At 37.5% G+C, this 223,326-nt stretch overlaps 15 protein-coding genes and 1 long non-coding RNA gene across 31 annotated transcripts; 10 read left to right on the forward strand and 6 right to left on the reverse strand.

Annotated features, from left to right (window-relative positions):
- Nucleotides 1-4,353: 4,353 nt before the first annotated feature.
- usp40 (ubiquitin specific peptidase 40) lies at nucleotides 4,354-24,342 on the reverse strand. Of its 2 annotated transcripts, XM_079628900.1 has the most exons (32): nucleotides 23,925-24,342; nucleotides 23,587-23,845; nucleotides 22,719-22,786; nucleotides 22,504-22,617; nucleotides 21,764-21,928; nucleotides 21,188-21,334; nucleotides 20,566-20,709; nucleotides 20,176-20,304; nucleotides 19,945-20,073; nucleotides 19,596-19,703; nucleotides 18,307-18,622; nucleotides 17,999-18,080; nucleotides 17,751-17,922; nucleotides 17,464-17,548; nucleotides 17,085-17,155; nucleotides 16,274-16,635; nucleotides 13,811-13,958; nucleotides 13,040-13,100; nucleotides 12,113-12,166; nucleotides 11,939-12,027; nucleotides 11,744-11,830; nucleotides 11,616-11,652; nucleotides 11,459-11,523; nucleotides 11,289-11,363; nucleotides 11,115-11,199; nucleotides 10,911-10,990; nucleotides 6,809-6,927; nucleotides 6,572-6,637; nucleotides 6,253-6,463; nucleotides 6,077-6,172; nucleotides 5,512-5,606; nucleotides 4,354-5,002 (listed from the first exon to the last, which is right to left on the reverse strand). In XM_079628900.1, exons 2-32 carry the CDS (start codon nucleotides 23,774-23,776, stop codon nucleotides 4,888-4,890), a joined length of 3,765 nt encoding a protein of 1,254 aa, XP_079485026.1. In that variant the 5' UTR covers nucleotides 23,777-23,845; nucleotides 23,925-24,342; the 3' UTR covers nucleotides 4,354-4,887. The 2 variants fall into 2 exon arrangements, with proteins under 2 accessions (XP_079485026.1, XP_079485025.1); XM_079628899.1 differs by having other exon boundaries at nucleotides 23,587-24,339.
- A 755-nt stretch (nucleotides 24,343-25,097) lies between these two features.
- On the reverse strand, nucleotides 25,098-42,750 carry tspeara (thrombospondin-type laminin G domain and EAR repeats a). 3 transcript variants are annotated; one of them, XM_079628902.1, is made up of 13 exons: nucleotides 42,051-42,750; nucleotides 38,095-38,178; nucleotides 37,958-38,004; nucleotides 36,393-36,619; nucleotides 35,975-36,065; nucleotides 35,707-35,863; nucleotides 34,209-34,340; nucleotides 33,162-33,394; nucleotides 30,628-30,817; nucleotides 29,497-29,729; nucleotides 26,921-27,099; nucleotides 26,733-26,834; nucleotides 25,098-25,745 (listed from the first exon to the last, which is right to left on the reverse strand). In XM_079628902.1, exons 1-13 carry the CDS (start codon nucleotides 42,163-42,165, stop codon nucleotides 25,592-25,594), a joined length of 1,944 nt encoding a protein of 647 aa, XP_079485028.1. In that variant the 5' UTR covers nucleotides 42,166-42,750; the 3' UTR covers nucleotides 25,098-25,591. The 3 variants fall into 3 exon arrangements, with proteins under 3 accessions (XP_079485028.1, XP_079485027.1, XP_079485029.1); XM_079628901.1 differs by having other exon boundaries at nucleotides 37,958-38,178; XM_079628903.1 differs by lacking the exon at nucleotides 42,051-42,750 and adding an exon at nucleotides 39,786-39,876 and having other exon boundaries at nucleotides 37,958-38,178.
- Nucleotides 42,751-48,639: 5,889 nt separating this feature from the next.
- ube2g2 (ubiquitin-conjugating enzyme E2G 2) lies at nucleotides 48,640-59,041 on the reverse strand. Its single transcript, XM_079627770.1, has 6 exons — nucleotides 58,718-59,041; nucleotides 58,314-58,349; nucleotides 58,151-58,196; nucleotides 54,381-54,499; nucleotides 49,920-50,060; nucleotides 48,640-49,584 (listed from the first exon to the last, which is right to left on the reverse strand). Exons 1-6 carry the CDS (start codon nucleotides 58,758-58,760, stop codon nucleotides 49,472-49,474), a joined length of 498 nt encoding a protein of 165 aa, XP_079483896.1. The 5' UTR covers nucleotides 58,761-59,041; the 3' UTR covers nucleotides 48,640-49,471.
- A 216-nt stretch (nucleotides 59,042-59,257) lies between these two features.
- cep20 (centrosomal protein 20) lies at nucleotides 59,258-65,384 on the forward strand. The gene is made up of 5 exons (XM_079627771.1): nucleotides 59,258-59,346; nucleotides 59,590-59,787; nucleotides 61,534-61,618; nucleotides 64,391-64,529; nucleotides 64,660-65,384. Exons 1-4 carry the CDS (start codon nucleotides 59,319-59,321, stop codon nucleotides 64,518-64,520), a joined length of 441 nt encoding a protein of 146 aa, XP_079483897.1. The 5' UTR covers nucleotides 59,258-59,318; the 3' UTR covers nucleotides 64,521-64,529; nucleotides 64,660-65,384.
- A 3,857-nt stretch (nucleotides 65,385-69,241) lies between these two features.
- myh11a (myosin, heavy chain 11a, smooth muscle) lies at nucleotides 69,242-101,354 on the forward strand. 3 transcript variants are annotated; one of them, XM_079628066.1, is made up of 43 exons: nucleotides 69,242-69,378; nucleotides 73,455-73,817; nucleotides 75,253-75,409; nucleotides 78,080-78,107; nucleotides 81,634-81,733; nucleotides 82,150-82,176; nucleotides 85,087-85,179; nucleotides 85,270-85,333; nucleotides 85,474-85,572; nucleotides 85,751-85,894; nucleotides 86,007-86,102; nucleotides 86,203-86,321; nucleotides 86,462-86,614; nucleotides 86,706-86,879; nucleotides 87,130-87,303; nucleotides 87,749-87,863; nucleotides 88,113-88,306; nucleotides 88,418-88,539; nucleotides 89,284-89,353; nucleotides 89,445-89,605; nucleotides 89,685-89,793; nucleotides 89,916-90,047; nucleotides 90,136-90,342; nucleotides 90,458-90,595; nucleotides 90,676-90,799; nucleotides 90,916-91,087; nucleotides 91,189-91,401; nucleotides 91,526-91,670; nucleotides 91,765-91,971; nucleotides 92,099-92,203; nucleotides 92,341-92,493; nucleotides 92,584-92,832; nucleotides 92,937-93,149; nucleotides 93,247-93,459; nucleotides 93,540-93,701; nucleotides 94,681-94,809; nucleotides 95,239-95,327; nucleotides 95,617-95,740; nucleotides 95,955-96,163; nucleotides 97,059-97,167; nucleotides 97,312-97,484; nucleotides 97,658-97,690; nucleotides 100,177-101,354. In XM_079628066.1, the coding sequence occupies exons 2-42, from the start codon at nucleotides 73,476-73,478 to the stop codon at nucleotides 97,680-97,682; spliced, it is 5,832 nt and encodes a 1,943-aa protein (XP_079484192.1). In that variant the 5' UTR covers nucleotides 69,242-69,378; nucleotides 73,455-73,475; the 3' UTR covers nucleotides 97,683-97,690; nucleotides 100,177-101,354. The 3 variants fall into 3 exon arrangements, with proteins under 3 accessions (XP_079484192.1, XP_079484190.1, XP_079484191.1); XM_079628064.1 differs by lacking the exon at nucleotides 97,658-97,690; XM_079628065.1 differs by lacking the exons at nucleotides 82,150-82,176; nucleotides 97,658-97,690.
- A 794-nt stretch (nucleotides 101,355-102,148) lies between these two features.
- Nucleotides 102,149-106,081, forward strand: pglyrp2 (peptidoglycan recognition protein 2). Its single transcript, XM_079627767.1, has 5 exons — nucleotides 102,149-102,362; nucleotides 102,659-103,510; nucleotides 103,612-103,822; nucleotides 105,521-105,815; nucleotides 105,928-106,081. Exons 1-5 carry the CDS (start codon nucleotides 102,299-102,301, stop codon nucleotides 105,946-105,948), a joined length of 1,443 nt encoding a protein of 480 aa, XP_079483893.1. The 5' UTR covers nucleotides 102,149-102,298; the 3' UTR covers nucleotides 105,949-106,081.
- Nucleotides 106,082-106,675: 594 nt separating this feature from the next.
- On the forward strand, nucleotides 106,676-116,281 carry rasal3 (RAS protein activator like 3). Of its 5 annotated transcripts, none has more exons than XM_079627762.1 (18): nucleotides 106,676-107,631; nucleotides 108,089-108,228; nucleotides 108,415-108,493; nucleotides 110,841-110,908; nucleotides 111,029-111,114; nucleotides 111,262-111,388; nucleotides 111,510-111,608; nucleotides 111,727-112,395; nucleotides 112,472-112,616; nucleotides 112,708-112,852; nucleotides 113,075-113,311; nucleotides 113,468-113,669; nucleotides 113,822-113,913; nucleotides 114,742-115,012; nucleotides 115,112-115,222; nucleotides 115,387-115,577; nucleotides 115,663-115,747; nucleotides 115,860-116,281. In XM_079627762.1, the coding sequence occupies exons 1-18, from the start codon at nucleotides 107,097-107,099 to the stop codon at nucleotides 115,947-115,949; spliced, it is 3,372 nt and encodes a 1,123-aa protein (XP_079483888.1). In that variant the 5' UTR covers nucleotides 106,676-107,096; the 3' UTR covers nucleotides 115,950-116,281. The 5 variants fall into 5 exon arrangements, with proteins under 5 accessions (XP_079483888.1, XP_079483887.1, XP_079483889.1 ...); XM_079627761.1 differs by having other exon boundaries at nucleotides 106,680-107,631; nucleotides 114,727-115,012; XM_079627763.1 differs by having other exon boundaries at nucleotides 106,680-107,631; nucleotides 114,745-115,012.
- Nucleotides 116,282-118,361: 2,080 nt separating this feature from the next.
- wiza (WIZ zinc finger a) lies at nucleotides 118,362-130,389 on the forward strand. Its single transcript, XM_079627792.1, has 10 exons — nucleotides 118,362-118,493; nucleotides 119,256-119,373; nucleotides 120,571-121,110; nucleotides 121,279-122,025; nucleotides 123,076-123,573; nucleotides 123,851-124,171; nucleotides 125,712-125,926; nucleotides 126,229-126,505; nucleotides 126,620-126,785; nucleotides 128,965-130,389. The coding sequence occupies exons 2-10, from the start codon at nucleotides 119,271-119,273 to the stop codon at nucleotides 129,131-129,133; spliced, it is 3,036 nt and encodes a 1,011-aa protein (XP_079483918.1). The 5' UTR covers nucleotides 118,362-118,493; nucleotides 119,256-119,270; the 3' UTR covers nucleotides 129,134-130,389.
- A 21,098-nt stretch (nucleotides 130,390-151,487) lies between these two features.
- On the reverse strand, nucleotides 151,488-152,737 carry LOC307007493. Its single transcript, XR_013799631.1, has 3 exons — nucleotides 152,579-152,737; nucleotides 151,952-152,095; nucleotides 151,488-151,602 (listed from the first exon to the last, which is right to left on the reverse strand). It is a non-coding gene; the product is annotated as an uncharacterized lncRNA (long non-coding RNA).
- ptger1a (prostaglandin E receptor 1a (subtype EP1)) lies at nucleotides 151,634-157,785 on the forward strand. Its single transcript, XM_079629561.1, has 3 exons — nucleotides 151,634-152,131; nucleotides 154,636-155,537; nucleotides 156,856-157,785. Exons 2-3 carry the CDS (start codon nucleotides 154,686-154,688, stop codon nucleotides 157,123-157,125), a joined length of 1,122 nt encoding a protein of 373 aa, XP_079485687.1. The 5' UTR covers nucleotides 151,634-152,131; nucleotides 154,636-154,685; the 3' UTR covers nucleotides 157,126-157,785.
- An 841-nt stretch (nucleotides 157,786-158,626) lies between these two features.
- Nucleotides 158,627-169,982, forward strand: ilf3a (interleukin enhancer binding factor 3a). 4 transcript variants are annotated; one of them, XM_079629563.1, is made up of 19 exons: nucleotides 158,627-158,707; nucleotides 159,128-159,299; nucleotides 159,626-159,743; nucleotides 159,912-160,111; nucleotides 161,624-161,792; nucleotides 162,567-162,714; nucleotides 163,572-163,663; nucleotides 164,010-164,105; nucleotides 164,222-164,333; nucleotides 164,412-164,509; nucleotides 164,803-164,902; nucleotides 165,316-165,396; nucleotides 165,531-165,718; nucleotides 166,253-166,387; nucleotides 166,492-166,617; nucleotides 168,149-168,292; nucleotides 168,405-168,501; nucleotides 168,827-169,162; nucleotides 169,239-169,982. In XM_079629563.1, exons 2-19 carry the CDS (start codon nucleotides 159,139-159,141, stop codon nucleotides 169,376-169,378), a joined length of 2,541 nt encoding a protein of 846 aa, XP_079485689.1. In that variant the 5' UTR covers nucleotides 158,627-158,707; nucleotides 159,128-159,138; the 3' UTR covers nucleotides 169,379-169,982. The 4 variants fall into 4 exon arrangements, with proteins under 4 accessions (XP_079485689.1, XP_079485691.1, XP_079485690.1 ...); XM_079629565.1 differs by having other exon boundaries at nucleotides 161,627-161,792; XM_079629564.1 differs by having other exon boundaries at nucleotides 158,652-158,821; nucleotides 161,627-161,792.
- A 1,257-nt stretch (nucleotides 169,983-171,239) lies between these two features.
- Nucleotides 171,240-174,429, forward strand: acp5a (acid phosphatase 5a, tartrate resistant). Of its 2 annotated transcripts, none has more exons than XM_079629093.1 (6): nucleotides 171,240-171,336; nucleotides 172,457-172,547; nucleotides 172,643-172,842; nucleotides 173,061-173,185; nucleotides 173,353-173,698; nucleotides 173,778-174,244. In XM_079629093.1, the coding sequence occupies exons 2-6, from the start codon at nucleotides 172,457-172,459 to the stop codon at nucleotides 174,027-174,029; spliced, it is 1,014 nt and encodes a 337-aa protein (XP_079485219.1). In that variant the 5' UTR covers nucleotides 171,240-171,336; the 3' UTR covers nucleotides 174,030-174,244. The 2 variants fall into 2 exon arrangements, with proteins under 2 accessions (XP_079485219.1, XP_079485218.1); XM_079629092.1 differs by lacking the exon at nucleotides 171,240-171,336 and adding an exon at nucleotides 172,246-172,345 and having other exon boundaries at nucleotides 173,778-174,429.
- Nucleotides 174,430-174,947: 518 nt separating this feature from the next.
- On the reverse strand, nucleotides 174,948-179,168 carry LOC307006864 (uncharacterized protein). The gene is made up of 2 exons (XM_079628313.1): nucleotides 178,636-179,168; nucleotides 174,948-177,706 (listed from the first exon to the last, which is right to left on the reverse strand). Exons 1-2 carry the CDS (start codon nucleotides 178,862-178,864, stop codon nucleotides 177,390-177,392), a joined length of 546 nt encoding a protein of 181 aa, XP_079484439.1. The 5' UTR covers nucleotides 178,865-179,168; the 3' UTR covers nucleotides 174,948-177,389.
- A 943-nt stretch (nucleotides 179,169-180,111) lies between these two features.
- On the reverse strand, nucleotides 180,112-187,278 carry gcdha (glutaryl-CoA dehydrogenase a). Its single transcript, XM_079627469.1, has 12 exons — nucleotides 186,893-187,278; nucleotides 186,332-186,447; nucleotides 185,976-186,011; nucleotides 185,742-185,882; nucleotides 184,862-184,924; nucleotides 184,540-184,710; nucleotides 184,089-184,218; nucleotides 182,717-182,933; nucleotides 182,451-182,554; nucleotides 181,459-181,584; nucleotides 181,142-181,302; nucleotides 180,112-180,672 (listed from the first exon to the last, which is right to left on the reverse strand). Exons 2-12 carry the CDS (start codon nucleotides 186,432-186,434, stop codon nucleotides 180,599-180,601), a joined length of 1,326 nt encoding a protein of 441 aa, XP_079483595.1. The 5' UTR covers nucleotides 186,435-186,447; nucleotides 186,893-187,278; the 3' UTR covers nucleotides 180,112-180,598.
- A 2,497-nt stretch (nucleotides 187,279-189,775) lies between these two features.
- Nucleotides 189,776-210,321, forward strand: slc44a2 (solute carrier family 44 member 2 (CTL2 blood group)). 3 transcript variants are annotated; one of them, XM_079627472.1, is made up of 22 exons: nucleotides 189,776-190,003; nucleotides 198,699-198,747; nucleotides 198,914-198,987; nucleotides 199,129-199,213; nucleotides 200,103-200,187; nucleotides 200,275-200,388; nucleotides 201,215-201,275; nucleotides 201,429-201,555; nucleotides 201,732-201,815; nucleotides 201,977-202,089; nucleotides 202,480-202,611; nucleotides 203,268-203,367; nucleotides 203,603-203,695; nucleotides 203,869-203,953; nucleotides 204,505-204,767; nucleotides 204,884-204,978; nucleotides 206,152-206,255; nucleotides 206,385-206,458; nucleotides 206,567-206,637; nucleotides 206,761-206,849; nucleotides 206,952-207,036; nucleotides 209,622-210,321. In XM_079627472.1, exons 1-22 carry the CDS (start codon nucleotides 189,967-189,969, stop codon nucleotides 209,729-209,731), a joined length of 2,130 nt encoding a protein of 709 aa, XP_079483598.1. In that variant the 5' UTR covers nucleotides 189,776-189,966; the 3' UTR covers nucleotides 209,732-210,321. The 3 variants fall into 3 exon arrangements, with proteins under 3 accessions (XP_079483598.1, XP_079483600.1, XP_079483599.1); XM_079627474.1 differs by lacking the exon at nucleotides 209,622-210,321 and adding an exon at nucleotides 208,139-209,499; XM_079627473.1 differs by lacking the exon at nucleotides 189,776-190,003 and adding an exon at nucleotides 193,910-194,055.
- A 64-nt stretch (nucleotides 210,322-210,385) lies between these two features.
- On the forward strand, nucleotides 210,386-219,917 carry odad3 (outer dynein arm docking complex subunit 3). Its single transcript, XM_079627475.1, has 13 exons — nucleotides 210,386-210,526; nucleotides 210,887-210,999; nucleotides 211,166-211,243; nucleotides 211,364-211,558; nucleotides 212,005-212,106; nucleotides 213,169-213,294; nucleotides 213,690-213,812; nucleotides 214,881-215,024; nucleotides 215,139-215,299; nucleotides 215,428-215,584; nucleotides 216,974-217,123; nucleotides 217,319-217,403; nucleotides 219,684-219,917. The coding sequence occupies exons 1-13, from the start codon at nucleotides 210,442-210,444 to the stop codon at nucleotides 219,812-219,814; spliced, it is 1,650 nt and encodes a 549-aa protein (XP_079483601.1). The 5' UTR covers nucleotides 210,386-210,441; the 3' UTR covers nucleotides 219,815-219,917.
- Nucleotides 219,918-223,326: the final 3,409 nt, after the last annotated feature.

A 223,326-nucleotide genomic window follows, 5' to 3' on the forward strand; every position in this document is an offset into this window, starting at 1 on the left:
GTGTACATGATAATAACAATAATAACAAACATCATAATGAGGATCCCAGTAAAATGGTCAGTCAGCTGGTTCTGATTCTTCTCTCACACCTCTTTCAGCAGAATCCCATAAGGACGAATGGACTTCTCCACGATCTCCTTCTCTTGATCAGCAGAGGTGCCTTCAGGAATCTCAATCAGCCAGTAGTCCTGTCTTTGGCACACTTTCCTCATATCTGGATTGATCCTGTTCTGCATCAGGACTCTATATCTCTTCCCGGTCTTTTTGGATGTAAATTCCTTGCTGTAGCCATAAGCCTGATCTATGTCGTATGTTGAATAGATTCCTCTCCCGTAGAGTTGTCTAGGACCTGCTTTGTAATGGGTTTTGACAATACCTGTAGCACCATCAACGCTGGTTCCATGATAGGAGACGGGCCACTCACCAGCCACAGAGTGACTCCTCCATCCATTCGTGCCAAGCCAGGCGTTTCCATTAGGATACTTGTTCCGGACTTTGAGAGCAATGCGGTACCATCCACTTGGACGTTTGTATGGCTCATTACCTCGCATGCATACAGACTTGTCACTTAAATGTGTGAAATCATAATCAAAGCAAGGTTCGAAGAATTCATCCATGTCCACAAACATCTCCTTAGATACATCTGAGTTGAAACCTGCCACTGGCGCTTGTTGCAGACTATTAAACAGATCTGCAAATTGTTTGAGCAATCCTTTTGCCAGAAAATTATGTGTATTGAGCTCATTAGGATTTGACTTTCCTGTTAATCCATTGAAAGGCTTCACAGTTGTTTCGAGGAGGGCAGACATTGCCTCCAGAACAACTTCCCTGTCCACTGTCGACATAATGCTGATTTGCCTCAACAAACTGGAAAAAGTCCAAAATCGTTCTGCTCGTACACACTGATGTGGCTCGTACACACTGATGTGGCTCTTGCTCTTTCTTTAAATATGGGCTCCGTTATGACAAAGAGGGAGTGGTGTTTTTTTTTTACTTTCAGCTTTGAAGAAGATCAGGGTCTACAAAAGTTCAACTGCCATGAACAGCATAGTCTGCTGTTACACAACATAATCCTTGAATATTTTTAGTTTCACTTTTTGAACTACATGCCCAGCATAGCCACTTTTACTCATGACAAATAATAAATAAATGAAAAGGTAAAACAACAAACGCCCCAGTCGAACTTTAATTTCTGCTGATAGAAGACACAAGATGTGACTCACGAAAGTAGATTCAGCTGTCACACTGTGCACCGCTTCCTGTCAGGGTTTCATTCTGTGTGTGTGTGGGTGTGTATTCCACATTGCATTTGTGCTCCAGTATCAGGCCTTCATTGTGGTATGGACATTTTCTGAATTTTTTTTTAATTTGTAAAAGAAAATGGACAAATTAAAAATAAAAAACGCATTCCTCCTACATACCTTTAGAACAACCAAATGTTTTTGTTGTTGTGTGTGTGTGTTTGTATGTAGGGCTGAGCAAATATGGACAGAACTCTTTACTGCCCTAGTACTTCAAAAAGCCTTTTAAAGGTATACATGTGAATTAAACCTGGCCTTCATCATCATAGTATGCTAATGCCTATCTAGTGCATATATGCTGATTGAGGACTGTTGGACACTCCAGGCACAGGATGGTTCATTTGGTGTCTTTTTGCACCTCAATGACACGTCTGTACCATTTGCTTCACAGGACAATTTCAACTATCAACTACATACTGTTTATTTACTACTGTGTTCTAATATGTAACCATGTCATGGTTGGTCTCATCTGACTCAGCTTATAAACTGAAACGAATGGTGGTGAACTTTATCCTACAATCTAGGTACTATTGGTTAAACATGCATTGAGGAGAATATGTTAATGTTCTTCTCGCCCTCTTGATGTCCACCCATTTGCCTCATCTTTTGGTTTCCAGTCGGTTTCGATGTTGGTATTCCACTCATGTAAAACAATGCTGTGCTCAGGGTATAAGAAGAAACGGTAACTGTTGATCTTGGAGAAAGGCTTTAACCCCGCCACTCCCGCACACCTCAAACCACAAGAGAGGCTTTTACTGCCTCTTCTGTACAACCGTGCATTATTTGTTACAACTAAGTTTTCTATACAGTATGTTGTTCCATACTGTCTGTATATTTAAACATGTAACTTAATAAATAACTTTGCCTGCTTTAAAGGCTTTGAGAATCTTTCCTTTTATCACTGATTATGTTGAAAGCTAAAGTGATTATAACTTTAATTATCTAAACGTTCAGGTTATATCCTACGTTTTCCTATAAGTTCTAAGAAATACCTCTACCTTTAAAGAATAAGAGGTTAAATAACAACTTTCATGGAGTCAGATTAATTATATTGGAGTCACCAAAATTATATTGGTGAATAAATATTAGAATTATATCATCTAATATTTATATCAAATATTAGAATTATATCATTATGTCATCCTTCAACTGCCTTTTATTCTGATTATTGGTTCAAAATAGCAGCATAAGCTTCCAGCCTTACATATAGATAGAGAATGTAGAAAAAGTGACAGTGACAGAATTCTATGCAACTGAGATGAAAGGAACCTTGTTTATTAACTACGGAAAAGTAGATTGGGGTCATATAGACCCCAGGACAGGATAAAATGAGAACAAAGACTGAGTTCAAAATAATAAATAAATCAAAATGTAATGTGTATACCTAATTTGGCATTTATGCTCAACAATTCTTGATGAACATGTAGTCATTTCATAAATACAGTACTATTTAACATTACTTTTTATTTGAAAAAAAAAGGCAATATATAAACATGCGGTTCATTCATCAAGGAAAATGCTTCTTAAAGTACTTAAAGAAGAGTTTGTGCAGAACCAAATTGGCAACAGAAACAAACACATAGAGCCTATATCCCTGATTTCCATGTCTCTAAGGGAGAGTATTTTCTTTTTGCTTGTTTGTATAACTTACAGGAACAACAATATGCAGTATTATAGCCTTGTCAAATTCCTCGAATGTAGAGGACTAAAGTTTATTTTTGTTACAGACCAGTATTTCATTCTCTTTTCTGCATTATTTCCGCTGATTTCCTGCAGGTGGTAGTGGGAGAGGAGGAGGCAGAGATGATTGGTCAAACGATTACAACGTCAAATGGAAATCTCTAGAAAATATGACACAAGATCACCACCGTCAAGGAACCAACAGCCTTGTTCTGAGAAGGTGGCTGAAACAACTACTAACATGGGGAATTGTTATATTTTAATCATGTTTGACATAATATGACCATTCTAAAAACATAAAAGTTTGTCCAAAAATAAAAATTATGTGCTTATTCATTGCCTTTGGTATGGAAGCTTGTTTCCATCAAGGAATAATAATAAAAAAAGGTAATATCTCCAAATTCTGACTTTTTCTCGCGATTGCGAGTTTACAGCTCACAATTGACTTGCGACTTTTTTCCTTGATTGACAGGTGATCTGACCAATCATACTTCGCCATCCACCATTTTGTCCGACAAAACAGTCAGGAGAGTTAGTAGATTAACATGGGAGGATTTGAATTTGAGAGTCCTGACATCTTTCCACGGTTAAAACAACATTCCTTCTTATGTTCATTCATGTTTATTTGATGCTATAAATGAACTAAGGGAGAGGTGATCGGTTCACGAGCAGCTTTAACTGATGCTCTACTACAGCGATCTGTCATGACACATTAAAGAGCCACAAAACGGTATTTATTGTTTAAATTTCTTTTTAAAAATGACCAAATTTGAAAGGTGAGACTGTTTAATATGTTTATTATCAAACGTAACCGAAAAGTATGGTCTGTCCTGTCTGTCAGTGTGTTTTCAATCTCCTCTCTGCTCCGCGATGTATTTTTCACTCCGTGAGAACATGGTGTGGCGCGAGAGCGGCCGCGGCGTAGCTTGTTGGACATAGCGACAGTAACTAAGGGGGGCGGATCTTTGCGAACGGTCAACTGACTTGCGACTTTTTTCCTCAGAATTGTGAGACATAAACCCTCAATTGCAAGCTATAACATCAGAATTGCAAGACATAAACTCACAATCAATTCTGACGTTTTTCTTGCAATTGCGATCCGGTATTGGACTTTATAACTCGTAATTGCGAGTTTATATCTCACAAGAAAAAAAAAGTATTAAGAGAATCAAACTTGCTTTGTGAGAATCATATGAAAATGTAAATAGTTATTCGCTGATAATCTGAACTGAAACATGGATCTTGCTCGCGTTTTCATCCACACCTAAAAATTGTGACGAATTTTGTACCTGGATGTGAACACAGGCTAGATACAAGCTTTGGCAAACAGGAATATTACGACTGAATAACAGCCTAAATTACAGTCTGGAATGATGTGAGGGCGAGTATTAATCGCAGTATTTTATTTTTGAGTGAATGAAAGCATTATAAATGATAAATAACTCCACATAATTATATATCTGTGTAAAACCTTTTTCATACAGTATTGTGATGATTTTGTAAAAAAAAAAAAAGTAGACAACAGTTGTAACACCCTTCCTTATGAAAAAAAAAAGCACACCCTCAGAAGTGAGGCAGAGGAAAATCCATTGGCATAGGCTGAAACTGACCTCTTTGTCTTGTAGGGTACAGAGATCTGCTCCAGGAATGAATTGCATATAAAGGGAAAGGAAAGTGTACAAGCTTCAAGAAATCTCAATGATTGAAGATGATATTCCGACTTAAAATTAAGTTTTGGTTCAGCATCCCTGTGCCAGTAGAATCTTATTTTTCACAGGGTGGGTCAGCACTGTCACATTGTCTTGGGTTTGGGTTCTGTGCCGTGATTCGGTGGGGCAGATCCTGCCATGGCACCTCTGGTTTTGAAGACCAATGGGCAGCTCTGAGGTGCTGTTCACAGGGTGTGTTACCTGAACACTCCCACATTGATGGATAAGGCCACCTCTGGTTTCCTGTTTTTAGTTGAGCCCGACTTCTTGGACCCAGAGTCTTGTGAACATTCTCCACTGGCAGTACGCCCCCTAGTGGACAAAACAAAAATACAGTAAAAACCGCAATTTGGTGAAATATTATTAATATTTTAATATATTTTAAAAGGTAATTTATCCCTGTGATGGCAAAGCTGAATGTTCAGAATCATTACTCCAGTCTTCAGTGTCACATGATCCTTCAGAAATCATTATGCCGATTTAGTGCTCAAGAAATATTTCTTATCTATGTTAAAACAGCTGTGCTGCTTAATTCTTTTGTGGCCAGGCTTATATGATAAATAGAAAGTTCATAAGAGCAACATTTATTTGAAATAGAAATCTTTTGTAATATTATAAATGTCTTAAATGTCACTTTTGATCAAATAAATGCAGCTTTGCTGAGCTTAAGACAAATTTAAGAACCCAAACTTCTGAATATTAGTGTGTCCAAATGTAATAGCATTCTTAATTCTACACGTTGATTCAAATCAAACCAGCAAAGTGTGACAACTAAATATCTTGTAATCTTGGAGAGAGGCAATAAAAGCAAAAAAATGCACCTTGTGTTGTGATTCGCTGCCTCCTCCCTGAGTCTCTGCTGACCAATCTCATCTTCCAGAGTAGCGAATTCTTTATTATTGTCTATTAGCAGATTCTACACATATGCAAATACAAACAAAACAAAAAAAGTGAGAGGCATTGCTGAAGACCCAAAACTATAAAGAAAACGTATCTTTTACAAGTCTATGACACTATTTTTGGCAGCCAGTTTAATAATCGTAAGAGAGGCACATGCTGTATGTTCGCTGATCAATATTTGTATGTGAATAAAAACCTAAATTAAATCCATTCCTCATTTCAAAAGTCTTGAATTAAACCGCTTGATTCATATGGATTTATTTTACAATCTCTTTATGAAAGTTTTGAAGTGTCAAAAGTGTCAAAGCGTCAGGTGAATAGACTTTCAATGGCCTTTCAATCTCAGATTTCATCAAAAATATCTTCATTTGTGTTGTGTTCCGAAGAAGGGTTTGGAACAACATGAGAGTGAGTAAATGATGACAGAATATTTCATTTTTGGCTGAAATGTCCCTTTAAAATATAAAGATTCTTTATTCTATTTACCTTGACGCCTATACTATCTCCATCTTTCAGGTAGAAAGGAGCTGCCTGGAGACTCTCAGCTTTCCTCCTCTTCTTCTTTTTTGAGACCTGTTGAGTCTGGAATTATTCAGAACTGATTATTCAAGTATAATCTTATAACAAAATAGTCTATTCCCCTTTTCCCGCTCTCTTCTCACCCAGTTGGAAATGGGCATCCAGGTGTGTTTGTCAGGCAGGTGTTTAGCCAGGAGCAGGTTGTCAGGAGTGAGACCGTACTGGGAGGCCAGAGCGGCGTACAGGCCCTTAGGGGTGCTGTCCCTCCCAGCGTCCCACAAAAACTCCTCAGAGGGATAATATGCCTTCTCTCCTGGCACCCCCATATGAACACTCAGCAATAAATCCTTTAGCCTGGACAGATTACGAGAAAAGAGAAGCAGTGTTTTTCAAACTGTATAAAAAATCGTGTTTCTTTGTTCCGAGGATTTCATCAATCGCCTTGCTGTCAGGATGTCTCACCCCAGGTCTTCCTCTTTCATCAGCCTCTGAACACACACCTCCACCCCATTCCCCAGCTTCAGTTTCCTGCAGGAATAGGAGGACATTAATCCCAAATACAATAAAAAGTTATTTTCCCACCAAAAGAGCGCTGGTGCCAAATCTGGAACCGTTCGGTGTGTTTTCATCCGCATTTAAAAGGGCAACAGAGACCTCACACAAAAGAGCAGAGCATAAACAAAATCCTAATCTATCAACCTGAGGGTCAGCTGGTTTCCTCGGAGTATCCTGGCCGGTTTCTTGCACTCTAGCAACCACACACGCAGGAACGCAGGGCTGGGCACACACACATCCTGAAGTGCCGGCAGTGTCATCACCTACCGAAACACATATATGGCTTTTCTCAAGGGATGGTGATATGACGGTGCTGCATTTCACTTGCACTGTTTACAGTGTAGCCAAAAATATACACTTCTGTTCAAAAGTTTGGGGTCTATAATATATTTTTGTGTTTTTGAGGAAAAAGTCTAATAGTCTAAAAGTCACTGTATCGAAAATACTAGGGATGCACGATATATCGGCCGCCGATATAATATCGGCCGATATGGTCATTGTTTTACACATCGGTATCGTTCCGATGTCAAAATATGGCCGATGTGAACAGGCCGATTATCATTCCTGTGTATTTGACGTGCGTGTGGGGGCGGGGATGTTTGTTTTTGCACGAGCGCATTTCAGCTGTGAACAGCGCTGGTGTGTAGGGGCGCGCGCTTTACAGAGGGTGCACCTTTTATCACGTCTCGTCAGAGCGAGGGGAATAACTGATACTGTGGGAACCGTTTTTATGTGTAGTGGAGCGTACTTTATGGTGGGCATACGATCAACATTTGTTATATCTCCCGTGCTGGACGGGGCGAGGTTTGAACCCGGGTTTGTGGTAGTACCCCAGAGTGCAGTCTGGACGATGGGGCGGGGCGACACTTTGGGGCGGGGTTACACGTGTCGCTCCGCCCACCCCCAATTTAATTGGCTTATTATACAGCAATCTTATTGGCCTGATTCAAGCCTGAGCATGCGCATTCTTTATGTACTATTTTTGTGAATGATTTGTCCATATTAAAGAAATATTAAATGCTAACTCTAATCGTATATTATCGGTTTACCATGGTAATTTTAGTTAAGATCTATTGGATAATGTTTTATTGTTAAGACACAGACTAGACAAAGTTATTGTTTAAAAACGAACGCTTGGTGACAGCACCGACAGCACCATTTCATATTTCCACCAGGTCGGTCGGTGGATCAGCTCAAACTCTGGATTTTACGCAAATTATGATAAATCGCTGTATTAAAGGAAAGACATCGGACAAACCCGAACGCAAGCAGCTGATTTTAGTGCTCTGATTTTTTAGCACGACCGTTTTTTGTTGATTTTTTTAACGAGATTTGTTCTCCAATGCTTGCATTTTTTGGCACAAAGTGCAAATAAAATGTTTAATAGCAAACACATATTTCCTTGTTGTTTACCTGTTAAAAATAGTTTCAAATATTAACACTGGCATAGGCTATATCTGTAGCAGCTATTTAAAAAAAAAAACACCGCTGTAAATCTGTGCATATAGGCCTATAGCCTAACAGCCTCAAATAGCTACTTATCTATATACCTACTTACTTAAATTGAGCACATAAATAATCATATTTGCTATAGATCGACATAATAATATCTGTTTTAGTATTATTTTTTTTCCACTTTTCAGCACTGCAGGTTTTTAAATTCCCATTGTACGCAAAAAAAAAAAAAAAACACACACACACAAAAAAAAAAAAAAAAACAATGGCCAGGGCTTGCATATTTGGTAGCCTATTATTGTCTTATTTGTCACTTTCGGAACTGTGTCTTACTGAAATACAGTGAATTATCATTATGTAGGCTAGTGTAAAACCCCGAGTTTATTTATAATGGAAAAATGAAGAAGCATAAATTAATGATGTAGGCCTAAATGTCGCAGCACTGCATGATCATTCGGAAAATATTACTATCAGCTTAATAGGCGATCTCTCCTTGCAATGCTAGTAATTTAATGCAGTCATGATCATGCTCACTTAAAGTGCCATTGACTTATCTGCTGGGTAAATTAATAAATATAATTTAGCTAAATCTAAAACATCGTATGATTTAGCCTATATCAGCAACATATTTATTTATATCGCCCAGCTCTAAAACGGCTCAATATGAATGCTTAGGCCTATATTACTGTTTGTAAAGCTGCTATAAAACGATGTGAATTGAGCGCTATACACATTTTTTTTACTTCACTTGATATAGACCTAGGTATCGTGGCCACGAATGAAGAATTCGTTCCCCATATTTAGCAGCACACGGCGGTCTGCCTTGAAGGGATTGTTATTGTTTGTTGTACAGTAACTTCATTTAACTTATTAAGTCGTATTAACTGTAACTCGTATTAAGTTAATAAAAACATTATTTAATTGATCATTACTGAAATCGCCATGCGACAACGTAGTAGCCTACGGCCAAACTGCGTAGATAGAAGATCATTCATAAACTCGTACATAAAGGAATGCGCATGCTCATGCCTCAAGTGTCTACTCCAATAAGATTGCTGTATTATAAACCAATGAAATTGTTGGTAGGCGGAGCGACACGTGTCGCCCCGCCCCAAAGTGTCGCCCCGCCCCATCGTCCAGACTGCACTCTGGGGTTACTCGGTTTGTGTGTAGGGGCGCGCACTTCATTGTGGGCGCGCGAACTAGTCATTACACCGTGTCCTAACTACACGCGATGCCGCGACACGCGATAAAAGGTATATTTTCAATGTTAATCAGAGCTTTATGTCCTAACCAGCCGCGACGGCGACACGCGACGATTCTATTTTAGAAACTGTTTCTATTTTTCTGCGACGTCGCGCTGGAACAATAAACACAACGTGTGGCAATGATAATCTCAGGCACTGTTTATGTGCTTTATTTAATGTTAAAAGCGTGTAATGTGACTTTGAATATCATTTAGTGCTCCAGCTTTGTAGCTGTAAAAGCAACAATGGATAATTCACCTCAGATCTTGAAATTAAACAAATGGAAACAAGAACGTTCAAACTGAAGAAACAAATGTATTATTTGACAAAGATTGTTTAAGTAACTCAGTAGCCTATGTATTTGAATACTGTTTAAATGGTGTAATATTTGTGAATTTGATTATGTAGCTACTTATCCATTTTCTTGCGATTGCCGTCAAGATTACTCTCTGGTGCTGTGCACTTGACGCGAGAGCCCGCCCACACGCCGTTCTGATTGGCTCTGGGTTTTGATTGATTTGTATGCAACTCGCAGTCGCGTCGCGGCTAGAGTGGACATACAAATTATTAATGACTGATATTGGTACACACAGGTAAAGGTGCCCAATATCAGTAATTTCTGAAAATAAATTACAAAAGTATAAAAAAAAAAAAAGTGTTTTGGAAAATAGCTCTTTATTTGATTATCATAAAAATGTGTTTTCTATACAGAGATATCGACATCGGTAAATATCGGTATCGGCCATAACAGCAATATTAATATCGGTTATCGGTATCGGCCACAATATTCACATCGGTGCATCCCTAGAAAATACAGTGAATATTATTAAAATTCACAATTCTATTTTAATATATTTCAAATGTAATTTATTTCTGTGATGAAAAGCTGAATGCTCAAGAAACATTTCTTAGTCTTATTAATGTTGAAAACAGTTGTGCTGCTTAATATTTTTGATGAAAATGTCTATTATTTGCTGAATAAAATTAATTTCTTTAAAAAAAATTACAATTATTATTATACTGGCCCCCAAACATTTGAACGGTGGTGTACAGCATTTCCTTCTTCACTAGCTTTTTTCTTTAATCATTTAATCTTTAAATGACTGAAGGGTGTTTACAGCTCATAAAAGGTAAAGGTTTTCATTTTACAATATTTTCCCTTATCCCAGTTTAATATGCAGAATATTAAATAAGCTGTTTGAAGACTGTATTTTTTTATTTAACACTAAAGGGGTTAACGCTGCACAGGTTGGTTTTTCTTTATGCATTTCTATATTAATAAGCTTGTTTAATAAAAGATGAAGTATGTAAAAATGTTCCATTGCAAATACAACCACTGCTCTATGATTATTTCAAACTAAATCTTATGTGACAGATGTTTTGTATATATTCTGTTTGGATTATGTTAGATTTATGTGGGAAAAGTATTGGGAAACAAACATTATTTTTTGAAATTCTGTATGGTGCAGCTAGTAAAATGACACTTAATCTTTAAGTTATTATTATCAGCTGCTGTCATTAATGCTGTGAGTAGTGATGCCAACCTGAGTCTTGAGGTCATCGAGTGAAGCCTCCTCTGATATCTCCACATAACCAATGAATCTCATCTCTGATCCAGACCACTCTAGAACAACAGGACACATAAACATAAGCAAGCATGAACCAGAGCTATTCTCTCAAGCACTCATAATCTGACAGCAACAACCTGAATCCCACTTGGTTTATAGACAATTTGGTAAAAGTCGAACCTGTGGTGATGCTCTGAGACTCTGCTGTGTGGTTCAGCTCTGGAACCATGTCCATGTGCATCCTCACAGACAGCTTGAGGTAACCCTGACGTTGAGATGAGAGAAAATTGTTTCAAAAGATTTATTTCCTTTTCGTTTTACACCTTAAGAAATCTTTCCAAACTGAAAACGCACCTTTGGAGGCAGCCGCCCCTCCACCAGCACCAGTGTGTCCCCATGAATGACCTTTGCCTCTTTCAGAGATGCATTCTAGGAGACACGAGTAAACAGGAGTCAATATTTGAAATCATTGCTAAAAAAAAACGAAAAAAGAGAGGATTAGTATTGATTTTTGTAGTTCCCACCTCATCCATAAGTGGCTCTCCAATCTCCTCACACCAGTCCACTCTCCTTAAGTGCCACGACTCACCTGGAGAGAGAAATACTCGTTTCATTAATAAATCTGAGAAATCCAGTCAAGTTAAATGTGCAATTAAATATCAAACATTTGAAGAATTTTACCTTCAAGCCTCGCCATCTGCAACATTTCCTTAAGGCACTGGAATAAGAGGAACCAGCGATTTTAAAGCACCTTATTTTTCACTTCACCAGTAGAATTTAATTTTTTTAAAGAAAAACAAGAAGTTCACCTCTTTGACAGTTAGAGACTCCTCTACAATAATCTCCAGCTCCTGACCGACTAAAGGCGCGAAACCAACGTTAAAGTACAAGAACAACTGGATGGAGAAAACATATTTTTCATTATAGAAGGTAAATTAAGAGGGGAAAAAGTCACAAAGAGATGTGATTTTTTACATTCACATGCCCAAATTGAATGAACGCACCTGTGTTGCTGTTGGCACTGGTCCAGGGCACAGGTAGAGTGAAGTCATCAGCCTGATCCCTGCATCCCGAACACTCAAATGCTCATGCACTAGAACACAGACAAGCCAATATACCATGTAAACCTTTAGAGGAAACACATTGGTAGTGATGCTGATGATCATTTTGAAAAGTACCTGGAGGTAAAAGTTTTCCACTTCGGTCCATTTGCCTCAGACAGCACTCAACACCTAAACAAGAAGTAAAAGAAGAGACACACTGATTCCAAACTACAAGATATATTGGCATTTGTAATGAACTGAATCAGCTGTTAAGTATTTTTTTCTTTTTGGCCGATACGTATCGGGAGTTGGACTTTTTGATTTGATTTATTTGACAAAAATTTAAATACATTCATTCATCAAAGATAAAGTTCAATTTTTCCATTGCGATCCTTTGCAGAGTTTTTATTTTGACAGCACTAACACCACCAGCATCTGAAGACCGATGCACATGATCCCATTATCCATTTTCATTTGCTAGTTTACTGTCTCGGTTTAACAGTTCTGTCAAATAAATTATACAACAGAATTTTGAAGCAAAGAAAGCAAAAGTTATATGGCTTTCTATTAGGGCTGTTAAACGATTAATCGCATTAAAAATAAAAGTAAATAAAACTCAATTACTTAATTACAATTAATTAAGTAAGAATACTCAATTACAAAGTAATAATACTTTGCGACAGCTGAAAACTACATTCGCCAGAAGTGTCCATACGCACACTTCAGAATCTCGCCTAAGTAGTTGGTCATCCGGGTACCTTATTTTTGCCTATTTTTTTTTTAGCACTGGGTTCAGACATACTACTCTCGTCACATACCGTTCTTCACCTGCTATACAGCAGGGAATTATGTGATTACGGATGTATCTCATATCATAATATCTGCTTTATATCAAACAAAAAAAAACATATTGGTTGATACAAAATGTTGGCGAACAAAACACTCTTCCCTGACAAACAAGAACTACTTTCTACTCCTCTATTTTAAAATAGCACTAATGTGGAAAAGCTGTTTAATTAATTATTTCTAGATATTATTGGGGCTTATATTAATTGTTCTTACCACTGAGCTCATCCTGTAGGCGAAGTTCCTCAAGAGCTTTTTCCTTCACCTCTGCCAGCAGCTGCAAGAGTCACACACAGCAAATCAGCACAAGTGTACAACGTTCTGTGGATTGTAAACTACTGTACAATCAAATATAAATATAAAATGATAAACTTAAAAACGATAAATGTTGCCTTGGCAACTGAAATAAAATAAGTTGAAGTACTAAAATGACTGAAATTGAAATTAAAATAAATTAAAGCCAAAACCGAAAAAAAAATACAAATTACAAAAGCGTATAACAAAATTATTAGGTAACACTTTATTTCGATAGTCCAGTTTAGGCATTCTACTAACTAATAAGTAACTTCACAACATGTCAACTAACTCTCATTAGAGTATTAATAGACTGTCAGCTTAATATCTGCTAACTCTTTATTTTGATGCTCCTCTAACATACATTCTACTGACGATAAGTAACTTTGCAACTACAACTTATTCTACTAACCTGAACCCTAACACCTAACTCTAACTTAACAGTCTACTAACAGTTCACTAGAGTCGACTAATACTCTAATGAGAGTTAGCTGACATGAGGTTGCAAAGTTAGGGAAAAGGCCTGGCAACCTACTCCAGAAAAATCATTGCCAAGAAAATTCATGGACAGTCTTTCGTGTATGGCGAGACATGGCCCATAGGATCACCAAAAGTCGGATAAGACTGAAATGGTAATAGATGGATAGACAACAGTGTGTATTTGTGTGTATACATGCATATTTTCATTCTCACCATGTTCCCTGAAGCTGAGACTTTACTCTTTTTCTTCCCCTGCTCCTCCTCCTCCTTCATTCCACTCTGTGGGCAAAACTCCACCTGCAGCCACCGACAGTCTGAGGGCGTTGTCACGGTAACCATGTCACCATTGAGGCTGAAGATACTGTGGAAAATCATGGTTCCTATTATATTAATGTATTTATATTTCACTTCTCTAGTATGCGTGTTGGGAAATGTTAAATGTTACTGCCTTTTTTGAAAGATGTTTATTTAATTGTTTGTTCATTTTCGAAACACAAATGAAGATATTTTTAAAGTGCCACTTTTAGGCTTTTCAAATATTACCTTTCATGCAGTGTGTAATATAGTTTGTGAATATAAAAGGTCTGCAAAGTTGTAAAGATCAAAGTGCACAAGAAATAAAGTTTGTGTCTCCTAAAAGAAAGAATCGATTTGCCAAAACGGGTCGTCAGCAATTCCAGTCACACTTCCGTAAAATATCTATGTACCGGTAGGTTTGTAACAAATGAGCATAATGCCAGTCTGTGGTCTTCATTGGCTGCCCATAACCAACATCTACCCCCCTCAAACACTGTAGTTGTATCTGAGGCCTGGAAGACTCTGGTTTCAGTGTTGCAAATCCACTTTGCATGCACTTCCAAAGGGTAAGGACTTGATATGTAAAATTGACGCCATCGTTACTTTTCGTATCGTTTCAATTTTTAAATTACACTTCAAAAAAATTGGCAGCTTTACTTTTCTACAATTAAAGAAAGTTAGTGCGTTGTTCATCTTTTTTTAGTCTATGGCAGGGGTCATAAGTTAGTCAAAGGATAATTTAAGAAATTAATTGATGAAAAGTGCAACTAGAATTGCTCGTGACAGACTGTTACAGTGTCTTTTGTAACTGGTAGTGAGCTGTTACTCTGTGTTAAATCCTGAAGTAGAACAGTCATCAACAAAAACCCTCATTTGTGTGGCGATGTCCGGGTTTTACACTGGATAAATTAATAAAGCAGTAATGACACGTAACCTGGCAAGTATCTTCATTTACCAACTTGCAACACACAGCCTTGCTAAAACACACATGTGGGAGATGCGGAATGGATAAAAATAACTAAAATGAACTTGAATAAGCCCATTAATGGCATGTTTGAGTCATGCTCTTAACAAACTGTTTTATTTCCTCTATCTATATTGTGAATAATAAATGCGTTTCATTTTAATTCGCTTGTTACACAATGGAGCCTAACTTTTTTATTTCCTAACTAATTATTTGACGTAGTAGCCTACTTTTGCACTCAGAATTATTCCTTGGCATCCTCACGTACTAAACTGCTTTTTTTTTTTTATTGTTTGTGTGCTGGAGGTCCGCTATTATGTTGTGTGCAGAGTGATGTTAACATTTAAGCTAGCTGATGAGAGAAAATGGCACTATCAAAGAGTCTAAAGAGGAAAGTTGACAGCGAAAATAGGGCATACAAAGAAGAATGGAAAGAGAACTATGCGTTCATCCTAACTAGTTTTGTGAATGCAAAGCTGATGTGTCTTATCTACAATGAAGCGATCCAGACTATTTTAAATGTCTTTCAGAACTTTTCAAATTCATCTCAAAATAAAACATTGCTGCAAAACCATTCAAGTACTTTTATTTTGAAGGTAAAATCACAAAAGACGAAGTGATCGTGAGTAACTGTTGCTGTCATGACGGATCTATTTCAGAACCAGCCGTTATCAAAATAATCTGTCTGCGGGCCAGATATTATTGCTGGTGGGCCAGTTTTGGACCGCGGACCGACTGTTGCCGACCCCTGGTGTAAAGTATCACTGTGTATAGAAGTGCTGAGGAAACATCTAGAGCTGAAATTCCAATATGGTTTTAGGCGTTTCATTTCTGACATGCGCTGTAAGCGGTAGACCAATCAGAACAGATTGGGACATCTGACCAATCAGAGCAGATTAGGCTCTTGGATAGGAGGGGTTTAAAGAGACCAAATCATTTATTGAGCTCTTTCAGAAAAGAGAGGTGATGTGCAATGTATATTATAAGAAAATGTACGTTTTTTTGACCATGCATGAAAACCTATTGAAGGAGACCTCCAAAACAAAATTATGAACATTTAAAATGGCTTAATAGTGGCACTTTAATGATACCAGAGAGATTTCTGTCCATCTATTGAAAGTCCAAGCAACCAAACCTTTGACACTTCAAAATGTTCACAAAGACATTGTAAAATAAATCCATATGAATCAAGCGGTCAATGGAGGAACAGAAATCTCTCAGGTTTCATTAAAATTATCTATATTTGTGTTGAAGTGTAGATGAACGAACGGGTTTGGAATGACATGAGGGTGAGAAACTAATGACAATTAAACATTTTGGGTGAACTAAACCTTGAACTTAAATGGTTAAAAGGTGTGTTTAATATAAATGTTGCTGTGTTAAAAAGAAAAAAATTGTGACATTGCTTCTCTTACCTGCTGTCTAGTTCCTCTGGCTGCAGAAGCAGTACAGCGTCGCCGTCCTTCAGAGAGAGCTCTCTCAGTGTCCTCTGCATGTCCTGAGGTGGAAAAACCCTCCAGCCACTGGCCCCGCCCCCACTGGCCCCTGGACGGCTCTGCTCCTGGCACAAAAAGGCCTCTTGGGGCCCTAGAGCCTCAAGCACTGTGCCCAGAGTGGCCCCACCAGCAAAGCCCTTCATGGAACGCACCAGACCAGATCCATCAGTGTCTCCGACCCCTGACTCATCCCCACATCCCAGCTCCTCTGCAGAGGGACGCAGCACAGTCAACAAAACAGGCTCCCATTCAATGCCAGTTTGCACCGCCACACCACTGACCTGAAAAAAGAGAGAGAGAAAAGGAAAACGTCAATTTGGCTCTAATGTTTTGAAATTGCAATCCACATATATCTCTTTTCCACCAACTGAGCGCCAATGCCCGATCTGACCCTTTACATATGTTTACAGAAGAAATGGCAGTTCTAGACTGGAAAAATTGACAAAATGTGGATGTTTGTATGTTATCAAACCTAGAAGTAAGACTTGTAAACCTAGATTGTGAGGCACTATGATTGTTTGAGGGCAGGTTGTGCAGCATCATTGTCAGTATACAACTCTCAAATCAGTGGAAACATGGGCCAGCTCTGAAAGGTTCACAGATCCATCAAATGAGCACAAGTAGAGCACCGACTCAATATTTTGGTAGAAACTTTGGTAGAAAAGGGATAATATCAATTTCATAACAAATCCATATAGGATAGTTGTACTGTAAAGTATTAGTTGCCCACCTCTCTTCCATTCCACACAAAGAGATCAGAGCCATTACACACTCCTGCACTATAAAGCGACATCTGGTCATCTGAAACAATACAAGAGACATAAATGATCATCCAGAATAACTAATGTATACTACTGTAATAATACAGTAAAAACAGGTATACTGTGAAATATTATTACAGTTTAAAAAGTGTTTGATATATTTTTAAATGTAATGTATTCCTGTGACGGCAAAGCTGGAATTTCAGCATCATTACTCCAGTCTTCAGTGTCACATGATCCTTCAGAAGTCATTCTAATATGCTGATTTGGTGCTCAGACAAGGCTGTCTGAAAGTGTCTGGCTTTACAAAACGTGTTAGTGCAAATGTAAGTGTGTAAATGTATTCACCTGTCAGTGTATCATACAAGTGTAACCCAGCTGGCACATTCTTAGCCAATGTCAATGCCATGTCTCCTTCCCAAAGATCCTGCATCTACAAACCAAAGTCAAAGGTCAGAGAAAACTTGACATATTCTGTCAAATCTAATCTAATGGGGCATTCATTTACATTAAAATTGTTTTCGCTCATGTAACCAAAACGCAGCTAACATTGAAAATGCATTGTCACTGAAATATCACAGTAAGTGTAAACACAGCTATGGAGTGAGGACTAGTAAGGGGATCGCTGGTGTCACCTGGTAGATGGCCAATCGCAGGTCTCCCACAGTCTTCCTGCGGTCGAAGGTGACTGTGATGATGGAGTCTTCTCCCGGGGCTGTGGGGTGTAGGGCTCCATTTTGGCAGTGATAATGAGGGGCCAAATGCAGCCTCACTTCAATGCTGTTGCTGCTGGCATCAAACTCAGCTCTACAAGACACAGATGACATGAACATTGCATAAAAAAACACCCAATGCTGATTGCCGAGTGTGTATATGCAGTCACCTCCTCTGCTGAACTCTTGCATTCTCCTCTTGTATCATCTCCACCAGGTGAGGAGGCACTTTGTACGCAGGGTTTCCTATGGCTGTTTAAAGATACAAAAAAGCCTTTGTATAATCATGTCATTATTTACCAGTTGAACAAAACAGATTTTCACTACATATACACACACAGGGTCAAAAATGAACACTTTCCAAGCACTAAATGCAAGTTAAAATTGGCTTTTGTTTCATGTGTGTTATAAAAAAAATGGCCATCCGGCAGGTTTTAGACTCTGTGCACAATCTGCACATACGGTACACAAAGCATACCCTCTGGAGGTCTTTTCATTGTCGTCTTCCTGTAAAAGAGCATGTAGGCACTCTCTTTTCCCTGAAACTGCTTCTCGATGTCCTTCAACGTAATGGACATGACAGTGGAGTCATTCAGGTCAAACCAATGACATCCGTCAGGGCCTTCTGTGTCTCCTGCGATTTCTGGCTTTATGTTCTCTGGGTTGCTTTTGGCTGAAGTTGAACTGACTGGTTCTGTTGGACTGGGTTCTGTGGCCACAGGAACAGCATTTTTCAGAGCTACACGGGTTCCATTGGAGACCAGAATAAAGACTTCAGGGTGGTTCTGAAGAAACTGGAGGAAGACAAATGGTCATATGACTTTTTCAAATCTCAATATAGTTATATTGATCTATATAACCTTAAAGAATCGACTGAAGATACACCTTTTCCATGAGAATGAAAACTAATCCATAACCATAAATAAATACCATTAAATTCTACTTTTACTGCAGTTATTCTAGCATTTGACTACAAAAGTGAAATTATATATTGCAGGCAGCACTGCTAATATTTTTTTTGTAAGAAGTCTCTTATGTTCAATGTATATTATAGGCTGCATTTATTTGATAAAAAATAAAGCAAAAAGAGTACATTTGTAAGCATTTTTTAAATATAAAAATAAATAGAAATGAACTGTTTTGCATTTTAATATATATTAAAATGTTATTTATTATTCTGATTTGGTGCTCAAGAGACTTTTATTATTATCAATGTTCAAAACAGTTGTGCTGCTTACAATTCTTGTACAAACTGTGATACATTTTTTTTCAGGATTTGATAAATAGAAAGTTCAAAATAACAGAAATTATTTGAATTAGAAATCTTTTTTAACATCATAAATGTCATTACTGCCACTTTTGATCAATTTAATGCATTTTTGTTGAATTAAAAGGTTAATCTTTTACACTTATTTTACTGTGTCCTTGTTCCAGTGTAATTATAAATTTTAGTACTAAGTTGTAGTGAATGTGACAGACATAATTCACCTTTGTTGTTAAGTGTAGTTCTGTACACGGTGTTTCTACATAACTGTTCAGGGATCGCGTCAATTTCCACAAAGTAATATTAATTAACTACATGTACTTATAGGGTTAGGGTTTGGATTAGGGTTAGTTGCATGTTTACTATAAATTACTATAGTAACTACATGCAACAAGGACACTGTAAAAATAAAGTGTTACCAAAAAATCTAACTGCCCCCAAATGTCAGTGTATTAGTGCATCTGTGTCTCTATAGTCTAAAGTATATACTTTAGAACCCTAACCTTGCTGATGGTGCCATACTGTTTTTTATATTTTTTGCTCCATGGCGTGCCGGTTTTATTCATCAGCTTTTGGCCCAGCTGGTCTACGAGGACACATTTTGACTCCTCCTGAGAAAAAAACAAGTGAAAATCAGTATCTGAAATTTGTTCGCCCACAAAATTAAGAAATCTTGATTACAGCTGTTGTGCCTTATTAAAATTCCCTTTATTGAGTTGTAAAGTGAATGAAAATACATTTTCTTGAATCAAAAGAGAGAATTTCATTATTCCATACACTAAATAAATGCTATAAATCAAAAGTACTAATAATATTTCAAACATCTACTTACTGTATGGTGTAATAGCATACCTGAGCCAGAATGCCAGTAAGAACAGAGAGTGGATCCTCAGTCTCTACGCAGTTCTCACTCTCCCTCTTTCTTTCCCCAACTTTGGCCTCTTGTCTCTGGGTCTTGGCCTTTATTTTGACCTCTTCCTCCTGAGGGACGGGGTCACAGACAGAGATTTCTTGTTACTTTTGGATTGGACTGCTTAATATTGAACCATACATACAGACTGCAATTAAAAACAAAAGACTGACCGGTGCCTCCCAGTGGCCAAGATGATCGATGTCTTTGATGTAGACATGATAATGTCCTCCATAACAGCCGCCTTTATGTATGATGACAGAGAAGAGCTCATACGAATACTCGGAGTCTGGCCAATTGTTCTGTCAGAAACACAGAACATGTTCATCCTCTGCTTTGAAGTTGTGGTCATTATAGGTCTGCATCTAGAGTTATGCTTCTAGTTAACTAGTGGTTTCTAGTTAAAATATGTATATGCTTTTAACAGATTTAACAGATTCTTCTAATAGATTTTACGGTAAATGACCTTACGGTTCAGCATAGAATATCCACAAATAACAGATTTATGTACTTGGCTGCAGAGTCTGGAATATGTATGCGTGTATACGATTCAACTCTGGTACCTGCTCACAAAACGCTCTGAGGTTGAATTCAAAAGGAAAAGTGTAGCTCCCGGTCTCTTTGTAGCGCTCACACTTGGCAAAGTCAAAGTTGAACCTCAACAAAGAAATGGTCAGGAATGGTGGAAGTTTTCTTAGTTTAGCAGACTGTGACCAAAGACAAAATTAAGCAGGTTTTAGTTACTGGCATTCTTTAAAATATCTTCTTTTGTGTTCAACAGAAGAAAGAAATTCATACAGGTTTGGAACAACCCGAGGGTAAGTAGATGATGACAGAATTTAAATTTTTGGGTGAACTATCGCTTTAATCCATTAACTAATGTTAACAAATGAGACCATCTTGTAAAGTGTTACCAAAATGGAAGACAGCTATTTTAAATAGTAATAATATTTCACAATATTACTGTATTTTTAATCAAATAAATTCAGCGTTGGTGAGCATAAGAAACAACCTTAACTTTTGAATGGTAGGGTACCTCAGGGAAACAGGTAAATAATGAAAAATTATGACATCATGACCCCTTTAAATAAATATCTAACTGCTGATATGGGGATTTTGAATAAATCTCCATTGTTGCATAAGGCCTTAGGAAGACAAATGACCAAAGGAACAGTATTGACTGACCTTAGCGGCCCGAACCAGCTGGTCACATCTGCTGCAGCGGTAGAGATTATTCCCCTCAAACATCTCCTCCTCCACAAACATGTTCCACAGCGCCTCCTCTAGTCCACTCACACCCCGCACTGACACGGTCAGGTCCAGAAAGTCCTCCTGACAGAACAGAAAGATAGGGAGATTGGGGGGTGCACAAAATAATTTTTGCATTTATTGCTCAAAAACACAGTACAATTGTGAAATAGTATTACAATTCAAAATAACTGTTTTCTATATGAATATATTTTAAATAGTACTTTATTCCAGTGATGCAAAGCTGATTTTTCAGCATCATTACTCCAGTCTTTAGTGTCACATGATCCTTCAGAAATCATTCTAATACACTGATTTTTGTGACATGTCTTTACTGTCACTTTTAGTCAATTGAATGCGTCCTTGCTTGATTACTGACCCATAACTTTTGAACGGTACTGTATCATAAATAAAATCATAAAATATGCCCTAATTTTTGTGCTGCTTATATTTAAAGCGGTTACAAATTGCACTGCTAGAAGAAAAATTAAGTCGCACATGCTCCATTCTGACCTGTCTCTCACTAATATTGCCGCAGTCCTTGCAGGTGATCTGGTTGACAAGCGTCCCATGGTACAGCCGGTGTATGAGACTGCTTCCTGAAGTGTCCACTAAAGAGCTCTCCAGAGCACTGAACAGGATCCGGTTCAGCTCCTGCACATCCTGCTGGCCCATTTCCTGAAGACAAAATCAAAGCAATAAGATTAAAGATTTTAACAAACTGTCAGATCATTTCAGTTTAGCTTTAACCATTCTTGAACCAGTCTTAAAGTGATAGTTCACCCCAAAATTTTAATTCTGTTATCACTTACTCACCCTCAAGTTATTCCAAACCTGTATGAGTTTCTTTCTTCTGTTGAACACAAAAAATATATATTTTGAAGAATGTTTGTAACCAGACAGTTGATGGACCCCATTGACTTCCATAGGATTTTTTTTTCCTGTCTGGCTACCAACATTCTTCAAAATATCTTCTTTTGAGTTCAACTCAAACTCATACAGGTTATTTTGGTGAACTATCCCTTTAAGGATCTGGGCTTCAACACAAAGATCATGGGGTTAATTATGAAAAATGAACGGTTGCTGATTTTGCCTTGAGCAAGATCATTTAGCAGCACAATTTAGATGCTGTGACCCTGGGGTCCCACTTAACCCTAGATTACTACAAAGGGACTGTTTTTTTAAATTAGTCACTGTTACATGAAAAGTACCTGCTAAATACAAAGCAAGTACAGGTCATAAAGTCTTTATACCTCATTGTTCGTCCAGCCAAAACTGTCCGTCAGGTCTGTCGTGGAGGCTGTTAGCTCATCCACCAGCAACAGATGAGAAAACAGTCTCTGTAGCTCCAGAGGAATCACACGGACCTGAGATCACACAGAACAGGAAACATCTATCCATCTGATCCTCGGAGACATGTAGAGTATAAAACCTTCCGATCATCTCCCTCACACACTTTTATACACACCTTTGACTCCGGTTTGGCCTTGTCAGCAAGACACCCTAATTCATCCGGTCCGAGATGGAACAGCTCCTCTGTGAAAGATCATTTTAATTTAGAAAACAACACATCATAAAAAATATAATCATCCCAAAATACTGTCATTCTCATGCTGTTCTAAATCCGTAAGGATTTGCTTTTACACAGAACACAAAAGCAGATTTGAGATTTTTCTTTATTTTGAATATCTATCTATAAAAAGTGAATAAGGACTTGGTTGTTAAGCTTCCAACTGACAGAAAAAGCACTATAAAATTGAAAAATGGTTCATATGACTCTTGCAGGTCTTCTGAATTCATATGATATAATATCTTTGTGGGCCAAACAGGCACAGACAGCGAACACAGACTTTATTCGCTGAAAATCTTCACAGTTATCCAATGCGAACAGTTGAACTAGAGTACCGATTATAATCTGATTCATGAACAAATCTTTGGCCCTGTCCCAAATGGCACAAATATATTGTGATGATGTGTCCAGGGATCGTTTGACTTTGGTTTATTTGCACTGCCAGTGAATTTTTGGAATCTGTGTGTGCGTTCACACATATCCTATAAAGATACCATAAAGACACATGACATCAGGATGTGATTAACACAAACTTTCTTCTTTTAAATACCCCTGCAATTGCATGTCATGTCAAGTGGTCAAGTGCAAAGACCACAAGTGTGGGTATTGGACGGTCTGACTCATCATGACTATTAAAGTGGTCATGATTAATTACATAGAAAGAATAGTGTGCCAGAATTCTCTTCAGAAGTAGGTCAAGTATATAACGACAGTATGTTGATTTTAGGCCGTTTATTCTTTTAAATAGTAATGTCATTCATCTTACCCCTAAACTCTGGTGTGAAGAGTAGAGTCTGTATCAGAGAGTTGAGGTAACAGGTGCCACCCTGATTCTTGATCCCGCAGAGCTTGACTTTCCCTCTGGGTGGAGGAGGCTCAGACTCTCTGCCCTTCACACCTGTGCCAGGTGTAGAGGAAAAACCATCCCCGTCCTCCTCAAACAGATCTCCAAACATAACCGCAGCTGCCTTGAAAAGCTTAGTATCGGTAAACCTCCTGCTCTTTAGAGAACCGAGTTTCGATTACTGTGAATAGAAAGTGTTTCACCTATTGCTATCTCATCTTGGTCTTCCCCAGCTCCCGATTAACGATCGATGGGCTCACCCTGGAATAAGATGACTTCACAGGACTAAACATCGCTTTTATAAACCAACCGAGGAACTAAATGCTATTTGTGCCCTGTTTAAGTTCCTCTGGATGAATCACAGGTGTCGTGAGTAAATCTCAGCCCTTAAAAAGGAAAATGGAAATCTGAGAGGTGACTGCACTGCTTCCATATTTCACCATTGAGATTTAAAAGAACAAGTATGTATCGTTGACAGCCTCTGTACTCGTTTCGTGTTGACGCATTTACTAAACAATATTTTAAACGCGACCGTTTCGTTCAAATCGATACGTTTCTTAGTAGTAACAATGGTAAAAAATGAAATCTGAGTAGAAGACATTCATGTTTCTAGTGCGCCGCCATGTTTGCTTGATGACACGTCTAGCCGCTATGCATTGTGGTACTTGTAGTTCTTCCCGGTAACGGCCTTCCTTTGTGCAAGTAATCTTGTTTAACTTTGAACTACATCCGGCTTTTCCTTGGCTTGACGGGTTCTGTAGTTTTATATAGGTCTATAATGTTGTTATCAATGACCACACAACCATACTATAGTGTTGACCTCATAGTCACCCTCTAAATGTCAATTAAAGGGATAGATCACTCAAAAATTAAATTATGTAATTTACCCTCAGGTTGTTCCATCCAAACCTGAATGAATTTCTTCTATGGAATACAAAAGACGATATTTTGAAGAATTTCAGTAACCAAGCAGTTGATGGGCCCCATTGACTTCCCTTGTATATTTCCCCCATATGGAAGTCAATGGGGCCCATCAACTTTGGTTACTCATATTCTTCAAAATATCGTATTTTGTGTTAGAAAGAAAGTCGTACAGGCTTGGATGGAACAACTTGAGGGTAAGTAAATGACAGAATTTTCATTTTTGGGGTGAACTATTTCATGTTTTGATATGCGTTTTTATTTTTATTTTATTTTTATGTATATTTGTATATGTGTAATAATGTAATGTATAATAATATATTTCAATGTATAATAATTCCAAATACTTAAATTGCTTTTTTGTAATCATCATGTAACAAGTAGTCATGAAACTGAAGTTGCGATAGTATTTTCTTCTCTTTTGTGTAGTTTAGAATGAGCAATGCAGTTATCTTGATAGATCAGTGGTTGGTTGTTACATAAACAGCCTAATATACATAAATCATATTTGAAACTCAGAAACATGAGCATACAGTTTATTGATAAAGTAAAATTAATTAGTTGTAGTGCAAAGAACAAGAGGTAAAATACAAATATTATACATATAAATAACATTATTTATTACACTATTTTACATTATTGATATAATCTTTAAACCATTGTATATAGAAGTTACACAGAGTCTAAATGCTCTGCACCCTCATTTAACTTTCTGGATTTGAGGGATGTTCAATGTGCACAAATGTTCATTTCTTGAAACAGAATAGTCCACAATATCATTTTAAACTGAACACAATTAGGCTAAGATTCGCCACTGAGTTTTTCCCTCGCATCTTGACAGTTTTTTTATGCAGATGAGGTAGTCTTCAGAAAGTATCAAACTCCAGATTCCACCTCCTGCCAGCTTGATTGACTTCTCTGACATTAAAAAGTTTCCCATTAAAGTGTCATTGCAAACTATTCAATTCTATCAAAATATGCAAAAGATGAACAGCCGTTTGTGCCCTCAGTGAATCCTTAGCTTGAAGACTTTGGAAAGAGGTGCTTTGGCACTGGAGTACATCAAGTATGAACCCTCTGCTGAGGTGAAGAACTCCCAGTCACTGCATCCGATAGTAGGTAACCGATGGACAGGGACAAAACCCTCATATCCCTGCCATCTGTCAGAGACAAAAACAATAAAAGTGAAAAAAATCTCAATTTATTGCAATAGTCTTTATACACTGTTAAAAATAATGGTTCTAAAAAAAGTGTATTTTGCAGCATTGCCACAGAATAAACTTTTTTCCCCAATAGAAAATAACCTTTGGTGGAATGGAAATGTTCAATGGATGTTTAAGGGATAGTTTTCCCAAAAATGAAAACTCTGTCATCAATTACTCACCCTCATGTCTTTCCAAACCCGTGAGACTTTCGTTCATCTTCGGAACACAAATGAAGATATTTTTGATTAAATCTGAGAGATTTCTGTCCCTCCATTAACAGTTACACAACTACCACTTTGACGCTTCAAAAAGTTCATAAAGAGATCGTAAAACAAATGGAATCGTGCAGTTTAGTTCAAATTTTCTGAGGAGACACGATCACTTTATATGATGAACAGATTGAATTTAGCATTTAACACTCTCTTTATGAACTTAATGAAGCGGCAAATTAGTTGTGTGTTAATGGAGGGACAGAAATCTCTTCGATTTCATCACTTCATTTGTGTTCTGAAGATGAACGAAAGTCTTACGGGTTTGGAACAACCTGAGGGTGAGAAAATTATGACAGAATTTTCATTTTTGGGTGAACTATCCCTTTAAAGGTTCCTTGGAACCATACAGTACATGTCAATAAAGAACCTTTTATTTTTAGGAGTGTATAGTTTACACTGGTATACTATAGTATTACCCTGATAAGATTTCAGGAACATTTATATGGCCATTTGCAGATGGATCATAACCAAAGTGAAATCCTAAGTGAAATTTGTAGGCATACTTGGGGTTTTAACTAGTTGGGTCTTAACTTTTACATTTAAGTAAGGAAGGATGGAATTTAAAGAGGTAAGATATTCAACACGGTATTATTATCTCTGAACTTATCTCAATGTCTGAAGTAATGCAGCATGCATTTGAACTTATGATGTTTACATTTTAAATAATTACCTGTATATAACACTGTTCAAAGAGTAAGACGATCCATCATAAGAGTTGGCTACAACTAAAAAGTGCTCATCTCCAAGCGAAAAGAATTCCCAGTCCACCGCACTGTCATACAAGAGGAGATAAAGTCAAAAGATGAGAATTATGATTGACACTCAACCCCCAAAAATCTTTTATAGTTCAGGCTTTACCTGTATGTTACAATGTCTTGGAACTTGAGGAACATCTTGGTTGTCATATCAAGTTCATATATAGTTGAGTTGATGGTATAGAGGCTTGGTCCTCTCTCACACAGCATGTGTCCATTGGCAACAGCGAGGAAGACTCGGTTTCCAATCTGGAACATTTCCCAGTCTGTAGCCCCAAATGTCTAGAGAAATTAAAGATATATGTTGAAAAAAAAAAAAAGATAGATTGGGCTTGGTAGTAATAATAATAAGGGTAACACTTTACAATGAGGTCCCATCAAGGTACGTTTACATGTTTTTCCATTGTGTTTTTCGGTTATCAATCCCTGTTCACACGGATCCACGAAAACGATTAAAAACGCTGTATTATTCTGCCAGGCCAGTGATTTGCGATGTCACTTTAAGAAAAACTACACGCATATAGACTGAACGCATGCGCATGACATCACTGTTTTCAAAATTGTGTATTTTTGTAGTCTACACGGAGACAATAACAGTATCGCTTTCAAAAACGTGCACTTTGAAACCTGTTTTCCAAAGTTTTTGTTTTCAGGCCCCCAAAACGTTGTTGTTGTTTAAATGAATGGCCAAAATGCATTAAAAGTTTTCTGTTTTTAGTTAAAAGGGTGTCATGTTAACAGCCCCTATTAATAATGCATCAACCAACATTAAGTAACAATGAACAATTAATTTGTTACAATATTTATTAATCTTTGTTAAAGTTAGTTAATAAAAATGCAACTGCTCATTGTTAGTTCATGTTAGCTCTTAATCTGTATCTAAAATCAACTTTTAATTTTAACAATGTATTATTTTGAAATGAACTACCAAAGTTAATGTAGCTACTAATGTTGTTAACTAATTTGAACAAATGGAACCTTATTGTAAAGTGTTAACAAAAAAAGTTTTCCCAAAGCACTCAGGCTGATATGGCTTTTATTGTTGTCTCTCAAAAAAATAGGTTAAGGTAAAAGGCTGCCTACGCTAATTCTTATATCAAGTCGAGGCTAAACCTCCAAACGAATATAGATCATGCAGAAGTATTTCCATAACCTGATGCAAACACTTAACTGTATTCTTCATAAGTTTAAACCATTGTAATGTCTGTTCCATTTTTGAGAAACACGGTCCTGCTGAATTCACACTGACTGCATCGATAACTTCACGAGATCCATATCACATTTATAACTTTGATTTTGTCAGACGGTAAGATCTCAAGAATTTAATTATAGTGTAACATCATCTAAACGCTTGATATTAACAAAAAAAACTCTTCTTGTTCTTTATTCCCCAGTAAAACACATCTGCACACAGGGAAATTCCCATCTGAAACGGCTGACAACATCACACGCGGTGAGTCTGCCTCGTTAAGTCTGTTGACATGTACATTGGATAAGTGATTTAGAGCGAATTCAACAGTGATTGAAAATGTTTAACACTTTTATAGTTTTGTATGAAAGCAGCCATTACTTTTTTATCTGACTTCCGATTGCAAATTTTTGGTCATTTGTTTGTGGGGCTGGCTGTCCGAGATGCTATTTTTCATAGAAAGAAAGTGGATGGTGATTTATATTACCAAGCTCCAATTCGACTACTTTTATTCATTTTAAAGCTTGGTAGATCTTATATTTTGGAGCTTCGCCATTCACTTCCATTGTATGGAAAAAGAGTTGCTCCAACATTGTGTAAGCTCTTTACACAAAGAGGAAGAAAATAAAATGGGGCTATTATATATAATAATGACCCGAAACTGAGTAAATTACTAAATTGTTGGGTCAGCTGTTCCTTTAAGTGGTATTTATCAGAAATCACCTTACCAATCCCAATACCCATGAACAGACTTTATTTATATCTCTTTTTTGCAAAAAAGATGAATGTATTTTTCCTATAAATACACTGTAAAAAAAAATGTATGGTAGCCTAAATAAGTTATGACAACATGTGTTACATTGCTTCAACTCGTCAAAATAAGTTAAGCAATTTTCAACTTTTTTTTTATAAGTTATACACGACTCAACTCATTGTTTTTAAGTCAGTTTAATGTAATTTGACTTGAAATTACTTAAACATCCAAGTTGATTGTACTTAAACATTTAAGGCAGCGACATTCAACAAAATCATGATTTATTTAGTCAAATAAATTGCAGTGATGAATGAAAGTTTGTGACAACAAGATTTCAAGCAGTAAATCTCTTCGGGGTCTTTTACGGCGGTTAAAGCTTTAGTTCCCCCTATACTTAACAACCCCAGCGATACCACAGATGCCCCGAGGACATTGAGTGAGAACAGGTGTCAGGTAAATGTAAAATAACATGCTGCAGCTGGGAAACACCTACATGAGTCCTTCATTCAACTTTTTTTCATTTGTGTCATGATTTTCCACATAATTTACCCGTACTATTTTTCTTAATGTGTAACTCAGGATAAAAATGTACCTAATTCGCATCAGTGTTTCCATTCAAAAGCCACTTCTAAGTTTCATAATGATCCAATTGATTTGATCCAAGCCATCAGCAAGTATCAGGGCCTTATGTCCATCACAGGCATTTTGAAATTATGCTATATGTTCCTAAACTCACCCTTATAGTCTGAAAGAGCTGAAAGGCTCCACCAAGCCAGATATAGATGGATGAATCCGTTTGGGTGGAGATGCCATCAAATGCATTGGCCACTGCTAGGAAGTGGTAGGGCCCTACAGTGAAAAACTCCCAGTCATATGCTCCTGATGTCGAGATGGTCTGGTTCACCTCAAACGTCTTGGTGCCTGGGTTCCACTTATAAACGACACTGTTAATGTTGTGATTCCCGTTATCTAAAAGGGATGACAGGTACATAATATAGGGGTTTAAGATAAAAGATAAAACTATTCTCACAACTGCCACCTGTTTTAAGAGCAGTAACTAACCAAATGAAATGCTGAAACCATTTACTGAACTGAATGGCATGATGATGGGCATTCATTTTCATTCGTGGGTTAACTTTTCTGGCTTGGGGGGAATTTATCAGTATTTTAGGACAAAAGTTTGGATTAATTATGATTTCTGTTTTCTATTTGAATAAATTTAAAATGTACTTTGTTCATGTGATCGTAATGCTGAATTTTCAGAAATCATTCTAATATGCTGATTTGCTGCTCAAGAAACATTTCTTATTATTATCACTGTTGAAAACAGTTGCACGGCTTCATATTTTTGTGTAAACCGTGATGCACTGTAATTCAATACTTTGATGCAAGTATGATTACAAAAAAGAAAGAAATGAATGAATACTTTTATTCAGAGCAAGGATGCAATAATCGATTGAAAATACATTTACAATGTTACAAAAGATTTCTATATCAAATAAATGCTCTTCTTCTAAACTTTCTATTCATCAAAGATTCCTGAAAAAAACTGATCACTGTTTTCACAAAATATTAATTTTGATAATGAGCAACAATAATTGAGCATCAAATATTAGAATGATTTCTGAAGGATTATGTCTTCATGTGACACTGAAGACTGAAGTAATGATGCCGAAAATCGCAGGAATTTATAAAAAGTTATTTTAAATTGAACTCGTTTAATAATATTACTGTTTTTACAGCATTTTGGATCAAATAAAAGCCTTGGTGAGCATAAGATACTCCAAACTTTTGACCGGTGATGTATGTACAAGTCTATTGATGATATTAATATCTTGATTCAGCCCCACACCATTATATGACCAACCTGTTCGGTGATTGGCCACAGCCAAAAAAGCTTCATTATTAATATGAAAGGCTTCCCAGTCACGAGCGCTGTGCGTCTCCAGGGTCTGATATCTCAAAAACTTCAGCCTCTTATTACTCCACCTATAGATCACAGACAGCTCTTGCTTTCCGTCCGCTGGGCCCACGGAGTTCGACACCGCCAAGAACATCTGGCACACATACAACACACAGTGATAAATGAGCTTGATACAGACAAACAGAGATAAAGTTACACTTATCAGTCAGTCTGTCGTTTGGCTATCACGATTCCAGCTCGCTAAATTTAGAACAGTGTGAAGATCAGGCGGTAGATATATACTGTATCATATATAGTATGAGTCATAATTTCACTCAGGCGACGAGTTTAGTGATGATTTAAATGATACAAATACAGGCTCCATGATTTACAGTAACGATAATGATAGTTGTAAGGAGCTGCAGGTTTCAACAAAGAACTTTTATTACTTCCTATTCTTTATAATTCAAGATCTGTGTGATATAATTAAGACTAAACAACTATACTGCAGACAGACAGATGTGTATAAATGATTCATTCAGGGAAGGGAAAGATCATCAGACTAAATTAATTTCTGTGATTGACTACACCAGTGATTTAAAGTTATTGCGTATGTTTGCACTGAGTGTAAGGAACACCACATCAAAACACATCAAGTGCAGTGTAAAGTCTGTTCTCTGTGGATCTGTGCATGATTGAGTGGAAAACATTCAGATCACACTTATGGTCCTGAACCCTGTCTACTGTATCTGAATGAAGCTTCTCACTTCTCACCCGCCCCCCATTGACATTTCACCTCAGGCTTTTTCTGCCAGTAATTCTTTCCTAATGAAGTGTCAATCACTGCTCTCTACAGCTGCACTGTACAACCTTTGCATGTTTAGGTGCAGTACGCAATTTATGAGAAACGAATTGTGATGAAAATATGAATTGTCCATTTTGATTTCATGGTGACTTTAAGATGTGTAAGCTTAATATTCAAACTAATTAGACTAGATTTAAAAATCAAAGTGTCTATTTTTAAAATAGACTAGTCTATTTTTTAAAATAAAAGTACTCTCCTTGACACGATACAATTTCCTGTTTTGTATTACATGTTGGTTAAACTTGTATTTTTATTTGGTTAACCAAGGTTTTTCAAATATTAATATTTCATATAAATGATTTATCAGTGCACATCATCATTATTATTATTTTTTTAGTTCATGTGTACTCGTAATCTTTAATCAAAAACCTCCCCTCCCCCTCCAAACGTCTGTTCTCGTTTAAAAGACGTATGTCACGCCGGAAGTTGGACTAAATATTTTCCAAATACTAACTCCATTTAGTTAGCAACGCCCAATTTCCTACGATCCAATCAATTCCCGATGGACGCCCAACATTTTCTCTCATTCCAAAAGCCGTTTTATTTGTATGTATACGTTAGCCTGGCTCCGCCCTCCTACGTACTTCCATTCAATTTCCATTTTAGTACGTCATCTGGGTTTGCGGTATATTCTTGGGTTTTCTCTGGTCAATTTTTTACCGGTCCAATCAGCGAACAGAAGGAGTGGCTGAGAATGACGACGTTGAGCTCGTGCGCTAGTTTAAGATGAAGTTTCGTCACAACCAAACGCTAGCAATTGGTTATGGCAGATCAAGAGTAGCTCTGGGCAGATCCATTACTTTTAAACTTCAACAGAGTACCCGCCTTCAAGGAAGTTAACGCTTGTCAATGGAGAGAGGCCAGACTCTCTGTACAAATGAATAAGAGTCCGGTAGTATATCACAATAGGGAAGAAAATTGGCTATTGCAACTTCCGTTTCATACAGACTTTAATCATTTCAATGTGTCTGGAAAATAAACTTTTTATTTGATACTTGTGGCACTTGAAAGTTCTAGCCTTTCACAACATTATTATCAGTATGGAGGGTAACGCATTACAAGTAATACAAGTTACATAATCAGATTACTTTTTCAAGTAACTAGTTAAGTAAAGCATTACTTTTAAATTGCTAAGTTACTTTGCTTTCCCAGTTAGTGACTGATAGCTCTCCTGTCTCCATATTGAGAGAAATCGGGAGAAAGTGCAGAGGCGTTGACGTGTCCGCTGTGTGAACATGATGCCTATTGATTTTCTAGACTGGGAGCATGCATTTACTCATCTCACTTGCACAAAAACAGATTCAGTATTACTCGAAATGAATAAATACAGCTTTATTAACCAATGTCTTTGCTGCCCCTTTTTAATACTAATAAGCAAAAATGAAGAAAAATAAATCTTCTCTTGCATCCTATTCTTCTGCAATTTCAGAATGGCAGCGCAGCTGAGAGGTTTGTCTGAGCTGCGCCTCCACTGTACAGGCATGAATTTGTATTTCCTTTAGTCTGAGGCTTATTTATTTCACTTTTGGTGTGAAAGGGCCTTTACATTTGCCAAAAATACAACTTTTTTTACTTTTTACTTTTTACTTTTAATGCATTTACTTTCCCCAACAATGATTATTATCTTTCTCACCTTCCTCCCTATCGTGAATTGCTTCCATGCCTGGGCCTTAAAGGTGCTGATGTTCTGGTAGAGCTGGAAGTGGCCATGGGTCCAGCGGTAGATGGCAGAGCCTGGTTTGGTGGCCCGATGAGCCATAGCAGCAAACATCCCAACAGAGGGGATCTGGAAAAGCTCGATGTCCTGAGTCTCTGAGGTGGTGTAGAGGTCCTGGTAATCATCTACATAGTCTAGTCTGTCTTTATCTGTAAATTGAGCAGTGTTAAAAAAACAATTACTGAGGTACTTCAGCTGGCATAGCAAACAAAAAAAGTGCACAAAAACAACCAAAAAAAGAACAGTACCAGGGTTTCGGTCATGGTGATCATGATGTACCATGGTATTACCCTCTGATGCCATCTCCAATGCAACAGTACTTTTTCATTAAGGAACTGATCGATTATGCTTATATTGTTATGAATAATACTAGGTTCTGGAATTTATTGCATTTTAATTGTAAATATGACATGATTTTGTAAATTAAAATGGCAAACTGTGGCTGCTTGATTATTTAAATCATCACAAAAATGTAAACTGTATTATCGCACAGCTCTATATAACGTATAAAGTTGGATGTATATTATATCCAACTTTATTCACATACATGCAGCACACTCGGGTAAAGCGGAATATACTATAGCATTATCTTAACTGCCTGATTTTTTTACTTTCATGGCAAAATGTGAACTATATTATCGGTCAGCATGTCCCACTTTATTCAAATTCATACCGTATATCGGGCGATACATACTTTTAGCATATCTCAATTGCTTGTATTATCACAAAATGTAAACTATATTATCGCCCAGCTTTAATCTAGCTACTATAAGGCATAAGGATATTAAAATATTATAAACATTTACATCAAGGTTCTCTGTAAAGCTGTTTAGAAACAGTGTTGATTGTGAAAAGTGAGATAGAAATAAATTTGACTTGACAGATCATAATCTTAAAGTTAAAATAAAATATTTTGTAAGTTTAAAAAAAATCCATTATTCTTTATTTCTTCAGTCTTCCTACCTTGCAGCATAGAGTGCCAGTGTGCACCATCACACAGGAAGAGGCCCTTTTTAAGAGTGTCAAACCAGAGTTGTCCCTGCTCTGCCCCAGTGCATGCTGGTTTAGACCCCACAGTCACACGGACCTCCGTCTCTGTACATTGACGAGAGAATGCAAAAGTTCAAGCACACATACTGAGAAAATATGCTTAAAGTAATATTTATTTTTGAATTACATTAAAATATATAGTATTTGAAGAAATCTGTGATTACTGGATTTGTACAATATATACGTTTTTGATGTGTTAATGAAATTGGATGACTATTTGTAATGGATCTACTTTATCAAAAGAATATGGATATGAAACAATAAACAAAATCCCTGCTATCTCATCACAGACGTAAAGTGCAAAACAATGTCTCAGACTGTGAGGTTGTAAAAGTATTAACCAAGGTGTATAATCTAGATCAAAGTTGCCATTAGCTAATTTAAATTGTCAATACAAATTATATAAACACAGTATTGTTTGTCATGCCCGAGATGTGTGCCAGCATAAACCCCCTCATCACCAGCACACACTCAATCACTGACAGCTCTCACTGCGAGCGGCATAGCCTCTGTTTTCCTTTTCAGAGCGAAACAAGTGTCAGATGTTTAGTTTGGGATGATAACTCAATCTGACCATGGGCGATATGTCATCAGTGCCGTCTTTAGCACCATAGATCTGTTCTTTTCCTCAAAATGTTGTAGATGGCTCCAGTCATGATAAAATAATTGTTTTGTAATGGTTCATTGTAACTCTGTGTTAACATTGGCTATATTGGTATGATGTTTAACCAGCCTATTTTCCATTAAGCATCTCAGTTTTAACTCTTATATTTATATATATATATATACTTTAAGATTATATTTATATATATATATATATATTTCTTCCGTGAAACACAGATATCCTTTTGTATACAATACATTAGATATTCTTTCCAATATAATAACATGTAATACAAACTGGGAACTGGGGATGTCAAGCTTCAAAAAAGTAGTTAACTTCAAAATAAAAATTCTGTCATCATTTACTCACCCTCAAGTTGTTCCAAACCTGTATAAATTATTTCTTCTGCAAGAAGATATTTTGAAGAATGTCAGTAACAGTTGATGGACCCCATTGACCTTCACAGTAGGAAAAAAAAATACTATGGAAGTCAATGTGGTCCATCAACTGTTTGGTTACTGACATTCTTCAAAATATCTTCTTTTGTGTTCAGCAGAAGAAAGAAATTCATACAGGTTTGGAACAACTTGAGGGTGTGTAAATGTCATGATGACAGAATTTACATTTTGATGTGAACTATTCCTTTAAGCATACTTTAGAGAAGTCACTCTTCAGTGATTTTTACAATTTTTTTAATTGTTTAAAATTTTTCCTTTTGCACGACAGTCATATCTTTGGAATTTAAAAAAAATTAGATTCCTTTTAATTCAACCTTAAAATCATTTGAATTTAAACATTTCGTTTTACCATATGGAGGGAGCAGGACATCATTCATGTGGGATTTCACTGGCAAGTTTGACAGAATTGTAGGGACAGAAAGCTCAACCAGTGACGGTTTGGAGGAGGGGCAAACACGTGACGTCGCGTCCGATCCAGGTAAAAGGACGAGCTGGCGCAGTAAACCCTTAAGAAAGAAGACAGATCATCCTCTGACCAAACAGGTATGTTTGTGTGTATGCCAATATATTTTACATTTTAAGCAATATAATTAGCAATATGAGAATACAAAGCTCACAGAGAACAGGCCTTTCCACTTCCTTCGACTTCCAATGTGGAACCTGGAGCCATCGGTGCTGAGATCAGAGGGGAACGGCTGTTTATGGACCCTGGAACCCATCAGTGGAAGTACATTACTCACAGGACTCAACTTTGAACTGCAACATTATGTTTTGTTTCTGAATCTCTTCTATTTTATGGTTAAAAAGATCCCACCCCTAGAAATAACAAATGTCAGGCGCTTTAATGTTCTAAATGCCACCCATACACTTAATTTGCAGCTAATTGTTTAAGAATTCATTGCAATAATTTTGGACAAGAAAATCGTATTTTAATCGTATATTGTCCAAAATGTAACTTTGAGGTCATAAATGCTTAAATCCTGTAGTGAATACCTAAAAGGTAATAGGGTCTTTCTACTGCCTTTACAGACTCACAGTTCCAGTGGGATGCCGCAGTCCAGGGTGAGGGTGGCATGGTGGCCACTGATAGCTAATACCATGCTGTGCCAGTGGTTGTCCGCCAGGCGGATTCTTTTAAAGCTGAGACGCTCCCTGCCCATTGAGCCCCGATAGATGAGATGGACTTTATTTTTAGAGAAACGCAGGCCGAGCAGGAGTTGATCGACATCTTCCTTCACCACAGCAAACAAGTACTCATTCTTCTGAAAGACAGAGTGAGTCCAGAGATAAAGTAAGGACAGTCAGGTTTAGGTTGTCATTCATTTGGGTCAATTTTATATCATAACCATTACTTACCCTCTTTCTGACCCTTGTAGGCCAAAACCAAAACAAGCATTTAGCCAATTGTTTGTTTTTTATGTTTTTTTGTTGTTGTTGTTAAATGCCTGAAATAAGGTCTGTGGTTGATACAAGTGTAAGATATTTTCACTTTTTATTCTACAACTTGTGAAGCTTTCACTTGTCCTGAATAGCAGTTGTTAAAAAGTGGCTAAGGGTACGTTTACACAACAACGATGTACTAAAAAAAGAAAAGTTTTTCCTTTTGTGTTTTTCGTGTACAGATAACGTTATCAAAATGAACCCCTTTCACACGGATCAGTGAAAACGACTAAAAGCACTGTATTATGCTGCCAGGCCAGTAGTTGACGATGTCACTTTGTAAAGAAACACTACGCGCCTAGACTGAACACGTAATATGCATGTGCATGATGTCACCGCTTTCACAAATTTGCATTTTTGTAGTTTACACAGAGACAATAATGGTATCGTTTTCAAAAACTTGCACTTTGAAACCCATTTTCAAAAGTTCAGGTCCCCAATATGATGTCGTCATGTATATGAACGGTCAAAACAAAAAGTTTTCAGCTTAGTTGAAAACAGTGTTGTGTAAACGGCCCCTCATTGGGACTATAGAGGTTGTCGAGGACTCATTTACTCATCACTAGTCCGCTTTTACTGACTCGTTGTGTTTATAAGCGCTATATCTATAAAAATGAAAATAAAACTACTCAATCTCAAACTATCATTGTAAATGTATTGTAAATAGTTGTCGGAAGCTTAATGGTGGTGAGATTGAAGTCATGCGACCTTGGTGTAGTCGGTTTGTAGCCTACAGTACGTTTAGCTTTTTACTTCTGGCTATTGTATTTAGGCTTCAAAAGTCATAACATTTTGGTTAATTTGTGAAGATTATCATAATGAACAAAACTTGTAAGACTCATAACTTTTTTGGTCACAGAGCTTATTTTCTGCAATAATCCAAAAGTCAGTGGAAAAATCTTACTGTTTTTTTGTTGAGAGAACCAAAGTGATGCTAACTTCGTGGTTGGCCTATAAAACACTCTATCACTGAAACACTCTGATGAGTCAAAAAAGAACCCCAATATAATACACCAGAGATTAACCCTGCTTGAACTAAAATTGCTATTCTCAAAGAGGAAATTAGCAATTTCTGAGACTTTCTAAAATGATTAAACTGGACATGAGCATCTCTTGACACAAGCAATTCTGGCATTAAATGTCAATGTCAGTAAGCTTACCTTCACTCTGGTTTGAGGCACTTTCAGAGTGGCCACTATGGAGAATTCTGCAGGGAAGTGAGCACAGTTAATAAAGAGCTGAGAAGATGGAAAGGTGAGTGCCTGCGTAGGTTTGAAGAGCTTGACTCCACGAGCACCTCCCTCCTGCACCATACGGACCCCAGCCAGAGCCTCTCCGTTATGGGGCAGCACCCGAGACAGCAAGTCCACTGGATGGAGATCTGTAGAGGAAGATGACACATATTAAAGAGTGAAGTTGAGGAAACAAGTTTTGGTTGATTAGCATGGTTTAGTTAGTAACTCTTTCTGTGTAACTACACCCTCTAGGATCATTCAATAGGCAACATTATTTATTTATAGGGACCTTAAAGATTACCTATTATGGTCTTTTACAAAGTCTTAATTTTGTTTATGGGTTCTACTAGAATAGGTTTTCATGCTTGAATGTTCAAAAAACATATATTTTACACTTTTGTAGCGCCTCTCTTCCCAGTCTGCCAGTAACGCTTTTTAGTTCCTGTATCTATGACGCCCCTCCTTTCAAAAAGCACAATGTGCTCTGATTGGTCAGCTGGAACAATGTGGTGTGACTGGTCAAAAGCTTCAAGCTTGATTCTGTAAAATCACCCCCCTTCGCATAACGGCAAGTTATAGCACACTAATAACACAACTCAGCCAGGCCTTGTTCCCTTTTTTGTGTATACCTTGGGTGGGAATAATTAGGAATATTGTAATGTGCACGCTCCCAGAAGAAAACTGAAGACATTTCAGGGAGTTTGGAAACAGTGTTCACTGATATAGAGAATAACTCCCTTTGGTGTGGACTTGGAGTGGAGTATGCTTTGTAACTTGCTAGTTGCTAGTCAAGGGTTTGGGTGTGTTCTTGTGATGCCATTCAGAAATGTCAGGACGTCATTTTTCCGGTGGTGGTAATTATGACTGATTTTCCAGGTGATTGGTTCAAAAACTCATACAGTATGGCCAGAACTGAGCTCCATGAGTGAAGATGGGAGCAAGCAGGTTGCATACTTCCAATGTTGTCCACGCCAGCCAAATAACTGTCATTGAGAATGGGAATGCTAATGCGTAGATTTCTAATGGATAGGGAATGCTACCTTCTATTAAGTTTTATAATCAGTAAGTGTCCGAAATTGTTCGTTTTGACCAGTAGTTGTATCATTAAAAACTAGGAAACAAATATCTTTTTTTGTGAAATGGCATGCTTGAAAAGTGTGCTTGTGTCTTGTGCTATCTACTTTAAAGTCGGCCCGAATAGTAAGTTATGATAGTCTTTTCTTTCCTGTTGCGAGTGACGTACCATGTATCTGAGTGAAACGACTTCTCATGCAATAAATGTAGGACGGGAATGATTTTGTCCATGCATGGGGAATTGATTGGATGGTTGTGGTTTGCTATGGCTGTGATCTCATGTTACAGGATAAGAATAAGAATTGTTCATTTTGGCCTTGTTCAGGCAATTAAGATGCGTTTTGGTCGATCGGATCACAAGTGGACAATGCAAAATATAGGTGTAAACAAGGTCTAAAACGTTTTGAGCTTGTCCACTTTCGTCGACTTCCAGAGGTAGTCGAAAATGCATTCGAGATTGCTTTCACTGTGCAAACACTCATGTGGTCGAATGAGTTCGAACAGCCACAAAAGACAATCTACTTGCCGCCTACAGACTTAATGCATAAACATTATGGGAAGTGCGCTAGTCAGGCGGGATTTAAACTTTGTTGGCTGAAGACCCAAGTTTGGTTTGAAGAGGAAAAACATACCAAGCACAATGTTCTCTCACCATTCCTGATTTCTAACACACACTCACCACGTTCGTCCTGGTCTTGCGACTGTCAGAGCAGAAACGAAAGCTAATTTTCTTCGTATGTTTTTCCGTCGTCTCCGGGTGGGGGCGTTCATGTGTAAATTACGCAAGCAGATTTTGTCCATTAGATGAAAAGATCTGAAAAAAATCCATATTTAGCCGCCCATAGACCCTCTCCTGAAGAAATCAGGACAGAAGTGCTTGAAAGTGGACAAATGAGACGGATTGAAACACCAGGTGTAAACGGGAATGTGTCTCCCTCGTCTACTTGTGATCCAATTGACCAAAACACGTCTTTATACCAGGTGTAAAAAGGGCCTTTGATTTTGTGATTTTAAAATAAATAACATTTTGTTTTATACATTGCTATTTAATGCAATGAAATTCATACATGTGTCTTAGAATCTGAATACTTGGGGGTGCATTTTTGCATCTGCAGATGAGAATAGCTCTTGATATAGCCTAGTTCATTAACTAAAGTATGCAAATTGCCTTCCATGCAAAATATACAGAGAGGGGCAGACAGCATATACCAGCTCTTCCTGGTTCACAGATTTTACAAAACCCTGAACTTTTACTGTCATTCATACACTGTTTACATTTTTTTTAAATAGGGCTCAAGTAATGTTTTTATTAGCAGCCCAAGTCTATGACTTCATATGCCCTTTGTTTTCCTCAATAGTATACATAGTCTTAATCTAAATATGCAAAGTGACATGAGCATATATGACAGCATACATGAACTTGCAACTGATACTCTTGGAAACTCAATTTTCCAACTACAAGTAAATGTTTAGGAGGGCGCCGATGCACATAAATAATATGCTTCAAATGAGGATACACACTGATGACAAAGAGATGTTATAGATGTTCAGTGACAGAACTGCAATTCCCTAAACATTCCCAGCATTCTTTGGTTCATCCACATTATTGTGGTATTTACAGCTTCTATTGTAATAACAGTCCTTTAGCTGAGCTCATTGCCCTAATTATGGACCATTTAGATTGTGCGTTCTTGACATACAAAAGCAATATTTTAAAATACCACTTAAGGAATTTACTTTATAAAAAGGGTATCCTACTAGTAAAATCTTTTTTTATATTAGCATTTTTCATGTTCTCATTTCTTTTGCATTGGTATCTAATGTAATTGCCTCCGTGGAATGAAAATTGGGGAATTTAAGCCTGAGGGATGTCGCCGGGATTGGGAAGAGTTTACATTTTTCCATTGTAGAGACCAAGCTGGCAACAGCATAGCAACATCCCCAGCCTTGTGAATGCATTTGTGTGGCTGTGTGTTACGTCTTCACATTTTTTTTTTTCTTCTATTAAGTGACATTGTGCTGGTCAGCATGACACATGACCATGTTTTTCAGTGTTCAGCAGTGTCATTTTCAAGTTTGTCAGTGAAAACATGCAGAGATACAAAATGAGACATTGCAACACAATCTCATGGGAATTCCTAATTATTTTACGTTTTGGCGAATTGGTGGCTAATTTGGACTCGCAGTCGTACAATTTTGTATGATCTGCTTTCATCCCAGTGGCAGTTATGTTTAAGGGTGAGGTTAGGGGAGGACTTTTATGCTTACCTTTGTCTAAAATTCATTATTTTTTGTGCAGTTCAAATTCATACAAAATTGCCACCTCATGAAAAAATTTACATTTGGTTGGACGTGATGTGTGAGAAAAATCTGGCTTTTTTGCATTTCATTTCCAATCAAGTTGTAACTTCGTAATTATAGGAAAAGTGTAAAAATATGATGTAATTGGAAGTAATTACATAAATAACATTCAAGCTATGAAGTTAATCAAAGCAAGGCAAAGGAGTATATCATATATACTATATAATAAATCATCATATAAATGAATAAATCATTTCCATCGTTGTTTTCACCACAAATATGCGAGAATTACATGAATGTTGGTTCAGACACTTAAAAAATGGCATTATGACAGAATTCTTCTATGATGCACACACACCTAAGCACATATATAATATTTTATATATAAATAAAACAAAAATGCCCATAGTTATACACACAATAAACATTCAGATTCAGGATGTAAAGTCTCATTCAAGACCTTTAATATCTGGACCTGATCTAATCTGAAGAATTTTATTACAGAGGAAATCACTTTTATCTTGGTGCCTGCTGATAAACAGCTTGTAGCACGAGGACTCAATGAGTATTCTTAAAGACTAGTTCATGATAAATGAACATTATTCAACTAGTGCATTGAAAAAATGTACCGCATGAATCTCACCTGTACAGGGTTTCCATGGCACGACGGTCACACTTTCTGTCAGTGGTAGAAGCAGCAGACACCACTGCAGTGCAAGTAGCCACAATGAAGGCACCAAGTTGTGCTGTCCTTCCATTAGATAGTTGATTTGCTGATAAAAAAAAAGTTCTTACAAACTTTTGATTGGCCAAAAAAAAAAAAAAAAGTGGTCCAAAGTTCGAAAATGGTCCAAAGTTATCCCCTATAGTCAAGATGCCTTTAGGTCCTGTATTCTTTGTTCCCTGAACTGTCCAGAATGGAGTCTGTCCCTCATTGTATAATTTTGATTAAGGAATCAGCTCAACACCAGTGAACATGAGCTACTTATAAAGTTGTTTTAAAAATTCACAATGTACGAAGAGCAAACACTGGGTATAACTTCTCGATACACACTAAAGAAAGAAAGAAACTTTCCCAAGAAAGTCCTTCCTCATCCACTTAAATGCTAATTATTAACAAGCAGTTTAGCCAAAATATTTCTGAAAGTTGTAATCAAAGTCTTGAAAATCCACAAGCTTGTGCTTTTCCCCTGTTGTTCCCCGTTGCTCAGGTGCGTAGAGGCGATCAGAAAGCAGCAGCTAATTCACCTGTCACCTGCAGATGAGCATGTTAACAGATCAGAAGTACAACTGAGAGCTCAAGGGGCAAAAGTGGTGTATTTAGAGAGACATTCAAATGAAACCATGTCAACATGAGAGGAGGGGCTCAGAAGGAGGTACAGAGGCTGAGAGAAAGGCAGACAGAGAGAGAGAGAGATTTCCTGCGGTCCTAATCTCAGCATTTCATTGCTTCATAACCCCCTCCACTCTCTCTCTCTCTCTTTCTGTTTTATTTTCTTCCTCTGGGTGGAGTACCTCTCGGTGTCCTGATTAGGTTCAGTCTCACTTGGTAATTGTTTTATTTTTTTGCTGTGCTTTACTGATATGTAGTCGAAATTCATTTTTACAGTTTACATTTTTTTTTAAATATTCTTAATCTTCATTGTTTAGTATTTTTAAACAAGATAAATGATTTGAAGTGCAAAGTTAATAAGTCTTAAAGTCCCCCTTTAGTCGATAAATGTATCACTTAAAACTCATCTTTACTCACCAAAATGACATATTTAAAAAAAAATTATTGAAAAAAAACATTCTTCATACCTTAAAGCAGCTTGAATGTAACTCTAAACACTTGCTTCATTTGTGTACTAAATAGTGCTTCATGTTCTATGAATATGCAAATGAGCCCTACCCCCACTCACTCATACCAGCTCAGAGATCCACTCCTTGACGATCACACGTTGATCTGATTGGTTACAAGGTAGTTTGTGACGCTAGAAACACCAGTGATTTCAAACCGTGTTTTTGAGACTGTCTTTGGTTCACTGCAGCCGTTATAAGGACAAAATATTCAGCAACGGTGTTGACTATGAATTTGCACATGGTTTGTCTTAAAGCATTTAAAAAACACCACATTTACATATAAACAATGTTAAAAACTTGATTTTCACCACAGGGGGGTCTTTAAGAGAACATATTTTGAATTAACTGGCAACAATTTATAAGTGAAAACCTAAAACCTTTTTATCAGATTTATGGCTTAAATAGAAAAAGTTTTAAATAGGAAAAAAAAGTTTCAGGTTTGGAGTGAAGGGATGAGGTGAGGACATTTTCAAAGAGAAAATGGGCTTTTATTTCATGATAAAACAAAACAAAAACAAACAAAAACTACCCTGTGGGGGAAAACAGGTGAATAAAGACTGGACAAGGTAAACAGCATCAGGCAGAGCAGGACACGAACGGTAAATAGCACAATGAACTGGCACAGGACTGAAAACACAGGGAAGGAAATCAGGAGGGTAACAATGGAGAGCAGGTGGAGCAAATAAACCAAAAATTAGGTAACAAGAAGGGCAGGGCAAGACAATAGATGCCCATGGCACAGAAACAAACATGACAAGCCATGTGCTCACACCAAACATGACAAAAACAAGAGCATATGGCTAGTGAACAATCACAACCCATAAACATGAACACACACACAGACAGAAGAGCGTGCGGCCCAAGCGAACTTGAAACACATGCTCAAACGACCAGAGAGCAAGGAGAATGAGCGAATGCTCGACCCGTACGCTCACAACAGAAGACTGAGTTCCAAAATGATGGTGCGTTCAAGTCATGTTTTGAACAAACGTGAACTCCACCACAACACTGTAATAACAAGTTGGGAAACTCTGGATTTTCTTTGAGTCCCGAATTTCCAAGTTGGGGGCACCAGTAATTAAAAATGGCAGTATGTAAAAAAAACATAGGCCTACAAAAAAAAAATCCATTTACAAAGTTTTACTAACGTGCATGTAAAAAATATGATAATATTGTACAATTATAATAGCATGTATAACGGTCCAGTTTACAGAACCCACATAAATTGCAACAACCTAAAAAAGCAAAAACACACCTGATGCACATTCATCATTTTACTGATCTTTATTCATCATTTTACAGAAGTAGAGTAAGGTTTTATTTTACTATACTTAGTTTCCCACTCATAATTTTGATATTGTGATGGCATCCATGTGCATTCAACACATAAATATGTTATTTCTGACACGACTTGAACATACCTCATAATATTTGGATTAGTTTTATCATCCACTGTGAAGCAAGTCCAGACTGCTTAAAAATATCCCACACCTCTCCTCAACAAGCTGCATGATTCGAGGAATCACTCCTGTCCGTGGCTGTTACACCCCAGTGTAGTTTTCCCAGACATTTTTGTTTTGGATGATTTTTTTCTCTCTCACTCTCGGTCTCTCCCTCTTCTGGTACTTTTTGGGATGTACAACCCATTAATGGCTAAATGGTTTGGGTTTGACTAATTAGTGAGTCAGGTATTAGGTTACAGTAACTTCTAGAGTTCTTTAGCACACACATTTTACCCTACACACGACTACATTCATCTTTTAGCAACAGTAGCATATGATAAGATGTGCAGTAAACGCTAATAGCCTTTCCTTCTCAGGGGTTTATTAATCCTTACTGGTAAATATGAGCGAATATGGCAATGCTTGCCTTAGCAATCTATAACAAAGCACAACAGACCACTGAGAACAAAACATCCATGATCACTCACTAGAATATCAGGTTTGCTAATAGTTTGTGAGCTAATCAAAACAACATGAGGCTAAAGACCAGCATGCAGTTCACCTGACCCCAATTCACCTTTGTCGCTTAAAATCTTTTTCACATCAAAGCCAGCAGAAAAGAAGCAACATTAGAGATGTTAAAAGAGGAGGATCACAGCAATTGAAATTCTTTGGAAGTAGAACAACGGCCTCTGACAAACAGTTCATGTGTAATAGTGGATATTAAAGAGCTGTGCTACTAGTTCATGAACTCTTGACAGAATCCTGCTTTCCTAACCTGCATATTTATAGGAGATAATGAAATTTTAATCCCATTAGAGGAAAGCGGTCTATAACCGACTTCCAAGACAGCCCTTTGTCATAAAATGGTGCTTTGGGTTTACTTCAACTTGTGTTGCTTCATAGTTTTGATGACTTTATCATTTAAAAAAGTGGAAAAAAGAGCTTTGACCACTACAGGTTCACCCCCACCCCAAATATTTGTTTTATAGATTTAAAAGTTATATTTTTAACTTGACATTATTAATGGCCAAATTGTCCCACCCAATAATTGATATTTGACAATATTTGACAAAAGTTTTTAACTATACATTTTTACATTTTTGATGGCTTGTCACACCCAATATTGGATATTGGACAAGAAGTTTTAAAAGTAAAATTTTGAACTTTATGTTTTGACATTTTTAAAATATTGAGATGGCCAACAAAAAAAATGAAAAAGGCATTTTACCATTCTCAGAAACCATGCACAAAAACTTCAGAGCGGCGCTTCAATTTTAATGGTGAAAGGGTCCAAAATATGATGGAAGTATAGTCAAATGACAAACTACTTGACTTGTTTTTTGTCAAATTTCCCCATTTTGAATTTAGGCTCTTATTTATGTGATTTATGTAATTCATAACTGAATGTGAAGAGACAAAAAGTATTTTTACGTTTTGCAATTTCAACATAGGCATATGAAAAACGGGCTGTTTACATGACACCGTTTTCAACAAAAAATTAAAACCTTTGTATGCATTTTGAACGTTCATGTACACAACAGTATTTTGGGGGCCTGAAAATGCAAGCTTCTGAAAACAGGTTTTAAAGCGCAAGTTTTTGAAAACAATACCTTTTCCATCTCTGTGTAAACTACAAAAACATGAATTTGTGAAAACTGTGTACTTTAAATAAAAAGACAATTACCATTGGGGTATTTTTAAACCCAAAAACATCCCACCCAATGTTTGAGACATAGTTTCAGCCCTGGAATGAAGTATTAATAAAGATAGGTGAGTTATTTTGAAGTGTATATACAGTAAAACTTCACAAAACATCTTGTGAACCATATACGGAATCAAATGACCAAAGCACTGTTGGGTAATGACCCAAGCTTGACGTCAGTCTCAGGGATGGGTGAACAACAAACTGGACTTTAGTGAACCGGTTTCAGATCAAATTGTTCAGGAGTGGTGTAACACATGATGGAAAGAGAAGGGAGTGATAGAGAGAGGTGTGTGTCATGTTAGTTCTTCTTTGAAAGATGTTGTGGTCTTCCGTTTGACCCTGGGGCTGAGCTGTGCTTTGAATCAGCATGTGTGTGAAGTATCAGACATGTTTCGACACGGGAACTCATCACCTAACTGCAGGGTTTCTGCTCCTGTTGATGAGATTCCAGAAGAGATGGACGCAGTCTTGCTCTTATGAATTTGATAGATGTTGAACGAGTTTCATTACAAGTCTATAGGATTGTGGACAGCAGAGGGGGTGAAAAGGAATAAATAATATATATAACTGTGCACAGATACAGTAGCAAAATAAATGCTTATTAATTATAAAAAAAATAATAATAAATGCAAATAGAAATGCAAGGAACATTTCTTATTATCAATGTCGTATAGTTTTTTTTTTTTTTGACATCTTATGAAAACCCCAAATTCAAAATTAGAATATTGTGAAAGGGTTTTCATAGCTGTAAGCCATAATCATCAAAATTATAACAAATAAAGGGTTGAAATATCTCACTTTGCATGTAATGAGTCTATATAATATGTTTTAACCTTTTAAGTTGAATTACTGAAATAAATGAACTTTTGCCGATATTCACCTGTTTCACCTGTACATTTACAATGTTACAAAAGGTTTCTATTTTAAATAAATGCTGTTCTCTTGAAATTTATAAATCAAAACTATTAATATTCAAATAGAAAACAAGTTAGTTTAATTTGTAATAACATTTCACAATATTGTTTTTCATTTATTTTTGATCTTTTGAACTTCTTTCCAAAAACATTAAAACCCTTCATTTCAAACATTTGACATTATTCAGTATATATATATATATATATATATATATATATATATATATATATATAATATTTTTTTTTCCATTATGTTTGGTATTATTGTTCATGAAGAGAGAAAGACTGTGTGAATCCACCAGCGGGAGGTGATCAGAGGCATCGCTGTTTTGTCAGCAGTCATCATATTTGACATTCAATTACAGTAATGTGTGGGAGGCAATAGGTGTACAGAAGAACAGCTTCTGGCCTGCCAGTGAAAGGCAACCTGCGGTCTAGTATGCAGATGGTGAAGCAGATACACACGGAAGCAACTGTCCAATAATGAGACACATCAGCTGATATGCCATTAAAAATAACACAAGTTAATCCAGCCTCTGATGTGGTCAGATTCTGCTAATCCTGATTGAGCCCTGCCAAACCAAACAGGTTTGATATCCACCTCTAGCTCAATGGAAAGTTGTTACATCACCACAAGCACAGTGTGGGGTCAGTACGTTTTTTTTTTTTTTTTTCGTAAAGAAGTGATTACTTCTATTCAGTAAGAATCCATTAAATTGTTTCAAAGTGACTGAAGACATTTATAATATATTTCAACAACTTTTTAAAAGTTTCTATTAATTAAAGAATCCTGAAAATATGTGTATAAAATATCAAAACTATGGAGAACATTTGTTTTTAACATGAATAATATTAAGAAATGTTCCTTAAGCTGCAAATCAGCATATTAGAATAACTTCTAAAGGATCACGTGACGGTAATGACGCTAATTCAGATTTTCCATCACAGTAATAAACATTAAACACAAAAACATTAAAACTTTTGAATGGTAGTGTAAAAAGGAGTCGTTTGTATACAGCTGCCTATAATTTAGAGAGAAGACAACAGGAAAAAGTGCATGTAGGAAATTTTGTAGGGAGTTTTCTTAAACTGAACTTAAGCTGTAACTAAATTACTAAAGCATTTTCACTAAATTGGAAGTAAATTGGAAGCTTACCCCACTCTATCCTACTGTTACATGACATGAATTAAGCTGAAAATGTTTCCCTACATATTTGACAAATTTCCCTTGTGCAGTTTTTTCCCCATCAGCGCTGGAGAAACATCAGAAGTGTGCAGAAACCATTTTGGATTTTATACACATAATAAAATAACAGTAGACGTTCATAAATCACAAACACTTAATGATTTTATTTGGCTATACAATCCTTGAGAACAGATGAAAGGCAAAATACCAAATAAAGAAATGAAACATTTCTTAATTGAAGTGATGATGGTGTAAATCAATTATTTTGGTCTGTCTTTCTGCTGAAGGCTGGACAAGTCCAGCTTGCTGATGCAGAATCTAAAAACATCAATAAATGCAAAAAGTGACATTTGACAAAACACTGACTTATCGGTGCATTACCAAATTTCAACATTAAATGTAATCAAATGTTTGTGATTAAAACATTTATTAAATCTCCATCAATAGACATGATCTTTTCCCACATTCCTAAAAGATCAGTAATACAATCTGTTCATAAACAAATAAGTGGATGTGATAGTCACTGCGTCGTATGATTTCCTCACAATGCGTTTTATTAGGAGGCATAAAAGCATGCATCAGCATACTATCATCAAACCAAAGCTGCATTCCACGTGTTATCTCATGGATCTATAGACATGTAACAGGCGTGACAGACAAACCGGCAGCCCAAAATGGCTGTGAAAAACGTTTCGGAGACTGATGCTTGACTCTCAATTAAACACTGTCCGGTGAACGCATGACATTTTGCCTTATTCAACAAAAGCCATTTGTCCACGCATCCACCCAATCACAGGAGAGGGGAAGACTGGGACGAGAGTATGAAAGCCTGGATGGGAATAAAGTGCTCACACTGGTGGAGGTAGGGGGGTAGCACACTACAAGACTCACTCTTCCGCTGGGAGTTTGCATCCTCACAAACGTCAATCCTCACTGTCCTGGAGTGTGAGAGTGTGTCTGTACACAGGAGAGTCAGAGACCCAGAGATTTGCGCACAATCTGCTTAGCTAGTCGATTGAACTGCTCTCTGTCCTCACGCCACATCTTAGAGGCGTCCACGTTTGCTCCGCTCTCATCATTGGGCTCTGTAGGAGCAAATAGACCATTTACAATTCATTAAGGATAGGTACTGATGAGATGTAAATTATAAAAGGTATTACAACATTAAAAATCCATTATTTACATTGATGCAGGATTCTAACTGTGCGTCATCGAGTGGAAAAAAAAAAAGTATATATACAGTATATATATGCACAGTACATATAATACAACATAACCTTTCAAACTTGCAGCGTTTATATCTTATCTCACCATCATTGAGATATATCCTTGATCTCTCAGGAACCACTTTAAGCCAAGAAGGATCAAGACAACTCAATTGTGAAAAAGTTTCTTCATCATTAAGTGAATGGTGACTGACCGGCAAGCATGCTGACCACAGACAGCAGGATCTTCTCCACGCTCTGCACGGGACTCCACCTCTCAGCACTGCTCTCATAGCCCATGGGGTCATCACCGGGTGCATGCAGGATTGAGATACACACACGTCCATCTGGATAGACTACAAAAAACACACCACAACCAAGTTATGAAGTTCTGTTATGAGTTTTCTGTTGCCCTTTGTCCTCTAGACATCTTTACTCTCTTCATTGCCGGTTGACTGAATACATTTGAATAAACTTTCGTCTTGATTATATCTGCATTTTTGTCTGTGACTCTTTTACGCTGCAGCTGAAACAAACTGACTCTAAGTGCTGGATCAGTTCACTGCATTTCATCCCACAGAATGAACAATTCTCCCAATTCATTATAAAAAGGCCATAAAGAGTTGAAATGGCATTTTCGAACAGATGTCAGGGCCCTCAAAGGATCAAAAGAACATCGATTTCTGCTAAAATTGTCTAGCACACAAATAAAGATGAGATTTTGAACCCTGGATCAGGCCTGAATGAAGCCACCCCCGCACTGCACGGTATCAGCCACTCAACAGCACAGCTGATGTTATCTCCTCTTTCTCTCCACAGATGAGGACAGTGATCAGAATCTGAGCCGTCCAGCTCTGATAACCGCCTCCAGAGCCCCGGCACCATCAGAGGACAGCAGGCTGGTCCGCTGCTATCTGTGGCCTGCAGGAAGACCTTTATCTGGGCCCACTTCCCTGTCCACACATCCACCAGCAGGAAACGCCCTCATTTTTTCAATCGATTAATCAACTCTATCGATTATTTTCTGAATAATTAATGAATCTTTTGGTTAATTTACCAATAAATAATAACCAATAATTTTGCGATATATAATAACATTATACTAATCTATGTATGAACTTTTACCTAATGATATTAATCATCACAAAAGATACGGTTTATGCAGTGGAGGCCTAATTAGGAAAGGTGTTTACGATGGCTGCGTTCACAGACACTTTTGGGGATTTACATCAAAGTGCCAATTCTGAAATGTTTAGTTCATTCAGGAGATTAAAGTATGTTTGCTGCTTGAATATGTTAATTCGGCTGATTGATCAAACAGCTGAAGTCACAACCACATTCTAACAAACTAACTAACGCTGTAATAGTGACAGTATCAAACATGGCGGTGTCCATAAGACCGTGAACTTTTAAATAAATGAGTCCAATCGAGGTGAGAGTTCATCCATTAGACATTTTAAATAACCAACAACAGCGTTTAATTCTTTGTAAGCGGCTGCAGAGAGTTTGTTTGAGCCGCGCGTCTCCCAGCCTCGCACCCACGGCCGGCAGCTTGTCAAAAAACAGAGTTCTGTATGAACGCAGCCGTATTAAACGCAAAATATGGGACTGACAACCATATTCTAGTGCTGTGTAAAAATTCACTATTACAGTCAAAATACTTGCGCTGCAGTCTCTTCATTTTGAAGTAGAAGAGCCCCAGGATGTTTTCTTTTCAGATGCTCCTGCATTGAAGTTGTGCTCCTGTGGAAGGCCATTTTAGTTCCACAGAGCGTGCAGAGCACCATTTTATTCAATCTCTGTTTAAAAAAATGTCCATACTTTAGATCGGGCTTGATATTTTTGTAATAACAGCTGATTTCCAGTATGCCCGGGATCCACCATAATTGGGGAACATAACCAGCAAGACGAATCGACGCAAATCAACTCATTTACACGCATCGTTCCAGCCCTAGCCCTAACCATAAAAAAACTTTAGGACAGTCTACACTCTTCTACGTCTGTGGACTGTAACTGCATTACGTGTTTCTCAGACCTGCTCCTGGAGGCTCCCCAACACTGTAAATCCTAAAATGGATCGTTTTGAAATTTTGAACAAATTAATCACTTAAATCACCCTCAAGTTGTTGCAAACCTGTATGAGTTTCTTCCTTCTATTGAACAAAAAAGAAGACATTTTAAAGAATGTTGGCAACCAGACAGTTGACAGCACCCATTGACTTCCATTCAAGGAACAAAAATACTATGGAAGTCAATGGATGCCGTCAACCGTCTGCTTACCAACATTCTTTGAAATAATTTCTTTGTTGTTCAATAGAAGAAAGAGACTCAAAGGTTTGGAACACCATAAGGGTGAGTAAATGATTTTTTTTTTTTTTTTTGGTGAACTAGCCTGTCCCTTTAAAAAAAAAAGCAGTTGTGATGCTTAATGTCTTTGTAGAAACCCTGACTCTTTAATGAATAGAAAATAAAATAAAATAAAACGCATTTATTTGAAATAGAAATCTTTTGTAACATTGTAAGAATGTCTTTACTGTCACTTTTGATCAATTTAATGTATCCGTGCTGAATGAAATGATTATTATTTTCTTAAAATAAAATCGTACTGACCTCAAGCTTTTGAATGGTAGTATATATAATGTATAATACATTTTTTAAATAATTTCCATAATTTAAGTTTAAAGATTCAAGACTTTATTTTGATGAAAAACTGAAAATAAACGTTTGAGTTCAATGTGCATTCAAAATTCTGTAATTTCCTTTTCTGTGTCACGTTATTTGATTTTTATAATAACTTATAGCGGTTTGAAATTATTTGAATTCAATGTGAAAATATAGTGGACCTGTGTGTTTTTAAAGGGGTCATGACATGGTTTTTTTTATTTTATTACTATGTTCCCTTAGGTGCAATAATAGTATTACTATAGTTTTTTTTACAAAAAACTTTTAAAATGTAGTGATTTATGACCTTTTCCCACCCTGTTTCTCATCCTCTGATTCAAACAGTCTGTTTTTGGGGTGTTTCCCCTTTAAGAGTTCAGTGTTAACGCCCACTGTTATGATTGGCTAACGTCAGTGACTATGCATCAATTATTAACGCCCCCAGCCAGAACATTTGCGGATTCGGCGCAACTGTTTAATAGCGGGAGATGCATGCGAAGCGATGGCTCTTGCAATGATAAAACCTTATTATGTTTGAGCCGGAATCAGAGGAAAATGAACCATCACCACAACAACGAAGACTGGATCCGCCCGTGTCCACATGGAAAGTGAAACTATTTTGAATTAATAAAAAAAAAATTACCCGAGACACTTGAAAACGGATTATTGTTGCATAATTATCCTATAGCTTAATTTGCTAACAGTTTAACATTATTTAACTAATTTCAATGAAATGATAGGGTGTACCACGGACAAAAATGCATGCACAGACAGGCCATCTTAGAAGATGCAGCATTGATAAAGGCAACATTTTTAATTTTCTATCACATGTAGGCCTACTAGAAAGGCGACATATTTGCAAGATTCTCTTATACAAATGTGTTTATATTAGCCATGATAAAAAGTAAGTTTGCGTCGTCGTTGTTGAGCCCAGAATATTCGGCACGGACTTATCTTTGAGCAACAGTTTTCTGGCAAAGCCAGCATCATATTGGGATTTTTTCCTCAAAACAGTCATCCTTAAATGTAACAGTTATAGAACACTGCCGTGACTGGGACGTCCGCAAAAAATAAAGTGCATCCATTTTTCCCTGACGACTGGATCTTTCAGCGTATTTAAAAAGTAGTTTAAAGTTTTAAATAGCTGCTACATTACTTACAGTTTGCGTCGTCGATGTTCAGCCCAGAATAGTCGGCACGGACTTATCTTTGAGCAACAGTTTTCTGGCAAAGCTCAAAACAGTCATCCTTCAAATGTATAGAACACACGCTTAAACTAACACTGCCGTGACTGAGACGTCCGCAAAAAATAAAGTGCATCCATTTTTCCCTGACGACTGGATCTTTCGCAGCGTATTCAAAGATGTTGTTTGTCCACAGCCAGGAACAGCACATCTGCGGCATCGTAACTTCCCTGTACACAGACCCACTCGCTGTCCGTCGACTGAACACTTGTGAGGCGCGCGGCGCGCGGGCGCGACGATGATACGAAATGAGCGTAGTTGTCTTGCGCTGAAAGCGTAGTTGTCTTGTGCGGGAGGCGGTCATATGCAAACGCTGGTACGTCACTTCGTACCGTGACGTCACTTCTTACCATGGATCCAGAACGAGCTGTATTTAGAGCTTGATTAAATAAATGATTCGTTTATAATGGGGAGGACGTCTTAAGCTATGAAACTTGCAGGACGTTTTAATGGTACAAAGACCTCTTATATACCAAAAGATCAAGGCAAAGATCAAGATTTAATACATGTTAGATGTGAAACACGCTCCAGATTTAAATCAAGGTTAATGAAAATATTATGTTGTGAAAATTGTATATTAGCCAATTACTTTAAATGATTAATTATATAACAATCCTTAAAATCATTTCTAATGTGAGTATTTTGTTATAAATAACTGTAACATAAAACAACTGAATTGAAGAAATCTGACATCCATGAATATTTGAGTCACCAAACCCCACATACACTGTCTGAATGCTGAACGTGTAGTCCCGAATAAAGACCACTCACTGTTTGGGTGGAACATGTCACAGGTGAACCTCATCTTGGGGGGGCTGAGGGGGTAGTCTGAGGGGAAACTAAGGATGGCAGGGAACACACCGCCCTCAAAACATGTGTCCTCTGGTCCCCTAAAATAAGAAAACAAGAAAAGATTTTAGAAAGTGCTGCAATATATCCAGACAAGCAGGACCGCCATTCATTCATTTTTATAATTTAATGCTTTGTCTTAAAGCTCAGTGTTGCAACAGAGCTAATAAAGAAACAATGAACTGAAGCATTCCAGTAGTGACCCCTCGACCCCCCTGAGCAGCGGCTATAATGTCTGGATAAGCTATTACTGTATTGCCCGCAAATCCCAAGCATTCAGTAGTTTTATTAGAAATTTTAAAGCATATTTACACAGGCATCTTTTCAGAATGATTCACTCCAAAATTCATTCTTCAGAATATCATAAAATCATTAACATCAGGAATTAGATGAACCTACATGGTGCGCAGAAGTCGTCTCTTTTAGAAAAAAAAGTAAACGCAAATGAAAAATCCAGTCTAACGACATCTTTTGGTTGAGGACTAACAATATTCCAAATGTTTATTTGCGAGAATCACTTAAAGGGCACCTATTATGGAATTTTGAAATGTACCTTTCATGTAGTGTGTAACATAGATCTGAACAAAAACATCCTGCAAAGTTTGAAATATGAAAGTGCACCGTATATAAAGTTATTGTCTTTCAAAAGTAAGAGTCGACACTGAGTCATTTTTATGAATCGTTAGAAGACCGAAGCTTTTTCTCTGACTAGATGACGTCAACTTGTCAAGTTATTTGAATACGATACGCCCACTTATTGCGCTCCAAGGCCGGCAGGGAAACATCAGGGCGACGAGACGCTGCGTTCTGAAGTGCGGCTCAAAAGCAAACTTTTTTCATCTGCCCAAGGAGGAGCATTTGAAGACTAAGTGGCTACAATTCATATATACAACTATACCACAGAAGTATAGTCCGAGTCTTGTGCTTTGTTCGCGTCATTTTGAAGACGATTGCTTTTTAAATGCAATCAAACTTGGATTCGCGAGCCGCTGATATTGAAGGAAGGTTCAGTTCCAAGTGTATTTGCATCAGCTTCCTCCTCCGTATCACAACCTGTAAGTGTTATTAATAATTTTTGCTTTTATGTTTTATGTAGCATGCTTAATAATTATTTTGTTTGTTGTGTAAGCACCGTTTAGCTTCTAGGTCTTCAATGACAATTGTATTGAGATATGTGAAGTGTTTGTCGTTGTTTTCGGAGTTGTCTAAAGAATAGAGTAATACCTCGTAGTAACGTAACTGCATTTTTTTTTTGTAAAAACGTTATGTTTATGCATCGGGCTAATGCAAACAAAGACTGATTGTGCTTTTACAATATGAACTCTGGGCTATGCTCGCTAACATAACATTCAATTCTTTATCTTATTTTTCGTTTTTTACTACAAACTACAAAGCAGTGGACTATAATCATTATTATAATACAATTTAATTGATAAAAGCATCATTGTACTCAGTGTTAAAAATAAGTATTATCTCTGTAAACACTGCTGGGTCATCTGACCAATCAACGCAGATTAGCGTCGCACAGAGGAGGGGTTTGGAAAACGAGTCGTTGAACGATTCATTTGGGAGTCGGTGAGCAAATCAGGTAAAAATAAATGCATATTATACGAAAACAAAAGTGTTTTTTGTCATTGCATGCATGTAAAACTGTTGTTGGGGACTCCCACAACAACATTAGGAACATTTTAAATGTCATAATAGGTGCCCTTTAAAAATATGAGGCAAGTGAAAACATTTACAATCTTCCACATAAAATACATATACCGGTACTAAACGTAAAAAAATAAACCTATTAAAAAAAACTGCACAATCATAAAATTACACAACTTCATAAATCTGAATGATCTACTGACAGCATTGGCAGAACTTCATGGAATCATTCTCAAAGGCCCATTTAACATGCAAATCTCTTTCTGTTTACTTATCCAGCTGTCTATCAAATCCTGTTTCTGTGGGCAGATATTGATCGGTAATCATGATGAGGAGCGCATCAAACGAACACAGTTCCGTATCGGTGGAACAGCTGTCAGGGAGTTGCTAGGGACACTGTTCCTTATTATGCTTGGCAATTAGTTTCACTTAAAAACTTATCAGTCAAAACCACTGATCTAACCACCAGTTTGGTTTACCAGAGGACACATTGTTTGGTCTTATCCAAAATCAAAATCAGTTATCATCACTTAATGCCCCCCCCCCCCCCCCCCCCAAACAAATGTCCGTATCCAATTAAAAAAGGATGTTCTATTCAATTTTAGACTGACAATAGGTATGGCATAAAATATAGGTTTTGTTTCTTTGCAGGTAAGTAGTCATTTTCCCATTAACATATTTTTATGTGAATTTTGGGATATTGTGTTAAAAAAAACGCTGGATGGAAACACCAAGATGCACATAAATTCTAAAGATATAAAAACGTATTGAGGCGGATACATTTTTTTATCTGATAAGAAGAAGAAGTGCGCCTAAAATCACATTTACCAAATTAATCCCTTGATGCCCAACAAGAAAACTCAATACCTTTGCCTCAACAGAGGATGTGATTGGATAACTGGACTAACCAGTGGACCAATCAAATTGCACAGCATCTAAAATGTTGGTTTGACCATACTGAGAAATGCCTGAGCCTGCTATCAAAAAATGTTGGGTATAATGACCTCCCATAACAGTCTAACACGATTTTGAGTTCCCAAACACCAGGTATCCACCTCCGAACTCAAGACGCCATTTATTGCATTCCGTCTGCGCACGGTGAGCCATAGTGGTTTCCACGATTGCAGCAACTTTCATTTTTCTTACAGATATCTTGCGCCAGTTTCGCAGGAAGTGACAATACACACAATAAGTGATTGCTTTATACATTCAAAAGTTTGGTTGGAAACATAGCTATTGTGACTTGTAGCGATAAAATTATTTCAGTGTCATTTTACATTTTTGAGGTGAATGCAACCTGAAGCGGATTAAAAACACAAAGAGAAAACTCCAGAAGCTCTGAAACCACTCGTTCTGGTTGAGAGTTTATTTCTATAAATCTAATATTTGTTCCATGTATTATGATTCTGCGAGTAACTTGTCTCATGTTTAATCTACAAACAGACATAAACGACACCTCAATTTTTCAGCTGCTGAGGACAGGTGTGCTATTACTTTTCTTAATAATAGGACATTTTTGTCAGTTCACTATAAGCATGCACTGCAGTTATGTCATCTGCTGCGTTAAATGCTTGAGCTCAGGATGGATTCTGATTGGTTGTCAATGTTTTTAGCATTCATCAGCTGGGAAAAAAAAAATATTGTGAAAGAGATTCCATCGGTATATCGATTCTCTGTGGCGATAACGTTATAGTTGTGGTCTATTGTTTTGGGAGCATTCATAATAATTAAGAAAAATGTAAACATTTATTTTTATCGTATATTTTTATTTTCTTTAACATTTATTGGATGTGTTCCGTCAGTACACTGCAAATTAAATTGATTAATAATTAAGAATAATAAAAGATTTACTGTACTGAACGAGCAAAATCAAGGTATGGCTTATTGGCCCTCTCTGCTGGGTCACACTAGACATGGCAGAGAAAATCTGTTTGAATTGAAACAGTCACTAACATTTCAAGAAACACATTTTCTCACCCACACTGAGCAAATGAACCAAATAAAAAATAAACCCTTTTACTAAACAAAATAATACTTACATAATCAAAGCCTCCCATTCAAAGAAATTCTCCTCATTTACAGGTCCTGTTGGGGTGAAATGAGTCTCAATCAATATTCTTATTATATAGATAAATCATTAGATAAGTTACTCAGTAAAACCAGGGTCAATGGAGCAGTTTACTAAACTGCCCTATTTCATACCTGCCACAATCCCCTCTGGAGGGTTGAGAGTTAGTTCTGGAAAGAAAGAAATAAGTTGAGATCAATTAGCTGTATGCATGTATATGCTGAACAGTGAATACATATAATAATAAAAATCATCATCATAACAGTTTACTTCAGTGACAGCACTAGACTAAATAAATTAGTTTCGGAATACAGTTTCAGTTTGTTCAGTGCGACTTCTGTTGATTTATGTTGCCTTACACACATCCTATAAATAATTCATACTGTCATCATATGTCAGCGAAGTTCTGGAAGTATCTGTGTCTGCTTGAGGGGACAACCGCTGTCAAACTGTTGCTACCAAAACAGTGTCAAATCCACAATTCACAAGCACTAGCATTGTGCTGCCTTTTAAATGTAATTGCCAATAAATGACTTACGTTTGTATTCGGCCATGAGTCTTTTTAAAGCTGTTCCAGCCATTTTACAGCCTGGTCTAGAAAGAAGTTGTTTTGGCACGAAGGGTGACGAAAACTGACACGATGAAAAGGCTTGTCCTTCCGGGACAAAAGCGAGCAAAGAATTTCGCGAAAGATTTGCCACTCCACCTTCACTTCCGCATGACGTCAAGTGGCTCTCCACGTCATATTTCCACTGACATAACAGGTCACATTTGACTTTTATTAGGGGAAAAAGACACCCTAAAACTCTCTTAATTACTTACTTGCAATATATGTTGATTAACCACATAGAGTTATTAATTTATTAATCTCCTTCGGCTTCGATGATGTGATGATTGGATTTATGGTGTTTCTGTTAAACAATGATTATGCTTTTTTTGTTATTTAAAGAGGCATAATAAAGGTTAAAAATCGACTTTATTTTAAGAAATGTATTATTTGATTGTATTTCGCTTTTGAAAACCGATTTGAAGATTCCCTAATGTCCCTCGCCAGAGTGGAATGGCTAGTCCAACTGTGTACGTAGTTAAGCGCAAACTGACCTCTAGCGGAAGCGTCTGGGAAGTGCAGATGGGTTTCAATGGCAACCATCACAGAGTTGAAAAGCGGTGAGCTAATACTCAAAAATGGCAATAATGCCTCATTATAATAGTGGTTATGATTATTTTGACATTTTTTTATGTCGAATCTACCGTCACGTTCCATATTAATGTTGTTATATGTTTTAAACCAAATCTCTCCACAGTTGTTGTGTAGATTAGCCCACCTGAGTGCAGTCTCTCTCTAAGTTTCTCACATTAATAATCTACTGCTGTCTCTCTCTGTTCTTCTCACATGAATCGTCTCTATAGCCTTAAAAGAGACGCTGGAGGCCCGTGGGGTGCTCGGGCAGCTGAAGGCGAGGATCCGGGCGGAGGTGTTCAGCGCGCTGGATGACCAGAACACGCCGCGCCCGCCGCTGTCGCACGAGAACCTGCTGATCAATGAACTGATCCGAGAATACCTGGAGTTCAACAAGTATAGATACACTGCATCAGTGCTGACCGCAGGTGAGCAGATGAGCCCTGCAGGAAGACCATATGCACGGTCACTCATACATATCAAAGGGTTAACTCTTAGTTCACCCAAAAATAAAAAAGTAAAGATTTACTCACCCTTAAGCCATCCTAGGTGTATATGACTTTCTTCTTTCAGCCAAACACAATAGGAGTTATATTAAAAATATCCTGGCTCTTCCAAGCTTTATAATGGGAGTGAGTACATGAGTTTTTGAAGCCCCAAAAAAGTGCATACATCCATCATAAAAGTAATCCATACGGCTCCAGGGGGTTAATTAAGGCACTCTGAAGCAAATCAAAGCGATGTGTTTTTGTAAGAAAAGTATCCATATTTATACCTTTATCAACTGTAATCACTGGCTTCCCGTAATGGCCATATGAGTCTAGTTCCGGCAAAAGAGTGACCTCTGACCTGACACATGACGATGATAAAGCAAAACAAAACACCTGTCATGAATTCGAAGTCTAAAACAATAATTTTTACTGAGAAATGTCAAAGGAGCTCGAGAACCACGAGAGGCGTCTAGTCTACCACTCTCACCTAAGCTTATGCTACTCCTACATCCTACGTCATGCGTCAGGTCAGAGGTCACTCTTCCGCCGTAACTCGACTCGCGTGCAGCCATTGCCGGAAACTAGTGATTATAGTTTATAAGGTGATAAATACGGATGGTTTTCTTACAAAATCGCATCGCTTAATTCAATTCAATTCAATTCAAATTGATTTGTATAGCGCTTTTCACAATACATATTGTTTCAAAGCAGCTTTACAGAAAATGCATTTCTAAAATGTACAAACAAAAATACAGTTAGTTAATCATAAATTTAGGGCATAACATATCGCCGGCGTCGAGTCGTCTCATCACAGGCGTTGGGGCATCTGAAGTCTCCATGAGAGGCTGGATACATAACTGGAGCTGACGAACTCTATTTGAGTTATCTCGGGACAGGCGTCCCGAGATAACAACAAAAAAGGCAGATGGGAAATAATTAGCGTAGCTGCTGTTCATAATATGAATGCATTTGATCTGATTTAACTGTAGTATAAAAGGTATGAGATGCATCATGTGAATGCTTGGCTAAAGAGATGCGTCTTTAATCTAGTTTTAAACTGGGAGAGCGAGTCTGAACCTCGGACAATATCAGGAAGGCTATTCCAGAGTTTAGGAGCCAGATGTGAAAACGCCCTCCCTCCTTTAGTGGACTTAGTTATCCTAGGTACGACCAGAAGCCTCGAATTTAGCGATCTTAAAGAGCGCGATGGATTATAGGGCGATAGAAGATCCCTTAAATACACAGGAGCTAAACCATTTAGGGCTTTATAAGTCAGTAACAATACTTTGTAATTGATACGGAACTTAATAGGTAACCAGTGTAGAGATGATAAAATTGGTGTTATATGATCATATTTTCTTTACCTAGTAAGAACTTACTAGTTCCTAGCTTAACCCCATGGAGCCGTATGGATTACTTTTATGATGGATAGATGTGCTTTTTGGGGATTCAAAATCTCATGTACTATCCATTCCCATTATAAAGCTGGGAAGAGCCAGGGTATTTTTTTATATTTCTCGGATTGTGTTTGGCAAGAAGAAAGTCATATACACCTAGGATGGCTTGAGGGTGAGTAAATTATGGGCTAATTTTCTTTTTTTTGTGTGTGAACTAACCCTTTAATATAAAATGTATTATAAAAACAAACCTTTGAAGGTTGATTTGTTTAAAATGATGTATCAGAATCAGGTCAGCCTGAAGTTCCCTTGGACCGTCAGTTCATGGCCAATGAGCTCAATGTCGCAGAAGATTCAAGTGCCAAAGCAGTGTAAGTATGATTGTGACAAATAAGTAAAACTTTATTCATAGAGCATTTTTAAATGAGCATTTACAAAGTGAATAACAGTGTACAGTACAGGCCTCAACAATAAGGAGGCCCAGGGTCAGTTTGATGGACTGTTACGTTACCTATTGTAGTGCTTACTGTATGATCTTTTATTTCAATAATTTGATGATCATGTACATGGTTTTATTAAAAATAATATAACAATAAACTTTATTTTCTATTGAGCCTTTAAAAGTTGTATCCTAGTGCGCTTTACAAGAATAAGAAAAAATAAAGGAGAAATATAATCATATAAAAGAAGTGCATTCATAAAAAAGAAATGCATTCAGATACAAAATACAAAATAAAAACATGCTATCAAAACAATTCAAGAAGTAAGTAAACCCTATAGAATAAAATAATTACAATAAACAATTACAATAAAATAATAAAATAAAAGCAAAAGAAAATTTGTTTTAAAGGAAGATATTAAAACACTAAGAGATTCTGCTTGCCTAATCTCAGAGGGCAGAGTTCCATAGTTTTGGAGCAAATGAAGAGAAAGCCATATCACCCATAGGTCTTAAACAATTTGACGGAACAGTTAAAAGACCAGAGTGGAGATCACACGTTTGGGTGTAAAGGGTTAAGATCTCTGAATCAAATGTTAAATTAGCATCAAATATCACCCCCAAATGTTTTAGAGCCATCCACATTTAAGGTCAAATGCCCAGCGTAGCTGGCAGGGTGAGCCGATGAGCATAACCTCAGTCTTGTTACTGTTAAGACAACAAAAATGGAGACATCCATTTTTTAAAATCTCAGAAATACATAGAGAAAGAAAGGCCACAGCCGCATTGTCATCAGGTTTTGAATGTATGTAAATCTGGGTGTAATCTGCATAAAAAATGAAAGTTAAGTGGAAAGTGGAAAAATATAAATGCTAAAGAGTAAAGGGCCCAAAATTGATCCCTGAGGAACGCCAGATACCAACCTCAGACCTGCAACCACCCAAAGTAACAAACTGGGCTGCTTTTCTCAAAAGCATCATGAGCTACTGTAAGTTGATCATAGAGACCATTGGTGGCAATGATTCTACGATCTACTTAGGCCTACAATGCTTTTTGGGAAAATCATACCTGTTTATGGTCTAAGGTAGGGCTTGAACTAGTTGAGTGCAGTATCAGAAACACCAGTGACAAATTTCAACTTTTTTTTCTGTGATTGGTATTTTATGAATTCTTTTGAATTCTGATGATCCAAATAACATAAAAAATGTGTATATATATATACAAAACAAAAACAGAATATTATAAAAAATATTTTATATCAAGTTTTATTTATTTATGGGGCCAGTTAAAATGTTGGCAGGTCAAACATGGACATGTTGGGAGATACAAAAAAAATAAAACTGACTGAGTAAATATAAGAAGTACTGGAAAGTTAATAGAAATTAAAACATGAGAAATTTAAACGCAGAACAAAGTAAGGAGAAAAGAAAATTATATTAAAGTTAACAAGTAAACCACAGTAAATTGGTTCGTTCACAGTAACGTTCTTTGAGTGTGATACTTTATAATAGTGATTATGAGATCCTCTGCCTGGGACCATGTAGTGATTCAAATCTGACTTGACACTTTCAGCCATGTTTTAAATACGACCAGCGAGGAATGTTGGCGCAACACCATGAAGACATTTAAAAATTTAATAAGAGGGTTGTTGTAATCAGTTCTGCGAGACACAAGCAGAGTGTGATGTGATTTAAGTGCTGGATGTGATTCCTGTCTAGTACGAGGAAGCATTCTTGTTGCTGCCTTCGGAACTCATTATAAGTGTTTGATAGAGATTTTTGGTAAGTCAGCCAAAACACTTCTCCAGTAGTCAAGTCTAGATGTAACTAACACATGAATGAGTTTCTGGCTCAGACCAACATCTATGGTGCTACTCGAATACTCACTCTTACCACCAGAAACACTTTATCTAAACTTTCATTCATTGCATATTTAAGGAATAGACCTCACCATCCCCAAAATAAGTTGTCATTTACTCACCTTTTGACTTAGATATTTTTTCTTCTATGAAACCTGAAAGGAGACATTTTGGAAGAATGTCCAAGCTTCTCTTTTCCGTACAATTAAAAGTGAAAGGCTTCACCCAAATATTAAACGCTTGTCATCAATTACTCACCCTCACTTCTTCCCAAACCCGTAAGACTGTCGTTCATCTTCAGAACACAAATGAAGATCTTGTTAATGAAATCTGAGAGATCTCTACAGTCCACATAACTACCGCTTTGACGCGTCAAAAAGTTCATAAAGAGAACGTAAAACGAATCCATATGAATTGAGCTGTTTAGTCCAAATTTTCTGAAGAGACTCGATCGCTTTTATATGATCAACTGATTGAATTATTATTCACTTTGACACTTCAAAAAGTTCATCAAGAGATCGTAAAACTATCCAAAATGAATTGAGCTGTTAAGTCCAAATTTTCTGAAGAGACTCGCTTTATATGATCAACTGATTGAATTTGTCAGAAATCCCTCATATTTAATTTAAAATATCTTTATTTGTGTTTCAAAGATGAACGAAAGTCTTAAGTGTTTTGAACGACATGAGGGTGAGTGATTGATTTTTTTTTTATTTTTTTTTTCGTTTTTGGGTGAGCTATCCCTTGAATGGTCACCAGGGGCTTTAAGCTCTAAAAACTGGATTTTCATTTTTGGGTGAAACATTCCTTAATCCTTTTTGCATTGCTATTTTTTGCTGTTTTTAGGCCATTGATGTATGGATTGCTCCATCATTTCCTCAGCAGCAAAGAAGAGCACAAAGGAAAACTCTTCCTAAAAGGCTCGGCAACAGTGCATTCACAAGAAGCACATGGCCATCTCAATGCAGAGTCATAACCCTGATGGGTAAGAGAGGGCTTGAGTTTGACTGTGCTTGTATATATTGTTTTGTGCAAATTTGTGTAAATGTAATTTTTAGTTTCATAAGTCTGAAAAGCTTTCATCCCATTCAGCTGCTTTTTTATTGTGTTTCCAGTTCTGCAGTCATCAAGGACCAACATACAAGAGGATATGATCACAGATAGATAGTGAAGGCACAGTTTCCATTAAAGAGGCCACAATATTCTGTCACTCTGGTTTTAGATATTGAATATATCTACATTTAATTTTTAATGTAGTTTTTTTTATATATTCATAGTATTAGTAGTTATTCAGTTTAGGTTCTTAAGAAAAATACAGTCCGTTACAATATAGTAATATTCCTCTTGTATTAAATGTAAATAGTTTTGAGATCTGTTTTTGAATTTGATGTGTTTGTATCCTTTTCTTTAAAATTCTGCACATGCAATATTAAATTTACATTTGCAGTAAAACAACAGCCTTATTTTTTGTACACATATTTGTTACTAATTTTAACTACATTAGCAATGACAATTTCTGCAGTCTGGGTTGAAAATGTTAAGCTAATCTTCAGATAAGTGCTTTGAGTGTTCATCTTGAATGGCAGTACATTAAAGAACTGTCAAAACAAGCCTAGATTGTCAGATAGCTTCATGAGTCTTTCTGGTAAAGCCCCAGGTCCTTGAACTTTGAACATTCTTTCTTTTGATTGGTTTTCATCCTTCACTCTCTTTTCTTCTTGCCAAAGCCAACATATCTAGAAATGACATTTGAACTACAGCTTCTTGTTTAAGCTACTCTCTTTTCGAACCTTTTACTGTCTAATGAATTGTCTGTATCATCAGAAAGTACTTGTACTTGAAAATAAAAAAACAATAAGTATCATTTGTGGTCATTCTTTAATTTCTTAAGTGCTTCTACTGAGAAACTCCTTAAGAATCTCAGTTGTGTTGTACTATGTTTTGGTTTTCTTTCACCTCAAAACAGCACAGCTCACAAACATTGTAAACATCATCTGTTGCCAAGTTCTTCAAGTTTCCACTTATTCCTTAAAAGGTAAGTCACTTCATTCTCTCTCAATACTTCACTTGATAGATTTTTACACTGATTATTATCACAGATAAGATGTAATAAAGCGTTTTTTGGGGGGGTTTTTTTGGAAGCTTGATTAATATTTCCCAGTGCATTGTCCGGGTACATTTTCTTTCAGTAAAAGGTTATCATTAACAGATAGTTCATGTGAAATATTTTGAATAAATACGAGCAGCCAAATATTTGCTTGCTCTCCCGCTGTTAACTGCATTCCAACAGGGACAAATATATCCAAACATGTATGACTCTAAAATGGTGTTTACATCTACATACTCACGATTTCTTAGGGAACTGAACATGCATAGAGAGGTTGTAGATAACAGATATTTGTTCTTCTTTATTTAAAAGAAGTTGGGTTTACTGGTAATTGGGTTTAACTTTTTAATTCACTATTCACTATACACACACCTTGTAAGATTTTGTCTAGGGTGTTGATATTCTATTTTACTAGTGTGGGCAAATCTTAATGCTCCAGTTACTGGGAACAGCTTCGCTCCAAGTGAGTTTTTGGATGAGTCTCAGGAGACGAACAGCATGTGCCTCACTTAGCTTTAATCTAGCACATATTTCCCGTTCCCTCCTCTCCTTTAGACACACTGTCAGGACTAATTCCTGATATAGTGTTCTTCCACTAAATAGGACTTCAGCATAGGCTTTGAAGCCAAAGCAGGTATAAGTCTGCAAATTGTAATTTCTTTCCTACATTTTATTGGTTTTCACATTGGAATTGTTTAGCAAAACTACATTTGGTTGACATTTTTTACTATACCCTCATGAGTCATGACTTTCTTTTTAAAAGGGAAGTTTAGCTAAATATTGTTGCTGCACTCCCAACAGTTCAATGAAAAAATAGACCTTACAAGTTCTCCATAAGACTTGTGCACTGTATTTCATGTCTTTTAAAGACATAAAGATCTTTGTGAGCATTGTTATTCACTGATAATCTTCCCTTCTGCCATAGTTTTTAAATCTCTTTTGGGTTCGAGAATATTCAAATGCAGCACACTGAAGACCAATCATTGTTTCTTCATAATCACCAAATCTCAAAAATTAGCATATTTGAAAGCTTTGATGAAAATATTTTCAGGATGGCTTCATAAAGCTTGGAATATAGTGCACAATTAGTCGCACAGACTATTTTGTCATTTTTTTGCAGCGTGAAAGCCTCTGGTCACCAGTTACTTTCACACTATGGAAAAGATCAGCTTGGACATATCTCAAAATATACATTTTGTTGTCTATGGATGGATGAAATGACCTGAGGTTAAATGAAGCTATATATACAGTATATATATATATTTCTTTTTTTTATATATAAATAAAAAGTTCATAATGCACACTGTAAAGAAATCGTTACTTGTTTATATAAAATATATTTATATGTGATGTCACACAAGGACTTCTGGGAATATCTTTTTACTTTTTTCATTGTGAATAATATAAGTCAGTTTTTACTTGCATAAAAAAAACAGAAATGTTATTGTAATTGTCAGTAATTACATATAATATGATGTTAAACCATTTACAGTTTTTCACTGTATATATAAAATAACTTTCCAATTAACAGATTTTTACAGTAGTTTTAGTGAATATGTCATATCGTGTTTTATGAACACACACGCTCAAACAAGATATTTGGGTTGCAATTTATTTTACAGTACTCTAGTGTACTTACAAAGTACTGGTTAATAGGTAACTATTGGTTATAGGTTTAGGGGTAGGTTCAGGGTTAGCACTATTACCCAGTTGTAATAAGTGCATAATATGTAAACGGGGAACAGCACTGTGAAATAAAATTGCAACCGGTATTTTATATAGCCTATACTGTGTTCGTTATTTAGTGTCTCTGACTATACAAACGAACTGCTTCTCCACAGTACAAAGTAACAAACTATTAAACTCAAATCTATGTTCCTGTTTCTATAGTGATACAGCATGAGCAGGTGCAATACCTCAAATTCCTTAATTGGTATTAGTCTCTGCCGGAATGAGAGTCTGCAGCTACCCCTGAAGTTTATTGTTGGTGAGTAAACAGTCAAAAGATATCCCAATGAAAGCCTATTTGTCTTAACAATGACACCGCTGTTGCACCATATTTAGTCACTCGATCCAAGTCTTTCGGTGTTCCCTTCTAAACACAGAATACAGTCGAGATTCCAGGCAGACCCCATTGTCCTTATATGGCACAACAGAGACCTAGTAGAGTTGTGCATCTCCCACTTTCACTCTCACTATAACCCCCCCATTCGCCATCTGTCTCCAAGACACTCTCTCTACCTCCCTTCCTTCCCTTCGCACATCCAGGAAAGCTTGATGCTGACCAGTGACAGAGGCGCTTCTTTCTCTGCAAGCTTTGTTTTCTCCTCCATCTCTCTTTTGGACCGCAGCAAGGCCTCGAAGCATACCAGCCATGGTCCTGTTCCCTGAAACATCACAGACTTGATTTACTGGACGCAATAGGAGGTTGTCCTTATATAGGAAGTTCCATTAGATAGCAAGGAGCCCGTTGTGGGAATGGAGGGGACGGAATGTGATGTGCGTAGCGATAAGGGTCCCAAAAAGGATCTCAGGGGATTCGCCTCGTCCAGATGTGGCGTATAGCATGTAGTCTAGGCTGGGGAATCTCTGCTTTCTTGTTTTACTCCTTCTGTTTCTTTCTCATATTCTTTATTTAGGTATTCCTTGACAGCTCCTGCCGGTCCCTATTCACTTTTTATTGAATGGAAGAAGAGAGCAGTTTGAACATACTGCAAAACATCTTCTGTGTATACAAGAAAGTCATATGTATCAAAAAATTGGATGAACTGTCTTTTTAAATCTGTAATTTTTCAATACTACTGATTCTGCCACAAATGTTTGTGTATGCAATTAAATGAGCATTAAAATCCATCATATAATATTAATTACTACATTTTTAAAACTATAAACAAAGAATGGGATAATTCTAATCAATTTCAACATTGTGTGAAAACCATTTAAATATTTTTTTTCAAAAATGTCAACTGTCCTTCCATTGTTGCCTCGTTTCAACCACAAGCAACTTTTATTTCCCTTTATAGCTACTTTAAAACTGTTCAATGAAATATTTAAGCATGTTTAAGATGAAAAATGAGACCCAATTTGTGAAGAAAACTGGAAAACAAAATCAAGGTAAATTTTACTTGTGAGCAGATTTTTGTTGTGTGTCATTTCCAGTCAAGCGTTCATTTTGTATGCAAAAAAGGTCAAATCAAATGCAAGCCATGAAATCAGCCTTAGCGAGTCAAATGTATGCAATTTTATTCCAAAAATAACATTTATTACCATAATAGAATGATATTAAGATATTTGAGATGTGTGTGTAAGTTATTTACAGCAAATGAATTCAAGGCGTTTCTGCTTAGGGGCATCAGACCGTGCACTAATGAATTCCTGTTAACTTTCATTTATCTCTTTTCATCGTTACTGCCTTCTGAAAACGTAGCACTTAGGCTACTCTAATGGGACTTTTGTAACATTTAAGTGTTTCACATTGTGTTAAAAACAGGAAATTTAAATGGATGCGACCGAAAAGACTATCGTTCACCTGAAATGTCAAAACGCACACTGACCAATAACAGCGCGTATCGATTGTGAGGCCCCGCCCACTCCATCCGCATCTCCGTTTAAATGATGTTCTCATGCTTTTCTGTCTAATTTGGACTGTTCGTCTTTGGAGTACCTCACTGTCGCAGGACTCTCCAAACCCTAACTTTCCAAATCGCGGCATTTCTTCATCAGCCTTGTGAGTATGCAGCGATATTACTCATACTTTATTACACATTTCATTGTACTATTTTAGTTGTGCATGCATTGCTTACAGAGGCTTTCAGATAGGCTATGTAAATCATCTGACTGAATGCCAGTAGGTTAAGTTGATACAGTGTGCAAAAAAATTGCTTGGGTTCTGAGCTGTGTGAGAAAAACAATAATCTTTCACTAAATCTCGAAACAGTCAACATTTAATTACTTTGAAAGATGTGTTTTGTTTATTCAGTTATTTTATGCCACCATTAAACTGATATTTTACTCAAAATTTAAATTTTGTCAACATTTACTCACCCTCATATTATTCCAAACTTGACTGTATGACTAATTTGTTTTCATTGAAACATAAAAATACATGAATGTCAGGATGTTAGTTCCTGACAGCCTCAGTCACCATTCACTTTCATCGCATCTGTTTTCCATACAATGAAAGTGAATGGTGACTGTCATTCTGCCAATCATCTGTGCTCTACCTAAGAAATAACTTCTAGTTGGTCTGGAACAGAATGAAGATGAGTAAATGATGACAGAATCGTATTTTAATGCACAAAGCAAAGTGTTTCAACAACTCGTGCATCTCTGACTTTCTATTCAAAACATCATAAAGTAGCCTATCTTGTGAGCTTTTAAGTGAGAAAATGCACAAGTTTGACTTCAGCTGAGTCTGTCATAGGAAATGGTTGAAGAAAGTGCGTAGAATGAGAGAAGCAGTGAGCTTGACAAACCAAAGAGTTTCCTGTTCTCCAAATATGGTTGTCAAATGCAGCTTTCTGAACGTTGTGGTGAACAGCAGACAGAGTCAACTGACTGTCCTCTCGTTTCCCATTGACGCGATGACATAGACAGCAGCTAACCAGACAATAGTGTGATGAAGTCTACGAAGAAGAATCGTGATCTTGTAACAAAGTGCAGGGGAAGTAGTCATTGACTGTGTCATCATTTATCCATTAATGTCTTGATCAGTAACATAAACACTCTTAAGAGGCATTCTGAAAGAGTAATGTGTTTAATTTTGGAAATTTAAAGAGATAATCACCTAAACATTATATAGTAAAAAGATATTTACTCATCCGCCATGTCTTTCCAAATAAATGCTGGGTTGTTTTTCAACCCACGTTTGGGTCAAAAATGGACAAACTCAACCGTTGGTTTAAATTAACCTAGTTTTAAACTGTTTAATTGTTTTACCATTATGGACCCAAACATTGGTTGAAACAACCCAGCATTTTTATTTTATTTTATTTTTTTAGAGTGGATAGTTTTCTTTATTTTATGGAATTTTTAAAGAATACTTTGTTCACTTTTCTCAATAACATTAAAGTAACTGAGCTGTAAAGGGATACAAAAGCATTTGTATTATGAATGTGACCCATACAACTCATGCAGTGAAATTCACTTTTTGTGTTCCACAGAAAAAAAATCATAAAATTAAGGGTTTAGAACTACATGCAGGTCAATAAATAATAACAGAGTTTTTATTCTTGGGGAAAACGTTCCTTTATGTGTGCCTTTTATAAATCTATATATAAATCTATTGCATAATAGACACATTTCTGACCGCTTTTTTGGAATATCTTTTATTTTAACGATAAAAGGTGTGCATGTAGCAGAAGTGAGTTTTAATCTGGCTTAGCAGAAAAAGGAAGTTTAACAGATATATTGGTTAGATCATTAGACCAGCTAGTTTTTACCAGTTTACTTGTGGCTATCCTTCAATAGTGAATCGGTTTAGCTGTGTTTTTGTGTTCTATCTTTAGGCTGCTTACCTGATTGTCACTCTAATATATTAACACATTTCTGCATCACCTGACAGACTCCTACTTGAAGTTGAACTCTTGTTTATTTCTTAAAACCAGTAGCTGGACTACTGTCTTAACAATTTAATCCACTCTTATCAAACAATCAATGTGTGTTTTGGAGAAAAAAGGCCTTTATGGTCATTAATGGCAACATGTTGTTTAAATGTCCCTGAACTAGGAAGCATTATATTCAGTATATATTTTCATTGCAACAGCTTTAAAGCTGGTGCCGTTGACCTGGTCTGAACATCCATCTCAATATAAATGTTAATAAAAGAGACTGAAATTACACAGCTGCTGCATGAGAAAAAGAAAACCATATGGGTGGAATGAGAAAAAAGATGAGGAGGAGTAGAGAAGAGAGGAGGAAACTTTTCACAGGACCGGGGGTCACAAAAATCCATCCGCACAACATGGTCACATGATTTTCTGGGCTTTAGGCCCACTTGAACACAGGCCAAGGACCCTGATTTGTGCTACCTTTTACTTCTGCCATGTAAAAAAGAAAATGTCAGAACACAGCCTTAATTTAGGATTTGCAGTATGTTTGCAGCGGAGCTCCTGATCCATAAAAACCTCATTGAAAACTCGATGAGTCTCAAGTGCTGAAATGAAGGAGCTTCCCATGCACAGGACACAGGAAATTCCCACTTTTAATTAAATCAGCTTATCATAGAAAAACTTTGTTTGTTTGTCTCGCTCCCAAATGATTACAGGGCATTTAAATGACCCTTTTCCCTCCGTTTTTTTTTTTTTAATAGACGATTTTTGTTGTCATTTGGACAAAAGAATGTGGATTGAAAAACTGGTGGTAGAATAAGACACAGTTAAGAGATTCGCATTTTAGAAACTCTTTTAAGCATTATAATGTTGTATAGTCTTTTTTTATACAGCACAGACTCCGAAGAAACTTCAGTCATTCTCCCTGTTTTAATTGAGCAAGTGCAACACTGCTTTTAGATATTATGCACATTTCTTGCAAATTTATTGCTGGCTGTACAATTTAAAAATTAAGAATTTAATTCTGCGGTTTATATATTTTTTTAAGTTAACTTTTGTTAGAAAGTCAGTAAGTGGGAACAATATTTTCCTGTTTTTGTTGGGCTATTAGACCATACAATGTAAATGTACAAACAATTGGTTATAAATGGAGGAAATCGGTTCATATCTAAGGCGTAGTTCGGATATTGTTTCCCAAAATTGCTTTTAAAGCTCTGTGCTTGCATGAACTCCAAAGCTGCACCTGCTGTTTGCCAACTGTACTGTACTCGAAAATACTTGTGTAAACTTCCCTCTATAAGCCACCCAGAGGAAAAGAAGGGTGGGGGAAAGTGGCAGGAAAATTAGACCCCCACCAGCCTCTGACTGTCCCTGCCTAATGTTATCATTTTGGAGTAAACTGTGAGTCTGACTGGAGGCATACTATTCCCTATAAGGGCTTTGTTTGGGAGTTCACTTGCTTCTGCTGTTTAGGTCGACAGAGCGTCCACTGACTCAAAGGCAGCCTTATATGGTCATCGCAGCACGGGACCACAGCTAAGCACCAAAAGAAACAAGAAAAACAGCATTTGCTGTGGAGATTATCACATAATCATATATGTTTTTTCCCAGTAGGATATGTTTTGTGCAGTTTTTGGTCAGACTGAGGGATTGTTTGATCAATACGGACAACATTTTTTATATTTCCCAGGCATTTTTCTCATCCTTTCATCTAAATAGTGGTGTCCCCTGTGACCTAAGTAATGTTTGTTTAGGAAGAGGGTTTGTTTGGTGAACTTGGCAACTTGGTACACTGTCTGTGGCAATAGTGAATTGCAACCACATCCAAAAATCATCCATAAAGTGTTTGTTGGATGTTACATATTCCATTGATAATTGGTCGTTTGTTCACATCTTACCTTACACTCTTTCACCAAAGCGTCATGCTGGAATTTGTGTATGGATATCTCAACCAAGCGCTAAAATATCAAATATTGGAGGTGACAATTTGCCCATCAAAAATATAAAAATGTAAAAAAAACATAACTTTTAAAATTGTCTAATATTTTCAAATATCAGATATTGGGGATGGGCAATTTGGTCATATTTCTCTATTGTTGGGTGGACCTCGATGTCTGTGGTGGTTACAGCCCTGCCTTTTGCAACTTATATTTAATTAAAGTCTATTGCACAGACCCAATATTGTTGCCAATATTATTTAAATTCAGAAAGAAAATGTTGTGTTTAAAAATCCTTTTTCCTCTTAAATTTGTAGTTGTCTTAACCCAACACCAAAATGACGAAAAAGGGCTTGAGTGAGGACGAGAAATTCCTTTTCACGGACAAAGACTTCATTAACAGCCCCGTCGCGCAGGCAGATTGGACAGCCAAAAAGCTGGTGTGGGTCCCGTCTGAGAAACATGGGTTTGAGTCGGCCTGCATCAAAGAGGAACATGGTGATGAGGTCCTGGTGGAGCTGGCGGACAACGCAAAGAAAATCACAGTCAACAAGGATGACATCCAGAAGATGAACCCACCCAAGTTCAGCAAGGTGGAGGATATGGCGGAGCTCACCTGCCTGAATGAAGCGTCTGTCCTGCACAACCTGAGGGAGAGATACTACTCAGGGCTCATCTATGTAAGTATCCCACAGTGATTTTAAATAATATTAAAAATAATAATAATAATTGCTCAGTAAATTATAATTAACATGCTCTCTGATTTATAAAGTTGACTTAGGGTCAGTGACTGACGTGACTTTGTTTGTTGATATCTTGTTAATTTTTTAAAACATACATTGAAATGCAAGTCATACATACAGTGATTTCAATACACCTCTTATATGATAAGCTTATTTTTAATTTCTAAACTAAAAATATCATAAAAGCCTGACTGAAAGGATGAAATGCTTGAAAAGAAACCCTTAAGTACCTCAGCACAATTTTGTTTTTGATACAAGCAGTGAAAAAAAAATCATCTTTTGGAAATTGATCTTAATGCCTTAATTAAACAAATGAGGAAAACTCCAACCTTTAAGGACACCAATTTTCTTTGTGAATGAATAATGTATCGTAAATAAATAAATGTTCTTCCTTAAAATGCAGGGTGCAGAAGTCAGGACACTCCTATGTTAAATTCCCATAGAGGCAGGCAGAGTTTTTTTTTTAAAGGCCAGTTATTTCATGGATCCAGGATACTATGCATCCTGATAAAGTTTCCTTGGCCTTTGGAATTAAAATAGCCCCACATCGTCATATACCCTTCACCATACCTAGAGATCAGCATGGTTTTATTTCAGTTAGCCTAATAGCTGGTTTAATTTGCATTGAGATATGATCTTATGGAAAGTACCCCATGCCAATATCTAGGTATGGTGAAGGTATCTAGGCATCTCTCGTGTATTCAAGGTGCAAGAAAAAAAATATATATATATAATTTTTAAAGTCATTAAAATGTTGAAAATAATGTTTCAAGCTCAAATGAAAGCATATATTTTATATTAATATTTGTATTAATCTTAGACACTTGGACACTCTTGGACACTCATATTTGTCATTGACCCCCTGCTGACATTACTAATACATTACATTGCATAACATTTTATTATCAGGCCATGCATAATATTTAAAGATAACTTTGTGGCCGAACCAATCCAAAATTATGTTTGCACTGACAACCATCTAGCTTAAAATGGCCTCGTTGATTTGCAGTATCTAATGCACTAAAGTGTAAGAAAGAGGAAGTATACATTCCCCAAGAGAGAGAGGTTATATATAACTTCCACAGGCCTCCAAACTATGTTTGCACTCTGTTTTGGTAACAAACCATTAGTTAACGACATTTTGCTCTTGAGGAAATCTTGGGAAAAGGAGTCTTCCATATGGAATATGCATCGCCTAAGCTTTCAAATATTATGAGTGAAATATACAGACGTAATCCTAACTTCCTTATATTTATATTTTGAGACACACTGTATGACCCAGTACAGTGCTGCCATGTTTCCTTGTTGTCCTTTACCTGATGGATTCATAACACTTCATATACAGTGGAAAATTGATGTTATCTTTCTTCAGACATACTCTGGGCTGTTTTGTGTGGTGGTGAACCCCTATAAAATGCTGCCAATCTACTCTGAGAAGATCATTGAAATGTACAAAGGCAAAAAGCGCCACGAGGTCCCTCCCCATATCTACTCCATCACGGACAACGCCTATAGGAACATGATGCAAGGTGAGGCCCGCAACTGCTGGACGTTCGCATATTAAATCATAGCTTGCTTCTCTTTAGATCTAAATGTTTGGATTTCACAATAGCCGTTGTCTTGGAAACTTCCAACGCAAGTGGATCCGAAAGGCATTTTTATTTCACTATTTGCCAACAGAACAGTGTAGAATCTCTATATAACAACGAACGTCATTTGTGTTTGTTGAAATGGAGCGTGACAGCTCGTGTTCACAGGTCCATCAGTGGTGTGAGGGGTGCATACACACATGTCCCAGCAGGTCACACATCTAATGCCATTTTAACCACTTTCAAAATGATTAAAACAGCTGTTGTTACCCACAGAAGTTTGAAGCTATATTAGTGAGTGAAATTAGGTGCTAAATGAAAAGAAGAACAACCACAAGATATTTTACACGCCAGTCTTACAGCTTTTAGCCTGGTCAAAAGTGTTGCTAATGAAGTTGTTGATGCATCAATTCATCGAGAAAAGATAAGCGCTTAAGATAAAACCAAACCTTTCTGCAAAGTTTGCAATGGAAAATTTCAGAAACTGTTATCTCAGTTAAACTTGCAAAAAAAAAAAATCTTTCAAAAAGCAGAAGTAGGAAGGTGTGCTGTCACAATTCTGCTCAGTCCACTCATGTGCACATTAGACATGGGCTGAAGAATCATGCCTAAACCCTGTAAATATCCTTATTCATGCAGATCATACCTCAATGTTGTTCACAGTGCGACTCATTTCATGCTATATGAATAGATATTATCATTTATTGTTCACATAGCACAAAATGTGTCCAGTTATAGCACCCAAAAACCACATGACAACACATCTTTTGATGAAAATGTTTATTTCTGTCATTAATTACTCACCCTAATGACGTTCCAAACCCGTAAGACTTCCATTCATCTTTAGAACACAAATGAAGATCTTTTTGATGAAATCTGAGATATTTCTGTCCCTCCATTCACAGCTACCTGTACTCAAATCTGGACTAAACTGCTAAATTCACATGGATTAAATGTACGATCTCTATTTGAAGCTTGAAAGTGGTAGTTGTGAAGCTGTCAATGGAGGGACAGAAAGCTCTCAGATTTCATCAAAAAGATCTTCATTTGTGTTACTAAGATGAACGAACATGGGTCTAACATGTTTTGAGGGCTTCCGGTAGTAGCAATATCTTGAAATGTAACACTTGATGACATGAGTAAAAATCCAGCATGATCAAGCATGAGTGCCAGTGTTCACATTCCTGCTCAGGGGCTTAAACTGATCTTCCTTTGAAGTCCAGCAGGGTTTCCATGCTCAACCAAGTGTGAAATGGTGTAGCCTTGTCGTAAATCAAAACTTTAGGAGCCCATATTGGATGGAAGGGAAAATAAATGATTAGAAGTATGGTATATTTATGGCATTAAACCTATTGGATTTGAACGCACAACTTTTTACTAGCTTGGGTAAAACAATACCTGCGCATCTTGCTTTTTGTCAAACAGTCTGGCTGAGGTGCAGTTTCCCCATCGGTGTGTTTATATTTGGTTTTCTGCGTCCCGAATGCCTCGGTTTGTGCCTTAATTAGGAAGAAACAAGGGAACAGACTTCATGTTGTATGTGGAAACCTGCCCAGCTCAAGTCATATCCAAAATGAGCAATAGTCATTCATTGTGTTTACAACAGAACAAGGTTCTATAGTACATGAGCAGAACAGGCGAGCTCACATTCTGCTGATTGGCTGGTTGGGCGTCCGTCCAGTCTCCAGGATCATAGATAAGAACCAAACTCTCTTTGAATTTAATCTGCAAATTCATTGCCTTAGAATTGGTTAGAGAGGATCGTATTTTGTTTGACTTGATCAAGATACTTATTTGATAAATGATCTAATAATAGATGGCTTTTTATGTCATTCGGTGGTGTACGGTTAGGATTAGAAAACCTTAAATGGAGCCAAGATCATCTGTGAAGGTTTTCAGGTTCTAATTTTAGCAGCATGAATCAATGGTTGTCTCATTGCTGAACTCAGTAAGAATTGTGTTGTAACTCCCAAAAGAATAGTGGAGTCAGTTTTCCTTTCTCAGCTAATCAAATTGCTGCACTAAAACATCACAGATTATTAGATTATGTGCATTATTCAATGTTGTAATGACAATGGTATTTGATCATACACCATTTTACATGGCAGGAACTTGATTTAAAGTGACCGTCAAATTAAAATCGACAAGTCTTGTTTTTTTTATGGAATATTGCATTATAAATTATTTATCCATGCACAGAATTATGTGCTCTTGTAACCTTTAATCAAAATAACTTCCCCTCCCTCTTGCAGTGACATCTCTGCTCTTCTCTGATGATGTTTACTGGCGTGAGGGCGGGGCAACCTGTCACTCACATTAGATCGACCAATAGCAAACCACAACGATGCAATCAATTCCTGACGGACAAAATCAAGTCCCGTCCTACTTTTTATTTTAAAGAAGCCATTTCATTTGAATAATAGGGAAGAAAAGACTATCACAACCTCCGTTTCATGCCGACTTTCAGAAAAACGTTTTTTTTTCTAGGCTTAAAAGCATATATTTCATAATGTTCAAAAATGATATGGTAAATTCTCTTGCAGTTTCCATGAGCACCAGCCTGAGAGAGTTACCTTGGGCCGCTGTAATGTCTGTCTTTTCTTTCTACAGATCGAGAGGACCAGTCTATTCTTTGCACGTGAGTTTTTTCATTGTTTTATTTACATCACTGCAGTAACTGCTTTCAGTCTAACTGGCTTTTAAGCAATGCTTCTCCACCAGGACTTCCATGGGGGGCTGCAGGATGTTTAAATGGATTTGAATTTTTAAATGGTTAAATGCATTTTAAATGTATTCAAGCAATCAAAAAAACATAAAATCATGTAAACCTCTCAATTTATCATGTAAAAGTATAAAATCATACTTTTCTCTCTCTCTCCTAAGCTGTATCATTTATAATGTAGTTCTAATTGAAGAACATGCAGTTCTTGAAATTTGGACTCACAAAATGAATACTTTTGAATTAATTTAATAGGTAGAACTTTATTTAAATAGTCAACTTTAAACTTTCTACTAACTATAAGTTGCAACTACATTTCAACTAGTCATTAGAGTAATAGTAGAGTGTCTGCGCTTAAGATCTGCTAACACTTTATTTGTACATTCCCCAACAGAAATTCTACTGACTAAAAGTAACTTTGCAAGTACATGTTAACTTGTTCTACAAACCTAAAACCTAACCTAACAGTCTACTAATACTCTAATGAGAGTTAGTTGACATGTTGCAAAGTTACGTATCATTGTAGAATGTCTAAAGTGGACCATAAAGTGTAACCCATGATTTAATATATCAGTATTCCCATTTTCTGTTAATAAAAAAGTTTAAAAACAAGCAGCTATTACAGCAGAAACACCAGAAATATCTTATATGAGGAAAAACACCCTTACAAATAGAGTTAGATATGGTAAAGTTGAACTTGATTGACTGAAGTCGTAAAGAGAAGGCCTGTTTTGAAGCGCGCTGAGAATCCGGTGTTTGCGTAACACCAGCGTCTTGTAAGCGTATGCTTTAATATAAATAATAAAAATGGTGTTTGAAATTGATTTTCTTATCAAAAGTTATAGTCTCTTTCTGTTAAGTCAATGACTGACTGAACAAGCAGGCAGATGTTTTATCTTTCAGAATCAGCTAAAGGTTATCTTATATCTTCTGACAGTGGTTATTACTGTTTACATCCCTGAATAAAGGGGTTTAAGGGGACAGTCGTGGCTTAATGTTTAGAGACTCTAACCTGAAAGTTAGAGGTTCGATTCTCAATACCGGCAGGAAAAAGTAGGATGGGGAGTGAATGAACAGTGTTATTTTCCTCCTTAATATCCATGACTGAGGTGCCCTTGAGCAAGGCATCTAACACCCAATCGCTCCTCAGGCGCCGCAGCACATGGCTGCCCACGGTTTGTAGTGTGTGTTCACTACTCACCAGTCCTAATGTGTGTGCACTAACTTGGATGGGTCAAATGCAGAGGACAAATTCCAAGTATGGGTTAACATTCTTGAACACTACGTCACTTTTAAAGTTAACAGTTTTGACAAATTAAGACTAATGTTAAATCTGGAACTCACTCTTATAAGTTCCTTCTAGTATAATATTCAACAATTAAAAAGACAACATCTATCATATATAAACATTATGATTAATAGACATCATTTAAACTAAGAGTCCTACTATGACCTTTTTTTCCAAAATGTCCTTAGCACTGGGAACGAGGCAGATGAACCCAAGGGTCAAGTCTCTTCAGAGTCGACCTACTCGCAGGAAATGTGCCCCCTGCCCTGATTCTAAATCCAGATCATCTTGCATGTTGACTTCATTTGTGTTTGTTTTCTTCAGTCATTATTGGGCATTTGGTCCACGTCTGTAGAGGCCCCACAACAAAACCTGATCGGTCCTAAATAATAATAAAAAACATGCAGAAATAGCTGTTATAGTATTGAATAGACATAAGGTGATCTTTACAGGCGATATCATTGTTTCACGTCTGTGTGATAATAAAACAGCTGTGAAATATGAGGATGTTAAAATAAAATGGTGTTGATGCAATGTGTCAGTGTGGGAGGCACCCTCAGATACTGTCTGCAAACTTCCTCTGACTGTGGAATAGGAAATTGAAGCCATTTAAACTGCTCTTGGGCAACTGTTGCTAAGGCACAGGAATCTCTAATGACATCAGGATGTTTCTGCATGGCCCAACTTTCCCATGAAGTAACTTTTTTAAGCCGTCTCAAAGCAAAGTTTTTTTATTATCAAATTATTCATTTGGGAATAACCACCCAAAGTGAAAACACATGGACTGTTAAACTGTTAAAAACACTAATCTGAAGCAAAAATATACATGTTTTCCCATACCTCTTATCTAATGTGGTGTATGGGAATTGTCCGATACTTTAATCACCATTTGGTTACATTGTTGGCAACAGTGACTGTGATCATCATGAATTTTACTATACCTTATCATAAATGGTATAAAAAAAACTGTGGATCTACAAACATTGCTGTATAAAGTTCTCCATTAAATGGCTTTACTGATCTGAGAGCTTCCTGCTCCTGCCAGAGAATCAGCCCTTCGGCTGCACAGGGCCTGTGGATCCCAGACTCGGTTTTCCTAATATGGAAATGTTAGCGTGTCAGCATGAAGGCTCAGTAATATCTCTCGTATCATAGAAGGCGATAGTGCGCTGTAAGCTCTTGTAACAAAGTAAATTATAGATGATGATAAAACATATATTTTGATATAAAATTGAGTTTAATTTCTGTTTTTTGTTGCATGCATGCATATTTTTTTAAACACTATTCATTGTGATTACACTACCATTTAAAACTTTGGGGTCAGTCAGATTTTTTATTTTTTTTGAAAGACAACGATACATTAAATTGATCAAAAGTGACAGTAAAGAATTTTAAATTGTTTTAAATAAAAGCTGTTCTTTTGAACTTTTTCTATTCATTGGAGTCCTACAAAAAAAATATACCCATGCATTTCCACACAAAATATTAAGCAGCACAAATGTTGTATTTTTGGAGCAGCAAATCAACTAAATCCTTGAGTATCATGTGACACTGAAGATTGTAATGATGCTGAAAATTCAGCTTTGCATCACGGGAATAAATTACACTTTAAAATGTAGAAAAAGTTCATTTAAATTTGAAATATTATTTTACAATATTATTTTTTTACTGTATTTTTCTCAAATAAATGCAGGCTTCGTGAGTATTAGAGACTTCTTTCAAAAGCATTTTTAAAAATCTTACTGACCCCCAACTTTTGAATGGTAGTGTTGTCAGTCATAGAGTTATTTTAAACTAATTTTCTCCAACACAAATCTTCTGCAAGTACTGTACATACCATCCACCATCGATTTATCATTTTCTTGATTCATGTGTTTTGTATTCACAGCCATTACTTTCCCCGGCAGGTGGTCATAAATATGGTGGATGAGGAGAAAAGTCATGCGACTAAAATATTTACACAGCAAATATAGTGCCAAGACATGGACTTATTTTTCATGATCATGGCTCTGATGTGCCATTTCATTTACATACTGTAGAACCAAATCCTAAAACCTATTCTGTTTTGATGCCTTGCAAACACTGGCATTTCCATTATTAGTATTATTCAACAGAAGAAAACACAGTTTTGTCATTCAGTGTTGTTGTTTTTCCTAGTGGTGAATCAGGTGCTGGGAAGACAGAAAACACCAAGAAAGTCATCCAGTATTTGGCTGTAGTGGCCTCGTCCCACAAAGGCAAGAAAGACACAAGCGCTGTAAGTATGAACGCTCTGGAAAAACTCCTTTCTCTCTTTGATAACCTCTCAGTCTTCTCCTCAAGCCAGTGCTTATGGGTTCAGTCATCATGTTTATGCTTTGCCCTTGCTTTGACCCTGTTCCTTCAGATCAGAGCCTGACATTTTGAATCCTCTAATAATGACTTGAGTAATGATGTGCAAAGGTCATATAGTGAACAGATAAGAACAATTTTTCGGTATCATTTTCCATTTATCACAAGACTATGCTGGCTCTGATTTTGCCTAATACCAAAAAATGATTTGCTGTTGAGCCTTTAGTATCTCAAGGAAAGCAAGACTTCTACAGATGTTAAAGGAGAACCAGTGAATGCAACAGAATGTCCTTAGTTCGCATTCATCTAATGACGATTTCCTTAATTAATTTCCTCAAATAGCAACAATCAGGACAACAGTTTGCCTATGTGAGTAAAAAGGATTGTGACAAATTTCTTCTTGTGTGGGTTTGAGAGTTTGCATGCTTGAGTTTCTCACTGAGAGTGACATTAGACTAGTCTTACATGGAGGGACCATCTGAATAAACCACCTGTACGGCTACTGTTCAAATGATTGTAGACAAACAGTGTGCCAAAAAGCCTGACTGTTCGCATGGTGTTTAAAAAAAAAAAAAGATTATACTAAAATAATAATATCAAGATTATGTCGTTAGAGCACGTGTGAGCCATTCCCCCATCTGAGATGTGGTTAACTTTTTCTTTGCCAGAGCGGATGCCTGGCATTGAAATGGTCTTTCTGAGCACAGTGTGTGCATGCCAATTTATAGCCTTTTGAATTGACGATCTCATATCCTTTTCCCATTTTTCCTTGATCACTTGCATCATCTGTCAAGCTCATATGTGTGTGCATTAGGAATATAAACCCCATCTGCGTTTAATGCGTACTTATGTGGTACGACACAGGAAACAAAAATATATGCGCACATTTTATGCATAACAGCCATGCATATGAGCTTAAAAGGGATGCCCATAGTAGTTATGTTCTTGGTTCCTAAAAAAGTAGTTTCGTTACTTGAATGCACTACTTCGAAAATTACTAAACACTTCTTCTACATACTAGTCTTCTGAAAAGTTGAAGGTTGAAATGATTCGTTCTTCTTTCAGTTAAACGTATATAAGGTTAATTGCATGTGAGCGAGAGAGAACACCAGAGTATGTGAGTGGAGTGAATCGAAAGCTATTTCCAGTGAAAATCCACACTGGGTTTTCCATTTCCCGCTTGTCGTTCATTCTCCACTCACTGATGAGAGAAACCCGCTCTGAGTTTACATTATTGTTCTATTGTATTCTTTTTTTAGCATCATGAAGATTGAAGATGATCCATTAGCATGATTTCACAAGTGTTCGAATTCTGAATAGACTACTCACCTGGAAGAAGATTCGATTTTTAGTTTAATGCAAAAGGAACACTTGGTCGACAACTTTACATACCCCAGACTTTGTCAATCAATTTTTACTAAACATTTTTTATTTTTGTCTGATAATATTTCACAAATACCATCTTTCTTTTCTTTTGAGTGCATAATAGTCTATTGAAATAGTTTAAAATGTCTTGAATACTTATTATGTAATTGCATTGTGGGTTATTAACGTGTTATGTTCACAATGTCAGCAAGGTCAGAATGATCTTGGCACAAGAGAAAACACGGATGCCCTGACTTTACAAAAGTATCGCAGCTCCACTCCGCACCACTCACATACTCTGAACGGCACTCTGTGGACCAATGAAACTGTCATCTGTTAGTTAATATGCCTCTCTCTGCCCTGAGACCAAAGCTGTCGAACTTAGCCAAGTGCTTTAAGAATGTTTATACAGTCTTCACTCTGTCCTCTTTCTTCCCAGCAATCTCTCTGTCAACAGTCTCTCTGTCTCCATCCTTCTAAAAGTCCCTCTTTCTACTTCTTTTCTAGTTTACTTTATTTTTCTTTGTCAGTGTCTGAAGCTATCAGCGATCTTCTTTCCTTCTCAGCGGCAAGTTGCCTCTGGTAGATATCTTCTTTTTCATTTCTTTTTTTTTTTTGATGCTCAGTAAGAAAGTAATTGAGAGTCTGTGTCATGGTTAAAACTTTTTCTGCTTCATTTAAGTCTGAATCTAAGGCCCTGTTTACACCTGGAATTAAGATGCGTTTTGGTCGATCGGATCACAATTGGACAACCCTAAAACACTTTGAGCTTGTCCACTTTCGACCACTTCCATAGGTAGGCTAGTAGAAAACGCATTTGACCGGATTGCTTTCGTAGTGTAGACGCTCATGTGGTCGAATATGTTTGACCAAGCCACAAAAGACTATCTACTCACCTAATACGTAAACATTATGTGAAGCTAGCCAGACAAGATTTAAACTTGTCGGCTGGAGACCCAAGTTTGGTTAGAAGAGGAAAAACGAACCAAGCTCAATGTTCTGTCACCATTCCTGATTTCTAAAATGCGTTTCGGCGTCAGAGCAAAAACGAAAGCTGCTGCTCTCCATATGTTTTCCGTTGTCTCTGGTCATGTTAATATGTAAATTGCTTATTTCGTCCAGTCGATCGAAATATCTGAAAAATCCCATACATTTACCCGCCTATAGACCCTCCCTTCGAAGAAATCAGGACAAAAGTGGTCGAAAGTGGACAAAAGAGACATATTAAAACACCATGTGTAAACCTGTATGTGTCTCCCTCGTCTACTTGTGATCCAAACGACCAAGACGCATCTTAATACCAGGTTGTAAACAGGGCCTAATTATGAGGTTAGATGACACCAATAGCTTTGTGAACCATAGGCAGCACTATTCTCTCTAAGAACTTGGTGTTTCATCCCACAGATTAACTTTTATCTTGTTAAGTGAACTCTTAAATATCTATAGGCCTAATTGAGATCCATTTCATGAACCCTATTAAAATGTCCTCTCTCCCCATGCTTAGTATTCCAGACTGACCTCAACTGCTCCTCTTGATATCCTTGTATGAGGTGGACATGCTTGGCAGGCTTGAGATTTGGCAGCTAATAGAATATCACTCTTTTGATCTAAGGGGATTATGCCCATCTAAATTGACATGACCTAATTTGTTTTGCACTGTTGAAGGTACTTGCATCTTAAGTATTGCTTCAGGCCTTTGAAGAATTAATTTGCACCTAAATGTATTAAATGTCACATTTTTTTACCTGCCAAACATTTATAGTTAATGTAAATGTTAGTGTCTAAAGGAGAGCCTTTTCATCAGAGTTATTTTGTTTTATTCCAATCTTCTGGCATGTCCCCCTCTCATTTCTTCCTCCTATGACTTGTTTTCTATGGAATGGTTCTCATTACGTTTTAACCCTGGTACTGTAGGGTGAGCTGGAAAAGCAACTACTGCAGGCCAATCCAATTCTAGAGGCCTTCGGTAATGCCAAGACCATCAAGAATGACAACTCTTCCCGATTCGTAAGTTTGCAAATGATATATGATAGCAGATGTAACTAGAATGACACAAGACTGCAACTAATGTATGGATTCAAAATCTTTTCTTCACAGGGCAAATTCATCCGCATTAACTTTGATGTGACAGGTTTCATAGTTGGAGCCAACATAGAGACCTGTATCCTTTAAGACTTAATATATAGGCCATGTACAGATGCAGTTTAATTGTACATCCTGAATTATTAAACAATTAAATTATTTATTATTTTTAACATTTTAATGCTGGAGAGTTTAACCTTAATGTCCAAACCACTTCAGATCTGTTGGAGAAATCTCGCTGTATCAGACAAGCAAAAACAGAAAGAGCCTTCCACATCTTCTACTACATGCTAGCAGGAACAAAGGACAAATTACGCGGTAGGTGGAGACACCTCAATATGTTCAAACATATGGTGACAATTTTTCAGCTTGACTCATCGGATCTTTACCTAATGACTGACAGGCTAAGATTTCTAAATGCAGAACTGTTTCGAAATGTTCTTGCATCAATGGCATTCTTGCTGGGATATGTCATATTTTTATTCTCTATTGACAGAGGAGCTTTTACTCGAAAACTTCAACAAGTACCGTTTCCTCCCGGCTGGCCATGTTCAGGTTCCAGGCAACCAGGATGATGAGATGTATGATGAAACCATGGAGGCCATGGATATCATGGGCTTCACTGTTGAAGAAAGAACAGGTATCAAATGCAATAAAATATACACGTTTTCAGTTTATTTTTACCAACATGAAGAGTTTTGGAGTCTTTGAAAAGATAATCAATTCTGAGAAATGTTATTTCTTTTTGTCAGATGTCCTCAAAGTAGTCTCGACTGTGCTGCAGTTGGGTAACATTGAGTTCAAGAAAGAGAGGAACCAGGAACAGGCTACCATGCCGGACAACACAGGTCAGACACCTTTGGGAAAATGGCAAATGAAAGACATCTCAGGCTAATATAAATCATTATTACAAACCTAAATGACTGTTGAAATGTGTCTCATTCTCAGCTGCCCAGAAAGTTTGCCATCTCCAAGGCATTAATGTGACGGACTTCACAAGAGCCATTCTGACGCCACGTATTAAAGTGGGTCGTGAGGTTGTGCAAAAGGCCCAAACTAAAGAACAGGTGAAGAGAGAGTTTATAGTTGTGCTGCGATGTTGTGGAATTTGTGTAATGTTGCTCAGGTCTGTAATGAAACTGGAAAACTGCACGGTTATTATGGAAGGACGTACAGTATTACCAATAAGATGTTTTTTCCTTTTCAGGCTGATTTTGCCACTGAAGCCTTAGCTAAAGCTATGTATGAACGTTTGTTCCGTTGGATCCTTCTAAGAGTTAATAAGGCACTGGACAAGACGAAACGTCAGGGTGCCTCTTTCCTGGGGATCTTGGACATAGCCGGCTTTGAGATCTTCGAGGTTTGGAAAAATGAAAAGGAAATAATTAAATTTAGAAAACAACATCTGTAAAGTGTTAGTGCAAATGGCATCTACTGTATTTCTCCTTTAGGACAATTCCTTTGAGCAACTCTGCATCAACTACACCAACGAGAAGCTTCAGCAGCTGTTCAACCACACCATGTTCATCCTGGAGCAGGAGGAGTACCAGCGTGAAGGCATCGAATGGAACTTCATTGACTTCGGGCTAGATTTGCAACCTTGCATTGAGCTTATTGAAAGGCCGGTACGTTTTTGTGTGTGTTGATTTACAGGAACAGAATGATTCTTATCATCTGCTGTTTCGAACTGAACCAACTGCTTCCTGCAGAAATTTGTACGGTGACCAATGTCTTTTCATTTAATCCATTTGGCTGGATAGCTGTAACAGGCATTCTTTTGGTGGAAGTCTTGTATCAAATTCTTTAGCCTGAAGTGATGATGTCTTATTTTTACAGTACGTAATGTCACTCACTTTTACTGAAACTCCTCCACAGAACAATCCACCAGGCATCCTGGCTCTGTTGGATGAAGAGTGTTGGTTTCCAAAGGCAACAGATGTTTCCTTTGTGGAGAAACTTTGCAATACTCACTCTAATCATACTAAGTTTGCAAAACCTAAGCAACTGAAGGACAAGACAGAATTCTCTGTGCTTCACTATGCTGGACGGGTGAGTTTTGAAATATATATTTACTGATTTACATGTGGACAATATCGTGATCCAGATAATAATAACCCAAGGAATACAGACTCTGGGTCGAATACACTTCATGGTTGCGCCACTTTTATATGCAGCATTTCAGCACAAAAACCTATGTCTCAATCACTGAGCAGTCGCAATCGTGTTTAACTAGGCTTAATGCACTGAAGTAGCACTGCAGAGTATTTACATCAAGTCATTGTCTGTGCAACCACGCCTCTTTTCTATGTAAATTAGCCTAATTTTAAATAGCAAGATAGGGAATTGTGCGGTGCAAATAATGTCAAGCTTGAATTTTGTGGTCATTTTTACCTTTATTGTATGTAACGTAAAATAAATGCAGACAGTGCATCATTGGGCAAATTCTTCCCTCTGTATTGAATATCATGACCCAAACCTACTCTCGCTCAATTAGGTGGACTACAATGCCACATCATGGTTGACCAAGAACATGGACCCTTTAAATGACAATGTTACATCACTGCTGAATAATTCCTCCAATCTATTTGTGCAAGATCTGTGGAAGGATGGTCAGTATGAGCAACGCATGCTTCTTATATCTCTTAAAATATCTAAAAACTAAATATACAGTTGATAAAAAATGGTTGCAAACAAGTCAATTCCAACTACTGAATCAATAATCAATGGAATTGACTTGTTTGCAACCATTTTTTGTACATGTTCTCACTTTTTTGTTTTGGTTAATCAAAGCAGAATATTGGCAAGTATAACTGAGATAAGAATAATGGCTGATATCTTCTATATTTTCTGTTTCTCAGCTGACCGTGTGGTTGGATTGGAAACCATTGCCAAGATGTCAGACAGCTTTGCACCTAGTGCCTCTAAGACCAAGAAGGGCATGTTCCGTACTGTGGGTCAGCTTTACAAAGAGTCTCTGGCTAAGCTAATGACCACATTGCACAACACGCAGCCAAACTTTGTCCGTTGCATTATCCCCAACCATGAGAAACGGGTAAGTTACTATTGCATACCATGTTAAAATTGGCAGTGCCAATGATGTTTGGGCATAGGGCACATTATCAGACTAGTTATGTTAAAGGTACATTTTTCACTTCACCTGCAGGCAGGAAAGCTGGATGCCAACCTGGTTCTTGAACAGTTGAGATGTAATGGTGTGCTTGAAGGTATTCGTATCTGCCGCCAAGGATTCCCCAACAGAATTGTCTTCCAAGAGTTCCGGCAGCGGTGGGTAGCTCATTATTTTATATGGAGCTTTTCATTTAGTGAGACTTATTGCCTTTATCTAACTGTATATCAACTGTAAAAACAGTATATACTACTCTAGAACAGTGCTTCTCAAACCTGTCCTGGGGACCCCCCACCACTGCACATTTTGGATGTCTCCCTCATCTAACATGCCTGACTCCACTCACTAGTTCATAGACTTGCACCGCATCTGAAATCGAATACTTCCCTACTATTAGTAAGTGAAAAACAGTACGCCAAAAGAGAAGTATTTCCGAATACATAGTATTCGAGAAAAAAAAGAAGGTGCAAAGTAACCGGATGACCTACTACTGATGAGATTCTGAAGTGTGCATTCGATTGACACTTTACTATCCACATGAGACCATGGGGGGAGATTTATGAATGGAAGTGAAACGGCGCAACTGACACTTGTAGTTGTAGGTCATGTGACAGTAACATGGAGGATGTAGTACATCCGAATTTAATTCATACTACCCATATTCATACTATCTATTAGACCATACTTTTTAACGGTCGCAAAGTAAATTCAAATTCCAATGTATACCTTCTCAGACACTACGCGATTTCGGACACAGCGTTGAATTGGGTGTGTCCAATGAAGGAGACATACAAAATGTGCTTGAAAAGCACTGCTCTAGAATCACATTGAAAGATGTGAAAAAATGGTACAGGTTACCAGGTTATGTTATGCAATTCTCTTTATTTTACCTTTACGTACAGATATGAGATCTTGGCAGCGAATGCTATTCCAAAGGGCTTCATGGATGGCAAGCAGGCCTGCTGTCTCATGGTAAGATATTATACAATGAAATCTTGGTAAAGAGCATAATACAACAATAATGATGTAAAAGCTTTTTTCTTATACCTAACCCTTTCTGTAGATCAAGCACCTGGACCTGGACCCAAACCTGTACCGTATTGGTCAGAGCAAAATCTTCTTCCGCACAGGAGTCCTGGCCCAGCTGGAAGAGGAGCGTGATCTAAAGATTACGGTCATAATCATAGCCTTCCAGGCGCAGGCTAGGGGATTTCTAGCTAGAAAGTGAGTTAAATTTCTATTTCTTTATTTTTCAAAACCGTAATATGCTATTTGAGTGATTCTTATTTAAAACCGTGTGTAGGGCCTTTGCTAAGAGGCAGCAACAGCTGACAGCTATGAAGGTGATCCAGAGGAACTGTGCTGCTTATCTAAAACTCAGGAACTGGCAGTGGTGGAGACTCTTCACCAAGGTGAGACATTTCTTAGCTTCTGAATTTCTAATCTATTGAACAATGTGACTATGAACATAGTTTATATTTCCAACACTTGTTGTCTATGTTACATCTAAACACATTTCCCTCAATGTCCACAGGTAAAGCCTCTCCTGCAAGTGACACGCCAAGAGGAGGAGATGGGTCTGAAGGACGAGGAGCTCCAACGGGCCAAAGAATCTTCTCAAAAATTTGAAATTGAGCTAAAAGACATTGCACTGAAACACACGCAGGTATGCAGACATCCTGACGTTGTCCTTCTGCATTAAATGCCAATTCATTAAACACTGATTACAAACAATATTATCCTTTCATCTGCAGCTTATGGAAGAAAGGAACCAGCTCCAGGAGAAATTGCAGGCTGAGACGGAGCTCTATGCAGAGGCAGAGGAAATGAGAGTACGGTTAGCTAGCAAGAAACAAGAACTTGAGGAAATCTTGCATGAGATGGAGGCCAGGTTGGAAGAAGAGGAGGATCGCGGTGCAGCCCTACAAATGGAAAAGAAGAAAATGCACGACCAGATCAGAGTAGGTTATCATCTATTGGTTTTCATTCACAGGCAACCAGTACTTGTTCGAATTCTGTCCTTAGATTAAACTCTACCATTTAGTCTCTCTCTTATCTCTCAATGAATGTTCTAAGGATCTTGAGGAACATCTTGAAGAGGAAGAGGATGCACGTCAGAAGCTGCAACTGGAGAAGGTTACATGTGATGCCAAGATGAAAAAGTTAGAGGATGATATCCTGATGATGGAGGACCATAACAACAAATTACAGAAGGTTTGACTTCAAACAAGATGGCATATGTTGGCGGTGGTGGTGGAAATATAGGTGTACTAAATTAAGTACTCTGTTTGCAGGAGAGGAAGCTTCTAGAAGAAAGGGTAGCAGATTATAGCTCAAACCTAGCTGAAGAAGAAGAAAAATCCAAAAACCTGACAAAGCTGAAGAATAAGCATGAGTCAATGATCTCAGAACTGGAGGGTTTGTCCATTATTTACTTTTGATAATGATAATGTTTGTCCGAAAATCAATCACATTACTGTATTAATTAATGTTAATCAGTTATAAGTGATAATATATGTGTTTTTTTATCATAGTGCGCTTGAAAAAAGAGGAGAAGACTCGTCAGGAACTGGACAAAGCCAAGAGAAAGTTGGAGGCTGAATCAAATGACCTTCAGGAGCAGATTGCTGAACTTCAAGCTCAGATTGCTGATCTGAAAGCCCAGCTTGCTAAGAAAGAGGAGGAGCTTCAAGCTGCACTGGCACGGTATACAGATATTAAGCAATTTAAATCGTTCAAATTGCAGATTTTTCGTCATATTTCACAAACCTATAGTACATATTGTATTCTCTCTGCATTTACATCAGAATGGAGGACGAGGCAGCTCAGAAAAACAATGCACTGAAGAAGATCAGGGAGCTGGAGGGACACATCTCAGATCTTCAGGAGGACCTAGAGTCCGAGCGGGCTGCCCGGAATAAGGCTGAAAAGACCAAGAGAGACTTAGGAGAAGAGCTTGAAGCTCTCAAATCAGAGCTGGAGGACACATTAGACACCACAGCTACTCAGCAAGAGCTCAGGTGTCTGGATAATTATGAACTGATTTCTAATCTGAAGTGCATTGTATTGATTTAATATATTACACATTGAGAAAAGGTTTTTTAGACACCATTGACCTTATCATCAGGATGCATATTTTTTCAGGGCCAAACGTGAGCAGGAGGTGACTCTTTTGAAGAGAGCTATGGAGGACGAGAGCCGTGTCCATGAGGCTCAGGTGCAAGAGATGAGACAGAAACATACCCAAGCTTTGGAGGAGCTTACAGAGCAGCTGGAGCAGTCCAAGAGGGTAGGCCACCATATCTTCTGTTTAGCTTTCTGAAGAACTCTCAGTGTTATGTAAAATATGTGCTTATGCAAAATATATACAAAATGCTTCTTAGGTGAAGGTAAACCTGGAGAAAGCCAAACAAACTCTGGAGAAGGAGACATCAGAACTTCACGTGGAGATCCGTTCTCTTGCTCAGGGCAAACAGGATGGTGAACACAAGAGGAAGAAGGTGGAAGGACAGCTTGTTGAACTGCAGTCTCGCTTTATTGACAGCGAGAAGCAGAAAGCTGAGCTGGGTGATCGGGTCTCTAAAATTACTGTGAGTGATAGTCGAGGATGTATTATTAGACATGTTGCTGTTGGGAGAACCTACAACATGTTTGTAAGTTTAAAGGTTTTTGATCTTAGAGCAAACACGGTGTGTTTAACATGTGGCTCTTTGATAGGTGGAACTGGAGAGCGTTACCAACCTTCTTAATGAAGCCGAGGGGAAGAACATAAAGCTTAGCAAGGATGTGGCAAGCTTGAGTTCTCAAGTCCAAGATACACAAGTATGTGCTATGTTATGGAGTGTTTTTTTAATTATAGCTTCAAACCAGAAGCTTTAAGCTAACACCATTATTTATCGATGTGGATAGGGTTTGAGTTGTTGGCTTAATGGATTTTGGATTTTGACTGACGTTTTTAGGAGCTGCTGGCTGAAGAGACGAGACAGAAGCTCCAGTTCTCTACCAAACTGCGACAAATGGAGGATGAGCGCAATGCCCTACAGGAGCAGCTTGAGGAGGAAGCAGAAGCAAAGAGGACCGTGGAGAGACATGTCTCCACATTGAACATTCAGGTAAGGTTAGCGATATTAAGATAAATAATCTGTGGTCTTGCTCCATTCACACCCCAATATTTACCTTTTGAATATCCTTTGTGTCCACAGCTCTCTGACTTCAAGAAGAAGCTGGAAGAGGTGTCAGGTAATGCAGAACTTTTAGAGGAGGGTAAGAAGCGGCTGCAGAGAGACCTGGAGGCATCCAATACTCAGTTTGAGGAGAAGGCAGCAGCCTATGACAAGCTTGAGAAGACCAAGAACAGACTGCAACAGGAGCTTGAGGATACTCTGATGGACTTGGACAACCAGAGACAGTTGGTGTCCAATCTTGAGAAGAAACAAAAGAAGTTTGATCAGGTTTCTGATTATCTTTTAAAACATTACGCAATATGTCTACTTAATCATTTACATGTTTTTCCATTGGGTGTGGACATATCTTCACTTCTACTGTTTCCTTTCAGATGCTTGCTGAGGAGAAGACCATCTCTAATAAGTATGCAGATGAGCGAGATCGTGCAGAGGCTGAGGCCAGAGAGAAGGAGACCAAGGCTCTGTCTTTAGCTAGAGCTCTTGAAGAAGCTCAAGATGCTCGTGAGGAGTTCGAGAGAGCCAATAAAACCCTTCGTGCTGAAATGGAGGACCTAGTCAGCTCCAAAGATGATGTGGGCAAGAGTGTAAGTTCAAAGTGCAAACCATTAAACAAATCGATCATAAACAAACCTTCCATTGAAGTCAGAGAAATTTCAAATCAAACTCATTTTCAAATTTTAGGTGCATGAGCTTGAGAAGTCAAAACGTGGCCTGGAGGCTCAGGTAGAAGAGATGAAGACTCAGTTGGAAGAGTTGGAGGATGAATTACAGGCTGCAGAAGATGCAAAATTGCGTTTAGAAGTCAACATGCAGGCTCTAAAGGCCCAGTTTGAGCGAGATCTCCTGGGCAGAGATGAGCAAGGGGAGGAGAAGAAGAGGCAGTTGGTCAAACAGGTACAGTACCTCTTCTTCGCTCAGACTGTGACATCCACATCCATGTGTATAAGGGTTTAAACAAACATCTTTACCAACAGGTGCGTGAGCTGGAAACTGAACTTGAAGATGAGCGCAAGCAAAGGACTGCAATAGCTGCTTCCAAGAAGAAAATGGAGGGAGACATAAAAGACCTTGAGGGCCAGATTGAGACATCTAACAAGGGTCGAGACGAGGCGATCAAGCAGCTCCGCAAGCTCCAGGTGAAAACGAAATTTTATACATGGGTGAATTTTAGGGCTGCCCCCTAATAGTCGACTAAACGTTAGTCGACTAGAAGAGGCTTAGTCGACTAACATTTTATTAGTTGGTTAGTCCCAGTCAGTGAAGGACAGATCGTTAACACCGCTTTGTTAACATTCTTTGTGGAAAATACAGTATGTTTGGCAGGAAATCCAAACGGTCACTTCCATTTTTTCCTGACAACAGCGGAAACAACTTAAAATCCTCCTTAATGTTTTGGTCATACAGATAAGAGTAATATATTATTTAATAAAGGATTAATAAAGAAAACACGCTGGATGCGCTCTTTGCCGTCTCTGTCTCCGTGAACTGGATCGTGTCACAAAAATTAAATTAAAACTCAGCGTATAGGCTACTTGCCTCACAGACCTGAAAAATATATCTAAAGAAAGCTTGAAGTGTCTACTTTTAAACAAACCAATTCAAATCGAAAAGAAAAAAAATACTCTCTGCTTATGTAAACCGTATGAAAGGTCCATTTTTCTCTAAAGACGCCTCCACTAAACTGCGGAGATGGCGAGACGGCATCGTGAACTTCATCTTTGCAGCCAAAACTGACACAGAAAAAAAATTGTTCATTTATAAATAATTAAAATGTCTTCTTGCTATTTTTTCCGACACATTCATAATCATTAGGCTACTTTTGCCGGTGCTTTGCGACAAGCTTTATGAGCGCGAAATGGGCTATAGCTTATTTTAGGCCTATATATATTAAACACTCATTATGAATTGGTATTCTCCTCTGTATATATTTAACGAATTAAATTAATATAAACGTGCGATTAGTCGACTAATGGCTTAAATGGATGACTACTAGTCGACTAGAAAAATCTCTAGTCGGGGGCAGCCCTAGTGAATTTATTGAACTCTAATTATAATTGTAATACTTTTAAGTAATTATTTAGGTGTTTTACTTTTACTTTGGTGTGTATACTTTAGGCTCAAATGAAGGACTTCCAAAGAGAGCTTGATGATGCTCGAACTGCCAGGGAGGAAGTTTTATCCAGTGCCAAGGAGAACGAGAGGAAGGCCAAGACTTTGGAGGCTGAACTTCTACAGATGCAAGAGGTGAGGCTTCAGTAAACAACACACTGAAGCCAACTAATATATTATTTCCAAACAAATACAATTCTGGATTATTTAATAGGCTAATTTAGAGTTTTCCAAACAAGGGATCACAAAACCCCTATGGGTTCATGAGGGAACTGCAGAGGGTTTGATTGTGAAATAAATGCAAATACGGAAATAGTATATTTTGAAAATCAATTTAAAAGACTGATATAGATCAGTTTAACAATAACAATGGAAAATAACAAAATAAATATTACATTAGAAAATTTTGTGAAATTCATTGTATTTATTGAAATGCTTGCATTACTTAAAATCTTAAGGGGTCATTTAAAGTATATAATGAAGTTTAAGGGGTTCAGCTGAAGTGATTTGCATGATCATCTCACCTTGATTATTGAAGAATTCAGTTAAATTCTTTGAATGTAGGACTTGGCTGCGGCTGAGAGGGCTAAAAAGCAAGCTGAAGCTGAGAGAGATGAACTGGCTGATGAGTTGGCCAGCAACACATCTGGAAAGTGAGTATGACAACATAAAGTATCATAGCGATATTCTAATCCTGTGGAATTTATTATGATACTCTGATATATTGACTTCCGTTGGAACATGTGGTTCACTGTCACAATTAATAGTAGACATACTTTAGTGTGACTGTTTGTATGGGAACAGAGTGTAGTTCTAGATTACTAGAAATATATCACTTTTTAGACATACCAGCACAGATTGTGTACCGAAACATTACGGCAAAAAATGTGCTCTAAGCACATTCTGATTTAAACTAATGTGTGGCTTGACTGAACCTCAAAGGTCTGCGCTGTCTGACGAGAAGAGACGGTTAGAAGCGAAGATTCAACAGCTGGAGGAAGAGCTGGAGGAGGAGCAGGGCAATATGGAGATGCTCAATGACAGGCTGAGGAAGAGTGTCCAGCAGGTACATGTATTATATTATGGAGCCATGACCATCTGTGCCAGATATCAAGAAAAGTATGATACATTTTGATTTCAAAACGTATAAATCACATATTAAATTAAGGTGTACAAATGTGTAGGCATAGACACACTCATCAATGGAAATGCCATTACGGAGACTTTGTAATTTGTATGAAAACCGTGTCATTTGCTCAGCTGTTTTCTACATCCTTCAGGTTGACCAGCTAACCAACGAGCTCCAGGCCGAACGTACCACATCCCAAAAGAACGAGAGCGCCAGACAGTTGATGGAGAGACAGAATAAAGAGCTGAAAGCTAAACTCCTGGAGATGGAGAACCAAGTTAAATCCAAATTTAAGTCCTCAATTACTTCTCTTGAGGCCAAAGTGGCACAATTGGAGGAACAACTTGAGCAGGAGAGCAGGCAAGTAGTTTATTCTAAAGCGCTCCAAGGGGCGGCAAGTGGGAGCAGAGAACGGCTCATAGAAATGAAAAAGATTTCACAAATTCAGTTTTTTTGAGGAAAAATATGTAATCATCTCTCCCTCATTCATAAATTGTTTGTACATGTGTGTAATGGTTGTGGCATTATTTTCTATAAATATGTATTTTGAAAAGTGGTATATAAATTGAATTTGATTTAAAATCTCTCTAATATTGTGTTACTGACTGGGATTTTTAAAGGATTTTTTACAATTTAAATGTTTTCCAGATAATCTTTTAATAATTCGTTTTGACATCAATACACAAATAAATAAACTAAATCGATAAACAAAAAGTCTTTAGTTATAATGGTAAACAAAAATTTTCAATAAAAGTATTGTTATATACTTTAACCCTTCATATTAACATAAAATACTTAAACCACCAAGTCTCATATTCATATACTACCATCAGTAAGATATTTATGAAAGAAATTCTCTTTGTTAAAACATTTAAATAATAAATAAATAAATACAAAAATTAATACAGCAGGTGAAGACATTTATAATGTTACAAAAAATAAATAAATGCTGTTCTTTTAAACTTGCTTTTAATCATCAGTCCTAAAAATAAAAAAATCAGTTTCCACAAAAATATTAAGCAGCAAAACTGTTTTCAACATTGATAAGAAATGTTTCTTGAGCAGCAAATCAGCATATTAGAATGATACTGAATGATACATATTAGGATGACACTGAAGACTGGAGTAATGATGCTGAAATTCAGTATTGCTATCACAGGAATAAATAAAAAATAGTAGTGCATGTAGATCTCCGCAAGGCCAACAAAAAAAAAAACGATTTTGAGAACCGATTTTTTTTTTCTTTCTAATGCAGAGAAAAGCAGAACACAGCAAAGGCAGTTCGCCAGAAGGAAAAGAAACTGAAGGATATCATGACCCAAGTGGAGGATGAACGAAAACAAGCAGAACAATACAAAGACCAGGTTAGCCATACAGCAGCTATACTCTGTCCTCTTTCCCCATAAAATGTAGAGATCATACCTACAGTCAAAAGGAAAAATTATCTTATAACTGACTATATTGCAATGTAGTCTGTGCTTGGCCTGAAAAGTGTTTGTTTTTTACAGGCGGATAAGGCGAATGTTCGCGTCAAACAGTTGAAGAGGCAGTTGGAAGAGAGCGAGGAGGAGTCCCAGCGAATCACTGCGGCCCGCAGGAAGCTTCAGAGAGAGCTGGATGAGGCCACAGAGACCAATGATGCCATGAGCCGTGAGGTCAATACCCTCAAGAGCAAACTCAGGTACGTAGAGCCCTCTAAAGACATGGCGTCTATTGGCAAAGTGGTTGAGCACAACAGGAAGTAGTGAAATCTTTGGGTAATGAATACACTTTAAGACTCAGCGCTTGTTAAGCGCAGCCCAAATCCCTTCCTTTTATAAACTGCAAACCGAAGATTGTCTATCTCTGTTGCAGAGGCAATCCTGAACCCACACAGTGACTATGCAGGTACCTCTGTGCTCAAAATGTTGACACAGAAGATGTACTCTTCACAAATCTTTCCTTTTACTTGTCACAAATATATTTCTTGCCTGCAAGAGTGAAATATGGTTTATTACATATATTTTAACAACTGCAGAGAGCACACATAAGACTGTTTAAGCAATCGTAGAAAAGTAGTAATGTTAGTTTACTGAAAAAACTAAATTCTGTCATCATTTACTCGCCCTCGTGTCGTTCAAAACCCATAAGCCTTTCGTTCATCTTCAAAACACAAATGAAGATCCCTCTTGGAATGACATCTCTCATCTTCTCTGATGTCGTGTTTACTGGTGTGAGGGCGGGACAACCTGTCACTCACGTGAGATCGACCAATAGCAAACCACAACAACCCAATCAATTCCTGATAGAGTAAATAGAATTTCGCCCTACATTTTGTCTTGTGCGAGAAGCTGTTATACACACATATATCACTCGGGTATATGTCACTACATGGAAGAAAAGACTATCGCAACTTCCATTTCATCCCAACAATAAGCATACTTGTGTGACATGCGAAAACAAACCTTTTTTGGTTTTCTCACATCAAGCATGCACATTTGAGCGTTGATGCTTATATGTGAATAAATTAAATCTGTTCATCATATAAAGCGATCATCCCTGGATTAAACCGCTCAATTTATATAGATTACAACGGAAACAATTTATTGACCAATCAGCATCCATGACCAGAACTATCCATTTTATAATTATAAACGTAATAATACGTACTGTATTAGGTATTGTTTATAAATGCTTCCTTGATTAACAGTCCCTCCTCTAAATCCTAATTTTAATGCACTTGAATTTGAATTTGAGTCTTCATTTGAATATTTTTCAGACTAGCATATTACACCATATTTCCCTCTTCCGTCTCAAAGCATGGTTCAGTTTTCTCACTGAACCAACCTCATTTAGCCTGTTTACAGGTTTACGAATGAGGTTTTAACACTGCCTTTAACCTTAACAAATCTTAACCGATATCTGATACCAATTTCCACTGTAAAGGATGCTTGTGGCTGAATTCTGGCGACTTACCTATACATTATAGGATGCTGGATAGAAGTGACCTATCGCTTTTTCTCACATATGAACTGTTACTGAAATTCTTAACATCTTTTAAATCAAGGCCTCTGTGATTAATATATGTTGTGCAATATTCTTTTAATAATAAAGCATTTCTCAAACCTGGGTGTGTGGCCCTCCAGGGGTACTTGAGTATATTACTCGCTGTTTTTCAAATAATTAGAAATATACTCAAATTGTATTTGAAATATATGGGGTGGGTTGCACAAGGGTTGCATGTTTAATCAAAATAAAATTGAAATCACAATCTTTCTTATTGCGATTATCAAATCGTGGAAGGCTGCGATTTAATGAAATAAACATACGTTCTGCGTGTTTCATAGTGAAGCGCAGCACTGTGTTCTTACACGCAAGCAGCTCATTATCCGCCAGTTTTCATGTTCTCCTCATGTTGGCATGGGATCACTTTGGGTGCTCCAGAGTTTGTTTGGATGGATGGATGGGTGGATGGATGGATGGGTGGGTGGGTGGGTGTGGGTGAATGGATGGATGGATGGATGGATGGATGGGTTGGTGAGTGGATGGATGGATGGATGGATGGGTGGATGGATGGATGGGTGAGTGGGTGGATGGATGGATGGATGGGTGGGTGAGTGGATGGATGGATGGGTGGATGGGTGGGTGGATGGGTGGGTGGATGGATGGATGGATGGATGGGTGGGTGGATGGGTGGATGGGTGGGTGGATGGGTGGATGGATGGATGGATGGATGGGTGGATGGATGGATGGATGGATGGATGAATGGATGGGTGGGTGGATGGGTGGGTGGATGGATGGATGGATGGGTGGGTGGGTGGGTGGATGGGTGGGTGGGTGGGTGGATGGATGGATGGGTGGGTGGGTGGATGGGTGGATGGGTGGGTGGGTGGGTGGATGGGTGGGTGGGTGGGTGGATGGGTGGGTGGGTGGGTGGATGGATGGATGGGTGGGTGGGTGTGTGGATTGGGTGGGTGGATGGATGGATGGATGGGTGGGTGGGTGGATGGGTGGATGGGTGGGTGGGTGGGTGGGTGGATGGGTGGATGGATGGATGGATGGGTGTATGAAGGATGGGTTTGGTGGGTGTATGGATTCAAACAAAGAAAAATTATATATTAAGCTTCACTCCCACATTGAGTATGTTAGGAGTCATGTACGATTACTGTAGATCACACTTCAGGATAGTTCACTGGACGTTCTGCAATAAAAAAACTATTAAAAAAAAAGAAAGTTCAATCACATTGACTTCTTGTGAGCTTCCTGTGAACAGTTTGGGATTCTGAAATTGGTTCCTTGGTTCAAAAGGGTTTGAGAAACTTAACTTGCTGCTTAAGGGCTAACCTACATTGAAAGTTTTGTGTTTTATGCTGAGATTTGCTGTAACTTTTCAGGCGAGGCAATGAGCCATCCTCCTTCAGCAGCTCAACGAGGCGCTCTGGAGGCGGTGGCAGACGGGGAATGATTGACAGCTCTGATGCTGGAGAGGATGATGCGGACATGCAGAGTGACTACAACGGAACCAAATCTACTGAATAAATGCCTCTTACCATGCTGTCCAAACATGGTGTTCTTATCTTCTTATCAGAGAACCACAATTTTCTTTTACAAAGGTCATTATTAAGATCATAATTATGTTTCGTTTGACTGCAACAAAGCACTGCTGTTCGACCAGGCATTCGCCCCATACACAATTCAATAGTTTTTTTATTATTATTATTGTTATATCATTTACCACAACCCCCAATTTTACATTGACCTCTGTGGCTGCAAATATGCTCATATTCCATATTACCATGAGACTATGTATTCTTTTTTCAGGCTCTTTAATTATTCTTAAACATCTGAATGACACCTGGTGGTCCCAACACCTAGTTTTTACCCTCACTCAGATCATGGGTAAAAGACCATCTGTATTTTTATGTCTCAAATTTGTATGTCTCAACTGCGGGTAAATGGCTGTTCACTGTTTTGTACTGCATAATTGTCCTTGAATATACTGCACTTTCTCATGTATTAGGTATATATTCCTGCAATGCATACAGCTCAGACAAGTTAGCAACAAAATGGAATTTTGGATGATACTTTGACAGATTTTTTCTAACATTAAAATTATCCACTTTACACATCCTGGATAAAATAAATAAAGGTGTGTGTTGTGCCAGAAGTGTAATTATATATCATGTAACTATTATATTATCATACAGTCAGGTACCTCGGAAAACTGTAATTTTCTATAGCATTTTATGTTCCCTCTGAATGTTTGCTAGAAGTATTATATATAAAACAAAAAAAATTTAACAGACAGATATTGTGGTTTTCATTATACTACAGATATTTCAATATTTGAAATGACACTGAAAGCAACCAAATTCCTTTCTATTGACAGACAATGCCTGTAAAAGACCTTTGAAATTATATAAATGTATACAGTATATAAATTTTATTTTTCCAATAATTTCACTTGGCACAATCTACAGTACATTGGGAATTACATGTCAATGGATGTATTCACTTTTATCTACTTTTATCTATTCATTTGTGAAACCACATGCACATGAAATAAATTCTGAAAAAAAATATGTTTTTGTTTGTTTTTTACATGTCAAAATGTCATAATTACTTTAACCTTAAAGGACACCATCAAGACTAAAGTACCCCAACCTTTAAATAAAACGTATTAAAATATGTTCTAATGCTAAGCATGTCATTTATGACATGCAACTGGGTTCAAAATCAAGGTGTCTCGCAAAACAATGGGGGCTATTATTAACAAAAGTAGAAGTGTTAGACATTATTGGTAGAAAACGTTGGCTAACGTACTATAACATCGTATTTCTTCAGTAAATAAAACACTATTTATACTGTGCATATTGCACATTTTCTGCATACATACAACATACTACTGTTTAAATTGTTTATTGAATAATGCCCAGAATTTCACTAATACAGTATTCATAAGTACTAAGCTATATTTGGTCTTTTTGACAAAACATTTGCTGCTGCTTTAATTTCAATGCTTCTCTTGGCCGCAAGAGGGAAGATCTCTTAACTCAGTTTCTTTGCTGTTCTTATCAATCAACACATTCATTGAAAAATAGTGGCTTCATAGGCTGTTACTAAATACAGTTTTTGGGGCGGTAACTAAATACACACAGTTGTTGCTCACTCTTTAGATAAATGAATGCACATTCAACTACTTTTTTGCCATTATAAAACACAACCTAGCTGACCTTTACCTCCCTCGTTTCCAGTAACCTGGTACTCCTCCTTACGCAACAAAAATCAATATTTTTGAATAAATTCTGGGGTAGACCTTTACTCACATCAGAGTACACGCATACTCTGACACACCACAAAAACATGTTTGTCAAGGTGGAGTACCACCTAACGGACGCTAAATTGCAGAATTTGGAGTGTCCTGCCTTCGGTGTTTCAGCATACTTATATATAAGTACTCATACACTGCATTCAAATCAAGCACTTAGTGCCAAGAAGTAATATTTAGCACTGATAATGACACCTGGAGCACTATGGATTATTACCATGTCTGGGATATGCATAGTCATTCAGAGCTCAGGTATGTAAACAATACATGTTCTATTTAATTATATTCAAATTTCCAAGTTATACATTTGATATAAAATGTTGTATCCAAGCACTTTAAAATTTTGATTTCAGTCGGACTAAAGCAATATTTTGTCTTTTTTCCTGTCTAGTCTGACTAACTGACTAGATAATATAATTGTAGTTCTGCTTTGTTCAGCATGCATCCATCTTATTTTTTTAACATACTATAAGAGCAGGCACGGCCATTTTAACTTGATTGTGCAAGGCTACCCATGTCGGTCGCTTAAAGTTATATTATAACTTTAGTTACAGCAGTTCATCTGAGGAACATGGAGAACTTTATTACTGCTGTTACACACTTAGAAGATTTAAACCCAAGACTAAGTCCGCTGGCTTTAGTGACGAGTCTACACAAGATTACAGACCAAAGTGACAATATCACACACGACTCCCTGGGATCATCAGACAACAGAGATGAAATTCACTACAAAAACAACAGCTTTACAGAGCTGCTCAATATTAACCACAATCTCTCCAATTTCTTCAACCAAGCCATTCCTCATTTCATAACAGATGGTCACGAAGAGAGGGGAGTTGTTCTGAATCCTGATGGGACGACGATTGCCCTTGCTCCCCTCCTTTTAGGTCTTGAATCTGGGCTACGAGCCAATGAATACAGTAACCAGCCTCACGGTTTCTACCTACTCCCACTGGCCAAGAACTTAGGCCTGTCATTTCTGCAGTTTCGGAACACAACTCCACCTGAGCGACTTGGGCCGGATGGTTGTTGGGACAGTGTATCTGCTCCTGTGGTTTTTACTCTTTCAGGCGTGCCATCATTGGCCACTGATGCTCTGGTCCATGGTGGAATGGACGGAGCCATACTTGGGAAGCACCTTTCTGTTGTTAACATCACTGAAATAAACTTAAGCACACTCCTGAGGAGCTACTACTCAGCGACTATGGAAGAGTTGGATCATGTCTCAGATACTCTTCTGAGAGGTCGCTATCGTAGACATAATTTTAAAAAGATCGCAAATTCATTGCTGCTTCAAGAGAAGGTAGCACATGCACTAGATACTCATCAACAACATGGGGACATTGGGATGGAAACTCTTATAGAAAAGGGAATTAAAGAGTTTGTCCTACGTTACATGGGTAAGTGCAGGTACGTCCAGTTGACCAAATAAACGTTCCTGTTTAAACACTGGTGTTATACCGACAATTGCCAGGCTGACAAATGTGTTACCCTCCTTCAGAGTGTCCTGCCATCATTCCTAGATGTATATGGGGAGCAGCGCCGCCCCAGGTTCCTCTCACCCCTCTGTCTCCACCCCTGCAATATCTGTATATTCACCACACAGAGATTCCCAGCAAACCCTGTCTAAACCTTCAGACGTGTTCCAAAAATATGAGGGCAATGCAACATTTCCACCAGAAGGAACGGGGTTGGCACGACTTAGGCTACAGGTACCATCTGCTTCAGCATGATTCTGTCACATGTGATCTATTCCGAAATCTAGCGTACTGCCTGAAAGGTGGGCATCCCAGCGTGAAAGCTGTTCCAAGCGGTTCTTTGTGAGAAAACAATCCCAGAATGCATTGCAATGACGTAACTTATTTTAAGAACATTACAAATCGAAACAAACATTAAGACATATTGAGAAATCATATTTTTTACTTAATACTATATTTAAAAAATCAGAGTATGCAAAGAAATCTATAGTATATTTTAAATATTGTATTAATTGGTGGCTCTTACTGTGGCATACTCTATACTTGGCATACTGCATACTTGGCATACTTTAAAATAGTAGGCAGGATATATACTGTGTAATATGCAGTTAGCAATATGTTAATATTGAGTGTCTCACTCTCTGCTGGCGTCTGAAATTGCACACTTTCTGAGTAAGTAGGGTAGACCACATAAAGTTGGAACAGAGGGACAGTTGAAACACCTTAAATAACTTGCATGCGCATCACCATTTACCTGTGATTTTTGCTCCCCACATGCATGGTAGTTTTCCACGATCAAAGAGGATGCTAATACACATGTGTGGAGAAAAAAATCATGGGTAAGAACTTGAGTGATGCGCACGCAGTATTCAATAAAAGTAGGGTAGACTGCATACAGTTCGAACAGAGGGAAAGTTGAAACTGTTAAAGCACTTTAATGTGAGGAGTGCTTTTAGAATGATGACAGAGTTGCTGTCATTTCAAAACAGTCCCTTATAAAGTTACATTTAAAGGGATAGTTCAACTAAAAATGTAAAATTCATCATTTACTCAACCTCATGTTGTTCCAAACCCAAAAGGCTATTGTTCATCTTCAAAACACAAATTAAGATCTTTTTGATTAAATCTGAGAGCTTTCTGTCCCTCCATTGAAACCTACGCAACGTTTCAAAAAGATAGTAAAACTAATCTATATGAATTGAGCTGTTTAGTCCAATTTTTTTCTGAAGAGACACGATCGCTTTATATGATGAACACATTTAATTTAGGTTTTTATTTACATATAAACATTCATCAACTCACACATCAGTTGTGTTCAATGGAAGCTCAGCCTCAAACACGTTTGTTTGACGCACGAGAACCATACGGTCTCTGACAAGAACCAATGAGGTTCATTCTTGTGTTACGCAGCACGTTTGAGCTTCCGCAAGAGTTTTTTCCTCATACGTCAAGGAGGTTCGATTGAGCTTCTGTTTCTGTTCGCTGATCAATGTTTATATTTGAATAAAAGCCTAAATTAAATCTGTTCATCATATAAAGTGATCTTGTCTCTTCAGAAAATTTTGACTAAACCGCTCAATTAATATGGATTAATTTTACAATCTCTTTATGAACTTTTTGAAGTGTCAAAGTGGTAGTTGTGTAGCTGTTTATGGAGGGAAAGAAAGCTCTCAGATTTAAAAAAAAAGATCTTCATTTGTGTTCCGAAGTTGAACGAAAGTCGTACGAGTTTGGAACGACATGAGGGCGAGTAATTAATGACAGAATTTTCATTTTTGTGTGAACTATCCCTTTAAGTTCGGATGCTACCTTAGAAGCCAGCAACTTGTCTTGAAACAGCTATCATGTTTATATAAAAATGTCAAATGCGTGGTAAAAGATCACACTCTGTGTCATTTGTATGTATGATGTGTATCTGGCTGTCTCTCCAAGCTTTTTGGTTGGGTCTGATGGCTACATCTACGAAGGTCGAGGTTGGACGGGGCAAGGGGCTCATACTAAGGGACGTAATACTGTTGGGTATGGTGTTGCTTTCATCGGGAGCTACAGCACTCATTTACCCTACCATTATGACATGGAGCTTGTGCGCCATCATCTGGTCAAATGTGGAGTGAGCAACGGATTCCTCCAGGAGAATTACACCATCCTGGGACATAGACAAGTAGTAGCCACTGACTGCCCAGGAGACTCCCTGTATTCTGAGATAACCACCTGGGAACACTATAAAGTATGTAGGAATCTGTGCTCAAATTTTTTTTAGTAACTTCAACATGTATAGCCGGAAATATTTGTCATGCTATCTAACACATCAATCTGTGTCTGTACTATATTTTTCACAGGATACGGATCCTTTAAAGTAACAGTGTGGACATCTGCTGTCACTGACATGAAATGACTTGAATCCCACTCATTTTTAGTATGAAAAACACATATAATTTAAAATAGATTATCAAAGTTAAAAGGATGACACTGAAATATAAGGTTATCTGCATAAAACATTAGTTTGTACATTGGGAGTCTGTTATTCAAAAACCTTAAAATGCTATGCAAGTGAGAATGACGTGTGCAAAAATAAAGAGCGTGATCTCTAATGTTACATGTTGAATTTTGTATGTGGCTGTTTAAATTCAAGAAAAGGTTGAGAAGATTACTTAGTCTTTACCACGACAGGAAGTGGTTTTCATAGCAGGCCCCAGAGGAAGTGCTGCTGTTGTGACAGGAAATGTAACTGTCACTGAACAAAACAGGCAGGTATGTAGGTTAAACTGCCAAACTTGATCATATTTAATCAATAAGATCTCATCTTGATTATGTTACGCTAGGATAATAGTAATTATTTTTACCAGTCACAACCATACCATTTCAAAATGTACATTTTTGTTGTATAGGCCAACAATAAGAACAAAACAAGATCAAATGACAGATTATGCTTTCTAAGATTTTCATAAATAAGAAGGGCATTGAATAGAACATATCAGTAATGTTGCACTTGTTAGGTCAGCCTGGAAACATCCTAATCTCTTAGAAGATTAAGAAAAAGTCTTTCTTTAACCTGTGAATCTAACCTGATTTCCCCACCCACAAACTGACTGGCTTCCTGAATGCTGGACGACAAGTACGCACTGAAAAAATAGACTTATACCTACAAGAGCTGGGGACCACAAAGGACTGCATCATTTAAAATAACGAGCACCAATTTATCAAAGCCAAAAATTTATATATGGACCATATACTGTGAGTTTAAGAGTTAACACTTCAACAAGACCTTAGTGAACAGACAGAATTTTGAAATTGATGATGCACAAAACAATCTGAGGAAGTGGCCAATAGGTGAAGTGAGTGGATGATGAGATCCGGAGCACTCGAATTTGAGGAAGATACAAAACGTTTTTAAAAAAACTGGTACATGCTGAGGACCCCATACACTTTGAGGTACGACAAGACAATACTTTGCACTCCGTTCAAAACATAAGAGTTCACAAAACTGGGTCACAGAGAAGAAATCTAGATGGGTACGAACAAAGAACCGAGTGCTGAGCAGTCAGAACCGCAGATTGAGGAGGACATGGAACTGTCTTCTGAACAAAACAGCCCGGTTGATCAGACAGAGGATGGCAAGCTACTCAACACGTACAAGTGGCACACGGGAGCCAAGACTGAGACGCCGGCACAGGGGGCTATCGAGAGGCTGGAGAAAGGGGCTTCAAACAAATGGAATAAAATGCAGAGTTGGCGCAAAGCTCTGAGTGAAGATTCGGGGGAAAAGTGCTCGACTGCAGCTCGAGGGGCCGAAAGCCCCTCCAAACCCGAAAAGCCGGCAACTTCAAGGAAAAACCCTTTCCGAAGAGCTCTTTCAGAGCCACCAGGGTCCCTCCTATCTTCGGTCCTGTCCTCCTCTTCGACATCTGGGTCCTCCAGCGCACAGGCATCAGGGACTACTATCCAGGACACGACACAGAGGGGTAAAATAAGAAAGTACCTGCAAACGGTCTCACAGAAGTTTAAGAGGCCGCGTATACAGAGTACTCATATTGCAGAGCATGGTAAGAGCTTTATATTCAATGCTAAATGTTCTAAAAACATAAAGTTGAATCCGTTAAATGATATGAAGGTTTTTGTAGAGTTCTTAGAAAGACAACTTCTGTTGGACAGTGTAAACTTACTTTCTAACCCTGTAAAGGATTGTACATGCAGATGCCACTAAATGGCGCTAAAGAATGAGAGTGCAACAACAGGATGTGCAAGATGGAGATGCAACAATAGACTAGAAAATAGCACAGAAGCGCTTAACATGAAACTGTTTTTCTCCTTTGTACCCAAAGGATAATGACCTAAACACGTAATTGGACGTTAATGGGATTACTTATGATGGCTATCATTATTTTAACTAATTAAGCTCTGGTGATGTTGGAACTGGATTACAATTTCATAGCATGTTTTGTCTTTGAAGCTTTTAGGCCATTTAAATTTAAACGTTTCATGTTTACTTTTTATGAAAAGACAAAGAAAAGGGTGAGCCTGAGAATGTGGTCCAAGAGCCTGTTCGGCTCTCCTGGGCCCCCCCACAAGACGTTCCAGTTTGGGACATAAGCAACTGTTTTCTTCAAGATGGACAGATCTTTATCCCACGCGAGGAGGAGGTAATGCACAACAGACACATTCAATGATGCCAACAGATGAGACATTATTTAGCAGATTAAGATATTGGATGTACTGTATATGTCCTTAAACTGACTTTGATATGCCAGTCCAGTTAGTTTGGAAACACTATTCGACTTAAGGTGAATTTGGTGCCAATATATCACTATCTTTTGAATTGATTTCAGCCTTTGATGAGGGTACGGAACCGGGCCAGCAGTTGTCTCTCCAGCGTCAGTCTCCAGAACATCAGTGGAAGTCACACTGGTCAGTATCACATTCATAGATTTGAAAAAAAATGTATGAATGTCATTACATTAGATACAACATAGCATCTGGGAAAAAAAATGACACTCAACCTTTTCTCAGAACCTCACTTTTCTGATCAAATTTAAATTTTAACAAACTGGTCTCAAGGTCATTTTAGAGGTTCCCCTAAAATTCACACAGGTGTCCTAAAATATCCTACACCTTGTCAAAATAATAAAAAAACAAAATATTTGTTTAAATGTATCTATTGATATGGTTTCAATCACTATATCTTTCATATAACAAAATATACCTTTCACATAACAAATTTTGTGAAATGTTTGGCTAAAAAAAAGTGTGCAGTATTATAATTTTTATATAAAAATATTCAAATAAATTCCACTTGGTTTATCATGTTATCTTCATACATTTATATGTGTGGGTTAAGGGTTCAAATACCACTATTTAAGCAACAACAACAACAAAAGTGCACAAAAGTTGTATTACTATCTTGTGAAGATCATTGTTGGGATTGCAGTACACTTAATTGAAGTAACAGTCTAAAGTTCTCCGTGTCCATGACCATTTAAAAGCTAGAGATGACTTCAAGAGATGAGAGGTATCATCTGTCCCTATCTAGCCAATGGCTGCCTGTCAGTGACTAAAGTGAAGCAAGATAACATATTCACAGAGGAAATGGCTGACGTGGTTATGTTTGCGTGTGCTTGTAAAATTGCTTCCTTTGAGTTTCTGAAGATAGCATCACAACTGGGTGTTCCATATCAGAGGATGACTGAGACTGATGGGGTGTGCTATCTAGCACTCAACATAAGCATGCAGGACCCTCACTTTAAATGTAAAAAAAAAAAAAATCATAAAAGGGCATTTATGAGTATTGCGTTCTGAAAGGAAAACTGATTCTAAGCTACTCCAAAGCATGGGTTTCAGGCGTTGGATTGTATGTGGAGGGGCACTAGGTAAGAAAAAAAATGAATAAATCAAATTATTTTGCTGGAGAGTATAATGCATGCGAAATACAATCAGCATTAAAACAAATTTAAGGAGACGGCATAATACAATGAGTTTAAATTGGTCTTTATTTTCATTTAATTCAGGTGTTTAGCAAAGCATAAAGATATACTGCTTTCAAATAGAATAGTTTATTAAATGTAATGTCTTGTTACATGAAGAGAGTAGACAAGATTACCTATTAAGCAGGGCCTGACCTTTAGTACAGACCTTAATTTTTTTTAAATAAATTTTTATCTGTATTTAGTGGGAAGAAGAAAAGCCTCCAGTGGAGACATTTTTTTTAGTTTACATAAACATCTCTAGGGATTTAGATCTGGTCATTTAGAGGATCATAAGACATCTACCTTCTAAATTTTGTATATTGTGATGGAACATTTAGAAGCATAAGCCAAATCTGGTTCTGTTAAAGTTTTATATTCCATGGCTTCAGAGCCGTCATACGACCTAAAGACTCCTAAAAGCCTTTTGAAGGCATCCTTCCACTGAATTTAATACCGACTGTATGTGGGAAATCTGCTGAGAGGTTTTGTGCTTTTATTACCATGTTACGCATGACAATTGGTCGTGGCAGATTAGCCATCGACTTAATGAAACTTAAAGCTTAATTTCTTTTGTGAGGGGTTGCTAATTCTGTTCAATTTGTTGTAATTTTTAAGGTTGCACTTTTTCCTTTTTCGTAAGTTACTTACTTCATGTTGGTTTGAAAATTCATGCCATCGTGCAAACTGTCAGACTTCTTTAGCAGACACAAAACGTTAACAGGCTCATTCATTTTCACAGCTGCTGCTTTTGCAATTGTGATTTATTTAAAGCATGTGAAGTATGACCCTAATCGTGTATATGTCCAAAAATTGGGACCACATCCTGTGCATTATACTGCTCGTCTGGTCTCCAGCTTTCATAAAGGCACATGGATGATCAAGCAATAGCTAATTTTTGACATAAAAAATTAAATAAGCCCTAGATTTCCGTTCTGTTCCGTATTAACAGAATTCATCTAACAAAGTTACATTTTCTGTTAAACTGGAAATTATTGATCTGATGCACATAAGAAGGAAGGAAATGATATGCTTCCTGTCATGGTTTCAGAATCTGCGATTGCACTGAGATTATCTGTCTTTCTGCAGTATTTTATCCCACTAGACTGAAATCAACAGAAAGACATGCAGTACATGCACACGCAGATGTTCATTTCAATAATTGTAACATGGAACATGTTTCAAAAGAAAAGGGACACACCACCATCTTTAATGCTCATACTACAAACAAAAGGGGAATACAGTAGAATTAAAGTGATGATCTAATATATAATGGGTTCTCTTTCTCTCTTTAGAGCTAAATCCAGATCCTGTGGTTCCCCAAAGTGGTACCAAAATAAAAGGGCAAGATGGAGGCGTCAAAGTGAGTATACATTAGAATGTCTAAGAAATGTGTACCATCTGAAACTAGCTGAACAAAATGCATGCATAAATATATTTATTTTTTTCCCATGCCGCTCCTTTTCTTTCATTCTCATGCTAGAACTTAATCAAGCGCCGCTTACAGGGTGATGATAAACGGAAAAGCAGCACACAGATCCATACTGCAGGACTAGGTGGTGCTGGAAGGTGGAGGATAATTTAAATAATACAGAAAAAGACAGATTTTACCAAAAATTCACTCTGTAGTAATGTCTAATATCAATGGGAAGAAACATATTATCTGATGGTTTGATATGCTATGCCATTTACCAGTCTTTCACACTTTCTATCAAGGTACGGATCCAGAGAATCTTTATCCATTCCAGTCAGTGCTGCAAAAAGCCTGGATCTGAGTGCAGACCAGACCGCCGTCATCAGGCCAGTCCACAGCTCTATTCTAGGGGAAAAGTACTGTTTTCAGGTAGGCCTTGCTGTTGCATATTGAAGTGTAAACCATGTTTAAATTTTCCGATCATTATGTCTATACACAATCCAAACAAATTACTTATTTTCTGGGTATTTCCTTGTCCAACTCACAAAAGGTCATAAACTCAGAGAATAACCACTGCTTTGGGTGCAGTTCAGCTGCAGAAAGAGACCGCTGGATTGAAGACTTGCGTCGTACTGCACATCCAAATAAGGTACCACATATTCTTTAACTTAAATGTCCATCCAAATTAGTCATTATTTGTTATTCTAACAGTATTTGTAAGAATTAATAAAATTGTTTTACTGTCTTATACTGTCTTGTTCTTTCAGGACAACTGTGAGCGTACTGAGAACTCCCTGAGCCTTTGGGTTAATGAAGCAAAAGACCTTCCCCCAAAGAAGCGATATTATTGTGAGGTCCACCTTGATGGTACACTGTTTGCTCGTACCAGTAGCCGGGCCGTGGGGAAGTCCGTCCAACGATCCAGTCAAGCAGTTGACGGAGGATCTGGTGCAGGTGCAGGCCATGGCGGTGGTGCTGCAGGAGGTTGCCAGATATTCTGGGGCGAATTTTTTGAACTTGACAACTTGCCCCCTGTCACCCAGATCACCCTGCACCTCTTTAGAGAAGAAGACTCCAAGAAGAAGCGCCATTCCAAGGATGACTCTATGCTGCATCCTCTAGGAAGTGTGGCTCTTGCTCTAGCAGACATAAAAGGACGGGCATTTCAAGAGAAGTGGTATCCCATCGTTCCCTACAAGCCCCCAGGAACAAGTACAGCAAAGGACCAAATTGGACTTCAGGCTTCACTTCGAGTCAAGGCCAAATTTAAGAACCTGAAAATTCTGCCTATTGAGAGGTACAAGGAATTTGCTGAGTATGTCACAGTGGATTATGTGGGTATGTGCAGCAGCCTGGAACCTCTTCTTAATGTACGGGAAAAAGAAGAACTGGCAGGAGCACTTGTTCATGTGCTCCAGAGCATTGGGAAAGCTAAGGTGAGTTGCAACAGCAGTAATCGCAGGACAAGACAGATAAGCTTTTCAAATGTCTGAATGGTTTTTGTTTGTGCAGGAGTTCTTGATTGATCTTGGTAGTGCAGAAGTTCAGCGCTTGGGAGAAAATGAGGCTTTGATTTTCAGAGAGAATACACTGGCCACAAAGGCTATTGATGAATATATGAAATTGGTGGGCCAGAAGTATCTCATAGACACACTTGGTAAGGAATATTCTACTGCATCCCTTCTTATAAAACTCCATGTTTCATTTTGTTTACCTCTAATCTCCTATGTAACAATCTTCACCCATAGGCGACTTTATATCCAGACTGTATAGTGGAGGGGAGAGCTGCGAGGTAGACCCGCAAAAATGCTCTTCCTCTGATCTACCAATCAACCAGAGACATCTTAAGGAGACATGTGGGGATGTTGTAAAGAGAATCACTGACATGCACGAGTAAGATAAACCTAAACGAACACACTCTACAAAATAAAATTGAAAGCGTATTCATTAGCATAAGTATTTTCTGTAGAGAACACATAAGATGGCCGAACTGCTGTAATATACTGTGCGTAACAGTAAATAGATTTACCTTGTCTACTTAATCTCAATAGGTGTCAGAAATCTTCCAATGGATTGTTATTTTTAAATTTTAAATTCTTTCCTTTCTATAAACAGCTCATTCCCTGCAGAGCTGAATGACATTTTTTCCAGTTGGGTATCAGATTGTGAGGATCGAGGTCTAACGGACATCGGACACCGTCTCATATCAGCGTCTCTGTTTCTTCGATTCTTATGCCCAGCAATCCTCAGTCCATCACTCTTCGGCCTCACCCAACCCTATCCAGAGACAAATACCCTTCGCACTCTCACTTTGACAGCCAAGGTCATTCAAAACCTTGCAAACTTCACCTTGTAAGTCCCATATCTAAAGCCATATTTATTGCATTTTGTAATTTTATTACCATCTTCCAGTTAACTTGGATTATATATCCAAAAGAAAATTAAGATTTTGAAAGATTTGTTCTCATATATGATCAGCAAGAACCATTTTATCTCAATATCCACCAGGTTTGGCGAAAAGGAAGAGTACATGTTTTTTATGAATGAGTTTCTAGAACAACACTGGGAGCCTATGCGAGGATTCTTACAGAAAGTATCTGATCCAGACAGTGAAATGGCCATGGCTCGATTTGATGGCTATGTAGACCTGCCCCTTCGTCTAGCGGTCCTTCACAATCTCCTGGTGGATATTATCTCTGTAATGAAACGGGTAACAAAACATCAGATCTCAAGCCTTTGCTGTAATCTTTGTTCAGAAGACTATGGGATTACTGACTTAAAGTTTTACATCCCATTAAACAATGTGCTCATGCTAAAATATATATATATATATATATATATATATATATATCTCTTTTGTAGGACCAAATAGACAACCTACAACCCTTGCCTTCAATCCTGAACCAGATCACAGAATTCCTTAATCATGATGCTCAACGGATCCCTGTTAGCAGGTACGGTTATTATACAATGGGTGTGTCAATCAGCTCCCCAGTATCAGGGCACTGGTCAGCGAGTTGGCCATTAGAAGGGCTGTCGCAAAATCCTTCCAGTGCACTGAAATGTTCACTCTAAAAAGTCCCACACTGCACCACAAATCACTATGTTCCCTTAACAAAACTTCTGAAGCGCAAAACAAATCACGCAAGACAAATCACCAACGATAAAGACACACGATAGAGGTTTTGAAAAAACAAACCGCCATTTAATTATATTTCAGTGAAACCGGTACTCTACCCGCTCTGAGCGGGATTCGGACCGGGTCTCTGGCGCGGGACGCAGGCACGCTAACAAGGTACTAACAAGGTAAAGACCGCAGTAGTGAACCTACTCTAGCTAACATTTACAACTGAAATGTTGCAAGTATATTATGTAACAATCAAACTATTTATCATAATGTACTTTAAATAAATAAAATTTTAAATTCAGTAAAATATCAGCTCTGCTGTTGCTCATAAATACCAGTAGTGATGTTGTACAATGAGGACGTTATAGATGTCACTATCAGTGTCCCAATGTGTAGTGAGCCAGGGGCCTTACTGTCCTTACCAGTGCCCGAATTTGTGTACTTGATATACTGATTCACAACCTAGGGAGCTGATTGAGACACACCCAAAATTCACCAAGGGCAGGGGTGTCCAACTCTGTTCCAGCTGAGTTTAATTACCCTGAACCAGCTTATCGAACTCTGCAGGACATTGGCCCTCCAAGAGCAGGATTGGACACCAATAAAAAAAATCTATGTTAAAATCAAATTTTGTTCAAAGTACTTTTACTTACAGCAGTCATGGAACACCAAAGCCTTTATACTTACCTCCAAGGGATCTCCCCAAATACAGTCCATTGCAAAACTCCATGCAGCAGCTTCCTGTAGACTCAAAATCCAACCACGGCAAAGAACGTCAGCGGAAGCAGGTGCAGCGGGCATTCAGTGTCCCCAACAGACCATCCCGGCAGCAGCGGCAACCAGTTAAGCGGCAAGCAAGCAATGAAGAACTACCTACGCAGTGCCCGGACCAAGCTCCTAGTTTGGAAATCACATTACCCAGCAATGTAAGTAAGATTGGTTAAAATGCACCAGACATTTTGCCAATTATTTGCTTGCAAATAAATATTTGTATTATTTGATGTGTATTTTCTGTTTGTGTGTAGTCCACGAAACCCAATAACGAACCAGCAAAAGTATCCTGGGAAATCCAAAATGGCAGTGAGCCCCATCAAATAACAGGGCAAGAGCAAGAGGACACAATCACATTAGATAGGGTGGGTCTACTTTGCATACTCTTGAAGCAACAGGTTTGGACCGTGTATTTGAATGCATGAACAACAATTTGTGTACCTCTACTTTGATATTTATCAGAAATTATTTAGAGGAAATGGTGTAATAAAAAGCCACAGAATGTTGACAAAGTTGTGGTGTGCCATAGCATGCGCAAGAGTTGGCTGAGCTGCGTTTAAGAGTGGAGCAGGAGACAGAGCGCGAGCTGGAGATGGCCAAGCGGTTAGAAGACTTCATAGTTCTGAGCCAAGACCAGAATACACAGCTACAGGCAGAGGTGCAGGACCTTCGTAATCTGTTAGCCATCCGTGAGGAACAGCTGGCCAGTGCAACTTTCAGGTAATTTTGGCTTAAAAGAAGTAAAAATCTGTTAATTTGTAAATGCAAATAGGACAACTGAGACCATGTACTTATGTTTGTGTAGACTGGGCGTCATAGAAGAGGAAAGGGAGGAAGACGAAAGAAAGCTGAATGTCGCTGTGGCTTCAGTTGATCGTATGAATGTTTTGGTAAGTAATGTGGTTTTCTCCTCTTTCTAGTTTTACAAATGCACATCATTAATTCAGGCTTGTACTTACGTTATGGCTAAGTTAACACTTGCGTTTGTGTGTCTGATAACAGGAGGAGCAGTTTGCTGGGTTGTTGAAAGATGTGCACCAACTCTATGCAGTTAACGCTGATGGCATAAGAAAGACGTACATCAATACCTGATGTAACATAGAAAGTTCTGGTGTGGTGCGCTAAATGATGCCCCTTTGCATTGCTAGTAGCTTTTGTCACATTTCTTTTATTCATTGGTAGCAATGCGCTTACAAAGCTAACTACCTGTAACAAATAAACCAAATCTTATTATCACGGCAATAATGGATTGTAGTAAGAACAAAAACAATTAGCAAATTAAAAATGGGACACCCATTTGTGCATTTATTCTTTTGTCCTGATCTTCTAGTTTAACGTTAAGTATAGACCTGCATGAGACTTATCTATAGCTACTGTTTTGTCGATTTTTCACAAATAAAATGTGTATTAACCAAACCAAGCTGAATAATCACTGTTATTCTTTTGACTGTAATTGTTGTAAAAAGAAACTGCAATTAGGCCAACTCAAAGCACTGGATACCCTAAAAAGTTTAAGTGACGCCTTTCTTGTTAAAGCAATATTCTGGGTTCTGCACAAGATAAACTCCCGTAAAAGCATCTGTAGCATAATGTCAGTAATCAATGAAACGTCCCTCATTGAGCAATACTTTTCACTACTCATTAACGCCTGCTAACACTGCGGTACACAGGGAAGGAGAGAAGAGGCCATTTTTTAAATGGATGCAAATGGAAGAGAGGCTTTTGTGAGTATCATTTAATGAATCAACAGCTCATTGGCTAATATTCAGAATGTTTGCTGTTAAACATTCATTTTGGATTTATCTATTTTAAGAGGTTACAATGAAAACAATGCTGTTTAATAAGAGAAGTCACAGACAAGTGTGTTACAGTTATAATTCAGTTTACAGCACTTCTCATTCATTTCTATGGTATCCCCAAACAGTGATTGACTGTCGCACAACTCTAAACAAAATTCCAAGACGTCAAGGCTGTAATGTGTTTGTATTAAGTAACCAAAGGCACAAGTAAGGCAAGTTAGCCGTTATGCTTTTTCCAATGGTAGAGCCACGGACACTCGTATCTCCCAGTCCCAATAATAAGACCATCTCTGTCTGGACAGCTTTCATTGGCCAAGGACTCCCCAAGAGGTCGTCTGACCGACATGTAAAGCAACATTTTTTTGTTGGTTTGGTCAGTTTGTTTTTGTTCAGTGTCATGTTTAGAGGCATGAAGATGTAAAGCCGAGCGTGCAATTTTAATGCAACAGTGGTGCTTTGAACGTCACATTGAAAATCCAGCATTTAGCTGATAAGTGATCATTGCCACAGTTGTAAACATGACGGCTTTCTTCTTCCATAAGAGGGTTTGGCGTCAATGCGGTTTTGTTTCCAGGTGGACTGTTAAAGAATACGAACGCATGTCTCCCAGAAATCCTGGAGAACTTGTGCATCAGACGTTTAGCCTGACATCCGTAGGTGTGACATCTGAGGCTGAGATACAAGTAATCATGTGAAGTATTCACGGACACTTGGCTATCTTAACTACACACAAGTCACCTCAACATGCATCCTAGATAAAAGGGATGGAGAAAGAACACATCCGTGGATTTTAACTGTACTGGGGCTAAATGCAAACTTTGAACTGGCCGTGAGTGACTGATGACGTGACAGTATGATAACCCCTTCTTTAAAGTGATAACAAGTGTGGCTAGCAATAAGCTTGTCTGAGATTAGTAAGTTCTATGCAAAACGTGGAGGTGTGCCAAGATATATACATACATACTCTCGCAACAGCAAAGCGATCACAATTTTCAGAGCAAAGCACCACCGTGTTGCCCTCATCCAACAGTGCAAACTATAAGCACGATGTTAAAAAAATAGAATACAAGTGAAAAAAACAGATGCTGGCAACATGCTGCCAAAAAGTCACTGACAATAGGAATTGAACAACACACAACCTATTTTCTAGCAACAGCAGCACTATCCACACATTTTGTAATTTATTTAAATACAAATGTATTTAAATAAATTGTATAAAGATGTTGATACTGTGAATAAGGTCTATAGGCCTACATTTGATCACTTCTGTAGGCCACTTTTATTTACATACTTCTAATTCATTTATAGACTACTATTTTAGAGGCAACCAATCAATGACAATATTTAAACAAATTCATTATGATATCCTGACAGATCAGATCAGCTGCAATTAATTGCTTTTAACAATAAAGAAAAATGAAACAGTTTGTTTTCCACCCAAAATATCACTAAACGTTGTCACAAAACATTTACGTTATTGCAGATTATTCTAAAAGACACGATGTTCTCATACCTCAGTAGTGTGTAGGAGCTCACCTGCAGCTTACCTGTATGGTAGGCTACTTCACGTTTTTTTACCTCTTTGTGTGACATTTAATTTTCACATTCAACATAAGGATATAAAATTAATGTCAATCTACAGTACATTCGTTCTGGTCTTCCAGATTTTGTTATATGGAAAACGCATAATATTCTGATTGCAACCGCGCCTCTGTGATTCGTCCATGTAACGTTTTCCAAATGAGGGATCGATTGATTTAGCCTAGCTCGACTGTGCTGTAGTGATTAAAGTGCCTGCTGTCCCTTGTTCCTGTAAGAGAAACCTCGCCACTGTAAGGTAATTTTGGCCATGATTATGTCCTTTTAACATTTTGTTTTCGATATGGTTGGCTACGTGTAGCCGAAGAGGCTGTGGATTTGCACACTAGCAACATTTGTTTCGACTTGCAGTGCCTGGTCAATAATCAGCTCGTGCTAGCTGCATGTGCGCGTGTATTGTGTTAAATGGTTGGAACTGATGCATGAATTAATTCGAGATGGAAAGTTTGTTTTTAGTTTATCGTAAACAGCAATGACTCCGGTCGTGATTAAAATAAATTATTCTGGGCAAATTTTGCCAGTTAATCTGAATACATGACGGTCCATAAGGTAACCAATGGTGCCTTGTCAGTGTCACAGTATGTAAACATTACGAAAAAATCACCATGGTAGTCATAGTTCCCGCTTAAATGCAAAAGTTGAGACTGTTAAACCATAATAAATCAAAGTAAATGCTGGTTATTTTTCAAACAACGTTAGGAAAATCCAGAATATTTTTGTCGTTTTGGTTTATTCGATATTTGTGTTACATTGATGGTTAACGTTAATGCATATAACGTACAAGTTTGTTTACTGATGTAATATTTATGTAATAGCTGAGTTATTATTGCATTTTGGTAGGAATTGTTACCAGTTTTTCTAACTTATAAAACATTTTTCATACATTTAGAATTTTGCAGCTATGAAAAAAAAAAAAAAAATCTTGTCTATGAATAGATAAGTTGCATTCTTAGAAAAGATTGGTCTAAATGTATGAGCTGCTTTTCTCTGCATGTGCCAGGGAGAGATTCCAGCCATGGAGAAGACAACATCAGACACGGCAAAGAAGACAACCACTGCTACCTTTTCCAAAGAGTGTCTGGAACCGGTCTTGAATAAAGACTTAGATGATTCTGATTGTAAGTAACACCAAAGATGCATGCCTTTTGCCCAGATTTTTTTTGCCACATTGCTAAAAGACATAGCCAGTCTGTAGATATTGGGCAGAAGTTGTAGTAGTCTATCACATACTCGGATTTTTGATTCCATATTTTTTTCTGTAACCATTTACAAAGTTGTTAAGTGTATGATGCCTAGTATTTTAAAACCTGTTCAGATTTGAAAAGTTGTGTAATGTATTTCAGCCTTTACTAATAAACAGACAATTTAGGATGTAGGCCTAATCTTTCAAGAGATAGGCTAGTTCACCCAAAAATAAAATGCCGTCTGTATTTACACTCATCATTCTAAAACTGTGAGGAACTTTTTTTGTTGGGTGAACTATTCCTTTAAAGATCACTGACACTTTTGATCATCATTATTGTTTATACCAGTCCCACCAGGATTATTTTCTGATTTTTGCAGCCTAAAATTTCAGAATTTGCGGCAGCTTTTCTCAAATTTTGGCGATACTTGTGCTTTTTTGCAGTGAAAACTCACCAATAATCATGATGCACTTATGTAATTGGTGTTACTGTAAGAGTACATTTACCTGTAATTATATTTGTGTGTAATTACTGAAATTGTGGTTCTGGTCCTCCTGCTCAATACAATGGTGACACTAGCATGGACATGCTCATAATTCTGCTTTGCTGAAAATACACAGACACAGTAGCTTGCACATTGTCACTGAATCAGTAAGTAACCAGTGACAGTGTTATAAAATTAGTTTTATTATTTATAAACAATACCATTTAACAATGAAATCATTGTTTATTGTTTTAATACTGTACATATTTAAGAAGTGCATAATGCATATTCAGTAAAATAATAAATACTTATGTATTGCTGAAATCAGGCATTATGGGACTAGCATATACTCACCCCAATATACATTATATTCCGTATTACATATAGTAGTGTTTAATAGTATCATTAACTTCTTGAAACTCACTCATTTATAGGGAGCTTTTTATTTAATGATGAGTTGGCTTGATTTTGCATTACATTCTGTGATCGCAGAATCTTCAAATCCTGGAGGGACTGTTGCATTTATGTCGCAGTCAAAGAAACAATATAAATTCTTCAGGAAAACTGGACAAAACATGCTGTCAAATATTAGTTCATATTCCATACTGGTGTCATGACATTGTTTATTCTATCTCACTTTTTTACAGTAGGCATCCATAGCTGTGAGTTTTGTGGGACCAATTTTGAATCCAGGCGAGGTCTCTCCAGTCACGCCCGGTATCATCTCAGGCAGCTTGGAGTGGCTGTGTCCGACAGCAGTGGAGCTCCTATAGACCTTCTGTGCCAGCTGATGACAGAAAGAGGCGGGACTCTACCCAAGCTCAAAAAACAGGCCAGCCCTGTTAAAAAATACAAACCCCAGTCCCACAAACTCAAAAAGGACACTGGGCCCAAATTAAAGATTAAAATATCCAACCTTGTAAAGAAAAAATATGCTCTTTCCTCATCTTCCCCCTCTGCTGTCAAAGGATCAGCAGCGTCTGGTCACTCTTCTTCGCCTTTCGCTGTAGGGAAGCCTCATAAAGCATCTTCAAAGAAGATTTTGGTGTCCAGTCCATCTTCCGCCTTGTCTCCTCCCAAGGCTGTTGAACCCAGGCTCATTGATGGCATCCCACCTACCTCCCTCTCACTGGCCTCAGCCAAGCCCCTGTGGGCCCCTCAGGAAACAGACGCTCCTCTCAATTTAAGTAAGTAACAGTATTAAAAATGTTTTGGTATGTGCTTGGAAGTGGGGTCCATTTAAAAAAAAACTTGGACTAGCTAATTGTACCACTCACTGAAGCAAGCTAGTTCATCTGATGAAGCAATCCTTGCATACAAAATCAATTTTGAAATGTTCTGTGCTTTTTCACCAGCAACTATGATAAAAAATTCCACTGCGAGGGATGACGTCCATGTGTGTGAATTATGTGGAGCCTGGTACGAGACCCGTAAAGGTCTCTCCAGTCACGCACGGGCCCACCTGCGGCAGTTTGGTGTGAATTTGGAGTCTAAAGGTGCTCCCATCGAGATGCTCCATAAAATTATTCAGAGCGAGGAATTCCAGGAAAAGGCCAGTGCTGGGCAGCTGGAAGGGTCGGACTTTGAGGATCACACTTCACCCTCCTCCGCTCCTTCCACCTCATCATCCATCAGCAAAAATCCCTCTCTTACCCCTCTATCGTTTAAAGGACTGACATCCATTCGTCTAACACCTCCCCCAATCAAAAAGCAGATTTCTCCAGATGTTTCAGCGAATTTGCCCCACAGCAAGAACGCCGAATTTAAATCCCCTCCTTCAGCCAAAAAGAAGAAGATTTCATTAGATGTTTCAGGGAACATGTCCCTCAGCAGCCAAACAGAATTGAAATCACCTCCCTCAAAGAAAAAGAAGAACATTTCTTCAAATGTTCCAGGGATCTTTCTCCTCATTGGTAAAGGAGAATTGAAATCTCCGCCAACCAAAAAACAGAAGATTTCTGCAGATGTTTCAGAGGCTTTACCTCTCATTGAGAAAACAGAATTGATATCACCTCCCTCAGCGAAGAAGCAGAAGATTTCTCCAGATGTTTTGGCGGGCTTGCCGCTTGACAAAAAAGCTGTATTTAAATCACCCTCTCGAGGTAAGAATATAAATTATGTATTAATTTATTTTATTTTGTCTTTTTTTAAACCAAGTAACTTTTATTTATGTAGTGCTTTCTACAATACAGATTGTTTCAAAGCAGCTTTACAGTGATAACAGGAAAATGATTCAGTTATGCAAACAGCTGTACAGCAGCTCTAGAGAATGTCGTCGTCCAGCTCAGAATAGTATTTTTTTAGGAATATTTGAATATCTTTCTTGACTATGTATGGACTTTGGGGTTGGGTGATTAATTAATAGCAAAATATGGTATTGGAAAATCCGGATTTTTAAGAGTGTGGCACCCATGCCTGGAAAACTCATGGAAATTAATAAAATACTTAAGTCATGGAAATTCCTGTGTAGATATTAAAAGACCAGTTAAATATAGCATGTTTCTATAGACTAGAAATTGCTCTTTTTGAGCGCAATCTAAAAAAGTTTTTTCAGTCAAGAACAACTGGAAAGTCATTGAAATGTTATTTTGGTCAGTAACAATATACACATACACATACAGTACTATTCTGACATTAAAGGCTTTTACATTGTTACAACAAATTGCAAATAAATGCTGTTCTTTTGATATTTCTATTCTTCCTAGAATCCTAAAAAAATATAGCATGGTTTCCCAAACAATATAAAGCAGCGAAATTATTTTAAACATTGATATTAACAAGTGTTTCTGGAATGAGCACCAAATCTGCATCTTTGAATGATTTCTGGAGGACCCTGTTAAATTCAGCTTGCCATCACAGGAATAAATTAGTTTTTAAAATATATTTAAATAAAAACCAGTAAATTGTAATAATATTTTGCAGTATTACCATTTTTATATTTGATCAAATAAATTCAGCCTTGGTGAGCATAAAGAGACCTTTTTCAAAAACATTAAAAAGTCTTACCAACCCTAAACTTTGAAACGGTGTAGTTGATATACAGTTAACCTTAAGCTTCTTCACAGGGGGCATTAAGGCATGATTTTACAAAGTGTCCTAATATACCGGTACTTTGCTCTGATCATCCTGATGCCCTCTTTCTTATCCTCAAGGCGAGTCATCTAAAGGTGTCGCCTGTGAATTCTGTCACGAGAAGTTTAAGAAGAGTCAGAGCTTGGCCAGTCATGCCCGCTATCACCTGCGCCAGCTGGGCATCACCGAGTGGTCTGTAAACGGGTCTCCCATGGCCACTCTGCGAGAGGTGATGGCCCAACGTGATAGTTCTGCTGGATCCCTCAGTTCCCCTGGGCTGCCCTCGCTGACCCCAGTGGTATCCCCCTCTGCACCTCCCTCTGCACCTCCCTCTGTACCTCCCTCTGTACCCCCTCTCCTCTCATCCCCTGAACCCATTACCCAGTCTTCCTCTCCTCCTCCTGTTCCTCACAAAGTTCCAAAGGCCAAGAAAGGCTCCAGGACTGTGTTCCCAAAACCAAAGGACGAACCTGTGGAAGTTGATATCTCTATCATAGAGTCTCCAAAGCCACAAAGCGCACCCACCACCCTTTTAACACCTCCATCTGACTCCAGCTCCTTTAGATCACCCTTGATCGGTGCGTAAAAATTACAGTGCTTCCAGTTACTTCTTTTATTCTTTTCTTTCTATTTATTTAAACTTTCTGTAGATGTTTCATCCTTAAAACGTATACATTTAGGAAATAAATAGATAATTACATAATTGTACAATTTGAATTCTGATTATGTATTTCCCTGGTAAATTTTTTTTTTTTTTTTAAACATAAATAACTATCAACAGCCACTATAAATCTCATGTTTTATTGTGAATCCCTTATTTTGTTGAGTTTATAATGACTTGTCTGCTTTCCTCAGCTCCTAAGCCTGAAAAGCTGGAGCCTAAACAGTTTATATGCTGCGACTACTGTGGCGAGATGTTTGATACTCGTAAAGCCCTGTCCTGTCACGCACGTGGTCACTTACGACAGATGGGAGCAAGGTGGTCGCTGAAAGTCCCACCCATAGAGGCCCTGTATGAGCTCATGAAGAGGAAGGACTCTGAACGGGTATCCCAAATCAAACCGGAACCTGATTCAGGGGCGGCAGTGCAGTTGAAAAAAACTGAATCCTCACCTCTCACTTTTACTCTATCACCTGTGGAAAAAGAGAAACCTGCCTCAGACGACACAACTACAGGTACGTTGAACCAATAATTATTTGTCTCCATACATGCCAACCCTCCCGATTTTTCCGGGAGACTCCCGAATTGCAAAGCCCCTCCCGAAAATCTCCCGGACCGACCTTTCTCCCGAATTTCTCCCGAGTTCCACCTGGACAACAATATTGCTACACCATCCGTCACTGGGCGCCGTTTCAGACCGAACAATAATAAAGGTTACACACCTAGAAGTCAAGCGTGGCAATCAGAACGGAAAAAGAAGCAGTCTATGCGCTGTCTATGGGTCTGCGAGCCTCCGCTACGCGCGCCTCTGCTGACTGCGCGCGCGCCTCCCCACGAGCCATTTATACTTCGCGCTCGCCTGTGTACTATTCTTTGAAAAGACAGGGTGCGACTCGGTGTAATTGTCCTCTAAACCATCAGGAATCAGCGGTGAGAAGTCAGGTACACTCGTGAATGTTTATTTTAGTACACTTTAGTAGGCTACACCAAAACCACACTACAAAAGAATCGTGCAAAGCAGTAAAACAGATTATTCCTTGTGACATTAAAAAAAAAAAAAAAAATGGATATAAGAATGTAATCTACAACTAAATTAACGTTATCTTACATAATTTCTATGTTTTTATTTAGTTTTGTCAACCTCTTTATAAAACATGGCCATTTTTTTATTTCAAGGGCTTATGTCTGCTATTGTAGGCTCATTTAGTTAATGTAAGCAACTAACATTGCTTACACCCAAGGGGGTAATCCATCCGCCGGAAACTGAAGCCTCCGCGGGCGCCGCCATTGTAGCAGAACTTCACCTGCTGTTAGCATTCCATTGACTCCCATTCATTTTTGCGTCACTTTGACAGCGAATAACTTTACATCTGAGGCGTCCAAAGACTCCATTTGTCCATTATTTATTTCTAAAGAAACTCGACAATGTATAAAAGGCTCCATTACCTTGTATCTTACGTTATGGCCCCGTAGAAGCCGTTTTTGTAAAAATAGGCTAACGATTGCGTCATAACTCACGCGACTCTCTGTCGCACTGTAGAGAAATTACCGTATAGACCGGCGTAGAAGCTCGCAGGCAATCGGGGGAACGTGGAGGCATTAAGTCCGATAAAGTGAAGGGAGAAGCCCACAGAGAGTGATAAAGTTGATCCTGCTGCTAGCTCATGGACAGCTAATGCTCACGCTCTCCGTCTCTGCGAGATTCGGAAGGGAATGATTCAGATTTCTCTCCGCACAGCTACTAGAAGACTGAAAACTGTCAGACACGTTGCTCACGTGACCAAGCTCAGTTTGAGCCTGCGCAGTTCGCCTGGCGATCAGGAAGTGAGTGCTTCAAATGGGCTTCACTTTTCTCCGTTGAAGTCTATGGGGTCGCTGTGTCCATCTTATATACTGTCTATGCTTACACCCCCCCCCCCCCCCCCCCCCAACTAACATTGCACAACCCCCTCAAACTGACCAAAGCTGACTCTATCCAGACATTATTGTGGATGTTAATGCAATATGTCTACTTTCATGTCTTGTGTTCTCCACTCTCTTCCCTTTCTGCTGTAGGCTGTGATGCCACCTGTGAACTCTGTGGTTTTGATTTTGAGAATCGCAAGGCACTGGCCAGCCACGCAAGAGCCCACTTGAGGCAGCAGGGAGTGGATTGGAAGGTCATCGGCTCTCCTATTGAGACCCTGAAGGCCTGGATGAAGAGTGAGCCGGGGAAGGTAGCAGAGCTCCACAAAAGCTACATGAGGGGGGACTTGCCTTTTGTTAAGAAGGTATGTCCAGGCTGAATTGTTGCTTAACTAGAAGGATATTTCTTATCTCTTAAGCCTAAACTCACTAAAGTTTGTTAGATTTACACTTCAAACATTAAAAATGGGTAAGATATATTCCATTGCAACATTATCTTATGCAGGTTTTCTTCTCAAGTAAAATAAACTTATAAAATATTTGAATATTTTGAATTGTATTTGTCTTTTGCAGTATTTTTGTTCCTTCTTAAGATTTGCATGAACACAAAGTTGTCAGCATCTTGGGGTATCTTTGCTAATTGTCTCTCTGTCTTCCTCTGGTGTAGAGCTCCAAAAGATCCTCCACTCCGTACTCTTCCTCAGACTCAGAGTCTGTCCGCCTTGCTTCTCACAAGGGTTCATCAGCAGTACGAGACTCTGCTGGTCAGCCGCAGGTATACCAGCTTTTCAAAGCAGCAGTGGCAACGGCTAGAGAGGGAAAAGCAGGAATGAGCCACTCCTCCTCCACATATAAGAAACGGCCTTCATCAGATGAACTTTCCTCAGACAGCCTGTTCCAGACTCCCACGGCCCGCAGGGAACTGAATGTTCGTTTTCCTCGAGGTAGGGAAAATATGTATTTCTTGCTCATACTAGAGCTCCAAATTATGTATTAGTTCAGTCTTAGCCAATAAGGAAAAGGATTATGCATTGTTATGATCACTGTGCTTGTCTTAGGCTGTGAACGGCGTCCTCCAAAGCATTTATCCCACTCCGAGAGTGGATCCAGGGAAACAGAATCTTCAAAGCCCTCTCGCACTGGAAACATTCCATCCTTGGTGCCTAGACCACCAGAGACCAGCCTAGTGAAGCTGGTTGGGAAGGTGTACTCCCTCAAGTGCAGGTGAGTTGAAAACACAAATCAGTTTGTTCTGTAAACCTGGTGGTTTTGCTGTCTGGGAGTGGAGAAGAGCTGTGTGCTTACAAAGAAGCAGGTTTGAGTGGTTCATCATGACTTGATCCCATTCTCCCTCTGTCTCCCTCCACTTTCCGGTCTACACTACTATTAAAGTGCTGCTATTATGCTGTTCATAAAATTATATGGAGGTCTCCTACAATAGGTTTATATGCATCCAAGGTAAATATATATATACATTGAAGCACCACCCATTTTCTCACAGTGTCTGAAACCGTTCAATCAAGACTCCAGTCTATCTAAACCCTTCCTTTCCGAGAGCCTACTCTGCTCTGATTGGTTAGATGGCCCAGTCTGTTGTGATTGGTCTACTGCTTACAGCGTGTGTCAGAAACGAAACGCTCATTACCATATCTAAATTTCAGCTCTGGAGGCTTCCTCGGCACTTGATACACAGTGATAATGATGGTGTCTATTTTACAGCATCAATTCAAGCCGAGTCCGGTAAAGAAACTTTGGAAGAAGTAGCTGATCAACCCGAACCACGGTTGCAAGCACGACTTCAGCAATACTTTTTTTTTTTAGTGGTAGAGGTTGTTAGCAGTGTTTGGAATAACGCCGTTTAAAAGAACGGCGTTAGGTAACGACGTTATTTTTTCAGTAACGGGTAATCTAACTAATTACTTTTCCCGTTGTTACAACGCCGTTAACGTTACTGGACGTTAAATGCAGTGCGTTATATGCATTGATTGAATAAACTGTGTAATCCGATTCCAAACGCACCCCTGGCTCGCAGCTAGTGAGGAGGTGGGTTAATAACGATGTAAGCGATTATGGTTGGCTAAGGCAGAGTCATGTTTCATGGTAGCCAATCAGAGCCAGTGTTTTTACACACATGCCAGCACACGCGCCAGGCGCCACACACACACACACACAACCGCTAAACAGATTTGACGGAGCAGCAGCATAGATGGTCAGGAGCAGTCCGATGAAAAGTTGGTGGAGATATAAGCACTACTTCAAATTCATTGTGGTCAAAGGCAAGAACGTGCATGTAATGTGTACATTATGTCCAGGAGCGAAGACTTTGTCGACATCCGTTGTAAGCAACTCTAATTTAATGAAGCATCTCACATTGACACGCGCATCTACAAAGCTAGTGGCAAAAAACACCGATACCTCCACCACAGATGCGAGTTCGCCAGGTTGTTTTCTTGACCAGTTGTCTCAGGTTGAGAGAGTTTGATTTAATTTGCTAGAGTTATGCACTTTATATGGTGTAACTGTTTACTTTTCTTACAAAGATAATACTTGAAGTGCAGTATAAACCTCTTGCTGTCTGTCGACGTGCAATAAATATTGAAAGTTATATACAAACACCCGTCTGTTCTACTCATTTCAACTGACTTGTGAAAACTGCTCACAAAAATCCAAATTCTTTGGATTATAGCAACTTTTTTTTTTTAACAGTAACGCAAATAGTTACTTTCCCTGGTAACGAGTTACTTTTATTATAGAGTAATTCAGTTACTAACTCAGTTACTTTTTGGAACAAGTAGTGAGTAACTATAACTAATTACTTTTTTAAAGTAACGTTCCCAACACTGGTTGTTAGCGGGGAGCCAATGAAGACCATAGGCTGACGTTACGCAAATTTGTTACATACCTATGAAGGTTTGTGAATGATGTAAGACTGGAATAACTCGTTTCAGGCAGTTCAGAATTTACACTTTCTTTTGGGAGTCAATAACTCAATTTATCATGCTCTTCGATCTTTAAAACTTTGTAAACCTTTTACATCCACAAACAGCTGTATTACATGCTACATTAAAAGTGTACAGTATAAATTAAAGCCTGTATTTCGGCACAGGTATTGCACTTAATTTTTTTTAATGTGATGATTATTTTGTCTTGTAGGAAATGTAAGTATCTATTTTATTTTCTGAAGGCCAGTGCCAAATAAAACCAATATGGCCTTTAAACAAAAGTAAAAAACAAATCTTCGTTAAAGCAGTTTTAGTATGGTGCATGAAGATTTTGAATTTGACCTGCATTATGTCCTACCAATAGTTGTCTCTCTCCTTGTCATTAAATGCATTGATTGTAGTTAAATGCCTATAAATACACTATTAGAACAATAAGTGCTCTTCTATCAAATATTGTATAGGTTCTGTGAGGAGGTTTTCCAAGGACCGCTGTCCATACAGGAGGATTGGGTCATGCACCTACAGCAACACATCCTGAAGCTTAAGAAGGATTCAGCCTCAACCTCATCACCGCAGCCTCCTCTCAGTCATACCGAAGCGCCGCTTCTTATCGGCCCTCAGGCGGTGTAGATACTCTTTCTGCTGTGGTCTTTATTTTCATCCTTTTGAAATTCTGCAATCACACTACACTGACTCTTTTATTACAAATAGTGCTCTATTACCTGGACCTTACCTGCCAACTGTGATGTGGATTTTATTTTTTTATTTTTAGATGATCATTTTTGCAAGACACTACTGAAAAAGATTACAACCACAGCGTTTCTTACACGACAAAGTGTTTTCCAGGTGGGATGTTTTGAATGTATTGTACTTTTTATTGTATTTCACTGTTTTTATTGTATTTTGATAATGTGTTACCGTATTTTAGCTGTTTTCTTGATTAACAAGATTTCAAACCTGTTTTATACTGTACTTAAAGTTTCCAATAGTACTTAATGTGTTAAGTTTTAAAGAATGTTTTGTGAAAAAAAATAGTGTAGACCAGGTTTTGGTCATTGAAATGAAGTTGTTGTACTTACCTTTTAATATAGTATTTTGAAAACCGCTTCTCAAACGTGTGAACAATCATATTTTTCGATGCCAAAAAATCAAATAAAAGGGATTTCTACAGATTATGTATTAATGAAAATTTCCAGGTGTTTTTTGTTTTTGTTTTATTTAATTTTTGTCAAATTTAAGCAGAAACTAGCACTACAGAAAAGCCAGGCCATGTCTAGTTATTTCAGCATTAAATGAGACTTTAATATGTCTTTATGTTAATATGTTTTTACTACTGTATTTTTGATGATCAGTTTTTTTTTCTCGTTTTTTTTCTATATCTTCCATAGTACCAGTTAAACTAGTCAACAGTGTGATTCTATTACATGTACTTGTGTATTTGTCTTTGTAAAGCACTGTGCCAGTGTCTGGTTGGAGTAAATTGTGTTGTATACTCCTCCAGCAGCTATTAAATACCTTTCCAGAATGTATGTGGAAATTACATATTTCCATATACATTATTTCTCGTGTGATATGAGGTTTTGTTTAACCATTTTCTTTTTAAGGGTCTGCAAGATTTTAACTCCATTGTCAATGACAAGCTGAAGTCCATGCAAAATAATTTGGTCAAATACCGTATGAAGCTTTTTATACGTCTGCGTTTGATTAATAACAAATTAATAAAGACACTTTGAGTTCATTAACTGCTTTGTGGGTCATATACAGTATATTGCAGTAGTCTATAATTTAATGTTCCTCATCAACTGCTGAATCCTCTGCATAAACAATTCAGCATCTTTGCTGCCTATATCTTGTATCTGAGACATAAAAGATGGTGATATTCCCAGAGCTACTCTTCCTTTCCAGTTTTTTCATGGCTGTTTTTCACTCATGAGGTCTGCTAGTGCTTTATTCCTATGTAAATGAAACCCTCCTGTTTCAACAGTATCGTCTGCTTCCTGTAGTGAGGATCGAGTCTGTGTAAACCAGCAATGCTGAGAGATGTTGATAACAAGGCCAAAACCTTTATGAAGCTGTTATTTGGATAAAGGGTATTTTCAGAGAGGAAAAGAGGAAGGTGAAATCGAGCACTGGACTATTCTGTTAGGAAAAAGCGAATAATTATGTTATGTGCTTTACACATGATATATCTGAGAGCCTTACCGGTTTTAAAAAAAGAAGCTTATAGCCTATAATATAGCCTATTTACATAGGCCTATATATAACGTGAAAATAACTATTTAGCTTATGGTCACTTTGAGTGACGGCTAAAATGAATGATAGAATCACTTTTTCGTTACATGTATGCTATTATTAGATTATTCATTCACGAAAATGGTACATTTGCATTAACAGTAGGCTACTGATAGTCGTATACCTGACAGACTTTTGCATAGTGTGTGATATTTGTGTAGGCCTATATTTAAAAAATAAAAATTTTAGGCAATTAAGTTACCAAACTTTTATTTAAATTAAAATGGCATATCCAGCCCCCTTTCAGCTTGTTTTGTTCCATCTTCCGGTTTGTAGGCTATTTAATTTTCCACAGAAAGAAGGATCTTACGGATTTATGAATGAACCGTTCATTTTGAAAAATTCCCGGTATATACTGACATTTGTTATGACATCCGCTTCAAACATTACAATGCTCATGATTATTTCGTCAACTCTACAATAAACAAAATTATGTCTGCACATTTGTTTCTCTGGTGCATAAGGTTTAGTCTGTAGTTTTTGTCCATGTCCCTTCACTTTCAGTTCAGTCCCTTATGCTGTGACATTTCACTAATTAAAATTGCGGTTTCATTTTTCTGACATCATTGTTAATGATACTTTGGAGCTGAAGTGGGAAAATGTGATTTCTGAAAAGTTCAGCAGTAACCTTTTCAAGTGAAATTATTTTTAAAAATCCTAAAATTATCCAGCACAATTATATCAGAATGACCCAGGTGCTCACCAAAGTATGCAGTGTTTTTCTAGTTCAGCATGAGCCCCTCGACTAGAGAGATCAATGGACATGCATTTTAATGGAAAACTTAAGGAGTGGGTCACTGCGGACCCTCCAATAGTGTTGGAGACCTCAGAAGAGCATTTCTGAGGATTACAGGGAATTCAAACAACACCATTCAAAATGGATATTCATGGAGAAATATGGTGGCCGACAAAGGATAGTGGTCGATCTGTGTATGAAAAAAATTGGTAACTGGTTTTATTCCAGCCAAAAATATAGTTTAACATCACTGATTCAACCTAAATTTATCAATTTATACCAACAAAACTTTTTTATGGATTAAATCGGGTAGAAATAGTAGTTCATTCATTGTAACATTTGCAGTTACCACTTTTTACAGTGTATCTAGTAGCTACTATGAAAGTCATGAATAAAATAGACCTGACCATACATTTTCAACTTTCTTGTGCATGTAAAATGTTGCTGTTTGCGCATTAAAAAAAGATCTGCAAAGTTACAAAGCACAAAGTCCACTCCAAAGGGAGATATTCTCTACATCAGTAAGCACTATTTTTGAACTCCCTTAAACAGTTCGTTGTAGTCTTGAGTTTTCTTCCGGAGCACAGGAAGTGTCACAATATTCCTCATTTAAATAATAAAGGGGAGAAGCCGGTTGAGTTGCATTAGTAGTGGGTTGAAACTCACCAGCTACATCCGAAATCGGACTGATTCAATCCTATAATGTACCGTAATGAGTCAACTGATGTACACTCAACGGCTAGAATACCCACAATGCACTGTGATTCGTGCCGAACGAATGGCGCCCGCAGCTGAATCATCCATCCATTTTCCCAACTGCTGGTCCAATGTGGGTACAGCGTAATATTATACAGGTATGAATTCCTTTTTAATTGATTATTAAATTGTTAAATATTTTAATTAATATTGGAACTGCCACTTGAAGTTTCAAATTATTATTAAACGGCGAACCCAAACTATGGCCCTTCCGACAGCGCATTCAGTGTCTGAATTCAGTGTCTCATTTTCATTCACTCCTTTCAGTGGACTATATTAGTGGAGTAATGTAGGGAATAGTGAATGAGGGTATAGGGGGTGATTTCGAACACAGCTACGGCTATGGCAAGGGGCGTGACATTTCTGAAACACGCTTGAAACAAACTGGTCCATCAACCAATCAGAGCACATTGCGCTTTTCGGTAGTAGGGGCTTCATAGAGACGGGAATGAAACAGAGCGTTACTGACAGACTGCGAAGAGAGGTGCTGCAACTGTAAAATATATGAAAAATAATGTTTTTTAAACATTCAAGCATGAAAACCTATTTCAGTGAATCCAAAATCAAAACTGAAATCAACATGAAAAACGAAATAATATGTCCCATTTAAGCAGGTCTTGATTTATGATCTGCAATTTGAATAAAACAATTGAAAATAAAACATTTGGAATCTTTAAAATATAATTTTTCTTCTCTGGTCAAAGGTTAAAACATTGGATAAATGTATTTCGGTAGCATTTTCAAGGGGGTTGTCCTTTTTGAAGTCCATTATCATTGCAAAGTACAAGAGACCATGTATCAGAGCTGAGCCAAACACAAAGTCCGGGAGTCTGGTTAAAACTGTGAGATGACAATATTGAGTTACAGTAGAGCATCCAAGCCTTCTTCTCAATTTAAACAAGCCCTGTAATCTTTGATAGATGATTTATACGCATCAAGGTTTGGCAGCTGAGAACAGTTTCTTACAGGACTTGTGGCTTTGCAATCGGAGCTCTCCGAGGAGCCGTTTCTCAGTGCAGATGTACTTGTGCTAGAGGATACTTGGAGTTTTTTGTATTCCATCTTGAGCTGCTTCACAATGTGCTACAAAAATAATCCCCATCTATAATTCACGTTGTTTATTCTTTAAAACCTTATTGAATGGATGTGCTTCCCATCCTATATTTCTTTCTGTTTTTTGTCATGATAAAAGAATAAACTGCAATGATGATTATATCAGCTTTGGCAGTCAACACAGTGAAAAAAATACATTAGTAAGCAACTATACAATAAGACGATCTTTATATCATTTAGATCTTCACAAGAGAAAATATATTTCATGCTGTTAATGCTAGTCCTTCTTAGGAACAACATGTTTTACATCATATTTCCTCCACTGATGACATTGATTCTGCGACTGTCATATGACACGACTCCATCTATCTAAAGCAAAGCCGGTAAGATGATCTCAAACTAAAGGAGGTTTGAACTTGAATGAATGCCATAGCTCTGACATTCTGACGAATGTATCGTGTTTTCATCACTGACGGGTTGTGAATATTGTGAACTTATTCAGTTGTTCTTCTCTCATCATGTAACTGAAGATAACATATTTATCGATGATATTTTCAGCCTACTGTGAGCATATTTATCAAGGTTACTCTGAGGGTTTTTCACTGCATCTCTCAACATCAGTATCAGAAGTTAATTGATGATTGATTGCTTGATTGATTCATTGATTCATTGATTCATTGATTGATCATAATCAATCAAATATTGTTTATAATGATATAATAATATTAAAACATAAACTGTATCAATTAAATAAAATGAATGTATAATGTGGCTGTTATTCATAGATTCAAATATAGATTTTGTGTAACTTTGCAGGAGATTTCAGCAACAAGCGCTGGTTCATTTTGAACACTTCTCATTATGCAGCTCACTAGGGAAAAGTACAAAAGGCACAGTATATATGCAAGATGATAGTTGATAACACATCCCATGAGATGACAGGATGAGTGGAAGGAAAGGTTAAATTAAGGGAGGAAGAAAGAAGAGGAAGTTACATAACAGTGTTAATGATGGGCTGTAGTGAAATCAACTGATGTGTTATCAATCCTTATTTACAGGCCAACTTTAGCTAAATTAAGCTAACTAGCACTGTATGTTGATATTTAGTTTCTTGGACACTTTTTTATACTCTAGTCCAGGTTTATTATTGTTAACTAAAATTAAAACAATAAAAACATTTTCATTACTTGTAAGATAAAATAAACATTAACTGAAATAAAATAAAATAAAAACTTAATCAAAACTAGACATTTAAAATATATAGCCTATATATTATTATTTTTTTAACTAATAAAATTGACAAAACCACAACATAATTACTAACAACTTAACTAAAATTAAAATTAAAACACAAAATATCTAATTAAAAATTATATTTAAAAAAAATATATATATAATAGTATATCAATGATTTAAGTATTTGGACATTTGGTTAAAGACTAAGTGTAACAATGTTCAAGGTTCAGGGAAAAAGGAGGTGGGAACCAGCGAACATTCAACATAATTTGAATCACCAAATAAACAAACAACAAAACAAAAGCAAAGCGGCAGCCCTTCACAGACAACTGCCGCATATAAACATAAAACGCAACATGAATGTCCCAGAGCTCCTCGGTGGGACTCGAGACCGGTGTGGCGCCACTGGCTTCGCTCCGATCCCACGGCTCTCGGGCCCGCCCTGCTTCTCGCCACACTTCAGTTATATTTAACAAATATTAGACCAATACAAAATTATCTTGATATTTGAAAGACTAGACACTGCAGTCTGCAATTCAAGTGAATTTCCATGGTTCCTCAATATCTCCATCGGAGGCGGGAACTGATGGATCCAGGATGATGCATAAACAATAATGTTTATTCAGTGTGACATGATTTGCTAAAGAAAATCAATGTATTCAGGCAAGTATTCAAAATATTCAGATTAGCTAAATATTGATGCAGGAGAAAATTAAAACTAAACAAAGGCGAGAAGTAAACATCAGTGTGTGAAATCAAGTGAGTATTTTTTACCAATGAGTGCATATCATTTGAAACATTTCATATTTGTAACATTTGTTTATTTTTTATTTAATATTTATATATAAATATATTAAATACTTTATAATTACTTTCATAATTTTTTGATCCTTCAAATATTTTTTTGATTGAACGCATTAACTTTTTATGGGCTGTGTGAAACCCTATAGTTTTTTTTATAGATAAATCATTATTGGGGGAAAACGAACAAAAAAATGTCTTATTAAAGTTATAGTTAGTCTTATAGTCTTAAAAAAGTTATTTTGAATTTGTCCTGACTGAGGCATGTTCTATTTACCGTCACACTTTCTCGAAAGATGATCTGAGTTTCAAAAATATTCTGTCACATTTTTTTAAATGAAAAGAATGTTTCAGCACATAATTCATGTGAGCACACGTAACAATATGAGGCTGAATATTAATAATAATATCCTGGACAGGGAGTGCACTGTCTGAATACATTTCCAGATGATTCCTTGTTTGATGTTTGGCCTCTCTGACGGTCCAGCCACCGCATTGACTTACAGACGGGCTATTTTTAAAGCAGACTTATTTAATGACATATCCAGGCACTGGGTCTCAACAATTGATGCATGAGAAAGAAAGAGAGAGTCTGATTACTAGTAGTAGCTACAGTTTAAGTTAAAGTGTGTTACAAAAGTCACGTACGCTCTCCATCTGTTCACCAGTCCAATCATAGTCAGAAACCACAGCATCCCTGTATAAAAGCACACACCTCAGAGCCACTCTTTTGGTGCATTTATGACAACGATGTACTAAAAATGGAAAAGTTTTTCCTTTCGTGTACAGGCAACAATGTTGTCCCCGTTGATCCCCGTTCACACGGATCCACGAAAATGACTAAAAACGCTGTGCTATGCAGCTATGCTATGCTGCCAGACCAGTAGTAGCTGATGATGACACACATGTAACCGAGCGGGATTCAAACCGGGGTCTTTGGCGTGGGCGAGCATGCTAACAAGGAAAGAACGCAGCCGCTAGTGCGCCTCTTGAGGAGAGAGGAGTGAAGTTTACACATACACACACTCAACTCTTTCTGGCCTACGTCCGTTACACTCACCCCCCTAAACCTCACTCCTGGTGGTCACGGCACCAAACTCGACCCGCTCCTAGCGGGATTTGAACCGGGGGCTCTGGCACGCCAACAAAGACGCTAAAGACCGCAGCCGCTAGCGTCAGTCACTAACGCGCCTCTCATCTACTTACCTGTGAAATCTCCTTGTGATACTCCAGCGATCTCCTGTATGCTATTGTTTCCTTCCATTTAGGTTGTCATTCACAATAATTTCTATCATCTTTGCTGTCTATTTCTATTTAGTTTTAAAGTTGCAGCTCAATTTTCTTCATCAATTTGTTCGACTGTTCAAAAAGTACAATGAACTTATCACTATAGGTTGTAACTTTGATTTTACTTAAAGCTGCAGTGCGCAACTTTTGTGGGTAAATTTTTTTTTTTTTTTTTTTTGAGCAAGTATATAACCAGCCAGTGTTCAAAACTATCTGCTTGCCTTAGCTCGATTCAAAACAGTAAGCTTGTAATAATGTTTTTAATTCCAGTGGTACTGGTGGATTTCCGCGGGAAATTTGAGCATGTCTTTGCGTCATTACGTCACATCTGTACACATAAAGAAGGAGTCTCGGCTAGTGTTGCGTGTGAGGATGTTGGAGGTGGAGATGTATAGTCTTTTCTCACAGCACTTGATATAATTAAGCTTATTAATTTGATGGGGGATCCAGAAAGGTTCAAACGACAATCAACAGTGACAACTGGAGATTCACTCATTGTAAAATGCAAAAGATTTCGGACTTCGGAGTGGCTACAGAAAAAAGAGACTGCAACCGGACCCATGCGAAAGATAAATATCGGAAGGGCATTAAATGTAGTCACGCAATGCTGATGTTGTTAACATTAACAATTTGAGAACAAAGTATAATTTGCACGGTTTGACGTGATGTGATAAGCAATCGTTAGATTTAATCAGCACGATTTACTGCAATGCTTTTTCCCCCTTAGTTGGTCAGAACAGTGGATTCTGAATGCCAGTATCCACACCAGCGCGGTGACTGACAGCCGCACATTCTCCTCAAAACATTGGATTCATCCGTGCTGTGCCGTGCCGTGTCGAGCCACAACCCACATAAAGTTGATAATTCCACGAATAACTGCAATTGCAGATTTCGAACAGAGATGGCGACAAAGAGGAAAAACTAAGGACTGAAGCTTCAAATTAGGGCAGCAATTAAACTTCAATTTTAATTTAACTTAAACTTTTACAATTTTTTTGTGTTCATTTTTTGTGTTAATGGAAGTAATTTTGTTATAACATCTGTATGAGTATAAAAAATTACTAAAGTATGACCCCTTTAACTTGGCAATCCTATGACCCCTCATGCTTGGCAATCCTATAACTTCTCAGTTTACAATAAAATTATTAGACTACTTCAAAATACTTTAAAACTCATTCACACAACAAAGCTAAATCTAATTCTCTTTGGCATTCAGTGCATGATTATGTTCAATGACGAACAGTTATTTATATTTTAAATATTAAAATAGATAATATGTATATTTATCTCTCCCATGCAGTGTCTGAATCATTCATTGCTGGTTCTTTAGTCTGTATTTACATTCCCTTGCACTGATATTTTAAGGGACTTGGGGAAATAAGTGCGTTTGAATTGCAGGTGCATCTTAGTTGGTCTTTTGAGTTTATTTACCAGCAATAAAAAACATCAATAGCTTTTTTCGTTGTTGTGATGAACAAATGGATTCCATGAGTGTTTGTGTTATGAATCATGAATCTCTAGACACCGTTGAAAGACAAAACAATCCAGAGACGAGGGTCTGGAGACTTGTTTTGTTGTGTTTCTCACATTGCCCAACCGTCTCTCTTTCTCCAGTTCTTGTTATTTTTTTCTCACTGACTGATTCTCACACTGACTGTTTTTCTTTCTGCGTATCCCATAGTGGGCTACAAAGTTATGAAACTCATCTTAATTATTTTTTTTTTTTTACAAATGCTCTGTCAAAGAAGGTTAGCCTCCTGAAATTGGTTTAGGTGGCACGTCTAATTTAAGTATTCATTTATTTGTAATCTTCTAGCTATACACATCAAAATTAAATAGACTTTTTATAAATCCATTTATAAAATTAAACCGTGCATAATGAAAAATATATTGTATGCATTAAAAAATAGCCAGATATTTGATGTTTAAAATAAGCTAATTAAATGTGTTTTGTTAGATTGTTTATATAACATTTCTAATCATGTAATTGTAAAAATAATTACAAACATTATTCTCACACCAAAGCCAGATAACAGCTGTAGTCCTTGTTAATCAGCCATTTGCACAATTTTCTGTACGTTTATTGTAATTCCAATAGACCTCAATCCCAGAAGAGACAAACCATTTGTGTTTTATTCAAGGAGAACAGATTGACCGTAAGTGCAAATCCAACAAAGAACACCAGTGTGTGCTTATTCTATAAAGTAAATGAGTTATGAGACTATCTTTCATCATCTCACTTTTGATTCAACATCTCACATAGGAGCATTCATGATTAATAGCTCTGGACATACTTTTCATTTCTCAGGAGTCTTCAAAGAGCACAGAGCCTCAGGAAAGATCAAATCCAATGAGAAATGTTTGCCAGAGACATTAACTAGTGTTTTGGTCACAACATCAACCTTTTCCAGATGCAAAAGAGTGTAATCCTTCCGATGTTATTGGCATGTGCATTTATTTTATCTGTTCTCCATATATTATCTATTGAATCTTAAATTTGAAATGTGTACATTTATATGAATTAGTCATTCACAAAGCTCTACAAATGCTCAAACTTGTGTTTTTGTTGTATTATACTGTAGTTTATGTTTTTAGCAAAGTGTCTAATATGCCTATTATTTTTTCTGTTAAACACATTGTATCTAATATTCCCCTGAATTTTGCAATCCAACCAGCAAATAGTAACACTGGCTAGACCAATGGTGTGATCGCGGGCGGGGTCATCTGTTTGCCTGGCCAATAGAATTTGGAGGGGAGTGTTTGAGAAACTTGTCTGAAAACAATCAATATTTGTGCAATTCAATTTGTGCAAATTATATACTTCACCTTTAAAATCTGACTTTTTGAGTTCACATGATTAATGCTATGTATTTTCTCATTTGATCAGTAACCTAGAAATAGTGCAGACTGTGATTTTCTTTTATAACCTTTCTTTTAAATTATATTTTAAATCACTGATTTTCAATATGGTCACAGACTTTTGGACCCTGTGAGGGAGTATTTCTCATCAAAAGACAAAATATATGTTGCATTTACTGATATAAACCAGAATGGGAATGGTGGTTAAGGTGTTGTGTGGGATGTAAAATGAATTAAACTTTCATTTTACATTGATTCCTTTGTCAGAAATGAAGGGTTTGTGAGTAGTTCACACAAAATATTTCAATCTTCTGGATTGAATCTTCTTGTCATTTTCAGATCCAGACTGTTGAGAGTGCAGTTCAAAGGAAAACTTACGTGTTAAACTTGGCAGAATGAGATATTGAGGAATTAAGCGGCAGCTGCCTTTCAGGATATGTAATATGGGCCCTGCTTTTGAAAAAGAAAGATTAAAGCAGGAATTCATCCAGGTCAAGCAGGAAGAAAAACAACCCAGGCCATGGCAGCCTTTGGACACTACACCTCACAGCTTGAATTCTCACATAGTCAATTAAAAAGTCAGCGGAGACGTCTGTTGTTGCCTGAGCAGTAAAAGACTCAAGCTTCATTAAATAAAGCTCTCAAGGACATCAGAAACACTGGAGGGAATCATAATCATTAAAGGAATATGGGTTCAGATCAAGTTAAGAATATTTGTTTTATATATATTCCCCCTTACTTGTCTTTAAAAAACAACTACAATGGAATTGAATGAGGCCAATTAGTATACATTAAAATACTCAAAGGTCTGTCTCACAAGATATGCATGTTACAGTTTCTGCCCATTGCTTAACCGAATGCTTAGACCAAAGCCTCAATACCTAAACTTCTTGTGGCATACTGTCACGGAGCAACCCCGTGATCATCAATGACTGTGTGCACGTACACAATATCAAACACACACCACACATATACTGTCACAGCATTAACACAGTCTGTTTACTGACACTAGTATCATGCATACATATGCGGACTTGTGCAATGTTGGTGAATGTTTGAAGGTATTGTGTATGTGTTTTATGATATGTGAGGGTAAATGTATTATAAATCATCACAATTCACATATATTTGATTTTAAATCTTTATTGAAGATTGGGTTATACAGTATAACATGTATAACTTACCTGCTTGTGAAACACCAGTGACCAAACCTGTGTTGTTTCAAAAGCAGAGTATCTAAACATGGTGGACTTGCTGAATGATTGGGAGAAACCATGTTGGGTTCACTCCAGGGGGGTGGCCGAGACTATAAATGGCTGCCAGTGTTGCCAGAGAGGGTCAGGTTGGTTTTGTGAGGTGGAAGCAAACGAATAGAAGCCTGTTTTCCAGAAAGTTTGTGAACCGAACGATACAACTGCTGTTGTGGCTACGCTCCCACAAAGTTTGTAAATATCTATATTGTTTTCTTTTCAACATTTATTTGTTATATTATTTTTCTTTGTTTGGGGTTTTTCTGTGGGAGTTTCACACTGTCTGCATAAATTCACCTCAACTGAGATTTCGTCGCATTGGTCTTATGCCTCTGATTGCGAGGGCGATCGCTAACAATACCTTAAACAGTGTAACCCGCTTAAACACATTGTCAACTTTGCTTGCAATTCAGTGACACACTTATTGTGAAACACTGCACACTGTTTCTTACATTAGACACTTTGTTCAAAAAGGAAATCACCTGTTGTCATTGGGAAAACACTGTTTAAAATGCAAAACTCATCGGCAATTATACACACCTGAAAACACTTGCACAGAAAACAGAACACCAATCGGTCTGAGCCTTAGCACTACAAAAAGGCCTCAGGTAAGCCATTTTGAGAACTTCGCAAGCATGGAGGCAATGAGAGTCTGAATAAGAGGAGGACAAAGTGAGAGAGGAGTCGGACGTGGAAGAGGACCAGTGTGGAGACGTGTATCAGATGACATCAGGGCTACTCTGGTGGACCATGTGATAAATCATGGCCTGTCCTAGTGCTGTGAAGTATATGTAAAGGGATACCATTGTGATGTTACAGGACTATGTGTACGGTTTGAAAGTACAGTATGTGAAAAAGAACCTAACCAATGACATCTTGTGGTGGCATTTTCTACAGAACGATATTGCCCCACCACACACACACAAAACACAGTGTTTTTTTCCCCCTCTTGCAAATTATCCAGTAATTCTTTACTTTAGTTTTGTTACTAAATTTGATATTTTTTGTAAGATTTTTTTTTTTTACACATTTTGTAAAAATTGTTGTTTGATTACTGAAGAAATTCAACTTTTGAGTTTTACAGAAGACTGAGTTTGAGAAAATGACAATAAAAATAGAAACACAAAGAATGCAGTGTTTTATATAAAGCCCATCAGTGTGTTGCTGGTGATATGAAAGAGTAATTCAAACGGTGCTTGTGTGTATGGTTTTGTTGCAAGAATTTCATTTTTAGCAAGGAGTGTTAAGTTTTGATTGCAGTGTTTCATTTTGGCATAGATGTGAATTGTTAATCTCCAAGTGCTAAATCTGTTTGGCTTGTGTGTAGAGTTTTGACATAATGAGCCAAATTCTGCAAAAAGTCTGTAAGCAATAGGCAAAAACTGTAACATGAATTTAGTATATATATTAAAAAATGTTTTGCTAACATTTTCTGAGGTTACATCCCCTTTTATCATGTGAACGCCATGATAGTCTGGCACTGAAACCCCTAAAATGTATATTACACTATAAGAAAAGCATGTCAAAATATGTCCTGATGTACTGTGTTAGTATTTTCCAACTGCTTACACATCAAATCTTTTCATGTCACACGATTTTTGAAACCTCTCACTCAAAGTGCAACACTACACACCAAATCTCCAAAACCATAAGCTATTTCTCTGCGTGTGTGTGTGTGTGTGTGTGTGTGTGTGTGTGTGTGTGTGTGTGTGTGTGTGTGTGTGTGTGTACAATTTGGGTCCATTGACTCACCGCAATCTTTTTTTTTTCTTTTTTTTAACCCAAAAGTCTTTCTTAGCCATTTGTTTTAGATAATAGATTATATGTAGTCAGACTTTTCATTTGTATCTAAAGTCCATTAGAGGAAACACATATCCATATCCTCAAAGCTGACCATATTAAATGGTAACATTAGAGGTCCTGTAATGGCTAGGGAGTAGATTTCCCAAATTACTAAAACCAGTTCATTCTGGATTCTCTACAGCTGTAATTTGATATACCAGCCTCGGCAGCTGTAGAAGAACAAGGTCCATAAAAGCAGGAAATCTAAATCTGTTTGTCCTCATTTTTAATTTGCTTTGGATAAATATTCCAGCTCAATACAATTTTTTACTTATATTTTTGTGTAATGCAGTTAAAGTTAGTATGAGATCAAACAATAATTGTCTGACCCCCTGCTGTAGCACCACATACCACCTATAGGGTCACAGGCCCCTCTGAAGACCCTGCTAGAGGGTTCAGAACAATTATAGTTTCATTTATTTATATAAAGCCCCAGGGGGATGAAATTTGCTTTCCACGGAATGATGGGGATGAAACCTTCCACAGAAGGACCATTGATAAACACACTTCCACACACTTAACCTTCCAGATGTGTTATGCTCTCATGCAGGGAAGAGGTTGAAGACAGCCAGAAAGGTCTCCTCTATCCCAGCACAATATTCAATCTGTGTTTCGGGCATTTCGAAGCACAAGCCACAGTAAAAGCATAAGGAATTATATATTTTAATGCACTTTATGATAGAAAACATTGCTTAAAGATACAATCAAGGCATACATTTCACAAGTTACCTTTAAAAACATGCTGTTTAATCAAATATAGGCTATACTACTATCTTTGTTCTTAAAGACTCATTTCCTAATATTTTCAAAAGAAAGTGGAGTATTAGCCTATATGTAATTTTTCTTTTACAAGATTTAAAATGTAAACACTGGTCCTTAAATCTGATTCGTCAAACAACATTGACAGTCCAAAGGCACTGGGCTTTTTCCTCCGCTTGACACACTGTTAGTCTTTGCCTTAATGGTGGGGATTTTTCATTGTCTCTTTCTGCAGTTACATCATTACATGTGAGTCACTGAATCATTCATTCAAACGAATCGATCAAAACGCTGATCCGTTCAGGAAGAACACCCAACCCGATCTCATGAGAAAACGTGACTATTTACCAGGTGACAAGTTTGTATGAATTCGAACAAGGGGGTTTCATCATGGCATAGTGGAATGTAAAATAGAAGCCAAAATGTAAAATAGTTACGAATTGCCATGAAAATGTTGCAACACCACCGCTGTCTTTGTGTGGAATTATTTTTCATTAACGAAGCAAAAACATAAAAAGTAACTGCCAATAATGTGCCTAAAATTTAAGTTACATTAACTTCTTGTTTATTGAACTGTGTATAAAAGTAAAATCACACAAATGCACTGCCTCTTGTTAACACGGGTAATCACAACCATGCTAATAAGCGAGCATAACACACTCTTGCTCATGTGATTGCTTTAGTAAAGCTGAAGTTTGTTCAAAAGAAAGTTATTTATTAGTATCACAATTAATCTTGGTCCAGATAAAAAATGACACTATATCCCACAATTGACCCTTCGCAGGGAGCTTGATTGACAGGTGATCTGACCAATCATACTTCGCCATCCGCCATTTTGTCCGACAAAGCAGTCAGGAGAGTTAGTAGATTAACATGGGAGGATTTGAACTTGAACAACGGTGTACTGACGCCTTTCCGCGGTTAAAACAACATTCCTTCTGATGTTCATTCATGTTTATTTGATGCTATAAATTAACTAGAAGGAAGAGATGATCGGTTCACAAGCAACTTTAAGAGTTCATGAGCTGCTCTATAGCGATCTGTCAGATACAGAGCCACAAATGGTATTTATTGTTTAAAATTCTTTTAAAAAATGACCAAATTTGAAAGGTGAGACTTTGTTTAATATCAAAAGTAACCGAAAAGTAACCTGTCCTGTCTGTCAGCGTGTTGTCAGTGTCCTCTCTGCTCCGCGATGTATTTTTCACTGCGTGAGAACATGGTGTGGCGTGAGAGCGGCGTAGCTTGCCGGACATAGCAACAGTAACTAAAGGGGGCGGGTCTTTGCGAACGGTCAATTCCAAGCAGACGACACTACCAAATCTAGTGCACTACATTACCCACCCACCCCTGGTCAAGGTCTATAAGTAGACCTCACTTCTTTCCTTTGTCTCTTTTGTATTGGTGAGGTGTGGGTGTTTGAGTGAACATTCAAGCATGTCCTTTCCTTAGGATGTGCTAAGTAAGTTTGTTTTGCCAAATGTATTGTTTGAATTTGTTTATGAATTGTTTGGATTGGATATTTAATCATTATTTGGATTGAGTATATGATATGTTTATTGATGAATTATATGAGTTTGATTTCCTTTATTGTATTGTTTGTAGTGACTTAAGACCATCCTTTACATCACCCTGTCCATCCGTTAACATCTTGTGAATCTGCTTTATGTGAATCCATGAACTTCCTGTTATGTGAATAACTCAAGACTTAAGCAGACTGGTATTTGTCCCGTGTTTTAATCAGCCATGCCATCAAGTTTCTACAACTCCAACGAACTTTGGTTATATTTAATATCTGATATCCAACAGTGGCTTTTTATCCAGCAGGGTAAATTCAATATTTAGCCATGATCATAACCTCCAGACAACAGGACGTGGTTTTGATTATGTCTCTGAAATTATAGGTCAAGAGTTTGACCATGTTTGGCTATAAAAACAGGCTAGTTCTGTTGCTAAGAAACCCTGCAAGGTTGTTGTCTTTAGATACAGAATTCATTTTTCTTTTCTTTTTTAATGTGGTGCTCATTGACAGTTTATGTGAGCTCAACCTCATAAAAGCATTTATAAACCATCATTAGTTAATTAGACCGCTTTAGAGAGAGAGAGTCCATTTGTGTTTGGTCTCCTTGCCAATACAGTGTCCATTCTATAATCAAAGCCGAAACATGCCTGTATTGAGGTCATTTGTCTGATTCATGTTGACTCCATGGATGTTCCTCAGTATATGAATCTTCTTACACATCGTTCCCAATGTAATTATGTTCCTCTCCTGAAGCATATGTTCAATTTTCAGCCCATGACAGTCTTACAAATTACAGCAAATCTAATGGACCAAGAGTTGTTATTGCCAGTGTGGAATGGGCCGAGAATTATTATTCCCAGTTATTTATCACATACTGTAGAAATATTTTACTCTTGCACTATCATCGTTGCTAAGCTAGCATTCTATCACTGCAATTAATCATTTTTCACATTTAGAAAATGATATTCAGATCAAAAGACTGTGGTAAAAGAGCTTTTCCCTAATAATCCTATAAGCAAGTAGGCTTTCTTGTAAGAGCCATTTCAAAGAACTCACTAGCGCATAAAACACACGCCAGCATGGAGTGAAAAATAGCAAGCTTCAGTATTGCTAACTAAGCCATTAAGGGTCAACTGCATACAATAAATCAGAGAAAGTGACCGAACATATTGTGAGAAAAGTCCATTAATTGGTTTGAGTCTAAACCATCTGGTAATGGAGCCAATACTGAATCAATAATATTACCAAGCAAGTGTGCACGGCAAAACAGTCTTGTCTAAATAGCTAAAAATTGAATTATGAGATGCATGTACCCTAGGCCTTTACAGTCTAACTGCTTTGCACAGTGTATTTTGAAAGCAAATTAAGAGTATGCTTAAAGCCTAATTTGATTTCAATGGATTTGCCATTGAAAAGATAAAGCCTTCGTTTGTCTCATGTGGCCTTAAGCAAGACCTTCATACGCAGGTTGTTGTCCCTATTGACCCCCGGTGCCCTGAGGCTGGTGAATACGTGAGAGACAGAGAAAACCATGCCAACCAGAACGTCCCGATGAGTCCTGCCACCTTTTTTTTATGAACAATGTTTGAAATTCATTTCCAGAGCCTGATGTTCAGATAAGTGCTAAATTAAAAAAGTATATAAATGGTCATCTTCTGGAGCGTGTCTGTGTTCGCACGACTACTGAATGGGATCACAAGCTTATTTTTCCCTTTTCATAATATGAATCACGTTCTTACTGTCTGTCTCCATTCTCTGTCTGCAATCTCTAACCAACTATTTATCTTGACAGCTGCAGTATATGTCGGGAGAAAATGCTCTGTTCTGTTCTGAACATGGTGTTCTTTTAGTGGCTTACGGTGAATTGAAGAAAGTGCTTTCGCTGAATAGTGTTTAATTACATAAAGATATAAGCCAGAGGCTTTTTAGCAACAAACGCTACATTGCTGTTATTATCATGAGTGCATACTATATAAATACAAATAGATATATAAGATTCATGCCGACTTTTGAGCCCACCATCAAAGCAATTACCTTGTTCTAATCCTGATGAAAAGTGAAACCGATTTGGTTTTAACAGATTATAATAATGTTAGAAAACAGATTCTTGTGCTGCCTAGTTACTTTCAACATTATATGTTTAATAATGTTTTGACACTTAACAGTTTAGCTCTGTTATTAAAGTCAAGAAGTTGCGATAGTCTTGTATATCCGAGTGAAAAATTCTCAAACAAGAAAAAAATGAGTAAAATGGTTTTGGAGGTATTTTTAGTATGAAAAGCGCTATAATAAGTTTGAATTGAAATTACTTTACATTTAATTGACTTTTATTTACATAATACGATGGACGTTTTTTCTGAGAATATTTTAAAGTGCCCCAATTATGCTATTTTAAAGGTTCCTGATTTTGTTTTGGAGGTCTCCTACAATAGGTTTACATGCTTCAAAAGGTCAAAAACACTAATTTTCTCATAATATACATTGCACATCTCTGAAAATGGTTCATAAAAAGATTGTCTCTCTAAGGCCCCATCCACACTACTGCATTTTCGTTTAGAAACGGAGACCTTTTGCTACGTTTGCACCTCCCGTACAGACTACAACGGCAAAAACGAAGACCTAAAACGGAGAAGTTTAGAAACGCTCCGACCCCGTTTTGCGTTTTGAATCTTCGGAGGGCATTTTAGTGAAGACGGTTAAAACGGAGGACTTGACAAACGATGACGCAGAGGCTCACGCTCGGCTCTATGATTGGGTGTCATCAGTCATGGCGTATCCTTCCCTGATTCGTCAGATACCCATCACATGACCCGTCCCCGGGAATAAAAACAGCCTGGACTACGTAACGTTAGTGACTGCAACATGGATAACGAATTACAAGCGTTACTGACATTGATGTCTTTGTTAGCAGCTGCTGTGCAAGTAAATTCTGCATTTTACAACGCTATAACTGCCTACGTGCGCCTGTTTACACCAGCACATGCCTAGTGTTGGTGAATGGTCACGTGATACGCGTTTTCAGTCGTTTTAATGTGGACGGAGATCAATTCTAATACGCAGCTAAAACGCTGGTGTGGACGGAGATCGTATTTGTTTTAATTCTCCGTTTCTAAACTAAAACGCAGTAGTGTGGATGAGGCCTAAACCCTTCCTTTCCGAGAGCCTACTCTGCTCTGATTGGTCAGACGGCCCAGTCTATTGTGATTGATCTATCGCTTACAGTCCGTTAACCGCTACTATATCTGAATTTCAGCTCCAGAGGCTTCCTCAGCACTTGATACACGAACAGTAACGATGGAGGCATTATCGCAGTCCTCATCCTTTGGAAGTGCATGCAAAGTGGAATAGCAGCTCTGAAAACACCATCTTCTTGATATATTGACCAGAATCAAACTCTAGGCCTCAGATACAACTGTGTTTGAGGGCAGCTAGACAATGTTCGTGGACAGCCAGCAAAAGCATTTTATTTTAGGAAAACTGGAAATGTTGTCCAAGTCTTCCTGATGACCAAGATCATCCTTGTAGGCCATGGGAACCTGTGGTTTCTCTCATACTTCTTGACCCGTCCACCCCACATCACATTGGCATTGTGTTCGGTGGGCCAGGCGATAGAAGGGGGGAGTGTTTTCAAAGCCTTGACATTTTAATGTGAATGTGGTGAACCACATTTGATTTGTGAAAGATTCATGGCTGGGTGGAATTTTGGGGTGCAGATCAAATAATTGGTTTTGCATGTCTCTTGCTTTTAAACCAAAGATTCAGCCTGTGGCCAAACTGTCAGAGGATAAAGGTTAACAACAGGAATTATTTATAGAAAACTTCCTGACCTATTTACACAATATTAATAGTCATTTTATGTGATTCAGGCTTTGGTTTTGTAATGTTTCAAGTTGTTTTTCCAAGTAATTCAGATATTTAGAGCAATTATATATTCCTTTTGTTGTGTTAACCATTCCAATGAACAAGACATTTCTGAAATGATTGGCATAATCAAGCTGATTTGCAATTTTGAAGTTTAAAAAAAAACATCTACGTGTGCCATCATTAAATAGTTGGAGTTGTCAATCTTAAAATGATTGCATGACTCCCAGAATCCATCTGGCACCTTGGTTTCTTCCACATCTGCCTCGTAGAGAAGACGATTGGTTTGCGCTCATCTGTAAATGCTTTGCTAATTGGTTGAGGAAATAGCTTTAGTTGTTTTCCTTACTGTGAATGTCACAGAGACAAATCAGTGGAAGACTCTGCCCTTTTAGAAATCATATTACTGAGACCCTTGATCGCTTTATTTAAATGAGGGAACAAAAACAGATGTATAACGTCAAACCCGTCTGTGTCTGCAGTAGTTCTACCCACAGCTCATTCCTCGTGTCTTGTTTCTGCTCCAATGGGATCTTATCCAAAATTCCTCGATCTAGTGCAAACAAATGAGCAATCAGCAAAAACCCAAACGCAGAATGTAGCAAAACAAAATGAGCCTATTATCACAATGCAGACTACATGAAACCAACTGCCTGCTGATCAACACAGGCCACATTCCAATCCACAGAGATCCACTTCTGGATCAGCATGTCCATGTGCATGCCAGGATAAATACCTGTTTTTACTTCTTGTGCCAGAGGGGAAAAAATATGCATCTGGGTTGATTTGTAATGTCTGGCAAGTAGTGAACAATGTTCCACCTCTACGGAAAATTGCGAGCCACTGTCTTTTCCTGACTTGTGCCCTTTGAGTGCTCTGGGGATCTTAACCAAACCTGCTCTCAAAGTTTTGCAAAATATTTTCATTTCAGGCTGCAATTTTGTTATGTTTATTAAAGAAATTATCTTACCATTTGGCCTATACACCCTCATTCCACAGTCTAACTTCATTAGAGTCAAACTTTATTAAAGATTATTCATCCTCAGCACGTTGACCATATTAAAAATAATACATTTTTATTCCAAGATGTCTAACCCTATAAACACAGCACTACTAGAACTCAAACTTAATAAATAGTAATTAATATTAAATGAATAGCTTACCCCAAAAATGAAAGTTCTGTCAACATTTACTTTTAATTGTATGGAAAAGAGCCGTTTGGACATGTGTTCCACAAAATGACTTGAGGGTGAGTAAATAATACATTTTGAACTCTTCCTATAATTTTTTTAACATCTGTTTATCAACTTTTCGTTTACATTAACAGATCAATTCCAGTTAAAAATTTAAATTAATATGTCTATATTTAAGACCTGCACACTCTTTGCACTTATAAAACGCATCTTTGAGCACATCCTCGATTTCCAACATTAATGCGTTTTTGTCTTGCACATCTTGATTAACTCTTTGGTGCCCTTTTCAAAACATATTCTGCTCTCAATTTGCAGGTTCAGTTATCCGCAGTTTGACATGGAAAGAGCGGAAGCAGCATGTGTGTTTTTTTTTAAATAAATAAATAAAGCTTTGGTCGCTGTCAGAGCTTTCAGACTTGGTCTTGGAGAGTGAAATCAACAGAATACAACTGGCTATATTCACAAGATTATTAAGTGAATGGGAGGATAGATAGTGCTATATGAATGGAAAATTTCTACTATACCTGGTTGACATTTCTGAACACCACATCTTTAAAATGACAAAGAAAAAAAATGACGCTCTTAATGTCCATTTTAACGGTCCGTGTCAGTAGTCTTATAATGAGTCAGTAGTCTTATAAAATCCCTGTCTAATGACATAATGAGAGAGACCTGGCTGGGTGGTTCAAAACTTCAACTTGAGCGCATTGATGTGGCTGATTTGGGACCCTATTTTATGTTCTATGAATCAATCAACTCCAAGCTCTTTGCTGTAAACTTGTTGTGCTACTGTCATCTTTATTGAAGAAAAGCACCAACCACAGAAGATTAAAAATAATATTTGAAACCTAAATAAATAATTCATGTTTTTTCTTATCTGGGGCAGATAACACCCAAATCACTTCATACATTTCATTAATTCAATGGCATATATAAGACTGGGGTCACACTCTTGTGATTTTTTGTACACATACCTTAAATTAAAGTATTGGCTACAAACATGATATTTTTTCACCCCCAAAAAAATATAGGTCATGGAACAGACATTGACCTTTTTGACAGCAACATTTTTTGTGCCTCATTACTAAATAAATAAAAAGTAAACAGCCTTTTACAGGCTGAATTTACAGCTACATGTGCATAGTAAAATGATTATGAGGCCCAAACCAATTCATAACATGTCCAGAGTGTAAAAGGTAGCACACGGATATTTTGCATTTAAAGCAGGCAACAACTTGTCCCACCTTGTTCTGAGAACCGATCAGTCCAATTATGTAGGCCTACATATTTTATGCATTACCGTAATATTATACCATGTTACACTTATAGTCTTGCTTACATTTCTGTGTTGATTTACTGTGGTGGTGGTGGTGTTTACACATCAACTTTAGCCATTTTACTTTGTAAACTGAAAGGTAATTAAATCATATTGCTTCAATGCATATTAAAGTCCAAACATAAGCTATTCGGTTTTTGAGAAGAAATCATTGCTTTAATACACCCATGGCACTTCAACATCATGTTTTCTCTTGCCTTCTTTAATATCACCATATAAAAATTTAGCTGTAAGTCAAATTCCAAACCACAAGTGTGGAGCCACTCTAGTTTGCCAGGTTGAAAAAATTAAGCAAACACAGACACCTGTCTTCAATCTACAAAAAAAAAAAAAAAACCTGGTTTAGTGAAACATTTGATATGTTCAAGGTCAGATCTATACGAGAGAAAATCCCTAATGCTAAATGCAGGCTATCTGTAGGCTAAGCCTATTTATCAGTATTAATAGGCTAACCATTTTTTAATTAGCCTATTATTTCATGTTTAAATAACTATCATGATAAGCCAAAGTCTGAAATTACTCAAGTGTTAGTTTTTAATATAGGCTATGACTTGCTAAGACTTGTATTTTCTATTTAACCCATATTCTTAAGGCTAATAATAATAACAGCAGCATCTTTCTCTCAAAAACATGCACCTCAAGCTGTAAGAGTGATTCACACTCACCTAAGAGCAGTGAGCTTTACCAGGGAGGGGTTTAGGCTAAAGTCACCGGCATGTTTCCTTCAGAAACACACTGTACTGAAACGACGGATCCGAGCGCGCGGCTGATGGAGGAATGTACCGCCGCGAAACTATGAATCCATCCGTCTGAAGAAAAAAAAACTACATAGTGTCATCTTATTGGTAACTATTTTGTAACCTATGTGAACATACTGCTTTACTTGTTTCTGCTGTTTAAGTTAAGATGACCAGACGCTCGTATGGACTATATGGATATGACGATGCACCCTTTTTCTTCTACGTTCACCGGTTAACTTTGTAAGCTTTGTTAAACATCTTTCCTTTTTTTTACTGCAATTTACATTTTTTTTTATTAGTTAAAAGTCAAATTCACTTTGTATATTAAATGAAATATTACTTTTGTTTACAAAACAGAATACAAAATTAGTCAATCTTCATGGTTTCTGACATTTTAATCTCAATGGACATTCTTTAATAACGGTAAGCATTGCATTGGTCTTCACTGAGTTGTACAAAGATGCTGTGTCATAGGAACTTGTTGCAACATGCAACTTATTTTTATCTTTTATGTTTTTTTAATGAATCTACAACCAACTAAATATGACTCACTGTCGCATTCTTCAAGCTGTTGATTCCAGGACGAAAGAATAACATTGAGAGGTCAAAGGCGGGCGAATGAACCTTGAGGAATGTTTTAAACCAGAGGCTGCAGGAGCCTCTGTCAGTACATGCCTGTTTGTTTCTCTCAGTCTCAGCTGTAAGCATTTGGTGTGGCCCTGAAAATGTCTCCCCTACTTTAGCTTCAATTCTTCTATTTATTTATTTATTTATTTTATTTTATTTTTAAAAGTATGGCATATTGAAGTTTGGGTGGGCATATTAAAGGGCTATCCCTGATTTTAACTTATGGTGAAAAAGAAAAAGAAAAACTCAGGTGAAAAAAAAAAACTGTCAGCTGTGGTTGCCAGAAATTTACTGTGACAATGGTTTAGATATTACAGAATGGCATATTGGTATGTTTTACAATCTACAATAGGCCTATTATCAGGTGATATGACTTGAATCTTCCAGTCTTAAACCATCAAAATCAGCTTTTTACCCTAAAATGGTGTTTTACCCTAATATACTGAAAACCACCATAATAATAATGTATAGAAAGCCACATGATGAATCAGAGTTCATTGTTAGTGTCCTGTCTATGAAGCTGAAAATGTATAACAAAACATGTTAGCCCTCTGATAACAAAAGTAAGAAACAAAACTAAAATAGAACATAATCATGTGTGTGTGTGTGTGTGTGTGTGTGTGTGTGTGTGTGTGTGTGTGTGTGTGTGTGTGTGTGTGTGTGTGTGTGTGTGTGTGTGTGTGTGTGTGTGTGTGTTGATTCATATAGTTCTGACTAACAAAATAACATACATTTGAGGGTGTTTTGCAGTAAAATTACTTATAAGATATTTTACAGTCTTTTACAGTTTTTCTCTGTATGATAATGTAACGTACAGCTAACCAGTTAACAGATTTTTTTAATGTAGCATTTTGCAGTCTTTAAAAAAAAAAAAAAAAAACATTTTTGTACTGTTGCTGAATTATACTATGTATAATATTCACTGTATATGGTTGATCTGTAAACAGAAAAAAATTATGTGGCGTGACAAAACATTTTACACAAAAAATGCAGAATTGCAGTGTTTATTTCAAAGATGATTACTAAACGATGAGATCACGTGACAATGGCTTGAAACGATTATGAATAATGCTTACTATTGTCTTTAGTATAGGCCTGTTTGAGCAGCATAGGGTATATACCCTATATATACCCTAGCATAGAATATATACGTATATTCAGTAAGTAATGTAGAAAGAGAGATATTTTACATTTTAAACGCATATATTTGCTAAAAGTGAACTGGCATATCCACCTTATTTTACAACCCAGAAGAAAGCTATGTGAATGTGCGAGACTTCTGGTAAATAACTAAGAATGACAAAGTGCAGTAAACGGTTAAACAGCTTACATTACAAAGTTCAAACCAGTATGATTATGATTACTATAATAAATTAAAATAATATGGAAACAAACACCAGTTTGCAATATTAAGCAGACTGTTTTTGTACAGCAAAAATATTTGGAAGTTGTTGACAATGGAAGCCTCAAATATTTAAGTTACAAATGGCAACACCCACTCTTAAAAATGGCAAAAAAAATGCTGTATGCTAACAAAACATATTTGCTAATATCCCCATTAAGTTATTTAAAAATAATATATATATATAAAAAATATATTTATGAAACGTTCTGAATGTTCTCTGAATGTTCTCTGAACGTTCAAAACGTCTAGTAAAAAAAAAAAAAACTTTTGCAAATGTTATGGAATTGTTACTTTTCAATGTTCTCCTAACATTCTGAAACAAGTAGCCTACATTTAAAAAATACCACTAAAACTATAAATAATGTTTTTGTAATGTTCCGAGAACATTATTCAAGACCATAACTTTGAATGAACGTTCTATTAATGTCACGGGAATAACGTTTGTCCAAAACTTTGAGAGAACTTTGCCTGAACGTTCTGATAATGTTCCCTGTTAGCTGTACACATGGCCTTAAAGTTAACACACTACAATCTTTCAAATGATCTGTTCTAAGATATTTCTCCACTCTTCCAACAGCTCTACGTGAAGATGGGAGCCCCGCAGCTAAACACTCCACTGAGTTAGCCATGCATCACAGCAATTCATCAGGCGCTGCGCCACTCAATCCATTTTCCAATCGCAGTCGATGGGAAGGACAGGCGACCTCTCCATCACTTGCCAATCCCGAGAATGTCACCTCGGAGAGACCGATCCTGAGCGGCCCCGTAGCTGCGATGTTGTCAATGACCCTGGGGATCCTGTCTAACATTGTGGCTTTACTCATCCTGGCAAACGCATATGCCCGTCTACGTCGACGATCCAAAGCATTTCTCCTGTTCGCCGGCTCTCTGGTGGCCACAGACTTTGTGGGACATGTCATACCTGGTTCAATAGTCATGAGGATGTATCTTTCTGGAGGTGTACCCTCTGAAGAATACAACAAGGTGGACCCATTATGCCAGTTTCTAGGGGGCAGCATGGTGTTTTTCGGACTGTGTCCGCTCTTTCTTGGTTGTGCCATGGCAGCTGAGAGGTGTTTGGGTGTGACAAAGCCACTGCTCCATGCTTCTCTGGTTACGACTGCAAGGACTAAACTCTCTCTTTCCATCATCTGGTTAGCAGCTCTTTGCGTTGCCCTTCTGCCCTGCTTTCAGCTGGGTTCATACACCTACCAGTACCCTGGAACCTGGTGTTTCATTAAAGTGCTTGAGGATACCAAGAAGGCAGACGTAGCTTTTGTTTTGTTGTTTTCAGGACTGGGCTTGACATCCCTTGCTATTGCTTTGGTCTGTAACACCATAAGTGGACTGACTCTGGTGTTGGCGAGGATACGAAGGAAACCCTGTAACCGTCGATTAGCTAAATCCCATGATATTGAGATGGTGGTACAACTTGTGGGCATAATGTTCACATCTTGTATCTGTTGGAGCCCCCTTCTGGTAAGTATGAGCAATGGTAATGATTCAACTGCACAAAGGCAGGGGTTTTCAACTCTAACTTTCCTACAGAGTTTAGCTCCAACCTTGATCAAACTCAACTGTAACTTTCTAATAATCCTGAAAACCTTGATTAGCTTGTTCAGGGTTGGAGCAAAACTCTACTGGAAAGTTGAGTCTACAGGACCTCTGGAAACCCTTGCTTTAAGGTAGAATTATTTTAGAAAAATTAAAAAATTTGAGCAAATGCATTGAAGCTCATTTATGCATCAGAGTAAAAAACGAAATAAAAATTTTATAACAATTTTATATCCCATTATATTTCAGACTGTGACTTTATAACTTGCAGTAGCCTACATTGTAAACCCTAATGAGATTAGACTACTCAAATGATTTGAGGAAACTCATTTGAGAAGTAATGGTGCCTAACAAAAACAATAATACAAGTTCCCCTAATGTGCAATTGTTATCGTGACTTTATTTCTTACAATGTGACTTTATTTCTGATTTATCTTATGATTACTTTTTAATTTTGTTTCTCTGAGGCAGAAACAGGCTTTCGTTTCTATGCTTGGCCACATGTACAACAGCAAGAATATTTTTATGAATTTGAATAAATCGTTATTCAGTTTATTCAAGCATTAATGAAGGCATGCAACACATGGGTTGTTAATGTCCAGTATCTGCACATAAAAAACAATTGGTCTGTCCCACATGTCATATATGCTTTGCACTAATACTATGCACTATGTACTCAACTGTTCAGTGAAATTAAATCTGCAGCAATTGAGTGCATGAAGTGTCCAACATTTCTCACTTCATTTTTGCATAATTAAGTGCATCAATCGGGTATTTGAAGTGCACTTTTTTTTCTTTTTGGAATTGTCAGTATAAAACATACGAACACTATTTATACCCAAAAAATGGCGTAGAATCGTATAAGTACGCGAACTGGGACACACCTAATATTTTAAATTGACTGGATTTTTTTTAAGGCAAATTTTTAAAGAAACACTTTTTGTTACGCTTGTTGAAACTCTTCACATACTTATAGCAATCAATAATAGAAGTGGCCTAAATATTAAAACGTGCACAAGTCTCAGGGTAGGCAATTTCGGAGAGGCTAGCAATAGCAAGCTAGCTTTGAAAGCATGAGATCCCACCCTCTCTTTAGAGCGTCTCCAAAGCCACGCCTCCTTCAAAACACATGAACGCGCACAGCAGAGTCCGCAAAGTGTCACAAGACGAGAGAAGGCGTTGAATTATTTCCTAATATTTTGTGAAATCATAATGGTGTTTTGTCTTTGACTCTTAACTCTAGATTGTTGGCCTAATTACAGTGAAACAGTCGTATGATGGCTCTATTGGAGATGACCTTGCCACCTATAAGACCCTGATGATAATGGGGGTGCGAATAGCTTCCTGGAACCAGATACTGGACCCATGGGTTTACATTCTTCTCCGCCGTTCCATCCTCCAAAAGATTTACCTCATCACCAAACGTCAGACAGACTTTAAGGAAAGCACTTTTCGCTGCTGGGAGATCCATTCCTTCCCCAGCTCAGAGAAGAATCCTGTCAGTAGAGTCTGAGTGAACATCAGTAAAACAATACCATTGAGGATCTCAGTGGTCCCCTTTTATTTCAGCATGTGGTGCGCATGTTAAGAATGTATTTAAGCCAATTTGCACTAAGATAAATAAAGCATAAGATGAACATTCCTTTTACTCCCTATAGAGCGCTAATAATAAGGATTTGGCTGGAAACATTCATGACAGTATAACAGGGAACAGTAATAATTTGCTGTTTTGATTCTTCAGTTAGTAATTGAAGCATTAATTCAGCCAGTTTTGTAGCTTAAGGTATGGGAGAGTGTTTTCATTTGTCACCAGTTGTCCCCCATGACGACTGTCCTGGGCATGAAACAAGTGGCACTAAAAATATATGAAAGTATTTGTTTTACTGAAAATAAATGTTCACCTAATGTTAACCCATCATAGATTTTATATAGCATGATCATCAATAATATATTAACTGTGAGGTAAACTCATATTTCTGAGGCTGAGTTTCCATTGTGTTTATCTTGCATTAGCTATATGTTTCTGTGCAAAAATGATCATGTGAATAATTGTTGTTTATATTATAGTATAATTTATTTCTTGTGTTATCCCTCCAATTTTCTGGAGGCTTGTTGTATTTTTACATTGAAAAGCATTATACTAAAACAAAACAAATTACTGTGTGGGAATTCCATTTCAGTTTCTGTTTTATTTATTTTTTTAAAGTGATGTGTGTGTGTGTGTGTGTGTGTGTGTGTGTGTGTGTGTGTGTGTGTGTGTGTGTGTGTGTGTGTGTGTGTGTGTGTGTGTGTGTGTGTGTGTGTGTGTGTGTGTGTGTGTGTGTGTGTGTGTGTGTGTGTGTGTTTGCGTGTGTGTGTGTGAGAGAGAGAGAGAGAGAGAGAGAGAGAGAGAGAGAGAGAGAGAGAGAGAGAGAGAAGAGAGAGAGAGAGAGATGGAAGTTTTTATGTCATAACTAATTTGCAGCATGGAGCACACTAAACAAATCTGCAGGCTCAAACTTAATACAAATTAATTAATTAAGAAACAGAATATTCAAAAAGCCAGAATAAGCCATTTCTTTTAATATTTAACATCGATGTATATGAAATATAAACATGTTATATTTAAGTTGTCACATAACCTGCCATTGTTTTGTCTCTAGACTCACACCATTATTATTTTTTCTAAGGCACATTTATAAAAGCTACTTAAATATCCTAATTTTACTAAGCCCTACTCCTGACTTAGTCCAAGCCCTGTCTGTGAAACCAGGCCTATGGTTGAAATCATATAGGCTAGATAAAGTAAAAAAAGAAATGAAAAAGTAAAACACGAAAATGTCTCAAAAAGCACTGGCTAATAATAGCTAATAGCCGTTGTTGTAATTATATCTTCAGAGGGCATATTTTACATTCATACTGTTAAAAACTAATTTTGGCGTAAAGGCAGCAAAGACGTATTAATAATTATTCAAATAAAATAATATCTGAATGTGAATGCAGTTCCATATACTTCCTCTAGGCGTGGAGAAAGTTGACTGCGCATGCGCTGCGGGGGTCAGAGCGTGGCCCGGAAGTTGAGCATTTTCGCTTCCATTGAAAAAACTGAGCGAATGGTGAGTAAAACAAATCTGTTTAGATTTGTAGAGAAACACACGGACACGCAATATTAAACTCTACGTGATCTTAAAGACGTCTTCGAGTTTTTGTTAACACTAGCAGCTTTGCAGGTAAATATGAATGGTTGTTTCACGTCGTGCGTTTAACCAAATGACTCGTTCGTGCGCGTGCTAGCGTGCTTCTCCGATAACGAATGTTTTGTTATGACGCGATAGATGTTTTATATTTGATGCATGTTTTATATTGTCCTTTGTGGTGTTAAGAAGTTGGAGTTTTAATAAGAATCCGCTATGAACGTTAAACCTTTTTAGAACACCAAAGAGAATCATTTATATTCACTGGCTTATTAACGCGCGCATGTTGTGGGTTTGTCTGTTTGTATTATTGTCTGTCAACATTGTGCGACTTGTGTGCAGATAATTGTTTGATGGATATGGCTCAAATGGGACATTTTCCGAGGCGGAGGGAAGGACCTCTTCCACCTCATCCACCAGCCTCCTGGGACGAGCACCAGGCCTATGATGAGCTGTTATACTGGGATAATCTCATGCAGGAGGGTCACCGCCTGCACCCGCACGACTACGATCGGTAAATCAGTCTATTCTTACAACTAAACGTACTTCTAAACAGGCTTGGAATGTCCATGGAAAACCTGTTAGCACAAATTAATTTTATAATTGTGATTTTTTTTTTTTTTTTTCAGGTTTAAAATAAATCTAAATATTACAATCATGGATTATTTAAAAAAAAATTTAATGAATAAAATGATTCCAAGTTTTTTCCAGCATTCACAAATATCTGGAAAAATCAGATGGGAACGCTCTTTAAATCCACCGAGTGGTATCTTGACAAACTGAGCTGATTGAATAAACAACATAAAGATGCAATGAAACTAAATTCAAGTTCTGTTGCAGGTATGAAGAGTTGCGTTATTGGTATGACTGCTTGTGTTATGAAGAAGACCTCAGGCAGTACAATGATTACATCGTTGAGTACAGGAAGTGGGAAGATGAGAATGTGCACTCAGGGGAGGTATGTCATGCCAATATATTCATTTTACAATGCAAATTAATTGTTTACAGAATATTGATTAGATCTCCTTAAAAGACTAGTTCTTTGTTTCCAACATGAATGAGAAACACATGAATAAATGAAGTGCAACTGCTCCAGTGTCATTAATTCAACACTTGTGTTACTCAGCCGCTTCCACCAATGAGACCTCCGCCTCAGCGAACGTTTGTGAACGAGGATCGCTATATAAAGGCCAAGCACACAACGGTGTACCCGTCCGCAGAGCAGCTGGATTCAGTGCAGAGCATGGTGTCTCACATGGAGTGTGCCCTGAAGTCCGTCTCTGATTGGTTAAATGAAAAAGAGAGCAGTGCCGCTGATACTGAAAGGTATGGGTGTTGGTCATAGAAGTCATCTGCCCTAGTGCATTTAGACTTTCAAAAATTGCATTTAATTTTATGTTTAAAAGATATAGTTCATCCAGAAATAAAAATTATCTCATTCTGTGAGTCCATATAATGACATTCAATGTCTTTCGCTTGTTTGACACTTGAAAAAGCACACCAAGGCGATTGTGACGATAATACATGGTCACCGTGATTTTTCCAAGTACCGGTAAGATGTTCCTGGATCAACATATTTTGTTGATCCTGCAATAACATTCCTGTCCCAAAATGTAGTCCTTACCCTACCCCTAAACCTAACCCTACCCATAACTTTTCCCTAAAATCAGAGGGAAATGATAGGTGAATAAGACTGATGTTGAAGCACCTCACCCTGGCTCTAAACTTGTTCCTCAAATCTGATTGGTTGATTGGAAAGTTGTTCCAGGATGTAGTGTTAAAAAAAAAAATTGTAAACACCGCGCGCTGGTGACGCCTGCTGGTCAAACGATATAAAATTACTTGTCAAATAAATGAAACATAATGAAACATTAATTTGAGTTGAAATTGTTTTATTAGCATCTAAAGATTGAAGTGATGCTGCATGACATGAAAAATGACTTGAAATCATACTGAAATTAGGTATTTAAAGGTGTGCCTTTAAAAGCACAAGTGGTCCTTGGCCCCCCAGTTACTGTGGTCTAGAAACGCCACTGCTGCCTGTGCATTCACTGTCCTCGCGGCTGCTGCAACTAGCGCTCTCTTCATCATCTATAAAACAAAAAGGTGACAAAACGATTTGACATGATCAGCCTGACATCTGCCTCCCCTCCGTGAGAAACACCAAACTCTTTCCTACACACTTTGCAGAACGCTTTACTCTCATGGCTTAAGGCTGTCGCAATCCATGGATACTTCCCCACCCACTCCTCCCGGGCTGGCTCATATATCATAATACACTGGCTGCTTTTGGCTGCGGCATCTGTTTTTGTTTCTTTTTTTCTAAGATAAAAAGAAACTCAACCTCCACGGACAGTTTTTAATGTTTTATCATACAAGTTCTATTCAAGATTTTGTATAAGTATAATTTTCGGGACAATTAGGGCCGGATTCGGGATTCGGGACAACAGCTCAGATTTCGGGACTGTCCCGAATTTTTCGGGACATCTGGTCACCCTACACACACCTGTTGTTTCACTTCAGAAGACATTGATTCATCCATTGGGGTCGTATGGTTTACTGTTACAAGCGCTGTGTTGTGGTTGTTTTTAAAGCATCAAATGAATGGCAATCATTCAATGGCATTATATGGTCTCACAGAGATGGATTATTTTCCAAGAAATCTTAATTTGTGTTTATCTGAATAAATAACATCATATACATTGGGGATGGTATGAGGGTAAAAGAGATCATTTTCACTTTGGGTTGAGTTATCTCTTTAATCTATTGCGAGATACTTAATATTACAGTTTTGTTCGAAGTATAGACTCATGCTTGCAGTCCATGCTGTTTTCCCAGCAGTGACTCACCTCAAAGTAAACTGCGTGGTGTTTTGAGAGTGGGCCTGGTGGCTAAAGGACTCCTGCTGAAAGATAACTTGGAGTTAGAGTTGGTGCTGCTCTCCAGGGATATGCCCACCAGTTCTCTGCTCAGGCTGATCTCGGGAAAACTCTCGGAATTCATTAAGGTTTTTCTCACCTTTTATTATTCAGTGCTATCATTATATAAGCATTTATTATCAGTACAATGAATGTCTGCAAATAGCTCTGCTTGTGTTTCAGTAGACCCATTAAGAGGAACAAATGGCATCTTTCTGCAGAATGTATTCAAATGTAGGAACAAGTTAAAAAGGGCTAACAACACTACACTTGTATTGATATTTGAAAACATTATAAAATTGGATAATGTTTTCAATAAACATGCAAGGGGCAATGTATACACCACCTTTCAAAAGTTTGTTGTCAGTAAGATTTTTTTTATAAGAATGAACACTTTTATTCAGCAAAGATGCTTTACTTTAACCAAAAGTGACAGAAAATACATTAATCATTTTGTTTTTACTTTTTCAAATAAATGCTATTTTTAACTTTCTATTCATCAACGAATGCTAAAAAAGAACTAAAAGAAAGTAATAAGAATTTCTTTCATATTATGACTTCTGAAGGAACATGACACTGGCGACTGGTGTAATGGCAGGTGACAATTCGGCTTTGCCATCAAAATAAATTACATTTAAATAGAAGTTACTTTAAATTGTAAAAATATTTCACAATATTGCTGTTTTTATTGTATCATATAATTGCAGCCTTAGTGAGCTAAGTCTACCAACTACAAACTTTTGAACAGTGTATGTATAGAACTGTTCAAGTGTGTGTGATTCCATGCAAGGCGGGTTGTTATAAGCCAATATTTATGAAGAGGTAAATTGACATGCACTTTGTCCTCTCGCTTTCTTCGAAAGGATGTTACTGAGGAGAAATATGTCATCACTCCATCTATCCAAGAAGCTGCTATTATTGTTACTAGCACGAACGAGCCCATGCTGAAACTGAGCATCCATCTGACCTCGCCTATGGTCAGGGAGCAGGTTGAAAAAGAGTCATCTGGAGGTATGATCTCACACTTTCATTTTAGGACCCAAAAGACCTTCAGTACCATCAGAAGAGTGAAAATAAAGGTCCTGCAGGACAGTCCTGCTGCACTTAATTGTTGGATGCTGGATAAGTGGTGATTCTTTCTGAGCCAAATACTGGATGCTTTCAGCATTTAAAATTTACAAGCATTGTCTTCGTTACTGTTCAACATTTTACTGTTGAACATTGAAACTTCCGAACGTCACCTCTAAAGCGTTACGAAGGGTTTGCATTGCAGCAAAAAATAGTCAGTAGGCTCATAGTTTAAGAGGTGCTTGTTGATTGATAAAAAATATATATTCTACAGTGGGTACGCCTTTGTTTTTAGACAATTGCAGCTAACTTAATTTTATGTAACAACTGTTACTTGTGCTTAATAAGGTGCAATCTGTTTGTCTAGAACAGGTTTCACATGTATTTTGCTGCAGTATTTACCCTGTTCACATCTGAATTCATTTAAATTAAAGTATTGCTTTTGTTGCCTGTGGTTGCAAATTGACTTTCTCAACCAAGCCTTCTAGTTTGTCAATTTTAGGGGCGCTGGACTTTTGACCAACTGGAAACTCTCTGTCTCGGAAGGGGGGGCGCAGTTGGCCTACAGAAGAAGAGGGTGAAATGTCTAATGAAGTAGAGTAAAATAAAGATGGTCACTAACCAGTGTTAAAACTGACATGCTAGGTGCATACTAGGCTTTGTGTTAGATTACTTCCTGAACAGTTCCCCCTCTTCCTCTTGCCTGTGGGCACTGGGACACTGCGTCTTCCCCCTGGCCAGATGACAGAACCCCCCCTTGGTCAAACTGTACCTTGTCTTCTTACTCCATTCGTCACTAGAACCGTGCGCGGAAAGCTCTCCGCAGGACGCTCTGGACAGGCAGAAATGCCTGGCTTCTCTGGCGTCTCTCCGCCAGGCCAAGTGGTTCCAGGTTTGCATCCCGTCTTTATTTGTCTAAAAGTCGACTTGTAACTTAATCTGACCTTTGACCTGGGGAAAATACATTTTTGCACATTGAGCTTCTCTGAGAAATACTTTTAAAGGCTGTTTGAATATTGAAACGTCCATAAATGCTTTAAACTGAATTGCGTATAACCTGTTTCCGTCTAAATGTCAGATGTATCTTACCCAGGTTGCAATTTGTTCGTTCTTGGTCAGAAACTATAATTTGGCCAGATTGATCTGCTTAATACAAAACGTCCTCTAAAAAGTATCTAGAAGTTCTTTCAAGATCCATAATTAAGTGTTAACAGGTTTGCTCTTTGTTGGGTTAACAGGCTAAAGTGTCCGGGGTTGAGTCGTGTGTCGTCGTGATTCGGATCTTGCGGGATTTGTGTTCCCGTGTTTCAACGTGGGCCCCGCTCAAAGGCTGGGTGAGTCAATCCCAAACAACAAACAAGATATCTTTGCAGTTAGACATTGATGATTTTATAAATATACTGGTCACATTTCTGAGTATGTTTTTTTTTATTCATATTTCTGTCTGCAGATTCTTGAGCTGCTGTGTCAGAAGTCCATTTCAACCAGCGAGAGGCTGCTAGGACCCGGAGAGGCGTTCCGGAGAGTTCTAGAGTGTCTTGCGTCAGGGATTCTAATGGAGGGTAAAGACTGAAGCAAAGCATTGTCTAAGCATATGTTGGTGTGTTTTGAGTCATACTGAGCATGAGCCTTCTCTTCAGATGGTCCAGGCATTTCTGATCCCTGTGAGCGAGACAACACTGATGCTGGCGCTCATCTTACACTGCAAGAGCGAGAAGACATAACCCAGAGTGCCCAGGTGACTTGCAATCCTACACTATAGCTTGACTTTATTTTACAGTGTACTAGTCAATAAACTTTACAAATGAAAATGGTCATTATTTATTTGGCCCAATGTCATTCCAAACCTATATAGTGTTTTTTTTATTGTAGAATACTATATTCTATACAGAGTAACTATTCATTGTGACCATGTCTGTCAAGCTTCAAAAAGGAAAATTTACAAGATTTACAAGACATTTACAAGATTTCTAACATTTGAGAACACTTGCCTTTTTTACATTTAACTTGTTGCTTTCCTCCCACCCCTAGTTTGCCTTAAGGCTGTCAGCTTTTGGGCAGCTTTACAAAGTTCTTGGAATGGACCGCCTCAATTCCAAAGCCTCTAGAATGCTCAGCGAACACAACAGAGGTACCAAAGCAACTTTTTCTGGTGTCCTAAACAGGCTGTTCAAAAACAGTTTTACTTGTTTTCCTCTCTTTGAATTAAAAAGCTGTGTTTGCTTCTGTATCTGTAAAGCTTCTATATGTAGAAAAACCCTATTAGGACTGCTTAAACTATTCACATGAAAACTACAGGCGTAGTTCACATTGTCATTTTTGTCACATTGTCAAGTTGAACACTGAATAGACATTGAAACAAAATGTTAATTAGTGAATGATGCCTTTTTTTGAATAACCGAAAACAAAAATGGGTCAATGTTTGTGTGCACTGGAGAGAGACCTTTCCATTTTCTTCATGGTATTATGAACTCCTATGAAAATCCTGTTTTCCATATGTCTCTTATCCTATTTAATGCTTCCTTTCATTAAATTAAATTGCAGTGGGTGATTTCCCAGCAAAGAGACCAAGGGAAGTTTATGATGCTGGGGATCTTGAAATAAAATCGAAATTTCCAAGAAAAGGTATGCATCTCAATTTCAGTCTCCTTTCTTGCACCCCCTTCTGTTACAGAATTTTATATTTAATGGTAGAAAATGATAGCATGTCTCATCTTTCAGTGAAATAAGACCTATATACCTGTGCTTACTCCTGGTAGAAAAGAGCGAACCAGCAAATGCCCTAATGAAGTTGAACCAGCTCCGGCCTGGGACCCTCTACAGATTGGCATCACAGACTGGGCCTGAACATGAACCTCAATTCACAATGGCTGTGGAGGTGGATGGTATAACGTATGAGGCTACAGGCCCTTCCAAACGCAGCGCCAAGCTTCATGTCGCCCAGAAAGTGAGTGTGCTGGTACTCAAGGGACCCGCTGTCTGACAGCCAGATTTCTGTGCACGTGCTTCAGATGTCTGTGTTTAGAAAACCATATATCAGAAGTTCAGACTGATATGCGTTTAAAACGCATGCAGATAAACTCATGATGATGAAGAACTGCAATGTCACGTGAGCGTGACTGCGATAGGGTGATAATCAAAACCAAACAGATGTTTTATTAGTTTTTGTCAGAGTATCCGAGGCACAATCTGTAATGGCTCCGCCTTCTTCTGGAAAGCAGGGCGGGGAGCAGCAGCTCATTTGCATTTAAAGATACATGCAAGAAAAAAAGCATCTTTTTCCTCCCACTCAAAAATGGGCATTTATAACATGGTGTGATAAATGATCTGTGGGGTATTTTGAGCTGAAACTTCATTCTGGGGACACCTGAGACCTATATTAAAGGGGCTCTATTATGCACCTTTTTTACAAGATGTAATAAGTGTAAAAAGTGAACTGTAAATTTCAGTTGTTGTAATATGCCATGTTCACAACACACAGGTGCTGCTGGCATTAGGTGTGCCCTTGCCGTCTGAAACTAAACCTGCTGATGAAAATAAGAGCCAGTCTGTTGCCGCACCTGCAGCCTCTGGTTCCGATGAAACCACTCCTTCAGGGTCTGATGACGGCACTGAGGTTAGCGTCCAAAGACTGATCCTCCTTAAACAGCTTTGGGGTTTGATGTGTTTGTACACTCTGGGAGTTTGGTTTGGCATGAATGGTTCCACTTCATCTTGCAGGGTGGACCCATCCTCACCAAACATGGCAAGAATCCTGTCATGGAGCTCAACGAGAAGCGGCGAAGTCTGAAATATGAACTTGTCTCTGTCAAGGGGCGCTTCAATGACAAGACCTTCACCATTGAGGTTAGACATGTTGAATAAAGCTAGTGATGATGGGTTGCAAAGACATATTGGGTGGTACCTACTGGGGAAGCAATGGTACAGTGCATGGTTACAGCAAAAGCGGTCTGTGCCATGTTTGGAGTGTATTATACACTGCTGTCAGAAAGGGTTTTTTGAAAGAAAAAGAAACATTAAATTGATCAAAAGTGACAGTCCTTGCAAAAGTTTCTATTTCAAATGTTCTATTCAACAAAGAATTCTGAAAAAAAAATACATATATATATATATATATATCACTGTTTCCACAATAATACTAATCAGCAAAACTGTTTCCAACATTGAGATCAGCATATTTGATTTTAGAAGGATCATGTGACACTAAAGCTTGTAATGATGCTGAAAATTCAGCTTTGTCATCACGGGAAAAGATGTATAAAATGAATAAAAAGTGGAAAGGGGGGAAATTTTAGATTAATCCATAAACTACTGTAAAATCAAAATAATGTTAAATTTAGTTTTAAATGTTCTGCTTACCTTTAATGGGGGAGAATAGAGGCTTTTGGAGACTTTAAAAAAAAATCCCAAGTTTTAAATCTCAGATGCAGTTTATGCCACCTAAAATTACAACAAAACAAACAAAAAATACAGGAAAAGAATTCAGACAGTAAAATGACACTATAGTGCTAAATATATTGGGTTTTTCAATTATCTGCAACAGAAAACACTAAAGAAAATATCAAAATAAATATTAGCAGTAATTCATCAATGGAAGATAGACACAAATCGCTCGTCATATGTCCAATAATTCGTTGTTAAAACGGAGCTTTTTTCCCTTTTCTCTAGGAACCCAGTCAGTCAAAGACAACTTGAGCAACTCAACAGTATATGTTATGTGAATAAATTGTTTCAATAATTTCCATTGTTTCAAGCGTCTTTTTTTAAAATCCTATATTCTTAAAGATACACTGAAATTGTGTGTAGCTAGAACTTGTTTTCTTTGATATGACGTAAAAACATTATGATGAATGACAGAAGCCTGAGATCTCTTACCAAACTCAACAGCTCTTTTTATAAATCACTTATTACAGTGACTCAGTATTGCAAGAACACCTCTTCCCATTTCGATTTACCACATGAAGCTGCAGATGCATTGTAAGTGATTACGAGGCATGTCATACATTTTTTTTTTTTGGTATGCCATAACTTTAATTTAAAATACTTTTATAAAATATTATACATTAATGTTTGCATTCACTCGTGGAAAACAAAGCACCGCAGCTACAAAACCTATATCTTTATATTCCTGTCATTCAACCCCCAGTTCAGACTGTAAGCAACTGTGCAATCATTCTGCAATATATTCTTATTTAAAAAATAAAATAAAGTTCCTTCCGTTGCCCTCAATCCCGTTTCTCATGATGATTTTCTTGAATAAGCATGAGGACAGTTACTGCTGCTAAAATTACTCAGTTGACATGTTTTCTGGCTGTTCTCGCTTTAAACAACTTTCAGCTATGCATATTTTATGTGCATGTGTTTTTCCCTCTTTTAGGTGGAGGTTGATGGGCAGAAATTCCAGGGCTCTGGATCAAATAAGAAATTAGCCAAAGCCAACGCAGCACTTGCGGCTTTAGAACAGCTCTTTCCAGAAGGTTCTCCTGCAGACCCACTCAAGAAAAAGAGATTCCCTCCTATGGTAAAGACAACATGTTTTCATTGAGCTTCTTTTAGCCTTTTGTCTAATATTATTTTGTCCTTTTGTTAAAAAAAAATATATATATATATATATTCTCTCTCTCTCTCTTTAGGGCTATGGTATGGCTGGAGTACCTTACAATGCAGGCAATCGAGGTAGAGGAAGAGGCAGAGGTAGAGGCAGAGGATTCAACACTGGCAATTTTGCAGGTACGCTAACATCATTAAATGCTTCAGTAGTTTATAAATAAAAATAAAAAAACAACCCACCGAGGTATGGTCTCTACTAGATCCCTGAAGGTATCTGGCTACGAGATGCTCTGACCTAGTCGCCTTGCCATAACAATTTGACCCATGTCAAAGTCTCTCAGATCTTTACTTTATCTTTACTTACTGTCTAATCTACACAGACCTTAATATGTGGCCTTGTTAGGAGTTTCGCCAACACTTCGCCTGTGACTTGTCATTATAGGCATATTGTCTGTTGCTCTAATGTGGATGTCTTCTGAACAACTCTATCCATTTGTCTCTTCAGGCTCCACCACTACTGCTGGACTGACCCCAGCCGTGTCTGTTACCAACTCCAGCACACCTATGGTTCCCCAGGAGGACCTGTCTGCGACCGCTGCCATCAACGCGGCCGTCTACCAGGCTGTCCCTCCACCAATGACTGGCTATTATAATCAGTACTCTCAATCCTATTCACAATTCAAAAAACCCCTCAGTCAGGGCCAGGGTCAGATCCAGAATCCGAGTCAAAACCAGAGCAAAACAACAAATCAACAAGCTCCTCTTGTTGGACCAGACTACGGCTATGGATATCAAGGGACTGGCATGGGTATGGGAGGAACACCTGATTTCAATTATGCAGGTGAGTTTCAGTGCTGACACGCTGTGTAATAATTTAAGCCAGAACTATCTGAAACTCTTGATTTTTTTCTTAATAGCATACAGTGGACCACCTGGTACAGCAACGTTCGGGCCACCTGGAACAACAAATCAGAGCTATAGCTTCACCCAGAGCGCCTACCCCAACCTGGGCGGCTACAGCAGTGGAGCCAGTACCACAGACTACACATACAGATAAATGTTCCGTTCGCTCTCCCAGCTTGAGGATGTACAGATGCTTTTTCAAACAACTGAAAAGTCATTTCTGTAATTCTATAGCCTACTGAGTTGAAACCTTTTGAGATTTTATACTGTTTGTGTTACTTTTGCCGTTTGAACGGCTCCTCGGTAACTGAATTAGCATGGTTTTGATTCACCACTAGTTTCAGGAAATAATACATCAGGATGGTGGAAGGTCTGTCTGTGCCTGAATGGTTGGTGTGACTCAAATGGGAATTAAGTGTCACATAATTCTGTTTTTCCCCAAAGGTATATTTATAGTCATCCTCTAATTTTGCCTCTAAAATTTGAGAAGGTGTTTTTTTTTTTTTTTTTTTGACTGAATGTGGACAATAGAATGAACAGACTTTGTTTACTTCCCTGAAACCACTCAAGCTGTTCCTTGTTTGGAGTTTTAAGAGGTTTGATTTGCGTTACTCGGTTTAATCTTGGTATCATCTTTTATGTAGAATGTAGCGATTCACTGTTAAATAGGCAAGTGCAGGAATTGTTGTTCTCCGAGGTGGATGTTGTAAGTCATATATTTGACCTGTGCAGAAATAAACCTTTTTTTCTATTTTTAATTGCTTTCTTGATTCATTTGACAAGTTTTGAAACATGTTCATACCTACTCATACTTTATTTATTTTGACCAATTATAAACCCCACCCTTTGGGTCGTGGTATACCTGTGCTGTGAAACCTTTAGTGATTAAGCATAAGAACAACTTTTATATTGTTAGTAACAATTCAAGACGAACACTTACTGGACTGAAGCAATTTGATTATCCATGCATCATTTTGTTTTTAAATTGTGTTAAAATGTATCGACATGATGCATCAGGCTTTTGCAAACTTTATTTAGATCTCTCAATCATCATTGCATTGCATTTTATGTTTATATCCCCATCATTTTACTTTTTGGCTACATGTCAAAAGCTTCACCAAATTGCATATTTTTGCTCAGTTTGGGCCTAAAGTATGAGCTATATATTTTCCATTATCATACTATAGCACTTAGCAGCCTTAAAAGCCTGATTTATACTCAATCAAAAACATATGGAGTTTTTTTTGTCTAAAAGGTCAATAAACACTTACTTTAATAAAAATAAAAAAACATGTTAGGCTTTAACATGGTTAATTATTGACGTGTGCCTCGAATGAAAATATAAAGTTAGTTGTTTTATGAATTTTAAACTGAAATATAAAAATGTTACTCTGGAGCATATACTGACTGAACAGTATGTGGACACCTCTTATCCCTCAACAGATATAAGATATTAACAGATGCTCTTCCAGTCATTTTTATGAGGACAGTTATTAATCATAAAACATACAATAGCATTCTAGAGAATTCTGTGCTTTCAACTTTGTGACAACACTTTGGGGAGGGCCCTTTTTCTATTCCAGAGCATAACAATGATCCTGTGCACAAAACAAAATCCATATGACTTGTGTGAAGTAACTTCACTGGCCTGCACAAAACCTGAACACCTCTGGGATGAATTGGAACGCTGACTGCGTCACCAAACGTCTGTGCCTGATGCTCTACATTTTGTCAACTAGCATAGCCTCAAAGCTGATGAGAACTAAAAGTCACAAAATCTTTCATGGGTTTTATTGTGTAAATAACTTGGTGTGATTTAAACAGCATTTATGGTCTATAGTTGTTTCAGACATGGGGACGGAACAGAAAAACAGAACAGAAGTAATACCAAAGTGGAAACCTTAATCTTAGCAGTGTTTGAAACAAATGTATTTGTCACATGAGTCTGTGGTCATTGAATCAGTAGGAACATGCTTTTCTTGCATGGTTAAGTCACATGCATACACACACCCATCCCTATATGGGAGCTGATATATAGTGGAAGAGAGGAAACACAGCATCCAGTGGAGGGATCACTCACACAAGGATACTTCAAGGACTAAGCCACACATTGTGAGTCTTATTTATCTACTCTGTATAATTATAATGTCAAAGTTTATACAGTCATAATGTTTTAATAACCACAAGCCTATGTCTATTTCTCAGTTATAGTTTAATCAGGCGACTTTTAGGATACAGTTCCCCTTCTTCTGTTTGAATACCATTTAAATGATAATTAAACTAAAACGGTATTTTGTATTTCACATCATTGGGAAATTGTATATGTACATGTTTGCATGTCTATGTATTCAGAATAATATCATACTACAGATATAGTAATATATATATATTATAATTATTATTATTATTAAGAGTAGTGTGCTGCTCTTTTTTTTTAAAAATTAAGGTATTTTATTGTAGTTCCATTAAGAACCTTTAACATCCATGGAACCTTTCCATTGCACAAGGTTCTTTATAGTGGAAAAGGGATCTAAAGATTAGATTTCAAATTTTCTTCACACTAAGAAAAAAAAAGGTTCTTTTAAGAACTGTTGTCTTAACTAAAAGTTCTTTGTGGAACTCAAAATGGTTGTTCCATGGCATTGCTGCGAAACCCCCATTTTGGTATGTTGTTGAAATTCTCAATACGAATACAACCTACTAAAACAACTGGTGATTGGTTTGTAATGATCTAAGCTTATCAAATGACTGTTAGTTCTACTGTGTTAAGCACTTTTTGGATAAGTCTACATGGTCTTTGACCCGATCATCCGTAGTCTGCATTTTTCTGAACATTTATTGTTGAAAACACCCCTTTGACCACTTCTGAGACCATTAAATAAAATATTTTATATCACAGGTAGCCTACCTTTATTTTAAGAGTGTTGTATGCTATTTAAAATTCAGCTTCAGGGTTCCCACGATCCCATTGGTCAAGGTGATCATGGGGTAAAAGAAAACAGCTGCAATTGAAATCAGGGCGTGGCTTTTTGATGATCAGAATGATATAAATATAGAGGTAATGCTGTAGAGTGATAATGAGGTGTAGAGAGAGGACTCTCAAAGAGCAAAAGCTGCTGGTGTAGGTGGTTTCTTACAACATGAGATTGCTTGAGTTTTGTGTTTCAGTTCAGGTGTGTGTGGAAATTGGGTAGTGAACTTTATATGCTGTTGTTTCTGTCTTTCCATACAGATGGCGTCACCACTAATGCTGGTGTTTTTAACTGCTCTCCCTGGGGTCCTCTGCTACAACTCCTCATACATTGACCTGGAAGCTAAAGGAAGTGAGTATTTGTGTTAAATGTTTTTTTTTTTTTTTATGGTTCTGGATATTTGTAACCAAGTGTTTACATCCCTGCCCTTTTATGGCCTTAATCAGGTAACAAGTCATCCATCAGATTCCTAGTTTTGGGGGACTGGGGTGGACTGCCATATCCTCCCTATGTTACCCCCATAGAGAAGGCTACTGCCCGCATGATGGCCAAAACTGCTTCCCAGATGGGCGCAGACTTCATTTTAGCGCTTGGTGACAACTTCTACTATAAGGGTGTCCGTGATGTCAATGACCCTAGATTCCAGGTTTGGCTTCGGGAATTTAGTTCATATGAGTTTTTTTTTAAATGCAGTGTTTTTGTTTTTTGTGCGTCTTTGTGAATTAATGCATGATTCTGTTAAATTGTTAAATGCTAATTTCTCACAAGTGGTTGAGTATGTGACCATTTTTAGATGTGTGCTGGGATTAGAAAGTGCTAAAGAGTAGTCTAATGTAGGCCACGGTCCCATTATGCTCTTTGTAGGTCACGTTTGAAGACGTCTACACTCAGGATTCTCTTAATATTCCATGGTACGTCGTTGCTGGCAATCACGACCATGCAGGAAACGTCCTTGCTCAGATTGAGTACAGCCAAAAGTCAAAGAGATGGTATGTGAGCCAACGTATCTAGGCCTGTCTAATTGAGTTTGGTTTCCTGGCTCATAAGCCAATTTGCCATGCTATTCTACTGTTAATGCAGCTGTGCTTCGTGTTGACTTGGCAAACACCCTGTTCTTGTCCAAATAGGCTGTTTTAACATTCATTTTGTCTCACAGGAAATTCCCATACTACTATTATGAGATTAACTTCCGCATTCCTCAAACACGCAGCACTTTGACCATCATCATGTTGGACACTGTGTTGTTGTGTGGCAACTCTGACGATTTCCTTGACCAGCAGCCCAGAGCTCCCAAAAGTGGTGTTCAGGCCAATAGACAACTGCTGTGGCTTCAGGAACGCTTGGCGAAGTCGAAGGCCGACTATCTCCTGGTGGCTGGCCACTATCCAGTGTGGTCCATATCAGAGCATGGGCCAACCGACTGTCTGCTAAAGAGCTTGAGACCACTGCTTAAAAAGTACAAGGCCACTGCTTACCTGTGTGGCCATGATCACAATCTACAAGTAGGTATACAAGAACCCTTTTGATCAGTTTATTCTATTTCAATATATCTGACTTTTTGCCTCAACTTTGCCTTTTCAGTACATCAAGGAGTCTGATATCGGTTATGTGGTTAGTGGAGCTGGTAACTTCATGGATCCTGACGTGCGGCACCGCAACCGGGTTCCTCAAGGCTACCTCAAGTTCTTCAATGGTGACGCTGGCACCTTGGGTGGCTTTGCCCACGTGGAGGTCAACAAGAAACAGCTGACTGTTACTTTTATCCAGGCTAGAGGAACCTCTCTTTACAGGGCTGTTCTTAAAAGGCGTGATATTTCCAGAGACGATGATTAACGATGATTAAGGTTGAAATTTCTTAAACTGTTTTAATGTGACTTTGGGATATTGACCCAGGTCTTTTAGGATAATGCTATAAATTAGAGAAGCGCTTAAGATTCAAAGTGCACTATTGAATTAAGTATTTATGAGTTTTAAATGTTTGTTTGGAAGACCTGTAAGTGTTTTAAAGTGTAAGTGTTTTAAAGTGATTATTAAAACTCATTTAAACTACTTTTTGGTCCCTTAAGTTTTTCTATGGATCATGTCAACACTAATCTGTGTTCATGCCAAGTTTTACTCTGTGGCTTTTCTTTTTAAGCATGCCTGCCATAGTGGGTGTTCTGACATGTTGCAAATAATTTTTTTTGGCCTTTTTAATGCAAACTTAAATGGCTTTGTATAAAACCTGATCTGGTTTCTCCACAAAGTTGGGCACCTGCTAGCCGTATCTGACTTGTGTCTATTTGGACTTCGCAAAGAAACCTACAGTTTGGCACTAACCGATGTTGTATATAATTTAAGGGGAATGGTGCTTAAAGAATGGCGTGATTTTAAGCTTTGTGATTTAATCCGATGAATCCCAGCCTTCACATAATATCCTTGGCAGTCAGGACGCCAGCCCTAATCCTTTCTGCACATGCTGTGACTGTCCTCAATTCATTCTGGTCAAATCTTTATTATTCCAAAACCCTGATTTAACAGTTAGCAAAGTCCTTTACAATATTACAATATGTGACCCCTTTTAATTTGGGTTTTATTATGTAAAGCCTTCCAAGGGGTTTGAAAGGAAGCCATTTTGTATGTGTAAGATGTTTTGGCTTATACAACCTATATCTGGTCCAAAAAAAAGACATTTATGTGAAACTAAACATTCATGATACCTTTATTGAACTATTTTCCATAACTTTTTATTTTTTCAAAATGATAGCTTTTTGTTCTTTGTTGCACTAAACTGCCATTTAGGTAATACGGGTCTGAACTCTGTGGAGGGCGACCAGGTCAGTTTGCAGTTTTAAGTGGCTCTTTAGTATTAGTGTAATGCTAAGCCTTCTCTACCCACCTGCAGGGTGATTTCCTGCCTGTGACATTAAAGCATGAACTACAACCGGTAACTAATAGGTTTAATTGTCCTTAACCATCATATTGCTTTATAATTATCCCCAACCCCCACATGTTACATTTGATCTCAATATTCTTTTACTGCAAAAACGGTTTTGCAGAGATCATTTGTTTGAATCCTTGATAAATTTAAAATTGATTAACAACAGGAAAATAAAATAGAATTATATTTTGAATGAGATCAAGTATATGAGCATATTCAACATCACAATAAGTTTGATAACAACAACAGTCAGCGACAGATATCTAAACAGGTGAACAGGTGAGGTCACCAGCACTCAAATGTCATTAAGTCCAAAGATTAACAAGTACAGTGTTTATACAGAAAACATTTGTAAATATGTATAAAATAACTTGAATTCTATAAGAGAGGAAACCAGGGCAAGACAACTTTTTTTTTTTTTATCCAACGCTATATATAGATATGTATAAAGTGTGAGAGGGTGTGATTTGCTAAATCTGTCACCGTTTCCCACTCAGGTTTAACTCACAGGGCAAAAAAAGGGGAGTGTAATCTGATAACATCCTTACTAAACACTTTAACTCTTGCTTTTGACCAGCTATAGTCAGTTAAGCTGATCCTCGAATGGTGCCAAAGCTTAGCATTACATTCAGAACATTAAACATGACTAAAATAGGAGCGACACACATGCATTGAAAAGAGTGTGGTATGTAAAACACAACAGGGTTCAAAAGTAATGTTTTGCTACACTTGTCAATGGCCAGGTGTATACATATATATATAAGTTTAATATATAATTTTAATAAATAAATGTAATAAATATTTTTACCACACACAAAACTTTACATTTTCATGATTTTCGGTAAAATCCACATTTTTACTTGCATTAGGTGCTCTGCAAGTGTTCATTTTCCTTTTGGAGCCTAAACACACTCCAACACTATATAGGCTATATTGGAGAAAAAAAATAGCACAAAAGTTAGAAAAGAGCCTTTGGCCCTGTTTACACCTGGTATTAAGATGCGGTTAGTGTGATCGGATCACACGTGGACGACGCTAAATACAGGTGTAAACGGGGTCTAAAACATTTTGAGCTTAGACCGGATTGATTTCGTAGTGTGGACGCTCATGTGGTCGAATGTGTTCGAACAGCCACAAAAGACCGTCTACTCTCCGCCTATTGACCTAATGTGTAAACATGGGAAGGGAAGAAAAAATCAGGACAGAAGTGGTTTAAAGTGGACAAAAGAGACGGATTAAAACCAAGTGAAAAAGGGAATGTGTCTCCCTCGTCTACTTGTGATCCGATTGACCAAAACACATCTTAATACCAGGTGTAAACAGAGCCTTTGCTTAGTGCACCTTGAAAATAAGTTGTTGGATTCCGAATCCAATTCAGTTTCAGTATTACTTGTTTCCAAATAGGCCTTCTGTGCAAATCCATAAACTGCCGAATGCTGGTTATCCTGAGTTGAACTGAATGATCCAACAGTTCAAACATGTTCTGAGGATATATTTTGGCTTCAGGATGAAGGCTGCTCCTGAATTGGCACAATCCTACAGACGTGATGGTGCAGTGTCTTCACCCTGTCCTTATTTTACCGGGCAGGTAATGCGGCTTGGACTGGCATGGCTCTCCGCTTATTGAGGTCGTTTAGGGTCAACAGCACTTATTTTAAGAACAGGCTACTCATCCTCACATGCTCCACAGGACAAGGCCCAGCTTTTGCAAATGTGGTAAATACCAACAACTGTTCATCGGGCATTGAACAGAACATCTATTGAAAGAGAGGCATTTAAGCTTATTTCAATGGTCCACTTTAGACATTCTACTATAAGTAACTCTCATTAAATTGCAACTACATGTGAACCAACGGTCTTTAGAGTATTAGTAGATGTTATGTTAGGGGTTAAGGTTAGTAGAATAAGTTGACGTACTTCCAAAGTTACTTAGTCAGTAGAATGTCTTTTGGGGAGCATCAAAATAAAGTGTAAGCAGACAGTCCACTAATACTCTAATGAGAGTTAGTTGACATGTAGTTGTAAAGTTACTTATAGTTAGTAGAATGTCTAAAGTGGACCATCAAAATAAAGTGTTACCTTCATCCTGTTTTATGTAAAATGGTTGTTCTAAAATTCTTATTTTGTGGTGAACTATTATTTTAAGAGTGAATTGGTCTTAGACTGCAATCTAGAGTGAGCCATTGTTTTGTAGTTCAAACTTCATCAGGCCCATCTCTTCTCTCGTGGAATGATACGTGTGATAGAGTGGAGCCATGTCCTCTAATTTTGGGTCAAGGAAAGATGTAGGCCTCATGTGGGGTCTTGGTGGGGCTCTTGTTTTCCCCATGGTGAGTTTGGTGGAGTGCGGGGCTGTTGAGCACACTGTGAGGAGAGGGAAAGAAGTGAGGAATAAATGGGATGGCAGCCAGAAGAGGGCTGGCCTGGGGGCTGTGATCCAGAGAGAGGGGGATGACCACATCATCCTGATCCCAAACGTGGAAGGCGTTGGGGTGGGAGTGTGTGAGGACTGGTGGCATGTGCGTTGAACCCTCATCACCTGCCTCACTGCTGGCCTTCAAGATCTCCTCGTCTGGACCCAAAGCCCACTCTGAAACACACGGAAAATACACAGCAAGTATGTGTGAATCTCAAGAAAAAATAAATAAGAAAGTGAAGCCTATTTTAAAGCACATTTTCCTCAAATTCTCATTACTGTAATGGGTCGAGATTCCTCATTACTGTAATACATATTTTTTAAAACGACAATGAAAAAAATTATGTAGAAATGTTATGTATTGCATTTATTATGTTATTACATTGCATCTATTTTTTTCTTCATATTTTCTTTTTACACGATGACAATGAGAACTGTGGGGAAGGTGCCCAAGTATCATGAAGATAAAATCACAATGCAAAGATGTCAATAGTCCTAAATTAAGATTATTTTATAGCAATATACTATTTAGCCATATTAAGCATTATCTATCTATCTATCTATCTATGGGGAATTTTAAAAATGTTCTAACTGAAGACTGATTATTTAATGAGATCTGTTTCTCTCATGATTCATGCCTGATAAATTATACTATACACATGAACACCAAGTAAACAGTCATGTTTTAGACAGTATGCTTAAATGAATGTAGGAAATGACATATATATCACAGTTTTTAAAAATCACTATTTCGCTTATTGGATGAGATGGAGATACGCAGGTCTGGGCTAGATGCTATAATAGCACACTTAAAATAATAACTACATCAATATTAAATAACTCAAATCAAATAGTCTGCAAACAAACCATGCAAAGCAACTTCAATCATTTGCCATAATGGTAGTCTAAATACAGTTTAGCTGAATTTTGAACTATATTTATTGTAGATTTTGTGTAATCTTTTGAAATAAATAATAACAATTATAATAATTAAATATTTATAATATTTGTATATATCACCATGACTACTGGACAACCACATTACTTGACAAGCACAATCGGCTAACTTTTCGGCCACTTTTAACAGCTAATCAAAGATTTACCCAAGATGTCGAAAACGAGGTCTTTAATTAAATGTCCCACAATGGCATAAGCGACAGCGACCACCACCACCGCGGCCATCATCAGGTAGAGCACGGCTTTGGGGAGCTGGATGAGATCTCGGGCTGGAGGTTTGTAGTTCTTATACAGCGGATTCTCAAATGCCGCATACGGATTTGCGTGATCCCCGTAGATGGAGTTGTTCAATCTGCTCATATTTACAGGGTTCATTATCGAACACGAATTTCACTAAAAGAAGAAGAAAAAAAAATATTCCACTTTCAAAATGTGTCTTGCTTGTCCTCCAGGCAGTTTAAGTTACGGGAAACTATCTGTCGGTGAGTAGACGCGGCGCATAATGTCATTTGAGGATATTCAATTAGTTTGTACTTCCAAAGTTTAATGCCGTAAAACAAAGCGGTGCACTCATTCAAGAACGCGACTTCAACCCAGCTATTCTCCTAAGTATTTGTTTCTGATTAAGATGGGCAGATGGACTGTGATGTAAGTGTTGGAGGTTTGAAGATCTCACACCATCGACCGGTCATGATCTCTTCTCGGACAGCGAGACGATTGGTGGATTTGACGCGTCACACTTAAATCTCATCAAGGCGCGCGCACGGGTCAGTCAAGGTCAACCAGAAATCGTGCTCTGCTCTAGATAGATGTTATACTGTAACTGCCTGTAACTGTAATGTTCTATCGGACATTTCCTACTTCCCACTTCTGAAGTTGTGATTACGAGTTCTTCGCATTCAAATTTTGACTTCAGAGGGCGTTCATATCCATTTTTACTATATAACTCGTAGCTATTTACGACAATTCCGATAGCTCGTGAAGGCAGCAAAAGACAGACATTTGAAACATTCTCACGTAGGCTATTTCTTATTATGAACTAATTTTTACTTTTCTAATTATCTGGTAAATATAACATTAATGATCTGGTAAATAACCTAATGTAGAATAAGTTATTTAAAAGTGTTATTGAGGAAATTTTGCCTTTTTTGGCTAAGAGTCTGGGTATAATACATATACTTTTTGTTTTGTAATGAGCCTGATTTAGAATTATTATAGGTATTATTAAAAAGGGATGAAAAGTTTTCTAATTTTATTTTTTTAAGTGATCTGGTAAATACCACAGTATATACCCTAATGTGGAATTATTAGTTATTAAAAAGAGTCAGAAGAAATCTAGCTTTTTTGGCTGAGAGTCTAGGTAATATAGTTTTCTAGTAAATATGATTTATTTTTCCGAATGATCTGGTAAATACGATGTAGCCTCATCCCTCATGTAAAATTATTAGTTATTTAATAATGTAATTGAGGAAATAATAATTATTTTTTTGCCTGATACTCTGGGTGGAAACTTATAATAATGTAACCTATTATTAAAACGGACATAATTACAAAAACTATTATGTTTAACTGTTAATTAAAATATGTACCCCCAGATGCATATAAAACACTCATAAAACAAATGAGATTTTATTCAGAATGAATGCACTTTATTTAATAAATACAACAAAGTTAACAAGAGTCATAGACACTGATCAGTGGGTCACACTGGATCTCTAAAGTGCAACCACTTAAAAGTAGTTTAACTAAAAAGTAGTATTTTGAAACTGCTATGAATGATCTATTATCGTTTAGTTCAAATCAATAATGTGGAGAAATGACTTTCAATAATTCATTTTATGACAAGATCATAAACCGTTTCATAATGCAGCAGTCTTTGTAACATGACATACATGCATGTCAAACCAGTACTCTAGAGAAGATACATTTACCTTTGCAGACATGCATGTGATCACAGAGAGAGCAGATGTGAGTTTGGACCCATTTACTAAGCAAACGATTTAAGCGCATACAGGAAGCACTTATGGATGGATGTTGATAAAGAGTTTCCCTTATTGCAGATACAAACGCAAAAGTCCATTATATCCATGTTAAGAAAGAAATATGGGTTTATTTTCCAACAGTAAAAGACTGGAGTCCAGTGATGGCTCTGCCCAAGATCAAAGCATGGATGTCATGAGTGCCTGTAAAAAGCAAAATACTGTGTTATTAACACACCCTCTCACAGTCATTCACGGTCTCTGCTTTAAGCATATTCTGACCTCTGCTGGCCAAATATATAGCTTTCATTTAAAGTGCCGCTATTATGCTTTCTCAGATTACCTTTCATGCAGTGTGTAATATGGCTGTTTGTGAATGTAAAAAGATCTAAGTGCACGAGCAGTAGACCAATCACAAAATACTGGGCCATCTGACCAATCACAGCAGAGTAGGCTCTCGGAAAGGTTTTCTGGATCCTTGATTTGAACCATTTCAGACAATGTGAGAAAAGGAGTGATGCTTCAATGTATATTATGAGAAAATTAAAGTGTTTTTTGACCTTGGATGCATGTGAACTTATTGTAGGAGACCTCCAAAACAAAATGAGGAATCTTTAAAATAGCATAATAGGGGCACTTTAAAATGAAACCAAAACTATTTTCCTTCTTGCACCTTCGTATGTGTTGACGGCCTCTAGGTTCATGACGTGGCGTATGATATGGTATTCGTCTGCTATGCCGTTTCCTCCCAACATGTCTCTGGCCTGCCGGGCGATGTCCAGGGCCTTACCGCAGGAGTTACGTTTCAGCATGGAGATCATCTCTGGCGACTGCCTTTTGGAGAAATGTGCGAGAAAATTCAGTGAGCTACAGGATTCTTTTAGAATGAGACAGCCGAGGTATATTCTGACAAGCTCTGCGCTCCTTGAAATGTTTTACATAACCTGTTGCACATTAAACCATTTATAACGACTGAGATGGAAGACTCACTTCTTTTGGTCAATGAGTCTACCCAGCTGTAAACAGGACTGCAGCCCGATCGTAATCTCTGTCAGCATGTCTGCCATCTTCTTCTGTATGAGTTGGTTTCTGGCCAGTGGGACTCCGAACTGGATTCTACATGGGGAAAATCATTCACATACACTTCTGTTTCAAAAGTTTGATAAGATTTGTTTCGTTGTTGTAGTTTATTTTACTTAGAAAGGATTCATTAAATTGATCAAAAGTGTCATTAAACACATTTATAATGTTACAAAATAGTTATATTTAAAATAAATGCTGTTCTTCAAAATTCTATATTTAACATGGTGGTGGTGGTGGGGGGGGGGGGGGGGGGGTACTTTAACTGAGTACCCTTTGACTCAGTTAAAGGGTAACTGTCGGCAAAATTGAACCTAGGCTCTTTTTGTTAATCTACCCGAGTCAAACTTTCGTGTAAAAGCATAATTAGAGTGGAAACACCACTTTTAAGTTTGACCATATTTTCGTTTTAGCTCAAAATGCCTTTAGAATGGGAGTGCATGGGGCACTACAATGATTGCATCAAAATCACTACTTTTAAAACACTAAGAAGGCTCGAAACATGAAACTGTGCTCGAAGTATCACCAGGGGCTCTACACATGAACTCCAGCATTGACTACATTGTTTGTTTACACAAAGTTTACTAAAAAGAAAGGTTTTGTACGATTCACTTTATCAATTAGTGTTTCCAGTGGCTGGAATTTTGTCAGTCAAAAGTAGTCGATCTCCGAATGCAACGTAACACGAGGAGAGTAAAGATGGAAAGCTCCTAAAGCTTGTTTCCATGAGATATTGCCATGTGCTAAGTGTCTAAGTTATCATGCTTTTCATTGGTATTACAAGTTCATGACATTTCCTCATATGGAGTCCATTCATTACGTTGCATTCGGAGAACGACTATTTTTGACTGACAAAATTCCAGCTACCCTTTAATTTGATAACCTTATGCTAAACCGCTTACCTGTCCAAGGTGTACTGGCGGGCAGCATGGAAACAAAATTCCGCAGCACCCAGAGCGCCCCATGCAATGCCATAACGGGCATTATTCAGGCATCCAAAGGGACCCTACAGAAATCAACATGTATAACTTCAGTGGACATGTATCTGTGTGGTTGCCAGGGAATATGCCGTCTTCATACTTAGAGTTGGGGATATGATCAGAAGTATGATCAGGACTTCTACTGATGCTTGGTATGCACGATTAATAATATTAACAAACATACTCACAGCGAGGCCAGACACATGAGGCAGCAGGTTTTCCTCTGGCACTTCAACCTCGTCCATTAGGATCATCCCAGTGGCGGAGGCCCTGAGGGAGAACTTGCCCTCTATCTTAGGAGTGCTCAATCCCTTCATTCCTCTCTCCAGGATAAACCCTCTCACTTTGCCATCCTCACATTTTGCCCAGACTACACAGATATCAGCGTATGGGGAGTTTGTGATCCTGCTCAGAGAAAAAATAAATAAAAAAATTGTTGTGTGAAGGGCACATTATCCTTCACCTGTGCTGTGCGTTTAAGATTTATGCAGTGCAATGTGGAGTTATTATAGTTTTGAATTCAGTTCTCTGGATGGATGAGTTTGACACATTGTACACTTGCTTTTTTTATACTCTATCAGCTCTCAGAGGGCAGCACTGAGTCTTGTCATTTACAGGACACTTGCTTCGGAAGGATAGAAGAAGAAAAGTAGCGTTTTGAACAAGAATCAAATCAAGAACAATGGAGGAGGATATTCTATACTATATAGTAGGTGAAAAACAGTATGTGGCAAAAGTAGTATGTCCCAATTCATAGTTCTCATAAAAAAAAAAAAGTACATGGACACTTTCCTATCCCATGAGGCCACGGGAGAGGATTTGTGAATGGCAGTCAAGACTGACGCTGGTAGGTCACATGATAATGACAGCATGATTTTATTTTAGTTAGTTTGAGTCCAAAAATGTATTTTAGTTTAATTTCGGATTAATTTCAGTTTTTGATAATAACACATAGCTCATTGGACTAGATGACTAAATGTAGGCATTCAGAGCTCTAGTTTATCCTTGAAACTCACATTGCAGTACTACTGTGGCTTTAGATAAAAGCATCTGCTAAATGATTAAATGTAACTGCAAATTTAATATCAGCTCAGACAGAAACTCTCTGACTTCAAGCCAGATTGACACCATATACAGACTTATTAAGTAAACAGATGGTCAGCAGATTTCAGTCTCCTCCTAAACAAGCAAGGGACAAACACCCTGTAGAGGGTGAAGTTACAAAATCTAAATCTGGACGTTGGTACACAGCCTTCATATGAGATCGCTTACATAAGAAACCATCCGATGAACTGACCCTTACATAAAATACTGACGCGTTGTGCAACTCCACGCTGTTGACGACTCTATCGATCAAGTTTACAAATAGAGTGTTGCATTTCAGCCTGGTATCATTCGAAAGCATTACACTCAAAATTCATCCTGTGAAAATTGGTTTGAAAAATGGACATTGCAGAACTTTAAAACATTTAGCAATCTCAATTTTTGTGATATTAACTCCAGTCCAAATGTCCAAGGCAAGACTCCTGAATAAACTGAACTATTGGCAATGGCATTTACCATGTTTTTGCCCCGCTTATGGTATAGGTCCTGCTGGAGGGGTTGTATCTGGCTTTGGTCTCCATGCCACTAGGGTCACTCCCATGGTTTGGTTCTGTAAGTCCAAAACAGCCAAGCATCTCTCCAAGAGCTGGGAAGAATGAAAGGCGCAAAACAATATATTACATAAAGGACATTTTAAATAAAATTAGACATGATTACAAGGGCCAACTAATAAATGTGGGGACATTTTGAATGCATTTCTGTGATTTATCCAGTCACTGCTAACCACTGAATAATTAGAATGTAAAAAATTACCTTACGAGTCAGTGAAATTAATAAATGACTATTTTAAATTCAGTTTTAAAATGACTGATATTACTAGTTTACCATGACCCCGGGAACGTTAAACTATGCAAATAATTTTATAGCAGATCAATGCATCGCCACGCAGTTTAAGCAGTTGACTAACCTAGTTTAGGCAGGTATTTCTGCCTCTGTGCTTCTGTTCCATACGCATTGATAGGGTGCATGACCAGCGAAGACTGGACACTCATAACTGAACGGTACCCGCTGTCCACTCTCTCCACCTCTCTGGCGATCAGACCGTATGCTACGTAACTAGTGCCCGCACAGCCATATCCTTCAACACAAAAACATCAGACAATGTACATTATGCAGGCATTTTTGATTATGACTTTTCATGGACAACAAAATGACGGTCACATGTAAGCTGTACGCACAAGCTCTAAAGTTAATAAAGACTGGTTTGTGGTTTCAACACCTGATTTTACCTTGAATCGTAGGCCCAAGGACACCAAGTTCTCCCATCTCGTTTACAATCTCCCGATGAAAATCTGAAGAATCACAGCGGCAGATTTGAATTTTTGGGCATTTTAAAATTAAATTAAAGTTTCTGTGGTAAGAATTAAAGGGATAATTTACCCAAAAATGAAAATTGTTGGCTGAAAAATGTCATCATTTATTCACTCTCATGCGGTTCCAAACTTTCGTTCATCTAATAAACACTAATAAAGAGCTTTTTAATGAAATCTGAGCGATTTCGGTCCCATTGAAAATCTGTTCACTCAAAAGTCTGACCGTTTGAAATGTTCATAAAGAGATCGTAAAATAAATCTATATGAATCAAGCCAAGTCCAAATGCCATTTATATGATGAAGAGACTTAATTTAGACTTTTATTCACATAAACACATTGATCGGCGAACTCACGTATGGCACTCAAACAGAAGCTCAACCGAACTTGCTTGACGCGCGTTAACAAACCTCATTGGTTCTTGCGCTTTAAGCAAATTTGAGTGCTTTATGTACATTCACTGATCAATGTTTATATGAGAGTAATAGCCTGAATTAAATCGGTTCATCATATAACAGATCAAGTCTCTTCAGAAGATTAAATCGCACGATTATGGATTTATTTTACGTTCTCTTTATGAACTTTTTGAAGCATCGGAGTTATTGGTCGGTGTATAAACTTTGATTTTATTAAAAAGATCTTCATTCATGTTCCGAAGATGAACGAAAGTCTTATTGGTTTGGAACGACATGAGGACGAGTCCCTGATGACAGAATTTTCATTTTTGGGTGAACTAACCCTTTAATAATGCATGAAAACTGTGGACTGCTGATCTGATCCATCAGCTCTTCCACTTACTCTCATTCCTGTTGGCCATGAGGATGCGGGGCATGAGCTTCTCGTCGCAGTATGTGCGGAAACTGTCTCGGATCATGATCTCCTCTTCTGTGAGCTGCCCCTCCAGATCCAAAGCATCTCGCCAGTCAAAATGCACCTTAGCTAGAAATCAAAAGGTTTTCCATTTTCAGCTCAAATACAATAAATTGTCAAATTCAGACACTACAAATTAGAAATCATCACAAATATATTTACGTCTTTTCGCTGTGATTTTCACTTGCTCCTCTGTCTCTGAAAAATAAGAGATATGGGTATTAGCATGATCAAGCAGATGCCAAGCTTTAATTAACATCAGAACACGTATATTCTCCAACTTTTATAAATGTTTAAGCCTAAGGAAAGACAAATTAGTTTAGTTTACGGAGATTTTTAGTTTTTTAAATGTATTGATGATCACGCAATGCATTTACGCATTGTCATGTGGGGTTAGATGATGCCACTTGTTATTAGTTTTCCATGAAAAGTTTCCTGTTTTGTCTACTTTTCTTGCCCTCACAACTGATATTATCATTCTGAGTTATGGTTGAGTTATGGTGAATTAGTGATCTAACCGTATGCAGCAGGTGCTGAAGTGCCCTGGGCCCTTGACACAGAGATCAGAGAACATCGCTGTGAGTTCAACAGCAGGCGTGATAAAGCTGTTCTTAATGCCATGGTGTATTCAGACCTGAAAATGTAACAATAATTGTTAGTGTTACAGCAAGCAGTGTTTACACAAGTGTATTTCACTGACATTTTAAATGCTTCCTGTGGTAATTAGCTGTATGTTGTTTTTTTACACAAAGTACTAAATACATGTTTTTAGCTTACGATTTTATTTCATACTGTACTGTAAAATGCAAGTATTCCTAACAATTGTAACTCTTATCTGACATAATTCTTCAAGGCAAAATCGTGGGTGGTTACTCTAGTAGTTATTATTGTTCCTTTAGAAAGTTTTTTTTCTATTGCATAAGTGTCTACGGATGGTTACACAACGGCAACCCATCATATTAGACACATGTGCAGCTTTCAAAATCTTCTATATAGCTTATATTTAAGATTTACAACATTTAGCTGTTGTTTCCATTCGTCGTGCAGTCAAACTGAAAATAATATTTTTAAAAGCCTACCTTCACAGCCTTCGATCAGATGATTTCCCTGTCTACTGCCTGTAACCTGTAACACTATTTATATTCAACTATTGGAGGAACGTGTCACATGCACAAATTGGAAGAACGCACCCTCCATCTTTTGTGTGGGTGTGTTTCATAATACCTTTGACTTTGCGTTATGTTCCATAATGCCTTTGATTGCGTTCACCCCACAATAACGTCAATAATCATTTTACACTACATAATTACATACATCACTGATTATATGACCAAAATATGTAAAATAGCGCATAATGACATTTTAAATGTAAATGTTAAAGTAATTTTGTTCGATCATGCCACACACAAAATGGCTGATGCCAACGTCCGAACTCCTGTGACAAGTCGAAGGCGTTCGCGGCACCTCGCGCTCTGATTGGATGACTAGAAGAGGCGTCTGTGAGGAGAGGAATTTTTAAAGTGCATTGCTCTGTTACACAACATAAAATGACTCCCAAGGCCGGAGTCGTCGGAAATTTAAACAGAATTTATTTGAGTCTGATGCGTAATTCTTGGGAGTTAAGTCAATTTGACAATATTTGCATTGAAAGATATTTTTGTTTTAATTCACTTCACTGAATGAAAATAGGTTTTTGTAACAAAAAGGAAGATAATCCAATGTTTTGTCTGTGTGTGACGATGTGTATTGGTCCAGGCTGAAATTGTATACAATACAGATTACTTTTGAAACGTTTTTATTAAGTGTTTATTAACCAAGGCCAAGGGTATGTATTGTACAATTAAATCATTGATAAATTACATGCTATATAGAGAAGTAAAGCACAGTGCCATAGTAAAATAAACAAATAAATCATGTTAATACAAAACATTGCTCTTTAGTGCCTGTTAGATAAAACACTTTCACAGCTCTTTTTGTGTTCTTTTTTTTACCCTCATTGGAGAAAAAAAATAAAAATACAAAGTCAGGGTTGCCCACTGAAGTGCCTTGAAACACACAACATTATTCAATGTGTTGACATCATTTCCACTGAAACAGGAAGACAGGGTGGGACATATAAAAGAGTTAAATAAAAATACCAATAGGCTAGCGTTTAGTTTATCACAGCTCGGCCAGAGCCGGTGAGCTCGGTAAAGCCGCAGTTTCCTCCTCCTAATCTCTAACGTGAAACCAGACTTCATTCGCCCCAATGGAAATCATATTTACACTGAATCATTATCCCATATAGTGCATATGTGCCATTCACCATGCAGAAAAAAGTAAATGTGTGAACAAGTAACCAATTTTAGCCGCACCTTCCGTCTTCAGGGGCGGGATTTAGATTATAGAGAGTATTTGATTGGACAGAGAAGCTGCAGTGCAGAGTGATGTCATCAAAATCATTGATATTGGCAGAAGTGAGAGACTGTAAGTTTTGAATGCTTGTATATTCTCAATGCAAATTTTGTCATTGTTTTGGAGCACACTAGCTTATAGATAACAAAGCTATATTCATAAAAGCCAAAAAAATTCCATTTTGATTTCATGGGGACTTTTTTTTTTTTTTTCATGGGGACTTTAAGTATGTGAAATTGTATGTGAAATCACCACCATGTGGTTCAAAGGAAAAGTTAGCACCATTGCTCTGTAACACTTTAATTGACATTTTCACTTGTGACTGAAGATAAAATAATAAAATAAACTAAACGGGTCATTTAAGGTCATTTTGAAGTTACTGGCAGCTCTTTTATCACTGCCTTCTGAGACATTTTGTCTCTGAATCTGACACTGCTGAATCTGACAGTGAGACCCTCAAGTGAGGATGGAAACCCATGATTATTTTACACTTTTGTTGTTGTTGTTTTGAGACATTTCAATTTGAAGTCATATGCTTTTTGTGGGTCTTCAAGTGCCTTAAATGAATCAAGTCACTTTTAGCACTTTGATTGTGTCAAAGCAGTGATAAACAGGAAAATAACAGGATAATGGAAATGCTTCTATGGATATTCTGCTGTAAAGCAGCGAGAATTTAGTACAGTGTCGTAATTTTTCTCAAATTTAGCTTAGGCCTATATGTAGTCTGCCTTTTTTGCCATGGTTGCCCTTTTAGCTCTAAGCTATTATAAGAAGAGTAGCTCATCTCTCTTTGTTACCATTGCCTGGACTGAAAATTCGTTTTATTCCTGATCAACACATGTAAGCCTGTTTTAATAAATGCTATGTTATAAATAAACATCTTTTTATATATATCTTATACAATACATTTAATACCGCAAGACTAACCACAACACACCTCCCTGCCTTAAATTCGAGCACTAGTTAACTTTTTTTTTTTTTACATTTTTAATTACAACTTTACATGCGCTGATTATTTGTCTAAGCTTTATTTTTTGTAGCTATACAATTTTAACTTGTGATTAAAACCAGTTTAGTAGGGTGTGGGTGGCTTGTAGAACTTGTCACCTGGTGTGAAACATGATTCTGTTTATTACATTATTCATGACAATCAGAGAGTATCAGATTTGGTAAGTTTTGTTAAAACGTTCACTTAATTAGTATTTCTAGGAACCGTCCTGGTTTTCCGGCAAACTGCATGAATTTGCAAGTTTTTCTCGCAAAAAACAACAACAAAACAAGGCACCGTTAGAATTTATGAACAATGAAACAATGTTGCGTTATCATAAAGCGACTCAGAATTTAAGAGATTTAAAGTTAGTTAATGTTTTTAAAAGTTGTCAATGGTGGGACTACTGAGTATTATATGACAAATTTGTCTGTTTCTTTTGTATTTTAGAATTAAAGGTAACTAAAAGTGTGATTTCTTGATGTGCGATTTTCAGCGAAGGAGCGTTTATGTTTCATTGGCTGACACGACTGTCTGTCATTTTTTCCTCTCCTCTCATTGGCGGACTCATCCCTCACACACTCTCCTCGGGAAAAACGAAACCCATCGTCATGCGTGCGTGTACTGTTAGAATGTGCTGCCGTCTGCCACACACATCTACTGTAGAGCAGCGGAATTACTGATGGACAATTCCTCACAAGATTAGGCAACGGCGATACAATTCCGTTTCAGATTTAAGTGACTGCCACAAGTCCGCATCATTTATTTGCAATGGAGCCAGAGGAGAAAAATCCAGAGTCCAAATATGGTAAGACGTTTTGATATGTTAGGGTTCCTCCTTCAGAAAGTGTTAGGGATGGTCCTCTGATGGAAACAATGACTAATACATGGGGCGTGGGTCTCAGGCATTTTGATGAGGAATACTAGTAGCCTAATGCAGACTTGCTCACTGGTGGTCGACTTAAATCATGAAGCACTTCATGAAACCAGTGCGAGAGAGGATACAATTGTACGGATGTGAGGAAGAAAACAATAGGCGTGTGTGTTAAAACACATGGCTGGCGCAATTACTCTCAGGTCAATAATTACTGCGTTCATCATATCGTTGCTTTATGCGCCCTAATAAGTAAATGTAATACTCGCCTCTAGCATTGCATTACTACCACACACCCATTATAAATATTCAATTCATGAATGTTGCCGATTAAATGTTTGTAGAAGCATTTACAGTGGCTTAGCTCGCTCTAAAATAAGCCATAATGAAAATATACCAAGGTTTGTAAAAACGAGTGTGTGTGTGTGTGTGTGTGTGTGTTTGTCAACTAAATGAAACATTTGTTCAAATTTAGAAAAAGCAAATATTTTACTCTAATACAAATACAATTTTTAACCATAATTCTTGCTTTAACTGTGATATTTATAGTAAGACCATAACCACAACCTGGCTTTCCATGGTGGTTTCTATAAAACCACACTGATTATTTTATGGAAACAACAGGTAGGCTAGTATTTACTATAAAAAGGTCGGAGGCTGACCCCATTTCAAATACTATTATAGTTCAATTAGTAAATTAGTAAATTTTAGTTATAAAATGTAATTTTGTTTTGTGTTTTTGTCTTTTTAATTTTTTATATACTATGTCTATATCAGTTTTTGTACAGAAATATTACTTTACCAACTACCTTTCTTTTTATATGTAATTTTTTCAATTAACAAAGTTTTAGTTAACTATAATAACTAGAATTAACTAGAATAACTAAAATTAACAACATAGATATTATATTCAAATGGTATTTATTTTCAGATGTAATAAATACACTCAAATACAAACTGAAATGTTTGTATGCAACTAGGCATTTATTTAAGCATACATATATAATGAACAGTAAATAAGCTCTCTAGTTTTTTTTTTATAGCTAGCTAACAAAGAAACTGTGAACAGTGGTTAATTCTCTTGAGGTATAAATGCAACATTAAGTGACACATTGTTCACAAGCTGTTTTATTGACGTCATTCCGCCGCGGTTGAAACACTGATTAAGCGATTAATTGAGACATGATTTATTTCGGTAAGTTGTATTGTATCTTTCAACATACCCTCTGATGTGCATTCATGTTTATTTCCTGCTATAACTTGTATTAAAGTGGAAGAGATGACTTCGCTCCACGCTGCAACTTAAACTGAGGATATGTCTAGTCACATTGTGATAAAATGGACAGAATAAAAGTTGAGACTTTGTTTCTTATCATAAGTAACAAAGCACCAAGCTCTTTGCGATTATTGGATGGGAGGTGCGTTACAAATAATGTTTGATGTAGGGAAAACCGTAGACCTGGCAACCCAGGCTTGAACTGCGGGTGATTAGGGGCAAATAGAGCCTACTTTAAAGGGTTAGTTTACCCAGAAATGAAATTTCTGTCATTATTTAATCACCCTCATGTCGTTCCAAACCCATAAGACATTCGTTCATCTTGGGAACACAAATGATGATATTTTTTCTGACCCTAGACTGCAACATAACCACCATTTTCAAATCCCAGAAAGGTAGTGAAGACATCGTTAAAATAGTCCATGTGACTACATGGTTCAACCTCGATGTGGTGATTGAACCACTCAATTGAGGTTGAACCACCATAGTCGCATGGACTATTTTAACGATGTCTTTACTTCGCAATTTTTTAACTGTTTATGCGTTTTTGTCACGTTTACTTTCCATAAATTCAACAGAGAGATTTTCTTCACACACAGTATGAGTTGCAGTCTGAACACGTTTTTCCATCCCCTTTTGATTGACAGTATATTATCATAAAGCGACTCAGAACTCAGAATATTATCATAAAGCGACTCAGCGATGTTTTATCATGTTTATATATTCTGCTACTAAACTGTGGTCAGATTCTCAACTTTTCTCTTAAAGCTACACTGTGTAATTTTTTAAGTTGATTCTTAGCAAAAAAACACTTTATTCTTTCAAAATTATATGTGCTCATTAATGTATAATTACTTCTACCAACTAATCAAGTATTCTCGTAAGCGTAGAATCTGCCATTTATAATACATACGAGCCTCATGTTGCGCCTCCATCTTGAAAATACATTAGCCAAAGAGGGACACACCTGGAAATTCAAGCTTTGCCTTTCGCGTTTTTACACTCAGTGGCCCTCGGAATGGGAGGGGCTATAAAGTAATATTCAGTTAGTAGTCATATACAATTTCACCGCTAGATGGGAGTAATTACTACACAGTGTAGCTTTAAGAAAATGGTTAAGGATTATAATTCTCCTTAATTACATCGTCTTAAAGAACCACTTAAAGAGTCTCTCAACATTAAGAAAACCTGATGAAACAATACAACATGCCTAAACTAGATCTTCAGCTGAAGATTCAGACTTCCTAAAATAAAGGTTCTTTATTGGCATCTACGGTTCCTCAAACCTTTAAAACCCATGGAACCTTTCCATTGTAAAAAAGGTTCTTTAGATTATTACATTGTTCTTCACACTAAGAAAACAGTGGTTATTTTAAGAACTGTTAACTAAAAGGTTCAAAAATGCTTCTTCTGTGGGATTGCTGCAAAACCTGCTGGTTGGAACCGTTATTTTTTATTTTAGATTTCCTGAGTCTTTCTGGAGCCTTCTCATTCCTGAACTTTAGTTGAAGAGTTTTCAGGTTCTGCTTTTGAGAACAAGTTGTAACGTGATTTTTAGGAGCCTGTGGCAGGAGTGATGTAGACTCACACACTCAAATGACTTGTTGTCATCTGTCTAGTTTGCATCATGGTCTTTTAACCACATGAACACCAGAGGTCTTTATAGCCAGTCTCTGACTAAGACTATGGGAAGTGCTTCCTTATGACGCCTGTAAGTCTGTAACTTATAAGGTTTGTTCAAGAACGACAATGATGCGTTTCTCTCCAGTTGCCTAGCAATCTCACAACATCGCAGCAATGCCCTTATAACTACAAAGGCATCTCAAATATCCGTGCCCCTTATTGTGTTTGGAGATCACGTGACTTTGAGGGTGGAAAAGGTCAGTTTGAAACAGGGGCCAAAGTGTGTGATTAGAATCAAGCCGTAGGTTGCCTTCTGGCCATATGTCTGATCAGATCAAGCTGGAAAAGAATGCACAATCTGTGGAAGAGAGAGAGCAAATTGATAACGCAGAAACATGCCTTTTCCACATAAACAACAGCTGTGCACTACAGATTGCCTTTATGAAAATAGCTCCCTCTTTTTGGCGCTGAAAATGTCAATCTGATCGGTTGATTTGTAATTTGAGGCTGTTGATCATTGCTTTTAACTGCACAGCTGTCACTGATCTAACTTTTATGGAAAGGTTTATATGGTGGAAAGTTGTGCATTGTGCCTGACTTCTGGTGTTTCTGTATTGATCAGCCACTTGGTAACCTGGATTTTCTTGGACTGAACACATCATGTAAACAACAATTGTCAAAATGACATTGAAATAAACAAACAATTGTGCCACCATAAATCGTCTGTACGTCACAGTCGCCCTGAAATAACCTTGATTTGTACTTAGATTCAGTTTGAAAGAATTGAAGGAAATGCATTCATATTTAAGAAGAACAATAAAAACAACACCATTTTACTTTAAAAGTAAAAAAACAAAACATTTCTCTCTAACTGTAGTTTGATAAATATGCTACACATTTACGGTCAAGGAAGTGCGTAATGTGCAAAAAACCGTCAAGACGTATTACTGAGGATGCAAAACATGATTAGTTTCCTGTTTCAAGAGGTAGGAAGTGGTGTACAGACTGTCTGACGATAACAAACGTTAAAACAAAAAATACTGAAAAGGCAATCTGATGGGAAAGGGTTCACATTATGGAAAACAAGGTTTGGCTTTTAAAAATTTCTTTCAGTTATGCATTTTCATTGAGCATTGAGAATATGTGCTTGCTTATGCTTCACATACAGCCCTCTTGTGAATTTATGATGTCTCTGAATCACCAAACAAACATCGATCAGTCTCTGTTACTAGAGATTAATTTGGTCTAAAGAGAACTGCTTAATTTTTTGACTACTTAAGCATAAAAAACAATATGTTTACAGAGATTTAGGAAACATGCTAAGTTCATATACTTGTTTCTCTGAAAAACAATGCTATAGCTTTGAAATGTGCATTTAGAATGTCTGTTTTTGTTTTGGTCTCTGTGTGATTCTACCCACTGCCATTTTACCCTATTTTGACACTACGCGTTGCCAGTTGATGGAAAACACAGCGTATTGTAGCCATGGAAGCCAGCAAACGAACTGGGTCAACAAGGACATCTTAATTCTATCCGCCGGCATCCATTTAAAAAGTTTAATGACCAGAGCAAACGTATACATTATCTGATTAACTTACAGTGTAACACTCGTCGCATTCCATTGACAGTTGCGTTTGTTCCATAGGTTTGTTCCTGTTGCGTGTCCTCAATATGGCAACCCGCATGAGAAGAAGGGGGTGGGGAAACCGCTTACTCCAATATTTTGGAGTATATCATATATCTATATCCAATATTTACTCCAATATCTTACTCAGTGTGTGGCAGATTCGCAGCATGAGAAGAGCTTCATTGAGAGATGTGGATCAGTGTGATTAGCTGTTCGGAAAGCTTTGGTCATTAGGGAGCTGTTTGTGGATAGCTAAGTGCGTCTGGGTCACTGATGATTGCTCTAAATGGGTGGCACCTCAATAAAATAAACTGTCAATAGTGCACACACACACACACACACACACACACACACACACACTCATACACACACACACACACACACACACACATAAAAACAAACGCTTATTGCGAGCCAAGGCCTACATTGGTTACTAGTGTAGCCTCATGGGGGTTAAGGGCGGCGGCAAAAATGTACCCAGCCAAATGACCAATAACATAAAATCAGCAGTTGTTAACAATGAGTTAATACTAAGGATATCCCTTGAAACTAAGGAAACTCAAACATACACAAAAATGTACAGTGTGGCCACAAAAAATACTGTTCAAAAGGAAGATTTACTTTGTTGTTGTTGTTGTTGAAAGAAATGAATACTTATTTAGAAAGGACTCATTAAATTGATCAAAAGTTATAGTAGGCTAACGACTTTTTTATAATGTTACAAAAGATTCTGTTTCAAATAAATTCTTTATAAATAAATTCTTGTTCTTTTGAACTTTTTATACATCAAAGAATCCTGAAAAAAAGCATCATGGTTTCCACAAAGATATAAGCAGCACAACTGTTGTTTTTTTTGTTTTTATTTTTCATTGAAAAGCACAGTGGAGAGCAGACGTGGGAAAGAGAAGGGGATGAGATCGGGAAATTACCTCAAGTCATGATTCAAACTTGTGTTGCTCGAATCGCAACATGCGCTAGGCTACACGTCAGAGGATGTAGCATTAGCTCTGACATAAAAAATAAATTCTTGACCAGCAAATCAACGTAATAGAATGCTTTCTGAAGGATCATGTGACACTGACTACGTTTACATGCTGTTAAAATTTGGGTTATGGTCGGGTTAAGGTCACTATTCGGGTTTCTGAAACATTCGGGATAACCCGTTTACATGCGTGAGCAAAGAGAGTTAAGGCCATTGCACACTGAGTCCGAAATTCGCATACGAAATTTTCGCACGTCAAAAAATAAATACGACCTCACGTTATGTCAATCACGCTTGCACACTGCCTCCGAAACTTTCGTCCGTCATAAAAAAAATCGAAACGGGTTCAATTTTCTGCGTTTTTCGCATCCGTAACAAGCAGTTTGAATGGTGTTTGAATGGTGCTTTGACAATTCAGAGCCACCGAATCACGAATACGAAAAAACGCATACGAAAATTTCGGACTCAGTGTGCAATGGCCTTTACTCCTGTATACATGGAATGTGTAATCAGTCGCCAATATCCCGATGTAAACGGCGACGCACGGTTAGCGTCTGGACGTACGGACAACATTAAGACGCAATATGCGTAATTTCCGATTCTTTTTCCTGTATCCAAAGACAACAACAACAACAGCAGCAGCGCGCGGATAATGAATAGTTTGGGGCAGATTGCGATAGTCTTTATTTGCGCTTTGGCGCTGGTACTGATCCACCAGCAGCACTTGACACTACTGTGCCTCGTGGTCTTTATTAATAGAAGGAGAGAAATTGAGCAAGAGATGGGAAATGTAGCTGGAGCTGTGCCACACATATAAAGAAATACAAGACCAAATATTTGGGTTAGAAAAGGGGTACCCCAGGTATAATATGAGCATATCCGGGTTTTTGCCGGTGTTTACATGGCCGTGCGCGACCGGGTTATTGCTAATATCCCGGTTTTGAACGGGTTATTGGCTGCATGTAAACGTAGTCACTGAAGACTGGAGTAATGATGCTGAAAATTATTTAAAAAAATTATTTAAAATGGTAGTGTGCTTGACCACATACATTTATGCACTAAATGTACAAATGTAACAAACAATTCCTATCAATCAAAAACTTTCACAAAAATATTTTTTTAATACTGTTATACTGTTATATACTGTTTAAGAGACAAAATGTGTTTAAGCATTTCTAGAATCATTTAAAAAGCACCAGCAGTATTTTTTGTGCTTTTATTTGTTTGTCTAAATGTCAATATGTATATCTAAAAAATCTAAATAAATAAATGGTAAATAAATTGAAGTTTATTTATTTGAAATAAATTGCAGTGATGCTGTGTGCAAAACATTTACTTTAGCTACTACAGGATGCACTTCCGTCCGACCAACTTGCTTCCCTAAATAGACAGTCTGTAGCTTTGCCAATTCACACTTGGCTGAGTTTACTGAAAGTGAGGCATTGCATGCACATGACGGAAGACATCACAAACACATGCCAAATATTCAGACCGATTAAACAAATACTCCACAGCATCATCTAAATATGCCTGATAATTCAGCATTCTTGCTAACGCTCATCTGATGGACGTGTCAGAGTGATGTGACAGATGTAAATACTTTTACAAAGTTGCAGGTTAAAGAAATATACACTTTTACCCAGTTTATTATACAGTAATTACTGAACAGAACCAGTCGTATCACCTTAGACAATAGGAAAGAATCTTTTTTGAACTGGGTTAACCTTTCATTGATCAGTGGAAGTGATCCATTAGACTTTGTCACTCACTTACAGGGAGGACTTTTAAAAAATGGTGTTAGAGGCAGATGGGTCATTCCCTATGAAATTTGCTACTTGCTTCTGTATGATAGCTAGCCAATAATGAGCCGACGTTCTGACGTAGAACGCAGAAGCGCTACACTGTTTACACTACGCCAACAGCATAGGAGAATGACATGGAAGAGAAGAGATTGTCGATTAATGTCGTTATTTTGCGGGGGTTGCGCACAAAAAGTGTTCTCGCCGCTTCATAATATTAAGGTTGAACCACTGTAGTTACATGGACTATTTTAACAATGTTTTTATTACCTTTCTGGGACTTGAAAGTTGCAATGACGTTGCTGTCAATGGAGGGACAGAAAGCTCTCAAATTTCATCAAAAATCTCTTTATTTGTGTTCCGAAGATGAACGAAGGTCTTACGGGTTTGAAACAACATGAGGGTGAGTAATTAATGACAGAATTTTTGAGAAAATACATGGACACACTAGGCCTGGGTGGTAAGACTATATATAGTACTAGTACGGTGGAAATGTGTTGGTAGAGATTTCAACACTTTTTATCAACCTTATTTTGCAACGGCTATTTTCTGTGAATGTGCGTGACTTCCTATTTATTAGCTGCTACAAATAACTAAGAATAACAAACTATTTGCGCTACAAACCAACGTGTTTGTAATTACGGCAATACAATAAAAAATTGCGGTAAGAAATACCAGTTTGCAATATGAAGCAGCATAACAAGCTGTTTTATTCAGCTTAAAATAACTGGAAGCAATGACAAATCGCCATGCCCACACTTACCGGTATGTTAAAAATAACAAGGTGGTGACCAATATATTTGATCTATTATCTGTGGGCAGGATTGCTTTACAATATCACTACAGAGAATACATATGCAGTAACACATGTATGTAAATACTTAAATGGATAGTTTACCTCAAAATATTTTTTTCTCATCATTTACACCCTTGTGTTGTTCCAAACCTGTATTTCTTTTCTTTCTTCAGGACTCCAATAAGAGTTTAGAGTTTTTGGTCACACTTTAGTTTAGGGTCCAATTTTCACTATTAACTAACTATTAACTGGGACTTTTACTTCAATAAACTCCTAATTTCTGCTTATTAATCGAAAAGGTAGTTGTTAAATTTAGGGATTGGGTAGGATTAAGGGATGTAGAATATGATCATTCAGAATAAGGCATTAAATGTGCTCTATAAGTACTAATAAACAGCCAATATCCTAGTAATAGACATGCTAATAAGCAACTACGTAATAGTATACATATATATATATATCCATGGACATGCCCACAAATGAAATTTCTTCTGGGAATAAATACACAATTTCAATGTCTTCACAGGTGAGGCAAGGAAATTTGACCCCACATTTAAAGGCCCGATTTATAACAGGTGAGACAACCTTTATCTAATGCCAAATTTTATCTAATGTTTAGAAACCATTTGTTTATTTGTATTTTTGTATTTATTTATTTTTATGAGATTTATGTAATCTAATAACCTTCCTGGCAAGATTAGTGCTGTAGCAGTGAATGTGTTTACTTTTCTTGGTGAACAGGGGCTGCACAGACATTATCTGTTGCATACTGTTCATCTTGGCCTTGCTGGGCTACTTTGCAGTTGGCATTCTGGGTAAGATTCAGCCTATTAATTTTCACATTTCTATTCACAATGCCACTTTGTGTAGATGGGCGGAAAGTATTAAACCTTGTCCATTTCTGAGTACAGTTTACTTGTCTCACCACACTGACAGTGCTGTGTGTTTTGTTATAGCATGGTCTCAAGGTGACCCTCGGAAGGTGATTTACCCCACAGACAGTAAGGGCCAGTTCTGTGGGCAGGTCGGCACCGTACTTGAGTGAGTAAAGCTGTCTCTTTGAAAACCTACCTTTACATGTTTCGTGTTGTGTTGGCCTCCACAAAAGACTTTTAATGAAATTCTGAGGCTTTAAAGCCATAAAGATAACTATAATAGCGTCTACACCAGCTGACTATATAGTTCTGTTTATTTTTCTTTATTCTTTATTCTTATTCTATTTTTCTCCATGCCTGCCTTAACTCTGTCTGACGCACCCACCGCTAGCCTAGCTTAGCACAAAGACTGGAGGTAAACGGCTCCAGCTATCACTTCTTCTGCGGAGTGATTCGCAGAGCTTCGCCTTCTGAGAATAGAATTTAGTTCCCAGTATGTATACGGTTAGAAGATGGCTGTGTCTCATGTGACCTTGTTATTTGTACATGCTTTGTAACATGTAAATAGGAAAATGTTGGCGTTATTTTGTCACTTATTGGGAGCAGTATGCTAGCTGGAGCCGTTTACCTCCAGTATTTGTGCTAAGCTAGGCTAGCGGTGGGTGCATCAAACAGAGTTACGGCACGCACTGAGATGAGAAGGGTATGTATGGACTTATCTAACTCTGGGGGATACGGTGAATAAGCTAAAGTCCCAAAAAGTCGACGTGTTCCTTTAAAGCATGATGGATTGTGATTGGCTGTCAATGTTTTTATGGTTCCTCAACTGGAAAAAAACGTGTTGTGTAAATGATTCCAACAACAGTGTTTCTCTGTGTCGTTATCGTTATAGTAGTGGTGTGGACTCTTATATTTAGAATGATTTTTAGAACTATTTCTTTATTGTTATTGTTATAATTATAGTTATTGTCCTTGGTGTGAACAAGCCTTTACTCAGATGTATCTCAAACATACACGTTTATTTTGTTCTTATCTTAATCTGTCTGAATAATCAGGAAAAAGCCCCTACTGTTCTACTTCAACATCCTGAAGTGTGCCAGTCCTCTTGTCCTGCTGGAGTTTCAATGTCCTACCACTCAGGTTTGGCACTGTTTCAATACACTTATTTTGGCAGTACCATATGTATAGTGTTTGTCACATATTACAGCGTTTTTGTTCATTTGACAGATCTGTGTGGAGAGATGTCCAGATAAATTTATGACTTTAGTGAAGGCTTTGAAAAAAAAAGATGATAAGGAATACTACAAGCAATTCTGCAAGGAAGGAGTAGACATGAACAAGGTAAGTTCTGTACGGAAAGGACTTTTTTTTTTGTCTTAATAAAAAAATAATACATCATGAAAAATAGAATTATGATACATTTTGTTCATACTGCCCCCAATTTTAGTACAGTGGTTTAGGGTTTATGCTAGCAACCCTAAAATAAATCATTTATACACTGGTTAAGGTAAATACATTTGTTTAGTGCAACAGTTTATTGAACCTGTTGACAAAATATTTTTAAATATCTAAAAAAAAAATTGTTTATTATCATATTTGCTACATCAGGCTTTTATGACTATGAGATAGCGATAATCTAGAGCTCAAACAAAAAACAGAGGCCCAAACTGAGCAAAAATATACAATTTGATGCAGTCGCTGATATTTACATGTCCAAAACGTAAGATGAAATTCTAATATCTTGTAATGTAAATCAGTGAGTTCTTTATACCAGTAGAGCTATATATAAATAATACCAGTTGTCACTCTATATCTCCCAATAATATGTTTTAGTAAGATGGTATTTTAATGCTTAGTTTTATGATCAAAGCTCAGATTTGTTTTATTGTGGGGCAAAACATAAAATACAGTGCAGTACCGTGATTTTTGAAATATGTACAAAATAAACGTTCCTCAAAATACTGATGTATCATATATGATACTCACATTTTAACCAGATTTTTCTTTAAAAAAAAATTATGAATGGATAATCAAGGAAATCAAGTAAAGTTGGTTTAGTCCAGTAACCCCAAGTTCTTTATGGAACCCCAAGTGGTGCTTCTATACAAAAACATTTCTTTGGACCTTTTATTTTTAAGTGTAGTAAAAATGTCCTTCTCTTTTCTAGAAAGCTCCTGAAATCCTGAAGGATGGCTTGTGCCCTTCAATACTCACACCTAGCAAGAATTGTAAGCCTTATCAAATCCTTTCAAAAAATGCTTGTTAAATCACATAAAGTAGTTAAGCTACTCTGATTTAAGTTATGTTGTTTACACTTAACAACTGATCTGCGCTGTATCAGTAAATTGCCTTAAAATTATGACCGTCACCTTGTGTTTCAGTCACACGGAGATGCTTGCCCGCTCTAGAGACCTTGAAAGGTGGTATAGTTGTGGTTGGCAATCAAACTACGTATATGGATGATCAAGGAGAAAATATAAATGCAACAGATCTCCTTGAAGCCTCAAAGTTAGTGATATTATGCATTTGTTTGTGTTATTATGCATTTGTCAATTATAATATACTATTGTGAAGGTTCATATTATTTCAAATATTTTAATAATATTTAAATATTAAGTAGTGAATCATATTGAACATGAAATAATTTTGATTATTATTACCATACATATGTTTATTTTTTGCAGGAAGTCTAATGTAGTGGTTGAGGCCCGGGCAGTAGCCATGAGGATCTTTGAGGACTATACTCAGTCCTGGCACTGGATCCTTCTGTAAGCGCATTATATTCTATGTTCATTTTATTTCCTGTCTGCATCAGCCTAAATACCATCCAGTGTTCGGTTCTGGCAGTCAGATTTAGTGTTGGCGAGCCCCAGTGATTTCTAGATGAATTACAGGAGCATTGATTAAATCTTTATGCGGTCCTTTTCAGGGGCTTGGTGATCGCCATGCTGGTCAGTCTGATCTTTATTCTCCTCTTGCGTTGTCTGGCTGGAATCATGATCTGGGTTATGATCATCATGGTCATCATTGTTATTGGATACGGTAAGGGCTGTTGTGTTGTGTTGTCTTGTCTAGAGCTCTCAAATAACATTACGTGTTATCCGTGCATGTGTATCCTATAGTTACCAAACACTTTAGATGTGTTTAACTTTAACACAAAATCAATAGAAAATAAATACATGCAAATATATATTTTGCATAAAGAAATTGAAGCCAGTTTTAGGATCATTAGGATTTTCTTGCTGTGTGACATTAAGCACAATTTCCCCCTGAAATCCTACTATTGCACCTGGACATTTAGATTTTTTGCAAACTCATTATCACCTCTGATGATTTTCATTATTGTAGCAAAGTCATATTTTACTGAGTTACATAAAAAATATTGTATTCATTGTATTTATGCTTTTTTCCCCCTCTCCTGGCTCTCCGCAGGTGTTTTCCATTGTTACATGCAGTACGCCAGTCTGAAAGGAGAGGCTGGTTCTGATGTCACGATCAAGGATCTGGGTCTACAGACGGACTTCTCTGTGTACTTGCAGATCCGGCAGACCTGGCTTGCCTTCAGTGAGTTCTTACATCATTATGTCAGTAATGTGCAAAGCAAAAATCAATACACTACCATTAAAAAGTTTGGGGTTTGGAGGATTTTAATGTTTTTTTGGGGGGAAAATGCAGTAGAATATGATTACAATTTAAAATAACTACATTTTAAAATGTAATTCATTCCTTTAATGCAAAGCTGCATTTTCAGCATCATTACTCCAGTCTTTAGTGTCACATGATCCTTCAGAAATCATTCTAAAATGCTGATTTGATGCTCAAGAAACATTTTTTTTAATCAATGTTGAAAACAGTTGTGCTGCTTAATATTTTTGTGGAAACTGTGATAGACACATATTTTTCAGGATTCTTTGATGAATAGAAAGTTCAAAAGAACAGCATTTATTTATCTTTTGTAACATAAATGCAATACTGTCACTTTTGATCACTTTCATGCATCCTTGCTAAAATAGTCTTATTAAAAAATCTTACTGACCCCAAAGTTTTGAACAGTGGCATAAGTAAGCATACTGTATATATACATGTTAATTAAATAAATAAAATAATAACATTAAACTGCTGTGATTGTGGCACTTAAATGATAAATATGTTCCTGGTTTCTTTGTCTCTTAATTTTTATTACATTCTACTGTGTCCTGTCCTCCTTTGCCACCACACAGTAATTATCCTGTGTATTGTGGAAGTGGTCATCATCCTCCTCCTCATCTTCCTCAGGAAGAGGATCCTCATTGCCATTGCTCTCATCAAAGAGGCCAGCAAGTCAGTCTACCTTCTTACTGTAGAGCAAACTGTGTTTTCAGATGTGTTTTGCTGGCGTTGTTTGGTCTCATATTCCATATTATTGCTTTCTTTGGGCACTTTAATAGCATTAGTAGTTAAACAGCAGCGTTATTTGCAGTGTGATGGATTAACTGAGGCTTAAAGTCATGAAATAATAATTAGGTTAACTGGGAGTGTTAGACAGGAAGTTCTAATAATCTCATCTATTTTTCAGGGCCATCGGTCATGTGATGTCATCATTGTTTTACCCGCTGCTGACTTTTGCCCTACTGACTTTGGTCATCGCATACTGGGCCATCACCGCCGTGTATCCTAAAGAAAATAATGCAATGACACATCATAACAAATAGACGAAGGCATTACTAATTTAAAATGTGCACTGTATTTTAAACATCATCATTACCCCAAACACTTTAGTAATAAACGTTGGGAAAAAAGTTAATTTTAGAAAGAAGTAGTTTCTCCTTAACTGTTATTTAGGTTTTTGTCCACTTCCAATGAGCCAATATACAAGGTTTTCAATACAACCGAATGTTCTTATTCCAGAGACACCTGCAAACCTGAGGTTAGTGCATTATTTTTTTTATTGGGTCTTTACATTAAAGCAGTCATGTTGGCTATTTATTGACAATTTTATTGCATTGTGCTGCATTGATATCAATCAATGCCTCTTTGGCTGCGTTTACACTTGGCATTAACATGCAACCTGTAACCGGATGTTGTCCACACACACATTGAAAAAGACAAGTGTAAATGCGCGTCTGATGGGAATGTTATCCGATCAGCGTGTCCTGGTCCAGAGGGAGTCGAGGACGCATTGTGATTGGATCTCAGTGTAATGTAAACGCAATCCACAACCGTTTTCAGCATTGATAATAATAAGAAATGTTTGAGCACCAAATCAGCATATTATAATGATTTCTGAAGGATCATGTGACACTGAAGGCTGGAGAAATGATGCTGAAAATGTAGCTTTGATTCACAGGAATAAATTACATTTCAAATGGAAAACAGCTCTTTTCAACTGTTTATTTTATATATCTGCATATCTTGCAGAGCAAAACTTGGTAAAATGCAAACATTTACTGAAGTTGCATTGATTTGATTTCTTCACAGACTTTCAACAGCTCAAACATCACCACCGAATGTCCTGATGCTGAGTGTCTGTTTGCGTTTTATGGAGGAGAGACGGTATACCACAAGTACCTGATTCTATTCCAGTTCTATAATTTATTCCTCTTCTTCTGGTGTGTCAACTTCGTGACAGCATTGGGCCAGGTCACACTGGCAGGAGCCTTTGCTTCCTATTACTGGGCATTCAAAAAGCCTGAAGACATACCAGCTTTCCCTGTCTTCAACTCTTTGGGACGGGCCCTCAGGTGTGTGGCTTGAGGAATAGTTTTCAATTGATCTTCACCAATTTAGCAAAAATCCTTCTTCGGATTTTTAATACAGTGAATTTTGATATGCTCTATATTGCTCACTTATTCTCCAGGTATCACACGGGTTCTCTGGCATTTGGTTCCCTCATTCTTGCCATCGTTCAGGTCATCAGGGTCATATTGGAGTATATGGATCAGAAGTTGAAAGGTATCACTGCTTCAGTGTTTTCTATATGTTTTCTGTACAGTGATTTCATTATTCTGCTTCAGAGGATGTGCCTTCAGAAACTTCAGATCCCTTCACTTTTATCACAATGTTTGCATTATGAGCAATACTGTCCCGCCCCTCCAACTATTTAAGAAATAGTCAAAAAATGTACATTGTCATCTTTTACTTGCCCTTATGTTGATCGCAAGCAATATTATTTTCTTACTTTGTACAAAAAGGAGATGTTTTAAAGATTACAGAATGAAAGCATTTTTTGCTGCTACAACCTATAACCACTGACTTGTAAAATGCAACATGCAATAAAAATGAAACATGAAATGGCATATTGATAAACGACATGGCCTCTTTTCCCTTGCCATGACCACATTCATATTTCTTTTCAGTGCACATACTGTAAATACCGAAATTGCCAAAGTGTGATTCATCTTGCTCAATTTGTTTACCACTAGCAAACGCTGATGACATCTTCTTCTATACTAACTTGCGTCGTAGCCTACGATTCAATAGGTGTCATCATCGTACAGTCTACATACATGTCATACCCAAGTTTATTAGATCCATGCCGTGCAGTGTGATTTGTAATGATCTTATAGGATTGCCCAAATCGCACAGTCTGTAGAAGGCATACAAGCTATGTTCGTATGCCTGGCACAAACTGGCACACACTTAAGAAACTAGGTCAACTTTCAATGACAGGGCAAAACATAATGAAACTAAACCAAAACAGAGCATACACAGAACACTTGGCAACCACTGGTCAATTTATGGTTTTGTTGTTTGAAAAAGAGCAAGATGGAAAATCTAATTTTGTGTTTTATGTAAAGTCAGTCAGTCGTACAGGTTTGGACATGAGAGCAAATAAAGGCTGACACATTTTAATTTTTGGGTGAACTATTTCTTTGAAATGCTATAAGCAAAATCCATTAGGAAAAATATAAAAAACAAAGAAACATGAATCACATATCAGGTCAGCTCAGATGTGCCCTGCTTCTTTGTTGAAATGTCTTTTGAACTTGATTCTATCCATCTTTTGGCAAATATAATATGCTGACTGACAGGCAAAAAAGTGGAGTACTATGGAGTACTTTATCCATTGTATTCTGTCTGTTATATGCGTTTGAGTCTTGATTGTGTGATTTTTCATTCCTTCAGGTGCCCAGAATAGGTTTGCAAAATTCCTGCTCAGTTGCCTAAAGTGCTGCTTTTGGTGTCTGGAGAAATTCATCAAGTTCCTGAACAGAAATGCCTATATCATGGTACTCTTTCTCATTTTTGTGCATTGTTTCTGGCTAGGGAGCATCAGTAGTGCATGTTTAGTGTTATATTGCTCAAACACAATTGCTGAAACCAAAGCAGAGTTATATTGAGGCATTTTGTCTTTTCAGGTGGCAATATACGGTAAAAATTTCTGTACATCTGCCAAGGATGCATTCTTCCTCCTGATGAGGAACATTGTCCGGTGAGTGTTATTTAAATCGAAATCTTTAAAGTTTAAGTCGAGATTTTGTGTGAATAAACATAAGGAAACAGTCCGGAGTTGAATCTCTTTACTTGACTTGTTTTCTAGTGTGGTCGTTCTTGACAAAGTGACAGACTTCCTCTTATTTTTGGGCAAGCTCCTTATCGTTGGAATTGTGGGTGAGTGATTTGCTCACAGACTGACACAGATGTCACGTGAATTCAGAGGTTATGTGGTTGGAATTGACTTCTCATATTCCCATTCACCAATGAAACACACAATGCTGTTTCTTCTCTTCTCAGGAATTTGTTCCTTCTTCTTTTTCACGGGCAAGTTTAAGGTAGCGGAGAACGTTGCTCCATCCCTTAATTATTACTGGGTGCCTATATTGGTAAGTGATCTTGAGTTGAAAGCAATACCAGATTGTTCATTTGCAATACCAAAATGAAATATTTCCAGACTGCGTTTTAATTTCATCTCCCTTCATTTACAGACTGTGGTGTTTGGCTCGTATCTGATTGCTCATGGCTTTTTTAGCGTTTATGCCATGTGTGTGGACACACTCTTCCTGTGTTTCTGTAAGTGTGAAGTGTTATTTATTTCACGAGATAATACGTAATGAACAAATCTAACGGTTCTGATAAATAGCAGCTGTTGTGTTCGATTTTTATTGGGTGTTGAGAAATAAGTTTCACAGATGAACTTTCATTGTTATCAACAACTAAATGCATTAGCAGCACTCAAACTGCACTCTTTCCTTTCTTTTAACTGTTGTTCTTTCCTACAGTGCAATAGAGAGCAACAGTGACCACCCACCAGAATCCCATTCATTTTCTCTATAATCACTTTTATAGATTTATATCATTTTTATATTTTTTATTTATTTCACGTGCCCTCGTAGCTTTTAATCTAAATAACTTCCCCTCCCTCTTGTAACGACATCTCTTCTCTGATGACGTGTTTACTGGTGTGAGGGCGGGACAACCTGTCACTCACGCGAGATCGACCAATAGCAAACAACAACCCTCCAGTCAATTCTCGATGGACAAAATCAAGTCCTGCCGTTTTTTTCTTGTTCGAGACGCTGTTTCACTCGGATATACACCAAAATAGGGAATAAAAGACTATCGCAACTTCTGTTTAATACCGACTTAAAATGTATTCATGAGGGAATTAACAATGCATCCCATGAAGCATTGTAAAAGTCGCAAGTGATTCAGAAAATACAGAATACAGTTTTTTGAGAGTGTAGAGACCCAATGTTGTCATCCACAATGCTTTATAGGAGTGGGCAATCACTGCTTAGCATTTTTGTAATTCCTATTTATGAAATTGGCTATTAAACACATTTTTTGCAAATTTCAATCATATTTATGGCTTCTACGGAAGCACATATCATTTCTTCACAACCTCAGAGCTCACGGTTTATCTTTCTGTATGGAGAAAATGACTGGGACTTTTACTTCCGGAACCCACTGTTGACATATCTGCATATCACAAATGCTTACAGGGGCTTTTGGCTTGCTTTATGTCTAACCATTTCCTTTCTTTCTCTCTGTTTTTCTCTCTTCCACATGATCTTGCCCAATCATGTGTCCTTCTGCTCCTTTCTGCTACGTGCACTCTCAAAACACTAACATTTAAAAAAATATCACTATCACATACAAACACAAACTCAAGGCGAAGACCTGGAGAGAAATGACGGTTCTTCGGACAAGCCGTTTTTCATGTCCCCTGAGCTGCACCAGATTTTGTCTATAGAAAAAAGCGCAGAGGAGACAGACCATGCAGAGATACCAGTCATACATGTGCAAGCCGAAGAGGAAGTCCCGCTGCAGGAGAATGGAGAGGTGCAGCTCAAAGAGCAGGTAGTTCTTAAGCAGGAGCAAGAAGAAGAGACACCACTAAATCAAGAGACGCACATTGAAGAGCCTCTCCAAGAAACACATCCTCCCGAGGCACCCGTAGCCGCCGAGGAGAAACCCGAAGAGCAGGTTGCAACACAAGAGCCTGAACCTCCACAAGTGACCCCACAGCAAAACGGACCCCAAGAGGTGGACGGTGACGACAAGGAGGAGCAGGCGGCTCAACCTCAAGCAGAACCCCCTCAGGCCGAGAACCTACAAGAACAAGAACCAGAGGAACCGAAGCCTCAGGAAAACGGACCTCAAGAGAGCGAGACCCTGCTCACCCCTCAGGAGTAGTTGTGCAAGGAGGCTCATTGAAGGTGGAGTTTCAGAGAAGCCTACTAATTCGGGAACTAGTGCACTTTGGTGGCTTTAGCAAGCCATTAGTATACAAAGGAAAGTACCTCCTTCATTCGAGTCATAATGTTTACTCAATCAATCGATTTTGAGAACTGTCTCTTAATTAATAATCACTGGTCATAATGGACGGCATGACACAAATAGGACAGAAAAGTATGAGCTGATTGAACGGATGACAATTGTTTACGTGGACCTAAACCCCATAGATATGCCTACATAGCACTTTGTAGAATGTGACTGTGTTTGTGATTTATGTAGAACGTTTTAATGTAAGGACATGTAAAAGTGTAATGTAGGTGCTCGACTTGTGCCTAATTATTGTTACTTATCAATGTCTTAATCATTTTGAAGAATGCAAAAATATTTTGCAGTATCGCTATGTTTACAGCAACAACTACGAAACAAAAAAAAATATCTGTTTACAGTCACACCAGCCAAGACCAAAATGTAATTTTGTAAGAATTTGTGGAAATGTATCTGAAAAATGTGAAAATGTTATGCCTAACGTGGTCAATTCATGGTGAATTCATGGAAAAAAGCACCGCAAGTAAGAGAACTTAAAATCAAAACAATCAAAGGGAAAAAAAGGTGTATTGCCCTATATTTTGGTCTGCTCTGGTTATTGTATCGACAGATTGCAACCTTTTCAATGCCTGATATTTGTCGCTGTTTGCCGCTCTATTGCCTCTTTTTCTACCTCTGTGCTTCACTTTTTTCAATCTTTGCATGTTGTTAATGTGATCTCCCAATGCTTTAATAAACTGAACTCTCTTTGTTGAGATCTCAAGCTTTTCTTTGCTCTCAAGGTGATGCTATTGTTAGCGTTTATACTATTGGGCAAATGTTTCATGTTAAGATCATGCTATTTTTTGTCTCAACCTAAATTGTTCCAACAGTGGAGGATCTTGAACGTAATGATGGCACAGTGGACAGACCATACTTCATGCCAGAGAGCCTGCTGTCCATCCTCAAGAAGTCCAATCATGGTCTGAAAACAGTGGACTAGGACAAGACGAAAAGATTGATAGGAAGAATTTTGTAGGGAGACAAAAATACAGAGACCTGCCATAATTGCACTTATTTCATGGCTCAACTCAGGCACCAGTAAATGATGCCACGTCATTACAGCCAAAAGTGTTACAAATCTATTCATTTTGTTTTTGCTAATTACAGATTATTGTGTATTTTTTGGTGTAATTTGTATATACAGTATTATGCTTTATTAGACTATTAACAACTATAACTTTTTGAATATCTAATTATGTGTTACTGAATAACTTAACGACGTTGTGTCTAAAATAGTGATATTTCGTTACAATAATGATAACCATTGGTTATTACTATCTGACAACGTTGAATATATTATGGAAGCCACTCGTTTTATTACAATAAAAACGTTTTCTGCAGTGTTTTTCAATGCGTCCATGTGACGTAGCCATTTTTCAGTTTGTACTTGTTTGTTTCGGAGTGTAAATATTAAATAATTCTGTGATGTGATCTGGTTGAGAAATTAATAAATATTAACTAGCTCATGCATGCACGTAATGTCCACTTTCTCGAGCGTGAAGGTACGTAACTTAATTATTATTCATGAGCCAACTACAGTGTGGTTCAGTTGCTAAGCAACGAGTTTCAGACACAAATGAGGAGGCTGTTGGCACGGCGGTAGAGACAGAAATCCAAATTTAAACCTCAAAATAATAAATATTCATAAAAATGCCTGGCACCTCTGTCTCAGGGGGCATCAAACACCCTATCCATAATCAAATTTCGGAGCTACAAAGAAAAATTCAACTTCTGGGTAAGTTTTTTATTACAGATTTCACCAATTAAGCTAAATTGTTAAGTTAACGTTAACTTAAAATCTGCCTAAATATGCAGTAATATTGCGGAAGTAGTGGAGTAACAAGTATTTCAATTGTTTTCTTATTTTTGTTATTATTAATCATTTATTCTCAAGTATGGCAATGTTGTGTTGTAACGTTAATGTCAGCCTGGAGTTATTATATAGCAAACTTGCTTCTATGGCTGTTAAATAAATTTATATTACTTTTAAACTGAATACAGAGCTCAATACAATTGTCTACAGAAAGTTAATATTGCACGACATTACACCCAACTTCGCATGGCCGCGGAATGTTTTTCTCTCTCTGTCCACTAGAGGGAGACAGAAGCGCGTATTTCGAAAGCTCTCAGTCTGCCATCAAGAAGAACAGAGAAACCATCTTTCAGCTAAGACATGAGAATAAAAACCTGCACAAGAAATTGTCTGAGGTCAGACATTATGAATACACACACACACACACACACACACACACACACACACACACACACACACACACACACACACACACACACACACACACACGTAAAACATAACCATATAATTTAAGTAACGTTATAGGTGTATTTGATGCATATATTGGTCATGGTTGTCCAGGGAGATGAACAAGTAATCAAGGATGTTTTTCAAGGCCATGGGATGGAGAAAGCATCATTCAGGAACATGTCTGTTAAGGTAGGGTTAAATGAACAGTTATTTAAAAACCTCTTTCACTTGTACTATCCAGTCAAATTGCCCGTGGTTACAGAATCACCTGCATATAATTTGTGGTTGACAGAAATTTTTGTTGTGCAGTCAGCTCGGACGGTGTTGGAGAAGGAGGTGTGTGAGAAAATGAAGAGGCTGAATGCTATGAAACACACCACTCAGACACAGAGGCAGCGTTTCGAGGACTTGAAGCTCCAGTACCAAAGCATGAAGCCCCAGAGCATGAAGCCACAGAGCAGAAGCCCTCTACCTGACAACCAGAAACTAGAGGAGGAGGAAAAGGTAGAAATTGTCTTATTTTCTGTGCATTTTGGATGGACACTGGTGAATCTTACAATTTAAGAATCGTCCAGGTTTCTCACCAAAATCAAAAGGAAAAAAAGAAGTAAGAAAATAAAGCCTTTTTTCCAGTCAAATAATTTTTGTTTCAATTTCTCCTTATGTTATTTTTTTTTTAAAAACTGAAAATTATCCCATCCAAAACCATGCCCACAATGTTTTTTGTTTTGTTTTTTTGCATACCATAATGAGAATTACAGTAATTAAAGAAGGGAACTCTGCCAATAAGTTTCCCTAAGTGGTCATTCTTCCTATGTAAATGCTCTTCTTCTTTCTCTCAAGTCTTTCGTCTTCCTCTCTGTCATGATTAGTGGTAAGCAGTGTTTACCCACCCTGTATTGATGTGAGTTCAAGCAAGAAATGAATGAACTTGTGTGCTTGTTTTATAGAAATTGCGCATTCTGGAAAACCGATTGGAGAAAACGCAGCTGAAATATCATGAAGCAGAGCACATAATGCGAGGATACCTCAAACTGAAGGACCACCTACAGGTATCTGAGAAAGAACAGATGAACTGGATTCATGTACAGACTGACACAGCACACACATAAACCCACACAGATGTGTATTATAAAGCATGATGCCCCATATATGTGATGGGGAAAATTAAAGCAATCCAATTTATCCAATGACACTCATACACTACCATTCAAAAGATATTCGTATTATAAGAAGAAGAAATTTTTCTTTAGCACCAAATCAGCATATTAGAACGATTTCGGAAGGATCATGTGACACTGCAGAGTAATGGATGCTGAAAATTCAGCTTTGGTCACTGGAAAAAAATACATTATAAAATAGATTAAAATATAAAACAGTTCTTTTAAATTGTACATGTGAGGATAAGAGACTTCTTTCATTAAAGGGTTAGTTCAACCAAAAATGAAAATTCTGTCATTAATTACTCTTCATCTTCAGAACACAAATGAAGATATTTTTTATGAAATTGAGAGCTTTCTGTCCCTCCATTGACAGCCACGCAACTACCACTTTCAAGCCAGAAAGGTAGTAAAGACATCATTAAAGTAATCTATTAATAATATTAAAGAGTGCTTTGTTTGAGAGTAATTTAAAAAACATAATTTACCACCGCATTTACAAAATATTAATCTCCAGCATGCGTTCATGCAACGTCTGCTTTTGCGTCAACACAACACACATGCGTCATGGTGCTCTCGTGAACGCGCAATGGAGATTGATATTTTGTAAATAAAGTGGTAAATTGTGTTTTTTTGCACAAACAAAGCACTCGTGTCGATTCATTAAGTTGAGGATAAACCACTGGAGACACATGGATTACTTTAATAATGTCTTTACTACCTTTCTGGGGCTTGAAAGTGGTAGTTGCATAGGCTGTCAATTGAGGGACAGAAAAATATCTTTATTTGTGTTCCGAAGATGAACGAAAGTCTTGTGGGTTTGGAACTGGGTTTTGAGTAAATGATGACAGAATTTTCATTTTTGGGTGAACTATCTCTTTCAGATTCAAACTCTTAGCGACCCCAATCCTTTGAACAGCATGGTAAATAAACATTTATGATTTGTTTCTTCAGGAAGACAGTCTTACGTTTCAGCCACAGCTGGACAGGATGGAGGCAGAGATCCACCGGCAGACACAAGTGCTCAAAGATCTGCAGATCATGAACAGTGACGCTCACTTATCAAAGGATGCAGCCAAGGTAAAGACAGCATTTAGTAAATGATAAAAAAAATGTAATGAGATAATAAAGCAAGCATATGTGTAAGTGTGCCATGGTAAAGGTTGTGCAAGTAATGATTCTCGAGTAGGGGTGTAACTCCAGTGTCCTGCCAAAATTCCCTCCATTGGCCTTTATCAATCATGGCCTACTAATAAGAATCCTCATGCTTTCAATTGGCTTTATCACTCTCTCTCCTCTCCACCTATAGCTGGTGTGTGGTGAGCGTACTAGCACCATTGTTCTGGCAGTGGATGCTGCACACTGGTGGTGGTTGAGGGGAGACCCCCTGATCTGATTGTAGAGTGCTTTGGGTGTACAGTAGTTCGTAATAAATGCCTCATTTCATTAAGATGTGTTTGTGTGTGTGTGTCCAGGCTGAGCTGCAGCTTCAGGAGGAGCAGGTGTACAGAGAGCGCAGAGAGCGAGAGAAAATCCTCTCCCGCTACAAGAAGCAGGCGGAGGAGAGGATTGCTCAGGCAGAGAGGATGAAGAGAAGAGTGAGCATCATTACCAGTTAACTATGCAATACTCTAATAAGCACACAAATATGTGTGTCGTACTAATAGCACTTCTCATGTGAAGTGCACAGGAGACTGGACTCGCAATTGACGTTAATAGAGCTTAGTGTTAGCATGCTGCAAAGCTCACAACACACAAATAAAAATAAAATAGACAATTCAACTATTTATAAGTATATACACTACCAGTCAAAAGCTTGGAATAATTAGGATTTTGTAAAGTCTCTTATGCTCACCAAAGCTGCATTTGTTTGATGAGAAATACAGTACCGGTAATATTGTGAAATATATTATTATAATTTAAAATAACTGTTTTCTATTTTCTGTTTTTCTATTCAACTGTTTTATAATTTTTGTCTGTGATGCAAAGCTACATTTTCAGCATCATATACAGTCTTCAATGTCACATGATTCTTCAGAAATCTAATATTCTAAAATGGATTTGGTGCTCAAGTAACTTTTCTTATTATTATTAATGTTGAAAAAGTTTTTGCTGCTTAATAGTTTTGTGTAAACTGTGATAAACTACCGGTCAAAGGTTTGGGATAAAAAAAAAAAGATACATTAATACTTTTATTAAGCAAGGATGCATTAAATTGATTAGAAGTAACCATAAAGACACTCACAGTTTCCAAATATTAATATTCTCCATTACTGATAGTAACCATTATTAATAATTGAGCACCATTAATAATTGATAATAACTGAGCATCAAATCAGCACATTAGAATGATTTCTGAAGGATCATGTGACACTGAAGTGATGATGCTAAAAAAAATCTGCTTTAACATCACAGGAATAAATTACAATTTAAAATATGTTCTAATAGAAAACAGTTATTTTAAAAAATTGAACACAATATTCCTGTTTTTACTGTATTTTTTATCAAATAAAGGCAGCCTTGGTGAGCATAAGAGGCATCTTTCAAAAACGTAAAAAAAAGTAGTAAGTATACTGTACTTTTTACCGGTAGTGTATTTTTCTCAACATTTATTTTAGTTTATTCAGCCATCTCCCCTCCATTCCCCTTCTGTCTGTCACGTCTAGCCCCAGTGGGCGGCCATGCACCCCGACGAGCTGAGCAGCGAGGCCCAGCGCAGTGGCAACGCTGTAGAAGAAGTGGAAGCCATCTCTACTTTTGAGGAAGCTTTCCAGCAAATCAAAGAGGCCACTGGAGTCACAGACTCACGGGTGAGGACAGACATGCAATTCAAATGTTCTCAGTGTATATAGATTACTCCTTGTTAAGCAATGTTCATTCTGTTCTTGTGTTAAGCAATGTTTATTCCTGATTTTTCTTGTCAGGAAATAGTGGACAGGTTTATCTCTCAGGGAGAAACACAGGAACATTTGGAGAAGATGAAGGCAGAAAATGAGAGAATGCTGCTTCAACTGAAGGAAGAGAGGAATACACTGCAAACTCAGCTTCAGGATATGAAATACTCGCGAGAAACTGAACTCTCAAGGTGAGAGCAGACATCCTAGGCTGTATGAATAGTGATATCACTTCACATGATCTATTATTGGGACTGCATAATAACATAACATTTTTCAGCTCTCTAATTCTCTTCTGTGCATGTGTTTGGTTGTTTAGCAGCCAACAGATGCTGCAGGATTGTGAGCGTCTGCTGCAGCAGGAGCAGCTGCGCCGTGATGCAGTTAAAGATCGTCTGGACAGACTCACACATACACTAAACACTGTCAAAGCAGGAGTGCAGCAGCTCAGTGACAAACTACAGCACATACCACTGGTACTAATGAATCTTCTCAAATACAGAACCCCGCTGGTTTCACAGACGAGGCATAAGCCGAGTCCCAGACTAAAATGCATGTTTGAGCTGTTTTAACTGAACTGTTTTCATATCTTAAAATATGTCAATGACATTGTTTTGTCTAAAAAAAATTCTAAGGCATGTTTATAAAAGCTACTTAAATGTCCTGATTGAACTAAGGCTTAATGCTGGCTTAATCTAAGCCCTGTCTGTGACACCAGGCCTAAACATACTCCACAAAACATGGCTTTTCGTGAACCTGGTTAAAGGGTTAGTTCACACAAAAATGAAAATTCTGTCATCAATTACTCACCCTCATGTCGTTCCAAACCGGAAGACCTTTGTTCCGCTTTGGAACACAAATTAAGATATTTTTGATGAAATCCAGTGGCTTGACAGCTATTTAATGAACACTTTGAAGGCCCAAAAAGGTAGGAAATACATTGTTAAAATAGTCCATGTGACTACAGTGGTTCAACCGTAATTCTATGAAGCGGCGAGAATACTTTTTGTGCGCCAAAAAAAACAACAACGTAATTTTCTTCCCTGAGGCACATTTATAATGTTAGTCAAGGTTTCTTGTTTGTAATTTACCTTTATCTCCATCTCTCTGACCTTTAAATTAAACAGACTGTTTTTGCCACAGTACATTTAAGACGCCTATGTAACTGCCCTCTGTTATGATTGGCTAACCTATTTGCATATCAAATGAGCATTAATACTACATATAGTTGCAGTTTAATAAATGTAGATTTTAATTCGTGTATGGGAATTCTGGAAGTTACAGTATGTTTCAAAGTACATCATACTGGTATGTACTGCATACACAGGCTGCATTTATTTGATCAAAAATACAGTAAAACTGTAATTCTGTAATATTGTGAAATATTTTTACATTTTAAAATACATCTTTTCTATTTGAATATATTTTGAAAATGTAATTCATTCCTGTGATGGAAAAGCTGAATTTTCAGCATCATCATTACTCCAGTCTTCAGTGTCACATGATCCTTCAGTGCTGCTCAATATTTTTGTGGAAACCATGTTTTTCAGGATTTTGTTGATAAATAGAAAATAGAACAGCATTTATTTGGAATAGAAATCTTTTGTAACATTAAAAATGCCTTTCACTTTTTTCACAAAATAAAATAATTTCTTTAAAAACTGATCCTAAAATTTTGAACGGTAGTGTAGTAGAATGTTGTTGTTGTTTTTTGTAAAATTGATTAGAAATAAGAAATATTCATTAAGAAAGTTTTCTATGTAGTTGATTACGTGATTAAGGAAACGTTTTTACATTCAAACGATGCATGCATGAAATCTATGAAATATATGAAATATCTGAGTATTTCTCTTGGTCTCTGGCAGATGAAGGGTCCGACATCACAGCTGCATCCAGACTCAGAAGAACAAACACTGCAGCTGATGTCTGAGGCTGAGCAGAAACTGATGCTACTAAAGGAGGAACTACAGGGCAAAGATCTGGCAACCATCCTGAAGGAGATGGAGGAAGAGGAGGTGAGGAACAATGATGAGTCAAGTTGCTGTTATTGTATTTTGGCTTGTTGAAGACGTGTAACTAGTGAAACACTGACTGTTTTGTTTACTTATATGTCATATATGGAATATATGTCATATTTTACTTTTTTGGAAGTTGTAAAATAACGCTTACTAATATTACTAATATGTTGTTTGTTTCATGCCTCTTTGCAGTTCCCTGCCAGGATAGCAGGAAAACTACCCCAGTACAACACGCGCATTCAGTTGCATGAGGCCCAGAAACAGGACTCTTTTGATGGTGAGACACTAGCTCATATCAACAATCTCATTTCTGCCACATAAGAAAACAATCATGCTTTGGTGAAATACCAAGTCATAATTATGAGATAAAAAGTCTTAATGTTTTGTCACAATTATGTTTTAATTTCATATTTTTATGTTATAATTGACTTTATCTTTTAATTTAAACTTTTTGTAATTATGACTTTTCCTGATCATTAAACATTTTTATGCCATAATTGACCTTTTATGTCATAATTTTGACTTTTTGTAATATTTATGAATTTTCCTAATAATTGAAAAAAAAATATTTTTATTGACTTTGACTTTTGAATTGACTTTTTATCTCAGAATTTAGACTTTTGTCATTTGACTTTTCCTAATAATTGTTTTTTTATGCCATAATTTACTTTTTATTTCACAATTTCAACTTTTTGTATTGACTTTTCATGCCATAATTTACTTTTTATCTCATAATCTAATTTTTTTATATATATTTATGACTTTTCCTGATAATTTAAATATTTTATGGCATAATTTACTTTTTATCTCATAATTATGCTTTATGGCAGAAATGGGCTTCCAATACATGTATCCTATATCTGAATTAAGCTTTTTGGGGCGTGAAGTCACACATTTCATGGTATTTTTATGGTAAAAAAAACTCTTTAATAAAAAATCCTACTTTAAAGTGCTATTTTAAAGTTTCCTCATGTTGTTTTGGAGTCTCTTACAAAAGATTTACATCAAAGGTCAAAAAACGGTTTCATTTTCTCATAAAATACATTTGCACCACATTTTCAATGATTCTCAAACGACTCGTCAGATGAATCAATCTCTCTAACTCCCTCCTTTCCGCGAGCTACTCTGCTCTGATTGGCCAGACAGCTCAGTCTGTTGTGATTGGTCTACTGCGTACAGCGCACGTCGAAAACAAAAACGCCCATTGCCATAACAACATCAGCTCTGCTTGTCCTGAGGCTTCCAACACTGTAAACTAAAGACAGTAACGAACAATGACGTCGATTTGACCATATCAATGCTAGCGCGAGTCCGATGATGAAACATTGGAAGAACTAGTTATTCAACCCGAACCTCCATCGCAAGGACGACTCGAGCAGGACGTTTCTCAGTTATACACTACTCAGTTTGAGGTACATTATGAGATGTTGCAACTGTAATTCCTCAGCATTAACAAGTGCATGTCCATCAACAAACAAGTGGTTTGCGAATCCTGCATTGAACTCAGAGATTTGAGAAGTAGTCGTCTGTAAAATAAAGGGAACACAGCAAAAGTTTAGGATTATACTGCTGTGATATCGTGGTAAAGATGAATTTTAACCACTGATTCTTCACATGCTCGTCCTTGGGTTGTGAAAAAAAACTGGCTTTATCTTCACATTGTAGAGCACAGCGTCTTCTCGACGTGATGCTGTCCAGTGTCCACAGGAATCAGTGTTTGAGGTTCAAGTTTTCCCTGGTGTCAGCACACGCAATAATAGGGTTGAGCAATATACTAATGTTTCGTCTTGACATCACGACGAAACGGCTTATGACTTGTTTGAAAAGCTATTAATTTCATTGACTCCGACTCTTACTTTTGAAAGACAATAACTTTATATACGGTGCACTTTTAGATTTAAAACTTTACAGGATGTTTTCATTCACTTAGAGCTGTTACACACTACACGAAAGGTCATTTTCAAAAATCCATAATAGGGGCCCTTTAAATATATATATATATATATATATATATATATATTTAATTTAGCTTGAAAAATATATTTTATCATTCATCAAGGTAAAAAGAAAATATGCTATTAGTTTTTACTTGATGGTTACATGTCACCACCTGACATTTGTTCAATTTAAACTTCTTGTTGAACATAAAAGCCATATGAAATCAACATGGATACAAAGATTACATACAGTATATCTAAGAACTTACTGTATATGTTTAAAACCTTTTATCCAATAATACTTCTTTATCTTGGGCACTCTGATTTCCATTTTGCACCGGTGATCACCGATTTAGTTCCATTCCTCAATCTGTACACTGTGTGGAAGTTAAAGCTCACCCTTCTGTTATACAGAGTGGTGCTGGATTTGTTAATATCTCAAAGGCCAGATCACAATTACGTGTGATTGTGTGTGTGACAGAGAGACTGGCCTACTGGTACATGGGTACTATGAATGCTGTTGATCCATATGTACAGGGAACAATAACAGAACTATTACGTTTAGCAGACATAGCTGACACGCACCTAGTTACACACCTGCATGTATTTTCTGTCAACAGACGAGGACGACAGTGGCGATGATGAGGGTGATATCATCACCCGTGTCACCCTGAAGCACCAGTCGCAGTCAATCATTGACACAAACACCAAGAGGAAGACTCGCATGAAAAAGAGGAAGGGCAAACTCTGATCTGATCCAGACACCGGAGTGTTCATCAACATTTGATAGAACTTCATCTCCCTTCTGTATGTCTGCACATTAATGCTTTGGAAAATAAATGAATTACTCAGTTGATGTAGATTGATTTTAATACTGTATATGTATTAGCTGCTTGAGTTGTGTGTGCACGATTGCTTGCATGCCAGAAGACTCTAACGTGACACCTGGTGATCTCAGTTCTCACATGACACCTGTGTTGAAGATAAAGCCGAGATACAATCTCAGCACAGAATTTGAAAAATGTCCTGTGGATCCCTCGCACCTGAGGAACTTGCGCACATATATTCAAATGCGCATAACTATAGAATTAATTCTTGATGCGCACGTGAGCGCCATCAGCGTTTCTCACAGGTTCACGTTTAAAGTCTGTGTAGAGAGAACGGTGTCGTCTTAGCGGCCTCTAATTTAATAACTAATGATCGTTGCGACGGAAGTGAATCAATCAAAACTAACTTTAGCTGGAAAATATCTTTATTCAAGAACCTCTATAAAGCCAAAACAATCTCTGTTACCTTAAATGATCCGTTTATCACTGTAAAGCAGTTTTGAAACAATCTACATTGTTAAAAGCGCTATATAAATGAAGATGACTTGACTTGACTGACCTTGATTGTTACACACCGTCAGTGACGTTTATAATGTTACAAAAGAATGCTGTTCTTTTGAACTTTCTATTCTAGAAAAAAAAATATCACTGCTTCCACAAAAAATAAAATAGCAGCACAACTATTTTTTACCATTAATAATAATAATAATAATAATAATAAGAAGAAATGCTTCTTCAGCTCTAAATCAGCATCAGAATGATCCCTGAAGAATCATGTGACGCTAATAATGATGCTGAAAATTCAGCTTTGATCATATAGGAATAAATTACATTTTTAAATATATTCAAAAAGAAAACAATTACTTTATATATGTAGTAATATTTCATAATGTTGTTTTATTGGGTTTCATTGTATTTTTGAATAAATAAATGCAGCAGCCTTGGTAAGCATACGAGTCTTTCAAAAACATTTAAGAAATCTTACTGACCCCAAAGTTTTGAGTAGTAGTGTATAAAGTGTAAAATTAATCTAAAGTGATCATTAATTTAAAAAAATATAAACCCGAAAGAAAATGAAGAACTTGGTTTCTCTAAAGGCATTCACGCTCTTTAGAAAATACCTGAAATTTATCAATGATTTGACATCAACATTGTACTTCCTTCTTAATGCTCAAATCGTGGATGTCTTCATAACAGAGATATTCAGAGGATTCTTTGTTGGCATAATATTGTTTCCTCTTTTGAGAATTGTTTCATAACAAAACATGAACACAGACATTTTAAGGTAGCCTAATACAGTGAATCAATGAAATTCCAGCATCATTTCCATGTACAGGTCAGGTTCCCAGTCTATTATTGTAAAGTCCTTTCCTGACCTTGTTATGTAACACTGGAGGCACTGAAGCAGAAAACTGTGACCGGCTGAGCTGTTCACCAAGGTATAAGACGGTGTGTGTGTGCATTTCATTAGGCCTCGGAGCTAACACTTAACAGATAATAAAGTTATAATCTAGGGTTCTTTTCTGTGCATGTCATGGTTTTATCATCCCCATTGTGCCTCTATTTCGGCTAATTATCAGCATTAAATAATCTTTATTCACAGTTGTAAATTAAGAGTTTAATGCCACGAATGAAATCACTGCTGGTTTATTTCTGATTTGACTGTCAGCCTATTAGTTTTCTGTTCCATCTCTCCTAAGAAAATAGGGTTATGTAAACAATATCAAACATGAAATGTTGCTGTGCAATCACAGCCTGTTATTGTAATGTAGTCATGTGAAATTCAGATATTCTGCATATGTTTTGATGATGATACTTGTGCATGAGCTTCACATAAGAGTCCAGAAAAATGTGTCATTTGTCTAAACCAATGCATTTTCATGTTAAATGGCACATTCCGCAAATACAGGACACTGGGTAAAAGTCGCTGTGATCTTTACTGACATAAATATTCCGTAATGATTACTGAGATGGCACATTGACTAAAATCACTGAGAAGGTAATAATTACTTTACCCCACCTCTCCATGTTAAACTAATCCAGTCTGAATAGGGTTTAGGACAAAGTGTTATGAGATACATTATGAAACTGACTTCTCATGACTTTTTTCCCTGTAAATGTTTGGCTACTGTTAGGCTGTTCATTTATTATTCATTCATTTAATGTTTGTTACTATAGAAAATTGCTAATTCACACAAATCAGCGTAATATATTGGCTATATGAGGTTGAGGTTGACTATCAACATTTCAGAAAATTATAGTGCCAAATGCAGATGTAGTTGATTAGGGGTTTTTTTCATATGCGGACACATCTCATAGATAGTCCAAAACTACTTTATTTAGAGTCATTCCAACAAATTTGTACATGAATCATAAACTTGTTAATAAAAGTCAATAGGCTATGACCCAGAGGCACCACATGGCTGTGATTCAGTAGGCTAGTTTTAGTCTGAATCATACACCCTAATGAGCAACTATGACATTTTCTCTACTATTTCAAAGCTGCTTTAAAACGATATGTTTTGTGAAAAGCGCTATACAAATTAATGTGAATTGAATTAAATTGAATTGAATTGAATTGTAGGCTACTATTTCATAATTACCTTCGCACAGTTCGCAGTCTGGCAACCGGGCGAGTTTCAGGTCCACGCGCAACCGCACGAGACTCTTCGTGAGCGTCAAAGATTTATTGTTTCCACGCTAAATGTAAAGACAAGACAACAATGAGTTTTGCTTATTGGACACGCGCTTGCTTTCCAAAAATAAGTTAAAATAGGAGGTGGTATGGCTTGTAAATCGGAAAAAGGAGGCCTGCTTCTTTGTTTACACGGTGAAATCTCCAGGTATTTTAATTTAAACGCTGTTTAATGGGAGGCACGGTTTCTTCTTCGGGAAAATATTTAAGTCATAAGACAATTTTATGTAAATCATAATTAAGTGTCGTTCAGAAGTCAGAACAGTAAGAAAATCTTCAAGTTTTAAACACCTAACATCTGTGTTGTGATATTAGCAGAGAGCAGAGTACAGCACATGTGGTCACTTTTACTTTTGGAGTTATCACCCATCTTTTACTTCTCAATTTGTTGGGGTCTCATCTGCCTTGCAGAATTTATTTAGCATTTTATATGCTTCACACTGTGCACTTTCAATAGTTTATTTACTTCACAGTTACTACAGAATACACACAAGAACACTGAACTGTACTGTTACTGCAAATTAGTACAACAAAAGAATGTCAGAAAAAGGAGAGATTGTGTCAATGAAAAGGATGCACTGAGTGGAACAAACCGAGCTGACAGCCCATTAGTCTGTGCAGACAATTAGATTATTGTGTGAGTGTGTTCATGTTAGTCAGCATTGAGAGAATCAGAGATGGATGGATGAGAATTGCTGGGTTACTAGAGTTTAGGTAACCTCCTCAGTTCATAGTCACTTG

Source organism: Phoxinus phoxinus, assembly GCF_949152265.1.
Source record: "Phoxinus phoxinus genome assembly, chromosome: 11".
Lineage (NCBI taxonomy): Eukaryota > Metazoa > Chordata > Actinopteri > Cypriniformes > Leuciscidae > Phoxinus > Phoxinus phoxinus.

Bases quoted from the DNA above. Each gene is read 5' to 3' on its own strand.
- usp40 (XM_079628900.1), bottom strand. From the start codon at position 23,776: ATGTTTGGAGATCTGTTTGAGGAGGACGGGGATGGTTTTTCCTCTACA. The intron at 20,710-21,187 runs GTCAGTCAATAC...CTTTGGTCACAG, and splicing joins AGCTGGTTCGGGCCGCTAAG to TCTGCTAAACTAAGAAAACT. The intron at 17,156-17,463 runs GTGAATACATTT...GTATTGTTTCAG, and splicing joins CTTGTATGATACACTGACAG to ATGACCAGATGTCGCTTTAT.
- tspeara (XM_079628901.1), bottom strand. From the start codon at position 42,165: ATGGAAGGACAGCACAACTTGGTGCCTTCATTGTGGCTACTTGCACTG. The intron at 33,395-34,208 runs GTAGGAAGACTG...CTCAATTTACAG, and splicing joins CTGGCACTCTATGCTGCAAG to ATAAAGACAGACTAGACTAT. The intron at 25,746-26,732 runs GTAATTATTTAA...TGTCTCTGACAG, and splicing joins TTGAACAGTGTTATATACAG to ATGGCAGGGATATGAGGGTT.
- ube2g2 (XM_079627770.1), bottom strand. From the start codon at position 58,760: ATGGCTGGAACAGCTTTAAAAAGACTCATGGCCGAATACAAAC. The intron at 58,350-58,717 runs GTAAGTCATTTA...CTTTCTTTCCAG, and splicing joins ACTCATGGCCGAATACAAAC to AACTAACTCTCAACCCTCCA. The intron at 54,500-58,150 runs GTAAGTATTATT...TTCTTATTTTAG, and splicing joins GAATGGGAGGCTTTGATTAT to GGGACCAGAGGACACATGTT.
- cep20 (XM_079627771.1), top strand. From the start codon at position 59,319: ATGGCAACCATCACAGAGTTGAAAAGCG. The intron at 59,347-59,589 runs GTGAGCTAATAC...TCGTCTCTATAG, and splicing joins CATCACAGAGTTGAAAAGCG to CCTTAAAAGAGACGCTGGAG. The intron at 61,619-64,390 runs GTAAGTATGATT...TGCTGTTTTTAG, and splicing joins GATTCAAGTGCCAAAGCAGT to GCCATTGATGTATGGATTGC.
- myh11a (XM_079628064.1), top strand. From the start codon at position 73,476: ATGACGAAAAAGGGCTTGAGTGAGGACGAGAAATTCCTTTTCACGGAC. The intron at 87,304-87,748 runs GTGAGTTTTGAA...TCGCTCAATTAG, and splicing joins TGCTTCACTATGCTGGACGG to GTGGACTACAATGCCACATC. The intron at 91,402-91,525 runs GTGTCTGGATAA...ATATTTTTTCAG, and splicing joins GCTACTCAGCAAGAGCTCAG to GGCCAAACGTGAGCAGGAGG.
- pglyrp2 (XM_079627767.1), top strand. From the start codon at position 102,299: ATGACACCTGGAGCACTATGGATTATTACCATGTCTGGGATATGCATA. The intron at 102,363-102,658 runs GTATGTAAACAA...TTATAACTTTAG, and splicing joins CATAGTCATTCAGAGCTCAG to TTACAGCAGTTCATCTGAGG. The intron at 105,816-105,927 runs GTATGTAGGAAT...TATTTTTCACAG, and splicing joins CCACCTGGGAACACTATAAA to GATACGGATCCTTTAAAGTA.
- rasal3 (XM_079627761.1), top strand. From the start codon at position 107,097: ATGGGTACGAACAAAGAACCGAGTGCTGAGCAGTCAGAACCGCAGATT. The intron at 111,115-111,261 runs GTGGAGGATAAT...CTTTCTATCAAG, and splicing joins GGACTAGGTGGTGCTGGAAG to GTACGGATCCAGAGAATCTT. The intron at 115,013-115,111 runs GTAAGTAAGATT...GTTTGTGTGTAG, and splicing joins AAATCACATTACCCAGCAAT to TCCACGAAACCCAATAACGA.
- wiza (XM_079627792.1), top strand. From the start codon at position 119,271: ATGGAGAAGACAACATCAGACACGGCAAAGAAGACAACCACTGCTACC. The intron at 122,026-123,075 runs GTAAGAATATAA...CTTATCCTCAAG, and splicing joins ATTTAAATCACCCTCTCGAG to GCGAGTCATCTAAAGGTGTC. The intron at 124,172-125,711 runs GTACGTTGAACC...TTTCTGCTGTAG, and splicing joins CTCAGACGACACAACTACAG to GCTGTGATGCCACCTGTGAA.
- ptger1a (XM_079629561.1), top strand. From the start codon at position 154,686: ATGCATCACAGCAATTCATCAGGCGCTGCGCCACTCAATCCATTTTCC. The intron at 155,538-156,855 runs GTAAGTATGAGC...TCTTAACTCTAG, and splicing joins TCTGTTGGAGCCCCCTTCTG to ATTGTTGGCCTAATTACAGT.
- ilf3a (XM_079629563.1), top strand. From the start codon at position 159,139: ATGGATATGGCTCAAATGGGACATTTTCCGAGGCGGAGGGAAGGACCT. The intron at 160,112-161,623 runs GTATGGGTGTTG...CTGTTTTCCCAG, and splicing joins AGTGCCGCTGATACTGAAAG to CAGTGACTCACCTCAAAGTA. The intron at 169,163-169,238 runs GTGAGTTTCAGT...TTTTCTTAATAG, and splicing joins ACCTGATTTCAATTATGCAG to CATACAGTGGACCACCTGGT.
- acp5a (XM_079629093.1), top strand. From the start codon at position 172,457: ATGGCGTCACCACTAATGCTGGTGTTTTTAACTGCTCTCCCTGGGGTC. The intron at 172,843-173,060 runs GTTTGGCTTCGG...TGCTCTTTGTAG, and splicing joins TCAATGACCCTAGATTCCAG to GTCACGTTTGAAGACGTCTA. The intron at 173,699-173,777 runs GTAGGTATACAA...TTGCCTTTTCAG, and splicing joins GCCATGATCACAATCTACAA to TACATCAAGGAGTCTGATAT.
- LOC307006864 (XM_079628313.1), bottom strand. From the start codon at position 178,864: ATGAACCCTGTAAATATGAGCAGATTGAACAACTCCATCTACGGGGAT. The intron at 177,707-178,635 runs GTAAATCTTTGA...CGTGTGTTTCAG, and splicing joins CCTCGTTTTCGACATCTTGG to AGTGGGCTTTGGGTCCAGAC.
- gcdha (XM_079627469.1), bottom strand. From the start codon at position 186,434: ATGGCATTAAGAACAGCTTTATCACGCCTGCTGTTGAACTCACAGCGA. The intron at 184,219-184,539 runs GTTAGTCAACTG...CATTCTTCCCAG, and splicing joins GAAATACCTGCCTAAACTAG to CTCTTGGAGAGATGCTTGGC. The intron at 180,673-181,141 runs GTGCAAGAAGGA...TGCTTTTTACAG, and splicing joins GGCCGTCAACACATACGAAG to GCACTCATGACATCCATGCT.
- slc44a2 (XM_079627474.1), top strand. From the start codon at position 189,967: ATGGAGCCAGAGGAGAAAAATCCAGAGTCCAAATATG. The intron at 203,696-203,868 runs GTATCCTAAAGA...ACTGTTATTTAG, and splicing joins TACTGGGCCATCACCGCCGT to GTTTTTGTCCACTTCCAATG. The intron at 206,638-206,760 runs GTGAGTGATTTG...TTCTCTTCTCAG, and splicing joins CCTTATCGTTGGAATTGTGG to GAATTTGTTCCTTCTTCTTT.
- odad3 (XM_079627475.1), top strand. From the start codon at position 210,442: ATGCCTGGCACCTCTGTCTCAGGGGGCATCAAACACCCTATCCATAAT. The intron at 211,244-211,363 runs GTAGGGTTAAAT...TTTGTTGTGCAG, and splicing joins TCAGGAACATGTCTGTTAAG to TCAGCTCGGACGGTGTTGGA. The intron at 215,300-215,427 runs GTGAGAGCAGAC...TTGGTTGTTTAG, and splicing joins CGAGAAACTGAACTCTCAAG to CAGCCAACAGATGCTGCAGG.